The 252,828-nt window shown below is 39.8% G+C and overlaps 2 protein-coding genes across 4 annotated transcripts; one reads left to right on the top strand and one right to left on the bottom strand.

Moving 5' to 3' along the window:
* The first annotated feature begins 14,357 nt into the window (after window positions 1–14,357).
* Window positions 14,358–106,912, top strand: LOC138606300 (band 4.1-like protein 1). Of its 3 annotated transcripts, none has more exons than XM_069678765.1 (24): window positions 14,358–14,416; window positions 66,020–66,157; window positions 67,588–67,755; window positions 72,099–72,203; window positions 79,703–79,745; window positions 79,935–80,010; window positions 80,401–80,619; window positions 81,288–81,375; window positions 81,486–81,638; window positions 83,015–83,112; window positions 83,813–83,988; window positions 85,358–85,590; window positions 86,362–86,397; window positions 88,976–89,125; window positions 90,275–90,361; window positions 90,658–90,816; window positions 93,825–93,875; window positions 95,351–95,710; window positions 96,166–96,285; window positions 97,878–97,943; window positions 101,063–101,158; window positions 101,514–101,594; window positions 101,697–101,813; window positions 103,370–106,912. In XM_069678765.1, exons 2-24 carry the CDS (start codon window positions 66,119–66,121, stop codon window positions 103,373–103,375), a joined length of 2,727 nt encoding a protein of 908 aa, XP_069534866.1. In that variant the 5' UTR covers window positions 14,358–14,416; window positions 66,020–66,118; the 3' UTR covers window positions 103,376–106,912. The 3 variants fall into 3 exon arrangements, with proteins under 3 accessions (XP_069534866.1, XP_069534865.1, XP_069534867.1); XM_069678764.1 differs by having other exon boundaries at window positions 90,658–92,073; XM_069678766.1 differs by lacking the exon at window positions 93,825–93,875.
* Window positions 106,913–109,777: 2,865 nt separating this feature from the next.
* Window positions 109,778–252,152, bottom strand: cntn4 (contactin 4). Its single transcript, XM_069677545.1, has 22 exons — window positions 252,073–252,152; window positions 211,803–211,935; window positions 203,208–203,383; window positions 185,627–185,722; window positions 166,939–167,142; window positions 163,761–163,863; window positions 161,980–162,164; window positions 155,590–155,729; window positions 151,013–151,142; window positions 150,057–150,207; window positions 130,823–130,950; window positions 120,789–120,964; window positions 118,489–118,606; window positions 117,875–118,033; window positions 115,420–115,569; window positions 114,561–114,631; window positions 112,596–112,830; window positions 112,191–112,306; window positions 111,074–111,260; window positions 110,872–110,984; window positions 110,610–110,775; window positions 109,778–110,097 (listed from the first exon to the last, which is right to left on the bottom strand). Exons 1-22 carry the CDS (start codon window positions 252,125–252,127, stop codon window positions 110,006–110,008), a joined length of 3,084 nt encoding a protein of 1,027 aa, XP_069533646.1. The 5' UTR covers window positions 252,128–252,152; the 3' UTR covers window positions 109,778–110,005.
* Between the last annotated feature and the right edge of the window lie 676 nt (window positions 252,153–252,828).

The following is a 252,828-nucleotide window of genomic DNA, read 5'->3' as shown; positions in this document are numbered from 1 at the left end:
CAAGTGGACAAGTGCAGAGAATATCAATCCGACGACTGTGGGTCAGCAGAGTGATATCTGACCACAAAGAGAAAGAAAACATAGATTAAAAAGAGTCTGGTGGATGGATTATTTTTTCCCAATCAGAAACAGTTTTGAATAACCCTGCCCCCAAAAGAATTGAACAACTACTAGAGTTTACAGCTTATGTGTAGAAGTATATACAGTTATGCAAACATCAATTAACATGGATTTTCTGTACAACTGTATTATTAATCCTCACATTTAAACCCACTTTCTGGCTACAAGGCTCCACATTATGTTCACTCAGTGTATCTTGTAATAATTAAATACAGAGAGTGTTCAGTGGGTGTTTTGGGAGTGGATATGTGGGTCAGTGCATATGAGAAGATGTATGGTACACATAAAGCCTGATGAGACACATATTGACACACCAACGCCGACTGATGTGTTACTTTTTAAAAAGGAAATAAATCATTCTTCTGTAGAGTAGTATGACTTCATTTGAATGTGCATTAACAGATCATTAGTCCCTAGGGGGCAGAAAATCAAGCTTGAAAAATGCTCTCCGAAACAAAGCCTCCGATTATTAATATAATTAATGGGACCTATGGTTCTTGTTCTTTTCTTTTCCATTATGCCACAATGTAAAATGTTCTTACTGAACCTGAATAAAGTTTAAAAAAATGAGCTAAACATTTGTAAGAGTAATCCCTGTTAGCTTTTACTCTCAAGCTGGATGTACCATAATTTCAAATTTGGGTGGCTCAAGTCATTTTGGCTGGGGATGTTAATTGCATAGAACTGAGAACTCTTTGCATTCATTTGATGGTTTTCAACTGGTGGATTTGCTTAACATCTTATTCTTAAACATACAGAATACTAAGATAGCTCATTGTTCACCCGCTGACAATTTCTACTTTTTTAAAGTGACACACACACGTGTACTGCCTACTGCTCAAATCCTGCTATCCTGTTTGATATTTGCTATGGGTTGTGCAGACCATCCATTTATTTAGAACACTGTTGTTTTTAATTCTATGTAAGAAAATACCCTCTGTTTGATGATTTGGCTGGATTTGTATTTGTTTAAATTGATATCCGGGACGTGAGGGGTCGACACTGGGAGAGATAGACAGATTTTTACCAAGAGAAAGAGAAAGTAGAGTTCTTGTCCTTCACTTTTTAGCCCTTCTGTCCTGTCAACTGAACCTACATCCCGCATGTAGTCATCTTCTGCTGAGCAACCAATGTAACACGTAACATGTACTGGTTTTCCAGCCTCAGTAAGGTAAAATTGCCTGTTCTGATTGGTCCAGACCTCACAATAATAGTAGTGTAATTAATGATGTCCTTTTATTATTGTATGTATATTGTTTCTAGTTCTTCATTGCAGAGAGCACCCTCACACCATCTCCCACTGTCTGGTACGGTAGTTCTGTCAGTGACACCAAGAGGAAACTAGAGCAGAGTGATAATATTTTGAACTTCCACCTCTTCAACAACTCGTGCTTTGACAGGCATTAAGCAAATGGATGTTTGCATTGGAGATGTTCTCAGATATTGTGTTCACTGAGCCCTGCTGGAGTCTGTGCTGACCTGAGCTGTGTTGGGGCAGCGGAGATGACGGATACGCAGATCAATGGTTCAGTGTGTTGGGCATAAAAGGAGCAATGTGCCCCAGAGAGAAGGGCTGTCTGTGCCCCAGCGCCATGCAGCTGTGGGACTCGGGCACTCATCCATGCCCTCTGCTGCTCCATACACTGTTAGTCCTCCCTCTGTGCCCAAAACACTGCAAGCTGTAAAATTATTTTCATAGATGACTGCACTAAAAACATCTTCCACTGCAATGCAATGTTATAAATAAACTCAAAGTATGAGCAAGGTGTTTTAAAATCTAATTAATTGTTATGTGAGGTGTAATAGATGATTTTTGAGAGGAGACTTAGTAGAGTTTGGTCAATAAGAGATGAGTGTTTCAGATCCCAGGTTTGATGTACTGCTCTCTGTTTCTACAAAGACTGCTACATGAGCCCAGTGAAGCAGCACAAGCAGGCTGGGAGATGTTTTGTTTTTGTATCGAGTGTTTCTACAGTTGTTTTATCCGTTGATCATGTGTTCAAAAGTTCACTGATCCCTTAAGTCTGTTCCAATGTTTTTGGAATAGGCGGCAGACCAGGCCAGGGGGTTTCTTAAGACCACAAGGCTTCATGCTCAATTGCACACAATAAGGCCTCTTTAGTTGACTCTAGTCCCATCTAAGATACGAGATTCTCGTTTAAATCCTATTTCTCTCTTGGAAGTGAAATAGACTGGAAACCCTAGATGTCATCAAAAGCTATTCTTAGTTTTATAATCAGAGCAGGACAACAACAAAAATCATTGTTAAGATTTGTCTGAGATCATTCCAACTAAATAATCTTTCCTGTTGAGCATTTTCTACTTTCTTTTCCAATGAAGGGGAAAAAACACTCAATAGCGGATAAATAGTTAAGATGCCTCTCAACTCCCAGACAGGACACAATCTCTCAGCTGAGCTCACACACAATCAGAAAAATCATGACAGCCAGACAGACTTATAACTTGTAATAGGGATGTGACCCTGATTCAGGCCTAGGCAAAAAGTTTGTGAGGGGGCGTGGTTTTGGATTTATGACAGGGGTGGTGCTAACACATTGTAACAGAAAATGTGTGTTCATGGAATGTGCAGTGGCTTACACTTTGTCACGGGGCATGGCCTGATATTTACAAAGGCGGAGTGGTTTATCCATTTTTAAGGGCAGGGCTTCAAGTTTGGAATTTCTGAAGAGGTGTGGCTTATACATTGTGACGGGATGGGGCCTGAACAATGTGATTTGTGAACGGACATGGCTTATCCTCATCACTGGGTGTGGTCTGATGCTGGGATTTGTGGAGGGGGCTTGGTTTGTACTATGTAAAAGGCGGGGCTTTACATTATGATATTGAAGGGGTGTGGCTTATATTTTGTCATAGGATGTTGCCTTAAGGCAATGATTTGTGAAGGGCATCGTTTATAATTTGTCACAGTGCGGGGCCTGAAGGATGTGTTTGTGAAGGGGTGCGGCTAATCGTTTTTCATAGGGCATAGTCTGAAGGCTTAAATTGTTTTGAAGGGACATAACTTATATGTCTGTGATGGTTCTCAGTCATCCAGGTCATGGTAATTCTAAGCTTAATTCAAAAGGCAACTGGACTTGGTTGAAGTTCTTGAAGACGTTTCACCTCTCAGAACTGAAGAAGCCTTTCGGATGAGAGGTTCTGAAGAACTGAAGAAGCCTTTTGGATAAGGGGTTCTGAAGAACTGAAGAAGCCTTTCGAATGAGAGGTTCTGAACAACTGAAGAAGCCTTTCGGATGAGAGGTTCTGAAGAACTGAAGAAGCCCTTTGGATAGGATATTAAACATTTTCAATAACTTTAACCAAGTCCAGTTGAAAAGCTTAGAAGGCATGATTTATACTTTGAAAAGGGGGCAGGGCCTGACGTTTGTGACTTGTGAAAAGGCTGTGGATTATACTTTGTCTCAGGCCGTGGAAAGGAGTCAGTTGTCTGTGAAGGGGTGAGGCTCATACTTTGACACAGGATGTGACCTGAGGTTTTTTAATTTGTGAAGGAGGCGTAACTAGTACGTTACCGGAGGGGGGTGCCTAAATTCTATTAATTGTGGACTGTGGGTTATACTATGTCAGAGGGTAGGGTTTTAAGCTTGTGTTTATGAAAGTGGTGGGGAATACTGCTTATGACAAGGGCTGCATTATGACCAGGGCTACCGACAATATTACAATTACAATACTAGTGTTCCATTTATAGCTGGCTGATTTGACACACTGCAGACCCTCAGGGGGCAGGGCATGACTGTCTTGTGATAGGACTAGGCCCTAATTTATAAAAGTGGCATAGCACACAGAGACTTTGTAAGTCAATATATTAATTATTGTTATGCTGTGAGTTTATTCCCTACACTCACCATACATACTGAGTGCTTGGCCAACCTAGGTGTGTATATATCACTCTGAATTAAAAAATCTAAATTTTCTGACTTTACTGTCAGACACTTATACCCCCGCAACTTAATGCTGAATCTGTGTACACTTTTCCTCCTGCAATGCTCTGTATCCATTTTCTTCTTCTGCACCTCAGGGGACCCCTCTGTTAAACTCATGGAATTTGCTGACGACACAATGGATTGGCCTTATCCGGGATGGTGATGAGTTTGCTTACAGATGGGAGGTGGAACAGCTAGTTCTCTGGTGCAGTCAGAACCATCTGGAGCTCAACCTGCTCAAGACTGTGTAGATGACATTGGACTAAGAGAAGCTCCCTCCCCAATACTCAACAGCACAGTGTCTACTGTGGACCAGTAGATCTCCTGGGACCTGAAATTGACCTCCCACATAGACACTGTCAGGAAAATGGCCCAGCAGAGGATATACTTCCTGCGCCAGCTCAGGAAGTTCAACCTGCCCCAGAAGATGCAGATCAAATACTTCTGCACTTCCATCACTGTTGGGTTTGAATCTGCCACCAAACAGGACAGAAACAGACTACAACAGACAATTAGGTCTGCAGAGAGGATTATCGGAACAGACCTGCCCTCCATTCAGGACTTATACTGGTCCACGGTCAGGAAACAGGCAGGTAACATCAATGCGGACCCATCACACCCCGGACACAAACTGTTTAAACTTGCCATCCGTGCCATCCAACTTGCAAGTCAATTATAAATTTATATAACAAAGAAGCCACTTTATTATATCAATTTTTAATAAATAAATAAAATAGTTTTAACTAGTTGCGAGTTGTTATGCATTTACATTTCACCAGCAGGAGCCTTGGCTTTAAAACAATGTGAGCATGTAGATAAAATCTTTGTAAACATGAATATTCTACTGTATTCCCATGGACTTTTTAGGAATGATTCTCTATCAAAATCAGCAAAGGAAGGCACGCTGAAACAGGTGTTTGATGCTTGCACTCTCTCCCAGCGATGGTTTGCATGATCTATTATGACTTCACAAAGATAATGCAAACCGGTTTGCTTTAAGGCTGCAACTGACAACTATTTTGATAATTGATTAATCTGTCAATCATTTCTACAATTAATCAATTATTAATCGGATAAAAAGAAAAAAAGCTCAATTTTAGTATTAGCATTATATTCAAAACACAAAATATATTATATCTTGTTTTCTTGGACAATGCAATGTTAATATATCAATTATGTAACTCAATATCTTGTTTATTTACTTGATTTACTTAATTTTACATGAAAAAGGAAAGTACAGACAAGGCCACTACAATAAAAATGAACATTGGGGATGCAGCCATGAGTATAATAGGGAAATGTAACTAACCATTATATATTTAATCAGATATTGCTCAAGTTTCTGTTGTGAATTAATAAAAGATTCACTTTAATCTATCTCTGACAAATGGCATGAAATATTCAAAATCTCCATAATGTTATTCTCCAGTGTCTGTGCAACCGAATTGCATCTAATTAGCGGGAGATTTGTGTCCGTTCTGATGGACAAACACCCGATTACAAGTTCATTTAAACACAATGTGATGGACCGAAACACGTTCAGTCAGTTTTTTCTCCATTTTGTGATGCTTTAATAAAGCCAGGCACTAGCTTTATCAAGGGTTAGTGTTAAATTAGCTTTAGCGTTCCCTTTTTAACAGCTTTGCTATGCGGTATACTGTCCTCCGCTGCTTTATCAGCAGCCCAGCTATGGGCCCATCACAAAACGGAGAGGAGAGAAATAGACGGCATTACAGTCCGTAATGGTTGTTTTTAAATAAACGTTAGAAATTGTGCGTTTGTCCTTATAAATGAACACTAATCTACCCGAGGTGGACACACCATCAGCACTGTACAACAAACTGATGCTGTGTTCGAAATGCCATACTATACTAGCAGTACATACTGATTTGGCCAAAATGTAGTATGCAGTATGCAAACAAAAGCAAAATGTGCAGAATGCCAAAAAATACCCGGATGTCGTACTGATTCGTAGACCAGTCTACCTCCCACAATGCAAAGCGCTGGGACTCTACAGCGGCAGTTGAAATGACGGACAGCAGCAGCATTCCAGCAGAACGGGGCACAATAGCAAAAGAAGTGGTGTTTATTGTTTACTTCCGCCTGGCGTAGCATACTGCAAAATGAATTTGAAAAGCTCCTCCATTCTACATACTACCGCCGAATGCAGTATGCAGTAGCATGTAGTATATAGTATGAAGTATGTAGTACATAGTACGGCTTTTCGAACACAGCCTGATTCTTGAAAAATAATCCCAAAGAAGACCAGAGATGTGGTAACTTCCCGTAATTCATCACATGAGCTACACAAGCCGCAACATTGGCTGGCTGCCCCCCATTAACGTTTTCACAGCGCATGCCGTGACCCAACTAATCGATGATAAAATTCTTCGCCAACTGTTTTAATCATCGATTTTAATAACTTCTTTCAGTGTACAGGGGCTATAATTTGAAACAGATTATCACATGATGTGGAGCCTTTTGATTAAATATTCTAGGTGAAATATTAAATTGTATGAGGGGTCATACTGCATATACGATCAGTAAATATGCAACACAACTTTCAGTATTTGATGCAACATAAACCCGGCAGTCTTTGCTGTTATAATGATTTTCTGGGAAATGAATGCCATAAAAATTGAAAGTTTGAGCTTTTAGTGTTTTTAAAGTGTGTCATGCTTAAATTTCATACCTATTGCTGTGTTGCTTTTTATAGTTTGTTTCGTCCATCATGTTTCTGCATGCCCATGTTTCTGTTGGATGGAAGTCTTCTTTTAATGGGTTTGTTTTCATATGAATATGTGGAAAAGTGCGTTATGTGTTAGCTTTTTTGTTCAAACTATCCTCTACCTCTCATACATGTGGCTTATTGCCAAGATTATTATTTAGCGCCTCTTTATGTCCCTGGAGAGTGAAGATGTTGTTGAGGTCTGTGGGCTGTTGTTGTTAGTGTTGTGATAACCATATGTGGGCAGGGGTCATGAAGTTCAGGATGCCAAGGCTGGTTTCCTGTGCAGTTGCGCAGGAGCTGTGCTGCTGTCTGCAATCATCGAACCTGTCCAGACGCACATGCCTGGTGGAGCATGACAGGCGGTTCCCCTCTGACCCCCGGTGCAGCACAGATACATGTAGTGTGAGGCTACAGATGGCACAAAAATAACAATGCTGCAAGTTTAGCTCCAAGAATAAATATGAAAAATCAACACTTGGGCATCTCAGTTTGTTGTCTGGTTAATGAGCAGGGAGGGAAAAAGCCAGGCCGATAATTAATTTACATAAACATTATGTTGAATTCTAAAAATGTGTCCTGTTTAAGACTGTTAAATGTTTTATTTGTCTATAAAAATACAGAGGATCATATGTTTCAATTGAAGAGCTGAATAAATCAAATTTTTTGAGGTTGTGCCATCAATTATTTTGTTATTAATTATATTTTCTGCTTCCTCAAACTCTGAAAATTAGTCCCATATTTGGTTAATCGTTCCGTCTTTAACATCTAAGAGACTGCACTTGAGCTTTGACCTTTCAACTTGTGTCCTAGTCACTGTAGCTTCCACTGCCACAGAAAGGTCATGTGGTGCGGTGGAATAAATGAGGAGAAGGAAAAGGCCGTGTCCTGGCCAACAGATAGCAGAGGGGGGTGAAAGGGGATGAGCTATTGAAGAGACAGGATGCTGCTTTCCTCTGAGCCTTTTCAAAAACACTGTAAATCACTTGGACGGCCCATTTTATCATTTCATGGCACGCTAGGTTTTGTCATAGGGAGGAAAATTGAATGGGATGTGACTGTTTTACATAAACAGACTAAGCACTTAATGGTAGCAGCGAGAATAATGAAAAATGGGAGATTTTCCAAGTTGCAGAGCAAAACAGCTATTTTATGGGTATTTTGCATAACCAAATAGTTATACTTCAAATGGAGTTCATTAGCTGAGGGGATGCTGCTACTTCAGGCATTTAGGAAGGTGAACAGCAGGAAGCACCGAGATTTGATTCCTGGTGATCTAGACACCTGATAGTAAGTGAATAAAATTGGCCTTTGAGTAGAATGAGAAAGAGATGGCTACATGAGAAAGTGAAATTTGAAAGCTTATCCATTTTAATTTTATTTCATCTTAGCTTCAACAAATAGCCTCATTTAGTAATAGAGAATGGGGAGGGAGCAACATGTAACATAGCTCCCAGGCTGGCTTCACTGGAGCCTCCAAGTGTATGGAATCCCAAAGCATTCAATTCTTCATCAATAAGAGGCATCATGAAATAAATAATGACATAAATAAATTCTGTAAAATACAAAATGAACGGACAAATCGTGAAATAATTGATTGAAATAAATTATTAAAACACAAATTCAGCACCAAGACAAAGGTAGAGCTAATAGCTAGTTAGCAGCAGCTTGACTTTTAGCCATTCGCATGCTTTGTCCCCAGATAATCGTTGGAAAAACACAGACATTAAACCTGAAATTACTTTATCTTGTGTTATAGTATTACACTTACAGTGTCTTTACACATTTATCTTCATGCTGTTTTCATCTGGTTTATTCAGGCTACCCTCATTATCAGGATACTGTTCAAACTGGCAGCATCCTAAAATCACATCGTATTTATCAATATCGAAAAAGATGATTCTGATTATATTTATTTCCACATTGCTCAACCCTATTTGCAACATTGATCAGTTGATCTAATGGGTTAATGCATGCCCTCGCCTGTTGTCAGGAAATGTCACGACATTCTTTTAAAGACATTTTTTAAGTCATGGTCTTTTGGAAGGATTCAAGTTACACCAACTGAAAAGCAAAAGTCTCAGCTGTTGGATAGAGGAGTACCTGAACAATGATTCGTTTTAATAAAATGGCTAGACTCATACATTAAAGCGCAATAGAGAGAAAAGTTGGACTCCAAAACACATTATTATTTTACATTTATTATGTGTCTTAAAGCCTTTTCTATCACACAGCACCAGAAGCATATTCCATAAATTTAGAAAGAAGTTTTAAAGATATTTCTAGTATGAGTTATCCACTTTGCCACTCCACTTTGAACTCCAGCTGTTGTGCAAACTCTTTCAGTTTACACAACCTTCAAAGTTAATTTCAAGTTCAGACTGTTTATTTTAGATCCTCTTCTAAGTCAGACTGAAGATTCTACAGTGCCCTTCAGTATGAATGTGAGCATCTGTCTCTTTGTGTTAAACATAGCCGACTACCGACTTGAGTTTCCCTGCCTTCCACTGAGTGTGCCTTGGGAAGGAAAACTGTGCAGGTGAGGAAGCAGAAGAAGTAAATGAAATAATTATGATGTTCTGAACTCTCTGAGCAGCATATTCAATGAAACATGCAGCATCATGGCCTCACATCGAGTATTTATCCTGTCTTTGATTAGCGACTTGTGTTTAATAGCTGAATTGAGTAGAACTCTAAAAGCGTGTCTGAAAGATCTTCCATGGATTATCTATCAGCTTTTATTTTGGGGAGCAGCAAACCCCATCTGCCCCAGAGCTGTGCAGAGGGAGATGGATTAAAGGTAGATGATGTGTGACCAGGATTTGTGTGGTTTCAGCTGTTTTAGTTGTCTGCAGTGCTTCCACTGGTCTGCCAATTGGTTTGCTTGGAGCCAAAAAAAAAGTCTTCCTCCTGCTTCCTTTGAGTCGTAAATAGACAACTAGTTTACACTGCTGCATCATTTAAATGTAGTTAAGCGTGTGGTGTGCCTCCTTGCCTATTGATGATCACCAAATAATTCACCTTATGAGAGTTTCAGTGATCTTTCATCATGGTGTAATTCTGTATTAGATACTTTTCATTAATGACAAGAATAAAGTTAAACAGGAACACCGACTCTTTGTGTGTATTGAGAAACAAACAAATTCAGTTCTGATGGTAACAAGCAACTCAACGGCAGGCTGAAAAATCTGTTTCAGGCCCAGTCACTCCTGCCTTCAGTTTAGACCATTTAGAGTTTGTAAATGGTCTGAATAGTTAGACTGAATAGTTATAAAATCCAATTGTTCTGTATTATGTGAAGATCTTAAACAGCAGCAGTTAAATGATGTATTTGGTCTAAGGTCACAGAATAGTATTTCATGGCTTTTAGTGGCCTTTTCTGCTGCCTATCTTGAGTGGTCGCAGCCATTCACAGAGGACCTGTTTGTTTTATGGTAAATAGTAAATGGTCTGTACTTATATAGCGCTTTTCTAGTCTTTGCAACCACCAAAAGCTGCGTTTACACTACATTCACCTATTCACACACACATTCATACACAGATGGCAATCAGTTATCACATTCATACCCGCTGGCTATGCCACTAGGATTTGGGGTTCAGTATCTTGCCCAAGGACACTTCGACATGTAGCCTGAGGGAGTTGGGGATCGAACCTCCAACCTTCCCATTGAAAGACTACCGACTCCAGAGCCAGAGCCGCCCAATTTATAATTTAATGTGTGGTGCAATGGGTATATTTTTTCTACATTCAAATGTTTTTTTTTATTTCTATGTTTATTATTTTTGAAAGAAAGGGGGTAATAACATGCAACAAAGGTCAATGTAACAAGCAAAAATGCTGTTATGCTGCATACAATGTAGCCTAACCATTCACGCTCCCATATATGGGTTGCATCGTTTTTAATGTTATCTTCATTGGTCTTATTAGTTTAATTACTTAGTGTATAAACATTGGCTTTAAAAAAAGAATGCTTGTATTGAGGTTGTTAAGTTATCTTAATCTGATCAAGGTAAGGTACAGTGATTAAATCACTTTTTGGCAGGATTGCTTCTTTTTTTCAGTTCAATTACATTCAATTTGAAAGACTTTTTATGTCACTAAATGTGCGGGGCAATTTGAGGTAAGGCAGTTTGAAGACAATTACACAGAAAGAAATTAATTCACACAAATAAAAAATCTTAAAATAAAGAAAAAATAATATAACGTTAGAAGAGACTGGATCAGAGTAGACGTTGATGTAACGTGTTTTCAGTGTGTGCCTAAAGTCTTCCTGGTGTTTATAAAAGGTGTAATTTTTCTGTGGCTGTTCGTAAACACATCATTTAAAGTCAGTCCTGACTCACCGAGTGATCCTCTGTTCTCTTTGCTCTGTGTGTTTGTATGAGGCTCAGCCTGGCCAGCGGTCAAACACACACACACACACACACACCTGCAGGCTGGTTGACTGAGGTCTACCCACCAGTGCCAGGTTGAGGCCAAGAAAAGTCCCATACACAGCAGAATAGCTGGAAAAGTGAACTGTGTAGATCTTCTGGTGTGGTTGGTGGTGTGTGGGAGGGGAACAGAACCCTCCCTGCCTCTTTCCATTTTCTTATCTTAACACCATCTTGAGTGAGTCTGGAGGGACAACTGAGTAAGATTCAACTCTGCTTTGTTGGAGAAGTGGGAGAATCAGTCATCTCATAATAATAAGTACAGACTGTATATAAAGAATCACTGCAATCATGAATAACCACAACCAATTGAGGTTGTTGTGCGTACAAACATGAATCTTTTCAAGCCTGACAAAGGTAATAATTAGAAAATACAGTCTGAGGGACTCTGCATGTACAGACACAGGATTAGTTGAGAAAAGTGATAACTGAGGGAGATTTTTTTATGACTTTATACAGGAAAAGTAACAGTAAATGCAAAGATCTAGACATGGAAGTGTAACATCAAACCAACAATGTAAAATATCTCTAAGTGCAATGTTTACCTTATACTACACAGTATTCGAGGAAAGAGAACAGTTTGACAGCGTCACCATACATCATGACCCCCAGAGGAAAGTGGACATTATATTACAGAATCATCACAACCTCACATTTCAGTGATACAATGTTACAATTTTATTTAGCATACCCTTTTGTCCAAAGTGACGTACATCTGTAAGTAAGTATCTGAGTAAGTACAACAGCATCCAGGATCTACCTGTACAGTAATGTTAAACTTGCTGTCAGAACACAAACCGCAGTGCTGACTCATGTGTCTGTGCTTACTCAGCCGGTTTGGATAAGTAAGCTGTGACCAGCGGACTAGCAACAGGCATCAGTTTGTTTACATGCTAATGTGTGATTGACCATGAATATGCATTCGCTCTGTGCATGTATTTAAGTAGATGGACTGTACTTACATAGCGCTTTTCTAGTCTTTGCGACCACTCAAAGCTGCTTTTACACTACATGTCACATTCACCCATTCACACACACATTCATACACGGATGACAGAGGCTGCTACATAAAGTGCCCAACTGTCAAAAAGTAATCACATTCATACCTGATGGCTATGCCACCAGGATTTGGGGTTCAGTTTCTTGCCCAAAGACATTTCGACATGTAGTCTGAGGGAGCGGGGGATTGAACCTCCAACCTTTCAATTGACAGACGACCAACTCTACGACTGAGCCACAGCCGCCCAAAATATTTGATATCCATGTGTTTGTTTCCAATTCCCTGATCAATGTCTTTTTACAAGTCCAGTTTCTCATTTGTGCTCTTTTGAAGAGTCACCTATTATTCCCTGCTTCATCATTAAACAGACTTGTTTGAAATGAGTTAAGATTGATTTGTCCATCTGCTGTTTAAACAATCTTATGTGTAATAAGAAGAGCTTAAAGGAATGGATCAATCAATAAAGTACTTTTTTCCAAGTATGGCTTATATTTCCATGGTGCATCCTGCATACAGATCTACTGCCTTTAACAAATGACCAGAGCAAACAGGAATACAGTCACTTAAACACGCATGCTTTTGAATTCTTGCTTGCCTGTCCTTGAGGCAGAAGTGCTTTTACAACCCAGGTTTCAAATTCTAAGGCAAACACTTGTTTCCCTTGACAGCTGTAAAGCAGACAGTCAGCGTTATGCCATGTACAGTAGCCATGTTTTCATGTTGAGATTTGAAATCTGGATTTCTCAGTTTAAATGACACTTTTCTTCTCTTGGACTTTAAGGCTCAAACACCATTTCATCTATGCAACTCTGTCATGGAAAACCCGGTGATGCAAACCCTGCTGTGAATAAAACCTAAATATACACATTGGTTACAAATTAAAGGACAAACAACAACAATGCAGATGCCTTCATAGAGAGTGAGATAGTTCACTGAATCGTTTGATGAGTAAAAAAAGACTTAAGTAAAAAAGACTTATGTAAATCATAAGCTATGGCTTAGCTCTGTAGCCACGAGGCTACCAAGATGCTTTCTTGGTCGCTTTATGTTGGTTTTTGCTTTCATTTCAACATACAGTAGATCAGACTTTATAAAGAGCAGTAAACATGGCAGGGACCATGTTATCCTCTTAATAGAGTGTTTACCGGCTAGCCTCCAACTTTGTCTGTTATTCGGTGCTCAGAAGGTAAAAGTAAGTTTCTATATTGGCTTGTGATAATATCGGTGTATTGATCTAGTATATTAACAATCTCTCTGAAGAAACAGCTTTTTAGCCTTGCAATTGGCTGACAATGATTAATCAAATCAGCAGCTCTCCTCATCAGTGATGTATTATATGAATATCAGCCCAGCTTTCAAATTAATACCTTGTCAATTTCCCACTCACAATGGGGAAGTGATAACTCCGCATTACTGCTTTTCACGGCCGAGTTCCCATTATTTCTTTTAAAGAGTGGGCGCGCTGCCCTTTGTGCTCACTAATTCCATCTCTGTATGCAAAGGTGAGGAGTTACGCCTGTGTGTTGTTAGCAGTGGACTAAGTGATGAAATCAGAGAGATTGCGCCATCCTGACGACACTGCAAGAAATACCAGCAACTCCTCTGATGTGCTGCTGGGGCTTTAAATATTTTATTAAAAGCAGGAGAGGGAATCTGCGGGAAAATGGAACATCTTTACTTGTTCGCTAAAACAAACATCCTCACTTGTTCACTAACAAACTAAACACACTCTTATAATGTAGACCGTCTCTCATTTGGTTGCCTCATTCTTTCCTGTCAGAATCACTGAGACACAGGTTTCATGAATGCGGCTGCAGTGGAAACAATGTGGGATTATGTCACCTTGTTGGCATACTTCCGCATGTTTATTTAGATGTGAATACTTGTTGACAGAGGCGGATATTTCAGCAGGAATAACACAAGCGCTGTTTGGCTTTACGCATTCCCCCTGAACACAGCGTGACTGTACGTGTGTGTCTTCCTCCCTCCTGCCTCTCTGCATCTGACAGCGTCCCTCCCTCTTTCTCTCTCCTCCTCCTTCTCTCATTAGGCTTTTCACCGGCAAAACACCGACACACTCCCTTTCCCTTAAACCGGGGAATAAACACGGAGCGGCGGCAGGAGCAGGACTGAGCTAGCCCCAGTGCGCACCATTCATGGTTATCCCCAGGATATCTGTCTGACAGGAGGGTATGTTGAAATATTCATATTTTCCCTGCCTGTTTGCTCATGTCGTTATAAGCCCCGGCTTGGTTGTATTGAACGATTTGTTGAATGTCGAGCTTTAACGTTTTCGGGATCTTTCCCCTTTACGTGTCCTTTTACGCGTTATTCTTCAATGAATGCGGTGCTTTGCTATATTCTCTTTGTGCTTTTAGCTGCTGCAGTGAAAAGACATTTATTCCAGCTGCAGCTGCTGAAAGATCATCATTTTATAACGCGCATGGACTTTGCCCGCTTGCCGTCCTCTACTGGTGGATGACTATCATTGTGAGAATGAAGCAGAAACGAGTTGTAGTCGTTTGGGCCCACGTAGTCAGTGTTGACATCCCACCTGCAACCAGGCAGTTAGGCACCCCCCCTGCTGCCTGCAGCCCTGGAAAGCTAACACATGATGTTGTCTCCCACAGCAGTGCCTTCATTTTCATGTTTCTATTTTTCATGTCCTTCAAAGTTGTGCAGTGCCTCAGAGATCAGCGGTTGTCTGCTTGTTTCAGTTTGTGTCTCAGCCTGTCAGGCAAACTGGATCTGCTGTTGGCTTAGTCAGTGAATCCTCCAACACACCCATCACTAATTATGCAACACTGACATAGTCACACAGTGTCACACCCTGTCATCAACACTCTGGTTTGCCCAAAACACAGTGGTTGAGTTTGCTTTCAAAACAAACTTAAATTAATTGCAGTTCGTAGCGTAAGAATTATTCAGTGATGTGTGCAGGGTGTAAATACAGGTGCAGCAGTGGAGACATCTGACTACAGAGGTGAAGCACTCTGCCTGTTTCAGCTGCATGCTTGGGCAGGTTCATGTATGGAAATGGCCTCACCTTTGGCCCCCCGGTTTCAACGGTTTGTGGAATTACATAAAGTATGGAAGAGGAATGTTTCTGCACTGTGTTCACCTTCAGGATGCTTTGCTTGGACTTTTCTCTATGGTTGTTTATCTCTGCAGCACTGTATGTCTACCTACATTGTCTCTATGTCTGTGTAATCATACTGAGTCATTTACAGGTTGATTCCCAGGGGGGTACAATGAAGTGTTAATCCTACAGCTCTTTTGACTGGCTCTTAACAGTAATTATCGCCACATTATGCCCGCGAAGCTCTGCTGGCGTTGCCTACATGTACCAGGATGCTTTGCACTAAAGGAACCGCTGTCAATACCTTGCTGAGTCAATTTCTCATATTTTTGGATGCCATTTAAGCTGTTGGAAATGTAGCTGGTTTGGTATTCAAGCACAGGCGGAAGCTAGGAATCCAACATGAAATAGCCTCGTAGTTCTTCTGTGCCAACAACAAGGCAATATGGCCGTGCAAGTGCTGGAGGAACAACAGATATTACAGCTGAACTGCTCCACAGAAACATTGAAAATATTGGCAACAGTTGCAGCCATTTTTCACAGAAAGAGATACGGCTGAAAACCAGTAAACAAGCCCTTGAAGATGGATTATTATATCATATTTCTTACTGGCTTGTCATGTTGTCGCATTTGTGCAAGTCAGATCAAGTGTGGCTCAGCTCCTCTCCGGCCTGCTCCCCGCTGCTTTACAGGTGGGCTTTTGGTACTTTGTCACACTCCTCCTACAGGCCTCACATACTGTCAGCCTCTGCTAGCAGACCCGCTGTCACACAGCATCCATGTCGTTAACATCGGACACACTCCCATGCCTGCTGTGTCAGCCTGCCAGCCAGCCTCCTGCTGAGTATCACCTGATGCTTCTTCCCATAACTGCCACGGAGCCATTACCTTGTCTCAACAGCAACTCCACCTCCTCTGCTGTTTACGTATTAGTACTGACATGACTTTGTGATCATACAAAGTATTGAGGTGAATCACACTTAAAGATTCTGTACGGCTTTCTTCTTTTTACCACGGTGTATACGTGCACATAGTCTTTTTACCAGTGTGTGCATGCCAATGTTTGTGCGTGAGTTCAGATGCCTGAGGGTGCTACTGGGATTTCACAGCCCGGCATGCTGCCTACCACCATTTGCAATTCAAATGAGCGCGTATGAGGCATCTAGTGAAGCTGAAGCAGCCCTCCGCTCCTCTGTCTCATTGGAGACAATCATTACTTGCACTTACAAGTTAACTCAACTTTTTTTTATTGTTTTCTCCAGAGGAAAAAGAGAGCTGTTTGCAGCGTCTATGTAAGAATCAGTGTCACAGAGGAAGGATATTTTTTGTAGTCCATCTCACTTGAATTACAATTCATTTTGTGTAAGTGTGGCTCTTGGCACAGGCATGGTATGCGGCGTAATTGTGTGGGGTCACCTTGATTTCCCAACTATAATACCAAGGCATGCCACAGGTCGTATGACTGTGTGTGTGTGTATTTGGGGTGTGTGCCTGTGCCTGACTGTCATTGCTGTTGGCCCAGCTGAATTTCCTTTGACCCGACATGTTTTTGTAGCTTTGTGAGTGTGGTCACGTCTCTTCCTGCCTGCTGAACACAAGTGGCCAAATACACGGAGGCGTACACAGAAACATTTTTACTTGCATACTTGTGAGGTCCCATGTTGACATGTATTTACCTGCACCCTAGCCATTACCATCAAAACTGCATGTATCACTCTAGCCCTTATCCTAACCTTAATATTAACCTAAAACCAACTTTTCACTGCACAGTTGGATTATAGTTCTATGTAAAGTTTTTACACTGACAATGGTGTAGTCCTTTTCTGTATTCTTAAGACTAGGGATGGGGATTTCCAGTAATCTCAATATTTGAGTAATCTAATTACCTTATGAACGAGTAATCAAGTACTCGCAAATTATATATTTTCTCTACCGTTAAAAAAAAACATACGTTGTACATGGAAATAGTCTGAAAATAGTTGGCTATATGCCTGTAAGACAACATTACTATCCAACACTTTTACATTAATGTAAATAAATAGCCAACAATGGAAAGCAAGTGCAATTTCAAATGCATTCATTGAACAACCTTAAGGCTTTCCGTTTTTAAACGTCACAGCGGTAACTTGTAACTCACATGTTTTCCACTCTCGTAGCTGTTGTCCGGCGTGATGGTGGCTTGTACTCTGGCTCAACAGACCCCATCAGCTCATGGAAGCCTTCTCCACTTAATGGGAGCATATCTCCAGTCACCAGTCATTTTCGTTATTAGCAGGCTAATCTTCTCCGCTCTGGTATCATCACAACGACGTGTGCTAACAGGGCTAGCAAATGATGTGATGCCTGTTGTCTGTCTTTGCCCGCTTCTCCTTGTGCTTTAAGCACATGTGGTTAAGCATCAAACTCGTATTTCTATAGTTTAACACCACATATCTTGCACAGCGCATTATTGAAGACTTTTTGGTCAAAGTACTTTCAGACATCACTTTTCCTTGTCACGGCTGACACAGTGCATGTAACAGAATTTTAAACTTCGATACGATACTAGTGAAAAAAAAAAGATTCTCAATACCTATTTTGATACCACAGCAACAAAAAAGATCTTTATGAGATGCCAAAAGGACTAACAAAACATCGGTATTTTCCAACCTGTAGATGAGAACAGTCTTCTGTGTCGTTGCTAAATGAAAGCTCCAGGTGAAGGAGGGCGGAGCAGACAGACACACAGTTGGCAGGATGAAGCGGGTCTTCAGCTGCAGACAAACTCAATGGTGAGGTTGTGCGGAGTTGTGAGCAAACTAGTTTGTTGTTTAGAGAGTAACTGGAAATCAGAAATTACGTCTTATTTTTCTGTTTCACAGCTTTCTTTTCATTAACGCCGCTCGCTCTCTTCCCTTCCTATTTATGACGATCAACCAACGCCCTCTCTCACTTTTGGCAGATTTGGGTTGAAAACTGATCATAGATCGGTACTGTCGAACATTAAAGTAACAGAGATTTTATGTTTTGACACACTTGTTGATCAAAAAGTATCTTTTGATAACCTTAGATGTAATGCAATCAACAACATAACTGCCTTCTTTAGTTTTCCCGCTAAAAAAAATTTGCAAGACAAAGAACCCTCTCAGACTCCTTTTTTTCCTCACTGGTAAATACACGTGTCATTTTGGAAGGAACAAATTTAATTAAAACACTCTTGCCAGTACCAGTAAACACAATGCTTGCCAAATTACACAAGACTGACATCTCAAAGCACTGCTCCAGTCTTTTACTGTCACACAACTGTAAAGTTGTGGGACTTTTCAGACAGATAAGAAAAAAAAATGACATCATGATCACTATATTATTTTCTCAGACTTTGATAGCTTCTCCAGAGCACAGAAGACATTAAACATTGTTTTTGCAGCGTAGAAGTACTCGTCATGATGAGTACAATTACTTTTATGTGTAAAATCATCCGAGAATTTTATATCTTGGATTGTCCCTCCTTGAGATACACAGTATAGTTCGGAGGTTCTGTCAGTGACAACATGCTAACAGAGAACATAGACGATTTACACATCATCTTACTCAGATAAATGTAAAACTCTGTAAAAGTCCATATTTACTACTCTCCTTTTACAAATCAAACATTGTTTATAAGACATGTTACTAATACTTATCTGATAACCGATAGGTAGCACTGTGTCATTGATTGTTGGCTGCCATAGCTGTAATTTTAGAAGTACAGTGGTACAGTGCACTGCAGCTTTGTGTTTGTTTACCCAATGTGTTTGTTTACCCACAGTAGCGCTGTCCTGAATATTATTTTTGGGCCTTCAAACCTACAATGACAATTAACAGCAATAGTCTGGAGCTTGTGTGAGAGCAGGACATTAAGTGTGATGCACTAGGAATGCAAATAGTAACCAGCTACCGTGTTAGGGATAAAGGGTAACCCTTTTTGTCTGTGAACAAAAAAACAACTAATTTAGATGTTGGATACTGGGGAACGATTGTAGCTCATTCCCTTCAATTCATTACGTTAGTTCTAGTGCACAGAGACATAATCTTCGACTTCAATCTCACCTCTCCTTACTATTTTGCTCTTTAATCAGCTTTGTTTGGAATAACAAAAAGAGGATAACACAACTTTACTGCAGCTGACTCCAAGAACAGCAATCACAAAAGCTGGAAATGGATTTAAGCCTCATCAGAGCGCTGCAGCCACTGCAGCCTTCCCAAATCTTGTACAGGTCATACTTGAACATCATATTGTTCCACTGTGTGATGTGTAATAGTGTGTCCGGGTTTCAGCTACACTGTCCACAGTTGTTTGTAGTTGTCAAATCCTCTTCCTCCTTGTAATGATGGTCTCTTCCTGAGCCAGTTGCAGGCCTGTTGCAGTCCGTTTAATCAGGATTTATTTTTTTTGGTTTGGTTGTTACTTACCCAACTATGGGCGATTTTGTGCCTTCCTCAGGTTGCGTCATTCTGTCTGCGTTTTGATGTGAGAGGAAAGAAAAAGAAGCTCTTTGATGCCATGAGAGAATTTAATTTCACCATGCTGTTTCCCACCTTCAGTCAGATAGCTCTTCACAGTTGATGGGAAGAATCACTCCGTCCTTGTGAAGGGGAGGCAGGGAGCTTTACCCCGAGCAGCTGCAGCTCAGCGTGCCTCGGGCCTTATGATTACAGTGAGTCAGCAGGTTCTCTGTTTTTTCTCTGTTTCCCCCTTCCTTTGCACACCCACACTTGTCTCCCTCCCTCCTCCTCAACACCCCCTTTTTTGAACAGATCCCCTGCCTCTGTAAGATGAGACTCATCATGTTGTTGTCTGGCTTTGATCTGGTGCAACAATACCCATAATGCTGCTCATTGTTGCCCCCCACAGTAGAGCAGAATTCATATTTCAGGCAGCAATGCATTCTCATCCCAGGTTGTGAAACGCTTTGTCACGGTGTGCGGCGTGTCATTGAGTTGCACAGGGTACTCTTGTGCATCGCATACAGACATGCAATGTAGCATCTTTTTTCTTCCCTTCTAAACCTTGTATAACATGAACAGTTGATGTGAGTTAAAACAATAATTCAATGCTGACTTAATACTCAAACGTGGTCTCCCTCCTCCCTATCCTACTTCCAAGGTCCATCCGAATGCGGCAGATGGCTGTTGAATGAGTCTGGTTCTGCTTGAGGTTTCTGCCTGTTATAAGGACATTTTTCCTTGCTAGTGTTGCCAAGTGCTTGCTCATTGGTGGCAGTGTCGGAATCGAATCACCAAACCCTCGAGTCTGAGTCGAGTCTTCAGTCCCCAGTGTTCAAGTCTGAGTCAAGTCCGAGTCACCAAAGAAGAGTCGAGTCCGAGTCGAGTCCCTATTATCCGAGTCCAAATCCTCGAGGTTAGGATATATAATTATTCAATAAATTATTATAAATATAAATATAAATATAAAATTATTATAAATGATGTTGAGCAGCTTTCAGGTAATTTCTTTATTGTGTTGTATATATGTATGAATGTCTTCTTCAACTATTTACTAAAGATTAGAGAAGCTCTTTACAGCAGTTATAATTGTTTCCATGTGTGCAGTAATGTCACTGCAGCAGATATCGTGGGACATTTAAGCAGCAAAACTAAAAACTGATTTAAACTGTTATAAATTGACAGGACAGAGGAAACTCCAGAGAGAACTGAATAAACTTTTAGCATCTTAAATAACATTCTGAAGACAGCTCTGATGGAGCTCAGGATTTATAATGAGGGCCGCTGTTACACTCCAAACTATTTCACTTCAAACTGTATCACTGTAACCTCGACTGACTGTGGGACCTTTTAGATGTGTAGAAAACACATTTCATTTAATTATAATTAGATACTGACTGATCCTGTCTGCGTGTCTACAGATTTAAATAATCAATGAAGTAACAGTATGTGTGTGTCGTGCGTAAATGCGCACCGCACCGGGGAGACGCACACCTCGTTTCTGCTGGGGTGCGATCACTGCAGGCGTCTAATAAACTTAAAAATACTTGCAACCCACCCGCTGTTTACAAAAGTTTTAATTTTTAAGACCCTGTTACCCAATCCACAGTGACATGCCTGCAATCCGTGCATCACTTAAAGCTGCAGTAGGTAACCTCCAGGTGCCTCCCCCTCTCACGTGTAGGCTAGTAACCATGGCAACTGAAGAAGCCAGATATACAATACAGCGGACACACCGGTAAAAACTTGAAATGACAACAATCGCAGCCGTTGTATTACACCACCAACACTATCGAAGCAGATACTCATCAAACCAGCGGAAATCAGTGTTTTTGCTATGAATAGTAATCTACAGACAGAGCCAACTAAGCAGTAACACACTGATGCTGAGAACATTTAACCGTGAGAGCACAGGCTCACAGAACTATCAGGAGAAAATCTGAAACGGTAACACTGCCTGGGCACTTCACAAAGATATTTTCAGCCACACCGCCATGAAACAACGCTAAACAGCAGCGGGAACAAGCTAACATAAGCCCGACTGCAACACCAATATAACACAACATCACAGGAAGTGCAGACATTTAAGCAATTTGGAAACATTTTTTAAAAACAGATACAGCTGAAATGAAGTTGTAATTAAGTAATTGAGTAATTTACTGTCAAGCAGAACTGTTTAAGTCAGCATCACTGTTTAATCGTCTCAGGTCCCGTAGCACTCTCGAGCTCTGAAATGCTGCTCCAATGTTTACTCTCATTTTGTTTCTGTCTCGGCCAAACTCTTTCCTTTTAGCTTGCTTTTTCTCATTTGTCTTCTTCGGTATAACAGTCTTTGTAGTATCAGCCATAGTTGGCAATGGAGAAATGGGCAGTTTTTTCATTGCATTTTTCATATTAAGCCTTTGTGGACAGAAATCAGCTGATGCTGCGCACATTGAAGAAATTGAGCTTGATTGTGTGAGCATTCACGGAGTACTGGTGCTGCGCAGGGGTGATTGACAGCAGCCTAAAGGACTGCTCGGCTCTGATTGGTTGTTGTGTTTTGGGAGCGGTGGATTCTTACAAATGCCATTAGTAACAGTAGGAGGAATCAGAGGAACATGATTTTCTTTCTTTTTTTTTTTTTTTTTTACAGATTATCTCTCTCATGTACTACAGCATGGATAAAGTGACAGTTTGAACAAATATGACAAAAAGTTAGTTTTAATAATGTTACCTACTGAACCTTTAATGACACACACACCTAATGCTGCATACACACATCTACAAATTTACAGTGACATTAACGTAGCGGAACATTAAACTTTGGTTTTATTATAATCACACATCATCCAAGTATGCGGAGATTCTTTTTGTGCACTTGCACTCACAAAATAGCTTTCTAACATTTGGTGTAAAATCTTTGAAAGAAAAATGCATGATGCCTGAACTGTTGCTGAACAAGACGGCAAGTAATCGTGCATGCGTATAAATGCACATGACAGCCTTCACAAGAAACTCAATAAATTATTATAAACAATAGAACAATGCTTCTCAATAAAGTCCGAGTCCTCCTCTCTGTCTTCCGAGTCCGAATGCTGTCAATGCGCGAGTCAGAGTCCAAGTCCGAGTCATCACTGCTCGTGTCCAAGTCGAGTCACGAGTCCCAAAAATCAGGACTTGAGTCCGAGTCCTGGATTCAGAGTATGGTCTAGACCTGCTCTTTATGTAAAGCCTCATGGGATAGCTATCGTTGTGATTTGGTGCTATATTTATAAAAAATTATGATTGATCACTCAAAGCAGTTATACTAAGCACAGGTAGTAACTGTTACAGTCACAGTTATTTCAAAGCACCTCATGCAGACGCTAAAGGATACCCTGTGTGTCTGTTTGGGACTTTATAAAGCATCTGTATTTTAGAACATAGGAATGCGAATGGACTGCAGGCAGGGTTGGTTCATGTGGGGAAAGAGAACGGTTGCCACGTCTCTTAGGATTGTTATTCTGCTTTCATTGTGATCTGCAGTGTAAGTACTTTTCCACAGCTATTTTGGCCTCTTCCAACAAACCAAGCCAGCAGCCATTGTTTCTCTTTGGCCACTTCGCTCTTGGCAATCACTAATTAAAGCCTTTGCATCCAACAGTTGTAGAGGAAGGCTAATTCCATTGTTAATGTGTGTCCATTTAGCCGACAATACGAGTATATAATTGCCAAATTCTCGCACATTGTTAAAGCTGTTGAATAGTGCAATATTTACAAACATATAAAACAATACATAAAATAGGTTTAGGTAAGATTCGGGTTGTGCAGATGTACAAATAAAAAAGAGGAGTTGATTTGCTAAAGTTTATTTTACTGCTTCGTAAAGTAGCACAATGCAGGTATAACAAAGTTGCTCAAGCTTAACTAGACGTGTGTGAACGATGGTCCCATGGTAACTGTACTGTGATTGAAAAATGGCTGCAGCTGCTGTGTGGTTAACGAGATATGCTGCCTCACTGAGGAGGGTGGCTACACTCTGACCTCTGCATTATATTTCACTGGTAATTAGACTAAAAGATGATTGCGCACCAAATGTTCAGTGAAGCAGGTGGGTGTAGTCTGTGTGCAGACTGTGGCTGGCTGCCTGTTGGACATCACCCACCATTTCTCGCTGATGAGAATGTGTTTGCTGAGGGTCGTGTGGGCTTTGTTTGTCGCAGTGGTCTGTGTAGGAGTCGATACACGGACTACTCCCAGTCCCTTTGGGCTGTCGGGTGGCTCCTAAACTGGTCAGACAGGTTGGAAGGCAGATCCAGGCACAGCCACATCATAACTCCACTCTCTGAACACTCACACACCGTGTGTGTTTACACTTCTCAGTCATAATCTGTGGACGCACGTGACACATGCCTTGTGTGTTTTTTGTGTGGTTGTTTCATTTTGGTTTATTGCACCAACTTCATTGTTGCTGTGTTTGCAGCTCAGGGAAGAATTAACTGTACTGTACACACACACACACACACACACACGCACACGCACACGCACACGCACACGCACACACACACACACACACACACACACACACACACACACACACACACAGACAATCTGGACTACATGGCAAACATACAAGTTGTATATATACTTGCTTCTCCATCCAAACCCCAAAGTTTGATGTTATTAGATCATCTGTGGCAAATATCAGCAGATGTCCTCGATGTTTTATCTTCTGTTGCCATAACTCATGCTGACTGTTTCTCACTTGGCCTTGTCAACACAGTATAAAGGACAATAATGTAGTTTGTATAGTAAAGACCAATTTTTGACAAAGTGGGAAAGACCATGGTTGGAGACAACTATGCCCCAGATTTGAGAGTTCTGGAGCCTTTTTTTCTTGTACGTCCCTCCACAGGGATGTGTGCCTTGGTTTGAATACTTCTAGAATATTATCAAACCACGCTGTAATTAATCTATTAAATAAGTCCTACAGATACTTACAGGCAGACCACAGCTGTAAGTTTTGCAGAAATAAAAGTTCAACTGTTTTTTTATGCAACGGAACAGAAAAATACAAAGATCAATAAAGAATAATAAGAATGAAAGTTGTCTTACTTGTGCTCTGAAAATTGCAATTGAAATAAAATAGAAAAACATTTTCAATACGATCAATAGTATTATGAACAATGTAAAGTAAATTCTTGTTGGAAATTTTCACACAAGCTGTCATTTGATGGTTTTACATCATGAGAATTAATTCCTCCTTTCATCTCACTTTGAGTTACTAATCATAATCCTCTACTACTGCAGTGTAGCCATCAGAGCTGAATCAGCTGCGTGCTCTGTTGTTCCTCTTCACAGACTTGTTCCTCAGTGTGCCAATAAACGTCCTCGCACCTCATTAATAAGCTGCTTGATTTATAATCAGAGGAGGCGCTCCCATCTGCAGCGAGCCTCTCTTACAAATCATAAGCTGTTTTGCTGCAGTAACATTGTGTAGCCTTTGTTTCGAGGGTTTCAATATTGAACCAAGAATACTTTCCAAAAAAATTCAGGAGTCATGCTGTTCAGAAAGCAGCAGTGGTTTGTGAAGGAAGTGTTGTTTTTTGGGCAGGTCCTCTCCTGTCTGAAACTGCTGTGTGCACGGTGTTTGATCACTAATTTGTTTATACTGTTGTAGCACCTTGCACAGCTTTCTCACTACTATTCCCCACCCCCGCTCACTGGTTGTAAGGCCGTTCCTCGATAACGGAGGCCACTCTTTGTTTGGCATCAGTACCTTCCTCTGTGACAGTTTGTGTTTATCCCAACTGCAGGCTTTTCTTTGAACGTTCCATGTTTTTTAAAGCTATTATGTTCAGCATAAAATGTTTTACTCTGCACGTACTGATCATTTATGAATTCGCTGTCATGCATCGATTTTTTTCTCTTTTGTTTTTATGTTGACAACATTACTGAGTGGCTCCTTTATAATTCATGCCATGATTGATGCCCCTCTGGTAGCCATTTCCATGCTGCAGTCTCAACAGACATTTCACGCCAGCAGCACATTGTTCTGCCAAACACTCCAGTCCACAGATTAAGATGCTTGGTGTTAGCTTTCAGCTGCCACTTAGCAAACCACACTCTATGGTCCACATAGCAGTTGTGCTTGGCAAATGAATGATTGTGCACAGAAAAGTTTACAAGAGAACTCTAAAATGTTCCTGAGCAGTATTGACTTGCTTTTTCAGCCTTACTCTCTCTGTGCCTGTCCCTGTCTATACTAAAACAAGAAGCATTGAGCTTCTTGTTCAGCATCTTTTCAAATCCTCTGACACTGACACCAAAAACTCAGAGAGCTTCTGTAGCTTCTTTCAGCCCCAGCACTGATCCTAATAAGGAGATGAATAGCTCTATACAAACAGTAGAGTGAAGCTGGGGACTGGATGTATGCCACTGCCTCCCTCTCTCTCTCCCTCTCTCTCTCTCTCTCTCTCTCTCTCTCTCTCTCTGTGCCTAGGAGGAAATGCCAGCTTCAGCCTCCTCTGATCAGCTTCTGTTCCTGTTGACCTGGTCAGCAGTTAGATCAGGTGTGGACAGAGGGGACAACTCCTATAGCACCTGAACTGGGCAAACTAATAGTTTGTTGAAAGCAGCTATAAGGATTTTAACTAAACTACCAAACAAGACCATCTGCGAGAAGATTGGCTATTTTGGTTTAGTTCTTGTTAAGGCGGTCATTGGGTCTGATTCCTCCAAAATCAGATGAAACGATTTACAGCAGCGCAGACAGGAAGTTTGGAAATATGTTTGCTTTCCCTGGCAAAGTTTTTCAGTATGTCAGCCAGTTTAACTGAAGCAGGAGGCGATTCTTCATAGAGAAATGCATTTTTTATGTTATTTTTGTGGTTATAAGTTCTACTGTGGCAGAATCAGCAAAGAGAATAATTGAATTGACCAAGTCAGTGAGAGCCAGAGCACTGGCCAAAAACATAACCTTGGTCAACAGATGAAGATAATTGGGGGATATGAAAGTATTCAAAACCACTTCTGAATTTTTCCTCTTGTCGATGTTGTTGAAGATGCTCATTGGTCAATGAGCACATGAGGGTCAAGGGAATTAATCGGGGTGGGGAAGGATCTCAGACATCAGGAGGCAGCTTGGAGTTCAGCTGCTGCTCTTTCACATTGAAAGGAGCCAGTTGAGGTGTTGCCAGTATCTGATCAGGATGCCTACTGGACATAGAACTAAACCCTCCACAGGGATTATATATCTTATCTGGCCTTAGAACACCTTGAGATTCCCCTAGAGGAACTGGAAAACTTTGCTAGGGAGATGGACAGATGTCCATACTAGTACTAGTACTAGTACTAGTTAGCCAAACTTGCTGCGTCTGCAACCCGGCCCAGCAGAAGAAAACAGTCACATGAAGACCAATTCAGAGACACATGATATGTTACAATTTCATTTAGCAGACGCTTTTGTCCAATGCGACACACAAGCACCTACAACTCAAGCCCCGATTTTTTTTTAATAATAAAATCATCATAAGCAACATCAACAAGATCAGTATGGTCATCATCATGAAAATCCTAGTCAGCATCAAACTCGATGTCATTATCATCAATAGCATCAATATCATTTAGGTCAGAGGTGTTCATATAGAGCTGGGTCTTTCAGTTCTTCTTAAAGGTGAAAGGGACTCTGTGTAAAGAATTGAGTTTGGTAGCTCGTTCCACCACCTGGGGACTACTGAGGAGAAGAGTCTAGTTAGAGACTTTGGGCCCTGTTGTGATGGGAGTACCAGCCGCCTTTCATAGGCAGAGCGAAGTGGGTGGGATGGAGTGTAGACCTGGATGAGAGCTCTCAGGTAGGCAGGAGCCGTTTTGGTTGCTGTTTTGTTAGCGAGTTACATGGTTTTGAATTTAATATGAGTGACGACTGGGAGCAGTGGAGTGACATGTGCCGTTTTGGGTTGATTGAAGACCAGTCGCACTGCTGCGTTCTGGATCATCTGCAGAGGTTTGAATGTGCATGCAGGAAGGCCTGTGATGTATGATTAGAACCAGAGAAATTGTATTTTATTCACTTTCTAAAAGATCGAAATATGGTATTGAACTCTTTCTGCAAAAACTGGTCCACATGGACGCCAAAAGGACACACAGTTTGTACAGTGTGGACAATTTCTTGGATAGTGCTAGCCCACTTTATTGGCCACAAGTGGAATACAGAAAATGTCATGATATGTAGCATATAGTATGTTGTGCTGCATGCAGCAGTCGTGGAACAGAGCTTTAAAACTGCTGTTAGCGGGATTGACTGTCACACTTGAGGAAGACAAGACAGCTATTTTTCTGAACCGTGCTTCAATAGTATGCTCCAATACTAATAATCAGCAGACAGCTTTTATAGCCACAGATTTCATGATTTATGAAATGTTGTCAACCATTCAGCTCTCTGTTGCAGTCAGTCGAGACTAAATAAAAACACAGAAGGGGATGCTTATGATTTTAGATCATATTTGCACAAAGGAGTCAGTATAAAAGTGGCAGCATGACCGGTTATCAGTTTTTATATGGGGTTGTAGGTGTTTTATTCTGACCTGGTACTTCCTGACAATATAAAATGAGATGACCATTGTCAGAAATAATTTCTGTGGATGACTATGAAATGCATGAACAATACAAGCCTCAGAATCTTTAAAGTGATTTTCTTGCTCCCACTTAAGAGTGGGAAGCTCTCGGCGTAAATGCTTCCCTTGTAAAGTGGTTTGCATTTGCACATGTTGTGTAACAGATAGGAAATGTGGGAGTGCACTGTCACATCGCTGGGGTTATATATATTTCAGTTGTTCCTTGGTAGCAGGAAGGGAACAGATCTTCACACTTGTTATTTAAATTCTGCAGAAAGGCTGTAAATCATGTGTGAGTTTGTCTCACACATCTCCAACAGGGCAGGGTTTAGACAGAATGAAAGTCATCTGAGCTGAGCTGGGATCCAGCAGCCACAAACCTAAATCAAGAACCTAATTTAATTTGGCAGCTTCCTACTTACAATGTCTTTCACACTTACAAAATCAGTCCAGGTGAGTGTTTGTTGTTAGAGCTGGACTGTGTTTAAGGATGGAAGTCGATGTTTCTGGTCACTTTGTGTGAGAGCAAACATGACTCATCGCTAATTAACATTAGTCGATTATTTTATTTTTCTTAAAAAGATGATTTTCGACACCACCATAATTTAAGCCTCTGGCAGTCGGGGAGTTTCACTGATGATTTTCTGACCTGTAAGCTCCACCGTCTTTCCACAAGCAGCCAGTCATGGGTCTGGGACAGACGACTCAGTGGACACAAACTCTAGATTGAAGAGCAGCCCGGCCTACCTCTTAGAAATATGTGAAATAATCACAATTTCCTAACACTGCATTACATGGTGGTGGTAATGTGTAAAGGGTAAGAGTAAAATTTTTCAAACACGTGATGACCATTGTGAAACATTCACAGTTTTAGGCACCAACTGTAACTAAAAAGATTTATGTTTGGGTGGGCTGGTTGTGGTTCTTATTTTCCTTATATTAGTCAACTAAGGAACACAGTCAGACTGGTGCTGACTTTACTCTGACAGTTTCTTTCTTTAAAATTTGCTAGGTGCTGGCCTTTCAATATGTCAATCGTGGCTCAGGCTTAAGCTCAGCTCATGGGCACAGGGAGTCTGGAAAAGAGACCCAGACAGGCCTAGTAAGGACTTTGGCTGCCTGTATAGGGGAAGCTGTTAAAAGTGTTGATCCAAGAGGAGAGTAAGAGAGCTGGAGTTACAGTATAAAAGCAAGATTAAAGAGCTGAACTCTGATTCTACAGTCTCTTTAGAGAAGAGAAGGAACTTCATCTCTCCCATCTTATTGCTAGGGTATTTAAATTATTTCTTACATTTTAATTTCTGAGGATTTAATTAAAGTTTCTCACCCTTCTATAGTATTTAAAAACACAGATATTGTTGACCTCTTTAATTTAACATGGCAATGATGTTAAACACATTTTAATGTGGTGACACATAATATTACCCCATGTTTATGTATTTATCGGTATACAGTTAATTCCGTACCATTGAATATTTTTAGAGTCTCTAAATTGGTAAAGGTGTATTTCTGCAGAATGATGATCTAGTCAGTGATCTGCAGACTGTGTGCAGTCACTCCTCCATCCGCCTCCACACATTTGCAGCAAAGATGGGCTTCATGCTGCCATTAGAATATAAAAAAAGCACAGACAAACAAAACAAATGAGATAACTCAAACTGTCTCGATGACACATTTGGTATTTTGCTGGGATCAACACGCCCTCACTGCAGCTACAGCTGCATGAGAACAATACCAAATGTAATGTGGAGCAGGACAGGACCTTCATCATTCACTCGTCTGTGTTGCTTTGTGTCATCACTTAATCATGTAACACTGCCTGAAAACCACATTCATAATTCATATTTATTACATTCACGTTTTAATATTTCATGCTCGGGGCACCATTTCTCACTGACTGAAGAAATCCTCTTCAAAAATGTACTTACTACTAGTGATGATGGGTAAAACCCAGAGATGGATTTCATCCCACTTTTCTAAGATCAATGTTTATGTAATACTAATTCAGATTCACATAGTGTCAGACTGGACTGTTACTGGAAATAGATACACTACTCCAGAGAATGAGTAGACTACCAATAGAACATTCAGTCCACATTCATCTTGTATTATGTGCTTTCGTTAACTCCCACAAACCCGTCCATGTTGTACTCTCTAGAGCAGCTGGCTGCCTGTGGCTGCATGTCACATTCACATCAGACATGTTTATTTCTGGGGCTAGCTGTGGGTTCAATTACTTGTTTGTGGCACAAGAGGAACTACTGTAGCACGTCATTAATGGTCTGCTGTTCTAATGTTCTGTCTTGATTCCTGCTTCCACTTTCTGACAAAGTTACTTAAAGGCATGGAGATTTCCCTAAAAATAAAAAAAACAATGTTAGACTCATGGTAAATGGTGAAATGGCACTTATATAGCGCTTTTCCAGTCTTCCGACCACTCAAAGCTGCTTTTACACTGCATGTCACATTCACCCATTCACACACTTATTCACACACTGATGGCAATGACCTAAGTGCCAATTTCCACTCCGGATCTATGCATTCTGGCATTCCGGCAATGCCACCGGGAGCAATTCAGGGTTCAGTGTGACTGAAGCAGTCAGGGATCGAACCCCCAACCTTCCGGTTGAGAGACAACGTTTTATTGGTGCTGCTAGAATGTAACAGCTATGAAACAATCACAGAGTCACTTTTTATTTCTCTCATCTACTGATGACACCGCTAACATCGCTCCCTCTTTTCATTTACTCTGTGCCTCTCTTGACTCCTACTGCTTCCCTTTTCACTGCCCTACCTCTCGCTTTTCCCCTTACAAGTTTAAGTCCACCATGTATTCTCTTTTTGCTCTGATTTGGTCTCCACCATCTCAAGAACTGGTTTCAGCATCCGAGTGCTAAACTCTTGTCTTTCTGCAGTTTGGTGCTGAGCGGTGCACCAAGGATTTGTGAGGAGCTTTTTCACTGAAACAGCTGTCTGATGCAATGGTCTTGATGAGAGTCCTGAGACCAAATTATGTTTTGGCAGTACAAACCAAACGGGTCTTGAGGGAATTTTTTGGTCATTTTATATAATCCTTCAGTGTTTGTTGCTCCGGTGCAGCCTGAGCCTGAGTTTCCTGAATGGACTGCATTCTGTCTGCTGTTCTCTGTTTATTTTCATCCTCTGTACATCTTTTGCGGGGATTACATTAATAATTCACTCTTATTTGCTTTTTGCTTGGGGCTTTTGTTGCAGTTGCAGTGCCGTGGTGTGCGTGCATGTTGTCAGCTCTTCACCTCTCTGCTGTCTGTCTCTCTGGGAGTGCAACGCTTCCACCATAGATGACAGGCACAGCAAGAGACTCTCTTACTGAGGTGAAATGAAATGAGTGCACATAAATGAGGTAAATAATATACATAGACAGTTTCATAGTGTGTGTTTTGCTGTTGATTAAGGTTTGTGGTGTTTGGCTGCGGGTGGGGCTCACCCCCTGCACACACACAGGCAGAGCATAGTGGAGGAGTTGGATAGTTGATGGCGACTGCAATCTGTGCATCACTGCATGAAAGCTTTACAAGTAGAGCCACCTGTTTGACAGCTAAACAAAAAAACTAAGCAGCGAATCATGACCAATATAGCTCAGCAATCCGATACTAATCAGTTTAAGAAATGTCTTGCTCTGCCACAACAATTATCTTTGAGTTTGAATTGGGACATCCATTTCAATCACATGGGTCAATTGCAGCTTCTTAGTGGGGCTATAGCCTCATTTAGCTGCACCTAGTGCTACCTCGCATGTACATAGCGCCTCAGACACCAGACAATCCAACCTTTCAGGCTGCTGTTTGACAAATACTTAATAGGAACATGGGCAAACAAAGTGACAGAAATACTGAATCTGTCCACTTGAATCATGTTGCAGTCCATCACATCATCTTCTCACTCTATCATGTTGTCGGGAAGAAAAAGTAATTTTCTAACATTTGCCAATATTTGATCACAGTTTTTGTCTGGTTGGAATATCTTCTCAAACATTCCTGTTTAATTGTGCAGTGTATTATCCAGACAACATTCAAGTAGGCATATCATTCATCTTTGCCTCAACAGAGTAAAATAATCTGTTTAATTCTAATCTGTGTTTGTTCCAACAGTAACAGTGATTATTGCTATCAGTTGCCAGCAAAAAAAGCACTATTTTTTGGCTCTGTGTTTACAAAGGAGACAACAAGCTTTGTGCGATTACTGTTCTGTAGCCTTTGGCTGGTAATCATAACTGCCACATAGCCCTGCCCTCAGCCAAGAGGGAAAATAAGCATCATTTGCATTTTTCAATGGGCGAATGAACAGCAAATCATATGGCTCTTGTCCTATCTGGATGAGCCTCTCTGTGGTCACATGAATGTTTTGGAACCTGTAACATGAATCAGTGCAGCGGTGCATCCACATAGCTGTGTTGGCTCATTTACATCATTTATTCCTTTATCATTGCTTGACACATTCATAATTCATGCTTATTATACTTTTAGATTTTCATATTTCATGGTCTGATTATCCATTTGTCAACGACTCATGTCCAGTGTGGGTTTGATTTGTTGCATTAATATTTAATGTCTGGAGATTGAAAGTACATGGCCTCAGCCTCACAGTAAATGTTATCATTGATGTGATTGGCGAATGAGGGAAATTACAGCGTTCTAGTAGTGCTGACTCGCTCTGATTTTGCCTTTGATCAGTTTCCAATACAGATTTGAGGACAAGACATTCATCTAAATCACATAATTATGTCTGGATTTCTTGCTTCAGAAGTTTTGCATAAACCCGAAAAGTGTGTGTGTGTGTGTGTGTGTGTGTGTGGGTGCAAGTATGTAAGATTATTGTTCCCCGAAATTGTTTTTCTCTCAATTTGTGGAGCAGTAAGAAATCCTCACTTTCACATTGATAACCATGCAAATTGAAGAATATATTTTCATTCAAACCCATTTCAGTGCAAGTGATGGAGCATGTAAACTGTTGATTTCTGTTGATAATTCAAGTGTTAAACAGAATATGTTTGACTTACAAGGTTTTCAGTTTCAGCCACAATACCTAGGGATGCGCGATATTATTGACATGTTATCAGTATCTGCAGATTATGGCTTGAAAATGACAAATCGGCATTGGCCGATTTGTCATTTTTCTGCCGATATTTTCCGCTGATAAAACAGCACTTTAATTATGCCTAAATGCTCGATGATTCCCAAAAAAGCTTGACGTAATGCTACGACATTGACTGGGCGCGAGTGTGCACATGCACTGCATACACCACGCCTCTTCCGTCAAGCGAGAAGAAGGGTGCAGGATGTCTGCGGTATGGCATTTTTTATAGTCTATTAGTCTCATTAATTTAGAACTGCGAAAAAGAGTACACTATTTCTGTGTAATTTCATTTGGCTTTAATCGCTGTACAGTTGTACAATGCACTTAGTTTCACATGATCCTTTTGGACAGATTTCATCTGTTTTTATGTATTTGTTATGTGCAATAGGTCAAATTTGCCCTAGTTGTGGCTATTGTCAGGATTGTCTCAGGGAGAGCACAAGTTGTATAAATATTACAATTTTATTTGATAGAAAATGTTATATACAAATAAATATGGAATATTGTACATAACCTAATTTTAATTACTTTTGTTATAGTGAATCCTATACCCTTTCAAAACATTTTTCAATCTTGCAAAACCTGTAATCCCCAAAATGTATGTGTTCCATTTCTTCAACACCTTATATCTACAATTCTTGCTGATAATATATAATCCCTGTCAGGTCCTGGAAAAAGGAGAAATTTAACTTGACTTACATTTTGAATTAAACTGAACTTGACAGACTCTGACAGACTCCCAAACACTATTTTACAATGTGTACATTCTTGCTGCTCTCATTTTAAAGCATTAAGTCCATTGAGTGTTAAGCATGCAGGGAGACTGTAAGGTTCACCACAAAGGTGTTTTATTAAGAAATAGAGTAAGAATTACAATTTATTGTAATTATGATATGTATAGTCCAACATTTTTAATGCCAACAATATGCTTAACATGTTATTCATTGGGTTACAGTTAGGGCTCCACAATGTGCAAATTATCAAATGTTACATTTTGGAAGTCCAGCCTTTACAACATGTACAAAAAGGTCATTTTCAGTTGAACATTACGCTGGATACATTAGTTTTTGTGAATAAAGACTAGTAACAGTACCAACAAGAACAAATAACATGGTTTGTAAGAGGCTATAAGAGTGACACATTTGATGCCTCAGTTGGCAGAACTACATATTGCTGCCTGCTAAAAGAGGTATAGGCACAAACATGTTAATTGCATTGTTCAGGGGAGAGGATATTCTTCGTCACGGCTAAACACACCAATGCATTGTATAAAGATTGATTGATTTACAGTTTCACTTTTCAGACTGGAAAATGGGTCTGTAATTTAGGCAGTAATTTACACTTTAAGCTATTGTATTTTCAAAGAAATATAATAATGCTGTTTACTTGTGGTATGAAAAGAAATTAAAGGCCGTTAGGTTAAAAAATGCTTCATGCTGAATTTGTTTATGTAACTGAGTCATGAAGAATAGAACCAAATTCAATAGGTAGATAAATGCTGTTATACAGCTCTCTTATATACTGTATGTAAATACTGTTTATTTGAAGACCACCTAAGATCAAAATTTAGCTGTAAAATATAGCCACTACAGGACACTGACTCTGGTTGAAGGGGAGCAGGCATGTTGCACATCATTTATCTGGATTACATTTCATCAAGCCACTTCATGTCTCCCTTTCTCAGTATTCATGCTTTCCCCCCTCCAGTATTGCCTCCAATATGCAAACTCTACCCATGAACCCAGCTATTAGGCTATTATTATCATGTTTTAATAAATACAATGAAGGGAATATACACTAGCATCAGAACCATCAAACGTAAATAGACTCATCAAAACAGGGCGTCTTCTTTACTCCTTGTAATTCCCGTTTGGCCCTACAGGGCGTTTTGGCTGGTTCAGGATTTTTGTGGTCTAAACTGAACTTACCAGCTTCAGGCGAAGTGACTCAGCTGGATGGCATGCATATCCTTTGCAATTTTAGTAGCACTCTTTTGTTGAATATCATGAACACTTTTGCCAGGAGCAGGTGGGATGGAAACCATGTGCCCTCAGATATATTTTTTGGTTTCTATAGACAATAGACATTTCATAAATGTTAATACTCTAAGTCAGCCTTTATGCGTAACATTAACGATTGTAAGTATTGTCTGTATACATTGCACACTGTTTCAAAATGTTATACTGTTAGATATTTGCGCTCACCATGATCTTGCATATACTTGCACAACTGTACAACTTTTTCATCACACATATTGTACATATTTTGTATTATATTGTTTTTTATATTTTTATTCTTTTACTTGTTTTTTATTCTACATCTGTGGTCATTGTTTTGCACTAAAACACCCCAAGAAAATTCCTTGTATGTGCAAACCTACTTGGCAATAAATTCTGATTCTGATAAAGTGTTTGAACGTGGCATTTTATGAACTATTTATCATTCTGAATGGAGGTGTGGCAAAAATCAAGGTGAGGATAGAGAACTTGTAGATGGCTGAGTGCCCCCTTTTTGTGCTCCCTGCACTTGCATAGTCCTACTAACTCAAATATACATCTACCAAGTACACAGTCACACACATATCAGCACACCATTTTCCCTACACACAGCTATCATGTCTGCAGCCATCTTTTTAGTTATCATTGCCACAGTAAAGACATCGTTTAACTTCCACCATTTGGTGCTATCAACATACATGCATCAAACACACACATACACACAGGCACAGAGTTCACTTTATGGTTAAGTAAACCTCATGAGACAAGATTAGTTATTAGGATATCGTTTCCCTTTAAATTTGAAGGTGGTGCCCCAAGGTGGACTTAATTGTTGATAATGTTGTAATATTTAGTAGAATGATTTTTTCTATTATTGTTAATTATTTCCTACTTCCAAAGATTTTCAGTTAAATACATTTCTGTTAAATATTTAAGTGTATTAGTCAACAGAATAGTGATTGAGGATAGGGCCCACAGATGAAAGCCTTTGCATTTACAGTATTCCTTAGAAACACAAACTGTGTCAAGTTGAAATTACAGACTACGTCTATCACACAGCAGTATTTGTCAGCCAGAGAGAGTTCATGGAAGTGTTGTACTGTTTTTGACTTTTTTTGACTGTCTTTATTGACTGTAGGTTATTGTTGCCAAAGCAAAAAAAGAACAAACAAAAAAAACATTGATGATGACAGAGGAACAAACAAGTGCAAGTCTTATGAAAAGAATCCACTTGGATACTATCAGCTAGGAAGCCACTTGGATCTCAGTAGGAGTGAGGTACAAAATCTTATATCGCCTGCGAAAGAGAATAAAACTAAGATCTGGATTCCCAGTTCAATCTGATTGTCCAACACAAGGATGTGAAGCCATAAAGATGTAGTGGCTTTATCTTGGCCAGACTTGGGGAAAACATTGATTAAAAAAACAGGTTATTAGCCATCTCTTTGTTTACCCAGCTAAACAGTCTTGCAAAAACGCAAAAGCAGAATGAAGATAAATGTCAGATTCGGGGAAAGATTTGTTTTTATCAAACCACATTAATCACAAGTGTCTGCAGTGAGTCATCCTTGCGTCTTATTTAATAGAAAACTTTTTTTTATGGTTATAAAACCTGTTTAAAAGCCAGAGGTAAGTAAACTTCTGGTTGATATCTAAAACTACATCAAATTGTCGGTGGTGCCATTTAATGTGCCAGAGCTGTTTATTAAGGTCAGACTGAGCTGAGGGATGAGTTTCCAATTGGAAAAAGTCAACTTTTTTTGCCCCCTGGTGAGCCATCTTCTGCATTTGACCCACCCTTACTTCTTAGGAGCAGAGATCAGCCATTCTCCCGAGCCAAGGAATGAAGTCCAATTCAGTGTCTTAGCCAATGGTAATGTTAGGAGCATTTTCAATACTAAACATGTATGACTTTTGGTGTGGGAGGAAAGCAGGACAGCCAGAAGAAACCCACACAGACACAGCAAGATCATGCCAAATCTCTAGACAGGAGCAGGGCTGAGACTTGAACCTCAGGCCTTCTGACAGCTAACCACTACGCCCACATGCTACCATGTCTATTTATTTATTATCAGCGTATGTCAGTTTCATAATTTCCACGCCACAAAGATGACAAAAATGATGCAAGGAGATGTAATACCATCATTTTGACGCCAATAACAGTAGATTTGATGACATTTTTAAGGTGTATTAGCATATGTTGCGACCCGGCTCGTGAGGGATAAGGGAAGCAACATAAAACCAGTTGTTCTTGGTAAAAACAAAGTTATTTATTAACAAGGAAGAGTGATTGTTTTACAACAACTAAAAGTGAGGCAAAATGTTCAACTGAAATGGGACTTTGGGTGCTGATCAAATCAATAAAGAAATACAACCAAAAAAGCAATATAACCTAGAGCTAGATAATTACTAATCTAATCCCTGGCCCAGTCCAGGTACCACAACGAGTGCCTCAGAATAACAAAATACAACAACTAGTTCAGCACACTCCAGAATAATTAGTGGCATACACAGGGAGATGAACGGCGGCGGCCGTAACAGCATAAAACAACTACATACTGCATGCATAGGGCACTGAGATTCACTAGGGCTTTATAAGGGGCTTCAATCGAGTAAAACAGCTACCACCATGATTTGATATCATGATTTAAATTCAATATCAGGACTCATCCGTCAATCAAAGCTGTAAATCGATTTGTTTTTATCAGCAGTTCTTTAAATGACTACTTGTAAAGGGAAAGGGGTCTCTTGAGTGAAATACTACAACAATGATAACCGCTCTGACTCTGCAACTCTGCTCAGGTCTGAGTGTTTTTACGTCTTTTAGCTTACTGATTTAATTATCATTCGGAAGTCTGCAATTGTGTCGTTGTTGTTCAATCTCACTGCTCATGAACCTTTTTAGTCGGAACATTAAAACTCTGCTAGAATGCTTTGACAATTCCACTGCTGCATACCTGTTTTGCTTAACATAGCAGACAGGCAGAGTGAGCAACTAGCTAGTGAACAAAGTGGGGTTTAACCCGTGATCCAGATATTAAGGTAAAGTATTGGCCAAATAAGAACGAAAGAGGGAATGAATATTGGACTTGAATTCATTATGCGGTACAGAGGCAACACTCCAAATGAATACTAATGCTGTTCCATGTCTGCTGGATGTGTAAATAGGCAAGTGTTTGCTAACTAAAAGGTCAACTCCTACGCTGCTGTACTGCTACATAGCTACTTTTACAAATGAGCTTTATCAACTTTATAAGGCCATTATCTGTTAGACACACATTTGGCCCTAAAGTTCTGCCCCCAGTGAAAAAAGGAAGCCAAAACCAAACTCTTACTGCTTAAAGCCACTTTTAAGCCCTAGCCATTGTGCTAGTATCTTTTATATGGCAAAAACTAAGCTATTCTAACTAAGCTATACAAGAAGTGTATTAGAATGTATAAAAGTTTCTATTGAAGAACTAATGTTTTGACTTTACTGTATCTCTCCTGTAGTGTTATGGACATGACAGTACAGTCATTGTGTTTTTGTAGTTAGCATTTTCTATATCTTGGCTATGAGAGGAACAGCTGTAAACTGCCTTTACATTTTACAGTGAGTCATGATTGTTGACATTTTTGCTAACAAGTATGGCTGAATAAATGATGATATGAATAGGAAACTTCAACAAACCTTAACTCTGATATTTCAGTAGATCATTCATCTTTGTTGGCTCTGTTAGTTAAACTGTCCTTGCTTCACCCAACAGTTTGGCAAAAAGTGACCTGGAATTGGAAGGAAGTAAAAGGTGTAATGGAAAGATGTGCCACTTTCAATTTTACTGATTCTTGAGGTCACCTTGAGGTCTATAAATGTGACTTCAAAAAGGAATTTAAGCTTGCAGAACACCCTTGGTTAATGAATTGAACTTAAAAGTCAATATTGCATTGACTTTTCCGCTTTGTCAACAAAGCCTAATTGAAAGCCTGCTTATTTATGACATGGACAGTGTGTTTACCGGAGACTGTCATCCTTGTACTCTTGGAAAAAATCTTCTAAAACAGAATTCAGACCATCATGTGACAGTTAATAAAAACTGAAACAACGGGTGGACTGTACTTTAAATTGGATAGAGGCATGTCTCCTTAATGTTTTACAGGCTGACTAAGCTTAAGGCCTAAAAATGTTTTTGTTGTTCTGATTACTATATGGTCACACAGAAAACAAAAGCTGTTGCTGTAGCATGTTGGGTTTTATAATAAACTGATTTTTATTTAGTGTGAGGATTAGACTGAAGATTTATCATATTAGCTTTGAAGGATAAAATAATGTATTGCTAGATGACATGACAAACTGACATCTTTTGTTCAGTTCAAAGACGAGTCAAATCGGCAGTCTGGTCTATTGGTCTAACCCTTATTAGTATACGAGTCACGCAGCTCGGACTCTTTTGAATCAGACAGGGCCTGGAGAAAGGTCGGGCAAAAACATGGTTTGGGCAAAAATGTCTGTTCAGGTGAACTTTTGAATTTCTTTCAGCCATTCTCAATAATCCTGGCCAAATACTCAAGGACTCAGTATTGAGCGTTGTTTTTCCTGCAAAGGAGTCTGTGTTTGTGTGTGTGTTGGAGAGAGTGAGGGTGTCCACTAGCACTCAATCCCTTCCAAAGACAAGGCTGACAGGACAGATAGCCATTTACCTACAGAGTGCTGGGTCAGCACAGCCAGCCTCTCCTATTTCAAGGCGGCCCGCTGCCAACCATCCAATGAAAGGAAGAAGGAGAGAATTGAAAGGTGTTTTTGTTTGGGTGTGCTGCTACCCCTTCTCACTGTACAAGTTTTACTACGTCCAGCTGACTTACTGTCAGCTTTTGTTTGCTGGTGTCCTCCCTGATGTGACTTTGTAAAAGGCACTGATAGACATGCGCATGAACACAAGGTCATAGACTGAGCCGGCACGCAAGTTTTCTCCTCCAGGAAGGACACTTTACTCTGGTTCTGCTTGGTGGACACATTAAGGTCACATGTCATAAATGTCTTAAATATTGTATGTGTTATCATGCAAACTTTAATAGATCATGTAACACCTTATAGTACATTATTAATCTCTTTATGCTTACTCCAAATTAGGAAGGCTTCCAGTTAAAATGTGATGTCTTGCCAGTTTTTAGCTCGGCTTTCTTTAGTCATCAACTTAAGATCGAGTCTGGAAGCCTAAGGCTGTTATTTCAACACTGAGTGAAGTAAAATTTGTGAGCATGCTTTGAAAGGCTGCATTTCTCTAAGAAGTGTCTAAATTGTGAAATTCTCTTCGTTCGATTTATAAATCTGCATGCTTTCTCATTTTTCCGGTGGGTATCCTCTTTTATCAGAACGTGTTTTACTGCCGGTTTTGACACTCACAACAAAAAAGGCTTCCTTTAGAGACTTAATAGGTTTCTCCTGATGGAAAGTCCTAAAAAAAAGTTAAACAATATTTTTGTCTTACCAGTATCTCTATTTCTTGAACACTACTGACTTGCCCAAAGGCTTTTATCAGTTTCTAGTGAGTCGATCTTTGTACGTTAAGTATGGCTTCATTGATTGTTAATTAAGTGATATATGACTCACAAACCATTATTCACTTGGGTTTATTGGTTTAAGTAAAAGATCAGTTGCAATCTTTGATGGAAAGTGATCGGTGAATACCAATTTATGCACTGAATCTTCAGTCAGGGGAGGGAGGGGGGCAGAGATTTGTAGTCTGATGAAATAGTTGGTTCACTTTTTTCCATTGTTGTATCACAATTCAAATGCATTTCAGTATCTACAACAGTGAATGGAACACAAATCCAAGATCCAAGCTGTCATGTATGGTTTAGTACAAAAAAGCCTCTACAAGCACTGCACATAGATTTATAGCTCAAGTAACTATAAATCACTGTTAATCTCACCCGAGCTCTGAGTCACCTATAACAGAGCAGGACTGCTAGCAGCTACTGATTCATTGCCTGCAATGGTGAATGGTGTCAGTTCAGACCGATTTTTTTCATACATACCGACCTCGCTTCACACCTTGTTTCATCAAGTAGACCCCTGCTATGGGCCATTTGACCTGCGACTTGGAACCCCAGGTTGTTGTATTTAATCGCTTATAAATAATGTATAAAGCATTAGTAAATGACCTTTTAACTATTTATAAATTCTTCATAAAGGGTGACTCATCAGAGTGTCCAAAGGCCCATATTGAACTTGATTTCAATGGTGGCTAGAAGAATAGAAAACTTAGTGAGTGCAAGATGCATCTGTGCATTGTTTTGTATCTGATATGGGTCTCGACAACAGTCACACAAATTATCTTAAAGTGGTAATTTCGAAGATCTAATTTTTGTTCTCTTTGGCGGCACCTATGGGGATAAGCGGTAATTGCAGGAGCACACTTGCCAAATATCCAGACAGTGACGCATATGTGACGTCCACGGTTGGCTCCAGTTGTAACTCTTGATTTTCCTCACTGACGGTCGCTTTCCTTTTTAGACTGTTTACCTTCATCTGAGTGTTAAATTTGTTTCTTTCTCTTTGGATTTTCACTTATTTTTTAAGTTGTATCTGTAGTCATCGATCTTTTCTTTGTTTGTTCAGCCATAGTAGATTACTGTTTTATCGCAGCACTTGCAGAGACCGGAAAAGCAGCTGCTTAGCTCCGCCTACCCTCTCTGGCAGACTGCTGGGTGATGGAAAACGCTTTCATCAGTGGGCCATAGGCTCAATCACCATTGTGTTACCTCATACAGAGATAGCTCGTGACTTAACAGACATTTATTTAAATGAAATTAGTTTATTACTTTAAATCTTTATAATCTTAATTGTATTTATGGCTTAAATGGTAAATGGACTCTACTTAGCGCTTTTTTAGTCTTGCGAGCACTCAAAGCTGCTTTTACAGTACATGTCGCATTCACCCATTCACACACACATTTACACACTGACGGCAGATGCTACATAAAGTGCCCAACTGTCAATCAGTCATCTCATTCACACACAATCTGGGGTTCAGTTTCTTGCCCAAGGACACTTCGACATGTGGACTGAGGGAGCTGGGGATCGAACCGCCAACCTTTCAACTGAAGGAAGACCGACTCTACCACTGAGCCACAGCTGCCCCACTTGAAGGCAACTCAAATGTTTGGTAAAAGTCGAGTTAAAAGCTTGCAAAAAAAAAACCTTCTCGTAGCATTAGTTGCAGTTTCCTTTAAGCTCTCTTAAGAGATGTCACAGGGCGGCTGTTCATGTCTAAAGGATGACAGAGAGAAAATGCCTTAAAGCAGAGCAATGCATTATTCAAGAGGCTGCGCATGGGAATAAGGAGGGGAATCATAACCAGTAAAGAAGCTGCTGATCTGAATATCCTCTGATAGCTCCTAATAAACAGAAGCAAAAATCGGGATGAATGTAGAGCATCACGGCACACATAAGGGACTTGAACATTGACGAGTTGCATCACACGATAAGTAGCAGCTTGTGCCGTGGAGTTTTCTCGTGGATAATTAAGAGGGTTTGGTGATGGAGAGAAATTATGAGTGGTGCTCCTGCCTCACTCAGATCCCCTCTCCTCCTCAATTATTCATCCTCTCAGGTTCTAGGTCAGCCCTTGTTTAGCACAGATTGATAGATTTTATAACTGGCAGGTTTTTACTAAAGGTTCCAATTATACCTCAGGCTAAGGACACGCATATTAAACAGGAGATTATGTGCGATGCTTTCTGCTATCGATCTGTGAGGGTCTCTGAGGTGACAAACAGTTCAAACAGGGCCAGCCACACATGCTGATATCAGACTCAGATTACAGCCGAGGGCATGTTTTGTGGTAAATTAGACAGGGCATCCACCTAACACCCACCTTCAGGTCAGTTCAATTGAACAGTATGATTTTTGGCCTCAGCAGGCACTAGTCTAGACCTTGTGTGTTTAAGTATTTTTTACTGCAGAAGAGCCCTGTGAGTTGGGAGTATCTGGCAGTTTTCTCATAACATTGCACGAGAGCTGAGAGTACAGATGTCATATGTCATTACAAATGCTAAAAACCTTGTTCAGATATTTTGCTGACTCTCAAGAATAAAGAATATAAAGTGTGCAAAGCCAATATTGTTCCACTGACAGCCAGTATTTTACACACAATCATGGTTATGCTGCAGCATCATTCACTTGGAATTGTGTTTCTGGCCACATAGCAAATGTAAGTCCAGGTCTTTTTTAGTCTCTTAAGAATTAAAAGCCAACAAGCTAAAGCCTAATGACAATTGTGACAAAAAATTTGAGTCATCTGTAGCTTATTAACATGAATTCAATGAGTTAGCTAAAAAGTCAGGGGAGGGAGGGGGCAGAGATTTGTTTTGATGACTTGCGACTTGACTTGACAAATAAATTACTTGAGACTCGACTTGGACTTGCAAGTTAATGACTTGAGGCATGATGACTCGGATAACTTGAGTGTGTTTGGGGTTTAAATGTTAGCTGTTAAATATAAAATTATATAATTCAAACATTCTGTCTAACTATCAAGTATGTATGCAGCGAAAACTGGGAATCATGATTGGACGACTCAAAAAGCTCCCGGTATGTGATTGTCATGATTGGATGACTGGCTGTCAGTAAAACTCCTCGGTATGGCAACATGCAACATCAAAGCCCCCAGCTACCTGATGTTTTTCCCCAAAGAGAAGCCTCATCAGTCGTACACCTCACTACTCAATACGTTCTCAGACCAGACCATCATCATGGCTGCGTCTGTGCCAAGATAATACAGATACAATTAATTATCATACTTTTTGAACAGGTTATATGAAGTGGCCAATGGTATCATTATTAGACGGGCTACTACCTTGTCTTTTCTCTTTATAAAGACTGGGTACTAAAGATAAAAGTGCTGTATCTTAGGTAGAAGAAAGTGACTTGACTTGGGACTTGACTTGCCTTAACTAAGGACTCGACATGACTTGACTTAACATAACCTGTGACTTGACTTGACTTGCCCAAGAAAAAATGTCCTGAGACTTTCTTGAGACTTGGACCAAATGACTTGAGACTTACTTGGGACTCGAGCAAAGATGACTTGGTCACAACACTGGCTAATTGTGCTAGTGTTGTAGCGAAATAAACACCTTGTGTATCAATTTAATCCTTAAAAATAAATAAGTGGATGAAGTGTTTTATGGTAAAATTGAACGTTTTGTTGGAGTTTCTAACAAGATAAACCTCTGCGAGTTAGCTTATCTCATTGTTTTCATTCAATAAGCTAGTAGCTAGCTTGTTTGTAGTTTGTAAGTGTGATTGACTGACAGATAGTGGACAGTGTACAGCAGATGTAATCTCCTAGTTTAAATGTTAAATACGTCACCTTGTTATTTTGTTTTGTTGATAGCTCTAAAATGTCTTACTAAATGTGAGCTACATTTGTTTACTGTCAACTTGTTTTTTTCCTGGCTAGCAGATATGAAAAAACAGATCTACCTTAAAAACTGAAGTGTCATTTTGTCAAATTATTTTAATGCAGAAACAAGATAATTTATGGTGAGAACAAGCATGGATTTAATTGAATTGAAATAAAGCCATTCATATATCAATATTGATCAGAAAAGTTGCAGTTAGATCCTTACATCAATTCCCTGCCCAGCTCTTCTGTACACAGGAAGAGGTTTTATACTGTTTGTTTCTTTACTGGCTTTAATACTGGACTTGTCAATCTTTGCGAAGCGCATCTGGAAGGAAAACAGGGCAACTTGACAAGAAGTGCACCTGACTTAACCTCAACACACACATAAACACACACACACACGCACAGGCTGATGCAGTAAGTTTCCTGTGCCGCAGTGGCTCTTGGCATGCCCTTAGTGGGAGGATGGCAGCGAACAGATGAGAATTCATTCTTTTGTATAAACGCAAAGCAGTAGCTGATGTGTGAGAGAGTGTGTGTGTGTGTGTGCATGCACTTGCCTGTGTGTATTCTGCAGCAACAAGGTTAGGTCAGTCGAAGTGTGTGGGCCCTCACTGATATGTGCGCACATGTTTGTTTCCCAAGTGCACAAAGTCAGAATTAAGTTGTTTTGGCTTCATAATCTGGCTGTGTTGTGTGTGGTGTGGTGTGTGTGTGTGTGTGTGTGTGTGTGTGTGTGTGTGTGTGTGTGTGTGTGTGTGTGTGTGTGTGTTTGTGTGTGTGTGTGTGTGTGTGTGTATGTGCTTGAGAAGCTCTCCTGTGTAATTTCCTAGTGGGAATATGTGTTCATGGAGGCAGTGAGGAGCCTGTTGTGTCCCAGTGTGAACTTCAGTCAAATTTTGGAGTACCTTCACGTTGCATAACTATGTCAGCCCATGGAGTATTTCTCCCTCCGGCTTTACACTCGGAATGTTAATTATCTCCTCCTGATAATGTAAAGTGTGACACAGTGGATAAGTACTTCATATGTATAATAACACATGGCAATAGCAAAGTGAAATACAGTCTGAAAAGGACAAGATAATTTGGAAAAAGCCTGTCTGGCAAACGGCCAGAAGTACGTGCTGTGCCTGTTGTGGCTGTGAAAGCAAGAGGAAGACTTCAGGCAGCTCTGAAATCCTTCATAAAGGGATCGGGATGTGAGTTAGTCTCTTTCCATCTTAACTTGTCAGGCTGTGGCATTCGCTGTGTCAAAAACTAACACTGCAAATCAAAAGAGTCAATGAAAGGCATGGCAAGCAAAGATTATTTATATAGCAACTTTCAGCAAAAGGCAATTCAGATTGCTGTAGAAAAAAAATGATTAATAAAAGAAGCATTAAAAGAATGTGTTTTGAATGTCTGATCTGAAAAAAAAAGGAGAAGTCATTCCATGACTTGATGGATAGTAAGCCAGGAGGGACTTATACTGAGGGGTTTGTTAATCTGTCAGCAACGGTTAATAAGATGTGTGTATGATTGTTATTTTCATCAATAGTCACTGAGAAAACAGATTGCGTAGACATTGTTACAAGTTACAGGGTCATAATGAACCCAGAGGAAACACTCTCTTTTCTGAGCTTTTACTAGTGTGGCCAAAAAAACCAAGATATTCAGTAAAGCTAGTGCACTAAAAGCATCCGACATACTTGTTGTTGCTTTCACACATGTGAGTCAGATTAGATAGAATAGCTGTGTATCACTGCTCACTGGAACATGCACAGATAGACCCCAAAGGGTGCTTGAGCAGCTGCCCCTTTGCCCCTCACACGAAGTGCCCTCTTGGCTGGTGGTAACTGTATTGGGACATCATTTTAATTTTCAATAATTATAATGAGGCAAAGGTTCACTAGTATCAACAACAGCTAAAAAAAGAAACATTTTCAAAACTAGGCTACTCCTCTACTCCTTGCAGTTCTCATTTGTCATAAAAAAGCTTCAGGGCTCCTCCACTGGTGTGGGATTTTTTAGGGTCTATACTGAACTTGCCAATTTCCAGTGGAGTGCCTAAGCCGGGCGTGTTTGTCATGCATATCAGTGGCTCTCTGCAGTTTTGGTAGAACTCTAATTTTGAGTATCACTATTGCTGCCAAGTGATATTTTTCTCTGATGGTTGCGTCAATGCACATGCCTGTCCAAAATTACATGAATGCCTCCGTAATGTTATGCTGGCCTGTTCCAGACAGATGCTGTATTCTCCAGACAGTATGAATGTCTAAAATATCAAATATAATATTGGTGCTTACTGGAAATCTATTTTGATGCCATTAAATGAATCCTTCCAAATAATTATTTCTGGAAGGAACCATTTAGGACATGTGCATGCAGGAGCCATATGTTGTTCATGGCACAGACACTCGAGCTGGAGAGAATGGAAGTCCACTGCGTGTAAACATAAAGGAGTGTTCACAGACCCGATGAGTAAGACGCGTGAAATCACATTTTAAATGCTCCTGCTGCTTCCCAGGAATGTCATTAACACAAATGTGTACAACAACTTTCTCAGAGTTATACTGAGAGAGCAGATTAATGAGTTCTGCCAGGATGTCATTTACCTTGGCACCCGGGAAGCAGTGTGTTAAAGCCCTGCTGGATCTGATGAAAGCAGAATCATTGTATGTCCCACAGCTTGCCCCAAGATGACTCTCTCACTTGGATTTGCTTCAGTAATGACAGTTTTTCATTTTATTTCTGGAACAAGGATGCCGCAGGCTTAAAGCGGAACAAAAATGTTGCCCAAGTGTTAAATCTCATTGATTCCGCAATGGGGTTGGGCATAGAGTTGCGGTTTATATGCAGGGGTTAAATTGGCATTTTTAAATATCCTGAAAGAAATCTGTTTAAATCATAAAGGATTTTGTTTGAATATTTCAAACTTAAAATCACATAATCCAATGTAACAATATAAAATCAAAATGTCAAAATGCCATTGCTTTGATAGGGTCAGAATAACAACTCACTCAACATTATGAAACATCTTGTTCTTTCACCAGCATTGCCTCATATTGTGTTTCTATCCAACACACTTAAAACAAGATTCCCTGGAGTGCTGTGTCTATTTCACTTCTTTGATTTCGTTTCATAATGAAGAGTCCAACTCTTATGATTAACAGCTTTCATCTACGATCAAAGTAACCGTCAGATACCGACTTTGATAGCTGGATTGTTTTCACACCATATATCAGATTGAACTGAATAATTGGCTTTTCATTCGGTCAAAAATCACCTTCAATGACCTTTTTCAGGAGCTGAAACCTGTTTGTCTGGTGTGGCAGGCAATTGAGTTTGAACCCGCTCCGAGGGCAGTGTGGTCGTAAATCTGAGCCTGACATGTGAAAATCTTAAATCTAGAAACTCTAGAGGAAAAATAAAACACTTGTTCACGGTCATAACAACAGCGCTGTTATGCCTTTTCGTTCCCTGGTGCTCTCTGTGAGCCACACGTCTCTTGTACCGTACACATTTTACACTGTTATGATAAATACCACTTATATGTGCAAGCTGTAACTGTAACAGGTTTCCTCTAATATGTATGTGCAAGCATAGTGTCTTGACATAAGAGGTCTTTGTATGATTTTTCCTTTAACACATTGATGTTTTCAGACTTCCAGAAGACAATAAGACTTGAAATAATCAGTTCAATATGTCTCTGTTAGTCTTGATGTAAATACATTAGATATAATCAGGTTTCCTGTAGACATTTAGACTTTATTTTACTTCTTCTGGGCACTTACAACAGAGTGTGAATTTCAGCTTTCTAACCTTGATTGAATTACATTAAATCAGTCGAGGCTTGAGTGTAGTCTGATAGCTTTCTTTTGAAAACTGAAAAGTCTTTCTCTTTGTTATAATCAGGCTGCAAATTTGCAGAAGAAAAGTAATGGGTTTTATAGTCAATCTCATCTTCAGTTTGTTTTTATTCAGTGGTGAAGAAAAAGAGATGCAAGGAAGCATCTCAATGAGATGTGGAATAGTCTCGTTGCCCCTCTTCTATACAATGCCCATTGTTTTTGAACCTCAGAGGCCATGTTGAAAAAATCCAAAAATACAGACTTAGTCATCCATGAAAAGCAGAGCCACGGCTGCTTTATCCCTGAAGCTACACAAACATAATTGAATGGCAATTCCGCTAATCAGTTAATTGTTTGAGTCTTTCATCAAACAAAAATAACAAATGTTGGCTTCTTGAGTGTTTCTCAAACAAGAGGATTTACAGCTTTTCTTGTATTTTTTTATTCTTAAGACATTTAAAGTCAATTTGTCAAAAACGAAATAGATTTAGAACTGACTTTGGAATTAATACTTGCACCCTTAAAGTAGGATTAGCAACTAATAGTTTAATAAACCCAGTTGCTTCCCTCTGAAATTATGTATTCATATTATTTCTGTGCAATGTGTTCTACAAGTGTTTGTGTTGATCATGATTCCTCAGTATTTAAAGATCAATTTTAAAGGAAGTATGCACCATGTCATTTAATTAAACCAAAAGTAAGGAACTCCTTCACACTGATCAGATATACTTTTCATCTGACTGCCCGTGGTCCCTGGCTCCTGTCCTCTGACGTCAGTGTGTTTCTGTGTAACCTTGTGGCATTAATGCTCGGCTCCAGCTGGCAGACTGTGCCACAGATGTTCAACAGTGCTGCGGGCTGCTTAGAACCCACTCTGTGTGTTGCTTTTTAAGGACAAGCAGCAAAGGACACTTTGAGGTGGACAGATCGATGGCAGCTGCGAGTATGCTGAGGTAAATCTCATACCACAGAGAGCAAACCTTTGTACCAGAGTCACACACTTACTCTTAAACACACACTTTGTACTCTCTTTCTGTGAAGCATGAAGCCCCACATTTCATTGAGTGGTACCTATGCATAGAATTGACAGGTTTTGCTTGCTGAAGAACCACATGGTACTGAAGCATGATTGATTAGAGTTAAGATTCTGCATTGCTTTTTATCTTATCCAGGGTCAGTCTTACACAACATAATTCAGTAGAGGATGGTGTGCTTTGATGTTTGGCAGCCTCCTCTTGTTTCAGTGGGGTTTGCAGTAGGTTTGGGCGGTATCTATTTTTTCATACCGTCATACCTTCCTGACAGGACGGTCTTACTGTTAAAAGCCTCCTAGCTAAAGAGTTGTGTGTCTAATATGCTATTAGCCCTGACAAGCTTGACTGGCTTTAAATACTTATGATCTATAGCATAAAGAATAGATATGAAATAAGCTTGCTGACGGCCCTGATGATATTTTTTGCCACAGCTGATATCAGTCAAGGGGCTAAACGGAAAAGATTTGCAGGTGGTGGTAGCAGATGGAAATATTGTGTGGCTAATATACTGCTTTTGTAGTTGGAAGATGTTATTTCAAGACAAAGATTACCTTTGCCTACAATAAACATGTAACGTATGACTATTCATGGAGCTGCTGCAACTCACGCTTCAACTAGGCCTATAATCAATGAAATTCTCTGTACCAGGCGTGACAGCAGAGAATAAGTGGCGATTAGCTCTACAGAATTAACTGGCAAATCTATTTGTATTCGATTCCCAGGTGTTTGCGGCCCTTGTAAAGTTTTTGTACACAGGAAATGATTCTAGTTTATTGGAAGTTTGATCTTGACAGTTTCTGTTATTAGTCATTGTTTCCTGTCGCCTGTTTCGACCAGCAGACAAAAAAAATTGAGAGAGCAGACTGTTTGAGAGGGAAATGATGAAAGTAAATATAAAAAAGGAAAAATGAGCTTTACCAAATCGAAAGGTCACATCTTGTTTTGCTTGGACTCACACAACCCTAAGTAAGGACGCTGCAGGTGTAGAAGGTAAAAAGATACATCTGAACATCTGAACCTGAAGCGTACGTTACCTGTTCAGTAAACCAAATATAGCTCAGCAGCCTGTTCCACCAGAAGGTTGCATGATTTATAATTATGATAACATTGAAAATGTATACTGAGAATATGGCAAGACCATATCTCTGATCAGTTTAATTTGTGCATCTGTAATTTTTTACAGCATTGAAAATCACACCTTCGGGATTTAAATACCCTTGTACACTGTAATCCTGATACCGCCCACGCAGCAACAGTGAAGTAGTGCTGAATAATAGCTCAGTATTTGACCCCATTTTAATAGAAATTATTTGTTTTAGTTGGAATATCGTTTGCTTGGTGGGACTGGTTAAAGTCCCTCTATGGCAACGTTTTGTTGAGCACATTTACAGGAAACAACAGTGCTCAGAAAATCTACTGGTAAAAGCGGAAAGTTTGTTGTAATCCCAAAGATATTTGAGTCATGGTTGATTTGGCAACACCCACTGTTACCCTTGTACAGCAGGGGTGGTTAGATACCACAGCACTCCATAAGAAAGTACTTTGGCAGAAATAGAACAGAGGAGCAGCTGCTAAATGTGTTTCCAGTGCAGCCAAACAAACTGTTAGTCTATAATACATGCAACTGCTATCTGACAAACACATTGCATTTCCTGTGGCAGAAACATAATAAAAGAAAGCACGTATTTCCCCAGTGGAACACTTTTAATGTAAAGCATGAGGAGTAACTTAACGCAGCTCTGATACAGCTGTAGGCAGTGAGCAGTAAACAATGGAGCTGATATGAATGAGAGAAAATTACAAGCAATAAGGCTGGATTACACGCTGAATCATTTTACTGTTTGTGTTTTAATCTAGTGTGGGAGTGGTGGACTCCACAACAACCAATGAGAACTATAAATGCACAAAAGTAGAGTTACTGAATATATTCACCATACACAGTATCAAACGTGTTTTATTTTATGTAAATCTGTCCTAACTCAAGATAAACAACAACACAGGAATGACATCATAACCAGAGAGTGCTTAGAGCAGAGCAGGTGGAGGGAGGAGATGTTGTGGACACGGCTGATGCCTCACTGGAGTTAAATGTAGCACAATGTAAACTTTCAATGTGTTATCTTTAGAGTGCAGTCACAGCCTGTAGGGATTTCACACTTCCCTGAACATCAGGCTGCAAGTTTACTTTAAATGAACACAATCGACAGCTCCCTGTGCCCCGTCTGCTTGCCTTTATGAAATATTAAGACATTGTGTTACTTATTGTTATTGCTTATTTACCTCTTCTTTTCTTTCTAGTCTTCTATTTTGTTTTAATCTCTTATTTTTAGTAAACTGATTCATTGCAGCACCCTTGTCAAATCTAAGGTGTGCTCACCCTTTGTCTACTGACATTTGGATTTCTGCAGAAAAAAAGAATATTTAATGTGTCACATTTGTGCCTGAAAAACATGCAGAAACCTTGTTACATTTAGCCCTCTTAGTGTTTGCAGTCCAAATAGTGTTTTAAATACATGAAAGCCTAGCGGTAAGACACAGGAAACTGTTGTTTCATGTTCATGTTCTTTACTGTCTGTGTGTTAGAGGGAAAATGACATCAAATAGGACCAGCTGACAACAGATCAGCCACAACCAAGTGATCACTTTATCAGTACAACCTTAATATAAATGCAAAGCCTGCTGAAGCTTATATTAGAAGCTGACATTCTGATTATTTTTAAAGCTAGTCTCAACCTCAGCACATGATAATTACATGTCAATGTGACGGCTTCCACTGTTATTACTGAGCGCTGCTGCTGGGTTGCACCTGCTGAGATCTATGCAGCTTTATTTGCTTGCTGTAATGGAGCTGTTAGCAGATAACACGCTAACTGCTTATTATTCCAGGCCTATCAGATCACAAAGGGCATCAGAGGGAGAAAACAGAGAGAGAGGGAGAAAGAGAGAGGGAAAGTGTTACTGCCTTGAACAGGACTCTTTCCAGTCCAAATGTCTTCATCTGCAGTTAAGATCACAAACCACCACCTGTTTTGTTAAGCCAGATTCTTTTTACTTGTTTGTGTGACCTGGAAAAGGTTCTTTGTGGCAAAGGGTCTCCGGCCGAGTTGTGAAGAAAACCTCCCTGATCACAGAGACATTCGTCCAATGAACAGAATGCTTTCTTTCACAGCCCGGCCCTCCCGCTGAGTGCTGCAGCCCGACACATACAATACCATATGGTGTGGCCTTGTGCCATCTCCTCCCATGGGCACTGGAAATGAGTTTCAAATGGGCCATGACAGGGGCAGTGGGTGATGCTGCAGGCTCTGTTGCCATATTGTTTTGTGGGAAATACTCTTTTGGTTGAGGATCAGTCTGGTAATTTGTTACAGAGACACCACACATGTTTACTCCTCTCTCTCCTGTCCTCTCCTCTTACTGTTGGGGCACTGCGGTATTTTGCATGCATGTGGAAGAGCCTTAGATAGCCATGCTACAGCTTCATTCTCCGCATCCTGGCATGGAGAATGTGAGCAGGCCCATAGCCAAAATATTTTGGAGTGTGCACAGCTCTCGTTGGATGATGGAAAAGCTTAGGAACAGGGTGTGTGTTTGTGTGTATGGAGACATAGTGGGGAGGAACGTAGGCAAGCAAACGAACACTCACACACTGACTCATACACTCCAGCCGCTGCCTCTTTGTGTGACGACGCTCTGCACCTGCAGCATGCCAGCCATGCTGATGCACAGGCCCACAGTCACTCTGCCTCCTCTCACTTTAAGCAGTCCATTAGCTGACAGCGGCTGAGTGCTGCTCCAGCTAGCTGTGCGGCAGCAGGATGTGTTCAGCTGGCAGAGAGTGCTGCTGCTGGGAGCTAGCAGGAGGCCCATTTGTGCCAAAATAGCTTGCGACCAGAAACCCTCTAAAGTTTTCTTAATATTTCCCAGTGGGGGACAAAGCAGCGTCATTCTCAATCAAGAGTTTTTCATGAAATCTGCTGCCATTAACATTTACAGAAATGCTGTATTGTTGATGTATGATTAGCAGAGCAGCTTTTGCTTCCTGTTCTACAAATAAGAACCTCTTGCATACATGTATTTTCCTCAGAGAAGTTATAAGTTACAGAATTTCAACTTCCCTCTGTAGGATTGCGTCAGATCGCGAGGAATTCTGCACTGATCCCAAATTCAAAGGACTTTGAAAAACATGATCCAGACTTGGCCATGGGAATTCTAACGATATCTCTTGTGTATTCCAGCGGATCCGTCTTGATCCTCTGAGATATCCAGTAAGAGAGCATGACAGTAACAGTAACAGTAACAAGTGCGACCTGTGAAGAGATGAGTACTGCCGTGAGGGCTCCCTGACACCCACCATTTTCCTGTTGATATATGGTGTTCTATATGACTTCTAAGGGTGAAAGGAAATTGGAAGAACCACCTTAGAGGGGACTGCTGTGTGTATAAATGGCTGATCAGTGGCAGGCAGTTAGTTGTGTCCTTCCTACAGGAGATATCCAAGGCCTGTGGCTGTGTTGTTCTCTCTAGATTTATTCCCACAGAGGACAGATCTGTCTGATGAACTCTGTTGCAAGGGCATGCGCTCGCAAAACGCAGTTGAGCATGACCATTAGCATAATATTATGCATATGCAGTTTGACACAAAGCTTCATTATCACTTTTTTGTGCAGGAAAGATACAGTACTGAAATCTGAACTAAAAAAACCCCGATATGAGTAAAGTAGAGAAAAGTGGGGACTGATCATGAATACATGAAAAATGCACAAAGAAAACATCGCAAAACATGAAAGTCTCTCCTAAAAACACTCCTGATTGTTGGAAATTGACCAAAATGAGGCTCTCGTTTAAAGCAGAGCACATTTAAAGAAACACTGTGTGCAGATCAGTTTTCTACTAAAAAGGAAAACTAATGTGAGCTTTTCAGCAGGCAGGCTAACACTGTGAGAAACAAAGCAGGTATTGTGTCAGCGCTTGGAAAAGGGTCATGAGGCAAGACTTGCAACTTCCCGCTTGGAAGGGAAGGATTTCTCAACAGATCAGGTATTTATGCCAATGTTACTATAGACTGGAGAGATGGTAACAAGTATATTCAAGCTGTTATGCTCAAATTTCCAGGAACAGTTTTGTGTCATGAAAGAATTTTGTGAATTATAATTTGTTATCGTTTACTGGATTACACCAATTCAGTAAGCTTGCCAAAAACCCAGGCATAGAGAGGGAGAGCTGAGGTATTTTTCCAAAGTTCTTCTTGTACATGGAACACGTAACTGCTCTGGCTTTGTCTGTATGTTTAAGTGATGACCTTCTGTGATTCAGACATACAAAATATGGTCTACAATGGTGTTTAGTCTCTAATTTGTTAATGCTGGGGAATCATTTGTCAATAATCTTGACTATTCATGCATAACAATGAGTGCGATACAACTGTTACAGCAGCTTGTCAATGTTTTTTAATGTGCCGCCCGATCCAGGCTGTGATTAGTTACTTCACATAAAGTGAGATTGACTAGCGCATTCATTTATTAAAGGTTTAACAATTTTCAACAAAAGGAACCCGACCCGACAGTGTAGCATGATAAGGGGTTCTTATAAAGATTATCTTTTTTTGGGCCATTACATAGCACAGCTGAAGAGAGACAGAAAACATGGGGAAAAGAGAGTGGGGAATCACATGACTCAAAGGGCCGAAGGCGGGAGTCAAAACCTGCGACCGCTGCGTCAAGGACTGTAGCCTCTGTGTATGGGGCGCCTCCTCTACCGACTGAGCTAAACCAGCGCGTCATGATAAAGGATGCTTATGAAAAGCATTTAATATTCCCCACAGAGAACTCATTATGCTGAATTTTGACGCTCACAAGAGCTGGTAAAACTCAGGACGCCAAACAGGTCCACAAACAATCTAAAATCGTCACTATTGGATGTTACATACCAGCAGTTCTCAAATTATATCACTACTGCCAAAAGGAAAACTCACTTTCCTGAGGCCATCCTAACAAGCAAATACGCAATAAGGATGTGTTTGGAGTCATATACTCGTTAACTACTCCCTACTGATCATACAGGGCGTTCTATAGAGGACTTTGAGCTCATTGGCAAAATTAAAAAAGAACACATTCAAACATTTGAATTTGCGTCATGTGTTTCCACAAGTTAATCTTGCTTATCTGGTCTCATGTGGACTTTCCAAAGTAACCTATTATGTTGCTGCACACATTAGTACATTAATTCAACCTGCTTTCAGTCAAATCATTTCATTCACTGATGGTGTATTCTTTGCATTTGTCCATTTAATCATCCTCATAATGCATTAAAATGCATTTATACAGGCCTATTAAATATTCTTTCATGTGTTTGTTTAATCATGTGTGTATGTAGTAAGAAATTCAATATGTGAGTCAAGAACTGAATGGCAAATTTCATAAAGAGACTTAATTAATTTATGGCCACTAATGTCCTCTTTTTAATGAAGGTTGGTTCCCCAAAGGGTAATTTATAAAGTTAAGTTAAAATATGTTATGTAAAATAAATGTCCACTTTTCCTGATAGCCAGAAGGGAGTTAAATCTGTCTCTTCCTTTTAACAAAATAAAGAGATTTACTGTAATAATGTAATGCTGTTATGCCTACTTAACTGATCTTTCATTGTGCTCGTCTTACTGTTTCAGCTGCAAAACAGTTGACCTGGTATTTCTGGGTGCAATGAGCTGCTTCCTCCTCTCTGCCGTCAGTACCATCAGTCTCCAATGATTGGTAATGGCCCCAATTAAGAAATTGTTACTTTAAAACATTTGGCTGCATCAGCTCAAAGGGAATGCAACATTTTCTCTTCTGCTTTTCAGCACTGTCTATATCTCTTGTTTCTCCTTCTTGCTTTCCTCTACTCTTTAGTCAATTGTAAACGCCTAACAAAGATGTGAAAGGCATGCAGATCCAGATAAAGTAAGAATGGATTGGCAGAGATATGGCTGGCAGAGAAAGAGCTGACTGATGAAATACCAAACTGCAGGCAGCTGACTCGCCTGGAGCAGTCAGCCGCACAGCACTTGGTTATTTTTATTTAGCGGGGGCTGGGGTTATTTTAAAACTTGAATATTTTGCATTACATCTGCTCCAGTTGTTAAATGGCCCACCTGATGCTCCAGAAGGCCTGTCCATCATTTGTCATATGTCTCAACTGTCATCTAAGCGCACAGAGCATCCAATCCAAAGAGCAACTGGCCACTCAAGAGGACAGTTTGACTATAGGTGTCTCTTGTGTGAATTTGTAATGGCTTCTTTCAGGCATGACAAAACTTTAAGAGTTAGAGCCAACACTTGCTCTATATTTTGGCATGACTGCTGAAGACCAAAGATGTGTTGGAGAATACTGATATTAAAGATAAAGATTTTCTTTTGAAGTTTTTTGTCTTAGCTATTTTGGCTGAACAGGCTGCAGCTTTACTGTTGTGGTTCACTCTTACAGCGTAGTTTCCAGGAGGACCTGGCAGCTGGTTTCAGAGAAAATATTTTAAGCTCTGATGAACACTGTACGATAGCTGCCCAGCAACAAACAGACACAGTTTGCAACTAGCTAGTGAACTAATCAGAATCAGAATTGGGATTTATTGCCAAGTAGGTTCACACATACAAGGAATTTGTATTATTACAGCATTTATCAGCTACAGAAGCAGATACTTTCCTCAGGTGTTGGCAGAGAGCAAATCAGAGCTAAAAGTCTATATGATATGTGTCTTATAGCTGATAATCAGAATATAGTTAACATGATAAATGCAGCTCTGAATGTGTTTGGTAGATTTTACTATCCCCCAGTATGATCACTGTTGTGGCTTTTACAAAAAAGTAAATTAGAAGTTATTACGTTACACATATCAAATTGTCTTCACTTCAGGCTGCATGTCTGTAAGGTGGTTAAATAGTGGCCTGTGTTGTCAACAAATACTCCTGCAATCATTTTCTGCATTCAAATTGATCGCAAAGAAGTCGATTTATGACTGCTGAACATAAACATGAAGAAAAATCTAAGTAAACATTGGAGTTCTCATGTTCTAATGAACAGGAAATGTATGCATAAGAACAAAAAGAAAAATACATGAATGGAGACCAAATGCAGAAAGTGGAATCAAAGAGAAAATGAGAGAGTGTTTGGGTGTGTGTGTGTTTATGTATTTCTTCAAAGGGAAAGGGAAAATGAGGGTGAGTAAACTGCCATGTTGAGGCAAAACTTGAAATTTCAAGTTCTGTTTGAAATTGTTGAGAGACATGAGTTCATTGACGGCATGACTTGATCTGAGGCACAGTCGAGCTCGCCTCATCTAATGGAGAACAAACAGCATCTTGTCTGGGAATTTTGCGAGTGTTAGGTCCCCGATGTATCTTGCATTATGCTGTGGGTTTGAACTAGTCAGCTGTAGTTGTGAAGTGTCAAAGGAAGGGATTTGAACAGATGTAGGTGTTCAGAAATAACACACTATTAAAGGCTTGAAACTGTAAACAAGTGATGTATTGATATTGTCAAAATCATGACATTTATTTTTTTTGCTATCAATTTAACCCATTCATGATGTAAACAGTAAAAACGCTTGCATTACAGTTTCATTCAGGCACTAAAATAACAGCGAAAGCAGGGCTGAAACCGCTCCGACCCGTTTGTTGTTTTTTGTCATCAGCATTTCACCAAAGCCAAAAAAACAGCTGTAATTGCTGTTCTAAACTACAGGAAATAATTTTCCTGCTCATAGATTATAGTGTTGAAGATTGTGGTTTTGGATGTGCAACCATTGTGACAGTCTCTCATTAACTGGAGCACAGCGGAGGCTTCACACTGAGACAATTACACACTGGCCTTTGAGAATGTGACAACACTTTTTGAAAAGAACTGATATAACAGAAGGCTCATATGCTCACATCTTTAAGTGCTAGACTGATGATCAGTGCATATGCTACATATTTTATGCATCTAACAGGATTAAGTGGAGCAAACTGTATTTTTCATTATTAGTACAACACATCCTTACATTATTTCCTTTTGTGAATACAATTTGAGTCTGTGCCATGTGGTAATAATTACTCTGACATAAAGTGGGAGACAATTGTAGCTTAAACGCTCAGAGAGGACAAAACGTAATATTTCAAAAACAAGTATTTGAAGGGTAATGCTTTAAGTAGCATGGATCTGTGTGTCATTTTAAGAGCTTAGCCCAGCTTTGACAGTGAACTGACAAGCCAGCAAGCTCTTTCTTGCCAGCATGTGTCTTCTTGCCCCCGAGGTTGATGATGACTTCTGTACAACCACCCATGTGCTCCCACACCCATGTCCTCATTTCCCTACTCTAGACTCCTGTTAGCGTGCTCTCAAACTGCTAACATTCCCTTTAGCTATGCTGCTTTTGCTTATTTATCACAGTATTGACTGTGGGAGGGAGAATAAAAGAAAACTTTGCATTTGTAGTCCCTGCGGTGCATGGCAACTAGCAGCTTCAGGGACAGACCCGTCAGCGGTGAGACGTCCCTCCTGGTGCATAGACCAGTGGTCCCCAGCACAGCATGAGAAAGGTCAGCTTCCATTAGATGTACTGTGACAGGATAATGTCTCCGCAGCAATTTATACCCAGCCTGCTGCCGGCTCTTGGTACTTCTGTTCTTTATCTGTGAATGTTTGTATTGATATTCATCTCAGGGCAATCAGCCCACATATAGCTACATTATAAACTCGGCCAGCTTTGCATTCAGATATCTTGTCTGCTAAAAGGAAGGCATGCATTTGCTATTACCATCTCCATAGAGGAACTGTTCTGCTTTTTCTCTGGGGGGGGATTCCAGACGTATTGCAGGAATGTGAAGCTTCAAGTGTCATGCAGGTGTTGGGGCTGTACTTTAGCCTCAGTCTATTCACTCAGGCCTCATCTGTCTTCATTCATCAGTAGAAGCTCACCAAGAAAACTAGCAGGATAACAAGGGGATACTCTGGCTAAAGACGAAAGATAGAAGAAAACAGCTCAAGTGGAAACACTGCATTTCTTAACACACCATGCTTTGTAAAACAGTACCGTGGAAGACGTCTGCGTGAGTATTACAGCGTAGTTGTCAGTGTGTATGACAGAGCGTATGTGTGAGGTTGGTGAAAGACAGCAGAATCCTTGAGCCTCCAAAGCTTCTGTTTCCGAGTGACTGTATGAACTGTCACTGACATATTGCAGTGTGGATCAGTGGGGCTACGATATGCCAGACAGGCACACTGCTGCTGCCTTAGAGCCACAGTTGTTTAAATGATGAGGTATTCACATTTTACTGCTCAGTACAGTAACAGTTACCCACTGAATTTATATGGACAAAAATGTTCTGTAATCTAAAAAAATCAGTTTTATGAAAAAACACATCAGACCAATACAAAGGAATTTACCCACAGAACATTTCAGTTTAAGATCCTCTGATTTGTCCTCCAGCACCATCATGAGGTTGAGATTTTTTTGTCTTGAGTGAAATGTTGCTACAATCATGGGATGGATTTACACTGAAATTGATACAGACATTAACACCCCCTCACATTGTTATGTATGATGATCTTCGTGACATCTAACGCATCATTGGGTCAAAATTGTATCCGTCTAATATTTTGGTTTATAATTAGTTAATATAAAGTCTGTTCCATCAGCCTTAGCAGTACTTTGTATTTGCCTATAAGCAAAATATCAGCATGCAAGCATGCAAAAACAGCCACATACCGTTCTCATTGTGAACATGTCGATCTCGAAGATCTCAGTTTCGTTCTCTTTGGCGATAAATGATAATTGCAGGAGCACACTTCCCAGATATCCAGACAGTGTTGCATGTGTGACATCCACGGTTAGCTCCGGTGGTAACTCGGACTTGATTTTCCTCGCTGACTGTTTGCTTTCATTTGAGCTTCGAATTTGTTTCTTTTTCTTTGGCTTTTCAGTTATTTTTTAAGTTGTATCTGTAGTCATCGATCTTTTCTTTGTTTGTTCAGCCATAGTAGATTACTGTTTACTTGCAACACTTGCAGAGACCAGAAAAGCAGCCGCTTAGCTCCATCTACCCTCTCTGGCAGACCAACCACTGCTGGTTGATGGTAAACGCGTCACTAACTGGCCGCCGCTTGTGATTTTTTCCACGAAAGTCACACCTGACACCCAGTCCGTAACGAATGCAAAGGCTTTCATCAGTGGGCCATAGGCTCAATCACCATTGTATTATCTCATTTGGCGATAGATAGTGACTAAACAGACATTTATGTAAATGAAAATCTTAGAGATTATCACTTTAAGCTTCAAGAACCATTGTGCACAGCCTCACAGAGGCACTACTGTGGCTGAATGTTAACATAGGATAATTTCCTCTAAATACTTGGATAACAAAGAGTCTTATGCGTTTGATGCTATGGACTAGATGCAAAATCTGAGCTGACCAATATCCACATCATTGTATTCTTTTACATGTATTGTTTTAATGCATCTCCTGTGACCAGACAAACAGTGATGATCCTTACAGATTGCAAACAACTACATCATGTTACTCACCTAACTGTCAATTTTTCTCTCTCTCCTTAAACCATTTACAGCCAGTTGTCCGACATGACCTTAAACTGTAAGGTCAACACTTGAATTTCCCTCATTGTAAAAGCCCTTGTGAATTCCCTCTGGATTCTCTTGCAAAAGTGAAATGTGTTTAAATTTAGTATCATGAAGCAGCTGCAGACCTGTTTGTGCCTTCTCTTGACTAAATTGCAGACAATCTGCAAACAATCCACATGCTAGTAAGAGATGCATTGCAGTCACACTTGTGCTGTCTTTCTCTTGTCAGTGCAGAGCCCTTTGTGATGACTTGGCGGCATTGAGTGCTCAGTACATGCTAATGGATAAATGTGATTAGGACCTCAGAGCACAGCATTGGGCTGTGCAATGGAATTAGTGTTGTGTATCTGCCAAGTAGTGATGACTATGCACTGTCAGGGCTCAGACGAGGAGCAGGTTATGTTTGCTGGTAGGTGGTAGGGGGAGGTTAGTAGCAGCAGCCTGCGTCCCTGCTTTCAACTCCCCCTCTGCCCTGTGTGCAGCAGCTGTGTGCAGCTCTTCCACTGCTAACCAGAGGGGAGACTGTTTGACATTTTCTTTGAGGAGTGATGCCAGATCAGCTTATTTCCTCTCTGTTGTCATTTCTTATCTTTGCAGTTTATCCTTGATCCCTCTGTCTCTCTGGCCGCCTCATCTTTTTGCCTCTCATCTTCTCTGCTTGTTCGGTTTGTCTCTCTGTTTCTCTTTCACTCTGAGGAGAGAGACGATCGGGTTATAAAAAAAAAGTACTCTATGCTGTTACCATGGCAACTGCATCTATGAGCTGAGCCAGTAGTCTTGTACAGACATGTGTGCTTTCTCTCTCATTCTCCCTCCTCTTGCCTCGCTTAGATTAAAGCATAGCTCTGATGAGAATGAAGGGACAGAGACGGAGGCAGGAGGAACAGGGGAAAAGGCTACACTTGTTCGGCAAGAGTGGCGTTTCATAACCCTCCAAGGAAACAATGTGCCTTTGTCTGTGATGAGTCATTATAACTGATGCATATATCAAAGGCAGAAATTATCTGTGAACTGCACACTGTGTATAAAAAAAGAAACGTGCAGTGTTTTCCTGCACTGTAAGGGGCTTCCTTCATCTCTGCAGAGATCGCTGGGTCGACAGAGGCGATTGCGGGTAATGGTCTGTTACAGGAAATTAATGCATTCGCAGGGCTCTAGTGCCTCGCTCCATGACATCAATCTGTATTAATTTGGCAATTAATCTGATTTCATGAGAAGATGTCTCAATAAGGGAGCCCATTTAGTACAAACTTAATTTGGATGATGTGATTTGTATTCCAAATTGTGTGTACGTGTGTGCATGTTTGTGCATGTGTCCTCAAAGGTCTTTTTCATTTTTGGCTGATTATTGTGATCTTTTAGGACTCTTTCAAAGCAACAGAAAATACCCATTTGGGGATGGTTGGGAAATGTGTGCTGTGTCAGAGGGCTGCTCATGAATGTGTTCGGAACTCAAGTACAAAATATCCACAGTGGGGAAAAGAAATGGGTAGAAATTAAATAGAGCTTTTTTCATATAATTAGTTGGTATGAATAGCACATGTGAGGCATGGATATGCACACATATGGCTGTAGATGAACGCATTGTGTCATGTAGCCCAGATGGTTGTTAAGTGAGGGGGGACGTCAGCTTCTGCTCAATTTGGACAGAATGAGAAAGAGTGCACCTGTAAAGCACACGGGGGAGATGCTCGTTATTTTCAGCTTGAAGCAATCAGTCTGGGAGGCAAGCGCAATAACAGAGAGACAGGCCTGAGTGTTGCTTCCTTTGCCATCAGAACACTATACCTGATAGAGTTTTTCCTCTCCAATCAGGGAGTTTACTTGGCAGTCATATCCACCATTCAGCCAGAGGAGGAAAATTGATTTAGCAACTTATAGCTCAGTTCCCAGCTGGATAAGACAGCGAGGCTGAAATGAGGCCCTGAGTGGACATACCACTCCACACTTCACTTCTACCCCCAAAGAGGGGAATTCATTTCTGTCGAATCACTGTGATTGTAAGTAATGTGACGGCTGTGATAGTGAAGTCTGCTTTACTAGGAGGAAGAGCAGAAGGAGGAGGAGTGAGGCGGGAGGGTTTCACACTCCTTTAACCACATGCAATATGTCAAGACCTTCCCTGGTTGGGAGTCGGAGGGGAGTTGTCTCTGCTCTGAACCAGTGTGAACCGGTCGTGTTCCTGCCTCAGTCGTCAGCCATGATCGCCCACAACCCCCAAGTGCATTATGTTGATGTGATTTGCTGCTTGTGGGGCAGAGAGACCTCCAGGGTCATATAGAGAATGGATTATATACAAGGTCTTGGGAGTATTGTCTGGGGAACTCTGTAATATACAGCATCATTCCTATATGGTGTGCTGAGCAGATCCCACAGAGGATATGTTCACACATTATGGACCTTGTCTTTCTTTTTATTAGGTCACAGAAGAACATGTTCCAGGGTCACGAGTACCGTTTTCATCTGCTGGTTGAAAAAAATCCAACCTGGATCACAAAATATATAACCACGGGGCCAATATAGTAAGAATAATAGATGTCCTCTCCTCAATGTGGGGGAAATTTTAGACTATCAATTTAATTCACAGTGTAGTCTATGTACAGTGTAGTTTTTGTGTCTTCAGAATCACAGAGCACAGGCTTTGTTTTTAAATCACCTCTTTCCACCGACATTCACCATCGACACAGGGAGGAGAGACAGAGAGGACGGAACAGATGACAGTCATTCAACTGATGGGATTTACATATTTGCATTATTTACTTGAAAGTACCCAGCTGACATGGGCTTATTAGACATTAAATATACAGTTGCAGTGTTAAAACAAGACTTGTCAGACAATGATAAAAGTTGCTATAAAAAACTCTTTTGCACGCATGTACTTCTACTACGCTACTACGGCATTTTTCAGCTCTTACACAATCAAAGCCTTCATTATCATACAAACAGAAAGTATAAAACATTTTGGAGTATAATAAAGTCACTTAATCATCATATAGGATTAAGTAAAAATATAAAATCCATGAGAGCAACCTTATATAAGACCCACCTTTTGGCATATAGTGTGCCAGAAAAATAGTGCACACAAAGCTCTTTTAAATGTCTAAAGAAATCTCTGCATAATAGATGTTTAATAGAGAGGCTAAACAAAATATGTTTCAAACTTAAGTTAACTTTACATATTGTGATTGTATGTAACCTGTTTTGTCAAATGAAATGTGCTGTTTTGGAAAACATTTTCTTGTTGAGAGTTTGATGCCACTGTCTGATGTCTGTCAATTAAATATGAAGTTACAACAAGGAAACAGTTTGCTTAGCTGGCTCTGTGCAAAAGGAACATAATCCATTTACTGCCACCTTTAAAGTCAGGGTATTAACACATTGTATTGTGTTTGTTTAATCCCTTCAAAAGCAGAGGTCAAAGGTCTTTTTGTCACTGTGAGGTTGCCAGGGAATGAGAGCAGAGTCTTGGGAGTTATTGCTCTTGAGATGAAGGCAAAATATTAACAACTGTTTCCTGTCTTTATGTTTCCCTATATCTCCCAGCTGAAGGCCTAATGAGACTGTTAATATAACTTCTAAATCTTCTCATCTAACTCTCTGCAAAAATGCAAATATATTTCTCAAAATGTCCCTATTGCTGACTCTAAATATTGTTCGGGAGGACAAAAGAAGACTTCTCCTCTCCAGTCCACCTGTGTCTATATTAAAAACTCCCAATAAATTTCCTCAAACATGTTTAATATCCTTCTTGTGAGCCTCTGTTTAGACATGCTTACAGTACACACCTCTCTAAACTAACACAACTGACTGCATTCTGCTTTCACTTCAGCTGTTGTTATTGTTCAGTCCACCCACACCCAAAACCTGCAACCGAAGGCAACAAATTCAAACAGATTTCCAGAAAAGTGTAAACAAGACAGACAAAGTGATGCAGAAGTTGTATGAAAGGCTGTGTGGGACTGGCTGCACGAAAAAGAAAAGAAAACAACACTTGAAGAATGATGATACATAACAAAACTACATAACTCCAACAATGATGCCGTTTAAGAATGTAACAATATATAGTGTGCATCTTTTGGTGTGTAGTTTTAATGCCTAAATATGTTTTATTACGAGACAAATCAAACACAACTTGAGCTACATATTATACCTGACATGCATTTAAGGCTGTTTCAGTGCATGGAGCAATACAGACAGGCATTGATATCCACTCGTGGATGACTGATAGTACTCTTATCAGTTGTTAGATTTAAAGCACTGTGACTGCAGGTATGCACTGTTAACAGCCAGGACTGCTGGCAGTAGCACTCATGGTTTAATTTACAAATTCTTTTTTTTTCTTCGTCATCTCAATGCTGGAGCTTTGCTTGCTTAAATAGATGATCATTATCTGGCTCAGTGAGGGATTTTATAATTAAAGTAAATGTCCTTGACGGCAAGGTGAATTGTGTCTGTGGAAAATGTGTTGTATCAAGAAGCTACAGCTTTCAGAATTTGTAATGAAGGTTGGATCCTGGCGCTAGTGCCATTATTGTTTTGGGGTGAATGCATACGTGTTCAGAATTTTTCAGTCTCAAGATGCAGCACCTGCTGTCATCTCAGCTCTTTTGATTCTGAAAGAAAGCATGCATTAACGCTTTTGATATGGTGTTTTGAAGAGGAGGCTGTAGTCAGTTGAGACACTTTGACACATTTTCCTTTATTCTTGTCTCTTCTCAGGTTGGTGTTACTTTGCTGAAGCATCAGAGGCAGGCCCTGAGTTTCTGGTGAATAGAACACGATAGGAGTCTTCCAAGACAGCAGGGGGCAGCAGCAGGCATGCAGGAGTCCGCCTCGGACAGCAAGATGGCCAAACAGGTAAACAAGCTATAGTTACACCAGCTATTCATAAATCCATTAAAAGTTTGTGTGTAAGGCTTTCTTGTGTTCTTTGTATTTAAAATCTACTTTCAAGGCTTACTTACAAAATAGGCACCCATGAAACTTTACTTTAGCATTACACACTGTAAGGCAACTGCCATTTCACAACCCATTGTAAATACAAGTCTGACTTTCTGTTATTTTTATACAATACACATAAATAAATATGGGTGTTTCAAAATTCGTGGTATTCATGCAGTGTAATATGTTAACCTCACTGATGCTATTTACCTATTTAGTTTGATGTTGTTAGCATAACATTCTAAGGGGTAATATGAGTTCAATCAAATCTATTTCAAAATCTCTGCACTTTAGATTGTTGTAAACAGCAGTTTATCAAATGTTCAGGCTAATTATGTCGACCATATTGTATCATCTCTTTTACTCTTCAATCTTGATACTGCCTTTGTCATTTATTTCAGCTTGCTAGAAGCAATCACACCAATTAGTCTACTCTTGCTGTATTACTAGCAACTAATGTCTGTGTGTGTGTGTGTGTGTGTGTGTGTGCGTGTGGTTCAAATCGTTTTATTAAAGGAACTATCTCATAACTTAAAACTAGCTTATTTAAAAGCTAAAATTAAATGTACAAGGAGCTGATGTAACAATCTTCAAAGCTTGTGTTTTAATTGGCTGGGAATAATATCATTACATGACAGAAAAAAAAGGTTAATTTTCCTCCTTTACAACAAGCCCTCGGGTCTTGCAGATAATGATGACACTGATCATGAAGGAGCTTTATCTGGAGTCATTAACTCACAGTCGGCTAATTCTTGATGTTTGAGCAGTTTTGCCTGGTTTGAAGCATTTTATTACGTCTTTGCTCCAAAGAATCTGAACAGTCTGTGATACATGAGGGATAGCATCTCTAATGACTGCTGCAATTGTGTTTTATTTATGACTTTTGGGATGGTACTTTGGTACTTTTGGTAACACTGATATGTCTGTGTGTCAATTAATCAATGTGTCATTGTCAAGGCTGTTAATAGCCTATGAGCTACAAGCTACAGTGTTTGCTGCTCAGTATGCTAATTGTTAGCTGCTGTGAAGTATTTTGTAAAGAGCTTTCATTATAATGTATTTGGCAACAAAAATGGGTTTGGTTTTGGGGTTAATATACTGTATTTGTTCAGTATTTGAATAAGCACACAGTGCCTACAATTCAAAAACTATTAAAGCCACAGTGCAGATTCTAAACCATTCCCTCGGCCATTAAATCAAATAACTTGATCTAAGGAACTTAACTGATACTGGCACAGTATTACGTGTATCTTACATGTTCTAGATAGCCACTCAGAAATTAAAGATGATAGGTAAAGTCTATAACTGTGTCATTTGACTGCCTTTTTCATGCCCTGTATTTTAAGGAACAGAACTCCAAGCACCTGGACGAACACAGAGAAACAGATGACATGTCTGAGAAGACATCTCCAAACAAAAACCTCAAATCTCCCCAGAAAGGCTCCAAACGACTTAAAACTGCTCCCTTCAAGGTGACTCTGCTGGACTCCTCTGAGTTTGAAGGAGAAATTGAGGTACGCACGATGAAAAACACTTTACACTGACATGTTTTTTTTTTCTAGAATAAGCCTTAACATGCTTTGAGCAAACCATTGAAAAAGCAATGTTCTTTATTTCCTTTGTTGTTAATTTTCTTCTTTTAGGCAGTTGTGTGTGTTGTACTGTGCTGCACAGATATTGGAAGGATGAGGAACAAACAGACAAAGAGAATAAAAGAGAGGGTGCCATGCTGTGAGCTCACCAGGGGGGCAAAGCCAAAGCAATGTTACACATTTCTGTTCTACACACAACGGCACAAAAAATGTCCAATATGAAAGTCTTCATTCCCCCAAGATATCTGTTGTCATTACTCAAGCAGTGTGAAAAAGGACAATTCCCTCTTGGTGGTAAAAGAAACTGTAGGCATGCATAAGAGAGGAGAGAAGAGATGGATGCAAGTCCCTTGACTTTCACTGAAAGAAACTGTAGGCATTCATTAGAGAAGAGAAAAGAGACTGATGCATGTCCCTAGCCTTGCACTATAAGAAACTGGAGATTTTGAATCGTTCATGATTAGCAGCAGCTGACAACCCTGGCAGAGTAGGTTTTAAATCTGTTCCTAAAATATCTGTTTCAGGATTGTGTTTGAAGGAATTCATATCCAGCTAGCAGGGCACAAAGAGCACTGACCTCTGCAAAGGCCTATAGTAAATCTTACAACCACCTCGTCTGGATTTACTTTCAAAACTATAAAAATTCTATTAAGTCAAAGTTATAACTTGCTTGGAAGAATTGAATAAGGGCCAGTAGTTTTTTTTTTAAAACCATAGTCATATCTAAAAGACAAATAACAGCACATAAGACAATACTTGTTTTTTTGTTTGGGCTCAACTTTTCCACTCATTAGGAATCTATCTAGACACCCGAATATAGGACATGATTTGTCAGTCTATATTGCTGTTGCTGTAAGTAGTAGCCTTTGGTTTAAGAGTTTGACACTCTGTACAGTCAAGTAATGATTTTTGCTACCTTATTTCTACTGCCTCAATACATTGCAAGTCAGTAAAGGATAAAAAAAGCTTGCTTAAAAGTATTTTAGACTCCTTGACTCCTGAAGTCGTCACCACCAATCTGGGAGTTTATGTGTCATGCAGGCAATAAATCACTGTAAAAACACAACTTCTCACTCTAACAAGGCAAAAAAAGGAGATAAGAATACATTAATTTCCTGTTTTCTATGACTTTGGGGAAAATATTTTTAAACTTCACTGAATCAGTTTTTGTAGCTTAGTAACTTCCCACACTGTATATTTACTCTGGCCCACATTAACTGCCTGCAAGACTCCACTATCACAGTTCACTAACTCATTAGACAGCTAGATAATCGCACAAACGGCAGGCAACTAACTTTAGCTGTTACTAGCCTTCTCCCTCCGAAAGCAAACTATGCTAATATTTCTCAAAAAATAATTTAATGTGTATAACTAATTGCATTTCATTTTCACACAAGCCTCACCAGCCTGAATATACATGGGACTTCTGCTTTGAAACAAGCCCGCTAACTGGTTGCTAGGAAATCTATAGTGATTACATGGTTGCATACCAGGTGCAACCAAGGAGAAAATAGAGGAGCAATGTTATTATGAACCCCCCTCAGGATACTTATTCACAAGTGTAAAAACTTTCTGTGTGTTGTGGAGGAAGGGCGCTTTTTATGTATGAGGGTGTGTGAGGTAAGAATATCAGGAATGCTACGCTTGCACTAACCTCTCTCTCAGCACTGTGAAAACATCCAGAAATACCTCCGGGCTTTTCCACACCACAACAATAGTTAGCATAATGTTTATGAAAGCTTTTGTGTCTGAAGTGCTCTTCCCAAATATTCGCCTGCCCTTGCAGCACTGCCAATCATTGCCAGAGAATGATGTACAAAGCATCCTCTTGTCAGCCCATGTTTTTCCAATTCTTATTTGTGAAAGCCTCAGACCTCCAGGTCATGGACAGGCTTGCTCTCACTTCCTGTCTTTAATTGATGAGGTGGAAAATCATGCCTTACATATCAGAACCTCCCTCTTGCTTCCGGGAGTTGGTAATAACATCGTTGTGAGAAGACAGGCCACACTTTGGGAGCGCATTCATGGGTAAATTAGGTCTCTGGTCATGGCCCTTGGACAGGAGACAAGGCACCACGCCTTCTCTCACCCAGTCTCCCCCTTCTGCTCACTTAGGTGTAAGCTGCCTGCCTATGGTCCAGCCTGGCTGTGCCAATGTAAAGAAAAGGGTTTCATGCTGGTTGGTTGTGTTTTAACATTGCAAAGATTCGGTTCTGATAGTCAATCATGTTAAAAAGCAGTGGCGTCAGATGAATATTGTAATTTAATTGTTTCGGATCAGGAAGAAGATTAACTGGATCCTTTCAGTCATGGATTATTAAGACTGCACTTGCTGATAGCTTTATTTAACTTTTCTGGCTGCTTCTGATGCTTTACTGCATACTTTTGCTTTACATTGATGACGTTGCCATCGGGACCTACTGACTAACATGATGAGAGCTTCTAAGCACTTCCCAAGTGCTGCTCCGCCATCCTTTCACTCATAATGAGGCAAAGGCAAAATACTTTTTTGAATCCTCGGCTTGAGATATTAAGAAACAAGACAGTAGACGGATAATACTGGATCTGTTTCCCTGGCAACTGCTCGCTCCATCTCCCTGTCACCTGGGCGACAGGGGAGGAGGCGCCATGTGTGTGAGAGTATAATACATTGATGTGTGTTTCATTGTTAGATATACCCATTAACATACTTACTTGGTCTTTATTTAACAGTGACATATGAGCCCACGAATCCATGTTGTTGCATCAATATTTCATTTGCCCTGTAACATTTTATATCATTACAATAACTACAGAGAATTGAAGAGATGACATTTAGTTGCACTTCCGACATAAAATGTACAGAAAAACTTTAATCTTCTCCTTACCGTGCATTTACAGAAGATGTTTCTGTTGTCAGACGTCAGGAGTGTGAAATTTGACCACAGGTCATGAATACTACCTTAATCAGCACACAGTACCAAGGTGTTGTGATGCAGATATAACAAGTATTTTATGATCACTACATTTTCTGACAAAATTCACAAAAATACAGGTTAATGACAGCAGTGAGATTGTATGTATTAATCCCAGAGAAAGTAAGAGCCTCCCACATGTCCACATTTGGATGTGAAACCTGGGTTGTTTTGACCCTGCCTGTCAAAGAATTGGAATCGAAAATCGTTCAGAACTGGAATTGATAAGCAGAATTGGAATCTGAATCAGAATCGTTAAAATCCAAATGATACCTAACACTAGTAACTAGTGAGCCACCATGTCAACTAATGAAGTTTTTTCTTCATATATGTGAACAGAACGAAACCACATTTGAAATCTGATCATCACTTTAAGAAATAAACTGATCATTTATATGAATGCCAGTTGGTGGGTCCTACGTGCAGTATTGTTCAAACTGACAGACTCTCATAGTGTATTTCATTTATTACAATGGAATTTGTTTGCCAAAGGATTATTACTTTGGCCTCCTCTGATTTTTCTTGTTGTATTAAATTAAATATCTCTGTTACTATCACTGTTCTTAGTACCTTGTGCCACTAAGCTAACATGCTAATCCAGATGCTTAAACTTAGAAAACATCACCTACATATAAGCAATTAACTGAAAGCTGTTGACATTTTCTCATAATCAGAGAAGGATATCAGTATTATTCATTTGAGAGTGTAGTTTTTTTTTTGCATTGTTTAACCAAACTTGATGTTAACAATTAGGAACGATAATAAAACAAGTCAGACTAGATTTTATATCAAAGTAAAAATAATCTCACTTACTTACAAATATAGTTTTTGCAGCTCAGATAGCTGAAGGTTTATTTGTGCATCCTTATGTTAGCTGGTGAAAAACAATCCATACTGAAAGTCTCCCTTGACTGTCTAAACATGAACTTGTCACTTGAATGTGAAATGAACTGTTCTTGAAAAGCTCACCTTGAACTCTGTCAACAGCAGATGAAATCTCTGCCCGCAGTACAAAGACCAGTCCTTCCAGCAATTCACAGCTCATTTTCACTGTCAAGTGTTTGATGCACACTGACTGCGACATGACACCAAATGGCTGAGTTATTATACAGTGAGCTGAACCACAGAAAAGGAAGGCAATCTTTACAAGTGCAGCTGTCTAATGGGGTCTGATAATGGTGAGCCAAATGTTTCCCAATACAACTGAGCTTTGCCAGCAGTAAGCTCTGGATTCAGAACTGTAGAGAGGATCTTTCTCCTGCATCATTGTCACATTTTTAACCCTGCTGTGTCGCGTGTTTATCTCTGCAGAAACACTCCAAAGGACAGACCCTAATGGACACAGTGTGTGAGCACCTCAACTTGCTGGAGAAGGATTACTATGGTCTGACTTTTGCCGACACAGACTCCCAGAAGGTCAGTGAATTTTGTGCCACAATAATAAACTCCGGGGACATATTTGTGCATAAAGATGTTGTTCACAGAAAAATCTGTATTCCTCTCACCTTGTCTGGGTCACTGTCGGTGGTGCGCTATCCATCATCATTCAAAGATGAATGGAAAATGTCTAGGTCTGGGCAACAGGCAATTGAAAAACTGGAAAGATGAAAAGCCATCTCATCAACCGTTTGCAAGATTCATACATAGCCAGGAACAACAATTTATTGGAAACACTGAACAGATAATAAGAAAAGTTTGGTGGAAATAAGTTCTGTGCCTTTTTTGCCTATCTTTCCTTCCTATGGAACATTGGAGTTTAAGTTTTAACCAGAGCAAGTCTATTGTATCTGAACTGTGGCCACTTTGGCTAAAAGTCACAATTACAGGACTCAATTACAACAGATGCTAAAACTAAGTGTAACAATGGCACAAGTAGATGGAGTCATACAAAGAGCAAAAAAACCACGGAATGTCAGTTACATGGCAATAGCTTCGAAAAGTTTACTAGCATGAGCTGATATCAGTGAATTCCCACAGATTTATTTAGGTGTCCATTTCACATGAAATATTTTATATAAACCTGATGTCGCTTTGGCTCTTGGGTCATCCATTAAGCGTAAGATAAGCAGTTTGATTGCATGTATTAGTTTTGATCCTGATGAGCAGGCAACTTGCAGTCATCAGGGTATGAAAGGATGAATGTTGACATGTTGTGTGAACCACTTTAAGTTGTAGCTTTAGTCCATTAACATTTTAAAGCTACTGTGAAGAGTTTTTAGCTGATTATGAATTAATGCTGATGCCTCTATATGAGCTACGAAAGCAAAAGTGCCCTTCAACGAGAAGATTGATTATTTCTAACATTTTTAATGCCTGTTCCCTCTGCAACAGAGTTGGTGTCAGATGAGTTGATTAAAAGCCATTGCAGAAACAACCTTTTTTACATTTTCCATGGAGGTAAATGATAGGTTGACTGTTTTGTGAATCTCATCCTGCCTTCTTTTGTCAGAAAACAATACTTAGGCATGTAAAGGATAAGATCAGCAAAGTGAAAAGAGGTACCAAGAGGATGCCAAGAATGACACAAAATTGAAAATTCCTCACAATAACTGGCATAAACATTCTTTTGTATCCACTTGGGGCTGTTTATACAGAATTGACACCTTAAAACAGTTAATAAGGCAAGACTATGACTTTTACACATCGACATACAAACATCAGCACTTACATGGAGTCATGCTTTTGGTCATCTAATGACTTTAAGTCCAGTTCTGCTTAATTATACTGCTCTGTAATGACATGACATATAATGTACTTCTCTCATAAGTTACTAAATGCTATCTGTTTACCAGCTAAATAATAATAATAATATAACATAAGTTAACATTATGTGCCAGTTGGTGATGGGCAGGTTGTACAGTGGGTTTAGAAGAGCTCTTTTATATAGTATATTAGATAGTAGCTTCCATCTGGTAGCTGGAAACAGAGGTTGCTGATTGAGCAGGAGTGAACTTAAACAGTAAGGTTGAAGGCTGTATCACCAAAACAGTGAGCTGAAGTACATTAAGTTGAGTTGATTTGCAGAGTGTCATGATAATTATCTGTGGGTTTGTCACTATGAAGGACTCAATGTAACATGTAGTCATTTTTTTCTTCTGTTAACATGAGGGTCAGTAATTGGATTCTAAATTGAAAATGTATCAAATCATTTTTTAGTTTTTGGACATCAAAAGCAGGATAAAAGATTTTGAGTATTCTTTTCTCTTCAGGCACACTTAGTTGCGCACATCCAAAGAAAAAAAATACTTCAAAGACGACACTGAGTTCCTCACCCGTAGCCTGCAGCTGCTTTATGAGACAGCATGGTCACTGCCAGAGTCGAAGATGACAGAGAAACAACAGAAACAAGTTGTACAGAACTCGATAATCATCCTGCTTCCATTGTCGTGTCAGAAAGGTCCGGAGCCAAAAGGGCCAGAAAAAGGCCTGGACCCCTCGCCAACATTTAATTAAAAACAGTCTTAAAAATGGTTGAAGTCTTTCAAGGCAGGCAATGGAGACTGGTAGAATCTGATGTAAAAAGAGTTTATTGATGTACTGTCCAGCTAACAACAACCTCTGAGTCACCCGGGTTAGACTGACAATGAAGTCTAGGTTTCAATCTTAAAAAACTGCTTAACGCTCCTCCTGTTTTTATGTAAATTCAGCTCAGTGTTGCACCTTTTTTATTATTTTCACCTATTGCTGACTCAGTATTAACTGTATCATGATTTAGGCATTCCAAGGTCGCCTTATCTAATGGTGTCAGTTGCAGGTGTTGTACACCTCCCACATGATGTGCATGTATTCTTCACATGCCAACGCATGCACCCTGCACTGGACACAGCTATCAAGAAGTGCAAGACAGCGTGAATGTCTTTAATACATCAAAGAAATCCTTGAAAACTTTAAAGTGTATGAAAGTATATGATCTTAAAAACACACTGTTACCAGAATATAGAGAGTATGTGCTTTTCAAAGGGAGGTAACATAAATGGAATGGTAAATGGACTGTACTTGTATAGCGCTTTTCTAGTCTTTGCGACGACTCAAAGCTGCTTTTACATTACATATCACATTCACTCATTCACACATTCACACACTGATGGCAGAGGCTGCTACGTAAAGTGCCCAACTGTCAATCAGATATCACATTCATGCCCGTTGGCTATGCCACCGGGAGCAATTTGGGGTTCAGTGTCTTGCCCAAGGACACTTCGACATGTAGCCGGGGATCGAACCTCCGACCTTCCGATTGAAAGACGACCGACTCTACCACTGAGCCACAGCCGCCCCAACATAGAGAATACGTGGAGACGTTTGTTGAATATTACATAGTTTTCTTCACACATCAAATGACAATGGTTTTTCACAAAAATACTTCAACACCATGAATACTCAAATTGTCTTTCAGTTACATTATCATGACCTCAATACATGCACAACATTTCTCAGTTATATTCCAGCTTTATTCCAAAAGAGTGAATTGGAATATGAATATTCAGCAATATTCCTGTTTACATGCAGCTGTATACAGTGTAATCACCCCAGCATAATTGTTACTTGGTTTGTTTACAACACACAGTGCAGACTTTTGACACACAAGAGTCCCATATACTAATTCTGTACTCTGTTCATGTCCAAAGAATTCTCCGAATCAATATGTCAAGTCTCGTTCAGAAAATACCAAAAATGCATAATTTGTGATTTCTAAATGGAATATTCTGTTTACATGCTCAGCTTCAGTTCTGCCCACATGTCTGTGTGCTGCTTACTGTAATGGACCTGTTTTACATTATAGTCAGTGATTAAACTTTTTTATTGATTTCACATGTAAAGTTCCCTGTAAACTAACCTTACCGTGGTTAATTATGGCATACTGACAGTAATTACTATAATATACACTGTCCGTGAGATTAAACTGAATAATAAAGACCTGTATCAAGCTCTTTCATATTCACATTGATTCTTTGCAATTAAAAGATTTCACCTGGAGCGATGAGAGCTTAAATAACAATTGTGGAGAGTCATGGCATCTCTAATTGTTAATATGAAAATATATTGATTAGTACATCTTTTAAAGCCTCAGAAACTCAGAAAGTGTATTTAAAGACAAATGAGCCTAAGGCATCGATTTTTTTCTCTTATTCTCTCTTATTCTTGTTCTTTCATAAAGCAGTAGGAGGAAAATAATTAGGTCTTTTTAGGATTACTGAAACGTGCTCCGACAGTTAAGTTTATTCTTACCCACCTGGGTATGTTGATGAATTGTGTTTGATCTTAAATTGGATGCACATGCCATGCAACTGACAATTTGCATAGAGAAACACCCCGATTAACCTAGAAGTGCTGTGTGACACCACAAACCAACATGCCACTTCTGTCGCGCACACTGTTCTATCGTTATATAAAAAGTTCACTCCACCACTTAGCAAGTGCACGCCAATTTCTGGTTATAAGACACCTCCCTCTGGGTCTGAGTGATTGCAAGGGGTGCCATGGTAGTAGCAGATAGCTGAGGCCTCTCAAATCAAGGTAGATTTATGTATGGTCATCATGCAGACTTACAAAATGATGTTTTATTTTAACAAAAGCCACATCTGCAGCACCTCAATCCAAAAACATACCAAACCTGTTGTGCATCACAAAAGAGTTCTGTGCCCCTTTCAGCCAGCATGCCAATGCTTCTGAGATGTGATTATGTGCTGAGATCATTTTTGGATATTAATTTGATTCATTATTTTTCAGTAGAGGAAGGGGAATGGATTTGGATGTTGCCTTGATGCACACATGCACACAGTTGATTGCCCCAACAGCAATATTCCAGCAGTGACATAAAGTGTTTTCTTAAGTGAAATGTAAGTGCAAGTTGCCTTCTGTGTGTATTGGCTTACTTGTGATCCATTGTACTTTTATGTTGATGTTGATTTTAACCTCATTAAAAAAAGTTTTAGAATTAGAATTTTATTTTATTTTTTTTAAAGTTATAAAATTGTTAACAGGCATAATTTAACACGTGAATCATGCAAAAAGCTGATTAAAGCTGATAAAAGCTGATTGCTCTTCACAACGGCGTTCTCCTGAATAAAAGATTTTATGTATATAAAATCTTTTTAAAGTTTTGCAGTATCAGAGAGTAATGTCTCAAAAATCAGTTGAACTGTGTTTCTGTAGTTTGGGATCTGTTCTCTAGGATTTAATTATTTGTGCCTCTGTTAAATGTGTACATACATTAAACTCCAATCAGCCCAGAAATCAATTTGACACTCTAGGTCTGACTATGTTTCCTCTTACATTCGTTGACTAGTTATGATGCACAGACGATGCTTATTATCATACAATCAAGTCATTGTCAGCGAAGTGATGGGCTCTTCTTGTCGGCTCTCATGTCAGCTGTGGGTTTTTGGTTTTGATTGATGTGAGCTCCCCTCTGGGCGGATATGTGATTGCACAACAGGCTACAGAGGAACCTCCTGCCTTTTGAAGATAGGAAAAATGAAAAGCATAAGTCCCCATAACATCTGGAGCATATCCTCTGTCACCATCATCAGCTTGCGAATGCTTTGCCAGCTCACATGTTGTGACTTGATGCATGTCGACTGAGGCTGTGGATTCAGAGTGATGTTGGCCCATACAAACAGGTTAACTGGGGTGTTGGAGAGGTAAACAGGTGTGAAGTTCAAATCTGTTCCTCTCTCTGAGTGTAGGTGACGATGATATTGATCTAAGATACGGCTACGTTGATGTGACAGGCTCATCAAAGAAAGGCTTATCAGGGAGCAGCTTGAGCGTACTGTCTGGGGGTCATCACTGATTGGTAGACCAAACGGGCCTGAAAATTGAAATGTAATTTCAGATGCCCTTTCTCCATCTCAGTTTGGTTACAAGGATTTAATCTTCGCCCTTCAGGACAACATTTATTCCATGTGAATGCTTTATGAATTAAGGTGGCAAAGCAAGAGCGATGCCTTAACAGTCAGTGATTAAAAGTTCTTCTTGCTTTTCTGCAGAGAAGCGCAAAGCAGCAGAAAGCGCTTTGCTAATTGAGTGGTCTTTGGCCTTGGCTGATATAAGATAGATTCAGGGGGACGATAAATGCCAGTGGCTCATTAAAGTCTTTAGCAGCCTGATTAAACACTGGTGGAGGATGTGTATTTGTGCCGGTAAAAATGGGTTTGTGTGTACAGAAGGCGTAGTTCAGATTGCAGAAGATCTTTGCAGTCTTCCCAATATTGCTGCACCATTGCACTGTGCTCATCAACCTTTCATGTTCCTGATTTCGCTCTGGCTGATGTGATACCAAAAGGACCACATAAATAAGCAGCTGCTATGTAGCATTAGTGAAGATCACTGTAAGATCTCTAAAGCACAGGTAGCACAGAACAAACACTTACAGAGCTAGCAGGGAACGTTCCCATAACATTGGCTAACGTTACCTACAAATTTGAAAATACGTTTGAGAGAAACCATTTTAATCTAATATTCAAAGAACGTTTTAAGGATGTTTATCATTTAAAAAAAAGTTCTTGTAGCGTTAAAACTTTCTAACAAAAAACGTTTTAACTGCAACATTCTGAAGATATTTTCAGGATGTTATTGAGGCCTGGGATGTCAGAATGCCTTTAATAAAACATTTGCTCAATGTTACATAAAAACAAAGGTAGAACATGCTTACTGCAACATTCTGAGGATCTTTTCAGGATGTTAGTATGGCCTGAACTATCAGAACGTGATTTATAAAACGTTCCTGAAGTGTGATTTGAACATTCTCACTGCAACTTTCTGAAAATGTTTTTAGAGAACGTTCTCCTACTATTAAAAACATTGCACGTAACATTCACAGAGCGTTCTTAGAACATAACATTTCTAGCTGGGTACCCTAACCCAACAATCAAAGAAGAACACATTACATTAACTAAGGTTACTGTAAATGTGTGGATTTTTTTTTGCTGATATTTATGTTTCTAGGTCTACTGATTTGTTTTGAGATTTTAGCCATGCTAGCAGCAGTTGGCCAGTCCACCAATATGGTCGAGATAAAAGTATCTAACAATGACAGGGTTGATTGCCTTAATTCTTTGTTGTTGATGAAGCCTACTGACTTTGGTGATCCTCGGACTTTCTTGAGTGAATTATCTAGATATCTGTTGGATGGATTGGCACTGAAATTGGTAGAGATATCCATGATGCAAATTATCATGTCCTGTTTGAGCATAACAGTGGAAACAAGGAAAGTTGTTTTGTTGTGGTCACTACATGGGCTTTGAAAAGTGTTCTGCTGAGAACCTTATGAGGGAATAAATAGACCGACCAGAGAAAATAGTATTAGTATATAAAATATCTCCCGATATGGAGCACTTTGTGAAGGGTTTTTATTTTGGGTAAAGAGAGAGAGGGGGGGTGACATCTTTACGTATGATCCCATCACTAGAATAGATGCATGAACTGTCAAACAATTAATAAATATGGATATGCAGTTAGTAAGTATATCTATAGGATATTGCATTGAGTCCATGGAACACACAAAAAACATTGCCGTCTGTGTGTTGCTTTGCCTCTACAAAGCATGATTTACTTCTGCTACTAGTGACTCAGTGTACACTGCACCACTGATGAGATGCTTCAGCTACCAAATGAGAATTGGTGCCCCTATAGGCAGAGCGCTTCACTGCACAGTGGGATGTGATGAGATCGGATAGGTAACTGGCTTGCAGTGATATTGCAGCACAATAAAGAAACAGATGCTTGAACTAAACCTGCTCTCTGAACATTTGATCAGCTTAGCAGGGGAGGGCTTTGTTTCTTGATATAACCATATGGAAAGGGTTTGGAGCAATGAGAAAACAATGATTGCAATTAGAGCAAAATGTGACACAGGATGTGCATTAGCCATGTAACCAGCCTGCACTGTGTGAATTCTGCCTTCTGTCTTTCAGAACTGGTTGGACCCCTCCAAGGAGATCAAAAAGCAGATGCGCAGTGAGTGTCTTTCCAAGTTGCTGTAATGATGAATAGTTTTAATATTCCATTATCAGTAGCACAGCAAGAACTGATGCAATGTTTTGTCTTAGTCTGTTACATAAAATTCCATCACTTGCATGTAATTACAGCTTTCTTTAGACTGACATGATTGTTAACCTCCCAGCTCTCATTATGCTTTCCCATCAGACTCTCAATGGCACTTTGCCTTTGCTGTCAAGTTCTACCCTCCAGACCCCTCCCAGCTCACCGAGGATATTACCAGGTAGGACGCATCTTTTCCACACACAGACACACTCTTTTAAATGCTTTCTATGAATAAATTGACTTGACTTGACACTGTAACAAATCTCCTCTGGCTGGGCTGTCAGATGCTTTTTAGTGTTAACAAGTGGAGAAATTGCTTACACATGTCAGTTCTGCCTTTTTATTTCCGATAGATGTGTGTTTACATAAAAGTATTGTAACACTTTACATGGCATATTTGCCCCAGTGTCAAAGCAACCCAAATCCCTCACTCTTGTGCGAGGATTAGACCTGGAATGCTACTAACTGCCATGGATTAACTCACTGAATACTTGTTGGAGCTTGCCTCGGATCGGGCTTGTTTGACTGCCAACACCCTCCTCTCCTCCCCTTTTGTCTCAACTGACAGATACTACCTGTGTCTGCAGCTGAGGGATGACATGCTGTCAGGTCGACTGCCGTGCTCGTTCGTCACTCATGCACTCCTGGGCTCCTACACAGTTCAAGCCGAGCTGGGAGACTACGACCTGGATGACCACGGCTCCGACTATGTCAACGATTTCCGCTTTGCCCCCAATCAGACTCGTGAGCTGGAGGAGAGGGTGATGGAGCTCCATCGAAACTACAAGTACAGCAATGTTGTTTAAATTAGACTTTCATCTGTTGAGAAATCTCGGCTGCCGAGTCTTCTGTTGTGTCAAAACACTCCATCATGCATATGCCTGATAAATGCTGGCTATCTGTCACAGAAATGTACACAGAGCAAGTCTTGCCAGTGTGAGACCACCTCACTACACGGTCTTCACGTTGTAATTTTGGTGTTAATTTTTGGCAAATGTCCAAATAAAATGCTTAAAGGATAACTTCGGGATTTTTCAACCTAGACCCTATTTTCCCATGTGTTTGTGTCCATGTGTCCCATGTGTTTCAGGGAGGGAGCACCTGCCGGCAGCCGCGAAATGAGATACAATGTAACTAAACGGGGCACCATGCATACGCCAATATACAGCCACTAAAAGCACTTGTTTTTGCTAGTGACAGGCTAGCTCCCTCCCTGAATACTGGATCGATTTCAATAATTGTTGTCTCCACTAGTCGCTTACACACAAACAAGTGGGAAAATAAGGTCTAGGTTGAAAAGTTATCCTTTAAGGGGATGGATGGGATGAATTTTGAAAAGAAGATCTGAGGCATATCACCAATCTAATTCTGCTCCCACTATGCAAGATTATGGGTTTATTATTTAAAAAGGCCTGTTGATGTTGGTCACCGGCATTAACTTTACTCTGCCCACAGGGGGATGACTCCCGCAGAGGCTGAAATTAACTTCTTGGAGAATGCAAAGAAACTGTCCATGTACGGGGTGGACCTCCATCATGCTAAGGTTGGCTGTTTGCAAAGATATTTCAGTTTGCCTGAAAGGGGATTTTGCTGATGCATACAGTATTGCTCAACAATAATTTCTGCCTCTTTGCTATTCTTTCTTTACTGTAGGATTCTGAAGGGATTGAAATAATGTTGGGTGTCTGTGCCAACGGCCTGCTGATTTATCGTGATAGGCTGAGAATTAACCGCTTTGCCTGGCCAAAGATCCTAAAGATCTCCTACAAGAGGAGCAACTTCTACATCAAGATACGACCGGGAGAGGTATGCAGTTTGGTTTAGAATAATCAAAGCGATGTTGTACTGTTTTTACATTTTACAGTTTGTTTGCTATATGGTAATGCTAGCTATGTCATAGTGTTGTCATCAGGGTTTTCTGAGCTTGGGCTAGAAGACTTCATATTTATAACACAAAGCCTGAGTTGCAAAGTGTTTGGAGATTGAAAGGAGTAGCTATTAACCTAGCAGGGATTTTCACAAAGAGATTCGGTTGGGTTAAATTATTCAAAATGTAGGATCCAGTTCTAAGCTTAATCCAAAAGGCAACTGGACTCGGTTGAAGTTCTTGAAGATGTTTCACCTCTCATCCAAAAGGCCTCTTCAGTTCTAAACTGACTGATGGACAGAGCTAAAAATATAAGCCTCTGTAGGTCATAGGATCCAGTGTTTTCTCAGCTCATAATCCATAATGGGAAAAATGTTTCACACATTAGTTTCTTTAATGGATTAAATAACTAAATTAAACTGTTGGCTTTAAACCTGTTTTGCCTTTGGACAGAGCTAGGCTTGCTGTTTCCGTTAGCTGTACCCAGCCTTTATGCTAAACCAAGCTGACTGTCTCCTTGCTCCAGCTACAGCACATGATTAGCATACAGACATGTGAATGGTATCGATCTTCTCATCCAATTCTCTGTAAGAAAGCGAATAAGCCAATGGCTTTGGATTTTTAGTACAGTAACGGCTGTTTTTCTATCACAGCTGTTTCTGTTCAAAGCCATTGCAGAAATGAATCTGTGGTCAGCTATCCTGAGCTAAAGGCTGTAAAATCCTTTGCTTTATACCTCTAGTTTTGCTGCTCTGCACAGTCAGGGTCTATATTCTGGCCCTCCTCATTGTGCTGTGCAGCACTGCAGCTTATCCCCCATGCTGAGCCTCAGTGTGACAGGCTGTCTGGGCCAGACCCAGTCAAGTGACAGAGCCACACAGGGAGCCTGTGGCCGAGCCAAATAAAGAGCCCCTTTAACAGAGCTGCTGCAGCCACAGCCCGAATAGAGGGGTATAGAGTGTAAATATAGAGCCATGAAATAGTTTTCTCCCCTTTTGCTTCCTGTGTCTTAAAATTGGATATAGTCCTTCCCCTGCCACGATCTGCTTCTTTCTGTCTAGTCGGGACAATCCATGTTCTAAATGTTTTTGTTGTTTAATTCATGCCAGCACAAAGGAAGGACTGTTTTATTGGTCCTTTTCAGTGTTTATGCAAGTATGGATATATAGTGTCCTTTTTACATGAATGTATTAGGTTGCAATAATATTGAGTCCTTTGAGTGTCCTTCAACTAAACAGTGTAAACAATCCTGGTGTTTAACTCTCTATACTTTCTGCCCATTATTCCTCTGTCTTCTCTCTTCTCGCTACTCAAGTATGAGCAGTTTGAAAGTACCATCGGTTTTAAGCTTCCTAACCATCGAGCTGCCAAGAAGCTATGGAAGGTCTGCATTGAGCATCACACATTCTTCCGGTGAGATCTGGTGTCTTGGTTAAAAGTTCCCTGTTCAACGTCTACAGAGGCAAACAAAACATTCTCATGTGTAGAGCTATGTCAGGAGAATCCACTTAGTCTAAGTAGTTACTTAGTCTATAATATCCTAACTATAGCTCATATTACTTTCATGGCCACCTTGCCCTTACTGTTTATCTTGTGATAAATACTAATTTAGCTTTCTAGGAGGGTGCAGGAGCTACAAGGAAACAATTCACACATAGAAGGACCATGGACATGCCAGGCTGTGCAGCTGGCATGTTGACATCAGTAGATCTTTACACTATGTAAAAATAAGATTAACCTTTAATTTATAGGTTTAAGGATTGAAGGACCAAATGAACATGGCTGCTATAAAGCACTGAGTCAGCAGAAACAAATGAACATGGAAAGTTGACAGATTTCAGACAAAGGTATAATAAGTAGGATTTTTCCTTGCATTTCATCAACAACACATTCAAACTGGGCCCCTCCTCCTGGGCTCTTCATCGACAGAAGCTCACTCTCACTCTCACTCTCTTGTGTGAGAACACGCCCACCCCGCCAAGCTAACACCGACAGCATCACGCTTACTTTTGTAGGAAAATCATACTTATTATACCTTTAAGCTTAACATCCACAAATCTGTCTTTGCATTGCTGCTTTTTCTTACATGACATTACCATTTTTGTGTTCACAGGCTAGTGTCTCCAGAGCCTCCTCCTAAGGGCTTCTTGGTGATGGGTTCCAAGTTCCGGTACAGTGGAAGGACACAGGCTCAAACTAGACAGGCCAGCGCTCTCATAGACAGGCCTGCTCCTCACTTTGAACGTTCCACCAGCAAGAGGTACCTGCTGTCCAGGAGCTTGGATGGAGGTAAGAGCCAAAATAGGTCCACAATAAATCTTTTTATGGATGTGTGTTTTTGAACCAGTATTCAGCTTTGATATGGACCCTTTAAAGGAACAGTTTGTCCAAAGGTAAAAATTAACCAGTATTCACCTCTTAAGCTCAGTGAATAAAAACTTAGATGTCTTTATTAAATCAGTACAAAAACAACATGTAAAAGCAGCAAGTTAGGGTTTTATTTTTCTTTGTACAGTCAGACTAGCTGTTTCCAACTATCTCCAGTTTTTATGCAGAGCTAAGCTAATTTGTCACATTCACACACTCTAATTCTCACTCAGTATCTCCAGATCAGTCCCAGTACCAACCACTTTAGGTAGGAAGTGGTAAATGGTAAATGCACTGCACTTATGTCGTGCTTTTCTAGTCTAGCAACCACTCAAAGCACTTTTACACTACATGTCATATTCACCCTTTCACTCACACATTCATACACTGATGACAGAGGCTGCTGCATAAAATGCCATACCGTCAACCAGTACTAATCACATTCCCCATGATGGCTATGCCACCGGGAGCAGTTTGAGGTTCAGTGTCTTGCCCAAGGACACATCAACATGTAGACACAGCAGTCAGTGATTAAACCTTCTGATTGAGAGACGACCAACTCTACCACAGCCACCTATAGGTTAGCATCGTTAGAGAAGCTTCACAAAAAATGAACTCCTTAGGTTGGTTTTAAAGAGTGAGGGATCTTAAGGTGCACCATCTGTCTAAGCAACTTATATATTTATGCAAATCATTTAAGATCATGGTAATGTATGCGTGCCTGCACATTACGACAGGGATTTATGAGTCAGTCAAAATAACTTGTGTGTTTATTCCTAATTCATGTACTGCTCTCTCCTCTCTCATTATGCATAACATGCAGTCAACTTGCAGTTTTGTAATAATTATAATGATCAAGCATTTCCATTACTGTGACAACTGTGAACACATCTATACACAGAGTATTGTATCTGGTATTAACAGAGAGAGAGGAGCATAAAGCAGACTGCCATGTGTTTGACACACATAAAAGGCAAATCAAAGGGCTTACTGTAATTGAGTCCATAGGGCAGGCAAGAATGGAACATCTTAAAAAACAACAAGGTCCAGAATAAGAAGAAGAGATTCCCACTAGAAATTATGTTTGAAGACACACTGGCCTCGAAACCAAGTAGACAAAGACTAAATCAGTGGGAAGGTGAGGGTAATTAGGTACAGGTTAGAGAAACCAGACTCAGTTGAAAACAGTAATTAGTTCTGTTGGTTTGTTTGAAAATTGTGACACACTATAACAGTTTAATTTAAACTTTGACATGTCCCCTAAATAATAGTTTTAAACCTTTGTTACCAGCAGAGTTCTCTAGGCCCGTATCAGCCATGTGTGAGAACCACGATGACCTTTCCCACCGCAGCATCAGCGGACAACGTCGCCTCCACAGCCCCTCTGTGGACGAGCAGGAGACCGAGCTGGAGCCCAGTTTGGAGCAGGACGAGGAGGACAAGGACGAGGAGCAGGGCCTGGAGACAGACCAGGACAAAGATTATGACGGCGATGTCACTCCAAGCAAAAAGAAAGAGATCATGGTAGTAAAGATTTCAGTAACAAGAAATATTAAGTTGCATATTAAGTCATTAGTATAACTCAATAGGTAGTCAGGCCCTTTTAAGTCCTTATAAGATATTAATACTATATATAATCCTAATACTACTATTATGCGGAAAGGACACTATATTAGTGTTAATAATAGCATTTTAAACCTGTTTATTGTTAGATTGTGAGACATTCATCAGCGCCTATAAGAAACTTCATCAGTTTGTAAAAGCGAGGTTAAATTGTAATAAGTCTATAGTTAATAAAGGCATACATTTGTTTTAATTAATCTTAAAGTAAGGTGAGTTAGTTACACTCAATGCATTGTTATTATAGATTCCCTGAAAATCTGTAACTTTTTTGTGAATCAAATTTTAGATGATTAAAACATTCTTTTATTATAAGATTATGACCTGCATGTGACTTTAGCCAACATACAGGCGACTCCAGCCTTGGTGCAGGGAGATAGCGTAGGCTGCAGGGGTGCTGATGTAAATAATGCAGAACATGATTCTCAGGGCAGTAGTGGCTTATCCAGCATTGGCATAGAGCTGTGGTGACTGTAGCAAACGTAGCATTTACTAACTCTTACTCTTTCACTCCTATTCATGCAGGCTTATATGCTTATACTGCACTGCTCACAAATCCTGCTGACAGCTTTGTAGTTTTTAACCCCTTGTCATCATGCTGAGAAAATGCAAACTCAAGCCTAGCGCTCTGTTGCTAACATGCTTTTTCCTTTTTTAACACTTGCTGGCGATAAGGACGAGGCTGGGTCACCAGTTGACAGTAAACAGGAGGTATTTGGTGTCTGGTGATTTGGTCTGTCTGTGTATATTCCTGTCTTTATCCATCATTCATTATTTCTGTTTTCCAGTTGTCTTATTGTTTATCAATGTCTCTGCCTGTCTTCCGCTGTCTAACTGTGGCAGTCAACACTGTTGTCATAGAATAACAGTGCTGCATTGCACCATATAAGCAAGAGATGCTGCAAACTTCTTGTCATGACTTATTTGTCAGTTATTAGTTTTGGTACAGAGATGAGTACACTGGGGAGAAGTTTCAACTGAATCATAAGAAAACAGTTATGAGAATCATATTTCTGTCTTGATTTCACGATTGGTAAGAGTAGCCATGAAAGATTAAAAAACCTCCTCCTCTGGGGTCACAGTAGCTCACAGAAAATCCACTTTTATGCTGATGGTATGTTTGCATGCCAGATCACACTTTGTTAAATTAAAAAACATTTACTGGGTTGTGATTTCAAATCATTTCTAAATTTGCCTTGGCATGGAAACAAGCAGCTAATTCTAGCCCTCCAATTTGTCTGTCTGCCTGCCTGTCCTCTCACTGTCTCGCCTTCTACCATCGTTTCTCTGCATCTGACCTTGTTCCTGCACTCTCTGATCCTGCACTCTTCACCTCTGACCCCTGTTGTGCTGGCCCATTCTCCTTCCCCAACTCAGCTATCTCAGTTGGACTGGGAGACCACTCCTCGGCATAAACAGGAGGTACAGGTCCTTGTCTTCAGCCCTTTTGCTTTTTTTCGTGTGTACTGCTGTTCCTCTGCACCTCCGGTCTTCAGGGGCTTTTTACAGATTGAGATTTGCCTTCATCTGATTCCTTGGATCAAAGGATATTTTAGGATTTCTTTTAGAATGTCATAAAGGTTTGAAACATCTGACATCTGTGAGAAAATCATACTTAAGTAAAACTACAGAAGTATTATCAGCTATATGTACATTAGCATTTATGCAACCTTCAAGTACCACTTGAGAATGTAAGTCAAAATGAGGTCAAATCAACTGCACTTTATTTTCTTCCCATTAAAGATTAAAATGGTTAAGAGAAAAACTACAATAGAAACAAAAAATTCTAATTTAAAATAGTGTATTGGACTGAGACAATTTACAATATTTGTATAATTATTGTATCATTAATACTGTTCCATCAATGGTAAAAGCTAATTTTACTGATGCTGGTAAAGGTAGGAGAGTTTTATGTTTTTTGTATACAGTAAGGTTCCCTAGCTTGGGGCGAGTTTCTGGAAATATTGTATATTCTGACTTCCATATTTATATGAAATCATCTTAGAAAATTAGAAAGGAAATGTCTCTGGATGTTTGGAACTGTAAATCATTTAAAGACATCTTGAGCAGGACAAGATGCCCCGACTAAACCTTTCTTGCAAGTGGACCACAAGCCAAAAGTTTGGGAACTAATATTTTTAACCTCTATCTATAAAATATGAAATCTCAAAGAACAGGTTCAAAGTTTTTCACGTCAGTCTCAAAACAATAGTCAGTCACTCTGAGCACTGACATTGCTTTTCTTATTGTTATCATTCCTATTATTTATTCTGTCTGTGAAGAGATCTCCCTACATTGCTTTCACTGAAACTGATGACTGCTAACATCCAAAGTCCGTGTTTTATGAAAAAATAAGTTTGTCTTTTTAATACGAAACCTTAGCATTCTGACAAAAACAAATTAACTGGATATCTTCTAAAGCATCTGTTTCTTTAGTATAAGATTCCCTCTTTGTGTTTCCACAGGCAGTGGTCCCTTGTTGAGCGAAGTAGAGGGATAGTTACCCAAAGAGCGAAATAGCTGACTGTAACACTTGCAGGTAGCCACTAGAACTCAAACGTCCTAAGCCTTTACTTAGATGAACTTGGGATTTTTATACAGATGGAGTTTGTCCCTTTAGATTTTGTCCTACAACCATTCCTTCAAGACATTTTATGAAGGAATAACTTAATGGCCGGTATTAACATGAGGATCGATTACAGTAAGTAGGAACTGTTGCTTAAAGATTTTTTATGTTTAAAAAAACTAGAAACTATTGCTATCATAAAATAAATCTAATTGAGTAAAAGTATGTAAATTTGAATGTTGTGGTATAGCGATATGAAGTAGCTGAAAAATACTTCAGTAAATGTTGCACGCTCCTTTCTTCTAGTGACTGTGATCATCTCAAACAAACTAAATAAATACAGAATTTAAACACTTACAACAAAGTTAAGACATTTTACATATTCATTGTATTATTCATCTATGCTGCAGTGAGTGCTTTTATTGTCTTGCTAATTCGAGTCTTTAAAACTACTTCAGTTGAATCTATAATTGTTTGTTTTCTGTGAGCATCAACACCATTTATGTCCATTTACTTCATCACATAATAATAAAACAACAGCATACTCTCTGGTTCACAAAGTGTGTGACATCCAATCTTCTCCTGTGTATACTCAGTTTCTCACATTCCGTTCAGTCATGCATATTAGATGTGTTGATGTGATTGTCGGCATTGAAACAGATTTTGACGTCCAGCTGATACATGTCGTCTTCTCTTTCCGTCTTTGTTTGTATTCTCCTCTAGTTTCTGGACAAGTCGCAGGACGTCTTGCTGAAGCACCAGGCCAGCATCAATGAGCTGAAGAGAACCCTGAGGGAGCCCAACAGCAAGCTGATGAACCGCGAGAAGCGTCTGTCAGCCACCTCCCCAACAGGCACCCCAGAGAAGAAGGCTGTGAGTAGGGGGGAAGTGGGGGAGAGGGGTGTGGGGGTTCTCTAAGGTCAGCTATGGTCATGCTTGACAATCCATGAAATGGCATTGATATTTTGCTAGCCTCTGTCAGGTAAAAGAGTGATGTTTTTGTTGCACAGAGACACAGTTAGCCACTTTCATGTTTCCTCCTTTCATTGTCTGTTAATTATTCAAGACTGAAGATAAACTCTGCTCTGGTATAAGTTAACAAACAACAGCAATGAGCAAAGACTGGAAGTTATGGTTTTTTAATTTCTTTTCTACAGGCAGTTCTTTACACAGACTTTTAATTCTGCAGTTTATTTTAGGACGTGTATGACGGACTGCATTCTGCCTCTCTCTGGTATACCAGAATAATTCTGTGTACCTCAGAGCTACTTAAAGATGATTGACAAGTGACACAGAAAGAAGCATCTTGATGAGATTAGTTTCAAGATGATTTTTTGAGATACACTCAATGTGAAGCACTTAAGAAATGATAATCACTTATCTCCTTGATTGCCTAACATTGACACAGTTTTCTTTCTGCCAGATCACGAAAATCTCTCCAGCTTTGATCACATTTTGGTAAATTAGGCTTTTGATGAGCACTGAGATTGCAGTCATGACATAGAACAGTTTTTGCTCCTCAGACAAAATCTCATCTACTGTCTGGGATGATCAGATTATGTCCCTAGAATGTCAAACGTTGCTGCAGAAAGTCTGTTCAGTGTTTTACTCCAGGGAAAGGGGAGGTGAGAAGTATAATTCTGTTTGACTGACAGTCGGAGGCTGGGAAAGTCTCTGTGCTCTTCACTGTTTCTGGGAGATTCACTCGAACTCAACTCTTTGATGGAGTTATTTGCAAATATATTTGCATTGCAAATGTCTGCTGATTTGGTGCAGACTTGTTGGCTGTCAGGTACAAAGGATTACCTGTTTTTTTTTATTTTAGAGTTCATTAAAAACTTTGGAAAGAATATTTCAATTACGTTCTGGTTGCACATTCTCTCTGCCTTTGCCATTTTCTCTCCCTTTTGCATGAATTGGTTTACTGTGCATCTTACTAATTAACTCCCTCATGTTGAGTCTGAGCTCTAACAGCTGTTCTTACTTTTCTGTTAAACCCTCTCCCTGCTTCGTGTCGGCCAGTCGCTTGGCCGAGCAGTGGGGAAGGACACTGTTAACAACCTGTCTGTTGAGGGCTTCGTCCAGAAGACTCTGGTGACTTCACCTGAGGTTGCATATCTCTCAATATTTCTCATTCATCAAACAGTTTACCATTTCTAACTTAGTGGTTTGGTGAAACACACCACCTTCTGTCTATTATTATCACTTACATATCTATTTAAGAAAATACTACAACATATTGTACGATCATCTTTCAACGCAAACTCAGGTTTTCCAAAACTTCCCCATGTACCATTCTAGCTTATTGTTCCCTTTTCTGTGATTCAAATCAATGTGTAGACTTTATTGTTTGCAGCGGCTGTGCTTGGCATGTCTAACTGTGTTTAATCTATACCAACATGTAGGGCTCTGAAGAGTGGGTATTGATTGAAAAACAAGAAAGTTATCAGCAGGACCATGACCAGAAGGCTGAAGAACAGAACAAATCTCTCACACATGATTCCTCGTGGGAGAAAATGGAGCTGAAAAAAGAGATAGACATTACCAAGATGATAAATAAAGAGGTAACGGGCTATGACAGGAAAGAAATGAAAAGCCATATTGATGAATTTCCATCAACAAAATCACACAGAGAGGCAGATATCTGCTCTGAGCCTCAGCAAACAAACAAAAGTCGTTTTGTGATTCAATTATCTGAGAATGCAGACTCGTTTCAAGACAAATCTCAAAGTAAACAATCTCAAGCCTCAGACCCTGAGGCAAGCAGCGATGTGGCCCCGGGCTCGCGCCAGATAAAGGAACACAAAGCTTCAAAACCACGGAAAAAGAGAAGACCCCAGAGCTTAAATCTGGGAATGCCTACTGAACTCATCCGCAGGAAAGAAGGAAGTGATTCTACTGGAGAAGAAAACGAGGGCTCAGACTCTGACAACACCCCAGAAAAAAACTCAAGAACAGGAAATCATTGTGAACCATCACCAGTAGTGATGATAAAGGCTGATCAGGGATCAGAAAAGGATCAGCCTGTCAGGGTCTATACAGACAACAAACAAGAGGAGATATCAAAAGGAGAAATCATGGAGGTCTACCCTCAAGAAACAGAGCAGGTCAGGAGAAAGGTTGGTCAGGTTGGAACAGCGGACACCACTTTAGGCTCAGTGAACGGACCTGGAAAGATAGAACATGACAGTTCATTTGCAGGTGTTAAAGGGGATAGTTTGATGAAGGTGCGAGGAAAGGGCTTTATTGACAACAAAGAGCTAGCAGAGGTGAAACTGCGACAGGTCAGGACTCATGAGAGGAAGATCAGTAGTTCTGGGGCAGAGGATATTGAGAGTTTCCTGGGAGACAGAGGTCAGAGGACGTCTCTGCACCGAGCATCGGGCAGCTTCCAGTCGGAAATCACCAGGATTGTACCTCTTAAGCCAGAGCGGTCAAAGAGCGTGGCATGTAAGGATGAAAGGGATAGGACCGGACAGGAAGAGCCCACACGGGTCCTCAGAAGGGAATACCGCTGGTCGGTTGGCTCTCCAGAGGGACCCTCAGACCTTAACTGGACCGACGTCTCCACTTTCCATCCAGCATTCGCAGCAGATCTGGAGGGTTTCGCTAAAACCGAACATCCTGATGACAGCTATCAATCTGGTAGAGGACCTACAGAGAGTCAGTCGTTCGGCTCAAAGATTTCAGCGCTTTCCAAAACGGCTCCCCCAGCCCCGCCAGTGAAAACACAGAAGGCCAGGGAGTCTGGACTTATACTGCGGAACAGCCGTAATGCAGGCAGGGAGCCGAGCCTGGACGCAGCCAAGAAGAGACACTCGGTAACTCTGCTTGGCATCTGCTATTCAGTCATTGGAAATAAAGCATCGCATGAGCTTCAGACAGACTTGCACGCCATTTTTCTTTTTTTCTACGTTTTCAGTGACTTGAAACACTCATCCATCTCTCCTGTTCGTGCCTGTATGAAGGAGGCGGAGCGGTACTTTTGCTCCGTCTTGTGGCAAAATCCAATCCAAAAGTTTGGACATTTTCCCATATGGTAACCCAATTTACCCCCTCCCATTGCCCTCAACATGCACCACACTGTCTGGCAAATCTGTACAGCTCACCACTGGCTGTGAGAGTTAAAGGAAAAAAGACAAAAATCAATATCTGATGTTTTGGTTGCCGGTTTGTCTTTGCCTTCTCTAACTTGTGAGCTTCAAATTTCTTTCCAGCTCACGTTGTTCTCTGCCAGAGGGTGGCAAGGAAAGAAGGGCTTACATATTATCATCGCTCTGATGATTTTTGCACATCTCCGTTCCAAAATGGAAATACAAAAATGATTGACTGCATACTAATGTCACAAATTAAATCCTTGTTAGGAAAGGGTAAAGGTACTGCATCCTTTATTTTGTCACAGACAGCTGTTATATCCCAAAATAAAAGAGCATAGAACTGGTTAGCACTGAAATGATGAACTTACGTCAACAGAATCACAAAATGTCTCTTAATTCTTCAGACTGGTGATAATAATTCATAAATCAGATGATTTACACTTCTCTACCCCTTCTAGAATGCTAAGTGGTTTTACAGACACATTGGTTCCTCAAACTGTGAAACCCCAGCAGGCAGTGAGCAGCCAGACACCACAGCTCAGTGCCCGACACAGTCAGATTTGCTGCTTTCATTTCACTGTTGGTATCATAAGGAGCTTGCACGCGTTTGGCACTGGAATGAAAGAAATTTGAAGTGAATAGACATGACAGCTTTCATCATTTCCCACCTTTTCATCTGAGTCAAGCTCTTGCATATATTGGATTAAACAGGCATGAGAGGAGGTGTTGCGTACCTCTCACTGGCGAGTGACAATCATATCAAGATCAGATTGAACTCGAGGAGTGTGGGAAAATATTAGGTGCTCCTCCAAACATGTGGACCCACTTGCACTGTCAATTTAAGAGGCTTTGAAATGCATCCGGCACCTTTTATTGGGCATTTAACATTATTATTTGACATACCAACAGTCCCTTGTTGAAATTCAAGGTGCGTAGTGTTGCAACACTTTCTCAGTTGTTCAATGATGCTATGCTAAAAACCTGCTCATTATACAAACAGCATGATTCTCTTGTCCTGCCTCTGCTAATTCTAACAAATAAACCAGGCTGTAGATGTTTCGTTTGTAGTAAACTCACCTGTCTTTTAAAATGTAGTAGTGTAGTAGTGCTTGAAATTTGTGCCTGAGTACATTTGAACCTGGCTGGATCTAACAGACCCAGTGGGCTTAGATCAAGTCTGGCTGAATTTCTCACCTAAACTTGGGTTAAAAACATCAAAACATTATTTTTAGTGATTTTTTGAACCATTAGCTACTTGAAAGTGTGTGGCTACATTTAGATTTTGAGCCTCACCGAGCAGTATACCAAGATCCAAGTTTAGGTTGCTCAGAACTCACTGGGCTCATATTTCCAGGCCTCTGTCAAGCTCTGCTGTTAGGATTTCTGTTAGTGTGATGGCCTGTCAGTCTGCTGGTCACTTCAGCTTGTGCTAACCTTTAGATGCTCTCTGCTCTTTCCTCTGCTTCCCCCTGCAGGAGCCTGTTTCGACTCCTGCCATTTATGAAGAGCCGTTTGCTGATTTCAAGGTTACTCTTTTGTATTTAAACCCACCGTCATATTCTCTACACACCATTTCTTTTCCTCTCTGCACCCCCCATGGGTAAACTGCATGCATCTTTACCAGCTGCAGTTCCTTCTGACATATACAGTATAAAAATAGCCAAAATCTATGGACTGTTAATTTTCACTGGCTACTCAGCTGCCCTCATCAATAAGCATGATCAGATTTTGAATTCAATCTCCCTTGTGATTGACTATTGCTGGCATGATCTGTTTTTTTCTGTGATCTCATTAACTATTGTACTTGTAAATAATACAAGGGGCATGACTTTAAATTGGCTGCCTCAGGGATTCATTTTTAATTAGATAGTTATCCACCTTTATGGCCTTGAAACAGGGTTATTTTCTCCTGACCCCTCATCATGGGTTGCACAGAAGTTCAGTCGATCTGTTTTCTGTGGTTTTTTTTCATTGCTTTTTCGAAATCCATTCGGTTAAACATAAGAAAGCAGCTACTACAGAAGCTATGGACTTGATAATAAAAGGGTTTCAACTTTTCAGGCTAATTTTGGAAATATGCAAAAGATCGAAATGCTGATTATTCATTTTGTGTATAAAAAAAGTTCTAGAAATTCTATGTAGAATTTATGTTCTCATCCCTCTGAGTGTCCCAACCTCTAGTTTCAGAGCAAAAGTTGTAATTAAAGGTATAATGAGTAGGATTTTTCCTTGCATTTTGTCAAGAACACATTCAAACTGGGCCCCTCCTCCTGGGCTCTTCGTCACCAGAAGCTCACTCTCACTCTCTCGTGCGAGAATACGCCCACCCCACCGAGCTAGCATCGACAGCTTCATGGTTAACTTTGCGCTAGCATGCCATCTGCCGGTAAGCTTGTCCTACCTGGTATGAGGCACCTACCTGTCCGACCGAAAAAGGCCAACTCTGCAACGCTCTTTTACCCCTTTCGCCGGTCTGAATGGGGCCCAGTTGCTAATTTGAACCTCTCCCACACTCACCTATATGCTGTGATTGGCTCAGGGAACCACAACAGCATCACACCTGAAAACATTCCGTGCAAAGCAAAACAATAGAATAGATGCAGAGGAAAAGGTCTCACAGGGGTCTGCACACACACTCACCAACACACGTTTTAGAGGCCCATTAGTGATGATTTATATTATTATTAATATTATTATTTGTAAAAGTCTATATTTTATTTTTCTAGGACCAATCCAACTGATTATACCTTTAAGCCCTATTCCTAATCCTCTGTTAACTTTGCACTCTTGATATTATTGTGTGCTCAATGGTTTCTACATTTGTAAATTCGAGATACACTGTACAATTGCCTTCAGTTTGGATCCTCCCTGAATTTCAGCAAATACGCAACCTTCAAACAGTAGGATGATACATCCATTCCATTCCATGTCATTTTCACCATGCCTCCGTATGCAGTTGTGTAACCTTAGAGTGGTGATACTGTGTGTGTACCTGGTCCAGAAGGAGCTGGGGGACAGGAGGCCCCAGCCGATCATTACCTCAGAGGAAGAGCAGGAGCGGGACACGGTGGCATGCATGAGGGAAACCCACCTGGGCATTGAGCGCAAGTGCTCCAGCATGACAGTCAGTTCCACGTCCAGCCTGGAGGCCGAGGTCGACTTCACCGTCATCATGGACCTCCATTCTGGCGCGGATGAGTTCTCAAAGGGCATGTGTGAGCTGGGAGAGAGGGAGCGACAGCCCGAGGTGGGCCGGGAGGACTTTGAGGAGACCTCCAGGTTCTACTCTGCCCGTCTAATGGGCTCCCGGGACAAGTCTCCCATGGATGAGAAGCTTCCTGAGGAGGGAGCATATCATGAGGTAGACAGATGAATGTATTCATCCTTCATTATCATCACCCACCGGAAACATCCTGCCTGGTTGGACTTTGTGCCATAACTTCCTCAAGTTCATTATTTAATTATTTTAATAATTATGTTTTTGGTGTTGGACCAATCCCATTGTTCCTTCTGTTACATTTTTTTCTTTTTTTAATTCACTGTATATTTGATTTGGTCATTTATACTCCTATCACCCATTTATTTGAGTTGGTGAGAGTTTTTTTAATGCTGCTGCATCATCATTCGCATGTTGTCGTGAAGCCTAACAACCCAGTATAAAACCCTGTATTTGCTTTTGTTCCTTAAGGTGACTGTGTTCAAACTGTTTTAATTATGCTGCTCGTAAGCAACACATCTTTTTTCAAAGGTCTTCAGAGGTCTGAACATATTGCTTGATGTTGTTTGACTGAACTGTACTTATTGTGTTTCATGCAGCCTCCTGTGGCAAAGAAAGACCCCAGTGCTGTCACTGCAGCCCATATGCTGAAGAGGTCGGACACCAAGACGGAGAACCATACGAATGGTTCAGAGAACATCATGAATGTCTCACCACAGGTAAAACAACAATAAGAAAACCATACTATAAGCAATTTGAACAAACTTTACTATACTGTCATTTAAAATATCTTGAGAACAATAGTCATCATAGGATCGATCCCATCAGTCAGCGCACAAATGGACTTGCCATGAATAATTTAACATTTTGGCAGAGCTCTGAGGTTAGGACTTGATTAGGAGAAAGCTCTTTCTTTGTGCCTTGGTGATGAGAAGGCCCAATTCCCTGGATGGAGATGACATAATAGCATCATTATGGAGTGATTAGAGTATTGACAGTGCATTAATGAGGATGATGAAAGCAGGTGCGAATCCCATTCATCTCCATAGGCAATGATTTTAGAGCTGGCTGGCTCTCCCACATGTGCCTTATTAAAATGTAATTATTGCTGGGCTTTTTAGCCATTCAGATAATGCTGTGGATGAACTCAGGCAATCATGTAGAGCCTTTGAAGTGCCAAATCAGTGTTGAGTCAAAGATGTCACAGAAAGACTGAAACCTGTGCATGTGTGTGCGCATCTGCAGCAAATGGAGGATGATGTCATGGGTAGGCAGACAAAGATCTCCAGCACCAGCATTTTTCAGCCAGCAGAGGGAGCCATGTCACATCTGTCGAGTTTCCAAACAATAGCACAAAGGCTTGATTGCTGCCAGCAGTCTGGCCTTAAATTTGAGTAGCACTGCCAGACTGTGGTAATAGAAATTTGTTCAGCTTTAGGATTACTTTCATAAACAATTCATCAAGTAAACACATGCTGTGCTTGACTGTCAGTCATGGCCAGAAATATGTTGTAAGCACAAAACCCTTTATAACTCATGTTGGCAAAAGCTTGTATGGACTCCAATTAGATAGAGCTTAAGAGATTATATCATATTTTCTTTAAATTTCTCTGTTGTATGACACTTTTGGCAAATAACGCACATGACAGACATTTACATAAGTCCTCTAAGTATAGGAGTGAGGCTTTTAAAAGGGGTAAAAATACAAAATCCCTATCGTAAAATGACTTTCACAGGCAGTGAAACATTCTCTCTCAATTCAGTACGCTCCATGCAGTTTTGACATGTACTGTACTAACCCTGCTCTCAACATGTGTTGGTGAAAGTCATCATGTGTTGATGTTTTAGGTCTTGTTTTGGTTCACACTCACCGCTTTCAACACATTGCTTTACGCCACAGCAGCCAGTTGTTTTCAGTGAAAAAGCAAACTTGAACCCATGACCTGTACAGCACCAAAGAGCAGACAAAGTCAGCTTCTAGTAGATTAACATAGTAACAAACTGTTACAACAGAAAGACAAACGCAACAACAATATCAAGTGACAATATTAGATTCTAAAATTTTGTGTAATGGCTGTCTCAAGACCAATAGTAAACAACATATAAGGTACTTTTAGTTATTAGGATGTTAATCTGTGTGGATCTCTTATTACCTATGACCTAATAAACTAACCAAAGTAATGCTCCTTTGTATGTTTACTTATTCTGTTTCTTAGATATTACTGGACTTACTGTGTTTTAGGAAGTTTATAAAAACTTTTCCAACAAATCTCACTTTCAGTAAGTCATACTGCATCTCTGTCTCCTTCAGAACGTCAGCCCGCGAAAGGCTGCTGCTGCTGCTGCCCCTGCTGCCCCTAAAGAAAATGGCTCCCCAGTGAGTATCTTTACAGGCATAATACATCAGTGTGACAGCGTGTGTTTGTGTGTGGGTCTGGTGGCAGAGTAAAAAACTCCAAACATTGTGCAGTCACTGTCTCATTTTGCAGCCCTGACCTTAACTTCCTATGCCTCCAAACAGTGTGACACTGAATAGTGTTTTAAAAACATAGCTGCCCTGAATGTGAATTTTTGTCACAGTATTTGTATTTAGTGTCATAATGACTCAGTTGTATGACTCAGAGAATGCCCATTTGAAAATTTAGATGCGAGTGTAAATACATGCTACTGCCAGTGCTTTGAATAACTCTGATTTGTGTGCAAATAATATTTTTATGCAGATCATTTTTCCTACTGTTATTTTTCTGTCAGATGAAATTGCATTTATTAACAGAAAAGTCAGAGTATGTTGGTGTCTGAGGCTTAAATTCAGACCATTTAAAGAAAATGTTTTTCTTTGGAATCCCTTAACTTCTTTTTGTATAAATATCTTTGGAAATATCCAAAGTATAAAATACGCAAATGCTGAAGGGATACAACAATATACAACAACAGGGTATAAAGAAAAAGGGCCCAGATAGTGTCATAGATGGAACCAGTTAACCCATGCAGAAGATATTTCATTTTTTGACTACATTTATTTTTCTATCAAACACTTATCATGATGACAAAAAAATGGCAATGATATATTTTGAAAAGCCTCTAAGACTTTCATTTCATGTTGCTCTATTGAGACATACAGTATCTCCCATCACTGCTCTTTGAATACAAACAGATGCACAAAAAGGCAAACCTGAGAAACTGTTTAATAACATCTTAAATTAAGGAGATTTAAGAGAATCAATGAAATAACTAAATGAATTTGTGTAATACATTTATTTTAATTGTACTGATTCTACCAACCAATGACAGTTGTAAGACAATCCACTGCTGAAGTCCCACTTTAGTTTGGTCAAACTGCTTTGAATATGTAAGATATAATAAGAAGTCGTCCACATAGAGAGATAGCTTGTTCTTATCTGTGACAGATGTTCTTTGCCTGGTTTAAGAAGCAATGTTATTGTGGCAATCCTGAGTGAATGTGAGTTGGTGCTTCTTTAATAATGTTGGTAAGATGGCCCTGTCCTTTGAGTGTTTTCGGAGTATACGATCAGGACGGTATCTGGTTCTGGTACCTTATTATTTTGTTATTGATTGATAGCACAATGCACCTCCTTCACATTTATCTCATAATGAAGAAGGTCTTTTGTATCAGTTCATGCAAAAGGTCATCTTTCCAGAAACAGATTTGCTTCAACATTTTGAGAGTAATAATCAGTTTTATTGGACTGGAATTTTTCAGAATCTTCCTTATATTGCTACATAAATATCATGGTTGATTTGTGATTAGTGATATGTTCTCCTAGGCATAGCTGCTTAGCCTTTTGCACAAGTTATTGTATGACCTATTCTGAGTTACAGTTTTTGTCATGGAATGGTCCTGTTCCAATAATCTTAAATAATTTCCTAGTTGGGAGAGTGTGTCTTCTTACTTTATTTCTACATGCTCTGTATGACACAATGTTCCCTCTCACATAAGCCTAAAAGGCTTCCCATATATCACAGTGAGAAGACGAATTCAAGTTGCCTTCCAGAAACACATCAAAATACGGATTGATATATGTAATAAATTCCCTAGATGATGGGTTGAACTGGTCTGAAGGTCTTTACAAGCAGTGGGCTCTCCAAAGGTTGATTGCGGATGGAAGGTTATCACTCCTTAGCATTCAGGACGAGTCTTTTGAAGTGTCTAACCTGAAGTCTCTTTGAGACACTTATGATATTTATGTTTAAACTTCTGCTTCATTTTTCAAGTCATCTGCTTTGTATTTCAGAAAAGTAATATTGAATCATTTAAATTAAATCAAATTCTCAAGTTTTACCATCTACACAGTTCTCTATTTTGTCAACCTGAGTGACTTAACTTCCTCGAATCATCCCCTCACCCTTTCCTTATGCACTTCCACTTAATTTGCACGCTTGTTTGGATTTGTCTGGACACTTGGGTGCAATCCCGAACCACTTAACTGGGACTGGGAATGTGTTTTAAAAGTCTCTCCAGCAAGTCTACGCCAATGCTGACTTACTATATGCAAATCCTTGTTTTGTTTGTCATGGAAGACACCCTTGTACAAATATGTTCAGTGTGACTCACAGTACAAAAGTAAGACTCATACTAAGATAAACATTGTATTACAAAAGCCAATTTAAATATTACATTGTTTTTAGGATCAAATATACCCTTCTCTGTATGGTAATCTCTCTTTTTTATTATTCCGTATAATCAGACAGGTAACAATCTGTTTTTTTTTGTATTTGTATTTATTTATTTGACTGGGACAGTGCATATAAATGCCATTTCTGAAAATATGCCAGTTAGCCAGAAGGCGAATTTTCACCTGTAGTCCCCAGGCAGATGTTGTATTTCAACTCTAACTCGATTCTCACGTCTCAGGTTGCTAGCGGGACCATAAACAATGCAATGCATGGAAAAGGAAGTGTTGGCCTTTATTGCTAACTGGCTACACCAGGAGCCCTAAGTGTTGTAGACTATATTTACAAAGACTTTGCATCAACAAGAAATACAAGCAAAGCTTGGGAGTTAGACTTTCTCTCCTACTATAGAGTAAATGTAATACTTTTCATTTTGTAACTCTTGCAGCTTTTTATAATGTTTTGATACACTGTGGTTATGAAAAGTTAAACAGTTTTTGTTGTTCACTAGAGAGAGGGGAGTCTGTTCTAAATCCTCAGACAGTATTTTGTGCCCCCTAAAGACAGTCAGCTACGAATGTGACTATAATGTGTTCTCTCCATCTAGTGGAGAGGGCCTGGTTTGAGAAAGGCCCATGGTCAGTAAAGTTTGATAGGCTGCTGTCTTGTTTATGTGACAGGTTAATCATCTTGAAAAAAACCCTGATGCCTTCATGAGAGATTTTAATGTTGGAATTTCTTGGCCAGCTGCTTTGTCTTTGCTGAAAGACCACACTCCATGTTTTGTTATGAGAATGTGTGTGTATACAGTGTATACTTCATGCTTCATATGTATAAGGCCCTCCTCTAATGAATGTGCTGCAGGTAAAACCTGGTACCCAGGAGAGGGAGTCTGTTGTGTCCCCGCTGACCATTACAGCTGAAAGCGTAACCTCAGCAACTACAACTCAAGTTACCAAGGTAACATCCTGTTCATCTGTTCCCATGGTTATAGTTCATTGACCGGAGCTTGGAAGTCAGCCAAATACATCTGTATCTTATGGTACACTCATAAATATGCCCCACTCCTTCTTGCCGACATGTTGGAGTAGATAGCTTGAATGCAAAGAATACATTTTTTTTTTAATGACTAATAAAAAATTCTGTTCAGACAATTTAATATAGCAAAGTTTTGAATACTGAACGTTAACACTCCATTAAAGAGTTTATATTTACTGTTATAAAAAAATATAATATGAGGAAATTGTCTGGAGCACAAAAAGTTACCTTGAGGTTTCTGAAAATAAAGAACTTTGTCTCTGTATCTGTTCTGCAGACTGTGAAAGGAGGTTACTCAGAGACCAGAATTGAGAAAAGGATTATAATCACAGGAGACGATGATGTGGACCAACATCAGGTGCAGAGAAGTATCATAAAAACATATTGACACAATTGCAACACTGACAAAGGAAGTTAATATTTGAAGTTTGTGACCCATGTTGTTGCTTAATATCCCCAGGCCCTTGCCATGGCCATCCAAGAGGCGAAGCAGCAACACCCTGACATGCTGGTGACAAAAGCTGTAGTTATCAGGGAAACAGACTCTCCCACTGAGGAGCTAAAGCAGAAAGCAGAGGTATGTGACTATGTTATGACTGCGCCACTAGTGCATGGTCCAATTACTGTACAAGCCTACTGGAACTTACCCCTGGGTCTTGAGGTTAGGGGATACCTGGGCCAGAACATCTATTGGAAGTTACATTATATTTTTAGTTAGTAAATTAATTTTATAATAACCGCAATTTATGTAATAGATTTTTTCAAAGCGAAGGTGCAGAAGAGGCAGCAAAGCAATGGGCAACATTGATAAAACATCCAAAGTTTAAGTTAGCAACTGACTTATTGCAGGGGTAATTTCAGGTGTGGATAAAACAATAATATGAATAAAGCAAAAAGAGAAAATAACTTTTTGCAATGTAATACATATGTGAAAAAGCTTCTCCAGCTCTTTAATGATACAAATTATTTGATTTTGGAGCAGAGTTGATAAAAACGTGACTGGACAACCTTATTTACATGGAGGTCTAGTTTAATGTCAGAGTTGAATGAAACAGTAAATTGGGACGTTGTTAACAATTTGAGACCTAACTTTGGGAGGAGCAAAGGAGACTCCTCAGACTTTGTGTCATTCAGGCCAAGCATTTATAAAAAGGTTTGTAGTTGGTTTTGGTTTTGTTTTTTGTGTTTTGTTTTTTTGTTTCGTCAGCATAAAAATGGAAATTAAAGTTTTGGTTTTGTATGATGTTGTCCAGAGTGAGCATGTAAAGGGAGAAAAGGGTGGGCCCTAAAATTGAGCCCTGGGGGACACCATAATAAGTAGCAGGACACAGAATCACCTTTGTTATGCGAGAACAGTCTGCCAGTGTCTGCATGTCTCTCCTTTACACAGTTAGAGGACAGTGTGATCAATGGTGTTGAAGACAGAAAGGCCACAAAACGACAAAAAAAAACTGACAAAGAGACACAAAAACACTACAAGGACACACAAAACTACCACAGCATGATGCATAGCAAAGTCAAAGACTCTAAATGACGACAAATGGATGCAAAATCACCACAAAAATGCATAAAGGCTACACAGATGCAAAAGACATGCGAAATTACTACAGAAAGACAAAAACACCACAAACTGACATAAAACAACTACAAATACATGCAATACAACTTAACCTGCAATCATTCAGAAGTCATGAAATAAACACACAAACCATACATATATACATTTGAAGAAATATATAAATAACATATAAGAGATACAATATATTTTGGGGAGAGTATCACTGAGTACAGAAGTCTCTCTTGGAGGAAGGCATATAATGTTTAACAGGCACTTAAAACAAGTTAAACTGGTCAGAAAATGGCACAGGAGTAAACACCCCATTTATATAAGGTAGATGCAACATCATGTAATGCTACATGTTTCGCCTTGGTCCAGGCCCTTGTCAGTTAGCTCCAGCACTATTATAAATTACATGCTCACATACAGTAACAGAGGGAGGGACCTGTGAAAGAATATAATCAATGCAACAATTTTATTGTTCTTTATCAATATACTACCACAAAGGCCTTACACATTTTTTGTCTCATATGTGCCCATGTGTGATGACAGTGTCCGTTTCTATCTTGTTGCAGTCCTGATCGGTCATGGTGGCCCATGAGATGGAGGCCAGGAGAGGATCCTCCAGCTGTGTGTCACCTGTCACACCCTGCAGTACGCCACCAACCTGATATGAGGACTCCCTACTCCCCCAGTGTACACACCCATCCAAGAGCAGGCTAAGTTCCATGAAGCAGTAGACCCCCACCCCTGTTTAGCCTAACCAACTGTGACTCGGCCTCTGACCACACGCGGCCTCTCGTCCTGTCCCGGCCCGTACTAGCCCTCCAACTGTTATGGAACAGGAAACATCTTATATTGGATGATTAATCACTTGGTTAAATCAAGTGGTGTGATGCAAGATTGAAAATGAAACTAGTTACAAATGTTACTATTTGTCTGAAACTTAACTTGCATATTATTTGATGCATTTTGGCTCCATTGAACAATGAGTTTTCCACGCCAAACTTTCCCAAATTACTTATTTGTGTTTTAAAGTCCCAAACAACTTCCCTTTGCTACTCTAACATAAGAATAAGACATAAGAGCAGAGGATGTTTGTGTGAAAGGATGGAGACAATACTGGTGGTGGGGGTTGGGTATCTGGAGGTTGGTGCCACAAGGCAAGATGCAGCCTTTTGCTTGTGGCTGCCATCTCCTGGCTTTGACACCTTCAGTATAATCAACAGCTGTCTTATTAGCTTTTTACATTTTTATCTATAGAGGATCTAATTTATGTTCAGTGGCCGCTTGTTTATGAAATATGTATAATATCAGATGATTATAATCCGCATGATTCAATTGCAAAATAGCAGAGCGAATGAAAAGAAAAAATACACGTATGTACAGGCGTGCATATTTGAAATCCATGAGAAACTCTGATATGATGGGACTGAGCACCTAAGGTGAAACTGTAAAAAACACTGGGCCAATGGTGGGACACAAAGTCCTGATGGACTCTGCTGAAGAAGGACTGTTGTGCACACCTCATTGGACAGCTGGAACTCTGCTTTGGTCCCAGTTTCCAACATTATCTGATCACTCCTCCCCTGCTCACTGTTACCAATTCCATTTTTTGGTCTTCTTGCTATCTACATAAAGAAATGCTAGTTACACGTTTCGGGCACTGTTGAAGCATTTTTAGAGAAATTTTAATATAAATAATGTTTTATCTAATAAGTTTAAGAAATGTTTTTCGTATGTTTTTATTTTTTTTCCTACTTGATTTTACTGACTTCCATCATGAAACAGAGTTTATATGTCATTCTTGTGTTTTTGGACATTTTAGTCTTTGATGTGAACATGCCTCTTAAAACCTCTGAAAGAGAAACTTATTATGCCGTTAGATTGCTTAATGCTTTTTTTCACTTGAGATCTTACAAGTGGGAAATAATGATGCAATGAAGTGAAATGCAGTGAATTGTTGGACAAACCTTTGGTGGTTTTGTTTTGCCTGAATATTTGGTTGTCTGTATGCTGTTCACTCAAGTCTTAAAAAGTGTCCCTGTCAATCAATTGTCAGCATAATATCTATTCCTTCAACCAGCTGTAATTGTTTTTTTGTTTTGTTTTGTTTTGTTTTGTTTGCAACATTGACATGCTAACAAACAGTCTATTTAAACATCTAGCATACACGCAACTACATTAGCGTTCATTTGGAGTCATTTCTCTGGCTACCTTGTGAATTTAATTCTGTTTACGTCTTTTGACTGTAGAAACTGTAATGATTTTCAATTATTTCTTCGAGCTAATTGCTAACATTGTCTGCAGTTATATGACTATAAAAGTAAAACACATCCAAACGAAAAGGCTAGCAAACTACAAACTTAGAAGGAAACTACAGTGTCAGTTGATTTTTTTGTGTGTTGTTACTTTGAACTGCATCTTTTACATAACACATCTTTTTGATTCATTCGTTTTTCAGAATAAAAACATGGATCAAAGCACCTTTAAAAAGTGATGGATGAAGGAATAGATTTGTTTTGAATCATATTTGCATGCTCACAAACACTGCCTGAAAAGTTCAAAACACACAAGATTAACATGGGTACTGTTTTGTTTTCAGTTGGATTTAATCTTAAATTATGGTGTATGAGTTCGTAATTGTATTTATAGGAGTGGTGAATGTGAGGCCTGTGCTTTTTCTCCCTGTTCCCCTCACAGACAAAGCCGAGACTTATAGAGTGACAAACATTTACAGCTGTCTAACCACAGAACCTGTTGACTGTCACATTACATATATCCTGGATGACCTTTAATACTATACTATGCATCGCTTACCATACATAACAGTCCCTCTAATCAAGCCTGACCAATGTTAGCTGTGTTGCTGTCATAGTGCTAATGTTGACATAAGCAGTGAAGCGCACTGCTCGTGAGATTTGCAATAAGCAGCCATTATTCTTTAATCTATCATCTGAAGGGAGAAAACTGTGAACTCTCATGCATTACAAAGTGTAACCAAAACCTATAACACAGAGTTAGTAATACTCAAAGGAGCTTTTCCAACACTTGTGACCATGGCTTTGTCACCCTTGTTGTCTTATCCTCTCATCCCGACCTGAAACTGTCGACTTGCTGTTCATGTATCAGAGGAAACAAGAGATTCCCAAACTGATTCTTTGTGTTTTCTATTTTGCTCTGTTTTATTTCTCTGGTCATAAGACACTGGAATGTTGTGAAGGCATTTGCATTGCAGTGATAGCAGCACATAAACTGTAAACTGTTGGAAAAAAGGTGTCATTGCTGTATTGGACAGACTACTGATGGAAGAGAAACTGGCATCAGGAGAGCAGATGTGTGTTGTGGGTGAAGTGGTGAGTTGAAGGATGGAGAGCCTGTATTTATTCATAAATATCCATACGCCTGTGTATTATCCTGTAAACCATGTCGAAAACTCACAAGAGCACGGATGGGTTTTGTGCACACCAGTGCAACAGAAATGTTCCATGAATGGGTGCCTTATGTTTGGAGTCGTGTTTACGGAAGCAGGAGCCACAGTTATCAGTGGTCAGCTGAAAGTGCTGTAAATCACCACAAGGCAGATGTAGAAACGACCTCTCCTCTCTGCCCAAGGTGAGAACGAGCTGTCATGAAAGTGAATAACCATCTTGTACAGAATGTGACATTGAGAGTAGTGACAAGATAGTGTCTCTAAAAGTGGACTGTTAGTTCAGAGAGAACAAAACACACACAGGCCCAATTTACTTAAAAACCAACACACTTCAGATTATGGATATTAGCTTTTTTTTTCTGTAAAGAGCATCAACCTGCTCTGCTGTTTAGCCTCCACCTTCAATTCTCCACTGCCTTTTGCTCTACATTCCCCTAGTGCTTGGTGGTGTGTATTTGCTGTATTTGCATTCAGTCTAAATGGAAAACATACATGCATAAATAAATGTCTCAGTATGATTCAAACACTGTCTCTGATTGAGCTGTGGCATGTCAAAGTGTCATTAGCAACGATACGGGACCCTACATTTCTCCTGGAGGATATCATTATGTGTGTGAATATTATAAGATGGCTTTCATACATTAATGATTCATAATATGTAATAAATTGATGTTTTTATATAATATATGGATGGAATTGTTATTGTAGTGATACACAGAGAAAACAAACTTGTTTTGTATTGCCATCTTGTGGCCAAATTCAGCACATATGAAATAAGTGCAGACTCAAGCTGGCTGTGTGATCTTAGTGCCATCTAGTGTTTATCTGCAACCAACCCACTTCACTTCAGAAGACACTTCATTTTCAGTGTTTATATGTTAAATAAATGGATGTTCTGACAAGAAATATACAGAACATTTACTACATTTACTATATCATCTAACTAGTTGTAATAGTTAGTAGGAGGCCTATGGAAACAGTTGTATACAGCTTCCTGTGTCTTTGGAGGAGCTCTGTCAAGTCTGAGAAACATATCTCTGATGATGACATAGTGATGTCATATAGGGTTATCCTAGGATTGGTTTAAAGAATACCAATTTTTAACAAAACGCATGCCTTACAAATGCAGGATGTGTAGTTTGAAAGATATTTAATTTCTATTTTTTAAAAGTCTAATAAAGCAATATTGCATTATGGGAAATCATTTTGTTTTTGGAACTGGAGCCATGGACAATAATTGGGATGTTTTTTCAACTTAACATTTTTTCCAGTGCAATTCTAAATCACTTAAATAGACCTAATTAAAATAGAGCTTGACAAGGGTCCAGTTCTATAAATCAATAATCTTTATTAACACAGTATAAACAACATATAGCAACAGAACAAACCCTCATGTAGAGCGAATATGGACAATAGACCAGTAGTACATTTCAGAAGGGTTGACTGAGACAGAAGCAAAAACATGGGGCTGATCATGGTTCAGATTTCTTGGTACACATACAATAGGCCTACACACAAACCTATCAGATGCATGTTCCTTAAGCCATTCAGTCAATTTGCAGATGTACAGAAGAGAGAGGACTTACAGTCATGCTGAGCAACAGTTAGCTACAGTATGAAACAGTCATTACATAAAAACGTAAAGTAAATCATCTCTTTAGAAAGGTTCTTTTATATAAATGATTTGGAGTGTACAAAACAGTATTTTACACATTTCGTGATGCATTTCTTGCATCTGAGCAGGACCCAGTAGCCTACAGTACACCTCCCTCGAAAGTACAAACTACTTCACTGGATTACAAGCTACATACAGACTGCACTGTACCTCTGTAGCACAGCACTGCCACTCGGCATCAGGAGACAATGGGAAAGGAAAAGATCAGCAGCATCGTCTTTTATTAGGAATACACACCTATAAAATGCACCAGGCCCTATATTGTCAAAATCCCATGCAAAACAGCAGAATGCCATTCAAACTAATCAGTAACCCAACCACATACAGTATGTATCAACACAGCAGCATGTAAACATCACAGCGGCTGCTTCAAAGTTCTATGTTTCTAATGTTCTCCATATACACATGATAAGTTAAGGCTCTTTAAGGACCTGAGGATTTCGAACATATGATGAGGCACACAGAAGGCAAAGAATAGCTCTAAACACAGGGCTAACTGAAAGAAAGAGGAGCATGAGACAGCCACGAGGGTCCGGTCACCAGCAGCATGGTAGAGAAACCCTCTCCTAAACAGCATGACACTGTTTCTGGTAACAAGCTCACATGGATGGCTTTAAGGACTCCGACTTTCATGGTCACTTTCTACAAGAAGACTGGCTATAAAAACTGGCATGCTAACATGTTAACTTCGCATCCAGCATGTAAAGGTGGGGATCTTTCTTTCCTTTTTTTCATGCCATATATCTGCCAAAAGAGTAATTTGTAGCAGTAACCAGTCCGTCTGTCCTTACTGGCCCTGAAGCAATCACTTCTGAGTGCAATTATTATGTCATTTAAAGTCCACCTTTTGTGCAAAACTGAAATCTTGAGTTCACTATAAGCTAATATGACGTCTCAGTATTCCTCAGTTAGCAAGTTCAAGTGAGTATCTTTGCAGTGGGGTGGAATTATCATCCTAGTAACAGACTGACATGTGAGTACAAGGATATATCCCTCTGCTGCATATCAGCATTGTGGAAAAGAAAACAGGAGATTTTATGTGAAAAATAACTTTTGAAATGAGCAACCTGATTTAGTTAAATCAGATGACACTTGTGTTAGCTTTGGCCTACTTTAGAAAGACATTTAGCACAGAACATGGACTGTGGATTTTGTCTTCTATCCTAAGCAGTGACTGTCATGGTGCAAAGAGCCAGTATGGACAGTTGAAATGATTACAATATCATACATGCAGATATGGTATGTGAGTATTGCATTAAGAAAGACTTGACAAAAATCCCAACCTTTACTTTATGTAGTAACTGCCAGTTAACATGATTTCCTGTAGTAGGATAAGTCAAAGGTTTTCTCACACAGATTGAAGACATAAAAAAGAAACCCTTAGTCCAGCTCATCTATTATGAATAAACTTTTTTTCAGTTTGCTAGCATGAACTGCTTAGTATGAGGTGTCTGGAGACATATGATTTTAAATGCTAATCCTCTCTTTACTTACAGTTCTTTGTAAAATGACCAATATCAACACCAAACATGTTGATGCAGTCCTTTGATTGAAATATTGCAGAAGCAGAAATGCAGAGATGCGAGAGATAACAGTAAGCCTTTTAGTTCACTCATTAAAAAAAAACTCTGGTGTCTTACACCCAAAGTTATATGTATTATCCTATTTTAGAAGACAAAAGGTGCACTGTCCCATCAGATTCCTCACCTCCAGACTGGAATATTTAATTTGTTGTTTGCCACACATGTTCTTGCCCTAGAAAGCCCAGACCGACATTAAATTAATCATGAAAAAAATCTATAAAAGCTCATGTCATACAAAAAGATGCATTTAAGACTTTTTATTTATTTATTTTTTCTTATGAAAGCTGCTTTGGTAACAACATAGTCGCGACATCAGTCAATCCCCTTTACTTAGCATGGGTGCTGAATGGGAGTCCTTTTCTGTCATCTCAATGGTGTATTTTTTTTATTTCTCGTCAGCATCTTCCTTTTGCCTCTAAAATCTAAATGAATGGATCTAGTCACACCAGAGTGGGCTGTGTTTGCATTCCGCCGTAGAGCTGTCTGCACATCAGATGCAACGTCTGCTGGAAGCTGTTTGTCATAAAGATGTCCGTGCTGTGAAAGAGAGTGCTATTGTACTGAGAGCTGATAGAGTGGAGACCTTGGAAGCTGAGCCGACTGCGTTGGGGCCTGAAATGGTATTGGAGAGAAATAAGGCTGTTAGTCAGTTTGTTCTGGAAAAAAAGAGATCCATATATATCCATACGCCTGTGTATTATCCTGTAAACCATGTCGCAAACTCACAAGAGCACGGATGGGTTTTGTGCACACCAGTGCAACAGAAATGTTCCATGAATGGGTGCCTTATGTTTGGAGTCGTGTTTACGGAAGCAGGAGCCACAGTTATCAGAGAGCAAAAGAGATTTTGAGCATTTCATGTGAAACACATCTACAGCCTTTTTTAGTCATTACCACCTGAGCTCATTCTATTCCAAATATGCTTTAAAACTATTACTCATCACCTCAGTATTATGTTATCAAATAGAGGCCAGAATTACACAAATGTTTCATGTAACACATCATTTTCCCTTTCTCTGTTCCTTTTGAGATGCTGACAGCTAATCTGTTCTGGCAAGACAGCAGCAGGGGAGTGTATTATTCAACTGAGCCACGAGGGAGGCACTAACTGGCTCTCCACTGACCTGGTATCCTAGGGATGGTGATCTGCCTGCTGCTGCTTCCTTCCCCTCCCTCTCCAAACGGCTTTATCTGTACGATATAATCCTCATCAGTGGGCAGAGCAAGCTCTACAGAGGTTGTGTTGGTTTCCATCACATTTGGACGGCTGTGACGATTTTTGTACAGCACCTAAGGAAGTATGGCACAAGTCAAATCAAAAGTCAGACACAGAAGCCATGGCAACAAACACAATTTGCAGATCAAACCAAGCCACTGGGTGCTTACTTTGTAGCCAGTGACCTCTGACTCATTCTCCAGGGCCCTGACCTGTTCCCAGTTCAATATAATCTTGGAGTTTGATGTATTCCACGTCACTTTAACTGGTGGCTGACTGGGAGCTAAAAGAAGAAAAAACATTATTCACCTAAAATAAAAGCTGAACAGCGGCAGCGAGTGACAGGCAGTTATACATAGATCAGATACATACGTGGTTTTTTGGTGGTGATGTTGACAGTGGTGCTAGGAGGCCCACCTCCAGCAGTGTTGTACGCCCTCACTGAGATGTAATATGTGGTACTGCCTTTCAACCCGCGGATAATAGTCGACGTTTGATTTCCTACGGTCCTTTGCATACTGGCCGTGTCTTCCCTTTCACTTCTACTCCAGTACCTCAGCTGAAAAGCAACAGTGCAGAACCAAAGACGTGAGCGCAGAAAACAGGACAGACACCTTAAAAGCTTTCTGTTACACCCTGTCAATGAATTGCAAACTGGAAACAGAGAAATGTGCACTCAACTGAATGAAAGATGTGAACAGGTCTGAAAACAAGCTTAAGCAGCATGTCTCCTCAGGTGCCTTTTGCTCAGCATGAGTTACGTGCCTTAGTTTTGCTCATCATGTGACATGTGTCCTGGTTTAAGTTATGTGGTAAAGATTGAGGTCAAATATGCAAAAGCATAAAAAAAGAGAAAGAATAAGAAGAATCTCAAAAAATCCCCTGACATCCACTTCCACTGATAACAGATTTTCTTTGTCACCCCGCCTGTCAGGGCTGAAATAGCTGGCACGCTTGACAGCACAAATATAATTTGTCTTTCCTCACAGGAATGGTTTGCTCAGGCCCTGCTCCTCTGTTGACTTTGAGTGGTCAACAATTTATTATTCTGGCACTTTATGCAATCTCGGATGAAAACGGCACTTTTATTCACATCTTGGATTTCAATAATGAGCAGAACTAAAATGACAAAAACTAACTGAGCGCAAAGCCAGTGTCTGAAACTGCTTTGTTGTGTGGATTAGAAGCTAAACGTTCTATCCCTCAGAGTATTGCACCAGTACGCTAATCAGAGTGGTTACAGTACTTAGGTAAACAACAAGAGAAACACAACTAAACCCACAGCCTGAGACTAGGCAGGACCATTATGTATGCAGCAGGCTATTATGTCTTTGGGCATCAAGGTGCATGAGCCTGAAACGCTCATCAATAATAGAAGAGAACAAGATTCAACAGCTTTAGGTGCCATGTGCTTGTGCACGGATGCACACACAGACACATTTGCATCCAAATGAAGCACACACAAACAAGGTATTTCAGTGTAGTTCACCTCATATCCCAGCACTCTCTTCTTGCTGGCATTCCAAGGCAGAGCTTTCCAAGAAACTTCAATGTCTGATGCAGAGAGGCTCTTAGCACGGACCCTGGTGGGCGCTCGGCCAGGCTCTGGAATTAAAGTATAAAGACTCTGAATGATTTTAGAAACACTGAGCTTTGATGACCTCACTAGGAGGGAACATAAAAACAATTTCAAAGCTATTTCTTTCATCTGAACAACAGAAGGAGGGAAGCATGGGAAAGACATCTGCAAGTGCTGATAGAAGAGTGCTGTCTGCAAGATAACTGCTGCCGCTGTTAAGACCCTGAATGGATCTATTCATGTATTCATGCATTTTTAGTGGAGCAAGTAGAGCTATTCCAAAACAGGTTGTGTGTGACATGTGATCATACGCACCCTCCTCAGCAGAGTAGATAGTGGTAACAGGTCCAAATGGCCCTTCCCCCTCATTGTTGTAAACCCCGACCTTCACATGAAAAGGCGAGAAGGGTTGGATGCTCTCATTTTTAAAGACATATCTGGATGCTTCAGCAGATGGTACCGCAGCCTGCATCCATCCAGTCGCACCATGGGGTCGAAAAGCCACAACATAGCCGAACCCGGCTCCATTCTGCAGCTCCTCTGGAACCGGCTGCCGGAAAAACAACAGCAATTTTTTTTTTTTATATATATATATATATACATAATTTATAAATTACATAGAACTTATGTGGTATTTGCATGAACTTTCAATTAATCACTTAGTTAATTTAACTTTGTAATACATAAAGTGCAGACTAAACACCAAGACCAAAAACATGGCTTTCAATTTTTGAGTCAATGCTTTGCATTATATATGACATGCTGAACACAAAATAACTATTTCTAGGCACTTCCATTACATAGTACAGTGCACTCAGCATGATACCATACCAGCGACTGTTGTCCAGACTGATAACATGCCTCAAACATTTTTAGCTGCAGACTTCACTGCATTTCCATGCTCCTTCATGATTTCACATTTCTTTCTATTTCACATACAGACAGAGAAACATTCACGCTCACATTCACACCTACATGCATTTTAATACCCCTTTCCCACCTAACTTTAGCGTGTTGACACAGGTTTTTCAGACCCAGGAAGACCTACATATAAATGCCGATTGTCACCATTCCCATTGCCAGTGTATACTCCTTTCGGTCTCTTTTCTGCCATGTCACCGTCTCATGTCACAAACGTGCCCGAAACAGGTTTAGTAAACAGTGAAGATGTTACGGTGGTTAGATCTTTATTTTATCTATTACTAATTCAGTCTATTTATCAAACTCGGCGCCGACAAATTTGGAACGATGTTTGAGTGCTGCTTGGACGCAGACGAGCAGAATTTGCAGCTGAGATGACAAGGAGTCGCAGACGGAGCATAGTATTGCGCCGGAAAGGGGTAGGAGATTGGCATGTTGACACAGGTTTCGTGTTCCCATCAATGCCAAATGGAGCCGAGGCAATAATTACTCTATTGCAGAGTCATTTGACCCGGGTCTGAATGCCGATTGTAGCCTTTCCCACTAAGCAAAAAAGCTGAGTGTTTAGCGGGTGTTAGTGGGTTTTTTTGACCAGTGGGAAAGTGGCTTAAGAGTCATAATCTAACCCAACATCTAACCCAACCCAGCAGTTTAAATGAGGGAGACTGTGGGAGGAAGCTGCTGTAACCAGACACAGGGAGAACATGCAGGCTCCACACAGGGACACGGTGCTAGCCACTGCACCACGCACGCCCACTTGGTTAAAATAATTTGACAGAAATTATCTTAAGGCTTCTTTACTACTGCCACCCTCAGGCCAAAAGTTACATTTCTAAGTTTGAATAAAAAAGGAACTCTCCATCCTTTCTTTTATGTCAAAACTTAAATGCCTCAGGGGGTTTCAGGGGTGAGGCAAAATAATGGCTTTGTTAAGCAGAAGTTGGACTTCAATTGAACTCTTGCGTACTGAAACGTCAACACTGGTTCCCTTTAATGTTTCACAGCCGAGGCTGATAATTTTTAGCAAACTGAATAATTATAAGCTTTTGGAGTTGGATTGGTATGCCAAGGCTTTGTTTAAAAGAAGGAAAAGAAAGAACATTAGATGGGAAAAACAATCTGTAATAAGTTGGGACTTCGAAGGAACCATTGAGTCTAATTATCTTATTGAAACCTCAAAAGCATTTCTCTCTCCCCTAGGGTGACAGCAGCAGATATTGCCTCCTTGTTCTTAAAAATGAAATGCCATACATTAAGCTGTTCTGCTATTATTCATGAAACAGAGACCCAGATCCAAAAAGAATAATAGCGTCTGGCTCCCTCCTCCATGGGTGAGGGGTCCTGAGAAAGCCTGCTTACCTCCCATGTGATGACTAATTCCGAGCGACTGCCACCGCCTCCACTCACATTAGCTGGTGTGACCTTCGGAGCTGAAGGAAGAAGACAGATCAGCTTAGCCCTGTTGACTTCACACAACGCTGGGTAGGCATATGTAATCGTTTTCCATGTTGCTTCTCCCAAAGTGCAGAGAGAGGTAACTTTTTGTACATATTTGAAATTAAACAGTCAGATGTTCTGTCAGATATCAGAAAAGCTCACAGCTAGATTTCATTTCACTTTTTGACCTGGCCCAACAACAAATCTGAAATTTAGAAGGACCAACGTTCATGACACCTTTATTCGAAGTTTGATTGATGTTACGTGAGATATGCTTTATTAGCTTTTTTGTCAAGAGGCATATAAAAATATTGATAGCACTCTCATACAGTATGTGCACATTTAGTATGAAACTTCAACTGTGAGACCAATAGCTCAACTTAGCAACCGGGCTAAATAACCAGGGAAACAAAATCTTCCTACTAATACCTCTAAATAGAGATTTGTTGGTTAGTTTAAGTTAAGTTTAACCCTAACCCTTTCACATTCAGAGTAATTTACTTCAAATAGTTATAACACCTTTTTAATGCATAAAGGATTTCAATAGCTTTGGACAAAGTCAGGCTAGCTGTTTCACCTTGTCTCCAGTCTTTATGCTAAGTTAAGCTAACTGTTTGCTGGCTATATCACAACATTTAACAGACAGACATGAGAATAGTATTAATAAATTCATTAATTAATTAAAGTTCTCGTAGCATTCTAAGTTTCTGAAAGAAAGACAAACAGTCATAGAATTTTGAAAGAGGTAAAAGGAAAATGTTTCTGCTCATGCAGTACATACAGGTCCCTTTTGTCCTTGCTTGTTTAGATGGCTTGCTGGGCTCGCCGGTCCCGATGGTGTTGCTTGCCAGGACTCGAAACTCATACTCCACCCAAGGGCTCAGGTCTATTACTGTAGCTGTCAGTCGGTGGCCCCCCACCACCTCAGGAACTGGCATAAAACACACAGTGCCCCCTTCAGTATCAAGAAACTTTGTGTGTGTGTGTTTTTTTGTGTATGTGTGTCAGCTTAGCATCGGCGGCAGACTGTCCTCTAGGCTGAAAGGCCGGGTCGGACTCCACTACAGACACATAGGACAGGTGTAATCCCTCACAAGGACACATAATGAACACAGAAAAAACAAGAAACAATATAAAGCAACAAAATAAATGCAAGTTTACTAACTTGCTATGAGTGACACAGCACCATGTGTAGCAAAACATCAGAATCACTGTATTGCACCAACTATTGATAATTAGAGAAGGTTTTACCAGAATGTGTTTCTTTTTTTTGTCAAATAAATGTTCCTGATGTGGTAAATCAATAAGGCCAGTAAAGCTATCTTAGATCAAGGTGTCCTTAATTCACAAAAATATCAATAGAACAAGGTACACTGTACAGCAAAAATGCACATTACACCACTGAAGCATGAGCATTAAGGGCCTCATTAAAGAGGATGTGTGGAAAATTACATTGGTGCTATCAAATTACAGCCTCGGCAAAAGGCTTCATCATCACAACGAGATCCATGTTCCAGGATTCCCAGGAGACCAATACAATGGGTGTCAATCAATCAACCAATTAATCAATCAACTGTCACATGTAAAATATAATTGCAGAGAACCACCTGGTCACTTGCTTCAATGTATGCTCCAGCAACACTGAGTGGACCATTAGGATTACCACTGTTCTAGCAGTTCAAGTCTTCAGCCGTGCTGATGCATCCTTTGTCTTCTGTTCTGTCACATCAGCATACAGAAATGAGCCACTGGGCTTGAAAGGCACCACCTGGCACTCCAAGATACAGCCAAGGTTTGATAACACAAAGGACATCACAGCTCCCAACTCTCCGGCTGGGAGGTCCAGCAATCCAGGACTGAGCCAAGACACAATGAAACAATTACACAACACAGCTTCTAACACGACACTGGAAACCATTCCTCACACTGATGCTCTACCTTCTAACATCCAACACCTGAAGGCTAGCAAGACGCTTGGCAGGGAAGATCCATATGGCCAGGACTGCAGCTGGTGTTTAGTGTTGCTGTAGTCAAAAGACCAACTAAACGAGAAGAAGTCTTGGCCAAGACCAGTGTGTACCAGCACCGATATAAGAGAAAACCAAGACCAGAACAGTGTTTTAGTAAATAAATAGAGAGACTGATCGATTTAGCCAGCCGTAGGAAAAGATAATCTATTTCAATCAAAAGACACATGAGTCAAGCTGTGACTTTGTTTAAAAGTTATGTTTGTGCAACTGTACTCAAACTCTAAATTATCCCTGTGTAAGAACCTGTGTGCTTATGGCGAGGCAAAACATCTGAATTAATATGCAAATATTTCACAGAAGTGGAGGTGCATTATTGGTTCTCATGTCTTTGTTATCACATCTCTAGCTCTTTCACCCAATTGAGGCGTTGGTGGCAGGGAATCAGGGCCGTATCTGACTTTTGATGTAAAATTATAGACATTAGCTGCATAGCTTTTTTGTTTTGCATCCATCTCAGTAATGACGTTATAGAACAGACAATGCACACGTTATTTAGGGATATCTGTGCAGTTGTAGTCGTGAAATAAAATTCCATGTCCTCTCTGCTAAGACTAAGATGAGGCTGAGCAAAAATGAGCAAGCAATGCTGGCGTAAAGTGTGTGTTTTTACAGACACACTCCCAGTGTGTGTTTTTACAGACACACGGCGCTGTACCCGCCCTGCCGGCTTCACTGTTTACACAGATGCCGTTTCGCGGCCGTTACCCCCCTGTTCCTACCTCCAATGCTGGCTCAGAGGCGGAACAACTTCACCCCACCTTTCAGCCTCCGTATGTTTTACATAAAAGACAGAACATAACAGAGGCGTAATAATCCCGCCTTGAACAACTGGCGGTTACCTCTCTACTTTCTTAATCATGTTTCTTTTAATGTTTTCTGTTTGAGAAAACATGACCGTAGCAGAGTTGGCAAAAGGAGAGTTTTCATAAATAAAGAGCTGCCCATTTCCAGATTCTCATGAGCGAATGAAGTCTCATATCCTTATTAACCAACATTATTCTCCGAAAAAAAAAAACATATTTAGCAAAGCTAATGTTGAGGCCACTGGAGAGGTATAAAGATATATAATCAAGATCATGCTACCATTGCCAACCATTTGATGCTGGGGTAAAAATAACATCTTCAATATTCTCACAGGCGATGTAAAATGAAGAGCGGCCCCTCTGTGTGATTGGAGGAGGCCACAGCTGGTTGGAGAGAGCTTACCTGTGGTGACAGCCTGCCACCCGAGGGAAAATGGTGTCCTGGCCTGGATGGTGTATGCCGTAATTGGACTGTGATTATCAGGACCAGGCCTCCAGGACAGAGAGGCTGTGGTATCAGTGATTTCTTCTACATGGATGCTGGAGGGGGGGCCCGGGGGACCTGATAAATGGCCAAGCAGGAAAGAAGAGAGAAAGATAGAGAGACAGATGGAGGAAAGAAGAAAAGGGAGGGAGAGGGGAGGAAATGTAAATCAGGAAGAGATGGAAAGATGTAAGAGAGAGTCGCAGTGATTTTAGCACCTGCGGCCACTGTAGCGAAGTCAGTTCTGTGTGAAACCTTTGGGAGCTATTTGGTCTAATTAGACAGTAAATTTCCTTTAAACCTTCAAGAAAGAAATTTCTTTTTGCCTCCCTTCTCATTCTACCTCTTTATTTCTTCATCAGTGAGGCACAACCAGTCGCAATAAACATTAATCCCTTACAAACTCTTCCTACTTGAGCAGTAGATGAGCAATAAATTATTTAAATGTTTTGAAGCCTTAATCATGGTTAGCAGAAGCCTCTCCATCATCAGAGCAGGCAAAGGTAGACTGAATGTAATTTGTCGTGGCTTACCTCTGACAACCAGGTCCACAGCAATGGAAATGCTGTCCACCTTCGTTTGCACGGCGCACGTGTACTTCCCTGCATGCCTCAGCTGGATATTTCGAATCATAATGTCTCCTGCCGAATGCTGCTGTCATTCAACACGTGCAGAATCACACACACACACACACACACACACACACACACACACACACACACACACACACACACACACACAGTTCTATAAGCAACACGGTAAGCCTCCAGCTATTGTAATTCAAGAACAATGCTGAATTTCCAGCCACATGGGAAGAAAACCAGCTGAACAGAAAGCTCATTCTCATGTGTATGTTGAAAAATAAATCCATAATACCTCATGCAGCCTTTCCTCCGATATTGTAAAAGGACACAGAAATACCTCTCTCTGCTGGGCCCACTCCATGCTTTTATTTTATCACTACAATTTTAGAGTTGTACATGCTGAAATAGGTTGATTGTAGTATAGAGCAGTTTCAGTTATAAGGAGCTAATGGCTTATCTAAAAAGTTCTTTAAGGGAGCCTTTTATTCCATCTCTAATTGCAATTCCAAGGCTCACATTATCATTTCATCAGAGCAGAGCAGGTTCTGTAATAAACTGGACATGGCAGAAAGCTGTGGCATAATGGCAGCAAGAATTAAGAGTGGCTGGTGGCTTAATCAATGTAAGTGTAGATGTACAGCAATTTATTAAGGAGAGGAGACTGTAAATAATAGTGCAAGAAGCTCCTTAATCATAGGAGAAACAGGGAAGACACCTCAGTGCTGTATGTTTTTTATTCACACCTGCACTTTTTGAAGGAACCTTGAATTATTTGGGTGAAAAAATAAACCTGTGTATCACATGCTGAGATGTGAGCTGCAAACCTTTTAAAGTATACAGCGGCTGCCTGAGACTGGGTGCAGGATGTGTATGTAAATTTCATTTTAAAATAAACCACAGGCAGCAATTTTCTGGCCATAAATAATACACTTGATACAAACATTCCCTCTGCACTGCGGCGGAATTTATTATGACCCTGCTAAAAGAAGAAGCAGCATAATATCGATGTACCAATGAATCTTCAGAGTCACCTCTTGACCTTTACTCAATGAGATCTCTGAAGGGGTTGAAAAATAAATCAATGTCTTTTGTGGAGCAGAGGAGCACAGTCACACTAATAAAATGAGCATTCTTCAGGACCGCCACAATATGGTTTGTTTTTTAATTATTCATTTTGTGCTGCGGGTTATATTTGTGACAATGATTACAAAAACAAAATGACTGATAGCTTATATGTGAATCATCGTGATGTTTTGTTGTATTCATGAAAGTAATAGAAAATACTGTATGTCCTGAAAAGGAAACCTGCTAGCTCAGAGTGCAGAGTTATTGATTTGCATGTAGTGATCAGGTCATAATAAGGTGGTGATTAATTTATATATATATAAGAGTTAGGGTGGGACTCTGCAGCTGGTAGAGGAGCAGAATCAAGAAAAAAACGGAGTGTCGTTCGATGATCTTGTGTTGCTGATGCGTCATTCTCAAGGGTAATTTTCACTAAACTTTATGTGGATGTCCAATCAGTGCTGATGGCACATGCACTGTGGCTTCAGCTCGGCTATGGCCAATTTATTCTGCAATTTACTCAAATGGTTCAAATAACTACGGTTAATATCCTAGTGAGTAAAACACTGTAAAATGTTTCCCTGTTCCTGTCCTGAAATGATCCCTTTTTAACTGTTGGAAATGTACTTAGTTTGGTATACAAGCAAACACTGAGACTAGATTTCCAAGTGAGGAGCTGTTTCAGCCATAAACTACGTCAAGTCAGGCAGATTTTACAGCTGTGCTTCCAGATACAAAACACAGGACGCAACAACAGTTGTTTTTCATGCTACATACCTGAGTTGGAAGGACAGAGATATGGTTGAAATTCCCTTTAATACATAGACCAAATCTTATATTGACACAGTTTTATTTAGAATAAGTTTGTCTGTGTACACTGCAGGGATCTGATGAAGGTTTGCACTAACTTATCTGCTAAATATATTGTAGGATATTTTGATAGTTAACAGCAGGAAGCTCATGCATTACTAATGAAAAAGCTTCTACGCTCTTAATTTCCTGCTAACATTACTTGTGGCCTGTGTGCTTTAAAGGCTCTGTTACTGATATGACCATGCCCTACTGCTGTTTCTCACTGGGATTCTATTCGTCACCTGTCTTTACAGTTCTCACAACATCCTCTTAAAAATTAGAGGTCTAATATCTGACAGGTTCTGAGAATCCAACAGAGATTATGGACTTACGCCTCCCACTTTTTCAAAGAATCCACCGTGGTTGCCAAAGTGGATGAGCTGCTCGTTGAAGAACCAGGTGAACTTAAGCTCCAGAGATGGATCGTGGCTCACTTGACAGGGCAGGACCACACTCTCCCCCACGGTGATGTCAAGCGTGGACGGCAGGGTGGTGATGACGGTCGGCTCTGAAAAAACACATTTCACATCCACATGAGTTTGATCAAACACACTTGTTCAGCTTTCCTTCACAGGCATTAAAATTCAGCACAGGAAACTGCATTGCAAAAAGCAAAGCCCTTCCATCATCCTTATGGATGTGTCAGACTCTAATAGAAGGATATATGGGATAGAGCACACAGCAAACTAGGGCGCACAGCTACAATAACTGGTATTAGTTTCGGCCTGAGCTCGTCTCTGTGGGGACTCGGAGACGTGTCTCTCCTGCATCCTGAGAAGCCTGCATGTGTCACTGCCAACTCAGCTATCAGCCTGGAACTCCCTGCGATTGGCCCGAAATTCCCGAAACGCATCACTAGGAAAACAGTAAACAGGAGTGAGCACTTCTTCTGCTCGTCACTACTCTCTTTTCAAGCCTGCAGTGTATTACAACAGCATCACAAGGGAATAAGGCAAGCGTCCCTTATCTGCACTCGTGTGTGAGCAGCAGAGGAGGAAGGTAGAAGGACATGAGAGTGGCGAGATGAGAGGGAGAGGCTTTGTTCTCTGAGTGTAAAACACCTGTCTCCCTCTTGGGGGCGCTGTGATTACTTGGTTGAGATTGCCAGTCTGAACAAACGGACTAAATTAACCATGGCAAATGATCCTTGGACAGGCATAGATTCATGTAGAAAGTGCCGGTAGTGCAGTCTTCATCCAGAGTGAATTCGATACCTTCATTGTATTGGCCCCCTCCATCTCCCGCCCCCTCCCCTACATGCACACACACACACACACACACACACACACACACACACACACACACACACACACACACACACACTGCACCCAATGTGATTTATCTCGTCATCTTCTGATATCAGGCCAGAATGCTATCAGCTGGTGGGTTTTGTCATTTACACAATGAAAGTGTGTCTGAGAGCCCCAGTCCTTTATTGCAGGGGCTAAATGGTGAGCGATGGCAGTGCAGAAAAAAAGGTCCTAATAACACACAGGAGGTATTCAGGAGTCTGTGTTTACTCCGTCCGCTCTGTTTCTACAGGCCAGCTACACCTTGTAGAACAAGGGCAGGAAGGAAAAGGAAAACCTAGAAAAATCTAAAGAGTGAGAAACACATTTCTCTAAAAACAGTGTCAGGACTGTTTTGCAGTGGTTTTCATTCTGAGACAGTTACCCTAAATGGCGTGTGAAGAAGGAGATAGGGGAAAACAATAGGCTCAGAAAGGATCTAAAGGGAAATACTTATGTGGATCCACAGTCAGAAATATTTCCTCCTCTATCTTTGCAACTGAAAAGATACAATTAGAATGAATCCTTTATTGTTACTGGTCTCCTTGTGCTGCCTGGTCTATTACTGCCTCCTGGGATTCACTAGGACAATGATTGTGGGAATATGCTCCCTTATTACCCTCCTCTGTCATCATTTGTGACAGATTATGGACAACCAAGGTTGGTTACACAACCACACACTGGGCTCTTGAGCCTAATTTGATTGATTTCCATCTTGTACAGTGCCTTGTTACCTACTGCCACTGTAAAGGGGAGGATAGTAACCCACTTACTTAGTGGGGTCAATCAGAGACAAGACAGGGAGTGTGCTGACATGCTGAGACAGACTGCGTGGCACCTCAGGAAGTGCTTCAGACATGTTTTAGTTTGTACTTGTTTGCTGTCTCTACAATCAGCTAATGCTACGAGTGTACAGTGTTTGACATGCATGATAGATAAATGAATGAAACATGTCAAATAGGTTTATGTCAAGTGTAAGGGTTCAAGGGGTGATTCCAACAACTAGAAAGGAAACGTAAATGGACCAAGAGAATAATTAAAAATCCTAATAATATTCTAATAACACTTATAGCTTATAGTTGGAATTGAGTGGTTGCTGTAGCTTTATAACTGACACTTTGGGGCTCATTTACTTTGATGAAAGGAAAACATTGTTCATGCAAATACCCCACAGTGCTGGGTAGTCTTTTTATACTGTATCTCAAATTCATAAAGCAAAAATATTTTACTTGTTGGGATTTGGCAACTACAACCTCCCTATGGCTTTATTCTATGGGTTCAAATGTAACTTGTTCCGAGGTGTTCCCCAGTGAGAATGACAAAATTTTGTACTCGCTTTAGACACAATGGAGACATAGTTCAATTGGTTCACTTCCAAATTATTAAATCCAATAAATTCCTTGCATAATCTAGTGTGTCTTTTAGTTTAGTTTTACCACAGCAGGTCAAGCTGAAGGAGCAGAAATTTGTCTGCAGTCATGTAGAATTCAACACAAAAGTTTTCAGTCATAAATGAATAATTCATACATTTAATTTGGGTAACACTGACCTATTTTAGTTATAACCAAATTATAAAATGATTATTTTTAGAAAACTTAGTGAGGAAATAACTTTGTGTCCTGTGTTAAATTGACCTTTCAAGAAGGTTAAACAATGGCACATAGAATCTGCCTTTGCAACTAAGAAAGGGATAGAAACTCCCCTGCAAGACATCTTATTTCAGCATTTGAATGAAAAAAAAACCAACCTAAAATACAAAAAAGAAACCACATTACACATTAATATCCTCAACAGTAAATTATGCTTAAATGAAGGAGAAATTAATGAATATTTATATTATATTTAACAACATCAACAATCACTGCACTGCATGTGGTTGAAAGCAAAGAATGTGAAGGACGTGAGGGAGCCCACTAGATGACTTAGTGACACACGCTCACAGTGGGAACACTCAGAGAAGCTGTGCCCCAATAACATATGGTTGAGCAGAAAACAGAGCGCGCTAACGGTTACCAAATGACTCCCTGCTCCGCTCAGAGGCATACCGACATGCCTCACACGACCAGTTCCACAGGTCTTGACACAAACAGCAGCCATCATGAATAATGTTCACACACCTCTCTAACCCTGTAGAGAATCACACTCAGCTTTGATGCTCTAAAGCTGTAAAGTGTACGTGTGTATTCTCCTTGTGTGTTTGTACGCGTTCGTTTTTTCAAACAGGGAGCGGGACGTGAGCGTGAATAAAGCAAAAAAGGAGGGCATCAAAGAGTCACGTGCCATGTCGTTCAAGGTTGTTCATTAAATGTACCAGAGTAAAGCTATGGAATTAATTTATAACCATATTTCAAAACTGAATTTTTTTTTTTTGCAAGATTGAAAAAACTGTATGCAGCACTGAAGGCTAAAATACTGTTGTGATCCCTGAAAAAATGTATTGCAGATCTGCAGAACTCTTTTTACAATGTTTCTCCAACCCATTTTCAGAGTTTGAAATTTGTCACCCATCTCCCCATGTATTTGGGTTTTTTTTTCCGTGCTTGAAACCTAAAACTGCTGTGTACATTTTGGTAAAAAAAAAAGTTTTGCACCCATATTGTACATTATTCTTTCAAGAGTTTACGGCACCCACTTTATAGACTATATAGAGTTCTGCTTACATATTTGCCAGTTTGGCATCGAGGTCGCAAAGCTTTGGTCTGAAAACCTGAAACTCTGAAACAGCCTGGGTTCCTGGTCACAGCGGCAGTAGCTCTAATGTTTATTCTTTGCTACAGTTCAATTATCTTAATTTCCAGGTTAGGTATGATATGGATGTCAGTTATTACCAACAGTATATAACCAGTTCACTTAGTTTACTGTCTAATTCATCTTACAGAGCAACTTGCAGATTAAAGTTTTTTCCAAATGCATTCTTAAAAAAATTATCTTAAAGATTTTTCGTTAAATGAATGCCTGTAAAGTCATTATCCATCGCTGAATGAGATAACACCATGGAGACTGAGTCTATGCCCCACTGATGAAAGCCTGTGCAATTGCTTTTATATCAAAGATCACTGTTAGGCTGACTATACTGTGCAAAAGTGGCACACAGATAGTTGTGCATTTTCCATCTCCAGTGGTGGTTGGTCCACTAGAGAGTGTAAGCAGAGCTAATGCAAAAGACTCAATCCTCAACTCACTTCTGTGTAACAGTGCTGGGAATTACAGCTCTTTGAAGGGAGCCGAATCTTATGGCTCCATTCCTTTCAGAGAGCCGTTTGAAAGAGGTGAGAGAGTGGTCGGACTCGCAATAGTGCCTGCACTCTATTCTCCCATGTCAACACACATATTTAAAATTCCACACTTTTAAAATTTAAAAGGAAACAGCAGAATAATGTAGAAACAATTAACGTCATTGATTTGCCAATAACTACAGAGATGTCAACAAAAGAACAACAAACTTGGTGGAGGGTTATGATGTTGCTCACCGTCGGCACTATGTTGTGGTGACATGATTCCGCCGATGTGACCTAGTATAATGGAGTTGCAGTTGAAAAATGCTGCCAGTGGTAATTCAGCATAAAGGGGAGTGGATCTAGGGCGGGCAGTGAAATTTGGGCACAACTATAAAATGAATGGCTCTCACCTACAACTCAGTTCCCATCATTTCTCACCACAGAGCCGTTCAAAAGAATCGCATTGTTTGCGAACATCACAACACTATTGTGCAAAGTGGGGTGTGTTTTTCCAGGTCTCTAAAAATGTTGCAAGTCTCCTGATACATCCATGGAATTAACGGGGCTACTATGACCAATAAACATTATGATGGATGATATCACTGGTAACTTGATTTCACACAGGAGACAATATTTGGATCCCTGGGAAGTGAGGTTGTTTGAGGTCCAAAAACACACCTGCTGTTATTGCCATAGGTGTCGCCAAAGAGAAAAAACAAGATCTTCAAGGAAGTCCTTCAAACTGAGCTTCACACAGCTGACCTGCAGACATGCAGGTTCAGGACAAAAACAAACTAGTAAATAGAATGTTTTTATTCATTTGCAGACCTTGCAGGCCTTTTCTAAAATGGCTTTATAAAATCTGATGGTAAGACAAGGTTCATGTTTTGTGTCTGTAGGTGAATCACTGGAACATTATGTTCCATAAAATGCTTCAATCATCCACAAATTTCTCAGGTCATTTTGGAATAGAAATGTGCTTTCATCAGCACAGGAATTTCTCTGCCCACATAGTTTTTTTTGAATAACACTGTTTTTCCAATGGACACATCAAAAGTCTCTCAAGGATTTAATAACTGAAAAAACCTTGTGTACATCCTTTACCAGATGCTAACACTGGAAACTGCATGTGCAGGCTGCGCGGTGGCAAATCTGTAGCAACCTGCTGGTGATCTCTGACAGATTGCTGCTTATTATTTTTCTTTAAGGTTGTTTACACAAGTTAATTTTACATTTACAGAAAGGTTTGCTTGGAAAAATGGCAGAGTTTGAATTTGAATCAGTTATACTTTTAAACTCATTATAGTACAAGAACAAAACTTAAGGTGATCGCCAAAGTAATAACAAATTATCCTAAGGGGAACATAAATGTCTGCACGAAATTTCATGGCAATCCATTCAATTGTTGGTCAGACATGTGAACCACACGGTGGCACAGCAGGAAAAGGAGGCAATCCCCAAAGTAATAGGGATTCATCCTCTGGGGACCATAATGTCTGTACAATAAGAAAAGTGTCGTGACATTGCCGTTAGAGGCTTGACTGTCCCATTTGTGAAACTAAAATTCCCTTTTTAACTTTCCAGACACCTGCAGAGCATATGGAATGCTATGATGTGTCACAATGTTGGAAAGATGAATTGCCTTCAGGGTTTACAGAGGCAAACAGAAGTGAACACAGTGTGATCTCAGAAGTTTTGAGTTCACTGACCATCTGTAATGATCGGAGGCAACCTTAATTACTACGGCTCATCTCCAGTGTAATCAAAATTCAGAGAGCAGGTTTATAATCAAGTGCAATTAATCTGCTAATATCCCCCCAGTGTTGGAATAATGGGGACTCTAACAGGGCTCGTCTGTTGTGACTGCTCCACTGCTGTTTGCTGGGTGGCTCATTCACAGCGGGAGACGCTGAATGCTTTTTGACAGGTATTTTACAGCATTCATATCACCAAAGTCAATTTGTATAAACTACTGACATCTCCCATAAGGGCTGCTCCTGCAACGCACATTTCTCCCGGCTAAACAGGTTTCCAATCCTCAGTGAAATAGTGCATGTAAATTACCCCGTCCCATTTTCTAAACAATATCGATTGTGACAGAAAGGCGCAGGATCATATACAGGAACATTTGTATATCAGCAGCACAAAACAGCTTTTAACATATGATGATGGAAAGGAAGCGACCGAGGGAGGGTGCCGAATAAAACCCAGAGTCCCTTTTTCAAGAATAAGTGGATAACAGCACCGTGTGTTTATGCTGAGAAGACACTCGGCCGTGTTTCCTTGCAGGCCATCAACCTGAGCCAACAGAGAGAGCGCAGGCCCCCCACATACAATGATTGGCTGGGGGGGTCTGTACCATTTCATTTCACAGTGTGTGATAAATGGGTAATAGGAGAGTGCACAGTGTACCTGGCAGAGTGAAGCAATGCTGAAGTCAATTTTTGTGCTTAAAATTTTTATCGCAATTAACACATTCATGTGCTAAAATACAAATACACTGACATTTTACACTGTTAATTTCTTTACTTCAATTATGCAAAGGTTACTGATTATTTTTGTAGAAGCCAGAGTCGCCGACGGGAGGCATCAGCATAAATCAGCAGTAAGGTGCACTCTAAGCTCTCCCCACATCCTTGACTGCTGCTGACTTTTGCGCATTCATAATAAATGAAATCTGTCTTTTATAATTCAACAGAAAAAGGAAACATGCCGTGATTTAGAGAAGAAAGAGCTGGTCTAGAGAATTCCATTATATGATGTGTTTTTGGTAAAAGGGGATTTACTGTATTGATAGACTACATGAAATTCCTTTTGCTGTTATTCATATTGACATTAATCAATGTTTTCCCAAGTATTTGATCAAAAACTCGCCTGTAGGACTTAAAGTGAAATCAGGTATGTATAGGAACAAAATCCAACTGATAATAATTGAGCAGACTGTTGTGGCATTGACACTACATTGCGAAGAGTTTACAGATTGTGAACTTGTAAAGAAAAACAATTAAATGGCGTTAACCTTACAGCAAAAATCACAAATTACAGAGGAAGGAGAAGCTCTGTCTTAGAGGCTTTATGAAAACATAATTTAAATTCAGACAGTGCTGGAAACATGCAGAGCCTCTCTTCATAAGGTCTGGGGAATTGGACGTGTATCTGCATTGCTTCAGGTTTTTTTCTTTTTCTTTCATTTCATATGTGTAATTTATTTCCTAACATGTAAAAGGTCTAGTCAACACCAACATAGGCAAACGATTATCGTGTGCTGCTTGTTTACATGCAGTGACACCGAACCATTTCTCTCTTAGGTAGATGAATATAGGTTTTGAATGAATTCTCTGAGCACGAGTTTGCCCACAGGGTTTACCTTAATATCTCAGAATATGCTGCTTGTAGGGAAACTGACCAAATGAAATTGCAGCTGTATAAATTGTCTAAAAGATTAAATGTGAAGAATCCAATAATGTGTTTAAATATACATGTAAATCTATACCAAACCTTTTGAAATATGAGGCATGAACTTTTCTCCCGTAGGCCAATAAACTAAGGATCAATAATTCTATAAATCCAGTCAACATGTAAGGTCAAGGCAGAGCAAATAACAGTAACACAAATGAACTGTGCGAAGGGGGTCACGGGGGGTACAGTTCACGGAATATGTCAGCTAATCCCCCAGGAACTAGAGGAGGTGAGAACACAAGCCCCCTGTGGAAAACAGCTGTCTGCACAGAATAAAGCCGCTCAACGCACAACAATTTACACCCAACTCACACTCATTTTCGATGAAGGCACAGGCACAGTGCTTTGCATCAAGAAAAGGAAGAAAAGAACATTCCATTACAAAACCAGAGAGAGAATACAGGTATCTCAGAGAGATTGTCGTCCCTTTGTGATCAAAAAAGGTTAATTTGGATGTTGTCTGCATAATAATGATCTCTGCTACTATTGTTTCATAAGGTGTGGCCAGATGGATGTATATTCATGTTAATTGTAAGGGTTACAGGGATTGAGCCCTGGAGAATCTCACACATCTCATGTTGATCTACTTGAATCGCTAATCACCAATTAAGACTGACGAGTTCCTGTCCTTTGATTTGAGCCAATAAAGCACTGTGCCTGAGAGTCCACACTCAGTTTTCCAGGATACAAATAATAATCAGGATACTATTGTGGGTGTGAATGCACTGATTACTGCCCACATGATTCGCCTCTGTTATTACATGGCCTTGATGAATACACAAATATTGGTCAATTATGGTATTCTTATCATTCTAATGTTTTCTTTCTGAATAGCAGACTGTTGCTACCGATGTGGTTCTGATCACAGCCTCTGAAAAATCACATCTATCATATCAAACTACAGAAAGAAGTTTAGTCAGCCTGTTGTCTTTGGACAAAATTGAAAGAGAAGAAAAGAAATAAGAGGAGAGAGAAACAGCCAAACCATGAGAGATTAAAAGACACAAAGAGCAGTGCGACAGACAGTGGGTGAAACGAGACCCTGCCATGAAGCGGAAAGATCCCACATCACCCTGTCGGGTTCCTTTCCGCTATAACAACCCACTCGCTGCACACTGTCTCTTACTTGATCTTGTGTGGACTGAAGTAATAGATAAATCACATAAAACACAAAAGTTATCTGATAAGACAGGGTCAGATACAAAATATTACAGCTATTTCTCCTAGTAATTCATATTCAGCTAATTATTTTCAAATTTGTTTTGAGGGAAACATTATATCGACCAAAAAACATTTTTCTATTGCCAAACTACATGCCTGGCTATTTGCAAACAGTGTTGATGTTGAACCTTTCAGTAAAACTACAACTACATATTGCATTCATTTTCTGCTGGAATAAGCTTTCTTGCCATACACACACAGCGACAACAGCAATATTTTTATTGGTTCATGTATAACCTGAAAAAAAATGCTGAAAAAAACCTATAACCAAATCAATAATATTTGCCTAATCTTGGCAAAAAATGTTTCAGAAAAAAATAAAATGTAACCGCAGACTGAAGATGAAGTCACAAACTTGGGACTCTGGTTTTACTGTCCTGCACTTTGAACTGTCACTATACAGCTAAGCAAGTTCCTTGCATGTCCAGCATTTTACATTGATGTAGTTTTATTCACTTCACAAAGCGTTGTCAGTGAACATTATCCAGTCAGAGATTAAACTGTCACCACAATGTAATTATGAAAACAGTAAATTAATATAAAACGTAATTTCTAGGGAGAGGGTTGAATATGAACGGCATCAGTGATTATTAGAACCGATGTGTGTCAATGATTGAGGGTGGGCTCATTCTGAGTTTGTGCTTAGTCAATCCAAATGTGTCCATAATAGTAAAAAATTATTTTGCTTAGCTGGGATGTATAATAAGTTACAGAACCAGACAAGAAATGAAATCCCAAGCACAGATAAATTAACAACACTGGGCCTTTTTCACACTGCATATCCTTTGACAGTACTGGAGGCACAGAGGCAGTGAGCTGAGTGTTTGCAACACCTCTGCAAACAGACATGGCAACCGAGGTGTGTCTGTCTCCGGTGATGACAGCACAGAGGAAAAAAACATGCTCGTCATGACTTATCAAAAGACGGAGAGACTGGGGTGGTTTGAGGCTTCAAAAATCAGAGCCCTTCTTCTCTACTTTGGTCATGTTTTATTTATGAAATTGAACACTTCAGGTTAGATTTTCAAGGAGCAGAATGAAACATCAAGCAACTCTACATGCTGTCAGAGTGAAAAACATGCAATTGAAAAAGTTGTCCAGTACTTTAATGGTCAGGATCCCTACAGACTGAACTGCAAACGAGACAGTGATGAAATGGGAAGACGGAATAGGAAATACCTTTAACTGTGATGCTTCCTGTGCTGCTTGCCACGCCAAACTGGTTTCTTGCCACGCAGGTGTAAAGACCTGCATCAGATTTGGTTGTATTCCATATGCGGAGATTACCGTTGTCCAGAATTGAGACCCTTGAAAAAGAAAGGCAAATCATTAATATCGCTGCAGTATCATCAGTTTATAGTGTTAGTAACAAATGCTGCTACTGTAAGACTAGGAAATTCTAACTTTGTGGCATACGGTAACATAGCAGAGAAGATCAGTGACTAACACAGCAGAGAATATTTCTCAGTGTCTCTAATTAAGTTCTGCTTCTTTGCAAATGACAGCGATGAGAAAGAGGATCGCATTTTAAGGGATGATTAATTCAGCACATGACTTCAAGATATCCAGGACAACAGTTACTTCATGCCCTTTATACAATGGCCACAAGTGCTTCAAAAAAGGTCAAAAGGCCTTAACAAAATATGACATTTTCTAAATAACAAGCCAGAATGGAAATTGTGCCCTTGAAAGCAAGGTACTGTGGGAAATCAAGGGTCGACCAACTCATCAAAGCACATTGAATTTTAATTATCTGAAATGCTCTGCTGAATCTGCAAACTGCAGGTATGTAACAGCGTCAGCCTAATTGTGAGGGCGGTAAAATGATGTGTGGCCGCTAAATTGCTCTGCTCACCTATGAAAAAAGTCAAAGCGAACAGATTGGCCGCTGCTATGTTAAAGGGAGTTTTAGAGGATAAGGCAAATTGAGGAAAAAACAACAACCTTTGGGTGGGATAAAAAAAATGAAATATTAGCAATGAAATCAATAATAAATCAAATGTTGTCAATGTTTTTAAAAAAGATATAAACATTCAGATTTTGTATTCAGCTCCCCGGAGAGTGTTGAAAGAGTCCCTGATTTGGTTTATGGTGTAATTAATTTTGGCATCCTGGAGCTTTGCTTTTATACAGCTGAATGCATCTCTTAGTTAGCCGACCTCTGAGCTCATGTCTAGGGAGATATGCACTTAGGTTCTGTAGGTTAGGCGGCATTTACTTTTTGACAGACCGAGGAGTTTTCGCACTGTTGGAATAGTAGTGGATGTGATATTATAGGGTTGCTCTCCTTCTTTGAGCTTTGGTGCCAGTGTTCTGTGTGGAAGATCCATTATCACATGTCCTTCTAAAAGGCTGTCCCCCAATACTTTTTGGTTTAATGTAACGCAGATAGATTTCTAATTGGTGTTGAAATATATTGTCTTCACAGCCTATAATTATTCCTCAACTGCTTCTGATCGATTAAAAATATCTAATAAATCACATTAACTCTAATTATATACAGTGGTGGACAAAGTTGTTCAGTCAAATTATTACTTTTGAGTTAAAGTACAGGAGTACTTGCTTTTAAAAAATACTTACATATTCAAACTACTTCTAAAAACAATCTCAAAACAGTGTTGTACTTTAACAATGCATAAGTGCAGTCAAGAATACATGGGTGTACATTCTGCTACGTTATGTTTATTTAGAAAACATTATTTACATGTTTAAACCCACATGCTACAGATTTCTTGATTTGCAGCACAAATATAATAGAAATGATAGAAACAACCAAAAAGTCCTTATGACCAGGGAAAATGTCAGCTGCCATCATTACCAGCACTAAATGAACTGAGTTCGCTTTGCGTTTGCTCTACATTCAACCATGGAGACATGCGAGGTACAGGTACGGCAACACCACTTAGACAAACCACACTCAGAACAAAAGTAGCGAGTAACGAGAACATTCATAGAAATGTAGTGGAGTAAAGTAAGAAGTTTCCCCAACAATGCAGACTGAGCTAAAACAGAGTAGAGATTCATGGACACAGAAGTCCATATGACAAAAACAACAGTTTATCAGCTTCAGTGTTCTTATTTGTAGCAGTGATGTGTTGCACTTGTGAAATGTGGTCTCTAACATGATGTTATATTGCACATTGCCCCCCAAATATTATATATTTTTATATTTCCCCCTCTTTCTCTGCCTACATTGGGTCTTTTTAATGAAGTTGATGTGATAAGAAAGTGCAGAGATCTACTTCTATAACCACGTGGTGCTGCTGAGTGAAGACTTCTGGGTTCATATCAGGCTGAGAGAAAGTGCTGAATGCAAAGTAGCCAACAATGGCCATCAGTTAGATGAGAAGCATATTGCTGTGTGGGATGGCCCACAGTTAATGGCATCAAAGCCTGAGGCCGATAAATTTGAAGAAAATGGCCCATTTAATAGCACCAGTTCTAGAACTGACCATAACCCTAAGCACAGTAAGCACAATTAAAACAACTACCATGCATTAATTACACTGCATAGCCGGCGCTCTGTGTATATACAAAAGTCATCTGAAGGAAATTGTAACTTTTGATAATTGTTCTCCTTTACACTGCGTTTTCGCCACATATGCAATGTTTTATGATTCGCCAAGTTGAGCAATAAATGAGTAAAAACAAACTGTTGTTATCTGAAATAGAACAAGCTCTGACCCAATTGAAGTTAACCAGCACAAAGCTCACAGCAATATCTCAACAAAACTAAGTACCTGCATTTGTGAATTGTGCTCTCTATATCCACAATCCCCTTTTCCTCAGGGACAAAACAGCTATCATGTGACTTGTGCATCGAGCATCTTGTAAGAGGAGCCTCAACAGAGAGCGAACAAGTGGTACTGCATGTGAGCACAATGGCTCTTATAGAGAGTTAAATCCTCAGTAGCCCTCCTGTAGAGCCAAGACTGTTCCTAGCTATTCACTGCATCGTCTACCCGTTTCAGAAGCTGTATATGAAGACTTGGGATGCACTTTTCTTTCACCAATATTACCCTCAACGGGAGCAGACCAGCTGTCGGCACAAGTTTTAATCATTTTAGTCTGAAGTTAATGGAAGACGAGGCAGATGAAGTCAAATACAGTAGAAGTTAACCGAGGCACAGCAGTAGTAAATAAGAGATGGAGGCTGGCTATTAACACGTTTAGTTGTGCTCCTGACTTCCCTCTACTCTGTCAGGGCCCAGACAACATGTCTGCATGATGTGCCCGTTATGTGAGAAGTCATTTCCCACCTCCATCCCGAGTGAAGCCAGCAAAGGGGCAGGTATCAATAATTCACAGCTGAGATGAACACAAGTGAACCTCCTTTCATCCTTGCCTCACACAGGTTTAATGGACAGAGCAATAATTCTCCTAAGAGGAGGCAATTATTTGGAACAAGGCAGGATGGCCAAATGCACTCGTGTAATCCTAAAAAACACAGGTGTGTATTTTGGATGGGATCAAGCCTCTGAGGACAGGGGCTGCACAGTGTTGATCCTCCCTGCTCTGTGACAAGATGAAAGAGACAAATAACATCAGTCACCATGCAGCTATCACAGTACTGTGAAGTGGAAATCGCAGGAAAGAGCCTTGTCCAAAGTAAAAACCTGTTTTTGTTATTTCCTTACATTCTCTTTGAGATGCTGTTAACAGATGCACGCGTTGCCTTTTTGTAAGCTTCCTCGCAATCAAAAAGGCACTTGAAAGCCTTGTTTTGATGTTTCATTCAGACATATTTTGTCTTTGATCTGTTTGATAAATTCTACATTCTGAGAGGAAACTGTCACAATCCAAATAATGAGTCACAAGAAAAGGCAAGAAATTGTGCGTTGAAAGCAGCGGCTTTGAACTGAGTGTGGGCCTGAAATGTAGAGCGAGCTTTTAATGTCAGCAGCAGGAGCGTCATGCTCAAACAGCGAAATCATGTTGCTTCCTTTCTACATAAACAGTCTAACTAGCTAATACCATGGAAAGGAGTGCGCTCACAAAAATCAACACACAAACAATATGCCTAATCACACACTACAGTGTGATTTGAGAGTTTCAAACAGGAACATTGATGAATACTTAGTCACTTCGTGAGATGCCATGGCTGATTGGTAGCATGACTGCAGGGTGGAGGCCTGTATCCGTCGTTACTTAATTAACAGGGTAAATAAAGCAGGCTTGTGAAAATAGGGGTTAAGATTCTATCAGTGGAATTACTCAGCCATGAGACCACAGGAAGAGAGATCATCATGAGCTTATGGTGATTTTACCAAATAATTAGTCTCAGCTTAGGCCTTTTACACACAAAGATTATTGCCTCACTGCACACACAGCTTGCTTAACTCACTATCGCAGCCATTTGCGACCATTTGCTTCCAAACACCAGTCGACTTGATGCAAAAAGTAAATGTGAAAAAAGTACTGCAGGGGATGTGTTGGATGCTGTGTTTGCCCACCACGTTAAGCTCCCAGATAAGGTGAGGTGTGTTCTGTGTTACTATTTCCAAGCCACACTGACCATCATCGACCTACCTGCAGGTGATGTTTCTAATCATAATTGTATCAAAACGTCAGTGTTGTTAACAGCGCTGCAGGCGAGAGGCTGTAATGCGGTGAGTGTGCGTAGAAAGGGACGAGGTCACCATATCCTCTGAGCCGGGACAAGGGGTGGGACCTAACTTCAGGTGTTGATCTATGCTCTTGACTGCTTTAAAAACCCTGAAGTGTAAAGGGGGGAAGGACTGTCTGAGATAAATTGAAAGGCTGTCTCTCCTAAGGTTCCCCACAGTGTGCTATGCTGGAGAGAAATGGCCTTGTCAGCGGCATAAATCAAGCCCAGCTGTGCAATGTAGACCCAGGACGCTAAAACCTGCCGAGCGCAATGCAACTGTGGTACAACTTCTCAGATGTCTGCTTTATGCAGCATCATGACTTACCAATGCGCAAGCTCTTTCCTGGTTAAGTTGTCAACATCAAGGTTAACTGTCAATTAGGCGCCATGGATTTTTGGATTTTGAGAGTATTTATTTTTTCCTCTGACCGTTTGGGCCTTTAACTGTGAGACAGTGATAAAAGTTCTCCTGTTCCAAAGATTGTCACGTTGTCACTTGAGCTGCACCAGAATAGCAGAGCAGAGTGAACCAAACTAAACCAATATAAAACAATATATAAAATGCCAACTATGGCATTGATTGAAAAAAAAAAACTGCTGCTTGAATAGACAGACTTGAAAAGTATTTTTGAATTATTTATTAATTATTAATTAGTATTTTGAATCATGCTTAAGTAACAATCTCAAACTTTTTTATTTAAATAATTGTCTTTTAAGTCACTATCTATCACCGAAATGAGTTAACACAATGGTTATCAACTGATGAAAGTCTCTGCATTTGCAGTATATCATATTTTTATGGACTGGGTGTCTGTGGAGACAATCGCGGAAAAAATCATAAGCGGCGCCCAGTTAGTGATGAATTTTCCATCAGCACATCAGTGGTCTGTCTGTCAGACAGTGTAGGCGGATCTAAGTGGCTGCACTCCGGTTTCTGTAAGCATTGTGAGAAAACGGTAATCTACTATGGCTGAACAAACAAGGAAAAGATTGATGACTACAGATACAACAGCAAAAATAAGTGAAAATCCAAAGAAAAAGAAACAAATTTGAAGCATAGATGAAGGCAAACAGTCTACAAACGAAAGTGAGGAAAATCAAGAGACGTCTGGTTAAATTGGGACGAGTGCTCTTATAATTACTGATTACAGCCAGGGTTACTTTAAATTAAAATTTAAAAAAACATGTCCATACATGTATACAGCCCTACTTAAGTGTATTTATTTGGACACCATCAAGTCAAACCACAGGCTAGATGGCGATCAACATGCATTCAATATCAATTCATAACTTGCATGCAAATAAACAACTCAGTGATCAGTGCTTCACCTATTTTGACATTCCACCCACTGCACTACCACAAGTGTACACAAATAAGATAAGTTTTATAGTGCTCGAATCTGAATGTGAAACGTCAGGGATGTGTTTGAAACCACAGCAGAAGAATTTATCTCCTCACACTTAAAAGAAGCACCTTGAGCTGCTCCAGAGGAGCTAAGATTCAATGCTGAAAACAAAAACTCTTCAGAGCTGCAAACTCTGCAACTGGATGTGTAGTTGTTTGCTGTTTTTCTATTTGGCCACATTAACAGTAGAGTAAGTTGCAGGCAATACTTGAAATGACTCTCTTTTTGGTTCACTGTGTATTGACAGTTGTCTCCAGGGCACCAGCTAGCTTTAAAGCTTCTTTGGCAATATTGTTGCTTTATAAAACACGGCCGGGGGACAGGTCTGCTGGGCTGCGACGCAAGTATTAATCTCTTACTCAGTGAAATGCACACTAGTGCTACTGCTCCACTGTGTATTACCATAATGTAAGCAGGGAAGTGGCAAGTTCTTCCCCTAAGCCTTTGCAGCCAGGATAAATTTTGTTTTCTTTTTTTTTTGTTTTACTTTTTTGACAGCATGAATTTTACACTGGGGGACTACATTATAATACTAACAGTCCTAGATACCATTTGAATATTGTATTTTCCATTGCAGATTTATTTCTAAATAACAACAACAGTTAAGCCTCAATTTCCATAACGCTGAGATGTATGAAATTAATTGTACAATATGTTTTGGTATTTGGTCTCATCTGACAATAAAGGGAAAATGTGTTCAGGATCACATAATGTCCCCAGGTATGAAAATGCTGTCAACTTTTTATCAGTGCCTCTAATGAAAAAATAACAAACAAAACCCTCTCTTTTTTACTCTACACACATACGCACACACGTGTCCAAGGACCAGTGCTGATGAACCTTCACAGAATAAATGTTGTGTAAAAGTATGCATTTTTTAATATGGCGGTGTCTTAATGAAGCGGGCTGATTGAGAACGTCTTAATTCCCGCCTGTGGAACACGATGTGATTGTGTTGGTAATTGCATCGCGAGGAGAGGGAGTTTATCGGCCTGGGCCACGGAGAGGTTTGTGTATGTACTTCCAGAGGATTCCTTTAATCACAAATTGCTCTCCAGGTCTATTCCCCGTCCAAAGATATTCATCTCTTCTTCTGTGCTGAGGTATCCCTCCAGGAATAAAGAGCACACACACATGTTCCACAGGAAATTGTCATAGGAACCAAGATGGATTACTCATGCTGTGCTGGCGGATTCTCACTTTGAAAAATGATATCCGCCACAGTCTTCAAGATAAAAATAATCCCAGCAAGCAGTACATGGATGCAGACGGGTAAAGAGGGTTCTGACCTAATCTCAGCAAACATCTCAAATTCACTTTATCTCTGGTCTGAGATTTCGTTTTGTCAGTCATCATCAGATTCTTTGCAGAACCATGTTTTTCCTCCCTAACCCCACCCTGCAGCAAAAGTAAAAACTGCTAATGTAGCAAATATACAGTTGGAATGATAGATGATGGAAAATTTAGAGCACTACATGATCTGAAGTCTTAATGACTTGAGGGATACACTCCGCCTGTGAGTGATGCAGTGAGATGTAGGAGGTTCGATCATAATGGCTGGAAGGTAAATTGATCTACTAATCATTTAGATGGTCCCTTAATACAACAACAAATTCAATTAATACCCTTCATTAGGACTGACAAGCAAAGGCTGATGTACAGTCTGGCCGTCATGGAAGTGTTCTTCAGCATAAATCACCACGATCAAAAGTGAAAGAGCCATCAGGGGCATGTTAAATAGTTTTAAATTCAATTTAGTTATTTTCTTCCTTGCTGTTTTTGCATGTGGAGACAGAATGGAGGTGAAGTCATACATTATAGAGTCTCAGTGGTTCAGTAACCTCAGTGGGCAAAGAGACCCATCATATTTCTGGCTAAGTTTAGAACACCGCTGACAACATGGTGGTTCTGTTGATACTTTTAGCAATTTGAAAGACCCAGTTTTTCTAAAACAATTTAATACTTTAAAAAAAAAGTGTTTAAAAGACAAATCTTGTGGCATACAAATGACAAAAAAAGATTACAGTCTTAAAAAGAACAATTAATGCTGTAGTAGGTAACATTATTAAAACTAACTTTTTGTCATATTTGCTCAAATTGTCATTTTAAACATGCAGTAGTACATGAGAGAGATAATCTGTAGAAAAAAAATGTTCTTCTGGCTCCTCCTACTGCTCCTAATGGCATTTGTAAGAATCCACCGCTCCCGAAACGCAACAACCAATCAGAGCTGAACAGTCTCTCAGGCTCCTGTCAATCACAAGCTGCGCAGCACCACTACTCTGCACATGCTCACATGGTCAAGCTCAATTTCTTCAATGTGTGCAGTATCAGCAGGTTCATGTCCACAAAGGCTTAAAAACAACCACCGGGAATGAAAAAACTGCCCATCCCTCCATTGCTAAGTACGGCTTACACGACAAAGATTATAAAACCGGAAAAGAGAAATGAGGAAAAGCAAGCTAAAAAGAAAGAGTTGGACCGAGACAGAAACGAAACGAGACTAAACATCGGAGAGGCATTTCCGAGGTGGAGAGAGCTACGGGACCTGAAAGGATTAAAAAGCGATGCTGAGTTACACACAATTCTGTCAATTCGGTCACAATTGTCATTTCTCGTTTTTACCGGTGTGTCTACCATATTGTATATCTGGCTCCTTCAGTTGCTGGGGTTACTAGCCTGCTCGCACATGACAGCCTCCTCTGCAGGGAGGGCTTTCGAGGCAGGACTGAGCGCCACGGAGAGAAAGGGGGGAGGGACCTGGAGGTTGTAATCTTTTAAATTTTAAAGCAAAATCATTTTTGCATCATTTAAAATAGCAAATTCTGTTGCTTTCCCAGCTGAAGTTAGCTAGGTAACTTAGCTGTGTAAAATTCACGAGTTGTTTCAAAACTGGTTGAATTTATATTTCTATATTTCAAGATGACCTATATAAATCAAGAACCCTGCAAGGGTCTTTTAAGTGATATTGCGCTAATTAAAGACTGAGGCTAAAGCTAACAAACCCCAAGAAGAAGTTTGCATCTTTACCAGTTGACGTAAAAGAATGAAGAAGCAGAGGTTAGATGCTTCATTGCCTGACAGAACATGTGAAAATTTAGTTTTTGACTTATTCAAATGTTGTTTTTTTCCAATACAGTGAACCTCAATCAGGGAAGGACTGGATTTAGGTTTCTACTTTCAGGTGCTATAAACCCTATACTTTTGCTCTTTAAGGTTTAAAAAGGCTCAAAGACACCAGACTCTAATTTGTGTATGAAGCATCACTCTTAAGTCCCCTTGCACACTGCTTCAGAGTGTGGAGAAGTTCAATGCTTGACAGACTTCCTGTAGTCTAGTTGCTACTGACTACAAAGTATAAACATGAAGATAATGGGCTACTTATTTATCCAATTTTAAGTTTATCTGATGATTACAGAATGTCAAACACACAGCGCACTTTTCCCTCCTTGGAGCGCCACACATCAACTAGTGATTCATAGTGATCTGCAGGGAAATGTCCTAGGCAGCAAATGGCCAAGGGTTAGACACTCAGCATGGAAAAACAAGATGCAAAAAAGTAGAGCAATAAGAAGCATCGCAGTCTTACTTGAATTAAACATAAAACCAAGCCATATTAAGTCATTCTGCTGGGAGAGTTAGCCTACAGTAGCATCCCTTTATGTTCACTTAGTTATACTTCCCCATAGGTTTTTAGGTAAACTACCCTACTGGCCATCCAAGCATCCATCCATCATGAATGATAAGGTCAAGAGTGAATTATAAAATAAATGCAGAACTTAAACTCTGCAAAACCAATCCAGACATTCAAACCAACTGATGAGATTATGTCTGCCTCCTGTGCAGTTCTTACTCTGAGAGATATTTGGATGAATAACACATTTAATCTGCTATGCTGATGTGTGTGCTAGTGGGCAACTCTGAAAAGTATCAGCTGTTATGTGCTGCAGCCAGGATCAGTTAAGCCTAAATCCTTGGTATGCTCCCATTCACAGGCGAGAGGCACCATACTCCTTCACGCTGCTTGTTTAAGCTACAGCCAGGGTGGAGAGGTGTAGGCAAAGACAAAATGAAAAGCACCAGTCAGCTGTCCGCAGCGTCCCTGTCAGGTAGTAAACCTTTCCTCTGGGCAAAGTAATGACATAAGTCTTTCTGGACATATGAGCTTTTTGTATTGTTGCCTGGCACTGCTCACTCACATTGCTAACCTCCACAGAGTCAGAGTCAGTACTACACTTCACAAGCAGATGTTCAATTACAGGCAAATGAGGAAATTAGAGCTCTGATGAGAAAAAATGTGAAGTGACATTTAAAATGTTTTTAATAAGTATAACAGCATGCAGCTGAAGAATGAGGAGACTGAAATAGCAGTCCTGGGCCACCCGTTCACACAGATCCTTTAATCACTAGCTTTATTAATACACCTGTTTCCATACAGCACTTATTAATTCCAAGTCTTCATAAAATCAAGCCCTGAGACATTTGATGAGACTCTTATTAAAATCTCCTTGAAACAGAACAAAGGCAACGTGAAAAGATAAGACGATATGAGATAAGTAAATTAATGCAAAGTTCACTGCTATGCCTCCTCCGCAGTGTTGGTGTTCTCCTGACACTGATTCTTCCTGGAGAGCGTCTGGCAGAGCAGATGGGCCTATAAATGGAGATCACTCTGTGAGACATCTCTTCATTTACGTGACAGCCATGCTTATTTGCTCTGCCAATGTAGGAGGGATGTCTAATATGCAAGAGGGACAGTGTACCAGTGGGTCACGACTGCTGATTGAATCTGGCCGATCCAGCTATAGCAAGTGTTGCTCTCTATACAGACTAATGGACTAATCTAAATCCAGGCCACATACGGAAACCCTCCTGTGACTTCTCACTTTAACTCAGTGAGCCTCTCAAAAACTTGTCACGTTAAGCTCGTACCTACAGCTCCGACATTAACAGACACCACTTAAAGCTATGAACATACCTAGCAGATGATTTCAAAACTGCTTCAGGGGTAAAATGAATCAGAGAACATCCTGTGATAGTAATTTCTCATGCTCACTGATTAATGCGCTACTCTCGCTCTTCGATTTGTGTGTCAATAGTTTGGCAAAAGTAAAAAGCAGTGTTAAAGAGAACTCAAAGTGTAAATCTCAGCTCAGGGGGTGACGAGTGATAAAAAAAGAAATGTGGGAGAGAGCAGGGGCATTAGGGCCAATTTCCCAACAGCATTTAGTTCCTCAAAGAAAATTTATTTTGAAATAACTGCTCCATTAGTGTGTCAAGCTGCTCAGATGTGGCCACTTTGAGATTTGATATTGTTTTCTTTATGACAAGGGTAATTGTAATTTGGACATGTTAAACATAGAATTTATGTACAATGAGATGTACAGCTCAGAGAGTGAAAGATATTTTATTCAATCTTTCGCTCTTCAAGGGGAATGGACAGTAAAACCTGTTTTTCAAGCCAGGTTTTAAAATAAATCCTTCTTTACACAAATTTTTCATACGAAACAAAAATGCTCTATATTGTCTTAAATTGCATAGATACAAATCAGGCTTACTGCATGTCTTGATAGAAGAGGTCATTGATTGTTAAGCTCCAAAGGAAATCTTATTTGTTACAATGAAAAAAGATGTAGAACATATTGTGATCGGGAAAAGAATTGTGCTTGATAGAACATTATACTGTGATATCTTTGGCGTAAAACTGATTTGTCACTTCCACCAACATGTTAACAATTTCAGTTGCATGGTTAGACCCCCGGAATTTACATGCAAGCATACAACCTCATTGTGTGTATGATTTCAGCACTCCCCACTCTGTTATTCTGTTAATCCGTGTCTTGATTCAAATAACAAAGCACGCTACTTAGCCCAACTAGCCAGCTTACAGTTTTCAAGCAGAGGAAAATTCTTTTCAAATATGAAATGCTGTAAATGGATGGAAGTCATTCATAAGTTGCTTCTGGTAGATTACAACTCCATGTTGGCATGTTGGTGAGGTAGATACATGTCTTGTACTAATGTTTCAAAGCTACAGATCTATTACAAAACAATTTTTACTTGAGTTTAATTTCTTAAAGCAAAAGCGTGTGCTCTCTTTTCTGGATAACAACGAAACCTTTGACCCATCATGTCCTAACAGCCTGGCCAGTGATTCCAGAAATTCCTTCCGTGTTCCAACATTTCTAGTCATAAGCCTGCTCTTTGCTGTGTTTTATGTAACCCATGGCTGTCCCAACTGATTGTCTGCATAAGCAGTGATTTACTTGCAAAGTGTGATAAAGACGCAGCTTGTTTGTTCTGACCCACCATGAATGCACGTACAGAATAAGCAGTGTTGATTTAGATGTTTTAACCCACTCAAGAGGGAGGTGTTTTCAAACAAGATAAGCATTTCAGTCTTATCATTTGACAACCAAACCGACCAATAAAAGCGATTTCTGGTTGCTGGCCAAGAGACCACAAAGATGATGGTTGCTGTGAGACTTCTTGGCAGCAACGTGCAGTTCAATCTTAAATGCATATTTTTCTTTTTTGTTTAAGTTTCTGTATGAGCTAACCCTATCTGGGAAATAGAATGAGGTAAAAGTGGTGATACTGTAAAAATATGTAACTATCTTGGTGCAGATATGAAGTTTTAATTTATGGACCAATATCAAACTGATGCAGGTTAATATCTCTGACTTTCAAATAACCTTCCCCAAGAAGAAAACAGTTTATACACACAACAGATGTGGCTTTTACATACTTTTAGATAGAATTAGTAAGACAAGCCATAATATATGAATGTAAACATTCCTGATATTTGGGAGACATTTTTCATTGCTTCCCTCTCTTTCCTGCAGCATCCTTCCTTTGTGTTTCTTTGTACATGCCGTGGGACTGAACATCCATGGCTGTTTGAAACCAGTTATCTGGGGTAAAAAAGAGCTGATAAAACTTTGAACAGATGTTACCTTGGCAACAAGCTTGCTGTACTCCCCCTGTTCAAAGATGTCACTCAAATGGTTACACTCCCAAGTGCACATTGACTGCTGCAGCTCACACTCGTGCACTATTTTACATTTTGTTTTATAAGTGTTTGTCTCGAAATCGTTGGAGGAATGTGCGAGGATGTTTGTAAAATAGAAACACTCCTTTTAGAATTATATGCTACATCACAATTAAAAACACAGTTCATGTCTGTGGGATAAATCAGAATCAGAATTTCATAAGGTGCCACATTAACCATTACACTTCCTCTAAGAATTACCAGCTTAATATCAGGCCCTACAGAGTTAGTCATTTCTTCTTCTCTTCAACAGACAGAGATCATCAGAGCAGACAGTGTCATGGACGGGCAGCAGAGACACTTGAGGGTTCTACTGATAAGCAGTTATTTCAGTCTAACAAAGTTTGACATTTAAAACCTCAAAGTTAACAGAATTTGTAGAATCCTGGAGTCCTAAATTAAGTTTCTGAATGTCACAAATGCAACAATCATTAGTTGACTGAGTCCAGAGCTCAGAGATGTTCTTCTCTGCTCTCTGCTCTGGCTCTACTCTCTTAACCACAAAGCAACTATTTACAATAAATTAAAGTATTTGGGATTTAAATAAATAAATAGACATGGTTGACGTTCAATAATTTTCTATTTCATCTGTATTGAGCACTTGCAGACGCAACAGGGCCTAACTGGCATTGGGACTGGGCAGCAGTTTGCCAGGTACATTTTGTTCTTGGAGTAGCACCCCCTCTCAGCAATTACAGTACACATAGAGCACCACATTCTGCCTACTGAGGTAGTCTGGCAACCAACAGCGTTCAAATTTTCCCCAGTCTGAATGCCCTTTTTGAGAGGTCCAAACTAAGAAATACAGTACATATAAATAGAACCATAAAAAAGAATATTATTTTTTATATAGCATTCCATCACATTGCCACACCTCATATTGTAGACGTATGACCTTTTTGAATGCACTTACCAAAAAAAATGCCATGGAACTTTTGACTGTCACTCAGGACTTAAACAGAGTGTGAAAGCTAAATATAGCAATAAAAAAGTTATTATAGGTTTATATTTTACAAAAGCATTACATATTTAAGGTTTATAATATGCTTCAAAAGAGAAAAAAATGCAACATGTTTTAACTGGCCATCTGTAGAAACACTGAAGCATCAGAGCGCCTGAAAACAACAGTGAGGGGATTTGTCCCAGCCACACCCGAAGCCTTTCAGTGCCTTCCTACAGGGTAAATACCTTCTTCAAAGGATCAACAGATCCAGCACAAATATTTGCATGACTGCCAAAGCCGATAGAGATTAATACCCAAGGTCTTAAAAGATGCTGTTTAAGGCAGTAAGGAGCAACATCTAGACATCAGCATGTCGTACAACAGCTCATATGAGGAAATTAAATTGAATGTCTGGTGTGAGCAGCTTCATTTATTCCTGCTAGTGACACTTTGAAATGGTTCAAGAAAGACGGGGACAGGTCAAGACAGGTGACGCAGAGGACAACTTCCGCTTCTCAAAGCTCTTCCTCAGTTTTGCCCTTGTCTGTATTATTCTGTAATTTATTGAGATTTTTCAAAAATATGCACCACCAAAGTAAGTCTTATTGTACAATCTAATAAAGAAAAACTTCTGCACATCAGGTCGTTGGTGGAGAGCACTTTTGCAAAAGGACAAACGTAAATAGAATCTATCCATGGCTTGGATAACACATTTTAGTACCTGGACAGCTGAGGCAACGGAGGAATTGGAGAACAATATTGTACCAAGGATAATTGTAAAGACATCTCTTGATTAGAAGCTCTCAGTTAAAGAGAAAGATGGTGCCAAACTTACCATACCACTTAAGGAGTGGCACTTAAAATTAGGTGATTTGAAAGACTGCAGAACATCCAGGAACATGATAGAGATAAAAGTCTACTGTAAGGGCTCCAACAACAAATACATGTGAGCTTGACTAAAAAAGGAAAACCAGCCGTGCTAAGCGTATGTCTGCTACCTCCCAGATGAACCAAACATCTGCTATGCACGCTTTGAGAGCAAATCCCCAGCTGATGAGGTAACAAAGGCCCACAACCAATGCCCGCCTGTAATATCCAGGGAATATGTGTGCAAATTCATGCAGTTTTGCAGCGATCTGATGGCATCTCTGGCTGAGCTCTTATGGTATGTGCATATTATCTAGCAGATGTCTTTACAGACTATATTAATCTGTCTGTGCTACAGCATGTTCTCCCCACAGGTTGCAAGACTGCCATTGTCCTTGTCCCCAAAAAGCCCCAAACCCTCTGTTTGAATGACCACTGCTCAGTATTCCCCTAAACTACCATGAAGTGCGTTGAGCGGTTGAGTGGTGTTGTTCATTGACTACAGTTTGGCCCCATCAGCTCATCAACATTTTGAGAGCCCTTGGGCTCAATCCCAAATCCTCCATCCTGACTCTAAAGATCGATGCACCCCAGGGTTTTGTGCTTAGCTCTCTCCTGTTCTCCATGTTTAAGCCTGACTGTGTGACCATCCACAGCTCAAACATAATAATTTGCTGATGACACACATGTCAGTGGCCTGATCTCTGGTGATGATAAGACTACCACAGAGGACTACAGGAAGCAGCAAGGAGAAGGACATGCCCCATCTCAATCAATGGGATTGCTCATGAAGATAATTATTATGTTCCAAAGGGTTCACATCAGTGAGGAACTGACATGGACTCAGTCAGACAACAGTTCCTCCAAAATGGACTCCAGGATAATCTGCAACTTCTACTGGTGCACAATTAAGAGTATCCTGTCTGAATGCATTGCTGCCCTTGTATGACAGTTAAACCGCCCTCAACCACTACGCTCAACAGAATGAAAACTGTACAGCCTTCATCCATAGATGACTTCAACACCCTGCGGTGTAGGAAGACGGCAAACAGGATCATTAAAGACCCCGTCCACCTCAGCCACAAACTGTTCTGCTTGCTGATGTCCAGCAGACGGTACAGCAGCATGTGGTCCCGCACCACCACACTCAGGGACAGCTTCATCCCTAAGGCCATAAGGCTTTTGAACTCTTGAGCTCACAAGCTCATTACTGTCACTGGACCTGCACCTTATAAATACTGATGTCACTTTCCCCCCCAGCTTTTAGTTCGTACCTGTTTATATTTATTTTTATACAGTCTTTACATCTTTCTTTATGATTTTGACTATGGGTCTATATGTCTATATTACTTCAATACTAACTCTTTATACCTTCATATTTGTTTTAGCATCACAGTGGATTTACTAGTGCAATGACTGTCTAATATCCTGTCCATAACCTGTCTACTAGTTTTGATTATCCATTTTTTCAGTTCTGCACAAAGGTCCACACACACACACACACACACACACACGCACGCACACACACACACACACACACACACACACACACACACACACTTATATTGTATATCTATTTGTATAATCGTTATATTTATATAATATTTTATTGTTCCTAGCATTGGGATTTTTAACTTACATATCCTATTCCAATATATTGTTTCATTTTTGTATCTTTTCATATCTTTTGTGTAAGTTCTCTTGAGTTTTCCTTTGACATATTTTTTTTAAATTGTCTGAGGGCTTTAAGAATTGTATTGCCAGCAACTGGCTCTTTGATATTGTTCTGCACATGACAATAAAGATCTTAAATCTTGGCATTTTTTTTAGGCTGCCCTCCATGGCTGACACGGCCCACTTACATACTCATCAGCAAGACCTGCTCTGCTCTGCGCTCTCAGCTGCTTTGTTCCAGCTGATGTCATCTAAACCTCGTCCCTGCAGGGTTGTCTGGGGTAGATAAGACACCCCCCCAATCCCCTCCACTGGTCTCCTGCAGAAAAAAAGAGGGCTGCTGCTATGAAGATGGATTACCCAGCTGGTGACACTAGTTCCCTTTCTGCTGAAGCCACGGTGGAGTGCTAACGCAATTAAGGCAATTAATCTTCAACAAAAGGGGTTCACAGCTACCTCTTGTGATTATGCACCTTGCAGGTGCATTACCAAACAGACCTGCTCAAACACGCACACATACATAGGCTGTATGTGTGTCAAAAGGCATATCTTTTATCTGGGTTTAATATATGCAAACAAAACATACATTTAATTAACAAGCAAGAAATACAGCACTTGTGCTTGTCACCCAGCTGATGTGGAAAATCAGGACGTTGTTTGTCCCATCATTTGCAGTTTACTCATTTGCATCAGTGGCCTGCTTTCACAAAACCCTTATGATTTTCAAAACAACCAGCAGAATAGGACTGAATACTGTAGTCCACCTACTGACGGGACAGCTATTACTGGGAGCCATTAAAAGGCAACTGTTCTAATGATTACCACAACAGATACATTTTTATTCTGTGGCATACATCACAGGGGTGAACTGTGTGTGTGTATGTCGCAGATAAGAAAAAAGGGAGATAATAGGGACGAGAGTACAAGGGAGCTTTTACCAGCACATTTAAAGACAATACAGTCTGTCACCATGGCAAAACATTTTCTTTTAATGTAACAGCTGAAACAGCTGGGACGGATGAATTTTAATTTCAAATCTGGGCTTTCTTTCTTCTTCTTTTTTTGAGGAAGCGGCACAGGTGGTCTGGGCCAAATATCATTTATTTAGTGAGTTAAAACATATTTCTGAACATCAAACAGGCTTTAAAAAATAAAAGAGTAAAGACAGTGTTCAACTAAGTGGCTGCAGTGAATCCTTCTAACAGTTACATCTAGCAATAGGTCCCTTATGTTAATTATTCAAGAGGATTTCAATTATTACATCCATGTATCTTTTATATATCTCATCAGTTGATCATTATGTGGTGTATAGTGAGGAATAAGTGAGAACTAAAAGACAAGTGTATGCAGTGATAGAATTTCATGGAAACACAGGATCACAAAGCCTCTTTAACACCGGGATGGGTTCTGCCTTTTCATTTATCACTTCAAGAGGACATCAATGCATGTCACGCCAAAGACAAATGTGAAATCAATCTAAACTATAAATTCAAAACAACAGAGTCAAAATGATCTGGTGCCCAGGTTGAAATGTGTGATGGAGGTGGCACAGGGCGAGTGAAGGGCACCAGCAGTGAAACCACTATGCAAATTCCCCCCACTTTGTTTGACAAGCAACAACACTGCTTTGTATATATGCAAAGCCTGGCAAGACACTGTGCACACAGCCCTGCTGTCAGAGCACAGTCATGCTAGAGTGGTGACACCCAATGGATGACCCCTGTCTGCGAGGAAGCTACTGGGCCAGACTTCACACTTCATTCCGACAGACACACACAAACACTGACAAAAGTTATCACATGTAGCGCACGCCACATCTCAGGGGTCAAACGTGGCAGGACGCTGAGATCGCCGGCTGTTCCTCAGAAAACTCGTCAGAAGTTGATTTATTTAATTTGTGGACCCTTTGTCATCCCTGCTGAGGTGAAAAGTACTTGATTAGCACTTTGAATTTTCTCAGCAGCCGATCTGTTTGGCCAGCACTAAAGAGCTGGAGATAAAACACTGCAAACCTCATTAACTATTACTCAGTTAGGCTTCATGCTGCTTTTTCTCCTAGCTGGTCTGTGGGTGTTTGCACCACATCTGAGGACTGCATCAAAATCTCTTCACGGACAGACAGCGATAAAATATGCCACAGTGACAGGGGCCTATTGGGTACCTTTGATTCAGCACTTTTGAATCTCGAAAAAATCTCAGTTGAGTTCTGACTGTTATATATCATAAAAATCTTACAGTACATTAAAAATAGAATATGTTATATCATGAAAGTCCAGAAAATCAATTAATTCTCAAATGAATATAAAAAAACCAGGGTACCAAATTACTTTGACAGGGAACAATAGGGAGGCATCTGGAAATTAAAGGTCACCAGGTGGACTTGAACCTGGAAATGTCACTATTACATGGACTGCATAATTAACCCTTGTGGGACTATTTTGATGGTGCAACAAAGCAATGAGCACTTATGTTTAAATGTTTTGCAGCAGAGTTATCCACTTTTTTTTAACCAAAGACAGTCCTCCATTAATAATCAGGCAAGATGGCTGCTTTGGTGAGTAGATGTTGTTTTGGATAAACTATGAAATATGAACTATGAAGTCCAGTTTGAGTCAAGTTAGAAGTTTTCTCACACAGAGTTCTTATCAGTCTGAACATTGGCCAAGAGATAAAGTGAAAACATATACCCGTAGGTTGCTTCAAGTCTGTTGCAGGGCCAGTCTATAATTTGTTTTTACAATTTATCCTGTTGCAGGGAACATAATATTTCTCTTTGCAATAATCATTTTAAATTGCATTTATTCTGTTAATTATCTATTTACATGATTAAGAATAAAGAACAAAATGTGTAAATGCTGTGTTACCTGTTACTTTCTCGGAGTGGTTCGCTGCCCTTCCGCCAGAAGACCACACCCCAGGGCGACATCTTAGGCTTGCACTCGACGAGCACGTCTCCTCCCACCTTCACCAGCGTCTGGCTCCTCAGTTGGTTGTGAGAGAAATCTGGGGCAACAGCTGAGACAGGAGCAGAATATTAAAGCCGGTGTTTGTAAAAGCGTCACATCTCTTTCCCTTTAAATGATCCCTGATTATTTTTCAGATATTACATTTACCACTGATGTTTTTTAGTTTTGCAAAAGGAGTTCATAAAGACATGCATTATATCATGTATTACTTGAAGACACTAGATTACTCTCTCAACATTCTGAATAATTAGTAATCAAAATGCTGAATAGTAATGTCAGCAATGCAAAAGTCACTTTATTATTATTCTCAGTAGAAACAGAAATGTCTTGCTCTAGCTTTCACCAAGCGATCATTTCCAAATTACACTCTGCCTCGCTCTGAACCACATAAAAAAATATGCCCTTTTCAAAAGGTGTGAAACTGTCACTGACAGTGCTTTTCTGAGTCTCCACCTTGAGTTTGGCCAGTAAACTTGCCTGTGTTGAGCCTGATTCCTGCAGGAACATGCTAAGGCTGAATTGGAGGATGAATAGTGAATGAGAGCTGCTGCCAGCCACGAGTGGAGAGTGACAGGCCTGACATGGCAGATGGGCGAGGCTGGTGAACAGCTCTGGCATACATCACTGTCAGCCGGACGCATTCATCTTATAATTGATGCTTTTCAATTAGTGGCCAATGAGAGCGAGGCCGGAGGTCATCCGGCGGTATTGAGCAGAGGAAGAAGACGGAGCAAACCTGACAACAAATGCGAACAAATAGCGCACGTCTCCATGCCAACACACATACAGTATGCACGCATGCGTGACTGCGCACATCAACACACACAGACAAACACAGCAAAGCAATACCTTACCTATAACTCGGAGCTCTGCATTGGAGTAGACCTCGGCGTGCTTATTTCCAGCCACACACTGGTACATTCCTGTGTCAGACAGGGTCAGACGACTGATCGACAGCACCCCATTGGCCACCTGTACACGCTCCTATGAACATAGAGACACATGCCTTTAATATGTCTTATTCCCAGGGCTCATCTATATAAAAACAGCCCGCCAGTGGGCCAGTGAATTATGGTCTGGAAGTGACAGACATGGCAATAAATCTAGGTTTTCATCACTAATGGAGGGAAAGGCTTGGGTGGATGGAGGCAGGCTAGCAGAAAATGACCCTAATCAATCTGCATGTTTATGAGAGTGAAATAAAACCATGGCCTATTTATATCTCTGACTGCACTACAGGGCCTGTTTCCCCTTCAGAAGGAGGGAATGAGAGGAAGGAATATCACAACATCTGAGGTATAATGTAGAATGTGAAAATTGCTTTTCTGATAAGTATGTTCTATACATACTAAGTGCTGTGTACCTGGTCAAGCAGTACCTCCTCTTCATCTGTTCAGACTATTGCTTTCACATTCCTGCAGGCGTAATCTTGCTTTTCATTAAGCCATTAAAATTAAGATCCATGTAAGGACAGCTGGGCCTGATGAACTAAAAACTCAGTCGGATCAGTGCATCAGTTGGACATTTACATTTATCACTCTGAACTTGGGTTCTCACTCAACCCCCTCACTACAGCATTAAATCCTTGAGCAGTTTTCATACATCTCTACGCAGCTGTGTCAAGTTCTGCCTTCTCATGCCCTTCATCTCCCATGCTTTTCCTCTGCCTCACCCATAATGTCATTACAGCCCATTTCCGTAGGGGTGTCTGAGCGGCCTGAACCCCAGTCGCGGGGGATTAAGGTACTGTCACATGAAAAGAGAGGCTGTCCTCACTGAAAGATCACAAACTAATCCTGTGTTTGAGCAGGTTGTGTCTGAATTTCCATAACGCTCTGCAGCTTCGGATGTACAGGGGCGAATATCCCTGCTGGCAAGGGAGGGAAATAGTGGCGTATATCAGTCTGTGCATGGAAAGCACTCCCTTTTACGGCTGCTATTAATTAAGCATGACGTTCCTCTCAAATCAGCAGTTTTTCATGCAGGGACCTGGGGGGACCATCTGTACACCTTATGCTCAAAGAATGTGATTGGCAATGTCATTTGCCAACAACACTCGGTTGATTAGTTTGATATAAAGCAGCAAAATCATGAAAAAGAATGAATGGCATGAAGAAATTACTTTTATGGTTTAGATAGTGAGCTTCTTGGATTTAATTGCAGACTGCAGCTATGTTCCTCAGAATTCCTAATTATTGTGGGACTTTGAAAGAAACTTTCAAAGTTTTACAGCTGAAAAATGAATAAATAAATAAACAAGCTCCAATTTACACAATCATAACAATATCAATCCATCCATCTTTTCTTTCTCTTCTTTACATAAAACAATGTGAAAGAAACAAGCTGCGACAAATAAGTAACATGATATTGTTTTTCTAAAATTCTAAGTCTAACAAAAAGAAATTATTTGTGCTCACCAGGGTAGAACTGTGTAAAGATCCTGATAACTCTATCCACAGATATTTGATTATTCTACTTTACATGCCTTAGAAAGAAAGAACTTCAAGTAGACATGAACAAAGCTCAACGGTGGCTTTGCAATAGAAAGAACTAAAGCGCTAACCTAAGCCTGTTTTCTCACTTTGAGCTTCAATGAACAGGATACCGCAAAAAACGTCGTTCCCGTTCCAATCATTATGTAATGGACTGCTTTAGAATTACATCACCCATACTTAATTGATTAATCAAAAGCCTTTGAGGATATTCCAAACAGGAATAACCTCAGTTCAAGTACACTTTTGTACAGTATGGTGGTCCCTCCCTCCTCTAAACGGACTAAGTCCTGTTTTACGGTGGAGTTTCCCTTTAATTGCACAGCCACTTAATCCTGCAGCTATTGTCAATAAAACAGCAGAGAGTGAAGTCCTCAAGCTGAAAACAGCTTTAGGATGGCCTTCCAATAAAACATCGCTGTTTTGAAATAGGGCAGTAATAAAATGCATTACCTGGAATAAAAAAAGAGTCTCATAGTCTGTGAGAGCTGCACGTGAAAGAGTCGTTGTGGAACACAACAGCATGTCCAACAAAGAGCCCGGTACTTGTAGAACCAGTCTGAGAGGTACTATTATTAGAGTGAAACACTGGAAATAGTCAGAGTTCTTAAATATTTTAAATGACTGACATTGAATAATTGAATGCACATATAGTCAGCTCTATACGTCATGACCAGGGGGTTAAATTGGGCCTTGGCTGTCCAGAGCTCAGCCCCAGCACATAGGGGTACGACAGTCTTGGCATGTCAATCATCAACAATCGGAATATGAAACGCAGGGATGGGATTAAGTGCAGCAGACCCTGAGACTAACACTGCCCACTGCATCTTCCAACCATCCGGCAAGAAAGGCTGGACCAAACGCGGCTACAAGCGTTGGGATGGCCCAAGGAAGACAGCTGGGATAAGAGCAAAGCTAACACAGCTTAGATGTAAGAGAGTGAGTGAGACGAGATTTGTGCTCATCTAACTTTGATTATGTCACCTACATCATTATTAAAACAATAATCATAATAAATAAAAATCTGTTAATTTTTGCCAGTAGTATACTGCCCCAAACAATCATGATTTTGTTTTATTTTGAATTTCACATCTTTTCCTTGATAATCTATAAATAGATTATCTTAAATTGAGGCTTTAAGCAGCAATGTCTTCAGAACACATACTACAGGCTTTTAGAAAGTAGCTGGCCTTCCTCTGACCAGCCAGGACTAATAGAGCTATGGATGATAAATGGTGTGAAGGTTGGTCATGTTCTTCACTCAAAGGTCAAATGAAGAGACACTGCACACAGACATACTGTATGTGCACCAATGGCAGCCTTAAAGCCGCAGAGGCCCCCTACACAACAAATCCCAATTTAACCCCGAACCATGACCTCCAAGAAATCACTACACACTCAATCCTCCCAACAGATGTGGTCCATACGTTTTTGTTATTTTTACCTATTGCTGTATTTCTGTGGCTCCAAGTTAGTAAACTGTAAATAAGTCTAAGAAAGGTCTTAATTGATTCACTGTAATGAGTGACAACAAATGGTGCGTCCACTCCCCACTGCTCCTTACATCATTGACCTTTCCCTCTTCCACTCATTAAGCCGCTGTGGTTAATGGTGGCATTTCAAACAATGTAACACCTTTTCTGATTAATCCATTCACCCATGCATTTGGAATAGATCGATTTATTATGTCTATTTATGGGAAATATGCTGCACAAATATCAACACACTCATTGTAACCTTTAATCATCCATTCACTGCTTTGAATACAGATGGCTTTCTGAGGCTGCTTTTTTATCAGTGGTGTTGAATGGATTCAGTTTAGAATGAAAGGAGTAGGAGGAAGGTCATATTAACAATAAAAATAATCTGATGATAAAGTATGCAGTAGATATTGCCCCACAGAAATCCCTCAATATATACTATTTATAAGAAACTACCAAAATAAGTAAATAAATAAATGAATCTGTTTTTCACAAACAGGCTGTCTTGTCCCCCCCCAAAAAAAAACATGAGTGTTGTTACCATAAAAAGGGCTTTGATAAAATGTTAGCCATTGGCTAGACAGATTGTGGATCATTCTTCCCTGATTTCAAGCCAAATTTGTTTTTTATGAGAGAGAGGCTTTGCTCTGCAGAGTGTTGCCTCCAGTAAAATAACAACAGGCTGGGTTCATTCAAATGACATGTATAACATTCAAGTACTGATCGATATCCTCTGGTGTGTTTGTAGCCATTTTTGCATAATGAAGAAAATTAACATAATGCCTGTTTATTTATCAGGAGCAAGCTGTGCTTGAGTATTCAATCAATCTTTTCCAAACAACCTGAGCAAAGGATACAATATAAAAAATCCAATATGATGAAGGAATATTAAATCAAATTTTTGCAAATGCCAACAACAGAGTATGACTTGGTAGATATACAAGTATAGGCAGGTTGGAGCAACAATAGGCTTATCTCTCATCATTGCATTGGGTCAGGGGTGAGAGATTAAAGTATATAGTGTTTATATAGAGATCCTTACTTTTTCGTCTTTGGTGGCTGAGAATTAATAACTGCACTTGGTGAAGAGAGATTTAGCAGAAGATTAGAGTAGCCCTTACATCGCCGTGCTTTCCAAACTAGCATGAAATACTTGGCCTGTTTACAGTTAAGTCTCTTAGCACAGCAAAGCGCAGTGGAAGTCTAAATCCTTTCGAACAAATGCTGCTCTGTGGAAGAGAATAACACTGTTTGGCTGTTGTAATGAAGAAGACAATAATGCATGGTTAAAAGTCAGAAAAGCTTGAACAAACAGCAAAATACAGCTTTAAAAATACATGCAGTAACAAGTACACAAGGAATATCTCTGCCATAGCTCTAGCTGTAAGTCCTTGGAATCCATAAAAGAAGAATGTTATCTTTAATTCTAGAGACATGCTAACACCTGACAGATCTCACCTCTGTAGACTCCAGGTTCTCTCCATTTTTCATCCACCTGTATGAAGGCTTCGGCTTCCCTGTGGCTTTACACTCCCACACCAACGAGTCATCAATGAGCTTCTGGACATCTTGGGGTTTCTCAATGAGATGAGGAGGTGCTGGAAAGATTGAAAAATGTGAGTATGAATTGAAAATGATAACTTACACATAGAGAAAATGAATATAATGGAATGTCCGATTAACAAGGATAAAATCCCTTTTACCATTTTCCAATTTTGCTTTTAAATATTACCATGCGCTCACAGCATTAAGCTTTAGGAAATGTACTTAATGATACATTTTTGTACCCGGGCTTTCAAACAAACACTGTGTGTAAGAAGTGGACATAGACAATATGATGTCACCTTTTGGTGTGTGTACTAATGAAGCTACTACTGTGAAGCTCGAGTTTGGGATAGTGGCATTAATTTTTAGCCTCCAGAAATAGACAGGACCATATTTAGACAAGGGGGTTGGAACCATAGAGGAGCATGGTGTTGGCAAATGTTAAATTACCAACGCTGTGCAGTCTACACCTAGGGCTAATTCATTATCTGCCTTATTAGATAATTTACCAAAGTCTTTCCAAAAGATTGAGATTCTACTTGCCAAGGAAGCAGACTGGAGTGGTTTAACCTGTAAGACCTACGAAAGCTTTTAGGAAGTAGCAAACATGCTGCTCACTTTCACACATCTCCGTTGGAAGTGCAGTCAGCAGAGAAATGGAAAAAACTGCTTAACTTAAAATAACCAGTCTTTTACAAATGGCCATCTTCTCTATGAGGACGAGACCAATCCTGACTCCCAGACAAAGGCCACCACAAATAAATCAATGTATGTGAAACACTCAGGAAGCAACCATTCAGGTATGGTTAGCGCAGCCGGATACCAACTAATTGGTAATTCTAATTCTAACATATAAATAAAATAACAATAGATTTTCTATTAATAATGATTGAATGCACATATATTCAGCTTCAAACGTCATGATTGAGGGGTAAATACGGCTTGGGCTGACCACAGTCCAGCCCCCAGATTATAGGCCTACAACAGGCTGGGCATGCCAATCATCAGCATCGGAATAGCAAGCCCAGGGATTGAATTAAGTGCAGTGGACCTTGAGACTATCACTGCCCACTGCATCTTCCAACCATCCGGCAAGAAACACTGAACCAAACGCAGCCACAAGAACTAAGACGGCCTCAGGAAGAGAGCTGGTAGATGAACGGAAAAAACTGCTTCACTTAAAATAACCTTTTACGGCCGGCCGTCTTCTCTTTTGGGAAAAGCCGAGATCGACACCAGCTATTATGTCCTAACGTATAAATATAATAATAATAACAGAATTTTACTAGCCAGCAACCACGTCCCTTATCACATCAAAACTTTAAGCCCAACAGTCATTTGAAAGTGATAAAAAAAAAAGATTGTACCCTGTACAGTTGTAAATAATTTGGAAACTAGCTGTACAGACCAAAATCTTTTTTTTTTTTTTTTTTACCTGGCTGTTAAGAGCTTTATTTCTGCTGTAAAGTTGGGCATTTTAAGACCTGTGCAAAAGCAGATATCCGACCATATCTAGGTAATGTTGTCAATGTTATCTGTGTTAACAGATCATTTTAACAGGAGGAGAGACAGAAGTCAGTTTGGGGTTGCAGTGTGGGGCCACCGCTAGATCAAACACAGGATTTTCACACAGAGGACCGGAGTCCCATGTGAAACCAAAAGCCAGCATAGACTTCTTTTAAGTTTTGGGTATAATGTTACATGCGATGTTACTTACGTCATGTATGTAGCGCTACCCATACATACAATTTACAGTAATCAACATAGTTATTGAACTCAAGCCATGATCTTTTTCTAAACTCATCCTAGAACATTTTGTGCCGAGCCAAACTGACAGCATAGCTACGTGTTTCATTTGTTTATCCGATATAAATGTAAAGTATGAGGAACTGCTGCGTGCCTGGAGTAGGAGCACTCATTTAGGAAACTGTCCTGTGGTTCATAACAGAGTGTAAGAGAAGACAATCTTTGTAATTGCATGGGTAGTTGGATTTGCTGGTTGTCAAACTAATTATAGGCTGCATCTATTTCTGTCAGCTTTTGGGGCCCTATGCTGAGAGTCTGAGAGAAGGCTCCATGCAATGCTCAGGGCTGAATAAACTTCAGACAGCACGTGGTTTAATTGCAGTATTCTCAAGAAGAACCTTTGACTTTATTGTGTCCCAAATCTAAAATCAGAAATCTACACCCTTGCAAATTACTACAGATAAAAAGAACAATTGGTATGTGTTTGTTTTGATTTGATGCTCATGTAATTCTGTGTGTTTATAGAACAATCTATCAGCTGTGATAGTCGCTCCGAGTCTGTGTTGAATTTTAGTGAAAGCACCTTGAATCCAACATTGCCTTTGGTTGAGTTATCACTGAAGTTCTCTTATTAATTTTTTTCCCCCAGTTTCCAAGAGTGCTTCTAGTCACACAAAATGGATGGAGACCAGATCCATATACATTAGGTTAGCTACTGGTGCCATAAGAACTCTCCATTCAATAAGATCTGGGTAAATTATAGTATAATTATACAGGAGGAGAATTGATTCTTGCTGTGTCATGAAAGTAACTCAAGGCTAGTTAATGATTCGGCCTAAAAAAGTGGTGCATAAAATAAGATCAGTAAAGCTCTCATTGGGTAATGCTCTACATTCAGGATGATGTGCAGGTCACGCTGCTATCATCCTATATCACACAAGGCCAGTGGCAGGACAAGAGTAATGGCTGACTGCACTTTTCCATTTCACAGAACTCACCTACTGACACTCTCAAGGACTGACCTTTGTAGAGGCTTTTCAGTGACAGTACAAATCCTGCTCTAATTGGCCTCTGCTATACCGTATTTTTCCTTTGAGTAAAGCAAAATAACACGGCAAGAAATTCAATAGATGTTACCCAAAACCATCTCAGAGCATTACATCTTCAGCATGTGGTCAATGTGTGAGCTAGGCTGTGCCTATGTGGGTGTTCAGAAACACTGCACGGAGACTGATAAAAAGAGGATGATTTAGAGACCAGAGGGGGGATTTTTGTGGTGTTGTGAATTTATGTTGGAGTCCTGCTCAGACACAACATCAAAATCCATCCAGTATCAAAGCAGTGTTTGTATTTGTGGACCATGTGTCGTACTATGGGCCTCTAAGATCTCTTTGTTTAGCCGAGGCTGCGGCACAAGGTTGGCTGAGGTCATTAACATTTAACTCATGTGGAGACTGTGCTGTTGCCTTCTGTAGAAAGGGTTACGATTTCCTTTGACTGCAAGCAGCTGTGTCTGTTATTTATCCTACTGAAAAGAGACATGTATTCTCAAACTATGTGAATGTCTGTGCTAACCTTCTCATAATAGTCAACGTTTTAGCTTAGAAAAATCTTACAAAAAAATGTATCAGTTTACTCACACTGATATGTTTTCTTACTTTATCCCCATACCTAAAGATCACAATGTGGCATGTGCATTCATGTTTGTTTGGAAGACAGTAGGAGGTTAATCTATAAGAATTCACCATTTAGCATCCTATCCATTGATGCTACCACAATCTTCCATCAGAGCCCGACTGAGCTGCCCCAACCACTGCACCTTTCAGAGCTGCATTGTTGTTTTTCTCTTTTTTTTCTCTCCCCGCTGTCAGGGTCCCTCAGTCAATCCCTCACCAGCCACTAACGTATCGACTCTCAGTCAACGCTTACCAAATGAAAACAGTCAGCCAATCTTTGCCTACACGGGGGCCAAAACGTGCACACAATCAGACCAAACGTCAAGTGGCTAAAGCAGAGGAAAGATGGGGATTTACCTTATCAGCTAAATCACTGTGAGATAATGCAGCAGTATGTCTGCAGAAACAAAAACGTGAATACGACAGGGAAACTAGCCTGTCACAGCTTTGCATTTACTTTCACTCTGAGTAATATCAACATCAACAAGGGAGCAAAATGCCCATGAAGTGTTTCTTTTAAAGATGGGCATTAAACAAAATCCCTTGTCCTTGGCTTGAATAGTTAAATACAAAGCTGGCTTAATGCACGTGAGTAATTCTTGCGTCTAGATACAGTAAAAAACAAAAATCTTAATTCGAAGGCATCAATGCAGTTAATGAATTCCTGTTTCTATTAGTGCATCAAGACAAAAAGGAGAGATGCAAAAAATAAAACTCCATTAAATAAATTTACCATTGCCAAAAATGAAATGTATCTTCTAGCCTTTTTTGCAACTTGGCACACTAACACTGACATTAAAAGTGTGAGAATGTTAATGATGGCTATAGTGCCACCTTTAAGTAACACCTCCATTTCTCCCTGTCCAACACAAAACCTGGCACTCTTTCCACTGTAGCTTGCTTGGATGCACAAGAGAAACCCTTATCGATTCCCCCATTGGCTTACACTGCTGACGAATGTCTCAAAGGCTTAATTCAAAGAGAGTTCAAAACAAGATTACTGATTTTTATCACCTGCCAGCAGACAGCAGGAGAGAGAGACAGGAAAAGGGGGAGATGGAGAAAGAGACAGAGAGAGCAAGGCGAGAGAGAGAGGGAGTGACAAAACACATCAAAAATGAGAGAGCAGCCACAGCTCAAAAGGACAAATCAAGCCTGGTGGTCACAGCGTGCTCCTGGGCTGTTAAAGTGACTGAGGATAGGGGCTTCCAGGGATGTTGTAAATAATGGCAAATTGTTTAATGTCCCAAATGAGTTACGTTTGACATCTGACCGTCATGACTTGAAGGCAAGAAAATCAGAGGGAAGAAAACAGAGAGCGGTTGAGGTGGGAAGAAAATTCAGAGATTGTTCAAAGAGCCAGTTAACTGCCAGCGAACCTGCACAGAAAAGTGCTAATCACAATACTATGAAAATATACATGTGATGGCATTAGTCAACCATTTATTCATGATCATGTCATTAAAGATGATGAGAAATGTGTAGTCTTAGTAGACTGCTATACAGTGTGTACTAACCCTTATGATACAGTGTTTAAAGAAAGTATAAAATGACCGTCCACAACCCACTGAAAAGATATAATATCCATAACATAACTTTAATTATTATGTCATATGGAACTATACACCCAAAATGTTTCCAGAGCTACTTACATTTTAATGTTTAATCTTTTTTTTTGATGGTGTACATGTCATTTTTAGATGGAATAGAAATGAACCAGCAATTTTTCACAACTATCTTTTGATTCTAAATTTCTATAGTGGCTCTAAAGAGAAACAATGCTTGCTTTCAGATCTTAACACTTCATCACTTCGTGTGATTGATAAATGAATGAGTAAAAAAATAAATAATTAAATAAACAGAAACGAAGAAGTAAAAACAGTATGTTTGTACTTGGTGTCAACCATGAGGAAGAGAAAATAAAAAAAATACAAAGACAAACTTAAACTTTAACTTGGTCATAACATATTTCGGGACACATACTGTGTTGAATTGCAGGAACATGAAACTACAGTAAAGTGCTGTTGATTAAAATTCTCATCAACTGATATATTTAACAATATAACTGTCATGCTAAGTATGAATGTCAACATGTTTACTACCTTTGGTTTAAATCAAAGTGCTATGGAGACCATATTTGTCTCTGGATTAGATTGTAAGCTGCAGTAATGAGTAAATTTCCCCTTTGGGGGATCATAAAGCTTATCTTATCTTATCTTATCTTAAATTTAGACCTTTTATTACACAATATGGCTGCATGTAATAGGTCGTTTTAGTTTAGAAAACCAGTTTGGAAAGGAAATCATGACTGTTTAATGAAAAATTAGTTTAGGTTTGGTTGTATCTGATGTTTTCTTAGAGCAGAGTATTTCTGATAATGTGTTTTTTTACAATAACATGAAATTTTAGTATCTAACCTCAAAAGGTGTTAGTCTGTGACAATGACTGAATTTACAAAACCCCCTTTCCATTGATCCAGATGATGCAGTGCAGATTATGTCCCTGACATATGTGCCACTACTCTATGTATAGTACATTTAACAGCTTTGATCTCCAGTCAAGTTGGATGTCAATCATGATGCCATCTGGTGAAACCAATACAAGGCTCTCCAACAAGGTCGTATCCAAGGGCTCAGCCTCATCCGCATCACTCCTTTAATCTGGATCAAAATATTAGAGGCATCATGGCTGACAGCCTTTAATCATTTTGATGTGCTGTTAAAACGAGCCTCTCCTTGTGTGCGCCACATGAGCCCCTGCTGCTCGCCGCTGACTGCTTTATAAGACCGGTCGCGTCTGCTGCTGCTGCCTCTCACTCTGAGCGGGTCTGACAGTTGTGGTGCACTCTGGTCAAATATGCATGCATGTCAGGATCACCTACCATAGAAATAGAGCTTTCCCTTCACTGTGTTCATCCCCCTGGAGTTTTCGGCCACACACTCGTACATGCCGGCGTCCTCCTGCTGGAAATATGGGATTTCCAAGACGCCGCTGGCTTTCCTCATGTCCACTTTCCTAGGGAAGGGTACGCCATCCACTCTTCTCCAGTTTATAGATGGTACCGGGCTGTGAGAGGATACGTGGAGAAGTAGCAAATGATCTCATCGCTTGTATGTGAAAAACCTCATTATACGTAAGAAAGGATATTTCAAATTTCAGACCAATAAGAAAATAAAACTCATCTTTTTATTTTTTGTAAAGTGAAAATCTGGGCCCGTATTCACAAACATTCTGAGAATACTCTCAGAGAGATCCTAACATTCTTTGAGAAGCTGTGATTGGTTGAAAAATAAGCTCTCCTGGTGATGATGGGCATAGAAGGACAGTAAAATCGGCCTAATCATAGAATTTACTCAGACATTGTGTGATTATGAACACTGCTTTATGCGCTAAACATCTCTGTTGAATAAAATGTAAGCCACACTTTAAAGTATACAGCCTACAGGATGTTTGAAACACATGCTCATCTTCACATGGTGATAGTTATATTTATTTGATCACTTTTATTTACCTTGCTGCTAATTTTAGTACTTGATCTAATTGAGATTAACGGAGGAAAATTGACAGTTGCGACAGACCTAAGTCATCACTGCTGCATTTTTCCAGTTGCCAAATATCTTCATGTTGTGATCACTTTAATTTCTGACGATATCGCATTGTTGCGTTGGGTGGGAGATCGCATATCTAATGAGATCCACCACAAACATGATCCCTGCACGATCCAATCTGTAGGCTATTGTTTAATTAGCTCACTGTTATTCAGTGTTTGGAGAATATTTCTCCTATCGCTCCGTCTGTCCGCCATTTTGTCCTCTGCTTAAGAAACTCTTAAACCTCTTAAAAGTCCTCCTGACTACTCGACTACTAGTTTCTCACCTTAGGAGCTCTCTTAAGGGCTGAGATGCTTGGTGAATAACTTTTATCTTTACCAGGATCTAATCTTTACTTTAAGGGGAAAAAGAATTCTATTTTAATTTCTTCACTAGGAGCAACTCTTTGTACTAGGAAGCTTTATGAATACGTGCCCAGAAAATCTTTTTCTGTACAAACTCAAAAATACATAAAAGTAAGTGTTAAAAAACGCCAACTTTATCAAAAAACAAGACTTCCTTACAAAAAACGTTTATTTGTAAGATTAGCTAGAGGAAGATTAAATTAACACAATTTTTCCCCCTTAATATTTGATTCAGAACAGCGTGAGGACCCTAACACTCAGTACTTTAATTTTGTATTTTAGGGTGAAATTCAGGGTGTTTTGTCCATAGATATACCCATTTCATGGCTACACCAAGTCAAGTCAAGTTCGCTTAGTAATAAGGAAAGTTGCTCGATAGGTGTACCATTTAAGTTACTCATAAGGTGTACAATGAAGGTGCTTTGTTCTCTGGTAAATGTAGAAACTGCGAAACTCCCTCCATAGAATCTCGTGGAATCAAATACAACTGGTAAGTTTTTTGACTTTAGGCATATTAGCTAGTCCTGTACTCTGGGCTTCAGAACACAAATCCTGATATTTGAAGATGTGCAGCCTGGCTTGAAACACATGAGGATTGCAGCAAAGTGGTGAAACACATGAAATAAAAAAAATCCTAGAACTCTTCTGGTAATATTTTTCTTTCAAATGGTTGTGAGCATGCTGAGCCTGACAAAGAGTGAGCTTACTTTCCAAGAGCGAAGCATTCCAGCTTTACAGTGGATCCTTTGGCAACGTGAACAACCTCTGGAAACTGAACTTCAATCTTTGGCTCATACTCACCCATCACACCTGAAAGAGAAATGCAAATCAGCACCAGTCTTAGTGCAAAAAAAAAAGAAATAAGTTTAACTTTTGATTTGAAAGTCAAGCTAAACAACTCAGGCAAAAAGAATGACATAAAAGCACAAGTTGTGGGTTCTGCTGTTGCTACACAGCTTCTAAAACCTTTTTTCATGTAAAGCTCTTTTTTCTATGAGCTGAAAGCAATGTTTTTCGACTTCCAACACTGAAAGACGCTCTCCTCCCAGTGCTCTGACAGAATGCTCTCCCACTGCAGAGAATGGGGAAAAAAAAGGCAAAACATAGCTTTCCAGTGGGCAACGCACTGATGTTGAATTTAAAAAAGAATAAAACAACTTTGAGAATTCATAGACAGTTTGAGCTGTAACATCCATATGAGTTTCATCTTGTTTTAGCGCTAACAGCAATGAACCAGAAAATGGGCCCAAAATATCCTCCTGGGTGTCGCCACTGTGTCTACAAAGCATTCCATTCACTGTCTCTGAAGCAGCTCTTGTAGATTACAATATTGCAGCCGTGCATGCTAAAAATCTTCGGATACAGGAGGAGACAGGAATATGGGCTCTCGTGTGTTCCATCTTTGGCAGAAACTTATTTATAAATCAAGAACAGGGGTCTAAAAATGTTTTTTTTCTTCAGCTTAAATGACATTGAGTTAAATTATATCAATGAATTTGTAATTGGGTGCACTTTCATTCCTCCTAGCTGTGCCAATTCTGGGTGCACAACACGGTATTTGAAGCCACTCTCATTCACCAGTGTAACAATAGGTTTCCCTCATTGCTGTAATTCAGGGCTGTGTTGCACAAATAGCTCTAGAGATGGAGGAAACAGGCCAATTTCATCTTGTTGATTTGGTGAGGCATGTGTTATCAGGATGGCTCTCTGAGTGACTGTGAAAGCTAATTCAGATCCTTATCACAACTGCCTCATACAGGAATGTAACCACAGCACTATCACCCATTTTAAGCAGACAGGTGGAAGTGGACCGGTAATTGTCTCATACCATAACCTTTTGTAGGGGACACCTGTTCAATGGGCCTGTCTAACCCCCCCTGCCTCCCCCTATGACCATGAGGTAGGGCTGATGTTTTGCTGCTTCACCCACTGCCTGAGTGAAAAAAAGGTATAATGACAAAAGAGGGGAAGGAAGCTGGTGAGGACAGTGTTCAGGAACTGCTTGGGGGAAAAGGATTTTTAAATGACACAGACTGAACTGATTTCTGTCTTTGGATCCAACATACACTGAAGTTGCATTTCAGAATGAATTGCCCAATAACAATTGTTAAAGGAATAGTGAAAACCAGTTAACTTTTTTCCTTACAGTAAATAACAATGACGTTTAGTTAACTACAAGCCATGTTTGCACAGAGCTGGGGCCTCTAGTTATGTGTAATAATTGTGGAGGATGTCTTTGATCTTAATTCTGTGTTAATTTGCCATGTCAAAATTCACCCAAACCAGAGGTCATATGATAATATTCGCCTCGTCCAAACAGGCAGCTCATTAATTAGGTGTTATACTTTATTATTTTTATAGAGTTTTTTTATGCTAGGATTTAGTTTTCTCCAGTCTCTTTTGTGCCTTCTCCATCTACTTTTCAAAAACACACCTTTTAACTGGCAGATTGCAGTCACTAGATTTTGGTGAAATTGAATTATAGAATATGTTATGGCAAAACAGTTTCTGATGGGCAAATAGCTTTACTGCTGCTGCTAACTGCAGCTACATTTAGCTTTAGGAGCTCATTAAGCTGTGAAGCTAGCAGTACTATACGCTGAAGCTTTGATCAATGAGTGAGTGTCAGTCGTTATGTAGCCCAGTTGCTTCGGACTGGGCTACAGGGCAGGGGGTATTCATTTGCTCATTTGCAGCATATTTCCATAGTTGTATATGTTTAGAACTTTAGAACCGATGCAGAACATTTGCTGTATTAAAAATAAAAATTTTGTCATGTACATTTTTTGTTTTGTTGTCTGTGCCCTCTAAACACAAGCTACATTTTCTAACCTAGAAATATCAACATGTCTTTATATGCTAATGTGTTATTGGGGGGGATTAAAATACAACGTTAACTACTATGCTAACAGTTTGTCATTTCCAATAACAAGGCCTCTTGGGAGTTTTTTTATGCAGCAGATCAGCTGTAATTAATTGGAAGACAAAAACTGACTTAAATGTCAAAAACTACATTTCCGGTGAAAATAACATTTAGCTTCATATATCTTGTACGGCATAACATTAAAGTAAAGAGCATTCTTCTGGGACAGAAGCTACAATTAGATTACTTGCTGACAATGACCTTTCCTCTGGAGTGCCTTGATAAGGCCAGCCTGAAGCATCAGATCCACATGTTAAAGGACATGCTGAAATTAGCAAGGAAAGAGATAATTAACCTTTGAATTCATCGGTATTCCTTAAAGCCACTCCTACTACTCTAAGTATCAACACAGTGAGTTTTTCTTTTTTTAAATCATGCTTTTTGTTTTTAGCACTGTCACATTTAACAACCATTTGGTCCCTGCACAGAGGGGAAGGAGCGCATATTTTAGTACTTATTTAAATATGATGAAAAATAGAGAGGAAAACACTACCCAAAGGCATCCTGAAAGGGCAAGAGGATGTTTTTGCTTGGACAGACATTAAAATATTGTATAATTGTGATATTTTATTATCAAACCATAACACACAAGAAAGAGATAACTGGGGCAATGCTTTTGTGGATTTATATATATATATATATTTAATGGCATGTCAACATATTTGCAAGTGGATAATTTTACTTAGTGATCAGCCACCTTCAAAAGAAAATATGAACTTAAAAAATGTGCCAATTTGTAAAATATGACAAATCATACTTCTGAAAAAATTCACCGCTAAATGAAAACCTTGGATCAGATTACTGTCAACTCAGTACAACATTTAGATTTAAATAAACAGCCAAATAGCAGGATACTCCTAGGAACACACTTATATGCTGAAGAGCCAACATTCTTGTGTGCTATGGTTAACATTTGCATGTCAGTGGGTTAGTGGAGTTATTATGTTCAAACCAGGGCTTACCATCACTGCGGAGCACGAGTGGAGTGGGTGGACCCTGGACTCGGGTCTTTGTGACGGTGTTGGTCACCACACACGTGTAGTTGCCAACATCTGAGGGCTCCACTTTGGCGATGTACAGATTCCCTGTCTCCTGTGAGATAAAGCGGCGAGTATCCTGCTTCACAAAAGTTGGGTACTCATTAAAGATCCAAGAAAATATGAGCTCTGTGGAAACATAAAAAATAGAGATTTCTCACTTTAAATTACTACATAACATGTTGTTGTTGTTTTTTTTGCATGATCAGGTCAGGAAGCAGGTTTACCGTTTTAACCCTCCTGAAGCAGCATGGTTACAAAGTTGTGTCACGCTATCATGGAAATTGGTGACAAACTAATGTTGTTTACTGATTTAAAATGACAATTTTTAATGTATTTGGGATCTGCTTGCTATACTTGGAACTTTGAAAGTTGTCTTGTGTTTGGTGGTTCCAGTTTTTTTGTTTAGTTTAGTTTCAGGCATAATGTGCCTGAGGCCATTAAGTCCAAGCCATTAGGCCCAGCCTTAATCCTTTATAAATTAGCTATGTTCTGGGGAAACCAAGACAAAGCAGCCTGGTCTTGTGGAGCAGGGTCGATCGGCTTATTTCAACCATTATGCTCCAGCCAGAGAAGTGAAAAGTAACTTTGGCCTTGTTCATGAACTGGATATGAACTCCGTTACGTGCGCCTAAAGAGCTGCATTAGCCTAAACGGAACATCAAGTTTTAGAAAGTTGAGCGTGAGGCTGTGTTACAGAAAGCTGATAGAAACACTGAAGCCTTTACTTAAGTGTTGCTACCAGTTTTCTGTAGCCAATTGATATGGACAAGATACAACATCTCTCCTTCTTAAATTAGTGTAAACTGTCAGGCTTTAGAACGCACAGCACATTATTTGCAAATAGTTGCATATTTTAACTAATCTCTTCTTAAATATTTGTTTGTGTAATCACGGCATAAGCCAACTACCCACTTTTAGAAACATTGCTTCCAGCAGTCCCTGACGTTTTGTTAACACACACTCGTGAAAAGTACCAACCCTGTTGAGAATCACTCGTGCAAGATTGTGCGAGGGAGTGGATCTAGCTTCATGCCGAGCTTGAAGCCAGACTAAAAAAAGCAACAAATAAAAACAACGACGGGTCATTTGACAACATGTACCATTTTGATAAAATCTCCCGTATTTCAAACATGTATTACTAAAATGTGTTGTTATCAGGTTAATATTTTATTTTGTGGTACAAAACAAGCAATGATCAACTGAGCACTTCCTGCTGCCATCTTTATGAAACACTCAGAACTTTGGACACAAGTTAGGAATCATATTTATTGTGCAGCAGATGGAATGTTTTTGTTCCAGCTGGGTAGATGAGTTTCTGAGTAGTCTGTCAATTTCTCTCAAGTGTCCTTCCAATTTCTTTGTATTTATATCAAGTGCTGTTCTTTCTCTGTTCTGTATGGCAAAGGATGGTTAGGTGGCCAAGAAGAAATTGTGTGAAATCGTTACTACGGAAAATGACAAAATGGTAAATGGACTGTACCTATATAGTGCTTTTCTAGTCTTCCGACCACTCAAAGCACTTTTACATTACATGTCACATTCACCCATTCGCACACTGATAGCAAAGGCCTAAGTGCCAATCTCCAATCAGATCTATGCATATTTACACCCGATGGCTATGCCTTCAAGAGCAATTGGGGGTTCAGTGTCCAAGGACAGTTCGACATGTGACTGTAGCAGTCAGGGATCGAACCCCCAACCTTCCAATTGAGACTACCACTGAGCCACAGCTGTCAGGAAGACAGGAAGTAAAGTCGTAATCATTTGTTACTGGTTATGTACCATTGAACATCTGATTTAGAGTTCATTAGGAGTAATTCATTATTCAATTGGTCGGTAGGCTCACACACAGGGGTGGAGTTAGTTTTTGTAAACATTTTGAGGTAAGCCCAAATGGGGTCTCTCCCTCTTTTTCTATCAGGACCACTGCATCTCTCAAACCATTTAGGATAAACGAATGCCTATAACTGTCAACGTTTTTTGGGGGAAATTATTGTTGCCCAGAAAAAAAAATTGTTCAGTTTAGCCTACATCCTATTTTATATCTAATTGTTCTCCAGCTGTCTTCATCATTCTAAAACTATAACACAAAAAGTTTGGATTCCTTATTTTCACCTAAAAAAGACTGAAAAAAGTCTGAAAGTTTGATTTTACAGTTTATTTTAGTTACATAACACAGTTAGTGTATGGATTTGGCTTATAAATTACCAATTGGAATAAATAATTTTGAAAGACGCTACGAAAAGCAAATATCACCAACTCACTGTTACTAGCTTTTAGCTTTACTGAAACATTGTTTCAATTGCTGCTAATGCTGCTGAACCACTTTCTGTGGATGGTGGCGAAAGTTACAAATTTGTTTTGTCCATTAGGTTAGTCCATTAGCTTGTTAGATAGGTAGGTAGCTAGTTAGCTAGCTTGCTTACTGGAAATGAATGGATGAAATATGACAAAAGACAACAACCCCCCACAATTCTCCATTGTGGTTGTTGAAGCACGTCTACGAATTGTGGTATTTCCCCAATAAAGATAAAGATGCATTGATTTTCTGCTGCCAGAGAGACTAAAGGAACTTGGAATAGAGTTCATTTAAAAACTTAAAAGATTTGGGACACTTGATAAAACATTTGGGGCTAAAGCACATGAAACCAGCTTGCTGTGCTGATGGTCACAGACATTCTATCAGGGCAACTTATGACATATTTGCACATTACAGCAACTAGTTCTCAACTGACTTATAATTATCTGCTTCCTGATGTAAAACATATCATGCCTATTACATGTTTAAAACAACAAACAAATGTCTACTTCACAGTTAGCTTTTGATACCGGTTGATACAGGATTGTTTATTTGATTCTTCTACTTTTCAAAATAAAAAAAAGGTTTTTCTTTGTTTCAAACTGTCAGAAACTTGCAGGGGCTGTCGAGACATGCTGTCACAATACTAGTTATGCAGCAAAATGTTTTGTATTTATGAAAGAGCCAACATTTACTAACATGACATCTCAACTGCTTAGACAAACCAGCTGTTGTAAGTTATCACTAACAGGAAGGTGAGCATCATGTTCTCAAGTAGCTGTCAGACTGCTAAGAATCAATAAGACAGTTCTGGAGTTTAAATGTCAGCCGTTTCCCAATGTCACATCATAGGGTTGGAGTATTTCAAAGTGAGCCAAAGAAACATTTTGAAGTCTTGAGATCGATGATTTATTTAGTGTGTTTCTCACTTTCTTTCTTTCTCAATCTCTTCTTTCAATCATTTTGCTTATATAAACCCACGATTTTCAAATCGTCACGGTGCTGTTATTAGCCAAAGATGTTCACACAAGCTCTAAATATATCTTATGAATGACTTCAGACAAGGTGTGAAACTAAGGCTAAGTAACCTCATTTGAATGCTTTTTCCACGTTTTGTTAAGAAGCCAGATCAAGACACAAGGCTTGGTTCGCACGGTTATCTGGTTCTTTAGGCTTTCAGTTTGACATCACAAGATTATTTTTAGAGAGAATAAAATAGAAAATCATTTTGTAAAGATTAGATAAATTAATGATTATTATGCAATTACTATGTGATAATAATTAATGACTAAAGGTTACTGTAGATTAAATTAAGTCATTATTGGACTCCATTAACCTGGTCAATAATCCAATGTGGTGTGAAACAGGGCTTAAATAGAAAGAAATGCTCAGCATAAGAAATGAGAACAATGAGGGGATAAATGACACAATATCATCAATGTGATATGTATAAAACCTCACTACATCATTGATGGGTACCAGTACCATATTTCAACCTCACACATACATCAGATCTAAAGATCACACAGATCTGAATCAGAAAGCGATGCAGACATGAGAAACCACATCTAACCTCATTTACAATCTGAGGTCCTTCAATTTCAAGACTTGAACATTATTTTGAAATGCAGATACAGTTTCTGCTCCATATGTAAATATGTCACATGATATTTTTTCATAATTCATGCCTCCATTTATTTTTCACATTGTTGAAGCGGAAACTTATTATTAATCGCCCTCTGTTGGTCAGACTCGTGATCCATCTTATGAGATCTACTCCAGGATGAGTTCTTCACATTATTGACGTAAAGTCATTAAATCTGTATGTGGTGTTGTAATCTGCTGCTCTGGAGTTTTGCAGTCTAACTGATAAGCATGTGCTATATTCCTGCTGAGCTTAATCAAACCCTACCACTTGTTAACGCACTAGCACATAAACAAAACAGTCTTGGAGGAGCCCTTTCCTTTGCCTCCCCTACCTGCATGACCATTTATCACAGCATGATCCCCCCAACTACCGCAGGCTCAAAGGAGCAGGTACTGTGGTGTACGGGAGGCAATGAAGGCGGCTGATCAGCACCATTTGGGGCTGGGATTTAGTGTTTGACTGCTGTGCGTGTGGAACCGAACACGGAGTGATGGCACAGCAGAGGTCCGTGGGGATGAGGACACACTTGAAGGCAGGATAAGGCATGTTGTCTGTGTTTGTTTCCTCTCCAGTGCTTTTGGACTATGGCTGCACCTGCTCTCGTTCTATGTTTAAAACCCATATGACAACATGGCACAACATGAGCTGCAGAATGCCGCAGAGGGCAAAAACATAATGAGATGCCTCACACAGCTGGCCAAACAGTCCTCACAAAAACATCGAGGGCATTGATTTTATGGGTTACAGTGCTTCCTGGTATATAAGCAGGACATCTCCAAGACAATAAAATACAGCCACCTAGTAAACAGCATACAGTTACTGCTATGGTAACACAATGTCAGTGTTATTTATATAAAGGCAACAGTATATTAGTTAAACAGTTACAGTTTTTATTAATTTTATTTTTGAAGCAGTGAATATACATCACTTTAAATTGAGCTATTTGTAAAACATAATTTTACTGAAGTCTTATGCTTCTTTGGGTCTGTCCAAAGAATAGTTGCCAAATCCAAAACATGAGCTATTGGGGCAAGGTTTTCCTGATGTGTCCCTGAAGTGTTCTTTGTGGTTTCCTTCTAGGTTAAAGATCACTTTGCATAAGTCACAATGAATTAAGCTGCTGCACTCACAAAAAGAGACTGAGGAGCATCTTCAAAGGACAGGCCTCACTGAATATTCAAAGACTGAACAAGACGTGCAAGTCAAACATGCCTGTCTCCTCCGAGAGATCACACCCAGACTGATTGTGATAATGTAAAGACGGAGCCCCAAGACAAAGCCGGTGGGCAGTTATGCCAAAGTGGGTCCATCATTCTTTATCACAGCATGGAAAGAAGACGACTTCATTATCTTAGGGCATCTGTAGATGGACACACACAGTTATGTGTGTATACTGTGAGCCAAAAGGTAACTATCATGCAAAGAGAGATTAAAAATATAACTGTAATGAACCTCGACTTCAAAGCTAAACAAACTGCCAACAGGGTGAATTAGGATACAAGCAACATTAATGATAAATACTCCAAACCTCGAGTATATTTGTCATTTGGCACATAAATTCAAAATAAAGATAGTTAAAAAGTTCACTTTTGAGGTAAAAGTACAGTGATAAACCTGTAATGTTGTCCTTTAATAAAAACGAGGAGCATATGAGAAGGAGATAGAAAAAGAAGATGAATTAAAGGAGACTACTAGTTAAATCTGTGCAGTGCTGCTTTAATGTGAGTCTGCAGTTATTCTTACATTTATTTATCAAGTTCATGTGGCGCTTACGTCTTTGCTGCCATAAAAGCTGTGAACAGTCAAATACAGACATCATTACAGGATGTATATAGGATGGATGCTACCATTCATGGCTAAATTTGAACCCAGTCAGTGCATTAAAGACAATTTGCAGAAGATGTTTCTAGAAGTATATCTAGCTTTGTAAATATGTCATTATTCATCATCATTGAGTCACAATGGAAAAGAAGAGCAGGTGTAGTCAGATTCTGCTTACAGTAAATGGAGCGTTGCAGGAAATGATTGTAACAGCTTGGACTGGCAGGCCTCGTGTAGCCTTTACTGTCAGTGATGTCAGCCAGCAGTTAAAAGAAAAACAGCCATGTTCCTTTTTCCCCCTTTTTGATGTGATGTGTAATTTCTACACAATAAAAGCTCTGGCCTGCTTCTCTTCCTTCTGCTGCAGCCAGAGAGCAGAGTCAAACACTGACACCGTCTCTGGGGGGGGGGGGGGGGGGTCTTTCCCTACAGCTGAAAGCAATACATATTCATTGAGACAGTGAGAATATTTATGACAAGCACGAACAACAAAAAAACATTTTTTTTGCCAACTAACAAAGCAGCCATCTGTCAATACAAAACGATTTCTGCAGTTTAACTGTTACTTCAGGGTGCTTTGGCATCATAATATATGATCAGCCATCGCTGCCTCATCATTTGATATTAACAATAAGGGCACACTGTGACAACAATATGCATTTTTAATCACCCAATTACAAAGCAGTGTGGGATGTGGGCATGCTGCAAAATGTACAAGTTTACAAAAAAAGAGTGCACACTTGTCCTTTCTCAGGCTGAATAATGCTGCTGTTACAGGAGTCAGTAGCAGGGTATTATATGCATGAGTAGGAGGGGTTTGTGGGTCGTGTCACACAGAATAACACAAGCTACATGGAGAGACATGCTTATGCAGCTAAACAACATGGTCACAGACTCCACGAGGAAAGTCCCAAAGTAAACTGAAAGAAAAAAACAAACCTCTCTATTTGGTCCTATTACAATCTACACATTCAGTGATTTCCAGCATCTTTGAAAAGCTGCCTCTTTGCACAGACAAAAAACAAACAAACCAAAAGAGAAACCCCTCTCAGTTAAACTACTGTCATCCCACATTGTGCTACTGAGTGCAGTACTCCCATATCTGCTCCAGGCTCCAAGAATCTTCTGTTGCACTGTTTCCTTTACAAGACCGGACAGGATGCACATGCTCTGTGCTCGCAAAGCCTCGGGTGGGAGCGAAAACAGACACAACACACACACGAGGAAGAAATCCACTCTGAGAGGAGACGCACACAAGAGACTTCTGTCTTGAGTGCCCCTTAAAGGTCTCTGCCCATTAGAAAATAGAGGTCAGCAGCATTAGGTCCACAACTAAACACAGTAATTGTGTAGTACAAAGACCGTGGCTGGGTCACTCTGACAGCCCATTAATGCACTCAGCTTTGATAAAGACAGAAAGTGACAGCCGCTCAGCTCCTCTTGCTGCCGCTGATCCACAGTGACAGACAGGAGGAGAACCGGACTGGACTGCACATTTGGGAGAAACACATATTATGGAGGCGGCTGGGTTTCGAAAATGCAACTCATGCTGTAACCAGGTTGAGTTAATCCATTCCCCTTCCTTGGACTCTGCAGATAGTAATTACCATATATTTCTGGCATGCTCTGACATTGGCCTGTCGGATGGAGAGTAAGTATATGGATGCAGCAGCCTGCTCCGCCTTTGTGCTCGGCTGTGGACAGGCAGGGTGTGTCATGCCTGATCTGCACTCAGGCTCTCCTCCCTGCCTCCACGCTGCTGACTGTAAGAGCAGGTAGGGTTACCGGTCTAATAAGAAGACATACAGATGAAGCAAAAACTGTTAAAGTTAAACTTGTGCTATATGAACTGATACATGTTTTTAGAGGTCAGAGCCTCAACTATTTCTGTTTCATTTAAAGATGATCTTATTGTTTAAATGTTCAATACAGAAACATTTAAAAATACAGTTTTGGTTGATAGGTCTAGTCAGACAGTTTGATATTTTTTTAGAAGCTCATGATTTTCCTACAAAACACAAAAGCAATTAAAATTCCCTTAAAAACGTAAAATTGATTAAACCAAAAACCAAAACCTGAGGTTATAAATGTGTAATATGTCATACTATCATTTAGGCTCACTCAACATTATTACACTACTGACCAAACTTTTCATTTAAACTATATGGATTACTTTCTTAGGAAAAATCTGAGCACATGTTAAGGTTAAACATATAATTTCCACTCGCACAATGTTCTGCAGGCTGTGACCCACTCGCCAAGAGCCGTTTCAGGTTCAACGTACTGACTGGGGAAGAAAGAGTCAAGGTCTGCACTCACACTCCCATTTATGCCTGCCTCTGGATGATACATTATAAACCCTGAACAAATCAATTTAATCCAAATGTATTGTAAGGGCTGAGTCATATCCTAAAGGTCGCAATCTTTTGTGATTATGTGAATGAATGAAATAAGAATAAATAAAATAATAGTTTTAGATGGTTGGAATTACAAAAAATAAATGTACAATTTATTTTTATACATTCAGGTGTCATAATTATTAAAATTCGAGAACCTTGGAGCTTTAAAAACAATCATTACTGGTACTTAAACTGTCAATATCCTCCACCTACTGTTACTTACTTTAATATAGCTCTATATCTCAAGGAACACAACACACGCATGTACCACTGGGGAAGGCTATGACAATAACTTCTGTTCCCTTAAGAAGAGCTCTAAGATTGCAACATGCTCTCTGATGCAGCTTGAGCACTGGCTGCGGCTTGCATCAGTCTTTCAACAGGTAGAGCTGAGCGCATTGGGAGGTATAGGACAACATGAATCCTCAATGGTCCTGCACACATGAGACAGTCAGCTTCAGTGAAACCGTGGCGCTGTTCCGCTGCAGGTCAAACAAAGAATGTTTTTTTTTTATCGGGAAGAAAAATGGAGAAAAAAAAACATCAAAGTAACGCAGCAAAAACAGAGATCTTCTCTTTTCAGAGTGAAGGCCGAGCAACTACATTACCCACAATACAATGCACCAACACCAACTCGAGTCAGAGAGTTTTGCATTTGGAAAACAAGTATACTGAAAATTATAAAATTGAAATCACCATTCCCTTTGTTATTGCATGAAAGAACAACAACCAAGCATTCACAATATGATGTTACGTTCAAAGCTGCACAGAGTAAAAGTGGTAAAGAATGCCACTAAATGAGCATAACACTTTGCAACAGCAGATGCAATAATATTGCTGTAAAGGCTATCCAGCAGTGAGGTGCTACTGATTCAACTTAAAACTGCAGTCCAGCGTTCTGCGAAGCAAGCTGGGTGCTTTGGTCGGAGCTGTCATGTTTTCGACAATTGTTATTTTCCCCTTGCACAGCAGGTGACAGCGCATTTCTTCTGGGATGAATTCTCCAGGGGCAGCGAGAGATTTGTGTTTATGTAGCAGCAGCAGGGAGCCCGAGGACATGACGTATGACTGCAGGCCAGCAGAGAGGATGTAGGTGCTTACACACTGTAAACAATAAAGAAAGGGAACAGGAAGGTCTGAATTGAGTTCTTTACACATACTGTACACATGTACAGTTTGCTCCTTCTCTTTCAGACTCTCACGCCTCACGCAGACTACACACACTTCAAATGCAACAATAACAACAGCTATGTACTGTAAACTTTAAGGGGCTTAAAGGGAGATTTGGAAGGCATGTCACTCAGACACGTCTTCTGGGAAACATGTGCCAGCTACACTCAGACTCGTCCATGACCTTTTCATACGTGATTAGAAACTCCAATCAACTCACAGTGTCAACGCCTGGAAATTCACTCTATCCCATTTCATGCTGCAGTCATGTTGTTGGCTCCTTGTCACTGCAGTTTCACTTCACTGTAAGGTAGCCCAGCCATATTATGTCAAAACTGTTAGGCTTTGGAGAAAAGACTCAGTGAGTTCAGCACGGATGCAGTGACAGTAACATGTGATATTATTTCAGAGAGCTGAAGAGCCCCAGACACATGAAGAGGGGAAACATGACTGAATATGGGATTGTGAAAGGCGATTACTCATGGAGATTGTGAAATGTGTCGTCTGCTAATCAGATTAAGAGCTGAATAATCCCTGATGAAAAACAGAGAAAGTACTTAATATGAGTCATATACAGTATCATCAACAGCACTGGAGTAAACATGTCCTTCGTCATAGTGTAAGGAAAGGTTTGTTTAATCCATGATGTTAGCTTCATCTCTCAGTGACTCCAAAAGCAAAAGGATAGTGGATATTTGGTATGGAAAATCAAAATTCACTGGATATTCAAGTGTCCTTTATTATTTAAACACAGTTGTCAGCCACGGACAACACACAATAATGTTGCCCTGTTCCCTTTTAATCATTTTGAGTTGAATGTCAAAAAATAAAAAGAGAGTAGATACCAACGTCTCTAGCATTTGTTTGGAAATTGAATTCATAATATCAGAAAGCGTAATCTTACAAAGTGAAAACAACATCTGGGTTTTTCTTCATGAACTTGGTATACTGAAGCCCAATTTAAGGCACCAGCAGCACCCATATGGAGATTTGCACCACTTCTGAGTCACTGCCACAGCCATGCCACCAGTTCTTACTCGTGTTTCCTGTGTTTTCTCTTCCCTCGGTCTCCTTTGTCTGTCTCTGTGTGTCTGTGAGTTGGGCATGGTGTTGCTGTCACTCTCCAAGCTTCCAGATCCCTGCACATCTACTATCAATAGACTCATCATCTCACAGTATTACTACAAGGGCTCTTCACTCATCCATCGCGAGATCAATGTTTCAGTCGTTGTGGTAGATCAAGACTCAGGCCCCTTGACTTATTCAGGCTTATTCTCTCGTGTGTCTTCTGTTTAGTCACTAAGATTGACTCAATGTGCCACAAGATCACTACACCTGCCTGACTGATCTTTTTCTAGCCTGTTGCTCAGTTGTCCAATCAGCTCGTTTACTAGCTTCCAAGCTAGCTCCAACAGCCAATCTCCCATACTGCCTTCATTCCTGCTCATCTATGCTTCACCAGCCATAAGCTTCCCTCTATCTGCCTTCGCCTGCCAGCTAACCCACTTGAAACTTTGCCAATAACCCTTTTTCATCCATTCTAACTCCTCTGTATTTAGGTCTCTCATGTTGATTGGAACATTCAGTTAAATATGGCTTTTTATAATTATTATTATAATAATCCAGTACAATACCATAAAAATACATGTTAACAAGATAATTCAGAACCCTCAAAATCCAGATGACTCATAGGAAAGAGCTTAAAAAAGTCCTGGTTGCTCCACAGCCATGTTCACAAAAAATTTAGTGCTGGAATGCTGCTGATATGGACTACTGGCAGGGCTGCTCTGTAAACTCCCGTAACTGGCAAGCTAATTACTAACTAACTAGCCAGGCTTGAACATGGTTAAGCTTGTCAGTAACAACAACCTTCAAATTAAGCAGGACTTAATTTGGACTCAGAAGCTGTGGAATCAGTTTATTCACAAAGTTCCCGCTCAGATGTCTTTGTATCAGCTACTTCTGTCTCATGTCCACAAGCTTTGCATCTTTTGCAGCATTTCATACCAAAGACTGTATAAAAAGATGGACGACATGACAGCTCCCTAAAAGTGAAGCCAAAACATTTTGAGCGCCCGCTGCCGACTGTCTGCAGTATAGGTCATAAAGCCCACCTCCCCCATGTGAACAGATGGGACATCTAATCAATCTGAGTACACGTCAAATAATAATAATCTTTCTCAAACATGGTTTCTGTCATTATAGTTAGTTCTTATCGTGCTGATTTATGTCCAAGTGTTCATTTTTCTGACAAGTTTATTTTTAATTAGTTCTTTGATGCTGTAAAAAGGATGATTGACAGCTCTGTTGACAAATCAGGCTCCGGCAGCTGTTCTGTTCTGGATTAGCAGAGTAGAGGAGGGACGGCGAGAGGAAACGTAACTGAAACAATCACTACAGTCATTGAAGTTCCCATATCTGTAAATGTCCACTTCAGACCAACACAAGAAGCTCTTCTGCTGTTAAATCCGCCGGCATGTGTGATCCTTGCTGTTTTTTTCCGGTAATTTAAGTGTGTTTTCTGGTTAGTGGAAGTGGCTACGGCGCCTCCACCCGCCGATCTCTATTGTGCAACTCTGGCTCCAAATGACGTCACCATCGCAAGATAGCAGCGCCTATCACAGTGGCTACTTTGGCATTAATTTCGCACAATGAGAGCAGATAGAGACACCTTGTCCATCTATATATAAAGTCATTGTTTCATACAGATGAGTAAAACTAAAAGTAGATACTTCATCACAGCTAAGAAGGTATGATAGTGTTTTGGACTCTCCAGCTCTTAAATGCTTCAAAGTTGTCTTTTTAAGTGTGACTCAAATGCTATGGCCTCCAAAGTAACTAGGGATGCACGATTTGGATTGGATTTTTTGCCGATATTCGATATGCCGATATTTTCTAACCCTTCAACTGATTTCAATACCAATATATCAGGCACACGTTTTTTTCCACTTAATTGCAGAGAACATCAAGTCTCCCCTGTAGTGGAATTGATATCATGCCTATTTTATTTGTCGTGGCCCACTGGCAGATGCAGAAATAACATAATACAGCGCTTGTACACATTCATTGGGCAATATAAGAAAAGTACTTAAACTTAGGTTAAGTACATGCCATATTTATTTGTATGTAACATTTTCTTTTGTTTTATAGGGAATCATCGAGCATTTAGGCATAATGAAAGCGTTGTTTTATCAGCAGAAAATATTGGCACAAAAATGACATATCTGCCATTGCCGATATGTCATATTCAAAACAATATCTGCAGATACAGATAATGTGCCGATAATATCGTGCATCCCTAAAAGTAACCATACTAAGCTTAACACATGGGAGATTTTTGAGGGATAGACTAGTGGACATTTGTGTAATCCTGGCTGTAACATACAATATGAAAACCTTAAATAATATGAACTTAATCCATCATTCTTCAGACAGAGAAATGTTTTACCTATACAGCTGCTGACAGAAATGTGAGTAGAAACACTGTCTGAAAAGAAAGAAATGTGCCAAAATCTTTTTCTGTATCTCATTTCATTTGATGTTTTAATGTTATTTTTGATTATTTTTGCTTTGTTATTGATAATGCTAATTTAACAGCAGTGGGATATGTGTTACATAATTTAGCGGTACTGCATGAAAAAAGTGATGGCTACATGCAGTTGAGAAACACTATCGAGAAGCAATGAATTATTAAAAAATGTGGAGCACTCATTTACCTCCTGTACAGAACCCCCCCCCCCCCCCCCCCCCCCCCGAAAATTAAGTTGCATTAATGATATGTATTCTACATCAGTATTTATCTTTTTTTAATTTTCATGTGTCAGCAACAATCTGTTGTAGCTGCCCAACAGTGAGTTCATTAAATGTTACTATTAATATAAGAGGTTCTACACATCACCCGAATAGTAGTTAACGCATAGATATAGCAGCTTTGACCTACCTAAAGATACACACAAGCACGTTTACTTAACAAACACTTGTGCACACTATATGATGTGGAGCAGCAGATGTGAGCAGCACACTAACACTCCTGTACTACCATATTCCCTTGAAATTTCCCTTTCTATCACCATCCATACCCGTTTCCCACACTCTCTTTGAAGTCCAAACGCCTCTTTCTGCATGGACGAGCCCATCCTGCATACAGTGGGCAGGACAGCTGTCTGCCATGCATAATGCGTCCTCTGAGAGCCCCCCCTGGCAGGTGGAAACCCACCAGAGCCTTGGGCAAACACTGAGGGTCCCACCACTACGGGAAGATGTGCAAACATATGGTGCTGAATAGAGATGTGCAGAGGTTTTCCTCGAATGTGCCTCCCACATGCAGAATTTGATTAAAATGCAATGAGGTCCTTGTGAGTGAGGGAAGGTGGCTGAGGTGGTCTGACAGTAATTATTGTCTTGTTATTGGTTGTCAGACTACTGATGCTGCGAGGAGATATAGCTCCTCTATGTCAGAGGACCGTCATGAAATATTTTTGCAGACGAATGAATATATGAAACGTTTTCTCCAAATCTAAGCATGCAATGGGGCACTTTAAACACTGAATATGTATCATCATGTTTTTTTCATGCTGTATTTTCTCATACATAGTTTCGTATTCAGGGTTTTGGGGCAGGGTTGCTTTGCTTATACCTCCTCAAAGCAACCTGATGCAACATGAAACTGTCCAATATTCCCTCTATTCAGAAGCAGGGAATTGCCTTTGGATTGGAACCTTGTAATGGCCGTCATCCACATCAGGCCGGTGTCACCGACACAAACAAACTTAACAACACAAACTTTCACATTTATTTTCATCAATTGAAAATTGTAAGTCTCCTCCACAGATCAAATAGCCTTCAGAATCAAGAAAAATACATTTCATGAATATAAATAGTTTTCCATTATCATCACTTTTCATCCCCATTTAGGTGGATGGAGAAACTGACAGCTTTTTGTATTTCCTCACATTCTGGGCACATTCTCTCTAATCATGATAATGTAGCTGGCCTTTTCATTGTAAGGCATCTTGTTACAGTGAGTTTATGTGAAAACATGCATCAGTGCATCACTTCTGACAGGCTAAATAGATTTTCGATGAAATAAAACAACTGAGCTCCTGAATTCTTGCCTCTGGTACAGAATGAAAAAACATCCCATTTTCAAGAACATACTGAATCATCAGTCATGAAGTCATAGCTGACCATTTTGCAAAAAATGATAGTCAGTGTTAGAAATGTAATTGTAATAATTTTATTTGTCTTTCATTTATTTCTGTAGCACATCATCTACATTAACTGGTAAAATCGAATTTATCTCCAAATGAAATGCAGAAAAGTCTTAAAGAGATTTATCTCATAAAATAATTAACTAATCTTACTGTATTCAGATGAAATCAATGGCTCAGCGGGATATATATCATTTAATATAGTAGATATATCAATATATTAGCAAATATATCAAATTGAACAGCATCCATTTAAAACGTCAGCAAAGTGATCATTTACAGCAGGAAGGGGTCAAAATAAACTACAGTGCATGGCTGTGAGTGATGGATTCAGGCATCAATTCCCCTTTGAAATAGTTTTTCGTCAACAATGAAGAAAGATAATATGATTTTATCAAGAATACTGCCAGTAGGGCAGTGTGATTAATCAAATTTAATTTAAGTTAGGATGGTGGCTTCCAATGTTTATGAGAACCAGAAATCAAGAAAAACAATTATTGTCCCACTCTCCTTTTTACCTTAATGCAGGGATTCCCAAAGTGTGGTGCATGCACCCCTTGGGGTGTTCATGCTACCTCTAGGGTGTGCGCTTGAGGAAAAATGTAATTGCGGTGTAATGGTGTATTAATTACACCAAGTGGGATTTTTCACTTGAAAATCCTCTCATGGATCCGCTTTTTGTCCATGGGATCAGTTTCTGAGCCTATGCATGTTTCAATTTTTCTTTACTTGGTGGGTCGTGTTTAACTCTATTGCAGTTTGATTCAAATTAGACTACTGATTTCAATAACCGTTACGTATGTTTGGTAATTGTAATTTAAACTTGATTCAATTTGTCTTAAATGCGGCTGAAAATATCAGAGCATTTCCCCCATCGTCTCTCATGATGGGCCTATCTGCCTGTGCGTTTCTCCTCCTCCTCACTCATCTTCTTTGCTCTTTAAGAGTGAGGATTTGTGCGTAAGTTTGTTGCAGTGTAGTTTGAGTTTCGAATGTAAGAGCGCATTGTTGTGATCTGTTGAATATTTTGAATATCTTGATTATTTGTACAGAATTAAACTTTTAATGCACCTATAAATAGGCTATGTTGGGGGTACATCAACTAGGTTGGGATTTTGAAGGGGGTGCGTTGCATAAATGGTTTGGGAACCGTTGCCATAATGCACTCTTGCTGCTTTCTAAAAGCCCAAAATGCATTGAAATCAGACAGACAGTAGAGAGCAGATAGCAAAACTATATGCTTGTCCTCCTCCTATATTGTTTCCTTGTGTGATGGAGCCACGTATCAGCTTATTATAAATTCCACCAGGGACAGGGCAAAGAGTTAAATTACAATACAATAAACTGAAATTAAGGTAGTACTGAGGTAGATTGACTAATCACTGACAATATCTTGTTACATGTAGTAGCCTACCATTCACAACCACTTGATTGCTTTTACTGAGTGAGGCATCAACAATTATAATCCAGTTCAGGAAGTCAAAGAGTTATTTAATATATTACATGCAACTCATTTCTTCTCCAAGCCAATTTAATCTACATTTAAATATGAGACTTCAATTTGAGGGTTAATGACAGAACTTTCTGGTCCCCTGAAATGTGAAGCGGAATTTGAAAGTAATCACTGTGGTTTCAGCGTGATACTGAAGAAACTCATCTAAGCTGCCAGATAACCGGCAGCAGTGTTTTCACGATACCAGCACTTTGACTCTGATACCAATACCAAGTATAACAGAAAGATAATCAATACCAAACATAAAACTTGAAACTGTGATTTTTTAATTTCACGGTAAAAATAAAACTAAAATGACCCAAATAACTGAAGCTTAAAACAGTAAGTCTTGGCATTCACATTTGCTTACGTGGTTGTCTTGCTATCTACAATACCCTGGGGTAGGGTTTTGGACTCCTTGGATATGTCTTGGTGTGTTTCACTGAGGTGCTTGCAAGGGTTTGAGGTGTTGCACGACGCTTTGTGTTATTACCCTGTGCATAAAGGCTTCATTTTATCTGTGGGGTCGCCATCAGCCTCAGCCCTGTTAGCAAATTAGTCCCACAGCAGACTTAGTAGTCTGTTTTGTTAATTAGTGCAGAACCAATTTTAATACTAAAAAAACCTGTCAAAAAAGTACCAAAATTTGCAAGCAAGAGCAAGACCAAAACATGTCTGGTCAACTAAGAAAACCAGTAATGGCGAGGTCTTGCAGATTGGTGCCTGCAGCTTGATAGTTTCAGATGTTGCCAATATGAATACTCTGGTGCTCCCACCAGCAGCTTGGCTGACAATTATTTGTGTTTATGTCTGTGTGCATGTGTATCTCTGTTTAGTGCCAACACCCTGGCCAGGATAAGTAGGGGAGCCTGTTTAATCTTTATCTGGTGTCTGTTGTGCCTTATTTCATCCTGTCTGGAGAGTGAATGTATACATATAACTGGAACTGATCATATAGCTGTGTGTTTAGTTTGTAACAGTATGTACTGACGGGTAAAGGTTTTATTTTGGTGAATGTCAAGGTTGCTCTTCCTGTAGGTTTCTCATTAAAGGGCTGGGTCTGATACAGGAAGGCAAATAAGCCTAAACAAAGCACACCATTACATGTCAGACCAGCCATTATAAACTGAAGATGCATCAACTCACTCTGTGTTTGCTGCATCTGCTTAATGAAAGACAGACCATTATAGGAACCAAGTGACTGGTTACGTTATCCAGCCGAAAGACATGGTGAAGTCAATTACACCTGGGAGATGTAACTCACGAAAATGGACTTCTAACTGACAGCTTGTATTGGCTCTGTATATTAGTGGGGAGACAAGTGTCTTGAGGGGGCTTTTCATGTGCCTGATGATGCCTGACATGTTGGAATTATTTCCCCATTGGTCTTAAAAACCAAACCTTAATTGGATTACTTCAGGACAAATTGGCAGATATGAAAAAGCAAGCAAAGCAACTGTGTCAGAGCTCAGAGAACAATCAACTACAGATGTGTGGGCTGAACTTTTTGCAAATAAATCTCAAATTTCAGATTGCCAACAAGCTGCCAAACCTTCACCAGGGAAACACACCCAAAAGGATACAAGCTCAGAACAATTACAATCAATTCCAGGCAAGCAGCATCATAACTACAGCAGACCTGAGCATGATTCAGTGATATCTGTAAGTGAACGTAATCCAAGCAGCTGTTGCATTCAGCAGTTCCAGTAAGAAAAGTGAAGAAGCTACAAAATGACACATCTGCTGCAATTAGACAAAAAAAGGAAAACAGTGGAGAAAACTGAGTTTAATCTTATAAAGCCAGCTTCATTCATCCCACATTCCACTCCCAATTAATGCCACATGTTCTTCAATGTCGAGTGTGTAGCCTCAAAAAACACCAACACCACAATATGCCATTATTACACTTTACCAATAAAAAATAATCTGTTAATTAGTAAGTTTAAGAGGTTCTTGTAGGCATATTTCCAAAACCAAATTGATTAAAAATGTATTCTTTATCCTTGTGTTGATTGTTTCATTATCTGTTGCTAAATGCAAATGTATATATGTTTCTGTATCAAAGTCTCTCTTTCAACAGTCTGTCAGAACTATATATTGTGCCCACGTGCAGTATATGTTATATATGGTTACTGTTTAGTATTTCGTACACATGAGATTACTAATTTTCTAATCTAACTCAAGGCAAGGGAGCAAATTAGCATAGATTTTTACCATTTTGTGCCTTTAGCTTTAGTACGATACCTGATGAATAATAGGGCAACATAATAGTTTAGCTGACATTGAAATGAGGCAGAAAAAAGGCTCTAATCAAAGCAGGCTCAGCTGTAAGCTCCTGATAGCAGGCCCGTAGCACTTTATATGTCCCAACCACTTGGTGACATCTAAGCAATGCAAGCTCCATAAGGTGTTGATCACCGAGTCAAAGGTGCCATTGGAACAGCTGGAACACACACAGCTGCCAAACCAGCAACAGCTCAAACAAATCAATCTAAAAACATTTCCAACATTAGGATCTTATTCCCTTTTATTTTGAAATCATGTACTGAAAATAGGAATGCTGAGTTTTACCTCCAGAATGCGGAGGAGGGCCGCACAGCAGAACCACTCCTTGACCTTCACGGACTGATACAGAGCTTCTTTTGTGAGTCTTGAAGTTTTCCAAGTCTGAAAAAAAAGAAAAGGGCATTAGTCAAAGTCAGAGGCTGATACATTTTATCCTAAAACACATGATAGTGCTCTCATGAACAAATGATTGTTTTTCTCACTACACTGTTTTTCCTGCGTCTCCCCCTTATTGGGGGTCACAGCCTCTGGAGCCTAAAGCAGCGTGCAGCAGGCTCCAGGTGGGAAAATGCTCACAACAGGTTGGCGGTTTATTATAAAGCTTACACAGATAAACACACCACACACTCCCACAGTACCAGACAGTTCTTGGCCTTTATTTCTTTGGACTGTGGGAAGAAACTAAGGCTTAACCCTGACAAATACAGTTCTTGTAAACTCCAAGGGCCAAGTTCAAACCCACACTGTGTGAGAGAGAGCAGTGCAAACCACTGAACTGCTGCACCACCCTCATAAACAAATTATATACAAACACAGTAACACCATTTCCCTCTCTGTACTTATACTCGAGCCAGGAACATCTTCAACAGTGAACATTTTTTGGTGATAAACAGCCTTTGGCTTTCCTCAGGCCAAATCATCCCCCTCTGTGTGTATCGAGCGTTTCCAAGACTCACTGTGAAGGTGTCACAAGGAACAGACAGAAGTGAATTAAAGTTTCCCATTGGGGAATAAACAAGGGTTACTGTTTACTAGTTTTAAAAGTTAGAATGTTTTGGAAGAACATAGATAGATTGTTGAAAGAGATTAAAATATTAATAGTTTTATTTTCTGTTAATATATATGCACTTGAAAAGTACTAATGTACAGATATATATGAATGTAAATATATAGTCTCAGATCTCTAGGGACTCTTCCACACTGGGACTTTGACTACATTTGTTGGTGGCTGAGTAACAGAAGGAACTATTACCACTGTTGCGTCATCTTTTAAAGTCATATACACTATGCGAGGCTTGTTGTTTTAAGCATTTATTTAAAAAAAACACATGAAGGGATGGTGTGTGTGATGTAAATTCTTGAAAGAGAAATTAAACCATAATATTAATACAAGTGCTAATAATACTAATTCAAACATTAAAAAAATTCAAACAAAAATAATTAATACAACTAATAGTAAGTAAATTGTATCTATTCACATTTTATATAAATAAAATTTTGTGTGTTCTTTAATCATTAAGATGATCTGACTATTTGTTTTCTGCCTATTTTTTCTCTCTCTGTGATACTAAAAACCCTTTTTGAGCATCACTACAGAACCTTTGGGTAGACGTCTGTGTCTCAAGATTATAAGCGTTATGGAGGCTCAAGTGTGCCTGCTGAGACAGCAATAACCCTAAATAAAGGATTTTTTTGTCTTCAGTGGACTAGTATACAAGTCAAGTCTTTTTTTGACATAGGACAATTAGAAATAGATGTTGATTGAATGGCTTTAGAGTCGAGGAGGATGGCTTAGAAATGACCTCAATACACAGTAAAAACAACTAAGACAAATGTTATACAATCAAACAAATGTAATATACAGCAAACTGACATTAATAACTCCAACATCAGAATAAAATGCAGTAAAAGGACCTTAGAAATAAGGTAATTGTAGAAAAGATAAATGGTGGCTCAACATCAGACAAAGACAAGCGAAAAGAGCTGGGTTTTTGAAAAAGATGATGATGAACAGTGGTGGCACAGGACTGTGGGATGGGACACTATCCCAAAGACAGGAGCAGCAACCGTCTCCTTAGTTTGTTTCTCTTGCACTTTGCTAATATGGGTTTTATTAATACTCCAGGTTTTTTTTTATCTCAGTCAAGCATAAAAACCTTATTTTTTGGCTTAAATGTTTTTGTTTTTTTTCTTTGTTTTTATTTTTGAAGCAAAAATTGAAAACTGCATGTATAGGTTGCCACCGAGTGCACCACGGCACCTGCTTTGTCTAAATCAGTTTACGATCCAAGTCATGCTTCGCCCCTGTTTTTTGTGTTATTTGTTTGCTAATGCTTGCAGCAAAAAGCACATTGTGTAACTCTTAGGTTTGACATGTGCCATATTAATTAAGGTGCCTTGCCTTTAATGTTTTTTTCCTGGTTTTGGGAGTCATATTCAGGATGGCATTTTAAATGGCATGTGGCATGTAACAGAAGACGTACAGTTATACCTGCCAAATAATTGCATAGCGTAGGAGACACAGTTGAGGGAGTGAGAAAATGAAAAGAATGACGACTAATAGTCCACCATGCTCTAGTGATTGTATATTCCAAATAATAAATGGAAGTCCTGCATGAGCTAAATGCATTATGGAAAAAAAAAAAACAGTTGAAATCAATAGTGACACACACCCACTTATATGAGCCAAACAACAATCTGCAGCCCTGCTGCTAAGCAGAGAGGGTTGCTGCTGCGGGTCACACATGAGGGATTTTAATAGCTCTGGTGGTAATCAGGTTACCTTTCATTCATCACGCCCACCACACTGAACATTTCAAAGCTGCTATGCTTTAAAAAAACAAAAGAAACAAAAGAGCTGAACTCATTTTCATTTGACAAGTGGTGGAAACAATAGTAGGCCATGTACACTTCCTAGGATTGACTGCACTAATGAAGTAAATCCTGGTAGAGCTCAGTAAATGTAATTCATACATTACAGGAAGGCTTCATGTCTGCACTGATAGCTCGAGTGGGAGGGGGAAATCAATTCTTCCTGCTTGTCTTGTTCCACTTACTAAGCAACATTTGAAATTTGATTTTTTTTGCATTTAATTTCTCTTTACTTCATTTTTGTCTTTTTTATGCTTTTATTTTGTACATTTAGGTTAGGTTAGCTTTGACTTTTATATCAGTGCTTTAAAGAAAATATAACTATATATGGAGACATGTGACATATGGTCTTAAATACATCAATATATATTCTTTAATTTAGATTACTTAACCTTAATTAACCTTGTTCTATTATGTGCTGCATATTCTCAAGTTACTGCGAGCAGCAGTGCAGACACCAGTGCCCTCTTTGCAGGCCTGCTCATTGCAAAACTGCAACCAATCCACTTTTAAATGAGATTACTGATTAGTTCAGCTCCAAGTGATCTGAATGTAAAATTATTTAGCTCACTGATTTATGAAGAGGACTATAAGGTCACTTAATATATGTCATATTGGCTGCAGGACAAGTCAATTAAGCAGCCTTTAATTATTTCTTTAAACATAAATCTCCTCTTAACCCACGAGAATAGTTTGACTAATAGCTATTTGAGACTCTTCAGCCCTATTAAGGAAGCACGACCTGGTATTTTCCTAAAGATTAATGCCAGATTTGGCACTTTAGGGTCAATTTGAAGTTAGTACATCTTGGATGTAAAATCTGGATGTAAAAAGCTCGGGTTGGGCGATGGCTTCCACTTTCATATACTACAATTGTTGTTACTTAAGATTACAGATATTTGATGCGATCGCCAGGGGGCAGAGGACATAAGAGTGGGTGGGGGTAATATTGTCACAACACGTAATGGCAGAGTCTCTATTCAAACAGTCAAGTTCTACTTAAAGCAACAATGTCACAGCATTTTGTTCCATCATATGTTATTATCCTATCTTTAATAACACAATCTATATCACATCCATAACATTAAGTACTCGTATGGAGCACAGAGCAAAGTCTTGATGGGCGTGTATACGGAGAAAGGAGGAAGAGGGTGTCAGATCAGAGGAAAAGAGATGGCCAGCTGGTTTGTAAATGCGTTTTTAAAATTCCCTCATATCTCGTGATGTTTAAGGCAGCTCAGCGGGTAAGTATGCCGCACCAACAAAACCTCTCTATAGAGTCTCTTCTCTACAGCCCGTTCAAGAGATTATAACTTAATCAGTTTGGTTCTGATTGTAAGTAAACTCTATTTCCAGATTCTGCATTTTAATGGAGAACCAGATTTTAATGCCCTCTGGTTTCGAGTAGTACTGACCAATCACAAATCAGCATGCATACTTTGATTGGATGCTGGAAAAACAGTCCGTGTAGAGAACAAAAGCTTTCTGTTGCAATGCTATCTTTGCTGTCATCAGCGGTCATCTGACAACAAGTTAGCTTTTTATTAAACTCTATAAACAGACATCTGCATGCAAGTGCAGCTAACAATCTGTTCTTACATGTTGTATCTCAACTCCAACTCCAATCTGGCTTCTCACGTTGCTTGTCTGATTGTAAACAATGCAGCACACTAAAAAGGAAGGCTGGCTACACCAAAAGCCCCGAAAAGTTGTGTCGCTCCTAGAGGCTTTATTGTTGTCAGACGATAGTCGATGGGTTCTGACATTGAATTGTAACTAATGTTAATATTAGCGCAAGATGATCATTGATCATCTCTTCAATTGTCAATACACAATATTGCCAAATATCACTTGGGCTATGTAAAGAAATGTATAATTGTCACTCTGAAAGCAAGGTCTGCATTTTAAGGAAAACCACCAATTCTGTCTCTGCTTATACAAATCAGATAGTTATAATATTCCAAATAACTCCATGTCTACTTGGTATCACTAGATTTATTGCGATGTTAGTTAATAGCAGAAACAACTGCAGCAGGAGTTTCCTTTCGGTGCCTCTGGGGTGTTTGTGCCTCAGCTCAGTCAGGTACAAGAGCTGAGAGCATCTTGAACAGCCCAGATGCCTTCTCTGTGTACACATGCAGAGGACACTACGGATTAGTTTGCTTCACTTTTAAAGGAAAGTTGTCAAAACACACTTGTATGAGTCCACCGCTGAGACAGTGGAACAATGTGCAGCACAGGTTCACACTGCCAGTGTCTCTGGTCGGGTGGCAGCACACCGGTGTGAGCCCCCAGGATGGGATTGTAACTGGTTGTATTTTTGCTTCACTTGCCCACCAGATGCAAAGGAACCTGAGGCACTGTGCTGCAGTGGGTTTCATGAGGAAATGTATTTGTAGAGGGAGCGCAGGTGTGAGACGACAAAGCACTGAGAAAGCAGTTTGCTGAAGCAGTAGACTCTGAATAACACGATAACAGGTTTCTTAGCAGGTGACAAAACGCATCAACTTGACAAAATTCTCAAAGATCTCAAATATAGTTCAATTCTTGTCATGTGTGATGTAAATTTATACTGTTTCATAGAAAAGTCCGTTTTATTTTGCATAATGGTGCGCTTATTGATGCAATCATTCAAAAAATTATTCTAACTAAAAGGCAGATTTTCAGTTCTACTAATATAAACAGTATTATGTTAGATTCCTCTGTGTTCTATGATAAACCTTCAGTTCTACAAAGTCTATGCTATGCAGTCAGAGTTTCTCATTTGTCATTCAAATACTCCCATCTGATTAATAAATATGTAAACGCTTAAGCTTAGTAACCCAACTCATATGTGCTCCCTTCTTGTGTCTCTTGTGTCTCACACTGTCAAAGTAGGACCAAAGTGCCGGATTAAAGGGCTCATGACGTCCACTCTTTTGATTTATGCTTTTGTTTGTGCCGGCTCCTCACAGAAAAAAACAACGCGCTGTCCCTACACCATTATAATTAAGCAGCTGGACACCGTTCATAGATTGGATGACAAATTTGCTGTCCATACTCATTTTTACTCTGCAAATCACTGTCCCTCTAAATTATATTTTCTGCCCTGAGATAAAGTCGGCCTACACAGGTGGGGAGCTGACCAACTCATAAAAGTGCTTAAAAGGGAGAGACAGGGCAAAGATGTCTGAAGATCTTAATTTCAGGTGCTTTCCTGGAAGTTTATGATGTATGTAGAATTCAATCTGGCCTTCCACTTAAATAGGCCATTTATTTTTATAGCTTCCCATATTTTACGAGTTTTTAAGGGACGCTGGCCATCTGGTTATCTCTCAACTGTCACTCAAAGGCAGGGTCGGACTGGGAACAGAATTCAACCCTGGCAATTTTCATGTGGACCAGCCCATTTATTAACCCTTGCCCATTTTTTTTCTACGAGACGATATGATTATCATTATTAATTCATTTTTGTACATTTTTATTCAACTCCACTCTTTCTGTCTTGATTGTATTTAATGATCTCTGGTCAGCCACCAACATTAGATGCAGAGATCGACTTGAAGAAGGGGGATAATGGATGATGCACCTGCCTTAGAGTATAGGTATCCTGTTGAACAGTTTGGAATTGTGTAACCACTAATCACATAAGCTGTTACAACATTAAGTGGGCTTTGGTCAGCAGAATTTGTTTTGTCAAAACTTTTCTCACTTTGCCATATTGCTGGTGGTGCCCATCTGGTCAACTATGTGGACCAATCTGGCATTCTCCAGAATTGCCAGAGTTCAAGGTTATTTATGTTATTTATGTAATTTATGTTATGTACAAGGTTATATATGTTTATGTAGCAATGCTAACTGACTTCCTTGTTTTAATTCGGCTTTAACTCTGGTTGGTTTTGCTCATCAGATGCCTGTGCTCTAAGATGCATTCTTCTGCTTGAACCCTTGGATGTGGAGTACAAAAGCTAGTAATAGAAATGTAGTGTTTGATAAACCAAACATGAATTGAACTGATGGACAAAATGTTTTTTTTTTGTCTTGTCCAAACAATCAACCCACTCCAAAATAGTGGCAGAAGCTTTTCATGAGTAGCTGCACCACTTACTTTCATCTGAAGGCGCAGTAGAAGGTTAGATAAAAGCACCCAAGCCTCCCCAAAATATGAGCCTACAGAACAAAGTGCACACGTGCAAAGGACATCTGAGGTACTGATTTTATTCCAAAAAAGTCTTTTTTGCTTTATTTTGGACTAACATCAAAGCTATTGTGATTTCTGAAGTGCCGATGTCTACTTCTCTGAAGCAACTGATTGTCCCTGTCCACATCCACAGACATGGCCTCCTGCGTGCTGAAAGCATGCTGCTGTAGTGATGGAACCCAACGCTACCACCCCTCCACCCGGCCATGGAACCACTCTCAACAGTGAAAAAAATAGAAAAAGAAGCATTGTTGTGTAAAAGGCTGGAGGAGAGTGACCAAAAGCAAAATGTTCAATATGGTACGCACTGCACCCTCAGATGCAGGGCGAACATCATTGGGGACTTGTTCATTTTGAGTTCAAAATAAAGCATAAAGGGATTTCTCAAATAACACATCCATTACATCTGTCACACAGAGGACCAGCTGTGAAAATAGCATCCTTCAAATGTTCATAAATTATTATAAAAGCGTGGAACTGTTTTCTACAACACACTTACACTAAAGCTTCAGTGTAATTTCCAGAATGGAAGCGGCTAACAATGATTAATAACCCCAGAACAAGTAAATGCCCCGTGATGTGATGGCCCATCTAGATCCATTAACATAAATTATTGCAAACCTGGGCTGGCATTCCAAACAATGATCCAGATTAGGCTGATGATCACATCCCATTCATATCAGCTTTCCAAATGCCAGCACGACTTATCATACTTCAACAAGCCTGTCCAAGCGTGACCGTGAGGTTCATTACAACCTGCGACTCCTTAAGGAAGCTCTCTGTCTTTGAGTGGATGGCAGGTAATGTGCGTGTCTGTGTATGTATTAGACTACATTAGTTTTAGCTCGGTGTAACTGAAAACTGGCATTTGAGTATAACTTTTGCTGTTCTTTTCTAGCCTTAGAAGGTAACAGCTTATCACTCAACTCAGTTTAATTGAAAGTAATTCATTCATTAATCTGGGAGAGATTTGAGGAAAGCTAAGGTTTGCTCACACTAAAATATAAAATGAGTAAGAACAGTTTGTTCACACTTAAAAGTGTTAAATCCTGAGCAGACCAACACTAATAATATAAATAATAACAAAATTTATATCCTTTATATCAAAAACAGGATAGCTGTTGTATGCTCTAAATTTGGGCGGGTGGGGCTGAGAGAGAGCCGGTAGTCCTTTAATAGAAGACTGGCGGTTTAATCCCTGGCTCCTCCTGTATCTTTCAGCAAGATGCTGAACCTGAAAATCCTACCGAAGGCAATGGCTACGTATACTTATACATTTATACAAGGCATGGACTGTGTAGCCTGTAAAGATTGTTCAGATTCATACAAGGCATAGACTGTATGAATATGTTAATTATTAGCTGATATGGTCTTTGATTAGTGTGTGAATTTGTGTGTAAGAGGGTGAAAATGACATGTAGTGTAAGGCCCTTTGAGTGGTTGGAAGACTAAAGGTGCTATATAAGTGCAGTCCATTTAGCATTCACCGTTTACCATTTACATCTCTCCCTTTCATTCCATGAGTTTGTAATGCAGTATGATTATTTTTTCAGGTTTGACAAGGGTTTTTAAGAGCCACATAATATTTTATACAACAGGTTTTGCAAAATTGTCCTCCCAAAGAAATATCAAGCATTTCAATTAGTGCCCCATAACAACAGCATCTCAGAACCTCAGCTTTAGTTATATTTATCAGGGCTTCTGGTCTAGGCAGCAGTTATTCAGTTAAGTGATAAAAGATATGAAGCTGAGCCTTCATTTTCCTACTACTTGAGACCAAAGACTGTAAATGTAGTTAGACGACATGCAGCTCCCTAAAAGTGAAGCCAAAACATTCTGAGCGCCCCCTGCTGACTGGCTGCAGTATAGGTCATAAAGCCCGCCTCCTCAATGTTAACATAGGGGGACATAAAATCAAAATACACAGCAAATACATTTTCTCAAACATGGTTTCTGTCATTATAGCTAGTTATTATCATGTTCATTTTTCTGACAACAAACAATCACTACAGTCATTGACATTTAAATACCTGTGAACGTTAACCTCAGACCAACACAAAGAAGCTGTTCTGAGATCCTTGCTGCTTTTTCATTAAGTTAAGTGTGTGTTTTGGTTAGCGGAAGTGGCTACAGCAGCACCACCCGCTGATCTCTACTGCGCAGACTCTGGCTCCATATGACATCACCATCACAAGATGGCAGTGCCTATCACGGGGGGTATTTTGGCATCAATTTCGTACAATGGGAGGAGATGGAGACACGTCGTCCATACAGTCATTGCTTGAGACACAAGAATGCAGTTGGAGTTGAGACATCTACGACCAAATTTACCTGCATTCTTATGCGGATGTCTATTAATACAGTTTAATAAAAAGCTAAAATGTCGTCAGAGGACCTGTGGGTTCCAGAATTGCATTTACACCAATGCGTTACCCCTTTTTGTTCTCCACAAGGACTATCTTCCTGCATACAACCAAAGCCTGCTGTAACACTGTTTGGACTATACTTCTAGGATTTCAGATGGATAACAGAACACATAGGTGACATCATTATAGAGTGAACATAGGATGATAGGTCTTCAGAACATCAGACTCTAACACGTAGGACAGCTGTTTGTTTCCCATTTCTTTGTTCTTTAAAAAAGTATGACCACTATCATTCTCTAACCATTACTGCAGATTTGTTATTGAAACCATGATGACAAAGCTTCAGTTACCTAAGCAAAGAAGTAATGTTGGTTTTTCAGGCTCAGTGGTTCTCCTCATGACTAGTAAATGTCTCCCTTAACAGTAATTTGTTGTCCTTGAGACAAAAAGTGATACAGTAACCAGAGAATATGTTTTGATTGAAATACTTTAAGTAACACAGGTATTAAAGAACACAATATTCTTTAATCTGCTACAAAGGAGTGAGGTTACATTGCAGGTGCTGCTGAGCCTTTACTTTAATGCCATCTGTGCTTTCTCAAAATCTCAGTCTGTCATCAAACACAGTTGGTAACTCCCTGAATGTCTGGATGATTATGTATCTCTGTGAGTGCTAAATACTAAATCCTGAGACTGATAAGCCACCTTATAGCAGGTCCTCAAGAGAGATATCTTTATAGTGTACTGCAGATAAAAAGTAAAAGCTAGAGTACACCCATTAGCTATTTACACCTCATTAACTAAGTCAATATACTCACTCCACATTATCACAACAGCTGAGAGGAGTCTAGAGGATTTATTTGCATTTAAATGAGGTATTCATGTTTCCCCTCAAGGCTCGAAAGCCTACTCTGGTGACATCGGGAATTTTCACCATCATATGCCTAGCAAATTATGAGCTTGTCTGACACTGACGATACTGTATATAAGTAACTGGACATGAACTCCCATGCAAAACAGGACACGTCTGAAGGCAAGCGATTTTTTTTTTAGAATCCTTGAGAGCTCAACCTTCTTCTTGACATCTCTGGTCTTTAGCATTTGATCAGTAAATGCAATTGTCCTAGTGCTGATGCTATTGAGCTATTGGTTGATGAATTTCTTGCCTGTCTTAGTCAGTTGCTTGCTCAGCACTTGAAACGTTTATTTTTACGCAGTTTTTAGTCAGTTGATTGTTCTGTATTTGAAAGTCTTATGTTGCCGTCTTGGCCAGGACTCCCTTGTAAAAGAGATCTTGCATCTCAATGGGATAATTTCCTGGTAAAACAAAGGTTAAATAAAAATAGCATCTTGGAATCTTCAACACTGAATAAGCCTGTCACTGAATTCAAAGCACAGGCCTCTCAGAGTAAGAAGCCCATGCTGTTTTTCTGATACTGAATATACAGCCTGTTCATCGGTATGAATTATGGGCGTACATCTTTTACATAATCACTGATTTAGAATCAATAGACATACTAATCAAGGGCAGCGAGTATTGAGTGGGAGCGCCCACTGCCCATCCGTTATCCTTGCCTCGGGGGGTAGACAGCCACAACCCCTCGCGAGGAGTAGCATCATCCATCACAAGTTTGTGACACGGAGAGGAATGCCGAAGTATCTGGAGTTCCGCCAATTTCAAAGAATAACCTTGAAGAGTTTCGTAGAGAATGTAGACTAACAAGTGTTGACCTAGGAATATAATTTTGCAGAAGAACATAGTTTCATTGTACAGTGCGTGTTTGTGTGTGTACTCTCTTCTACAGAATATATAATATGAACAAGTTCAGCAAAGCAGAACACTTGCACACATCTTAGCAAATATATATTCAGCCTGTGGGTTTTCACTTGTCATCAGCCAGACTGTGAATATTAATGTGACATAAAGTGAACAGTACATGTAGGATTCAAGTTAACACCTACTGAAGGTGTAAACTCAAACACCATTATCATGCTGACAATGCATTGAGACTTCAGTTACACCAATAATTCATTTTAGAGAGATTACTCACCAGGAACAAGATTAAGACAACACTGAGGCCTATTTCATCGAACAAAGGGCAGAAAATCTCTCATACTCAGGGCTAAATGACTAAATTAGAAGGCAGAGCATGTTCACTGAACAACAGAACTCTCCTGAAAAGAGGGACTCCTGCTCCCAATCACTCACTATCAGGTTTTCATTATGCATTTCTAAAACCCAGTTTAAATTAAAAATCATTTTCTGTGTTTTCCAGGTTTGTAATCACTAACCCTCATTCATGTGTGAAATAAATGATCAAATACTTTTGAACTTCTTGCACTTGGCGGATCTTGCCTGAAAAATATGCCGCAACAATAAACTTCCAAAGTTTGATTTTTATGACAGATATTATTTGCATTTTCAGGTAATACATTATTAATGCAACTGATGACAATGAAGATTCAGATGATCGCATGACTTAATTCATAAATCTTTTATTTATGTTTTCCAAGCCTCGTAAAAGTCATATTTTTTTAGGGTGGTATATTACTTTCATAATTTCTTTCATATAAAAATAAAGAATAAGAAATAAGAAATTAATCAGCCTGTTATAATCTTTGTATAAAGTAGGACTTGTGAGTATTAGCTTAAAATTTCCTCCACAATTTAGGAGTCATTTGAGTATGTTTGCCTTTATATATTAAAAAGAGAAGATGTCAAGGTACATCGTGTATATCAGGGGAGAAAAGTGAAACATTTTTTTTCTGAAATACAGACTGGCATTAAAACAGCAGAACAGCAAAAAACTCTTGGGTCTTTAGCTGTTAAATGCTGCCCTGTTCACCAGCTAGCATTTTGTCATTTGTAACCGGGTAGATTGTGAACCGTTGGTTTATAAGAGCTTTTTCAAGTCAAGAAATGCGCTGTTCTTGCTAGAAATTACACTAATGAGACTGAAAGCTGTTAACCAAAACAATGAACTCAAAGATGCTAGATGCTTCAAAGAGTTGAGGGAAACTGCAGAGTTACTAGATTATTCATATAAAGGTTTTTTAGTATGAGCTATATGTATGAGGCAAATGTATAAAGTACCATATGTGTCTAATATAAATATAACTATACTGCACCAGTTGTATTTTCAACAATCCTGCCCACATATGACCCAAAGTGGGGTCCTGACACCTTACAGAATAAACTGTATATAGAAGCCTCCTCCTGGTCATGGCTACAGAGTGAGTTGGTCTCATGCCAGCTGCGCAGTCAGTTGCTATATTTGATTTCTGATCCTGCCTGCCAGTCATGTAATTAAGAACATCAGGTTCATGGGGTCCTTCTTTAAGCTAGCTGAGAGTGACTCATTCTAGCACATTCAGGAAATGAAATGCCAACAAAGTCACTGATGATATAAGAAGCATTATCCCTGTGTTATGAGAAAGAAAGAGTTTTTTCCTGCTGATCAAATCAATGCATGTTAAATATGCATGTATCATAGCAGGCAGAAATAAACTCACTCTGTATCAATTCAGACACAAACACATACAACTGTCTGCATCACATTTGGCTACTGGGCAAGACTACAGATCTGTTCACGCTGTCAACTGTGTCTCTGCTGTTTTAGATGAAACATTTGCCATGTGGTCAGGTAGCTGCTCATGGATGGATACCTGAGAAAGATGTATCACATAAAAAAGACATCCTCTAATATTAAGGACTTATGGGGTAGACGGGAGCTCAGTCTGTAGGGCTTGGCTTGGGAACTGGAGGGTGGCCGGTTCAAGTACCGGTATGGACCAAGCATGGACTTGGGGCTGGTAGCTGGAGAGATGTCAGTTCCTTTCCTGGGCACTGTTGAGGTGTCCTTGAGCAAGGTACTGAATCCCCCAACAGCTCAGGGTGCATGTCCATGTGCAGCCCCCTCACTCTGACATCTCTCCATTAGTGCATATCCGTAGAGTTCTGTTTGTGCTTGTGTGTATTTTAGGCCTTTGTGTGTGTGTAGCAGGTTTGTACTAACAGGATTAATAAAGTATTTCTTCTTCTTCTTCTTCTTCTTCTATTCCCTTACTCATTAGAACAGCTCAGGATAAATCTTTTTACAAAATATCCATCTTAAACTATTCATATAGTAAGGAAAAAACACAACAGTTAATATTTACTCAAATCAATTTTAAATATCCCAGGCATACAGTATTTACATTTTGTTTCTGATCTTTTTCTTCTAACTTTACACTAAGTAATTATAAAATTTCTCTCACAAAGTCTTTACCTTGCCTATGACACTTTGATTATAGAATGTGATCATCTTGTTGATAGATTTGATGGGACCAGTTTTTCCTTCTTTTAATTCCCTTTATTTATTTATTGCTAACTAATCCAACCATCCATGTGTAAGTTTGTCTCTGAACATTTTCTAATTTTCTACCTTGTCTGTGGCTCCAAGCCCTTATCCCAAATGTTCCTTAATAAAATGTCATTTTTTAAGACAAATGTATATACATACATATATATCACCTATGTTACAAATAGATATTTACAGCAGTAGGGGGTTTATATAGGATTGACTCAATGTAAACTTCAGTTCCCTTGTTCATCGTCCATAAGCAACGCTGTAGTTCGGCTCACTAATGTCTTCTTAGTTGTTGATACACAATTGATACACACAATACGTAAGTAGGATTCTTTGGTCTTCTGGGTATTTGTTGACAACAAGAAAAAAAGCTTTTTTACACAAACCATTCTTTAACACCCGTCCTGTTTAAGGTCGGATTTTATAATCGACTTAATATCAAAAACTGCTGTAGACTCAGAGTGCTTTGTACTACAAATGCTGCATTTAACCTGCCTGGCGATACTCTTACTGACTCCTCCACATTAACTTGTGAGAATTTCCTCAGCTTCTTTGTTGACAAGATTGATATTAGAAGGCAAAGCCGGCCTTCCTCTCGGGTGCTTCTTTCTTCCTCGGCAGCCCTGTGTGTTTTTAATCAGTTTGAACCTGTGTCTCCTTCCTTTCTGTGGGAAGTACTTTGTCATTTTAACTCACAACATGCCCTTCGGACTGCATTCAATCACTCCTACTAAAAGAGGTGTTTGATATTGTTGGCCCCAGCTTCCTGCCCATCATAAATTGTTGCCTTTCCACAGGTTGCTTTCCTCCTTGTGATAAAAACGCAGTTTTGTAGTTGCTTCTTAAAAAAAAGCTAACTTTGACAAATATTTTATCAAATTTTAGGCCCAAGCTTTTTCTCCTCAGTTCCAGGAAATGTAATTCTTTTTTTCACCAGCAGCTCCATCCCTTTTAAGATGAATGAATTATAAGCCTTCCAATTTGGTTTAGGGGAACATCAAAGCAATCACTCTGCTCTTTAAAAAGTTCATAATGATTTGTTATAAGCAGCGGAGAACAGGGACTGTATCACTTTAATACTCTTAGTGGGGCAGCATTTGATACGGTCGATCATAAGCTGCTTATTACCAGACTTGAACAAAGGGTAGGGATCCAGGGATCAGCATTAAAATGGTTTAAGTCACACCTGGAAGACCGCATTTTTTTCTTCCAGTGTGACAAATGCTCTCTCCTCATCAGCCCCCTTTACCTGCAGGATTCCATTATGGCTGTTCTCTTCTCTCTGTATATACTCCTACTGGGTCCCCTCAATTGGAAGCATAGTATCTTCATCCCAGCCCAGCTATATCTCCCACTAAAATCCCACAGCCCTCAGTCTTTACAGCCTCCGTTTGAGTGTTTCCAGGAGATTAATAAAAAGGATGTCCCAGAACTTCTTGATGCTTAACGAACAGAAAACTGAGCTCTTTTTCTTTGGCTATCCTGAATACTGTCTGTGTGGGAAGCTCTGCCCATTGTCATCCTTTGTGAAACCCTTTGCACAAAACCCTGGGATTATTTTTAAATGTACATTTAATTTGACTAAAAGGTCAACTCTGTGGTGAGGGGCTGCTTTTTTCCAATTTTGAGCCTGACAGGACGTAAAAGAAACTTGTCATCATACCAAGATTCTTGAAAAGTAATCCATGCTTTTAAGCAGCTGAACTTGACTGTAACACCTTTACAAGGCAGTGAGTCAGTCTTCACTCTCCCACCTGCAGTATATGCAGAACGTTGCTTAAAATTTTAACTGGTTCCCAAGAGCAATAACTTATTCCCCATGTACTTGGCTCCCTACTACCTTAAATAACTCCTTCTTACCTATCTGACTTCTTAATTCCTCATACCCCACCGTGACCACTCCGTCTTCCAGTCACTTCTGGTTGTCTTACAGCCCCAGCAGTGTTGCTTAGCAATGACGCAGGCTGGGGTTTGCCCCCTACACATATGATCTACCCTCTCACCTTAGTCATTTAAAGCTCTCAAATTGCTACTATACCAAATGGGTTTATAATGGTTGTTTTATTAGTGTTTTTAGCTCGATCTGGAAAATTAAATCAGTCTTTACATCTCTTGCCGTTTGACCTTTCAGGTGTCGCAGATGTGCATTTTATAGTTGGAAAAGATTGCTCCTAATTTGGCTCAGACAGCTGTAAGTGCCACTGGGCTTATTAGAGGTGTGAGTGGGCTCAAAGTCTGTCTTGTGTCAAAATCACAGTCAAATTATGCATAAAACTAATTACCACCGAAAGGTCACAGTCTTTGCTGAAACACCATTTGCACCTACAGTTCACACATGTTGCATGAGCGGATATCTCTGCCTGCCTCCACGCAGGACAAAAACTCATGCACTTCAGTTGGCGAGAAAATTCTAAAAAGAATTACATGACACTGCTGTAATACTATTTGCTCTTTGAATCATTCACATTAATGTTGAGCATTCGATCATGCTGTTGATTTCAGGAAGAGTAAAAAAGAAGACAGGTGACAGTCTTGCACGCTCTGACTCTATGACAACAACTGAAAGCTAGTAAGGTCAGAGCCCAACAACTGATGGGACTGTCATCCCATCACAGTGCAAATCCAGCAGCAGAATCTGATTGACTTCTCTCTGGTTCTGTGGACCAAACTGAGATATATCAGTGGCCTTGTCCCCAAACGCATAACCTCAGAATCTAATCTGAGCAGCCGATCACTCATTTACTGTTAATGTCATCATTTATGCCTGTCCGATAACTGGCACATGCAGGAGGCAATTATTGACTTTCTCCTGCTTTCAGAATATTGAGTCCAGAGGCTGTCAGTTAGGCTCATCAAGATCAGACTAACAGCCCATCATTATGACGGGGAGATATTGTTAAAAAGAGTCATTAAAACAGCATCAATCTGTATAGTGATAGTGCTAACTTTATTTTTGAGTTTAGTTTTCGTCTGTTCTTTGCAGTTGTTGAAAATAATAAATATTGTGTTTACTTATTACAGCCCAGTTAATCTGATCCAACTTGCTAGCAAGCTCAATTGGCATCTAAAATGATGGCTAAATATCATATCCAGGAACTGATCTAAATACGCAAGCTGATTACCTATTTAGATAGAAACATTAATAAAGTAGTGAAATGTACACATCCGAGATACTTCACTTCAATATGACTATGTTACATAATTTAATACGTCCACAGCAAAACACTCGAGAGGGGGATCTAGAACTTCTTGACTTCACTTTACTTGAGAGCTTAAAAGACTTACTTATCATTCATTATTAAACATGACGATTTTCCACACTAACATGGCCTGTTATCGATGAAATAACTAACAGCATACCAAATAGCAACAACAAGGCTTATATAATTATGTATCACATTATTAATATCATTTTTATCTGAATGAACAAAATTGTGAATGAAATTAAATTGACCTCACCAACTACTGAGGAAATATCTGTTTCTTTAACCGCCAACTGCTCCACTGTGTTCACCAGCTAGTTGCTAACTGTAAAAGCCTGTTGAGCAGGAAGTGTTCTCACTAACATATTGAGAAAACAAAGAAATGACACCAACAGAGAGGTGAAAGTAAACCAAATCTATACAGTTTTAGGCCGGACAGCTAGAGAATGAGCTGAACTGACTATTCAGATTCACTGAAAACTCTTTGATAGTTCATCAGAAACCCCTTTCACATTGTCAAAATGTTTCATATATTATTATTATAAAAAACATTGATTAAAGCAGCTTTAAGTAAACAATACTGTTATCACTGGTTATCTGATAGTGGTAGTGCAGGTCTATTACTTATCATTGAGAAGTCTTGCACTGAGTTTCACTTCACTTGTACTTGTATGTTTTTCTTCTATCTGCAGTGATGACTGAGAGTAAACTGCTGTCAGCACCCACAGGGAGTTATTTCTTCCCCAGAGAGATGTTTCTATGTTTATCAGGTTAGAACCCACTTTGTTATCCTTGAGTGCCACTGGCATGTCTTTTTTTCTGCTGCATCTCTTTTTCAGTCAAAGCTCACAAGCCACAGAAGTTTGCTCGGAGAAAGACAGAAAAATGGAGACTCACATGCAAAGGTTAGACTGGCCTCTCGGCTGACGATGGTCCCGAAAGAGTTGGAGGCGAGGCACTGATACGTTCCAGCATCTTGGTCTTTGTTCAGATGGCTGATTCTGAGGTTGCCTCCAGAAAGGCTGTAGTGAGATCCAGATTTGGGACTGATTTCTGTGCCGTTTAGTTTCCATCTAAAAAAAAAAAGAAAAAAAAATTAACATGTAAATTAACAAATTAAATATTGTTTAGTTTGGGACTAGGGTGGTCGAAACATTCCAAGCAACAACAAGAAGAACGTGACTGGAACATTTGATTGTTTTTGAACAGGAAAGAAATAGACGGTGGAGAGCGCCCAGAAAGCATGGCCTACAGCTTTGTGTTAATCTAAGCAGCAGTGAACCACGGTGTGCCAAGAACTTGACTCCCTGAGAATAGCATTGCAGGCCATCCATCTTGCCAGACCACAGTCAAACGGCATGAAAATGCTGCTTAATCATCATGGTGCGACAATTAAAACAAATGCCTGCAACCTTGCCTTCACACTTGTGCATTCTAGAGTAGTCCACATGATAATCATTGGAGTAGGGGTGATCAACAAAGGGTGTAATTCACTTAAAAGGCAACAGATTTTCCAATCCACCCACACAGATGCACCTTATTAGAAGAAACACAGGTGGGAGTAAAATCAGACAAAATTAGAAAATGGTTTAAAGCCATAACTTACTCTGGCCAGGGCACAAAAGAGCTGGGACGCTGCTATTTGTTATCAATGATGTATAACCATTAAAGCATGGATGGTTCTGCACAGATAGACAAGCATTAAATGAGCATTTTATACCTCACTGGAAAATGGACAGTGCAGATTTGATTAGGGCCCCAAGTGATTGAGTGTCTGATTAGTTCTTCGAGGAGAAGTTCTATATTTTCCTCTGCTTTGATTTTTCTATTTTCTCTAAATGATTTCAGGTTCAGCTGGGGAAACTGTGTATTGTTTCATTTGTAAAAGAAAGCAGCTTTAATGTGAAAAAGGGGGCTTTGCTAAAGCCCTTTTGTACAGTAGACAAAAGTTGTGCAAAGCTGTTTTTGTGTCCTGCTATGTCTCCTAGTTGTGCCAATTTGGTGCCTTTGAGGCATTAGAGCCTTTGGAGAAATACATTGACAGTGGTGTCGCATCATCATTATAGCATTTTCATGCTATCATTTGGTATAATTTACCCTATAGAGTAGACTCATTTACTATTTTTTTTTGCTGAAATTCAACTATGCTTGGAGCTGTGCACGTTGGAGTCGGCACAGAATCATCATATAATACTCAATTAAGAGCTGATTACATCAAAAACAATGTCAGACTGTGTAGTTTACCCGCCTACCAGCATCACAAACAGAACAATATTTGTGGGCCGGCCACTGCAGCACTCAAAAAGTGCCTCTGTAGACTGTTTCCCTTTAATAGACAAAAATGTGTAGCACAATGGTCTTTCATGGCCCTCCTCCAGTTCAGTCATAAGTAAGTGCACGCTCTCTAGAGCCTTATTACTACACACAATAGAGAAGAGCCTAGGGGGTGGTGGTGGCTGCGGTCTCATAGGATTACAGCAGCGATTCATTTGCAGCTGAAGTGAAGCAGACAAAAATCAACACAAATATTTTACTGCCAAGAAACACCTTCAACCTAAATAAAAAGGCAGAATGGACAGAGAGGAAAGTGATCCGCAGTTTCAGGCTAAGAAAGTGGCTCACTCTTTTTGAAAAGGGATTCAATCAAATTTAAAAGCAGCCTTTACACAGTCATAATTGCTCACTGAGACTCGGCATTGTATCCATATTGAAACAGTTTATTCCGGTGAGAGCTTGAAAACAAACTGTCACAAAAGACAGTTGTGGTTTTGATGCTTTGTCTGTTTCTTTTAACTAGACGACCAGTAGAGTCTAGAAAATAGTTTGATGTATCTGTGTGTGTGTGTAATCATGTCTCATGTTTAAAAGGAGAGACAATCTATCCAGTTGGAGGAAGATGCTGAGAATCCTAAAATGTACCAATGTGTGAATGTGTTTGCTAATTAAACATAGTAGTTAAAGATAATTGCCCACCCAAAGCTGCCAGTGCTCTTTTGTGACAAATTAAATGCCCTTTGACAGTTCTTGTCACTTAAAGCCAATTAAAAACAACTTTAAAACTGCTAAGCAACAGGATACTACAGATAAATGGAGACCAGTTTGGGAACAGTGATAAAAAAAGCAGCACGAGTGGAAACTTTGAGAACATGATGGTGTCACGTGTGTATCCTTCTCTGCGGGAAGTGTGGAGCAACAGATTACATCAAACACGCATAAACTAGATTATTTAATAATTGTATTTACAATGATTTATGCTGGCAAACAGGCCACAACAGCAGTTCCATTTGTTAGGCACATGCTTTATGTAATCATGTAACAACAGGCTGTGTACACAGAGGCATAATACCACACCATCTGGCTTATGAGGCTGTGAATGTTAGGCGGTCTGTTCCTTTTCTTAAGCCTGGTGCTTTAAAAATAATACTACTATGTACCAATACTTTGGTGACCTCACACCTAATAGTAAAGTTTTTTTTTTTCAGGTCGATTCAAAAGCCAAATATAGGATATTAAACAATGCAAATTCAAAAATACTTGCAATAATGCCAAAATCCATAGAACATGGAAACAGCCTGCAAATGAAAAAAAGGAATGTGCTGCAGAAATCAAAAACAATACATTATACATTACAATACAAAAAATAAGTTAACAGCAAACACACAAATCAAGAAACACAACAACATAAAAATAAATAAATAAATAAACAACAGTAGTGCTGCAGAACAAAGCGAGGAATCAATAATTTTACTTTATCAGACCACGAAACAATAGACGCTGCCAGCGTGGTGTGTTTACAAGGGTCGGGCCAAAACACAACTTTATTACCAAAAAAACCAAGAACTTCAGTCTTTGATTTTAGTTAAGCTGGATCACATTTTATGGTAACATAGTTTTGCGCCAAGTAACTGCACTGCTAAGTATACCTGCTGTTAGCTAGTTAGCTCGGTTAGTTGTACAGCTAACTCTACTATGAATCTGACTGGTGGGGCTCTGAGAATTGGGGGAGTGTCTGTGTTTACACCTTTATCTAGCACAGGCGCTTTGGGTTGTACCTTGTTGCTGTATTCCCTGCCGTCCAACTGAACTCCATTCTGTTAGTCCCAGCCCTTCATTTCAGTGGATGTTTTATGCCACAACCCATTCTCTACACTTTGAAAAAGGAAACAAAATACACTTTATGTATCTTCTCTCTAGTGTTGTCTAGTTGTGCAGACAATACTGAACACACATTTTCTCATGTGGCACCTAATGTAAACACTGCAGCTCAAACTGTCACAATTTACTGCTGTGTGACGTGCAATTAATGAACTTTGAACATGATTTAGCTGTTGTCTGCTAGAGGAAACACATCTCTAGGAGGCGGCAATCGCTCTGACAGGACCGCACAGCGACCTTGACAGGAAACAGCTGATTAGGTCATCCTCTAAGCTGGCTCAACCCCAAGTATAAAATGTACCAATCCTTCCAAATCTCACCCCAGCAATTTCAGTGAGCAAACATGATTGATTTGAACTTTACTTGCCAGAGAAGCTGCACCACCACATAACACACTTCCAGTAGACTAATGGTCTATGGGAGGAGGAAATAAAGAGGAAAAAACAGCTGCTCTTTGAACTCTGTCAGAGAAAAGAGGTTTCAGCTCTGTGCATGCAAAGCTCAATGTGCAGTCCTAGGCTACAAATAGACAAGACACGTTTCCAGCAGGGGGTTGAAAGGAAAATCCAGCACAAAATAGAACTCATGTAATATGTTTCTATGATCCTGATCAGCTCGGGCTTGATTCGTGAGGATGAGCAAGTCTTTTCTAAAGCCAGAAACAACAGAGCCAAGACTCTCTTGTTAGCGCATCAAGAGACAAATCCTGGAGCAGTTTCATTCAGGACAAATGAAAGACTGTATCTGAGGACACGATTACAATACCCAGCCTTGGATTTCAGAAAATACACACTTTCTCCACTTCATTACTATTAGGACTACAACGTAGTAAAGCACATCTGAAAGTTCCAAACACTTTGGAGTGTAGGGAAAGTCTGATTCACTGTCAGCCAGACAGCTCCAGGCTTTGTCAGATTAGGACTTTCTGGTTTCCACTTTTAGAACAGAAATGTAGAGTGTATGGATTAAACTGTCTCAGATTAAAAGAACAATATATGATCCATGTTGTGAGGCTCATCATTTCAGGAAGCCACAAATCCATAATTCTGTAATTACTACATAAAATGTATTTCAGAATAAACCCCTTGAGATGTATCATCTTGTTTTCAAGGGGGTCCCAAACAAACAGTACAGGGCACAATAACATATGACACCAACGACAATGACAAAAAACAAACCAGCAGACAACAAACTAAATAACAAAAAAAAAGTTACGTTAGATTAGACATAATTATCAAGAAAAGAAAAATCAAGAAATAACAGTGATGGCACTACTGAAAACAAAGGCAATTTGTTTTAAGATGAGAAAACAAAATGTTTTTAAGTAAGTGAAAAATGAAAATGAATGGATATTTACAGGTAGCTTAGTCCAGTCAGAAGGAGCCCGAAACATAAAAGCTTTTTTGTCAACTTCCTTTGATACAAAGGGGACCATAAAGAGGATCAGATCAGAGCTGCTTAAAGAATAATTTGGCGTATACGGAACAAAAAAATGTTTTAGACAATAAGGACAGTTTAAGATAATGCATTAAAAAAATAAATTGATACCAGTGAAATTGACATCTTTTATCTAGAGGGAGCCACCTGAGTATGTCTAACATTGTGTAATAGCGTGTAAAAAAACATCCAAGTATAGAGTCTGTTGTAAAATAACATTGAGGGGATGAAGATCGGTTTATTGATGTATTCTGTTAAACGATGTCAATGTAGTCCATTATTGGCAGTATAAGTTGTAAAACAATGTCTGGAGTGGTACAGAACACCAACACCAAAATGTACCTTTTTTTATGACCTGATCAATGTCAAGTCAAGTCAAGTCAAATTTATTTATATAGCACATTTAAAACAACGTAAGTTGATCAAAGTGCTTTACAGACAGTGGCAGATAAAACAGTGCAAGAGATACAACAGATTATGAATATAACACACCACAGTATACAATTTCACATGCATACACACACGTATATACACCCATACATACAAAATACTCGTGAAGAATTTCAAAACTGCAGAGATCTGCCGTAATTACAGATTGTAGCCAAGGAGTTGGATTTGGAGTTGAGGTTCTGCCTCACACCTAGAAGCCTTGAATAGGTTTTTGTTTTATTAAGAATTTGTTTGACGAGATGAGATCGCAAGGCCTATTGAATTTGGGGTGTATATATATATAATATATATATATATATATATATATATATATATATAATAGTATCATCTGCATATAGTTGTACACTTCAATCAGGAAAAAAAGAGTTATGTCATTAATAAAAATAGCGAACAGAAGTGGTCCTAAGGTAGAACCTTGAGGGACACCTCTCTGCTGTGTAAGTAAATCCGATTCACAGCCTTTTAAAACAACACAATGCTTTCTGTTGTAGAGATATGAGTTAAATCACAGCAGTGTATGCTGGGAAAGACCAATAGCATGAAGCTTGTCCAAAAGAAGATAGTGATCCACCAGATCAAAGGCTTTGGTGAGATCAATAACATCATTGGTGAATTTTAAGAGAGCAGTCGTTGTCGAAAAGTTGGGTCTGAAACTAAATTGAGAGAGGATATTTTTATTGTTTATGTACTGCGATAATTGTTTAGTTTTTTTAATTCACATTTTTCTTTTAAATACATGACTCTATTGAATCAGGTACTTTTTGAAAATGAACAAATACACGAGCATCATATTTTTCCACATATGTTATTTGAGTAAAAATGTAGTTTGGACATTTTATGATTCAAAGTTGTACCCAGCTGTTCCTTCGTCAATCCATCAAACCCACTCTTGTATAGTATCAACAATTGCAACGACTCAGACAGCCTGGTGGAAATCCCATAAAATCACACACTCTAGTCTTGTACCATCACACTACACTTCTATTATTTAATTCTTTAAGAAAAATGACGCTCATAGATCAAAAGGAATTAGTCATCTCAGACATATGTTCAATAATAAAACCATAGTCCCATTCTCCTGTCTTTGGGAAAATTAACTTTCTTAACTGTTTGTTAAACACATACTGTGATGACTTCTGGAACCAGATTCTTAAAATCTGTTCTATGACTAATAATACCATTATGCATATTATACAATACAAACAAAACCAGAGTTTCCCTCACTGGATGCGGGATGTTTCAAGTGAGTTTGGCTCATTATTAAAATTGCTCACTTTGTACACATGATACTCCTGAACAAAATTTCTGCGGGCACCTGGCACTGTCCAACTGAACAATAGTTTTTGAAATCGCAACCACGATCCTGGGCTGCTCCACCTCTTTGTCACTGTCAGTCTGCCTAACAGGACATTTATCAGTGGTCCATTTACACATGGAAACCAGATGATTGCTCCTCATGGTTTTTACTATTGACAAGAAAAAAATTATACCCATCACACATTGAAACCCTCTTTTTGATTATAATTCCATTTAAAAACTTCCCGCCTATGCAATATATCATAATTATATTTGACAAGTATTTTTGAACCCACCGCATTCTTAATCCTGTTTTTCTCCTCCATGTTTCTACACTTTTTGTCCCCCACCCCCTCCACCAACTACACTCAAACCACACACAACACGATGTTGTTGATGTCTATGATTACTATTGATATTGTATTTCAACATATTATTACGGCTGAAACAAAAAATATTATTATAGACTGATTAGTTTTTGTCCTCATCATTATCATGAATTACTATTATTTTTGTTTTGTTTATGTTGTTGTTACTGTCAAAATTGTTGAATTATTTATCTTGGACTTTTCCCTCTCCTTTCTTCTCATGCGCACATACACACAACAAATACAAAATACATACTTTTTCAACTTGTCATTGTACCAGGCATTTGATAACCTCTTAACAAACACTTTTTTTCTCTCACTTTAAATCTTATTTTGTTCATTCACTTTATGCTTTCATGTCATCGCCTGTTTAATAATTCAGTTGCATTTATAAGGTTAACTGTTTTCTACAAAATAAATCTCATAATTATGACAATAATCATGGCACACACAACAGTCTCTCCTGCATGTGTAAATTCACTTGGTGCATCAATGTAGTTTTTATATTTCTCATCAATATTTGTATTTATTGTATCATTTATATATCTTTCTATTACTGTCATTATACTTCCTTTAATGTGTTTGCTTTTTTATTGTAAGTGTTGGTGTTATTTTCACAATATTGACAAAAATATTATTGTTATAATCATTACACTTCCTTTAATGAACCAATCTGGAGTTCCCTGATGGCGTCCTGGTCCTGCCTCACTGCAGTGCTCAGGATGATCGCACTGCCAGCCCTCCCTTTGCTCCGATTTACTGCGATATCATCGTTTTCAGTAGTAGTTTTTCAGAAGCAGTAGTAGAAGAACACACACACACACACATACACACACACACACAAAAGCATTAACTGACAAGATGTCTATTGTTGATGTAAATGTTCCATGTAGCGATGGTGACATGTAAATGTGGAAGCAATAGACTGGGGCACTGTTTCGCCTACAGCATTGGAATATTGCACTTGTGTGAAAACTAAACTGTGCAGCAGGTTAAGACTTTGAACAATAATTTATAATTGTTAGGAACATGCATTTAAACATGAATTGTGACGTGAACAATCCATTTACAAATAGAAAATCACACCACAATATACATATGCATTTTTTTTTTTAAATCAACATTTGAAAGTTGTCCACAATGGAGCAGATGATTACATGTCAAATGCTGTTTTCCTTTTCATTTACAAACTGTTAGAAAGTTTTAATGTATATTTTCAACAACAACAAAAAACATGGTGACATGTAAATGTTAATGCAGTCGACCCTGGCACTGTTTAAGTTATTCCATTTGAATATTTTTCACTGTAAAGCTAAAGTTCAACTTAAACATTGCTGACCTAAATGAAAAATCAGGTACTCTGTTGATGTTGCAATTTAATTTTCAAATTTGAACATGGTCCACTGTACATGCTGGGAAAGATATGTTAAAAAAAACCCCAAAAAACCCCAGCTTGTCTATTATTCCATACAGGGTCATAGAAGGGTCATGTTTAACAAATACTGTAAGTCAGTTTTTTAGTTTAAGGCATCACTTATTGGTCCAGTTGAAAAAATGTGCAATATATTTTACAGGATTTATGAGTATTTAAGTTCTCCAACAGCTTACTCTTAGAACTGCTACGACAACAGAGGAAATATTTAGGGATTGAGACATTTTTACTGTGACAGGTGGTCTAAAATTGAAGAATTTTGATATTGTCAGCAGTATAATAACAGACAACGTTGACGGGGAGAAACAATGTGCACAGAGGGGGACAGATGAGGCGCCGCAGTCACACACTCACCGGTAGATGGGAGGTGGGCTTCCCTGGGCTTCACAGCTGAACACCACCTCCCTGCTCCTCTCCACCGTCTCCACAGGATACACGATGCTGCCAGGCTGCTTGGTGAACACAGGACTCTGCAACACGCTGCTTTCTGTGGAACAACAAAGAAACACATCACAGATAAATATAAACGTAGGCACCATTAAGTTTGTTAAACAGCCAATTAGTCAGTGGCAGAAACAGGTTGATGCTGTTTTAAGAGTTTAAAGGGGCAAAGCCGCAAGCAGACAAAACGTATCAATTTGATCTGCCTGTCACGACACCGCGGCACGAAGAAGAATGATTTTAAGTGAGACGTGTCTCCAACAGCCATTTAGGTGGTAATAGGATATAGAGCCTGATTTATCTCGAGAAATTGTCTAGAAAAATGCCTTAATTTACTTTTGTCAACCGGCTTTTATTTGATCATTTATTTGTTTATGTATTTGCCCTGTGATGTTAGGATTATGTGTACATGCAGAGGTGTTATCTGGTTTCATGTGGTCAGAGCTCTTTGTTGATATTAACACAAAAGAAGTCTCAGTTACTCCATTAAGGCACCATTAGCACAGTGTGTGTCTTCTGGCTTTAGAAAGCGTAAATTATGCTTTGTCGACAAGGAAAAGGAACAGACCTAATCACTCTTATTTAATTTGTCATGGCTTAATTGCTCTTATTCTTTGAAGCAGAGGCAACCACAATCAGACAGATTTACTGGTATCTAATATCATTTAGGCTTCTTTATTCATAATAATTACTGATTTCTGCATTGAATTCTGTCCAACAGAAAAAGACATTTAGACAATTAGAAATATAACCAAATTCCTCTTTAAAGTCTTGTCTCATTCCTGTTTGGAATTCTTCAGCTGTTGATGGTATAGTACTTGAGCAGCTTAGAGGATTTCAAGACGTTTTGAAAAAGAAATTACACAACTTAACTATAATTGTATTTGCACTTGGCCTGTCAATGGTAAAAAAAAACCCAAAACAAATGGAACTCCATTTTAATTGGTGCTATTAACCAAAAGATAATACAAAAACAATTACTTTAATTTTTCAGCAACACAGCAAAATGTGAAAATCAGGCATTATTTAGTGACATTTAATACAGATTAGGTGTCAAGTGGAAGATGAGAGTTGACTTTTGTTCTGTCTATGCTGTGGGTAATGAGCCCTTGATTCTCGATGGCAGTAATTACAGCTGAATCATAGTCTGAAAGTGTGGGAGTTAAGTTGGGGTGATGACATTAATATCTTATCAGGAAGTTGAGTAATTTTTTTTTTTTTTATCACCAGCACTTCCTTATTGAGTTTCCATGCTTGTCCAAGTGCTCCAATGGCTTCATGAAGCTTGTCTTGACCAGAAAGTTCCCTGACAAATCACAATGTTACAATGTTACAATTTCATTTAGCAGACACTTTTGTCCAAAGCGACGTATATCTGAGAGTTAATACAACACAAGCAACGATCAAGACAGGAGGGAACGAAGTCAGTAAGTGCCAAAACACGGCTTCAAGTGCTATCGGACACTGGTGCCAACAGGCAGTGCACGGGGCTTTATTTATTTATTTTTTTAATCCTCATCAACATCAACAAGGTCAATATAGTCATCATCATCATCAAGAATATCCGAATAAACATCCACAACATCCTCGATGTCATCATCATCAGTAGCTTCAATATCATTAAGTGCAGATGTGTTCATGAAAGAGCTGGGTCTTTAGCTTCTTCTTAAAGGTGAAAGTGACTCTGCGGACTGAATGGAGTTTGATAGCTCGTTCCACCACCTGGGGACTACTGAGGAGAAGAGTCTAGTTAGCGACTAAGGGCCCTGTTGTGATGGGAGTACCAGGCGCCTTTCATTGGCAGAGCGTAGTGAGCGGGAGGGATTGTAGACCTGAAGGGAGTACAGGTAGGCAGGAGCTGTTTTTGTTCCTGTTTAGTAAGCGAGCAACAGGGTTTTGTTGATGCAAGCAGCAACTGGGAGCCAGTGGAGGGATATGAAGTGACATGTGCTCGTGTTGGTCGAAGACCGCGCTGCTGCATCCTTGATCATCTGCAAAGGTTTGAATGTGCATGCAGGGAGGCCTGCCAGTAGGAAGGTGCAGTAGTCATTGCATGATATTACAAGAATCTCTACCAGCAGTTGTGTTGGATGCTCTAATAGGTTGGGTCTGATCTTCCTGATGTTGTACATGGCGAATCGACATGACCGAGCTATCAGGCCACATGAACCTTAAAGGTTAGCTGTTTGTCAATAATGACGCCCCGGTTCCGAGCAGTCTTAGTGGGTATGAGTTCAGTTTGTCCAAGCTGGATATTGATCTGTGGTTGCATAGAGGGACTGGCTGGAATGACAAGGAGCTTAGTCTTGGACAGGTTGAGCTGAAGGTGGCGTTCTTTCATCCATTTAGAGATATCAGCAAGGCATGACGAGATCCGTGCTGAGGCTGTAGTGTCGTCTGTTGGGAATGAGTTAATCTAAGATGTGAGACAAGGAGGACGACTTCGGGTAGTATTGGACAGCTATTATCAACACATTTGAGAGAGGTACAGAACATGCACTAACGTGTACCCTGCTCGTGCACCATATCAAATATCTTTTTCCAGTGTCACAGGAAAATAAATTACACCCCAATCTGTGGAGCTTCACATATATGATACACTCAATAAAAGTTTTTACAGATCTGGTAACCTCATTCCCTTTGCAGCAGAATCCATTACTTTCTATTGGCTATTTGCTTTATTGCTGTGTAGTTTCAACCAGTGATCATAACCTACTATCACACTAAGGTGTTTGGTGCTGACAAAGACAATCAAAAACACTCTGCATATTTAGTGCCTCGCCATAACTATTATTTTATTCAACATAACAGACATTTTAAGTCCCCAGCTGTATTTACTATGGGAAGTTTAACAGATGGAGTAAATGATTACATGGGCGACTGATCAAATCAGTGAGTTGTTCATTTCTTTATTTAGAGTCCAAGCAAGAAAGTACCAAGGCCCAACAGCCCTTGGCACAAATTGCGAGGAACATATTGTTTGCTAAAACTATTTAAATCATTTTGTCATACTCAATGGGGTCAGACCACAAAAAAGCAAGCCCCCAACAGGTGCAAAGTGTTGGGCCTTTGTGATGTTCAAAAGCTCAAGAAAACTTCCTAATACCTGAGCCACCTTTCCACACCAAAGCTGAGCCGAAGACCCACATCAACTAAAAACCTTTACCACTTCTGAGGGCTGTGCCAAATTTCTTGGGTTTAAGAGCAACCATAGACTTCGAAAAGGGATATTTGATTTTTTGAAGATCAAAGTTGTCCATCTCAAATATGGTCTACCAAAACTAAAAGGCCAAGAGGATAGGACTCTTATCCAGGGATGTGACATTAGAACACATTGGACAATGTAAAGTAAATTTACAAGAACTTAATGAACCATGTATGGGACAAATTTAACCGGAACCCCATGGTGATGCTGTTCAAGTAAAAGGTTTAGCAACATTTAAAGATCTTTGTATCACATCCTTAGACGTCCCTCACCAGATTTGATATTGCTCTGGTTTATTCTCCAGGAGGAATATTTTCAAACTTTGTCTTTCCAAAATATTGCACAGTCAATTTCTCAAAGAAGCTATTTTTTAACTCTGGAGATGTGACATCTGTGTATCATTTTTATAACTTTAATGTCAAATTTGATGTCCCACATGTTGTTGGTATTGTCGTTTTAAATTTCGCATTGGCACCAAGGGCCAGCTGGTTTATGTCAATTCAGGGCTCCTATTGGTGGTGCTTGATGAAGTTATCAGAGAAGCTGTCAAGGTTTGGGTATATGTAAAGTAGTTTTAGCTCAAGTGTCAAGGAAGGTGGTAGGCAGGCAAACTCAACAGACTTGTTATTTCCCAGAGGTGCATATTTATTTACAGTGCCAGGCAATTACACGTGTAACTCTTCAAATCTCAAAACAACAAATGCAAAGAAAAACTTAAATTAACTCATAATCAACTTAAGCAAAAGCACGTGTACACAGCTGCACGGCTTTACCTCTGTCCCCCTTTGGGCGCAAAACTTGACTCCCTTTATAGGGAGCATAATTGAGACCCTACCTGTCCTCAGCCTATACCAACACAATATGGGGGTCCTCTTAATTTAAACAATTAACCTAGAAATGAAAACCTATCCTTAATCTAACACCAACTCATTTACTCAACTAAATGTGGATTAATCAGGAAAGTAAAGGCCTTAACATAACTCAAAATGCATAAATTGAACCCAAAGAAAACACAGTTCAAGGAAGAAAACCCCTACACTTGGCGCGGCCCAGTGATGTCACTGATGACATCCTCTACTCCATAAAAAACAGGAAATGCTGGGCCGGCCCCCTTTCTACCAGCAGAACCACATGGTGACCTGAACAAAGAAACAAAGGTAAGTATGTACAAGGAAACAATCTATTTAATATGTAAAGCTGCAACTTAATAAAAGTGACAGAAATTAATCCATGACTGTGTGTTTGCTTTAATTTACTCAAGTGCTTTGATGTGACCTGTAACATAATGCTTACACAAACAAACCCGGGATAGTAAGTGCTGCAAAGTTACAAAAGCCAAGGTAAATTATAACTACAGAAATGATTGTCCATAGTAATGTGATATATGTAAATGAACAGAAGGGACAAGTGGTGAGAAAGGCAAAGTGTCTCACCCACTTTGTCACACCCCCCCCCCCCTTAAGAAAGTCACTCCTCAAAGGAACGGGACAGGAAGTCAGCCACCACATTCTTGTGTCTTGGTCGGTACTGGATCCTGAAACGATATGGCTGTAGGGACAGATACCACCTGGTAATTCTTGCATTTGAATCTCTCATTCTGTTCATCCATTGCAATGCACGATGGTCCGTCTCCAACACAAATTCATCCCCCATTAAATAGTATTTTAAAGTGTCCAATGCCCATTTCACTGCCAACGCTTCTTTCTCAATGGTCGAATACCTTGTTTCCCTTGGGAAGAGCTTGCGGCTAATGTACTGCACTGGCCTTTGGTCCTCTCCCTCACCTTGCAGCAACACAGCTCCCAGTCCGACTCCTGAAGCATCTGTCTGCACTGTGAATGAACGGGTGAAATCTGGACACTGCAACACAGGCTCTTCACACAGACAGTTTTTCAGGTCAACAAAAGCAGCATCACACTCTGGAGTCCATTTGAGCTCGTTGGGGCTGGATTTCCGTGTCAGATCACTCATAACAGCTGACCTGGCAGAGAAATTTGGGATAAAGCGACGATACCAACCAGCCAAACCCAGGAATGATTTAATCTTCCTCTTGGTGGTTGGAGGGGGATAGGCAGCAAGGGCTTCAATTTTACTCACTTGAGGACGGATGACCCCACCCCCAATGATGTAACCAAGATACTCCACCTCTGACTTGAGGATGTGACACTTCCGTGCATTAATCACAAGTCCAGCTTTGTGGATCCTCTGCATAACATCCGAGAGGTGTCGGATTTGGTCCTCCCAGGTCTCGCTGAACACCACAATATCATCAATGTAGGCTGCGGCATACTCATCAGCTCCTCTCAGCACTTCATCCACAAGCCTCTGAAATGTTGCTGGGGCTCCATGCAGTCCAAAAGGCATTGTCCTGAAACGATAAAGTCCACTAGGGACTGTAAATGTTGTCAAGTCTTTAGAGGACTCAGTCAATGGCACCTGCCAATATCCTTTGCATAGGTCAAGTGTTGACAGGTACTTAGCATTACCCAAGCGTTCAATTAAATCCTCTATTCTTGGCATTGGGTATGCATCAAAAGCAGAAACAGCATTCAGTTTAGAAAAATGTATACAAAATCTTTGCTTTGTGTCATCTTTCTTGGGTACCAGCACCACTGGGCTACACCACTCACCTCTAGAAGGCTCAATAACCCCCATGCTAAGCATGTCTTCCACTTCCTGCTTCACAGCAGCCATCAACTTAGCTGGAACTCTGGTGTTTGTGTCCCTGATGGGTTTTTGATTGGGACAACGGAGGCGTATCTCATGGTGGATGAGGTCTGTACACCCTGGCTGTGTACTGAAAAGCTCACCAGGCATGATAGCTTCCAGTTCCTCCTGCTGGTGTACTGCCAGATGATCCAGATCCGGGTATAACGGCTCTTCACTCTTCGAGGGAAAGAACTGCTACTGTGCCTCCTCTTCCTCAACAACAGTGCGGGCCCACAACTGTAGCGATGATGGAGGTATGTCAAACCACTCCTTCAACAAGTTAATGTGAAATACTTGATGCTTCTTACGGCGATCAGGCATGAATAGTTCATAGGTGACAGGACCTGCTTTTCTGCTGATCACATAGGGACCCTGCCACTTAGCCAAGAGGCCACTGTCTGATGTCGGAAGAAGAAGCAGAACTTTCTGGCCCTCTTGGAAGACCCTCCGGCGTGTCGCTTTGTCATAACTCAGCTTCTGACGCTCCTGAGCCTTGACCAGATGCATGTTGGCAAGCTCCTGGAACTGTTCAAGTTTGTCTCTCATCTTTAATACATACGAGAGAACATTGCATTGCCTCTCTGGTTTAGGTCCCTCCCAGGCCTCCTTCAGCACATCCAGTGGACCTCGAACTGCATGCCCATACAGGAGCTGGAATGGAGAGAAACCTGTAGACGCTTGAGGCACCTCTCTGTAGGCGAAAAGGAGGAAGGGAAGCCACTGGTCCCAGTCTGCCCCAGAGTCCTCCACAAACTTCCTCAGCATGGATTTCAGGGTTTTGTTGAAACGTTCAACAAGGCCATCTGTCTGCGGGTGGTAGGGACTGGTTTTCACCCCTCTGATCCCCAGAAGTTTGTAGATTTCCTTCAGGAACTTTGAGGTGAAATTGGAACCCTGATCTGTGATGATTTCTTTGGGGATCCCAACCCTCGAAAACATTTGAATAAGACAGTTTGCAACCTGCCGGGCCTTGACCTTTCTTAGGGGAAATGCCTCAGGGTATCTAGTAGCATAGTCACAAACTACCAAAATGTACCTATGCCCTGTGCTACTCCTCTCCAGTGGGCCTACAACATCCATGGCAATGCGGGAGAAAGGAGTGTCTATCACAGGCATGGTAATAAGTGGGGCCTTGTCACCTTTCCTACCTGGTGCTGTTAACTGACACTGGGGACAAGATTTGCACAACTGAACTGTGTCGGCAAACTGCTGTGGCCAATAAAAGCGAGTTGCCATTCTGGAGAAGGTTTTGAGCTGGCCCAAGTGACCTGACCATGGAACAGAATGTGCTAGCTGCAAGACTGTGGCCCTCAAGCTCTTAGGAACCACCAACTGGTCTCCACCCTACTGCGACGGTACAGTTGCTCACCCTTTAAGATAAATATCTCCCTGTCTTTCTCTGTGACATCTGTAAAGTCAGGACGACACTTGGAAAATAGGGGCATTAGAGAGGGGTCCTGCCTTTGAAGCTGGGCTATATCACTAGGTAAGACAAACAGTTCATTATCTACTGGCTCTGGAAGTGGCTCAACCATCGTTGTGCCCCTGACCTTATCCTGTCTTTTCTGGACTCTGCTTTTCCTTCCAAAACCCTGTCTGAATCCCTCAACATCTGGGACTTCAGTTTCTGCAAAAGGTAACTCACTCAAATCCTGATCTGGCTCTGACTGGTGCTCCCTGTTTTTGGACCTGGTAACTGCAATCATACCCTCACATGAAACACTCCGTTCTTCTACCCCGCTAACTATCAGATCCAGAAGGATAGGAATATCTGTGCCTAACACTACCTGGTATGGAAGTTTACCCATTACTCCCACTGCTAGTAAGTACTGCTGACCCTCAACTTGGATACTGATGTTAGCTATGGGGTAGTCTACATCGTCACCATGAACACACCAAACCTTAACTTTACCACTAAAGGTCACATCCCTTGGGAGACAATCCTGTCTAACAAGGGTGCGACTACTACCTGAATCTAGAAGGCCAATACAAGGTTTATCGTCAATGAAAACACACGTGGTGAGTTTATCATCACAAAGGGGAGCTAACCCCTCAACCTCCTGCTCACACTCTACAGATTCTGGTGAAAAACTCATGTATGTCTTACTAACCTGCTGACCTGGACATTCCGCTCTAAAGTGACCTGTTTGACCACATGAGTGACATACTAAGGGCCCTTTGGGTTTAAATTCCCTCCCCCTACTGTCGTTTATACTAGGGGGCCCTTGCCTAACATTCCTGAACCTGTGCCCATTCCCACCCACTGTCTTACCCGAAGATGGAGGGGCTGAACTGGGTCTGAGAGTGGTGGGGCCTTTTAATGGACGCCTGGCGGACAGGAAAGTTTCGGCCATCTCCGCCGCTTTCTTTGATGTAGTTGGGTTGCGCTCTTTTACCCAGGTGCGAAGGTCAGGATTAAGGACTCTCAGAAACTGCTCCATCACAATAGCATCTCCTATTTGCTCTTTTGTTTTATCTTTTAGAACCATCCACTTTTCATACATGTCTTTCAGGCGTGTCTGTAACTCTTTAGGTGTCTCGTCTTCCCGCACTGTAGTGGCACGGAACCTCATTCGGTAAGTCTCTGCACTTATTTCAAATTTTTCAAGGACTGCACTCTTCACCTTTACATAGTCCATTGTCTCCTCAATGTCCATAGCTACATAAGCAGCTCGTGCCTTACCATTGAGAAGTGGAGCAAGATGTAATGCCCAATCCTCCTGTGGCCACTGGCATGCGCTGGCAATTCTCTCAAAGGTTGTTAAGTAATGTTCAATATCTTCATCCTCATGAAAAGGCTGCATTTTTGGGCCTTTCCAGCCAGAGAACCTTGCCATACTTGATGACTGTGCTGCCGCAGAAGCCTCCCAGTGCTCTAGTCTTTGCCGAACAGGTTGCGGGGCAGGCTGCTCCACAGTTGCCCCAAACATTTCTGCAGGTTCAGCTGCTGCACCTTCCATCAGCTGCTGGTTCTCCCTGCGTTCCAATTTCACCTCCTGCTGGAGCTGGGCGAACTGGTGCTGCATCCTTTTCCAGCACTCTTCCTGGCGTTGCCTGTCCTGCTCCCATTTGTCTTCCCTGTCAATTTGATGTTGCATCAGGCCCCGTAACAAAGTGGAAAGTTCAGTGAGGCTTTGTGAATCTGAATCTTGTCCACCTGCTGCACCTTGGTGGATGAAATCTTCTGGAGCCTCCTCCCTTGGACCTTCCATAAGCAGGTGCGGCTTCTTTGACTTTGTCGATCTCTGCATCGCTGCCTCCTACTGGCCTGGAGCCACCACTGCCACCATTTGTAAAGTAGTTTTAGCTCAAGTGTCAAGGAAGGTGGTAGGCAGGCAAACTCAACAGACTTGTTATTTCCCAGAGGTGCATATTTATTTACAGTGCCAGGCAATTACACGTGTAACTCTTCAAATCTCAAAACAACAAATGCAAAGAAAAACTTAAATTAACTCATAATCAACTTAAGCAAAAGCACGTGTACACAGCTGCATGGCTTTACCTCTGTCCCCCTTTGGGCGCAAAACTTGACTCCCTTTATAGGGAGCATAATTGAGACCCTACCTGTCCTCAGCCTATACCAACACAATATGGGGGTACTCTTAATTTAAACAATTAACCTAGAAATGAAAACTTATCCTTAATCTAACACCAACTCATTTACTCAACTAAATGTGGATTAATCAGGAAAGTAATGGCCTTAACATAACTCAAAATGCATAAATTGAACCCAAAGAAAACACAGTTCAAGGAAGAAAACCCCTACACTTGGCGCGGCCCAGTGATGTCACTGATGACATCCTCTACTCCATAAAAACCAGGAAATGCTGGGCCGGCCCCCTTTCTACCAGCAGAACCACATGGTGACCTGAACAAAGAAACAAAGGTAAGTATGTACAAGGAAACAATCTATTTAATATGTAAAGCTGCAACTTAATAAAAGTGACAGAAATTAATCCATGACTGTGTGTTTGGTTTAACTTACTCAAGTGCTTTGATGTGACCTGTAACATAATCCTTACACAAACAAACCCGGGATAGTAAGTGCTGCAAAGTTACAAAAGCCAAGGTAAATTATAACTACAGAAATGATTGTCCATAGTAATGTGATATATGTAAATGAACAGAAGGGACAAGTGGTGAGAAAGGCAAAGTGTCTCACCCACTTTGTCACAGTATAATAAAAAGGTAAAGGACCCAGGTGCAGGCAATGGTAAAGAGTTTAATCAACTGAGGCAAAAAATGCAAAAAACACCGGAAACACACAGGAGCAACAACAGGGAGCCACAAGGAAACAGGAAAATCCACAAAAGACTATGGTATCACAGAACAGAATGACAAAAGTCCACAGGTAACACGACAATGAACCAGCCATGAGACAGGGGAGCACAAAGACTAAATAAACTAGGAGGGGAGGCTAATCAGACACAGGTGAGACAATCAAGGGGCAGGTGAAAAAAATAAGGGCAGGGCACATAATCAAACAAGTGGGAAACACAAGGCAGGAAGATTACCAACACGAGAGACAAGGTTACAAAGTAAAACAGGAAATTATCTAACCAATGAAACACAAATGAAAAACTAAACAAGGCTAAATTGTGAAAAGAACACAGAATAAACTAAATACAAAACCAAACAATGAGAACTCATGACAATAAGAGACAAAGTTACAAAGTAAACCAGGAAACAATATCTGAACCCCGAAATACAAACCAAAAACATAACTAAACTAGAATAACTCATGACAGAAGCCCCCCATTGGGTAGGTCCTCTTAGAACTATTTGTTCACAATATATTAACACCCATATGCCTTGAACAGATTTTTCTAGAGTATAGACGATACCTAAAAAATTTTGTTACTTTTGTAATCTCACAGCTATCAGTTCAAAATTGACTTTGAGATATAGAGAGATATGAGATTGAGCGTAGAGTGCATTCAAATGCAATCAGTGTTGGAACAAAGATCTTTTGTACATGCTGCCCCCACAATGGAGATTACAACCATTTATTTTGTCTTAAACTGCATATAATTTAAGCAACAGGGAGCCTCAGCATTGTGTTGTGAAAGAAGGTTCTGTGCATAGCTGTGTAGGATAACATGCAAAGGGTAATGCATAATTCAAATAACTGCTCAATAGGCAATCTAATTCAAGGAAACATCTCCCAGCAAAGCTAACATTTTCTCTACATTGTGTGCTTCCAATCCCCCAGAAGCATCAAACCTCATGCTAATTTTGGCGTGGGGTAGGCTATTCTACTTTCATGCAAAACTTAACCCAATGTATCGAGGCATCACATCTGACAAACATGCAATCTGTTTAAGTCTGGAGAGTAGTATTAAAAGGAAAAAAGTTTTTTTAAAATGTTGTAAATTTGTACATATTGTAAATGTAAAAATATCAATCCCACAAAAGCTGGCATGGTTGTATTTGATAGCTGTTTCTATCAGCAAAGACACAGAATGTAAAGATAATCATGCTTTGTAACAGATGATATGATATTGAGTCTTTTCTGAAAATCTTTGGCACTTAGACCCAACAGGGACATTCTGTAATTGAAGGCATCTGCCCTGAGCAGCAGCAAGATAAATCCCCCCATGGAGTCTAGACAGTGTTGGTGGGGTGGTGGTGGCAGATGACTTCTGCTGCCGCTGATGAAATGATGAAATGAAAAGGCTGATGAATCCACAAATACGGTACGGTGATGGGAAGGTGGAGGGGTGCACGTGAGAGCAGCATGAAGGAAACAAAGGCAGAGAAAGAATCGTATTTGAAAAAAACTGAAGTGAGATGAATGGCAGTGTGTTGCATTATATCGGATACATGTGGCCAGCAGTTGAAACAGTTGAGATCTCAATTGATAGCTCCATACAATAATAGCAAAATTATGTGTACAGCAAGAAACTAAACATCGCTTGTCATGTGCTACCCACTATGTGTAAGAATAAAAGGAATTTTTCAAATATATTTTTGTATTGTTTAAACTCGCGTACTAAAACACAAAAGGGGTCATATTTGGGACTGAGGTTCAAAAACAAACAACCCAATTTAGATTAGTGGCTGAAGCAGCAGTTGGTAACAAGTAGTTCCTCAGAAAACCTGGATTATAAATCAAGATCTAAATTATAAAGGAATATATTTTTAATATGATTTACAAACTGCATTAACCAGAGATTGACAGTGGAGTCAGGCCTGAACAGAACAGGATTTCAATTCCTATAGAAGAAGAGGAGGAGGATCTGAACCAAGACGCAAAATGTATCAGTGTTACATGCAGGGGAGTTTGGCAAATTTGGCGATCTGACACCATGTATCAATAGCAAGAGGAAGCTACCGTACTGAAGTTGCTCATACATTTATTTAATCTACTTTGTTGCTGTTAATCTGCTTAAGAAAGCAAAAGGAGTTGGTGGTACAAATGATGAATAAAATGATGCTACACACATTTTTAACGTGTGGTCACATTCGCAAACCAGTTTTCTGACCAATTGATGCTTGTTCACTCACTTGTGAGCTTTTTTGCCTCTTCATTACGTATTTATTAAGAGAAATGCTGAACAACAGGAAACAAAAAGACTTAGGAAAGAAAACCAAACAGAGGAGATAAATTAGAGGGGCTTTATGACTGACTGGCATAGCTTGCCATCAACAGCAGTTAACCAAATAGCCCAGCAAGTAGTCTTCTCATTACCTAGCTTATGGAACAACCTATTTGGCATGGGAGAGTGAATTCTGCTGATTGAGCAGTGTGTCTCATGTCTGTAGTGTTTTCATTTGGCCAAGTTAAGACTCCATTGTGACAATGGTGTTTAATTTGGGGGGGATGACACAGAGCAAATAAAAATAAATATTACTACAAAAGCTGGGATACTGTTTATTTAAAAAAAACTTAACCCGAATTATGTATCGTTTTTTGTAAAGCATGTATAACCCTTATCAGTTCTTAACAGAAGTAGCTGGAAACATTCATCTGATCCAGTTCAGAGGAGGCTGTTCAGCCTGTCCTCATGCAGTGGAGTTGTGCTGAGCAGAAAAGAAGTAGGTCACCATTAAAATCCTAAGCCTGTTTCTCAAACACTCAGGTACCTTTACCAGGCCTCCCAGTAGGCCTCACACACCTGCAGTGGACTGTTTCTGTCTCACTGTTACAAAGTGATTCATTTGCATGCTACTCTGTGGAAGAAACATGTCAGCCCAGAGCGCCATGGCTACTGCCACAGGGAATACACCAGAGCTCAGGGAATTGGTTGTTACCTTAATTATGGTGACATTTTAAGATGTCTAATTATTCTTAATGGCATGAAAATATGAGTAGATGTTGGAAAAATTTTTTTTAAATCCTCAGTTTTATCGAAAGAAAATCCGAGGATCCTTTTATATATATAGTCCTCATGTTGCTTCGTTGACTGTCTGAGGATCATGTTCTCATGGGAATGTATTGAAGTCTGCTTGTGTATTTTCTTTACAGGAATCCCTTCAACTTAAGATCATTAGCTTTTTCATACTGTATTATTTTTTTCTTTCCCATTTAACTGGCATATCTGACCTTTTAGTTTATCCTGAGGCCGGTTTCTAAAAAAAAATGTTCCATAACAGGTTGTTCACTTCACACAGTATATGAATGCTGCATAATTTGGATTGGAGTTTTTTTCTGACTGTGTCTTGGTTCCATTATGAAGTTAAGTGACACTTGATCTTGAACTTGAGTCTGACCAATGAATCAGTCGGCTGGATTTGTAAGCTTCAAAAAAACCTTGTCCAGCTTTACAGTTCTTGAAAAAAGTCTTTCCATTATTTTTTGCATTTTTTATATATTATTAAAAGAATACATCACTTTTTAAGCATCCTTCCAGCTAAAATAGAATCCTGCTATGTAAAACAACCACCTCTGCGCTCATAGAGCCCTACTCTGGCATTGCTTTGTCTTGTGCAGCCTTGAAACTAATCCACTGAGGACTGGCAGGTTTTAATGTCACCCAACAATGCTATAATCAAACAGCTATTCAGATGGTATCAGCATTGATCTTCTAAGAGCTAGAAGGGAGATATTTTTGGACAGACGATGCACTCTCACACTTAAGCGAGCCAAAAGAGAATAAAAGCCTGAAAGGGGGTTCCGTCTTCAAGCTTTCACTGTGACCTGTTTGAAAGGTTTAGATACTATTAGAGCCACAATGAAACACTCACAGAGGTGATGTGTCTCGTGTTCTGATTGTAAAGATGATAGGAAAGGACATGTCAGGACATGCGAGAGTTTAGCATTTTTTAATAGTGAAGTCGCTGTATATAACATGCTGTGTATTAATTGTGATTGGTAAGTAAAGCCATATTGCACAGTAGGTAAATGCAATGTACTCATATAGCGCTTTTCGAGTCTTGTGACCACTCAAAGCTGACCTTTACACTACATGTCGCATTCACCCATTCACACAGGCAGACACTGCTACGTAAAGTGCCCAGCTGTCAATCAGTCATCTCATTCCCAAAGTGATGACTGTACCATGGACACTTCGACATGTGGACTGAGGGAGCTGGGGATCTAACCGCCAACCTTTCAATTGAAGGATGACCGACTCTACCACTGAGCCACAGTCTGCAGTACAAATTAAAAGTTAAGAATTCCTCTCTGTTCTTATTAACACCCTACATTATTTTGCAAAACACAACAATAACCAAAGACTTAGAAGAAACGCCACAATTGTGAATCACTACAACCATAAGAGGTCATTGATCAAACAGGCATAAATGTTGACATATCAGGGCTTTGGGGGTCCTCCACCACGGGATTTAAATGTCAGACGCTTCATTTCCTGCATTCATGTTAAATTTTGTCAATCAAATGTGTGCTTTTGATGCAGCAATGTCAAAGTCCTCTGTTACTCAATATGAATATTAAGAAAATATACACTGCTCAAAAAAATTAAGGGAACACTTAAATCAAACATCAGATCTTGATGAACGTATAATTCAAGTTGAAAATCTTTACTGATGTATATTGTATAATTTGTTGAGAACAAAATGATGGAAACCAAAATCATCAGCCCATTGAGGGTTGGATTCAAAATCACACCCAAAATCGAAAAAAATTGAAATCACAGGCTGATCCAACTTGCGTGAATGTCATCATGGCAACTCATGATGTGACTCAGTAGTGTGTATGGCCCCAACGTGCCCATATGCACTCCCGACAATGTCTGGGCATGCTCCTGATGAGTCAGCGGATGGTGTCCTGGGGGATTTCCTCCCAGACCTGGATCAGGGCATCAGTGAGCTCCTTGACAGTCTGTGGCGGTACTTGGCGGCGTCTGATGCACCGATACATAATGTCCCATAGGTGCTCAGTTGGATTTACGTCAGGGGAACGAGAGGGCCAGTCAATGGCATCAATGCCTTCATCATCCAGGAACTGCCTATACACTCTGGCCACATGAGGCCGGGCATTGTCCTGCACAAGGAGGAAACCAGAGCTCACTGCACCACCATAAGCTCTAACAATTGCTTGGAGGATGTCATCCCAGTACCTAACAGCAGTCAGGGTACCATTGGCTATGACATGGAGGTCTGTGCGGCCCTCCAAGGAAATGACTTCCTAGACCATCACTGACCCACCGCCAAACCGGTCATGCTGGATGATGTTACAGGCTGCAACATTCACCATGGCAACTACAGACTCTTTCGCGTCTGTCACATGTGCTCAGTGTGAACCTGCTCTCATCTGTGAAGAGAAAGGGGCGCCAATGGCGGACCTGCCAATTCTGGTGTTCTCTGGCGAATGCTAATGGAGCTGCACGGTGCTGGGCTGTGAGCACAGGTCCCATTAGAGGACGTCGGGCCCTCATGCCACCCTCATGGAGTCTGTTTCTGACAGTTTGGTCAGAAACATGTGAGCCAGTAGCCTGCTGGAGGTCATTTTGTAGGGCTCTGGCAGTGCTCCTCCTGTTCCTCCTCGCACAAAGTAGCAAATATAGGTCCTGCTGCTGGGTTGATGCCCTTCTATGGCCCTGTCCGGCTCTCCTCGTGTAACAACCGGTCTCCTGGTAGCTCCTCCATGCTCTTGAGACTGTGCTGGGAGACACAGCAAACCGTCTTGCAACTGCACGTATGGATGTGCCATCCTGGAGGAGCTGGACTACCTGTGCAACCTGATTGGGCTGCAGGTACCGCCTCATGCTACCAGTAGTGACAAGGACACTAGCAGAACACAAAACTAAAGAAGAATCAGTCAGGAAGTATCAGGAGAGAGCAACTGTCTGTGGCCACCACATGCAAAACCATTCCCTTTTTGGGGGTTATCTTGCTTTTGCCTCTCCATTGCACCTGTTGTCTCTTTAATTTGCACCATAGCAGGTGAAATTGATTCACAATCACTTCTTAAATGGACAGATTGATATCCCTGAAGTTTAACTGACTTGGTGTTATAATGTGACAATTAAGTGTTCCCTTCATTTTTTTGAGCAGTGTATAATCATAAAGCATAAAGCATATTTGCATGAATTGTTTTAAGGATTAAAACTTCAAACTAGCCAAGGGCCAAATGTTTATATTATTAAAGCTGCAGTAGGTAAGATGGAGAAGAGAGCGGACTTTGCTTCAAAATTTTAAAGATTACAACCTCCAGGTCCCTCCCCCTCTCTCTCCGTGGCGCTCAGTCCTGCCTCCAAAGCCCTTCCTGCAGAGGAGGCTATCATGCGCGTGCAGGCTAGTAACTACAGCAACTGAAGGAGCCATATATAAAAAACGTGAAATGAAAACAACCGCAGCCATTGTATTACACCACCAACACTATCAAAGCAGATAAACATCAAACCAGCAGCAAAACCACCAGCACTTAGTTTGCTAACAGAGACTGGAAAAAACAGCAGCAACTAAGCTGTATCTCACTGATGTTGTGAACATTTAGCCGTGAGAGCACAGGCACACAGAACTATCAGAAGAAAATCTGAAATGGTAACACTGCCTGGGCACTTCACAAAGACATTTTCAGCCACACCGCCATGAAACAACGCTAAACAGCCTTTTTATCCTTTCCGGTCCCGTAGCTCTCTCCACCTCTGAAATGCTGCTCCAATGTTTACTCCAACTCTTTCTTTTTAGCTTGCTTTTCCTCATTTTTCTTCTTCAGTTTAACGGTCTTTGTAGTGTAAGCCGTAGTTGGCAATGGAGGGATGGGCAGTTTTTTTATTCCTTGTGGTTGTTTTTAAGGCTCTGCGGAACCAAGCCGGAGTTTGACTGTGTGAGCATGCGCGGAGTACTGGTGCTGGGCAGCGTGTAATTGACAGCAGCCTGAGAGACTGCTCGGCTCTCATGGTTGTTGTGGTTCGGGAGCGGGGGATTCTTACAAATGCCATTAGGAGCCAGAGGAATGTTACCTACTACAGCTTTAACTCTTAATCCAGTCTTTCATGAGGACGGGGTAGCCTTCGCCTTTGGAAGATTTATTTGCACTAAGTGAGTTTAAATATTTCTGTGTCACACACACACACACACACACCTGCGCACGCTCATGAACACATAGAGGTTGGGTTTTCTGCTTACATCCTCACAGTGTCAACTTGTCTAACTGGGAAAACGGCACTATCATATGATGACTCTAAACACTGTACAATCTAATAATAGCATTCCTTGCTGCTCAGATAGACACAGGTTTTACACCTGGTGGAGATAACAAACATATTTTTTCTTGAGCTGAAGATGGAAGTATGTAATGAGTAAGCTGTCTTAACTTCTTTCTCTTCTCTAATGAGATAATTACCATTATCATTATTATTATTATCAGTTAACACCCTGTTGGGGTCAGGCAGTCAATGACTGTTTAAAATAGTCAATAAAATAAGTTTTTCAAATATTGTGAATCACAGGAAATTGAGCATATCAAAATATTATGCTGCTTGGTCTACAAATTTGGGAGATAAGCTGTGAACATGCAGACACACAGACCCACACATACACATCCACAGGACCTAATGCATCATCCCCTCCAGGTTTATTCCAGGTGGAGATAACAACCTGCATCAGCATACTAAACATGAAGAGGTTTGTTGAGACAGAAATGAATCCTATTTTCTTATTCCATCACTCTCTAGTCGTGATGCATTTTAAAATTACAACTGGGTTGATGTTTTTTTGCTGTTGTTTTTTTGCTGTCCCAGACAGACATGCAGTTAAAGTCCTCACTAGGGTGACTGAATTCCCCAGTGAAGTGACAAATGAGTATACAAGCCAAGGCGTGTATGATGTAAGACCTGAAGGATCCAAGCAGCAAAACAGGGAACAACTAAGAAGAGACCTCACCTCCAAAGCTAGTTAATCAACAAAACACATTGTTTGAAATGTAACTGGCCTCCAAAATGACACATTTTCTGATTTTATCCCCTGATCAACAGAAGAGTTTCTGTTATGTAATTCTTCCAACACTGTTGCATGTCACTGCCGCAAAAAGAAAAATACAAAAAATCATCCAAAATTACATCTTTTACAATTTCATGGATTGGATATTAAATATCAGAAAATCTTGGAAAATGTCAATCAGTGTTTCCCAAAGCTTAAGATGGCACCTCAAAAATGTTGTCCACAACCCAAACATATCCAGTTATTCAGTAGAATAGATATTTGGTAAACAATTACTTAACCAGTTAATCAACGTAAGAAAAATGTAAAAGCATTATTGGATGGTGGAGAGCTCTCGCTAACATTTCAGTCCTAGATCTTCCATTGGTGTGACTGTGAAGGCAGGAGCATGCGGTTGCAATTATTTTCATACTTATCAAACCATTCTGTGCAATACAGATAAGGCATTGTCATCCTGGAAGAGACCACTTCTCTACGATAGAGGAGATGGATCACAGGGATAAAGATGATCACTAAGAACAACTGTGTATTGATTTGCAGTGATCCGTCCCTCTAAGGGAAAAAGAGGATCCAAACTCTGCCAGCAAAATGCCTCAACCGGCAAAACAGAGCCTCTGCATCCTCTCACTGTAGGGGTCAAACATTCAGGCCTGGGCCACTTAATTGGTGTACGTCAGGCATACACGCAGCCACTTGTGGAGAATATGTTGAAGGTGACTCATCTGACCGTATAATTTCTCTGTAGACCAGTGACTCTGGTTTTTGCACCACTGAACTCTCAAATGTGCATTGATCCTTGTAATAAGGACTTTATACACTGCAACCCCACTATAATATCGGTCTCTGTGTAATTGTCTATGGACAGTTCTTGCTGATTTAGTCACAGTCACCTAATAAAGAGATGTTCTTCTCTTTCCTTACATAGTGCAGTCGTCAATGTTGGCAGTTAACCACAATTTCCGTTCGTATGTCTTTTCCATAGAGCTACATGCAGGTGTCACTATAGTCACATTACTGTTGAAACACTAGCCAGTTGAGCATTCTTTTTGACTAAAGCTCATGCCGTTCTGCCCCAAGAATGAACCCTCTTTCAAAGTCACTTAGATCTTTTCCTCTTGTCATCATGATACAAAATCAAAGTAGACTGGGCCCACTCAGCCTTAGCATACATGCCACAGAGCATGATTGGATGTTAATTGCTTAATTGTACCATGTCATGCACCTGTGTGCTGAAAAACTCACACACATGCACTGATTTCACAGATTCAGCCTCTATGGAGGCATGGTGCTGAGATTTAATAAACACTGACATGATTGTAATGAAAGGGAATTTTAATTAAAAGTCACACCCATAGCATTACGATTAACATGAAGCCTCTGCTCTGGTGAAACAGGTATTTTATGTGTGCCCTTTGGGATGTGAGCATTAAACCCCTCAGCCCAGCCTGTCTTCTGCCGCCCTGCCATGACTGTGCCAGGAACGTCTCATCTGGGTTCTTTTCCAGCCACTCAATTAGCATCAATGTCTGGTAAAAAAATAAATAAATAAATAACTACAAGCTGTCGGAAAACTGAAAGAATGCTGTATGATGTACAGTCTAGGTTGTTCTGCAGCCTCGGCATGACAGTCACATAAATCATTCATTTCTTTGGGTTGCATGAGAGTGAGGCGGAGTAACAAAACTAGCTTTGAAATGGCAATCCCGTCCACACTAACACAAGGCGAACACTTCTTGAGCTTACAGACAACAGCAAGGTGATTTCACTGATTTTTCTCCAAAAGGCCATGAATAAAACATGTGTTGATATACATATCAAAAGGCGAGAGTTGACAAAGCAAAACAAAGCCAAACAAAGATGCTGGGGCAGAGGAAAGAGAAGAGAACAGTGCTTTCTCTTGAACCTGCTGTGAATACCTAACACGGCCAATTAGCAAGGGCTTGGCTCAGAGGCCATCTGGGGATGCCCCCTCCTTCATCTTGACATAATTGCTCCTCCTGAGGAAGAGCAGGTAAGTGCACCCAGAGAGGCCAACTCCAGGTTAGCCAGACATGCCCTTCAATTTCATGGCTACACCTAAGCTCTCACTAATACTGTCATCAAGCAGATCTCAATCCTAATGAAAGCTTCAATAGATAAGACAACAGTACTTAGTTGATAAAACCTTAATGAGGCAGACAGTTTAAATGTAAGAGTTCTGAGGTGGTGTTCTAGCGTACAAAAACACTCAAATGTGAGCAATTTTCATTAAGATGCTGTTGCTTCCTTGAGCAGTGCAGTGGATAAGAGGATCAAACCCACCTAACAGAGTAATGTACTGCTAATCAGCACATAATGAAGTGGGGACAGCTGGGCCAGTTTGGAGGTGTGCACGAACGCAGACCCAGGGGCAAAGGGCCACAGAGTCTGTCTAGCAGCGTAGTTCAGCTGGCCTGGCACCGTCAGGCTCACTGCAGGCTGCTCACACAGTGGAAGGTCAATGTTCATCCTGTCACTGTAAAATGGCCTGGAGAGATCAGGGCAGCACTACTAGAAGAGACCTTGACATATGAGGCCATCTGACATGCACGTCAACCTAAGAAATGCCCTTCATGGGCAATGGGCATGATTATGGAGACACACAGATTACGGAGTGCATCATTCTGGATGGCAGTTATTTCAACATTCAAAAGTGCTGCTGCTGCTTTAACATATGCTACATGTCCTTTAGTTAGTTAATAACACTAAACTACAGAATTGACTGAAGAGATTATATTTGTCAGTGAGCAGCTTTACTCAAACTGAAGCTAAAGTGATTTATCTTTTGTGTAAATTCAGGTTTAGCACTAGGAAAGAGCCAGAATGATGCAAAAATGATGCCGGTCGATGTTTTTAAGGCAATATATTGATTGATGTTATTTCAAGATATAATAATTATCCAGTCATACCCTCTCTTACAAAACAGATCATATCATCTCTATGGAAAATCCAATTAAAGTGTATTTTTTCCCCCATAACCTTTAAACCTACATTCGTATTTTTTGATAAATATTTACATCATTAAGTTAAAACAACCACGTGTGTCCTCCTTTTGTGATGGATCATGAGCCAGGTCATGACAATTTGCATTTCTTTTTGATGGTTGCAGCACGTCTACCCTTTCCACTACATGTTTGTCACTTACGAATGGATCAATCTTTGTAAAATAAATTACAGACATGTCTGTGTTGCTGAGAGGAAGAACACAAAAACTGAGAATGTATTCCTGATAACTGAATATTTGACACTTGTTTAGGATCTGCCTTTTCCAGCTTGAACAGCTGTTTTAATATACTGGTAGTGGATAATGTCCCATTTCTCAAAGTTGATCATGATCTTGACATGTCATTGTGAAAAGTTGGCTGAAGCAATGTGTTCTTTCTATCTAACATCTTCTATTGAGAAACACGTATCAAAAGTTTTATCATGATCTGGGCAGTTCTGCTCAAAAGACCGGGCCCAATGAATTGTTGTGAAGCAGCTTTCACTTTTATTTTTTCAAGAATTAAGTGGAAAATAAAGATAGAGAATAAAGTCAAACTGTAGGTATTAGCACCACATATGAGAACATTTTAATAACAGGAGGAAGATTTTTGACATTTCGATACGAAAAAAAACTTGACATACTTTGTTGTGTCACAGCCCAGTGAACTTCATACATAGAGTCAGAAAGAAAGTAATAGATTATTTTTTTCTTGGGATAGGAAGTTGTTTCATGAGAACAAATAGTTACTTATATTTTATTTTATTTTTACATTTCCTGTGAGCATTGCATCATGGGAGAATAGTGTACATCAGCACTGCTGAAAATGTAGGGTTTTATAGAGGACATACTATATGGTTGAAAAAAACCTGATTTAGTCACTTTTACAGTGTAAATACAATCAATTATTAAAACTATATAAGATTATTAGGTTGTTTACACTAGGGAATGAAACCTCAGTGTCACCAAAGAGTAACACATGAACAGGGGTTTACAGATACTTTTGGCCATATAGTGAACATTATACAGTTTCCAAATAACTTCTTTAGCCTCTGTTAGCTAGTCTGGCTCTGCAGGCACGGAGGCCAGAAAGAGAAAAGCCTCAGAAGATCAAGAAGACACCAGGAAGAGGATCTCCGATCCTGAACCCTCAGAGGACAACACAAGGATGAAGAGGAAACTCACAGAGGATGGAACTGCACCAAGAAAGAGACAGAGGGTCTCTGAACTTGACGGACAAGAAGATGCCACCTTATCCTCAGAAACCAAGAGCAACAACACCAGCTCAAACACCAAAGAAGATGCCAGGAGACGAGAGTTCAAGGCCAAATATCAACAGCTAAACCCGCTGGGCAAGGGAGGCCACGGGTCTGTCTAAGCTGGTGTAAGGAGAGCAGACCATTTCCCTGTGGTCATCAAACACATTCCACAATGTAATCTGTAAAGGCATCACTCTGAAGAGTAAGACGCTCCCTGGAGGTAGCCATGATGTTAAAGATCTCCAGTGGAGCAGCATGAGGAAAATCTGCATCCATTTCCCTGCTGGACTATTATGATGTGAACCAGGAGCTCATCCTGGTTCTGGAGCGTCCAGTCCCCACTGTCGACCTCTTCAATCACATTGTCAACAGAGGAGGGTCCCTGCAGGAGGAGGAGACAAGAGACATCCTCAAGCAGCTGGTCGAAGCAACCTGGGAGCTTCAGTAAAAGAACATTTTCCAACGAGACATCAAGCTGGAGGACATCCTGATAGAAACCAGCACTGGAGTGCCACGAGTGAGGCTGATCGACTTTGGCTTCAGCTGCTTCACCGAGAAGAGCTCCACATACTTCTACGGCACCTCCGCCCACACCCCACCTGAGTGGTTCCAGAACTGGACCTACAGGGCCAGTCCCACCACAGTGTGGCAGCTGGGCGTGGTCCTTCATGACATGCTGCACAGGAGGAGATTCCATATAAAAGACTTCCTCAACAACAACGTCAAGATCAGCGAGGAGTTGTCTCAAAGTTGCCAGGACGTTCTGCGCCTGTGTTTAAATGAAGACCCTCAGCAACGTCCCTCCTCGGAGCAGTCCAGCTCCATCCCTGGCTTACAAAAGCCAGCCCCAAATACTCTGGACCCCCATGTGCCTTAGCACAAAATCCCTTTCTACCCTCTTACCCCACCACCCTTATCTAACTATTCCACCCTCTCTCCACTGAACACACGGTGGTTGTGGATGTCACTTTTGAGAAAATGATACCATATTTTCTTTGCAAATGTTTGTAATAAAATGTTTTTGTTAATATTGTATTTTATGTGGGCTGTGGTTAGCACTGTGGCCTCACAGCTAGAAGGTCACTGGTTCAAACCCCAGTTTGGACAAAGTTGGCCTTTCTGTGTGGAGTTTGCATGTTCTCACCGTGCATGCGTGGGTTCTCTCCGGGTACGCCGGCTTCCTCCCACATTCTAAAGACATGCTCGTTAGGTTCATTGGTGAATCTAAATTGCCAATAGGTGTGGCGACAGTTTATTCCTATTTTTAAATATAAGTACATTAATAAATTAATGATATTAAAACAATGTTCTTATAATTTACAATATGTGGTGAAAGAGTACTTGAACAGAAACACACAAAGTCTGTTAATGTGATGTCTTATGATAAGATAGAGTGATGTCATTGTTGTAATAAACTCAAAGGAATTTTCTTTCTACAACTAGAAAATGTTACACATGGTGGGTTTTAAACATGCTGCAACATTCAGGACTGAAAAATGTATGCACCCCCCGTACAGTTATCTTGAACAATAAAATTAGTTATTTATAACAAAACCGTTTTTTGTACCAGGCTGTAAACATGTTTCTGTTTACTTCCGCTTTTGGCTTTTGGCATTTTTCAGCACCAGAGGTTGCCGCTTGGGCCCGCCCCATAAACACGTCAATCCCCATTCGGCCCCGTATGAAAATGCTCAACATGTTTACAGCCTGGTACAAATAACGCTTTGATCTCTATAGCTACCACAACAAGTATAATCTCATTCTGCAGGAAATCCTGTTGTGAAGTGGCTCTTCTTCATTTGGTGCAAGCAGACTGTTAAAGTGGCAGTAAGCAACATGAACATTCCAATGAAAAAAACGCTTTGCAAATGGTGTGTGCTGTGCAGCGTCTCTCTGCAGCACTGAGGCAAGGAGAGCGAGAGGAGAGATGCCGTTTATTCCAAAAAGGAAACTTTATTGCTGGCAAAATGTTCAAATACCACTAAAGTTATCATTATAGTTATGATTCCTAGTGTGGAGCACCTTTTTGCCCCTAGGTGTTGGAGCTTAGTGCTACCGTTAGCTGTTACCATAAGAGCTACCGTCACCTGTCAAGAATGAACAGGGCAACCTCTGCATCACTCGTCAGCCCCTTACATTCCCGCTGGTCTAATGCCTCTTTTTGTTGTTTTGTTGTTTCTGATTACATTTTAAAGGGCTTGCCATCAGGATTACAAAAGCCTTTCTAAGCCTTGCATTATTTTTTGAGAAATATGTGCACCTGGTGTACAGGTGAATACCTGGAGGTATTCCTCAAAGTAACTTAATATTTTTGAAGCTCCATATCCACCAAAAAGCAAGCGAACAATTATATAAGTTGAAAGTGCAGAGAACATTTACAAATGTCATTAACAATGAGTAACCTTGTGTAGTGGTTACTTCGGCTGCTGCGCTACTATAAAACAATTGATCAGAGAATGGGGGGGATTACTATCTTTCCATTTGTACTAGCAAAATTAATAAAGTTATTATTTTCCACTGCAACTGTTTTAAACTCCAAATGGACTATTTATATTTTTGTAATTTTCTTCCGACCTTTCACACAGTAGTTCGTTTTCATTTATGCCACTACATTTTTGGAAATCTTTAACCTGCTTGAGACGTCTTACCCATCACAGTGAGCATTTTGTCAAACTCCATTGCTGGTAATGGTTATGCTAATTCAGTTCTAAAGGCAGAATCTTTTAGACAGTCCTCTTATCATTACCCCCAAAATAATAATCTCACATAATAAGAGATGGCATCATACACTATGATGGATCATCTTTCCTTTGCAGGTTCGATGTGTGAAAATAGTTTATCAAAGCCTGCATAAATAAAAGAAGTGACGGCACAAAAGATACAAAAAGACACTCACAGAATGTTAAAAAGAAAACATAGCATTCCTTAAGGATTACTTCCCAGTTTATCAGATTTGTGGTGGTGGTTGTCCTTTATTTGACATTGTCCTTCCTGAGATGACTGTATGCCTGACACTCTCTCTTAGCCAGCAACAATGAGCAAGAGTTAGTCAGCTTCACTTATTCAGTTAGCAATGAAACATTTGGAACTGTGCTATGTTCTGATTGGTGCCATATTTTTCCAACCAAATGCATTTAAAAAAAACCTTAATCTTCTTCACAATGCGATAGTCATAATGCTCCTCACTATTGCATTGTGTGTACATGTTATACATTATTGCCTGTTTGAACTGTTTGGTATTTAAAAACACAAACAAATTACAAATGTAGAAAATAGAATGTAATCATTGACTTAATTTTTTCAAATGTGGCTTACTTTTGACTGCCAGTAGGTCACACTATGAATGAATGTATAACATCATGAATGTATCACAAATGGGACTGGGAGGATTCCATCAATAACCCTTTTCATTTTTAAACTCACTGGTTGAAGATACATTTTTCTGAGTTACATGATCCTCTATTAAACTACAACTATGTTTGATTTAAAAAATCTACCAGGTCTATAGTGTGTCCTAAGAGTTTCAAGAAAACTCAAATGCCTGCAGACTAAGATTCAATATGGGCATGTAATTCCAGTTAATTTAGCTTTTTTGACAAAATTATCCACCTACTGAAGTAAAAGTGGCTTAGATTAATTTCCTGGAATGAGTTTGTTTTAGTACAACACACGTAAATGGCTTTACCACGTAAATCTTGGCTTCAATAGCTGTGTTTTAAAACCTGGAGATGGTCCATCTGCAGACCAAATTTTATAGAAATTACTTTAGAAATTTCAAGCTGGTGACATTGACAATTACATTTTCTTGAGCTAGTTGAGCACACCCAACCCCCAGACCCATATAACACCTTGAAATTGCTAAAACTAATTAAGGGGCGCTTTAGAGAAGACGTGCCACGCCCAGTTCTGTCAGATGCAAGAGCCCTTCAAATGTTCAATTGCGCTGCTGCTGTGTTCTGGATCATCTGCAGAGGTTTGAATGTGCATTCAGGAAGGCCTGCCAGTAGGGAGTTGCAGTAGTCAATGCGTGATATTACTAGAGCCTGTACCAGCAGTTGTGTTGCATGCTCTGATAGGTTGGGTCTGATCTTCCTGATGTTGTCCAGGGCAAATCAACATCACCGAGCAATCGAGGACACCTGAACCTTAAGGGGTTCAGTGTGTCCAAGCTGGATATTGATCTGTGGTTGCATAGAGAGACTGGCTGGGATCTTGGACAAGTTAAGCTGAAGGTGGCGTTCTTTCATCCATTTAGAGACATGGGCAAGGCATGACGAGATCCGTGCCGAGGCTGTAGTGTCGTCTGATGGGAATGACAGCAATAGCTGGGTGTCATCTGCATAGCAATGGTATCAGAAACCATGGGAGCGAATGATTGCACCAATTTTTCCTTGCAGTTCACCTTTGTTTCTCTGTTGCTTTGGTTGTAGATTCAAGTGAGTTACCTAAACGTGTATCCTGGAATAGCTTTTGCCTGTGCCTGCCTGTCTGCCTGCCTGCCTCAGTCTTCTGAGCTCAGAACCATATTATGTGTTTAGAATATCTGCAATCTGCACCAGCTCTGCCCTAATTGTCTGCCTTTTGGTCCAATTCCTGATATCCTGCTTACACCTGCCGTAACTGGCTCTGTTCATTTAATCACACTAAGCCATGTCAGTAATCCAGTATGCACAAAGTAGCAATTATTAATGCTATTAATCACACCTCTGCTTTTCCTGCTATGACCTGTCGATGCCCACCATTAAAAAAAACACGTTTTTCCTCCCTTTACTTCACTCCGGACTTAGCATTGATTGGGGAGGTTCATTGAGGTGAAGTAAATTCAACTAAGATTACATTACTGCTAAATTAAACGTTCATGGCCAATACAAACACAAATAACTCAGCAAACTGGCTGAGCAAGGACTCTTTGATATGCTAAAGAGTGCCATCTGTTGCGAGCAATAAATTAATGTACTGAGCAGAAAGCGCCATCTGACTTTATTACTTTCAAAGTGTGTTTTGAAGTACAGGTAATGATGCCCCACTCTCTCATAACCCTTTTACAAACACAAACAGGAAGCTGCTGCCTGTTGCTGAACCTGTACTTTCACATGTTTGATATCACATCAGATACCTATCTTCTTTGTAGGAGCACAGCAGAAATGAGAATCACAGAGCTCTGCAACAATTCACTCCTAGAGTTTATCTATCGCCTGTGCAGCCATTTAATACATTTCTTTCTGGCCAACTGGAACAGCATTTTCACTGCATGTCTGATTGCCAAAGATTCACAAAGATCTTTTTTAATAAATATCATATATTGTTTGTTTGTCTCTGTACGTCTGTTAAATTCTATCCATTACCACCAGCTATGAGGTTACTGTGGCTCAGTAGATAGAGCTGGTCTTCCACTAATGTAGAGATCGGTGGTTCAGTCTCCCTCAGTTAAAGTGCCCTTGGGCAGGTTACTGAACCCAAATTGCTGCTGAATGTGATAGATAATTATGCTCTTTGCAGGGCACTATCATTAATGTATGAATGTTTGTGATAATTTAAAAGTGGCATTTATTGTAAAGCGCTTTGAGTGGTCGGAAGAAAGTCGTTATGTAAGAGACCTCTAAAGACATGTGTTGGAGCCAAGCGATGAAAAATGTGGAGGATAACGCTTGAACTGAGATTCTTCCATCATTTTATCATTTCATTAATAGGGGTAAAGTTAATCTTTACTTCAGAGCCTTCTCTATTGCTGCCCCTTCCCTCTGGAACTCCCTCCCGCATCACCTCAGACACTCTCCCTCACTCCCCTCTTTCAAACCTGGACTCAAAACCCACCTTTTCAAATCTGCTTTTAATCTGTGACAGATCATGATCACTGTTGTAACAGGTTTTTTTTTGTTTTTCATATATATATACACATTTTAACTTTATTTTTCTGCACCTTGATTGTTTAATACTGTATATTGCTTTTACTTGCTATGTTGTTTTTACATGTAAAGTGTCTTTGAGTACCTTTAAAAGCTCTATATAAATAAATTGTATTATTATTGTTATTATTATTATTTTAATTTTGGTGGTTGAGTTGAGTCAGGTTCTGGGTGGATTTTGTGAATTTACTGTAATTTTTTACAGTAGAGTTGTGACACAGCCAAGCGGTATTCTGTGTTGATAATCAAGAGTAATTAGCCTTTAGCAAAGCTCCACTTACAAGTAAAGCCAAATACCAAATATTTGTATATGTGATAACTAGTGCACTCTAAGGGCGGGTTCACACCAGCTTTGTTTAGTCCGATTGAACCGAACACTGGAGTGTTTGTCCCCTTGGTGCTGTTCGTTTAGGTGGTGTGAACGCCGGAATGAAACTCTGGTGCGGACCAAAAAACCGGACCATGGTTAGCTAGAAAAGAGGTTTTTTGCAGAGACATGCAGCGAGATGAGTAGAGGACAGACGTGGGGGAGCAATGAGGAAATAGAAATATGGGCTGACCAAACAATTTCACATAATGCTTGTGGAAACGCACAAGAACACGGAGGTACTCAAACTGTTTACTGAAACTAAAGGAGAATTGATCGGACATGGAGAACAATGTTGGTTAAAAGTAAAAAGCTCTACAACAAAAAAAAGTCAGCGATCATGTTGAGAGTGATTGATCAGTGTGCTCTCTTGCTTTGTTTACTTCAGGGAGTTTTCCCACATGGAAATCCTGACCAATCAGAGAGCAGTTTCCCCGCGCATCCAAACTTTTGGTCCGAACACAAACCAAACTCAAGGCAAAATGCAACTTTGTAACAATTTGGTCTTTGATTCGGACCAAACTAACAGACTTTAGGTTTTAATGCGTCCTAAAAGTCAAGATTCAAGTTATCAGTCAAGAAAATTTGTCAGACAAAACAGTGCTTTTTTGTTCACTTGCTCTGTCACTGTCTACAAAGCAATGCAGGAGGAACAGCATTGGAGTATACAAAAGGAAGAAACAGATTAAAGTGTAAAGGGGAAATATGATAGAATAGTGAAACAGGGTAGGAGTTTGGTTTGTTTAGGCCACATTATCTGGTTATGAGAGGTTTAAAGGATCCACTCTCGAACCTCCCGAATGGCAGACTCATCAGAGAAATCCCAATGATAACAAATATGTTTGGATGTTTGGGATTCAATCTGGACGATTACCTCAGTTCTTTCTGAGCGGGACCACAACAGATGGAGACAAGGAGACAGAGCCTCTGACTGTGTTTCCAAGCAATGGTAAACATATTAGCCCCTGAGCCTAACGTCAGCTACCACACTACTGTTGACAAAAAACAGATACAATCTCACCTCCAGTTCTGACTGAAGATTACACAACCTGTGTTGACCGTGTTGGTCAGCCTCTGTATTTTATTTTGCATCTGCTTCCCTTTAAGATCACATGAGATAATATATCACATGAAGTGGTTGGGTGCTCTTTCTGGAACATACGATAACCTTAATAGCATCCTGTGAGTGAAGTGCCATTTTTTCATCTCCTGTGGAGTTTTCATGTTTGAGATTAGAGGGGAAAATATCTGTGAAGTTTCTTCTTATATGCATGATGCAACCGAAGTTTGAAATTGGTGAGGATTATAAAACTCGTGCAGGCAGAGCCCGCCCAAAAACTACTTTTGAACCAGACAAGGGTACAATCTCCTCTATTGCCCTCCACTGTGACTGACAGTGCTGACAGGGACTGTCCACAGCCCAGCAGGAGAGACACTCTGTGATGAGCTGGGATTTTATAACTGAATAAAAAAAACTCTCGAACTTCCTCTGACTGTGAAAAATCTGATCTTTTCACATCATAGATTAAAAAAGGCATTAAAGCATGATTCTTACCTTCTGTGGGCTGATAGAAATTGTATATAATGCTGGATGAAAAAAAGCAAGAAAAGGTCCTATGTTCATATTGAACAGCAAAATCAGGTTTGAGTCGGGTACAGCAACATTTTCAACCATGTGACAGCAGATTATGCTTTTGCAAGGAGACTCCTGATCTAATTATAGCCCTATGGTTGCATGCAAGATCCCCGAGTAAGGGTGCAGGAGTGCTGTGCTTTAAGGAGAATGCATGTATGAATGTAAGCATCCACAGGACTTGGATTTACTGTTCTGCCAGAAATGTCCATTTTCCATGTTTGCAGTTCTTTATACAGAAAGTTTGCACAGTTGCACTTTGAAATGCATTGTTGTTGAAAAGCCCTGTAGAAATAAACGCCTTGCCTATATTGTCCTGAATTGTTTACTTGTGTGTGCGTGAGTACTCTGTATTATAAGAGCTGTATGGCATGAAAAAGCATGGGTTAATATGCAGTGTACTTTGAAGGATTGTACAATTGTTTTGCATATGCAAAGTAGCCTTGTGCAATGTAGTGTATTATCTGGGTTCCATTGCAATATGTTTGACTCTCTTACATTATAAAAAAATGTCGTAGACAATGTTTTAGGACAAACCCATTTTATTTGAATGGAAATAATTCATAGAACAATGCAGGTTATATTTCTAAAGTACAGTCATTTTAACAGTTTAAGGATTGAGTACAGCTATATTTTGGACATGAAGACATGATCATGATTCTTTTACATGTAGCATCATAATAAAAATATTAAGTTTCAACCTTGTTTTTGAAAGTCATCATGCCATGACTTCAGCAGTTTGTCCTATTTTCCTATTTCCAATGACAGTAGGCTTGCAGTGGTCAACACACATACTTTGTCCTGCTCAGGGCAGGCTATGACTCACTCAGTGAATCCAGTCTTGGGGTGACACATGGCTAAATGGCAGCACATTTCCCCCCAGCTATGTGGCTGTCTCACCATTAGCGCTTTACCAGCCTCAGACTAGAGCTGCAAAGCTGCTCAGTGAGCATTTCAGAAGAATACTTGCATTGGCAGCATTTCTGACACTGACACAAAATTTTGAAACGTAGTTGACAGTTGACACCAAAAAAGGGAATCAGATGAAAAGTGAACATGAGATTTTGAAGTGCTCATGTCAAAAATGTGGGAACGGTAACATTTAGCTCAGTAAATTGAGTTTGATTGAGGTAAGACTTAAAAGTAAAGCTATACAGATACATATATTTGACATTATCAGCTTTCCAGTCTATAGTTTGTTACTTTTTAAAAAAATGTTTCCATTACATAGTTTGTCTACCAAAGAGCAGTGACTCTCTGACTGAACTTGTAAAAAGCATACACAAAAAGTAACTAACAAAAACTAAAATCAGTGTCGGACTGTTTATACTTGGAAGTTACCTCAAACAAGAATTGAGTTAGTGTAGAGAAAATGAACAATGTATGCCATTACAAAATGTAGTTATAAACTAGGCTTGTTGTTAGGTATTGTGACAGAATCATGTTTGAAAGGACCGTGTGAATGATAACTATGGTTGAATGTGGGGTTCTGCTACCAACAATGATAATGCCATTGATCTCTGTGATAATGAGTATGATGATGATAACAGTGGTGTTGTTGGCAACTCATTCTCAGTCAGTGGCTTTGTTGTGGAGTCACTATTTCATCTAGATATGTTGCCATCCCAGTCTCCAAGAATAAACTGAGTTAATTACTCTTAATGTAGTGCTAAATATTATATGTATCCACCTTGTACATAGGAAGATGACAGTTGTTGCTATAAGGAACAATATTTAAATTGTCAATCTTTAACTTTATCCTCTCGAACTTTACTCATTTCAAACTAAATTAAATGACAGTAAGATTAAACCTTTATTAATTTTGATAAAATCCCTGCAATCCTGTTTAAGAGCCTCCAAGTTGTGGCCCTCTACCTTGGTTGTTTTTAATAGCCTACTGTCACCATTTACCTCTCAGTGTACAATGTTAAATCAGGTCAATCAGTGCATCTGTGTGTTACTGTTATCTATTTTATTGTGTGGTCTTTGTCATAAAATGTCCTAAAAATAAACACATGCAGTGCACCTTAACTGACAGAATGGGTTACAAATGAGAGGATATCAGGTTCCTATTCATCTCCGTGCTCCAACTCTCCTGCTAGTATTCACAGAGGAGCTGCTTTGGTCTGTCAAAGAGCAGTTTCCGTGCTGACAAGTGACAGTTCTAACAGAGAAAGCAAAGAATCTCTAGTCCAATTGCTGGCGACAGTATATGAATTTATAGATCACAGCTCAGCATACATAAAAAAGTAGGTTGAGGAGCAGCCGAGTGAGCCAGTTTTGTGAAGTAAGGTTTTCATTAACTCCCTCACATTACTCTGGATCTCATATAGCCGTTTTACCATGGGCTTGGGATGTGATGAACAACTCATGCTGTACTCTATAAAGTATTTTATAATAATCCTCCAATACAGGGTAAAATGTTGAAAGTATATGGAACATGTTTATGCAGCAAGAGTCCATTTCACACTCTCTGGTTTTGTTAAAGCAGAAAGAATAAAACCCAGCCTTAACTGGATAACACTGTAATATAACACGGCAGACTTACAGTCATTTTCTCATGCTCTTAATGTGGAAAGATGAACATTTAGAAACACGACCCACTGTAAGATGGACATTGTCTTTTTGTCTAATTAGTGTGTAAAAAAATATCCCATCACTACAAGTAAGTTTACATAAATGCGTCAAATACTCAAAGAAGTTTTTCACCCTGACCAACTTTAGGTGAGCACAGTGAACTGTAATGTGCCTCTGATTAGTTTAACAGAACTTTTTACTACTTCTTAAAATGTGCCTTCTGATTAGTTTCCTGGATTAAATGTACATAAGGACTCAATTCAGAACATTTAGTTTATTTCTTATAGTTCGATTTTCATGTCAGTTGATGTGTATTGTTGTGCAGAACCCATATATGGCATACAAAAATAACAAAAACATATTGTTAGTCATTTGTTCTTTCTCTTGTTGGTAGCAGAGGCTGTAACAGGCCTTTGGTTACAGACAACAGCAGATCAAAGATTCTCAGTTGTGAAGTCTCTGCTTAAATGTAAGGGGATGTATTGAGAACAGCCATAAGTGGGCTGTCTGAAGGTCTTGGTAAAAAAAATAGCTATTGTACAGGAACTCAAAGGAATACAGTACATCATTCAGTGTGGGCTCTGTTCAAACTCAGGCAAAAATGGATGTTATACTTCTTCAGGCAGCATTGTGCTGTACATACTGACTGCTGAGGTTTTGAAACGTCCAGATTTGTGTCTTCCCAATTTGCTTCTGTTGCTCAACAGACTGAAGAAATGACACTTGAACATTTCTTTCAAACAAACAAAGAAACAAAATCCTGGTTATTCTGAATAATCCATGAACCTCACTGTCAACAGTTTTAATTGGCAATGCTTTGTACCGTTGAAACCTTGCAAATGAAAATACCTCAAAGTGAGGTCTTTGGATTAAACCTAATAAAAAGGATTTAGTTTCTGGGGCGGCTCAGTGCTTTTCTTTTTTTTTTTGAACGCAATTAATGTTTTCAGCATCACAATGAAATTGTAATGAAATTGTTTGAAGGGTCCAGCTGTGGTTTGTATGAGGATCCCAGTTCAACAGGCCAAGGACGTCCCACCGTACAAGTTCAAGGTTGTTCCTTTGTGCTTTTGTTAGCTATTGTTTGCTTGCTTGCTAATGTGGATGAATTGCTTGACAGTTATATAGATTTAAAGGCAGACTTATCCTTAAAAAGCTATGGGTGACATTATACATAACATTATATATTAATACATGTTTATTTTTCAGACTTGTGTCTTTACACATCTGCTTGTATTGTGAAACGTAGACACATTACTCTGGGATTTTGCATAACACTATAAACTTATTGCACATAACACTACAGCCTTTACTGCTCTACATATCTATGGTCTTGACTGTGGAACCTGTTTGTGTATTTTGGATTGGCACTTGAGTATATATTTCATATTTTTACACTTCCTTTAATGCTGTAATGGAATTCCTGTAATGCAACTGCTGCACAGCTATTTCCCTCGGGATAAATAAGTTCCATGTTATCATATCTAATCTCATCTTACCTCATCTTATCTTATCCATTACATGAATTGTACAGCTTTATAATGCGTTTAATGTGATCTTTATATTATGTTTGCTTTTCTTATTTTATTTGCATTTCTTTCATTTAAGTAGGCAGTGGTTTAACGTGTATTTCCCCTGAGTAAACACAAAGTCTTATTAATCTTATCTTTTTTTTGTTTTGTCTAACATTTTTTTCCTATTTCTGTAGATTAATGGACTTGCACAATACTGTTCATTGTTTATTTAGTTGTTGCCTCAGCACAATACTCTGCTTGGGCTCCATAAAACAATGCCTGTGAATATCACAGATAGGAGATGTATATCTGCGGATACTCTTACTCTTGCGGAAGAGCAGCTTATGAACTGATTCAATCTGCGCACGCACACACACACACACACACACACACACACGACCACAAACACACACACCTTTCTAAGCAGCTACTCTTGAGCTAAGTAGAAGAGCAGCTTAATGGCGGACGGCTCAAACAAATTTGATCATACTGGGCAGTTCACAGGGGAGATGAGTTCGAGCATAAATCAAGTAACACTGAAAAAAAAAGTGTGCGCTCCAAACAATCCTAAGTTTAATAATCTTCTAAGAAAAAAAGATATGATGCCTATATTACCCTTCACATGAATATGCAAATAAATAAATAAAAAATAGAATTAATATTTAATGCATACTACAGAGGAAGCTTTGTTAGATTAGCATACGTATTTATATCAGCTGTAAGCTGGAGGCAGTTATCTTTACATATGAAATATTCAAGAGGCTGACATTTTTAATCATTCATTATCACTAATTTCGATATCATCTGTTTAATTGCTCCATTTGTTTATCACTTGTTAAGAAACACACCTTGGGTAAATTGTCTGTTACATGATTTATTCTAGCATTGATTCAATGTCTGGATAAAAAAAGAAAATCGAATTAGTGTGATTCAAAAATACAACAGAAGCTCCTGTGGAGAAACTTGCAGACTGTGTTTATGTTTATGTTTGCAAGCTTAATGCATGTTATGTATCCACATATTATATATAATGCATACGAAGCAGGGAACTGATTTAAAGGCAGAACAAGTAGTATTGGTTATTTTAAACACCACATTCATAGTTGGCCCCTCCTCATGGCACAATAAATCATGGCAGACTAGTTGGGAATAGCCAGTAGGTAGATTCAATTTTGAAGACCAATCACACCTGAAATCTCATAAAATGTATTTATTTGTGTACTTTTGGGGGCTAATAAAGCACCTTCTCATGATGCCACCCTGCAATTGAATAAATATGTGTTTACAAGGGAATCTGGACACATCCTGTCAGGTCGGGGTTACGTCATCAACCACGTTTAAAATGTTGAACGCGTGGTGGTCTGCATCATTTGAAGTAAAACAAGCCATAACTGGAACCTTTGGAAACCATAACTTTGCACAAGCGGTCTTCATCATTGTAATTTTGCATTTCAAAGACACAGCCATTCATTCTGCAAGTTAAATTGATTGTGGTCTCCAGTCCCACACTCAATTGCTTTGCTATGCAGTTTGGAACATCAGCTACATAGATTTCCAAGGCGAATGCTTTATGTGTTTTTATTTGCAGTTGAATACATAGAGATGGACGATTATTTCTGCTGATTTTTTAAGGTAAAAGCTCACACTCCTGCATGTCCCACATCTCCCTCATAACAGATACACCAGTATTTAAATGTGTGCATCCCTGGAGAAAGTTTGTTGATATTTGAACTCAAACCATATAATTCAGGATCTGGCATATCTGTAAACTCCATTGACAACTAATAGCAACAAAAAAAAAAAGAAGGAATTTGAAGTGTCAGCTGCCCGAGGTTAAGTTAGCGTCAAAAGAGGAAGCAATATATATCCCTTCGCAGTGTAGCTCTGATTCTTGTGAGTGAGGACAGGAAGAGGGTGAGTCTCTGGCAGTAGCAGAGGTCAGAGACCAGTGCACAAATGCTACCTGTTGCTATTTGGATGGAATCGTGTTGCGTGGCTTGTTCAAAACAACTTTGTTTGTTGCCCATTCACAGAGCCAGGGTTGTGTACAAACAGTGAGTTTTTCCAGCACACACACAGAGCAGACGACTATCAGACAGGAAGGAGATGTTCGATGAATTTGACACACCCCACCTTTATATACTTCTCACAGAAAATCGCAAAACATTGAAAATGGCCTGTTTCAGTTGTAGTTGCAGTCAATTCAAAAGAAACATCATTTTGTTGCCTATGGGTGCCTGTTTTCGAGTCAGCTTGTGAACACACAGGTAGCTCATTTAAAACTGTAATTGGATTTTTAGATTCAACTGGCACAAGTGTTATTATCAAGCTTTTTTAATCATTTGTGCATGAAAAACAAATCAACTTATGACTCCCCAGGCTGAGAAGTGTTGCTAAAGCTGCAATAAACATCTGTACAATTCCTTTCCACTTGCCTTAAAGATTCACCTCACTTGCAAATATAATCCTTGCACTCTGCAGCTTATAAAAGCCAAGCATTTTTAGGCCTGCATATTGTGCATCTTAGCTGCTTTCTGTTGCCAATTCCCAGCCGCTCCTCAAATTATATTGTGGCCTGTCATCCATTGCCATCCAGAACACATTAGCATTATAGAGTACTTACAGAGAAAAGATGTCCCTGAGAGAATCTTTAAGCCAAATGTTCATGTCTAGTGAATTTAGTGAGCAAGATAAAACAGGTTTAGTATAAAAATGACCCTTACACAGCTGTGGTTCATGGACGTTCTCTGTGGATCTGTGAGAGCACACTCTGCTCTCACTCTGTAGTTTAAAAATGTAAGAACTGTGTCCTCATTAACCCCACTTTTACCATGATGTAAACCTGCACCTGCTCAATCTCTTACATCAAAGCTGTCTGAATAAAAGACAAAAACATATTTATATTAACACAATGACTTTATTGTATTCAACATGTTATAAAAAAAAATTGAGCTGAATAAGGCTGAATCTGTGACACCAGCTCAATATCTCTTGGGACTGTGTTAAATGTTGGATGAATATGCAACGCACTGTGACATTCAGTGGTTACTTTCAAGGCAGGAAGTAGTGCACCTCATGTATGGAAGTGAAAGGAAGGGGCAATACATACAATACTTCAGAGAAATACCGTAAAGTATGTAACATCAACTGACTCCTGAAGCACCCATGGGACAAAACGTACAGAGAGAAGAAGTAGAGGTAATGGAATGATTTGGGGAGCAAATTATGTGAAATTGACGAACTAATGCAATGCATGAAAAGTCGACAAAAAATATTTGTGGAGGTCAGGATGGTGGTTGGGCTTGTAGTTCACCCAGTTTTCAGGTTAAATAGAACCTCTAAATTCTGTTACAGAAGTGAGGAAACCTGAAAGTATTCTAATAGCCAGTGTCATCAGAGTGTCATGTCATTCACTCCATATGTTTAGATGGGGATGAGGAAAGAGTTTTTTTGTTGTTGTTGATTTAATAAATCTGTTTTCTAAGCCTTTAATTAACATCAATCCATTAACAGTGCAGATGAGCACAGGTTAATCATCTTAAGAAGAGGCGAGCCCAGAGGTCCGTGCTAGTTTAACAGGCTTATTTTCTTATGAAAGACTGATGATTGAAAGGCTCAGTAACTGCATTGCTTTATATAAGGTGGTGGGATCATACTGATGGCTTTCTAATAGTTGGCATTAACAAATACTGTAGAAAAAACATTAACACTAAATGTTAAAATACATTGTAATTAAACATCATCCAGGTTTGCATCTCCCAAAATATGCATTCTAATGGGTGATAATGTTTGTGATAAACACTGAATTTGCACTGGTCAATTATCTCCAGCTATCATGTGGGATCATCAGCAAAAGGACAGGCAATGACATGCATATGCTTAACCACAAGGCCAATGCAATACAGCTCAAGGTTCCCTTTAATAAATCTGATGATCTAATTTGCAGGAGAGGACAAGAGGTTCACAGCAGGCCTAATGTGTGCTGAGTAATGAGAACAAGGGTTTCAGCAGAACACAGACCTCATCAATAGAGTCTTTTCTTCATCTTGATTCGCATAAAACCTGTTGATTAAACACTGAGTGATTCAGCTGATGCTCTCCGTTGACCTCTCCTATTTGTAAAGGAGACAAATTAAAGTCCTCCATCAAAATGTGATCAATGCCAGGGAGGCTGTGGCTGAAATGGCACTGTGGTATAATGAAGCTATAATTCAACTTTACTGCGCAGTAATTTAATGACGGGCATTTGAAAAGCCCAGGAAGGACTTAGTGTTAACTCATTGCCTCTTTTATGGATCATTTTGAGAAATGTACTGTTCTTTTAAAGCAGTTTTTTTACACATAACAATTACTTATTGTAGCTGTAGTAACAGGTTTCTGAATATATTTTATTGATTTATTTATTCTGTCATTCTTTAATTCACTGAATCCCCGATTGATTGATTGGTTAACGACTGTAACTACAGGGATCTTCCAGTTAGCGTCAGTCAGGTTCTCAAATGATTCCGCTAACTCTGGTATCTCTGCATGTGAAATCACGTTAAATGAGTTTACAAAGAGTTTTCTGCAACAAATCCAGCATTTCCATTTTGGGAATTTCAAAGCTGAAGACGTCTTAATTGTAGAGTACCATACTTGTGTCTGATGTGTTTATACTATGAAATAATTTCCTTTTGAAGTACATTTACTCTTAATTTTTAGATGATACATTATTTTTTTAGGTGTTACAATATTTAAATGTAACCCTATACTGCACATTATAGTGGGATATATTGTCCCTTTAACTTGACCGGGATTAAAACAGCAACTACATAATTCCATGTTAAAGTTTATTCAAATTACACAGGACTTTTAAAAATGATACGCTGCCGAGACAAACTACACACACATATTTCATTTGATAAAATAACAAACTACTTTTTACTTACAAGAGAATTAAAAGTATCCTGTGGGGTTTTATGTAAACACACAAACTTATAGTCTGTTTGCATTCACATGGCTCTACAGCACTGCTAGTGCTCAACCCCCAGGGTCCCTTTTAATCCAAACAGGAGTCATGTATTCATTTTTTTTTTTTATATATATATTAGAAAAAATATAATTATTTTATTATTTGCTTACTTGCCTATTAGTTGATTGATTTGTATTCAGTTCACGTATATTATGAGATTACGTCACAAGAATCATTATAAAGTTGTATAGTGTTACTTACATTGCATTTGCAATCTGATATTTTTACTGTAGCATTGCTGTAGGTTCACACTTCAAACGCTACCAACTGTGAAACTTTGTGAAAGTGAATAATTTCTCTCTGCTTTGATGCGGAACACTCCCCTCATTCACATTCAGGATGATGCCACTAACCTTTCCTGAGTGCTACATACAACAGGGCAAAGCCAAAATGCAATATTTTATGAGATTTGAAGTATTCATCAGCCAATAGCTTGCTTTAACAATAACCGCCTCGTTGAATAAGTTCTACATCCTTATTATGTAACATCAATGGAAAAGAACATGTTTGCTAATGGCTTATCTACTCGAGGGTTGCTCCTTTCTAAACTACGGCTTTCATACTGTCAACTGCCCCAAATACATATGAATAAGGCCTCCAACTTCACAAAGCAGCTTTGGCATGCATCAAAAGTTCTTAATAAGACACTTTACCTGCAAGGCACCCCATAAGAGACTGCAGCACCAGCAGTTTCCATAGCAACATCATCTTCAATTTTGTTGGGTCAAAGTAGTCTCACATCCAATCACAAATGTATGGAATCCGATTTGCACCTTTCCTGTATCCCAATCTGTAGAAAAAAGAAAAGAGGTGGGATGAGAACGGCAGAACAGTTCTCCTTAGCTGCACCTTTGTTGTTTCCTGCAGCATGCTCATTTCACAAGGTGTGGAACACAAAAAGACAGCAGAAATGTGCAGCAAAGAGCAATTTGATATGGACTGCATTTGTAGCTGATGGGCCAAACTGTTTAACCAACCAACATTTTAAAGTCATCATAATAAAGTCTTTGAATCCCCTTTTAAGTCATGAAATCTACAGTGCATCTCATACCTGTTTCCTATTTCACAGTAAAGGTTGGTACATGAATACAAAGCACGTCATATCCTCTTTTTGTCATAGCCTGAAGCCTCACAGATTTAATACTCATTAATGCGCGAAGCCAAAAATTTAATAGAGAAGAATTTTAAAACATATTTGTGTTTTTCCCTTAACACAGACAAAATTCCCCTTTAGTGTGAGAGTTTGTTGACTGTCAGGAAGGTAGCTCTCAACAACTCACATGTCAGTGACAGGACAGCATTGAAGGTATGAATGTGGCTCAGGCAATGGAAAAAATGAGTTATGTCAAAAGACTGTCAGGGCTAATGAAAATACTTCATAATTTTGCTATGTTAAGTACTGATACATG

Source organism: Semicossyphus pulcher, unplaced genomic scaffold (genome assembly GCF_022749685.1).
Source record: "Semicossyphus pulcher isolate SPU_LCO1_2020_fin unplaced genomic scaffold, fSemPul1.0.p SCAF_3, whole genome shotgun sequence".
NCBI lineage: Eukaryota > Metazoa > Chordata > Actinopteri > Labriformes > Labridae > Semicossyphus > Semicossyphus pulcher.
The sequence above is the reverse complement of the archived record's forward strand: the minus strand, read 5'-3'. Positions and strand labels throughout refer to the sequence as shown.

Bases quoted from the DNA above. Each gene is read 5' to 3' on its own strand.
- LOC138606300 (XM_069678764.1), top strand. From the start codon at position 66,119: ATGCAGGAGTCCGCCTCGGACAGCAAGATGGCCAAACAG. The intron at 72,204-79,702 runs GTCAGTGAATTT...TCTGTCTTTCAG, and splicing joins CCGACACAGACTCCCAGAAG to AACTGGTTGGACCCCTCCAA. The intron at 93,876-95,350 runs GTTACTCTTTTG...TACCTGGTCCAG, and splicing joins AGCCGTTTGCTGATTTCAAG to AAGGAGCTGGGGGACAGGAG.
- cntn4 (XM_069677545.1), bottom strand. From the start codon at position 252,127: ATGATGTTGCTATGGAAACTGCTGGTGCTGCAGTCTCTTATGGGGTGC. The intron at 155,730-161,979 runs GTAGGTGATCCT...CAATCTTTCCAG, and splicing joins GGGAAAGCTCTATTTCTATG to CACCTCCTCATCTCATTGAG. The intron at 115,570-117,874 runs GTAAGCTCTCTC...GTTTTATGCCAG, and splicing joins GTGGCAGGCTGTCACCACAG to TTCCTGAGGTGGTGGGGGGC.